Here is a 278,618-nt window from a genome sequence, read left to right as displayed (position 1 = left end):
ACAGCACCTAGCCTGCTGGATCATAAGTGCTCAGTCGTGAAGTAAACGTTACTGGGGATTCTCTAGAGGGTAGAGGGAAGCCAGAGCCTGGGCCTCGGAGAGCAGGAGAGGGGCTGTCCATGGAGGATGCCTCAGTCATAAGGAGAGCAAGGTCTAGAGCAGTGTGAAGAAGGGGCCATGCCCCTGGGGCAGGACCCAGCAATGGGGAACACACAGGGAGCTCAGGGATTCACCAGCACTGCTGGCATCGTCTCTAGCTCCTCTGCTGTCTGGGGCAGCTGTTGTAAACTCAGAAATGTCCCAGGAGACAGGGTCCAAAGAGCCCTCGCCTTGGACTTTTGAAAACCAGGTTCAATTTGTGATTCCCGCTAGTCAGGTGACATTACACCCTTCTCTCTGGAGCTCAGTTTCTCCATTTGTAAAATGGGCTTATAATGTGTCATTATAAGCATGATTTTGAGAATTGACTGAGAAGATACTACAGTTTATGGAGGGCACCCTGTTTCGTAGTTTAAATGCACACTCAGTCCAGGTGAGGTGGCTGATGCTTGTAATCCCAACACTTTGAGAAGCCAAGGCGGGAGGATTGCTTAAGCCCACGAGTTCAAGACCAGCCTGAACAACATAGCAAGACCCTGTCTCTACAAAAAATTGAATAATTAGCTGGGTGCAGTGGCACATGCCTGTAGTCCCAGCTACTCGGAAGGCTGAGGCAGCAGGATCATTTAAGCTCAGGAGTCTGAAGCTGCAGTGAGCTATGATTGTGCCACTGCACTCCAACCTGGGCAACAGAGTGAGATACTCTCTAAGAAAAATAAATACATATTCATTTAACCCTTGCAGTGGTCTTGTGAGAGCAGCATTATGACCTCCATTTTATGTATGTATATATGTATGGATGGATGGATGAGATGGGGGTCTCACTTTGTTGCCCAGGCTGGAGTACAGTGGTGCAATCAGAGCTCACTGCAGCCTGGACCTCCTGGGCTCAAGCAATCTTCCTGCCTTAGCCTCCAGAGTAGCTAAGACTACAGGTGTGGGCCACCAAAGCCAGCTAATTAAAAAAAAAATTTTTAGGCCAGGCACGGTGGCTCACGCCTGTAATCCTAGCACTTTGGGAGGCCGAGGCGGGCAGATCACGAGGTCAGGAGTTCGAGACCAGCCTGACCAACTGTTGAAACCCTGTCTCTACTAAAAATACAAAACTTAGGCAGGCATGGTGGCACTCATCTGTAATCCCAGCTACTCAGGAGGCTGAGGCAGGAGAATCGCTTGAACCTGGGAGGCAGAGGTTGCAGTGAGCCGAGATGGCACCACTGCACTCCAGCTTGGGCACAGAGTGAGACTCTGTCTCAAAAAAAAAAAAAAATTTTTTTTTTTTTTAGAATGGAGTCTCCCTACGTTGCTCAGGTCAATTTTGAACTCCTGGCCTCAACCAATCCTCCTGCCTCAGCCTTCTAAAGCACTAGGATTGTAGGCCTGAACCACTGTGCCTAGCAGAGAAAACTGGCTCTCTAGGTCAAGGCATTGGCTCAAGAACACACGGCTAACAAGCCGACATAGCTGGGATTAGAACCCAATTGTCTGGCTCTAGAACCCCTTCACTATTTGAGGTACACTTTACTGCCTGACTACTAGTACTAAACTTTGGGTTGAGGGCAGGGCCTGAGGCAGCTCCTGCTCTCATACATTCTGAGAGCCAGTTTGACAATAGGCAACTACACAAAAAACCAAAATAATTCCAGAATGCGTCAGGGCTCCAGGGGAAGGCGAAAAAAGCGGGTGCGTTTATAAACTTAAAATAATTAGAGGCAGCATCTCCAAGGACTGTGAGAATGCCCCAAGTCAGGGCAAAAGTTTTGGCTGGTTTGGGAAGTGATGAAAGGCCAAAGTGGCTGCAGGGAGCGTGGACCCGGGAGGTCTCCAGGCGCGTTGGTGCGAGTAGGGGAGGGCAGGCAGGGACACCTAAAACCCACGGTACGCCACGAAGGGGTTTCAGCACGTCCTGAAAGGCCCGATCCCCCAGGACCGCTGTGAGGGGGGCAGAAGGAGGTCCCTCGACAGGACGTGGCCTTAGTCGAGGAAGGCGGGAAGCAGGGGCTGGCTCCCCCGACGACCCACCCGCCCCCCGTGGTCTAGCAGCAGGGCGGGGCGAGGCAGGTCATGCATCCTTACCAGCCAGCCACTCCCACCCAGCCCTCGGCTCCCGCAACTCGCGGGGGTCCTCGCCCAGGTCCCCCGCCCCGCCCGGCTAGCGACGTCACGGCGCTCGTCGGCGCAGCCTGTGGCGTCACTGGCCGGGCCCGCAGGGCGTTCCAGGGGTCCGTCGCTCTTGAAGCCGCCGGCGGCGGGCGCGTGCGCGGCCCGATGAAGAAGGAGGTTTCCAAGCAGTCTCCGCCCAAGTTGATCGGTGGGTGCGCGCCCCCGCGCGGGGCACCGGTTGCTGTGGACGCAGTGGCGGCCGTTGGCTGGCGGGTGCGGCGCAGCCTTGGTGTCTCTGGGCCGGCGGTGCAGGGCAACGCTTCATGGTGCCGGGCGGCACCATGAAGTCTCTAAAGAAGGATTCCCGCCTCAGAATAACTCCAACCAGATTATTAGAGGCCTCAGAGAGCGTCAAAGGTTGGCGCTGGCTGCCTTGGGCGCTCGGGAGAACCCGAGAGGGGAAGCGGTCCCCGGAATGAGTTCAGGACACGGGGCCTGGAGGATGGGGATGGCACCAGGGATGGAGGAAAGATCACGGGGAAGTGGCGTACTGGGCAGAGGGCCCTTAGGGATGGGGGCAAGGCAGGAAGAGCCTACAGCGCACTGGGCCTTGGGGATGGGGACATAGGAAGTAGGAGACTGACAGAGGGGCCTCAGGGACCACTGGCTGGGGAGATGGCCTTGCGCAGGCAGGGATACCTCTACCTCTAACCACATCTTAGGGTGGCATGCAGGAGGCAGGATCCCCGGACTGGATGAAGTGCAGAAGAGCCAGGAAAGAGTTTAAGGGTAGAAGGGCCAGGAATTGGGGTCCTTGGGAAGAGGAAAGAATGAAGTGTTGAAACCAGCCACCTTGATGGGATTATTTGGTAGAGGAGGGTGGGGGAGGGGGGCAGGCGTCACTTAGGATTCCTACTGGAAAAACCCAGAAGAAAGGCCTTGCTTGGCTAGTTCTCTTTTTGACTGCCTTTTCCTACCACGTGCACTTTCCAGCTGGATGACACTTATCCAGCTCCTTTAGCCTGGAAAAGAATCGCTAGATATGACTGCTTCCTACCCTCTACAGCTTCCTTCTGGTTGCACCTGGGAGAGCCACAGGGCGTCTGATAGCGGACTGACTTCCATGGACATATTCTCATTTGCAACCCACCCCCTTTTGATCTTTTTTGGCTGTTTCCATTTATTTATTTTTAAATTTTTAGCTTTTTTTTCCTTTGTGTGTGTGTGTGTGTGTGTGTGTGTGTGTGTGTGGAAACAGGGCTCTCGCTGTATTGCCCCAGCTAGTGTCAAATTCTTGGCCTCAAGCAATCCTCCTGCATCGGCCTCACAGACTGCTGGGATTCCAGGCATGGACCACTGCGCCCAGCCTATTTTTGTTTACTGAGAGTTGATTTTGTGTGGTACTGTGGCTCACCAGAAGGGTATCGGTATTAACTGTGTGACCCTGGTCCTCAAGAAACTCAGTCTAATGAACACCTGGAGGAGTAACTAGACAAAGGTAGAAATACAAATGCTGTGATGTAGGTGCCCATCGGGCTTAAGTGGGCTCAGAGCACCTGAGCCAGACCAGGGATGGTTGTAGGGGGACGTCTTCTGAAGAAGGTGACACTATGGCAGACAAGAAAAAAAAGGAGAGGTTTGCTTCTCTAGGTCTAGGAAGCAGCATGAGTTTATGGAACTGTAAATGTGGGAACCAGAAGAGGCTGTACAGGTGGGTAGGGCAGGGGCCAGACCATGAAAGGGCTTTATGTACTAGGTCAGAAAGCCTGGATGTGCTCTTGCAAGCCCTGGGGAGACCCAGCCTCAGAGTTGTGAAAGCTCATTGTGAGGAGAGGGGACCTTCAGAAAACTAACAGGAGCTTAGTCGCTTTTCAGTATGGCTTTATGTTTCTTCATGTATAAAAGTCCAACGTTGAGCCGGGCATGGTGGTGCACATCTGCAGTCTCAGCTGCTCAGGAGGCTGTGGCAGGAGGATTGTTCCAGGCCAGGAGTTGATGATCACACCTGTGAATAGCCACTGCATTCCAGACTGGGCAACACAGTGAGACCCCCATTATTAAAAAAATAAAAGTCCAATGCTGTTTTATGACATACTATATATATATATATATATATATATGTATATATGTATGTATGTATGTATTTTGAGACAGGGCCTCGCTCTGTCACCTGGGATGGAGTACCGTGGTAACAGTCGTAGGTCACTACAGTCTTGAACTTCTGGGCTCAAGCGATCCTCCTGCCTCAGCCTCCAAAGTTGCTAGTATTACAGGTGCACACCACCATGCCCGGCTAATTTTTTTTTTTTTTGTAGAGACAAGTTGCCCAGGCTGGTCTTGAACTCCTGGGCTCAAGCAATCCTCCTACCTTGGCCTCCCAAAGTGCTGGGATTACAGGCGTGAGCCACCGTGCCTGGCCCATGACATACTTTTTAATAGTTGAGAGAGAGGGAATATCTGGTCCCCTTTCGCAAGGGCAGTCAAGGGCTTTCCTAGCCACTGCCTCCTGCTCACATAGTTTCTGGGAGATCTTATCAGATTTGAACTGCTGTAAACAAATCAAGGGAAGATTTTTCACTGCATATTTATTTTTAATAAGCAGAAAATTTAGTTTGTTAATTAACCCTTGAGTTAAGAACATGTGCCAGAGGGAGGAGGGGAAAAAAAATGAAGTGTTTAGCATGCAAGATACCTTTTTAAAAATATCTCAGGGGAGCTTCTAATGTTGTAGAGCAGTACTCTCCGCTGGCCCCCATACAAGGCAGCTAATGACCAAATGTCATCTTGTAACCTTGTGTAACGTTTCTTCAAAGTCTCTGACTCATAAGCAAAAAGGAAAGCAAAAATAGTGACTTCAACCTGTTTCTCGAGACCTGAGAGCCTTTTTGAGTCCCAGTACCCTCCCTTCCCGCTATGTGCCACCTCCCCACCGCTGTCTTGTTGCTAAGAAACCAAGAACCCTCCCAGCAGTATTAGATTCACCTCCCCAACCAATTAAAGCTCTGCCCTAGTAGAGACAGCCCCTCCATGGTTCCCCCAGCCCAACCCTAAGGTCAGAATTTCCCAAAGACTTTAATCAACACTAAAAACGAATAATACTTAGATAAAACAAGAAGCAGAAAAAATAGAGTCCAGGTTTCTTCTCCCTCCATAGATCCCCCCTCCGCATCTCGCTTCCTACCCCTACCTGAGCACCTTGCTTCCAGCCCTCTGGTCCAGCTCCGACAGAGACTGATTACCCCATGCAAGCGGGGTGGTCTCTTTTACCCCTCACTGTCAGCATCAAGGGAGAAATGTCAGCTGGGTGGCTCACTAGGAGCCATATCGGCTTGGGATTCCAGACCAAAGAACCAGAAAGAGCTGGGCCTCTACAGGCTCAGTAGTCAGACATACCTCAGCCCTGTGGAGTCTTCCTGCAGGTCCTAAAATGATCCCTGGGGCTCTTCCTTCCCTGGTCTCCCCAGCTTGCCTCTGCCTCTCCAGTCCATCTGGCTCTCCTCATCTGATGAATCATTCTGAAATGCACCTGTCATCAACTCACTCCCCTGACCAAAGATCAGATGCCTGAGCCATGCTTTACAAAGCTGTCATGCCCTGGTTTCCCTCTCATCCCCAACATCACCACCTCCCTACCTTCCCAGCAAGTTTTCTTTTCTTTCTTTCTTTTTTTTTTTTTTTTTTTTGAGACGGAGTCTTGCTTTGTCGCCCAGGCTCTGGAGTGCAGTGGCGCAAACTCAGCTCACTGCAAGCTCCGCCTCCCAGGTTCACACCATTCTCCTGCCTCAGCCTCCCGAGTAGCTGGGACTACAGGTGCCCGCCACCACGCCCGGCTAATATTTTTGTATTTTTAGTAGAGACGGGGTTTCACTGTGTTAGCCAGGATGGTCTCGATCTCCTGACCTTGTGATCCACCTGCCTCAGCCTCCCAAAGTGCTGGGATTACAGGCGTGAGCCACAGCGCCCGGCCCCCCATCAAGTTTTCTGTGTTATCGTGCCACTCACATGCCATGCTCAGCCCTGCCCCTTGCTTTGCTTGGACTTTGACTTCACCTGGAGCATCTTGGTTTGCAAAGCTTGCCTCTCCTTCACGGCCTCTCCTTCATGGCCTGCCTCAGCCTGTGGAGCCACCTCTGCAGCTGTTCCTCTGAACCCTTCTTCAGAGCTCTGAACTGTGTAATCCACATGGATCTGTTCCTTTTTTGATGTCTAACCAAACCTATTGCCTGTACCACAAATGTAGGAACTCAACTAGCTATGACTGGTGTGTGTTCCTGTCTGTTACATTTTTCAGTACCTCATGAGAAGGAGCCATATCTTAACCTTTTATACCATCTTTGTAGTTTATAGCACATAGAAGGGGCTTGGTAAGCACTCTCTACTAGCAATTTAACTTTAATATATATATATAATATATATTTAATATAATATATAATATATATACTCAATATATAATATATATATTATATATATAATATATATATATATCCCTGGGCGCACTGGCTCATGCCTGTAATCCCAGCACTTTGGGAGGCCGAGGCGGGCAGATCACCTGAGGTCAGGGGTTTGAGACCAGCCTGGCCAACATGGTGAAACCCTGTCTCTACTAAACATACAAAAAATAGTTGGGCGGCCGGGTGCAGTGGCTCATGCCTGTAATCCCAGCACTTTGGGAGGCTGAGGCAGGTGGATCATCTGAGGTCAGGAGTTCAAGACCAGCCTAGCCAACATGGTGAAACCTAGCCTCTACTAAAAATACTAAAGATTAGCCGGTTATGTTGGTGCACGCCTGTAATCCTAGCTACTTGGGAGGCTGAGGCAGGAGAATTGCTTGAACCTGGGAGGCAGAGATTGCAGTGAGCCGAGATCACGCCATTGTACTCTAGCCTAGGCAACAAGAGCGAAACTCCATCTCAAAAAAAAAAAAAAAAAAAGCTGGGCAAGGTGGCGCATGCCTGTATTCCCAGCTACTCAGGAGGCCGAGGCAGGAGAATCACTTGAGCCGGGGAGGCAGAGGTTGCAGTGAGCTGAGATTGCGCCACTGCACTCCAGCCTGGGGGACAGAGTGAGACTTATCTCAAGAAAAAAAAAAAAAGATGTATATATCATTTTAATGAATATTTTAATAACTAGAACATACCACTCCCTGACTGTATGCAGTAACAGAGCATTTATTGGACTACATTAAAGATAACTTTCTCAGAATAACCTTAGACCAGAGTTTTACTATTTCAATCTAAACCAAACATGAAAGATTAGCTTCTCTATCACTGAAGGGATGGGAGCTTTGGCCCCCAAAAATCTTCGGCAGTGTTGAAAGTTTCTATTGACACGTGGTAATTGTGCACTCACCAGTAAAAAAACACACATCTGGAGACGTTTAATCACTTGGAAAGATGTCAACCCAGCCAAGGTTATGGATAAAGGAAGCAAATGTCCTAGAAAGTACAGATAATACCAAAATATTTACAAAAACAGACCTTCAACTGATCTCAATTCTCATAGGCTGCCACCCACTTTGGTGAGTTTGTGTAGAAGGGAGAGGGGAGGTAGAAATCAAAGCCCAAGGCTGCATCCCCATACATGGCGGCAGATGAGACTGGAACTCGGGGTTCAGCTGGCAGCCCTGCATGTGTGTTTGTGTGCACAGAGCCATGCATTTAACAGATACTTCCAAACCTCTGCTGACCCCATTACAGAAACAGACTGTGGATGATAGGCTGAATTTATTATTTTTTCTAATAGAAAAACAAAAATTATTTTTAAGGATAGGTTCTCCTGTGTTGCCCAGGCTGGTTTTGAACTCCTGGCCTCAAGCAATCCTCCCATCTCAGCCTCTCAAAGTGTTGGGATTACAAGCGTGAGCCTCTGCACCTGGTCAACAGGCTGAATTTAGAACTATGTTTGGAATGATTTTGGTGTGAGTTTTTTTGGTCACCAACTCTATGGAAATTTCCTAAAAAAAAGTTTGATTTTATTAACCAAAACACCTGCCTTGATGTTTTCGTGATATTGCCTCTTAAAGATTACGGTGCTGTGAGAAGCAGTGGATAAAACCAAATTTTGTTTTAAACTCCCTAAAGGCCTCAGGACTCAGGTTTACGTTTGATTGTTTTATGTAGGGCCTTATATCAAACCATTCTGAACCAGAGGGAAAATGACAGGGCTGACCAGCCAGAGAAATGAGATGTGTTTGAACCTGTTAAGCCATCTCTGTGAAAGGAAGGCAGGGAGTGTGTCCTCGTTGGAGAGTGACCTGTGACCCCCTTCGGCCCCGGGTGTTGTCAATGCTGTGGCTGCCACAACAGACTGTTAAATACGTTCATACACTCATCCTCGGTCTTGCAGTTTTTTTTTTTTTTTTCTTAGAGAGAGGGTCTTGTTTTGTCACCCAGGCTGGAGTGCAGTGGCACAATCTTGGCTCACTGCAGCCTTCACTTCCTGGGCTCAGGCTATCCTTCCCCTCAGCCTCCCAAGTGGTTGGGACTACAGGCATGTACTACCATGCCTGGTTAATTTTTGTATTTTTTTTATAAGCCCAGACTGGTCTTGAACTCCTGGGCTCAAGCGATCTGCCTGCCTTGGCCTCTCAAGATCTTGCAACTCTTAATCCATTCCTTGGCATGCCATTGCCCATGGGGTAAGCCTTCACACGGCTCACTGAGCTCTTCACGATATGGCTGCTGCTGCTGTCTCTGGGCTCTGCCTCTTCCCTCCCACCTCACCACACTCCAGCTATTTAAAAACACATGCTTTGAGTTCCAGGGATGTGCTCCATTCTCTTGCCTCTATGCCTCTTTATGTTATTTTCTTTGGAATGCCTGTTCCCCAGGGCCCTTTCCTTTCTCCAACTTCTTTCTTCAGCTCTGTTTAAACATCCCTTCCTTAGGAAGCCCTCCCTGACACCCCTGCCTCCCACACCCGCCAACTCTGGGCTGGGTGTTCCCCCGCACCATGTTCCTGTAGTTACTCTGGCTCGGTCTGTTTCACGGTCTTGTTTCCTACTGGGCATGTGCTCTTTAAAGACAAGCTCTGGCATATATCCCCAGAACCTAGCACAGTGCCTGGCGTGTAGAAACTGCTTAAACAATCTTTATTAAATGAAATAGTATGCAATAAATGGCCAGTGGTGAATGTTCTGCTTCCCCCACAGAGATTCTGCATTTTAACCAGTGTCTTGTGAAACCCAGTGCCTTCACCCAGAAGCATGGATCAGTGCCAGCACCGGAGGAGGCTGGCAAAACATCTAGTTCAGTTGTCCCAAACCACTGTGCATCAGAATCACCTAGGGAGTTGAAAAAATTACAGCTCCCTAGGCCCTGGCTCCATGCAGTAGCCAGGAAGCTGTATTCATAAAACTCCCCCAAAGATTCTGAGGCAGACATTGGACTAATTAACTTGGGAACCACTGATTTAGTCCAACTGACTCTTTCTACACATGGGAAGCCTGAGGCCTAGAGAGGTTAAGTGATGTGTACCCAAGACTGTCCAGCTTATAAATAGCATAGCCTGAAATGGAACATCTTTTTTGTATATTAAAAATAATCTTTTTTGTACAGATGGAATCTCAACTATGTTGCCCAGGCTAGTCTTGAACTCCTGGGCTCAAGCAATCCTCTTGCCTTGGCTTCCCAAAGTGTTGGGATTACAAGCTTGCACCACGGCACCCGAAATGAAACATCTTTTTGTTTTGTTTTGTTTTGTTTTTGAGACAGAGTCTCGCTCTGTTACCCAGATTAGAGTGCAGTCACGCAATCTCAGCTCACTGCAACCTCTACCTCCCGGGCTCAGGTGATTCTCCTGCCTCAGCCGCCCGAGTAGCTGGGACTACAGGCATGGGCCACCACACCTGGCTAATTTTTGTATTTTTAGTAGGGACAGGGTTTCACCATGTTGGCCAGGTTGGTCTTGAACTCCTGGCCTCAAGTGATCCTCCTGTGTCAGCCTCCTAAAGTGCTGGGATTACAGGCATGAGCCACCACACCTGGCCTGAAATGAAACATCTTCTGATCTCAATTCTGGCTACAGAAGTCTTAGTCACTGTGGTGAGCCAGGGGCTGTGGGTAGTGGGACCCTCCAGAGAGAACTCCCATTGCCCCAGCAAAGTGCTGCCCAGGCCACCTTGGCAGCCTCTGCTATCTATCCAGCTGGTCAGCTCTGCCCCCCACCATGGAGTCTAGTATATATTTTTACTTTTATTTTTGTATGTATATATTGATATATACAGAAGGAGCTCTTTAAGGACTTAATAACTTTCTGCTTCTCTTCAGAAAAGAAGCGGGCAAAGGGACCTGAACAACCCACACCCACAATTCAGGAAGAGCCTGAACCTGTTAGCAGTGTCCTACAAGGAGATGACATTCTTGCCTTGGCCATTAAGAAGGAAGACTTGAAGGAGGTGAGGATGAAGCCCAAGCTTCCCTTACCATAGAAACGTTTCCCTGCCGGCAGCCTGAGTGGTCTAGAACACCAGCCATGTCCACTGTCTTCCCACCGTCTCCCTACTCATGGGGAGTGTCTAACTCCATGGAAAAACCCACTGAACACAGATTCTTTTCACTTTACCACTGTAAGGAATTCACTGTGTTGTCTAACATTTCTGAGATTCGTATAGAACCATGGGATAAATGAGATGATGAGGTATCTTGCTTCCCATAGAGGTAGGTGCCATCATTCCCATTTCACAGAAGGGAGGATGAGTTTAAGGAGCCAAGGTACAGCTCTGGGTAAAGCTGCTAAACCCTAACCCCATGCTTTACCTGGGAGAATCAGCCACCTCTCACCCGAACTGTCTGGAGGCATAAGATGTTCTTTTTTTTCCCTCCAGGATATTACTAAGTCACATATCTGTTACACAGGCATTTCCTTGACAGAACATATGGACAGAGCTGAAGAAACAGATCTGTCAGCCTTCAGGAACTCCACCCAGAACTAGAACAGAAGAGATGGGTGGTGCTCTTCCTCCTGTCACCACAGGTGGAATTCTCCTTTGTTTTATTTCTTTTTAGCAACACATTCCTCGCCTTACTGAAAAGGAAGATAAATGTGTCATTACCCAGAAATTTATCATCCGTAAACTCAAACCCACGGATCCTAGGAGGAAGGTCTGCCACCTTGTAGCACGTCCCGTGAATCCTGATGCAGCCACAAAACCTCTGGACTACTCTGGTACACCCAGTCTCAGCCCTGGCTTCACTGTCTTTCAACTCATGGGTCAGCCTCAAGAGAAACCCACTCTCCATCAGAAAGTTGCCCTCTTGTAAGTTGTCCACCCACAGCTTCTTTCCCCTTTCTTCTTTTATCCTCCCAGGTCCCGGTGACAGCTTCGATGGCAGTGACCAGATCCTGCCCCACCACATCTTGGGGAGTCTCCAGGACTTTAAGAGAATTGCACTTGCTCGAGGGAACACCCAGGTTTGTTTGCACAGAACTACCTGGATGAGAGCAGTCACTGAAGTCATTTCGGTCTCCCACCTAACACAGCAAGCAGGGCCGGGGTTAAAGAGACAGTCTAGTCTGTAGGTTTTGAGTCTGAGTTGATAAGGGACCCTCTCCCAGAGTAGTTGGACACTTCAGGCAGCTGAAGCTGGCTTCAGTGAAGTCAGGGATTTACTGTAAGGATTCCAGAGATTGCCTCATGGAACCCAAAGGCGGGAGTACCTGGGTCTGGGTAGACTGCACCCAAAAAGGTGTCAGGACTCAGGGCCCACATGCCTCATTTCCCTCTGCTCTGTGCACTGTCTTGATTTTCCCTTCTCTGGAGACTGGCCTGCCCTCCTCAGTCCACGTGGTGGAGGAAGGTGGCTTCCCACTGCTTCCTGGGCCACGGGAAGATTCTGTATCTTTCCAACCTTCCCATCATGCAGTGCTTCGCCTGTCTCTTCCCCTTGCTTCCCTGATTCCAGGCTGACTCTGATTGGTCAGGCGCTAAGGGGCCTGGGCCCTGTAAGAATGCTTCCATTTACACATGGGTGAAGGTGTCACTCAACATCAGTTGTGAGGACAAATACACTAGAAGATGTTGACCCCAATCTTGAAACAGAAGTTCCCTTTCTGGGGGAGAGTGGACTGACAGCTGCTTTCAGGGCCCCCTGCTTCTGGGATTTATTTTCTGTCACTGGCTACTCTGGAGTCCTGAAGAGGAGGGACTCTCAGCGCAGTGGGATAACAGCACGGGTTTAGGCCTCGGGAAATGTGTGCTCAGCCCCGCCCAGAGCCTTCTCACTGCCCTCCACATACCTATGTTGTACTTTTCAGCTGGCTGAGCGGATACCTACCTCACCCTGTCTGATGACCCTCATCTCTGCTGAAGGAGAGTCAAAGCAAAAAGCCCCAAAAGAAGAGAAGAGACCTCCCTGGGCCCCACCTCCTCAGCACAACTTTCTGAAAAACTGGCAGCGTAACACAGCCCTGCGGAAGAAGCAGCAGGAAGCCCTCAGCGGTGAGCAGAGCAGACAGGGCTCCTGCCCGGCCTCCATCTGGCAGCAAGGCTCTGCTGGGTTGTTTGCTCTCCTCCAGAGCCTGGCCTCGGGCTGACCACATTTGTGCTGTTCACTCCCAAGAGTGTCTCACTCTGAAGCTTCAGTGGGTCCTGAAATCAGCCCCGTGAGGGAGGCTGCCCGATGCAGACTGCCAAGGCCCCTGTTTGTTCTGGTTTGGCAGAGTGGCTGCAATCTTGCCTCTCTCTCTAGAACACCTAAAGAAGCCAGTCAGTGAGCTGCTCATGCACACTGGGGAGACCTACAGACGGATCCAGGAGGAGCGGGAGCTCATTGACTGCACACTTCCAACCCGGCGTGATAGGAAAGTGAGGCCACCTGTCCTAAGTGCCCGGGGGGCAGGGGGGTGCACGGAGGAGAGGGGCGGGGGCAGGTGTCTGGACACAGGGATGCTGGTCTCAGGTGGCACAGCTGGGGAGAAAAAACCTATTCATTGCAAAACATCATTAAGCCCTCAAGGCCTTTACTAAATTATATGATTAGTCAGTAAAGTTCTTCAGCCTGTGGTGGCCACACAGGTAGCGAGTTATTAGAGTAGTCTTAGTGTTTGTCTCCTAGGAGCTTAGACTGAGTGGAGCCTACACCCTAAGGAGAGAGGTTGAAGAGTCCCCCACCTTTTTTTCTGGTAGACCAGTGCAGTACCTGTACCAACCCACACCATCTGGCTGGGGGCAGGTAAAGATGACAACAGGGCGTCCAGAAAACACAGCAGTGGGTGCTTCTGTTCTGCAATCACGGCAGCAATGAATTCCCCAGAGGGAGCATCTGTAGCCTGTGGTGGTGCTCTTGTCTTCCCACATCTCCACTAGCATCTGGCTGAGGTGTCCAGGTAATCTGACTCACCTTTTCTTCCTTGCCAGAGCTGGGAGAACAGTGGGTTCTGGAGTCGACTGGAATACTTGGGAGATGAGATGACAGGTCTGGTCATGACCAAGACAAAAACTCAGCGTGGCCTCATGGAGCCCATCACTCACATCAGGAAGCCCCACTCCATCCGGGTGGAGACAGGTGAGGTGCAGGGCTGTAAGCCAGCTGGCATCTTGTGCCTGGCCCGGAGGCAGGGTAGTGTGGAAGTGGCCAGCATAGCTCTACAGTGAAACAGGCCCAGGGCCTGTTTCTCTGTGGTTCTCTGTGGCCTTAGGCAAGTCCCAGAGTCTTCCTGAAGTCTGGCTCCCTCTTCCTTTTCTTCAGTAAAACGGTGAGAGAGCTAGGAAACTGGAGTGCAGCCATAGAGCTGCCGTCCGGTGTGGAGCCTTGAGCTGCATGCCGTTGGTGAGCACCTGGATCGTGGCTGCCCTGCCTTGAGAAGTGCTGTCACTGTCAACTGGACACTGGCTTTAGTGTGAAAACAATATATTTTATTAATCATTTTTATATTGATTACATGTCAAAATGACAATATTTTTGATATACTGAATTAAATAAACTATATTACTAAAATGAGGCTGGGCACAGTGGCTCACCCCGGTAATCCCAGCACTTTGGAAGGCTGCGGCGGATGGATCACTTGAGGTCAGAAGTTCAAAACCAGCCTGGCCAATATGGTGAAACCCCGTCTCTACTAAAAATACAAAAATTAGCTGGGCATGGTGGTGTGTGCCTATAATCCCAGCTACTTGGGAGGCTGAGGCAGGAGAATTGCTTGAATCTGGGAGGTGGAGGTTACAGTGAGCCAAGGTCATGCCATTGCACTCCAGCCTGGGCAACAAGAGCAAAACTCTGTCTCAAAATAAATAAATAAATAAATAAACAAACAAACTATATTACTAAAATGAATCCCACCTGTTTCTTTTTTCCTTTTTCAGTGTGGCATCTAGAAAACTTTCAGTGACACGTGTGGCTTGTGTTTGTGGTTTGCATTCTGTTTCTCTTGAGCAGCACTGCTTTAGAGCCTGCCAGGCTGCCTGGGTTCAGGTCCCAGCTGTGTCGTGCTAGTGAACCCCAGAGTGGTTGAACCCCTCTGGCCTGTAGTTTCCTCATGTGTAAAATATGCACAGGGTTGTGATAGGGCTAAATGAGATGTGAAATGTATTAAGAGCTTCTGGCTCATTGTTAAGCACTCAATAAAAGGTAGCTGCTTTTATTATTTTTATTATCATCCAAAGATTTGGCTATTTGGAAGCTAATTTTGCAGGAGTCTTGTGTAGGGCTGCTGAGGAGGTATAGGACAGGAGAATGGGAGTCTAGCCGCCGCAGGGAAGCTGTATTTTTCATCCTTCCTAGAAATGGTGTTGGGATAGGCACTCTCAGAGCCCTTGAGAAGTGGGTGAGCAAGGGGACATGGCAGCAGCCTATGCTGAGGGTCCTTGGACCTTATGCTAGGATTACCAGCCCAGAGGGATGCTTCGTACCGCTACACCTGGGATCGGAGTCTGTTTCTGATCTACCGACGCAAGGAGCTGCAGAGAATCATGGAAGAGCTGGATTTCAGCCAGCAGGTTGGTATGGCCTCCATGCCCCAGTCAGAAGCCCCTTGGGGCAGTGCCTGTCTTCAGTCAGCTCATCTTACCTTTCTCCATCTCTCGGAGGATATTGATGGCCTGGAGGTGGTAGGCAAAGGGCGGCCCTTCTCGGCTGTTACTGTGGAAGACTACACAGTGTTTGAAAGAAGTCAGGGAAGCTCCTCTGAAGAGACAACATACTTGTGAGTGCAGCCTGAACCCTGGGGAGAGAGGCTGAAGAGTTCTCCAGCACCTACCAGTATTAAAGAGCGGGCTTCCCTCCCTGAGCTCAGGGTGCTTCCAGCCTAGCTTCTCTCCAGTGGTTGCCACCCACTCCTTGAACCCATTCCAGCAGCTGTGCTGGCTTTCCTATTGCCATCTGCTCCTTTCCAACAACCAACTCCTAATGGGGATTTCCCAGACATTCCCTTGCTGGTCAAGTGAGGGCTCTCTAGACCCTCCCACTGCTGTGCATCTTGAATGCCTCTGGCATGGAGAGTCTATGTATTTCTGTGTACTGTGAATGGCTCTGGCAAGAGGGCTTAAAGAGTCTGTGTGTTTCTAAGAACCTCCCATCTAGAGCAATGGGTCAGGAGGAAGCTGCGCAGGAGTGGAGTTGATCATACTCCATTGTAGGGTGCAGCTGGTTGTGTTTCTAGGCTTCCTGGTGACCATTTCTGTGGGGTTCCACATGGCATGACTGTGGCAGCCTAAGAGAAAATAAGTCATTGGCTTTTCTTACAGAGGCACACTGGCCATTTCCTGTGATGTCTCCATGCCTATTCTCGGCCCTTCTCTGCTGTTCTGTGGGAAGCCAGCTTGCTGGATCAGAGGCAGTAATCCACAGGACAAGGTAAAACTGCCTCCACCACACCTGCTGGGAGAGCCTCCCTCAGGGGTGCAGCCCCGAGGTGACTGGCAGTTACCAGCAGCCTGCACAGTCTCCTGTTTGGGTTTTTATCTGGTCGTGCATTCAGCACGTCTGAAAATGGTGACAGCAACACTAATTTGAGCAAGAATAAAATCACAAGGCTGCAGAGTGTCATAAGCCACCTGGGGCTTATACCCAGCCCCCAAGCATGTAAGCAAGCAAACTCAAGTAGTATGGCTCTAAGAAGGTTCTAAAATATACTTCAGATGCTAAGGAATAGAAGTGTTCATTGGATATAAAATATATTTTATCTGGCCAGGCACAAAGGCTCATGCCTTGTAATCCCAGCACTTGGGGAGGCTGACGTGGGTGGATCACCTGACATCAGGAGTTCAAGACCAGCCCTGGCCAACATGGTGAAACCCCATCTCTACTAAAAATACAAAATAGCAGGGCATGGTGGTGGGCACCTGTAATCCCTGCTACTTGGAAAGCTGAGGCAGGAGAATCGCTTGAACCTGGGAGGCGGGGGTTGCAGTGAGCTGAGATCACGCCATTGCACTCCAACCTAGGTGACGAACGAAACTCTGTCTCAAAAAAAAAAAAGTAAAATATATATTTGTTTTATCTTCTCTTCTTACTATTGAGGGTAACCTCAGAGACAACCACGTTGGAGTAGGATACCACTCTGTGTGACAGTGGCCAAGCCCTGGAGGCCTGGGACACGAGACTTGCAGTGCTAAAGCCAGAAAAGTCCTGGGCAGACCAGATGAGTTGTTCACTCTAGGCCAGGGTCTCCAGCAAAGACATTTCTTGTCCCTCCTCCTTCCAGAGGCAGGTTGGGATTGCTGCTCACTTGACCTTTGAAACCCTGGAAGGTGAGAAAACCTCCTCAGAACTGAGTGTGGTCAATAATGGCACTGTGGCCATTTGGTATGACTGGCGACGGCAGCACCAGCCGGACACTTTCCAAGACCTTAAGAAGAACAGGATGCAGCGATTTTACTTTGACAACCGGGAAGGTACTTGGGAGAAGCCACCCTATGGGCTAGCTCCTGTCTGGGGCTGGTTTTGTCCTCCGTGAGACATCAAAGTTTAGTTACTGCCCAGCTCCTGTAAGTTTGAGCCCCGCTTCCCTGCCTTGTCCCTCTCATTCCTTCTGTGAAATGTGTGGCCTGACTACTCATGTCTGTTGAGAGACTGATGGAACTTGAGAACCTGGGGAGGTGAGCCACCAGGGAGCAGAACCGTTCTAGGGGCTCAGTTATCTAGGTGCGCAGGCCTGGGGCTAGGATGGCCAGCTGTCTCTGTCTGCCTGGGACTTTAGCACTCAAAATCCCACATTCCAGGAAACCTTTCAGCCCTGGGCAAACTAGGATGGTTGGCCAGCCACCTGGCCTGGGGCTCAGTTAACTGCATGTAGGAGCATGCAGGCCTGAGGCTCAGCCAGCTCCTGCATGTTGAAAACCTCGCTCTCTATCCCTCTCAGGTGTGATTCTGCCTGGAGAAACTAAAACCTTTACCTTCTTCTTCAAGTCTTTGACTGCTGGGATCTTCAGGGAATTTTGGGAGTTTCGAACCCATCCTACTCTATTAGGAGGTGCTATACTGCAGGCCAATCTCCACGCAGTCTCCCTGACCCAGGACGTTTTCGAGGATGAGAGGAAAGTACTGGAGGTAAGGGACCCAGGACCATGGCCCCTGTGGACATCAAGTAGGGTATCCTGGTTTCTTCCTGGCAGTGACTGAAGGGATCATATTTCTCCCAGCCTAAGAGGAGAATTGGATTTTTAGCAAACAGGTAACTACTCTTGCTCCACAAACACTTCCCAGGGCTTGTGATTCAAAAGATGGGTGCGCTGGCTAGGCAGGCGAGGAGCAGCTTGCAGCAGTGCCATGCATGGCCCCACTGAGTTAGAAAGAAATTAGACTGAGCCTTAAGAGGCAGACTGTAAAGTACAATGTGTGGCCCTATGCACTGGTCTGTGTTTTGTTCATCGCTGTCTAGTACTACACAGTGGAGTTGCATTTAACCCAAAAGACTTCAAAACCAGGGAGAATAATTAATAAATAGCAGCATGAGTCTTCCCACTGTCCCACTCAATCAGCTGACAACTCGAGTGAGTGTGAGGTGGGAGCTGGGAATCTGTCCTCCGCAGTGAGTTTCACAGTGTGGCCATTTGAGCCGTGCATCCTGGGATTTGGTGGAAAGCTGTGCTTTTTTATTTATTGTGGCCCCCAATCACAAGACCGGCTCCTTCATCTGGGGCTCAGCCAGTGGTGATCAAAGGTAATTTTGACAATGTCATGCTTGCTTTACTCACTGACCGTAGGACCCATGTCTCACACAAGGCGCCCCTCCCGTGTTTCTGTGACACTCACTGAAGCCTGATGAAGGTTCACCACCATCCTCAGAAGCACCCCCACTATGTGCCCTGCCCCTTCTTCCTAATCTGGTGACATGCTAACTGTGTGACCACCAGGCCCCAGGCAGCAGCAGCTGTCACTGGAACTGGCCCTCCTCTGGATCCTTTTCATCCATTTTTAGGGAACAAGGATGTCTGGAGAGACTCAGAAGTTTTCAGGTCTTAGAACAGGTGTGTGTGTGTGTGTGTGTGTGTGTGTGTGTGTGTGTGTGGCAATGGCAGGAACTCAGACCCTGGGGTGTGTGTGTGTGTGTGTGTGTGTGTGTGTGTGTGTGTGTGTGTGTGTGTGTGTGTGTGGCAATGGCAGGAACTCAGACCCTGGGGGTGTGTGTGTGTGTGTGTGTGTGTGTGTGTGTGTGTGTGTGTGTGTGTGTGTGTGTGTGTGTGTGTGTGTGTGTGTGTGTGTGTGTGTGTGTGTGTGTGTGTGTGTGTGTGTGTGTGTGTGTGTGTGTGTGTGTGGCAATGGCAGGAACTCAGACCCTAGGAAGGCACAAAGTCCTGGGGGCTCCAACTTCCTGAAGGATGCATTGGTTTTGAGAGCCTGGGCTGCCATCCTCTGCCACATTCCCTTTTTCAGAGCAAGCTGACTGCCCATGAGGCAGTCACTGTCGTTCGCGAAGTGCTGCAGGAGCTGCTGATGGGGGTCTTGACCCCGGAGCGCACACCATCACCTATGGATGCCTATCTCACCGAGGAAGACTTGTTCCGGCACAGGAATCCTCAGGTGAGGCCCAGCGCCAGCCCCTGCCCCCTTATGTGTTCCCTGCGTCAAGGGTCCCCAACCCCCAGGCCGCAGAGCAGCAGGTGAGCAGTGGGTGAGCCAGCATTACCGCCTGAGCTCCGCCTCCTGTCAGATCAGCGGTGGCATTAGATTCTCATAGGAGCACGAATCCTATTGTGAACCGTGCATGCGAGGGATGGAAACTGTACACTCCTTATGAGAATCGAACTAATGCCTGATGATCTGAGGTGGAACAGTTTCATCCTGAAACCATTCCCCCACTCCCTGCCATCCGTGGAAAAATTGTCTTCCACGAAACCAGTCCCTGGTGCCAAAAAGGTTGGGGACTGCTGCCCTAGGTGACAGTAATAGTAAACTCTTTTATGTGCCAAGCTCTGTTCTGCGCATCTTCCATGAGTAACTCACCTCTCTTCACAGCAGTCCTATGAGATGGGTACTACTTATTTTCATTTATTTATTTTTTTAAGAAATAGCGTGTCATACTGTCACACTCCAGGCCAGAGTACAGCGTCCCACTCATAGCTCACTGTGACCTCAAACTCCCCGGCTCAGGTGATCCTCCCACCTCAGCCTCCTGAGTAGCTAGGACTACAGGCATGCATCACCATGCTCAGCTAATTTCTCTCTCTTTTTTTTTTTTGGTAGAGATAGGATCTATGTCATACAGGCCGGTCTTGAACTCCTGAGTTCAGGTGATCTTCCTATCCTGGCCTCCCAAAGCACTGGGATTGCAGGCTTGAGCCACTGTGCCTGGCCCTGGTACTATTTATATCCTCATTTACATTGAAGAAACTGAGGCCTGCACCCCAGCCTCCCCCTCACACGCCTTCCCATCCTCTGCTGCAGCTGCATTACGAGCACCAAGTGGTGCAAAGCCTGCACCAACTGTGGCGCCAGTACATGATCCTGCCCGCCAAGGCTGAGGAGGCCAGGCCAGGGAACAAGGAGCACGTCAGCCCCATAGCCACAGAGAAGACCTCTGTGAATGCCGAGCTGTTACCACGCTTTAGGAGCCCCATCTCCGAACCTCAAGTGCCCCGGCCTGAGAACGAGGCCCTCAGGGAATCCGGGTCCCAGAAGGCCAGAGTGGGGACCAAGAGTTCTCGGCGGAAGAGCATCATGGAGGAGATCCTGGTGGAGGAAAGCCCAGATGTGGACAGCACCAAGAGCCCCTGGGAGCCGGATGGCCTTCCCCTGCTGGAGTGGAACCTCTGCTTGGAGGACTTCAGAAAGGTGCTTCCAAGACCCTGGAAGGCATTGGTAGAGAATATTCCTGCCTCGAACCAACAAGGGAGGCCCCAGCAGCCCCTCTTGCTCTATGGGCAAGGAAACAAAACCTGAGAGCCCAGAGAAAGTGATCTCTTGGGTTATCTATCTATCTATCTATCTATCTATTTATTTATTTATTTTTGAGACGAAGTTTTGCTCTTGTTGCCCAGGCTGGAGTGCAGTAGCAAGATCTCGGCTCACTGCAACCTCCACCTCCCAGGTTCAAGCGATTCTCCTGCCTCAGCCTCCCAAGTAGCTGAGATTACTGGCATGTGCCACCACACCTGGCTAATTTTTTTTTTTTTTTGATGGAATCTTGCTGTGTTGCCCAGGCTGGAGTGCAGTGGTGCAATTTCGGCTCACTGCAACCTCTGCCTCCCGGGTTCAAGTGATTCTCCTGCCTCAGTCTACCCGAGCAGCTGGGACTACAGGCATGCGCCACCACATGCAGCTAGTTTTTGTATTTTTGTAGAGACGGGGTTTCGCTATGTTGGCCAGGCTGGTCTCAAACTCCTGACCTCGTGATCCACCCATCTTGGCCTCCCAAAGTGCTGGCGTTACAGGCATGAGCCACCATGCCAGGCCAATTTTGTATTTTTAGTAGAGACAGGGTTTCACCATGTTGGTCAGGCTGGTCTCGAACACCTGACCTCAGGTGATCCACCCGCCTCAGCCTCCCAAAGTGCTGGGATTACAGGCGTGAGCCACCGTGCCCAGCCGGGTTACCTGTTTTTGTCTGGGGTGCCCAAGCTGCTATATTCCAGGAGGGGGGCCTACTCTCTGACCCTGGCAAATCTTGGAGAAGGGGTTCATAGGTACAGATTTCTAAGGGGGGTCCCTGGCTCCCACCAAAGGCACCCAGACAGCTCTCCAAAGCTGCATCGCCTCCTGGTTCCTGGTCCCCTGCCACCCATCCCCACATCACCATGCCCTTCACTAGAGGACACAGAGAGCCTTGGTGTCCTGGTGCAGAATGATGCCCATGGTGCCCATGACCCTGCCAGGCAGTGATGGTGCTCCCTGATGAGAACCAGAGAGAGGATGCGTTGATGAGGCTCAACAAAGCAGCCCTGGAGCTGTGCCAGAAGCCAAGGCCATTGCAGTCCAACCTCCTGCACCAGATGTGGTAGGTGCCCTGCCAGGAGAGCCGCCCCATCTCCTTCCCTTTGTGGCATCTGCAGGGGTCCTGGGCAGGCAGTCCTGGGACTCCAGGGGTCTGAGCTTCCGTTGAGCTCAGGTTGCTAGAGCATGCCCAAACATTCCATATTCTGGAACCCTGCAGTGCCTGCTGCTCACTGGAGAGCAGTCACAGCAGATCAAACACCTTATCTTTTTTTTCTTCCCCTTTTTTCCTTGTTCCTTCTCAGTGAGCAGGGGAATGGAAAAAGGAGAAGCCAGAGGGCAGAAAGAAGGAGGGGGGGCAGATTCCAATAAAAGCTTCATTTCTCTGTTGTCACCCTCCCTGGTACCTGTTTGGAACTTGCTTGTATAGGCATGGGGTCCTTTTCAAGGCCCTCAGGACAAGCCCCAGGAACCTTATGCTGGAAGTCTCATGCAAGGTTCAGCCCCTCCAGTGGGACTGGACCCAAGTCTGGCCCTGGCCTCAAGCCCTCTGAAGTAGGACTGAATTCATGCAGGCCTCCTAACCCTAGTCCTGGGCCATTTTTTTCTTGGTTGCCACCCAAGGCAAACCAGAACCCCCTCCAAACACTTGCCCTGGCGGGGAACAGTGAGGATGCTGGCTGCTCAGGGGTGTGGCATTTCCACAGCAGCTTGTGGCACCAGGGTCTTTGAAGGGAGGGACCCAAGCCTCTGCAGATTCAAGGACAAATGAGGAGTGATGGCATTTCTCCACTATGTCTTGCCCTCTAGTTTGCAGCTGTGGCGAGATGTGATTGACAGCCTGGTAGGCCATTCCATGTGGCTGAGGTCTCTGCTGGGCCTGCCTGAGAAGGAGACCATCTATTTGAATGTGCCTGAAGAGCAAGGTCAGATCTTGTGCAACCAACCACACCTCTGCATAGCCCTCCTCATCTCTCTGGACAAGCAGCAGTGCCTGGGCCAGTCATACTCCTTTGGTGGAAGCTCTGCTAGGTTGAGCCCATGGAGTAGGCCCCTTACCCCTTTCTATCGGCTGCCAGGATGTGGTACCCAGAAGCTACCTTAGTGACCACCTTGGTTTAGTAATCCCAGCAAAGTTAAATGACTTATCCATGGCCATTCATGGGAGCGTGGCAGAGCTGGGACCAGAACACAGGCACCACGGTCCTGTTTCATGAAGCCACGCGCCTACCAGGGCTCAAGGCTATTGCCCTTTGCTTTTCCACCTCCCCTCAAGCCTCCTCACATACCTGCAGCATCCACTAGGCTGTTGGGGGCCTGCCACATTTTCTTCCACCCACCTCCCTTAGATCAAAAATCACCTCCTATCATGGAAGTGAAGGTACCTGCGGGGAAAGCTGGGAAGGAGGAGCGGAAAGGAGCAGCCCAGGAAAAGAAGCAACTGGGGATCAAAGACAAAGAAGACAAGAAAGGAGCCAAGCTGCTCGGGAAAGAGGCATGCTGGGGTGTGGTCTGGGCCAGGTGGGGCTGGGGAGGGGATTGGAGGGGCTGCAGAGGTGTGGGCTGTGGAGGTGGACATATGCCCAGGCTCTCCCAGTGAGCTACTGTTGAGGACATCCTTGGCCTACCTCTGGAGCTCCTGAAGGCTATGTGTGTCTCCCTCTCCCAGCAGGACCGTCCCAACAGCAAGAAGCACAAGGCAAAGGATGACAAGAAAGTCATAAAATCTGCAAGTCGGGACAGGTTTTCCTTGGAAGACCCTACCCCTGACATCATCCTCCCTTCTCAAGAACCCATAGACCCCCTGGTCATGGAGAAATACACCCAGAGGCTGCACAGTGAGGTGAAGGGAAGCGCCCAGCAGCCTTTCCCCTGCCTCCCACCTGCCTCATTCATTCCATTCAGTCCGCAAACAATAAGTGCCCACTCCATCATGGTGGAAGCAGAGCTGCTTCAGGAAGGGCATCCTCATGTGTGAGACAGGCCTCATGAATAAGGAATGCACCTAGCATGTTAGGTGATGAGCACGATGGGAGAGAAGATAGACCAGGCAGGGAATGGAGGCACAGAGGCCTCAGTGAGGTGACAACTCACAAAGATTTGAAGGAAGGGGAAGGGTGGCCAAGTGGACGTCCAGTAAAGAGTGCTCCAGGCATGGGGAGCAACTGCCATAGGAGGGAGGGGCCAGAAGGGAGAGGGCGGTAGTGGGGAGCAGGTCATAGGGGTGGGGGATGGTTTGCAGGCTATTGTGAAGACTTGGGATTTTTCAGAGTGAAATGAGAAGTCACACAAGGTTTTGAATAGAAACGTGATAGGGTCTCATAGGCTTTAGAAGATGGCTCTGGCTGCCCTTTGGAGAACAGACTCTAGGGGAACAGAGAGGAAGGAAGCCCTTCTCTTTCTTACTCCCCGTTAGGTGCATCCCGGCAGATGCGTTCCTTGGGAGAATACCATGCAGGGTGCATTCCCATCAACTGTAAGAGTTTTGAAGGACTAGAGAGACTTCATCCTAATCCGTTCTCAAGTAGCAGGTCCTTAGAAATTCACCCAGGTTTTCCGTTTTGTTTGTTACTGTTGTTGTTTGTTTTGGAGGGGAGGTCCACAAAGCCATTTTCAATATGTCAGTGTGTCTAATGGCGACGCCTTGTCTTCCTCTTATGTGGATAGCTGGGGAGCTGGGATTACATCATGTATTGTGGTCACACTCTGGATCTCATTTGATCAAAAGTTCCATTTGCCACTGGTGACATCACTAAGATATCGGATGGTTGATGGGGTCTAGAAAGTAATTAAAGGGCTCTGAGGACCCATGGGGGTCGACCCTTCCATGGCTCTTTGATATTAAGAATCAACTTGCAGACCAGGTGCGGTGGCTCGTGCCTGTAATCCCAGCACTTTGGGAGGCCAAGGTGGGCAGATTGCCTGAGCTCAGGAGTTCAAGACCAGCCTGGGCAACACGGTGAGATCCCGTTTCTACTAAAAATTCAAAAAATTAGCTAGGCATGGTGACACTCACCTGTAGTCCCAGCTACTTGGGTGGCTGAGGCACAATAATCGCTTGAACCCGGGAAGTGGAGGTTGCAGTGGGCCGAGATCACGCCATTTCAGTCCAGCTTGGGTGACAAGAGTGAGACTCTTATCCTCTTATCTCCAAAAAAAAAAAAAAAAAAAAAAAAAAAAGAGAGAATCAACTTGCTGGCCAGGCACCAGTGGCTCACACCTATAATCCTAGCACTTTGGGAGGCTGAGGCAGGTGGATTGCTTGAGCCCAGGAGTTCGACATCAGCCTAGACAACACAGGGAGACCCCATCTCTACAGAAAAAAAAAAAAAAAAAAGAATCAACTTGTCTGGGCTTGTATGATCCAACCCCATTGGAGGGGTCAGTCCCAGAGACCTTTCAGTCTGTGGATCTGTTATGATACAGGAAGGAAAATTGGCCTCCAGGAGGCCAGAGTAGAACTGGGGCTGAGCCCAGGCCCACCCCAAACGGCTAAATGGGCACCGCTCCACGGGCTCCCTAGAGTTGCCCCTTTAACAACTTAGCTCTAGTGCCTCCATATGTCAAAGGTACCAGCGCACGGCCACCTCCCCAGACTGGTTTGAAAAATAAAACTGCAAAAGCAGGTGGATTGCTTGAGCCCAGAAGTTCGAGACTAGCCTGGGCAATGTGGCGAAACCCCATCTCTACAAAAAATAGAAAAAAGTAGCCAGGTGTGGTGGTGCACGCCTGTAGTCCCAGCTACTTGGGAGGCTGAGATGGGAGAATCACCTGAGCCAGGGAAGTCAAGGCTGCAGTGAGCCATGATCACACCACTGGACTCCAGCCTGGGTGACAGAGTGAGATCCTGTCAAAAAAAAAAAAAAAAAAAAATCTGCAAAATCAAAAATTATTTCACAAGAACTTTGAACTTGTGAAATTCTTTCACAAACAACTGGTTTCTTTCCCCTCTCCAGCTATTCTCTCACAGCACAGTTGATATATAGGTGCTTCCCACAGCGTAAACCCTGCCTGTGATGTTGTCCCGTTCTTCCAGGTCCGGGGGCTGCTGGACACCCTGGTGACCGACCTGATGGTCCTGGCTGATGAGCTCAGCCCCATAAAGAATGTCGAGGAGGCTTTGCGCCTCTGCAGGTGACTCTCGGGCCCAAGCAACCTTCTGGAAAACAGGTTAATAAATAAATCAACAAAGAACCTTCAAGTTTCTACTACTTCTGTGTGCCTCTGTGTCTTGCATGATGGATCTTGGCTAGGTTAGCTCCTGATCCAGGTCCTCCCATGTTCCACCTGCCCTCAGATCCCCTCCTGCCAGCTGCCAGAGCCCTCCAGCAGAAGGAGAGACAGACATAGCTGGGGAGGTGATGTGTGGGATGCCAAGCAGAAGAGCAGGTTGGTAGCAAGACAAGGAGTCAGGTGACAGGACAGTGTGTCACCTCTGGTAGTCTCTGCCTCTGGCTTCCTTGGCCCACACTTTTAGGGTCATGCTTCCTGGAGCCAGGTCTTCCCGAAGTGTCATCACCAAGTATGACAAAGTGTGAGATGAGGAGTAGAACTAGACCCATGGGACCTGGCTCCCTGCCATCTCCCCTCTTCAGCTGGGTCCCAGGGCCCCAATTCAGTCCCTGAAGATCATGCTCACCACACCTCTTCAGCTCTAGAGGCCACATCACCTTGTTATTTCGGGGTCTAGTCTGCCTTATCCCCCTCCTCATCTCAAACTATCTGGCCTTGAGCCATCTTTCTGCCTTAAAAACAGCTGCTGATCTTCATGCTACCTCCCTTGCTCAGGGGAACATGAAACAGGCTGGAAATGGCTCTCAGAAAAAAAGGTATTGTCAGCTCAAACTCAGGCCCCTCATTGTCTTCTGTCAGTCATAACCATTTGGGGCTGGGCTCCCTGTGTGAACAGCACTCCAGGCTCCCAGAGTTTGAAGAACAACTTTGGTTTTTGGGTGGGTGGGCATCCTTAAGTGGGCCTCAGGCATCCTCCAGCTGAGATGCAGAAGGCGGAGGATGGACAGAAGGATCGGACTCCGTGTAGGAAAGGCAGGGAGGGGGCTGTGCTGCAGTCCTGATGCCCTCCTCCCCCAGAAGGCGGGGGCTCCACCAAAGAGCCAGCCCCAGGGAATGGCCCTGCCCTCTCCTTTCATGTCCTCCTGGCCCAGAGGAGGAAGGGGAGGGGTGTGGTGGGGGTGTTGGAGCCCCCCCTCCTTTCCTGTTGAAGAGGCAGGGGAAGGGTTAACTCAAAGCAGAGGGGATCGGGTCGCCAGCACTGGCTCCAGATGTGCACTTCCTGGGGGCGGCCAACAGGCCGGCCCCCTACCTCTCAATGCAACACTTGCCTGGCCAGCAGGAAGGGGTTAACCCGCCCTGCGCTTCCTCTTGTGTCCTGTTACTGCTGAGGCAGACCTGCCGGGCCAGCTGAGCAACTTTCCTCGGAGTGCTGCCTGGCGCTGGCTAGGAGGCAAACGCACGCGGGAAGAGCTGCTACCCATTCCAGGGACCCTGCCGCTGCCCCTCTGAGGGGTCTGCACCTCCTGGGAGCAGGTGGGTCTCTGGGACGAGGGTCCGTGGTGGATGGCTCTGGAGACGCTCCCGAGGCTGTGCCGTCCCCCTGCTGCACAGGTCGGAGGGTCACCGCAGAGGCTACTCGGGCCGGGGCTGGGGCCGAGGGAGCCCACACTGGAGGTAAGCTTCCTCCCTGGCCCCTTCTCTCACAGTGGCGGCATGGAAGGCGGGGGTTGGTGGGAAGCAAACAGTGGGTTTGGGGCTTAGTCTCTTTTCCAGGTGCGAGGGAGAAGGCTGAGCTGTAGAGGACCTAAAGGCTTCTTTCCTGCCACCCCTCCCTCTCTGCAGCCCCCAAAAAGGGACTCAGGGCCCCCTCCCCATCCATCCTGGGACTTAGCATCTTTGGTGGCATCTTAGCATCTTTGGTGGCATTCCCCACAGACTCCTTCTGCACATCTCTGCTGTTTCCTCTTCTTCAGCCCCTCATGCACACCTCTAGCCTCAGGGCAGTCCCCCCTCCCCCATCTCCCGTGCTCCCGGGATGCAGATATTACAGTGGCCAGAAGCTTAGAGTTCAAGCTCACCCCGTCCCTACAGCATCAAGAAGGGCACTGTCATTCCCCACTGCTCTGGCTGGATCTGACTTGGAGGCAGGGACTGGAGCCCACCTTAGCAGAGGACGGGAAGGGGGTGTGGGCTGGGCTGGTGGGTGCACAGACTTTACACAAACTCATGCACGTGTAACTGGACAGATCTGGGTTCTCTCCGTCTCTCTGAACCCCTTGCTGGGGATGAGCGATCTGCATTTTTTGGTCCTGACTTTTGGGAAACTCTCCAGATCCCCCCATCCTGCAGGCCCTGAGAAAAGCAGCCCCTCCCTACTGCGCAGTTCTCCTTGGGACCCTGTATGCAGGAGAGAGCTGATACTCCGTGCCCCGTGGCCCATCCCACTGCCTGCTGGCCCTGCTCCCATCCCCTCAGCCTCCTCCCTCCTCTGCCCTCTCGTCATCTCTGAATTCTCAGGCCCTGCCCTCTCTGTGTCCTTCCCTCCACCTGACAGGGTCTGGCTCAAGGTCACTGCAGTAATTCCATACCCAGCTGCCCAGGGCTGCTGCTGCTACCGCCACCGCCTTATCGGCCGCTGGGTTTCTGTTACACTCCCTTTTATTTCTGGGCATATCGTGTTCGATAAAACCCTTTGCTTGTAACACTGCTGGCAGCACTCCCAGCTGCTCCCTCCCGCGTTCCCGCGTTCCTTCCTTTCCTCCTCCCTTCTCTGTGCTTGGGCAGCCTTCTTCCTTTCCTCCTCCCTTCTGTGCTTGGGCAGCCTCACCTTGTCCCCTCAAACTCCAGAAAAGGAAAATCAAGGTGCCTCCCCATGTTTCCGGCCCCACCCTTCCCCCCAGCCCCTGCAGGGGTGTGCAGAGAATGTCCACCTTCTGTGAAAAAGGTCCAGGCAGGGCCGCTGGGCCCACACCGAGAGTCCCCTCCCAGAGGCTGGTGCCCCCACACAGGCCAGGCCGGAGGGCCAGGGCATCCAGGTCCAGGTAGGGCTCTGGTGCAGTCACAGCGCCCGACTGGTTCTGCTAGTTCCAGCGGCCAGCCGGTAGGGGCGTGTGCTGGGCGGGCTTTGGTGCACATTATTTCCCCTCTTCACTCTGCCACCCCCAGCCACGGGTTGGGGAGGTGAAGGCAGGTCTGAGTCACTAGCAAGGGAGAGGGCAGGAGTTAAACAAGTTGTGGCCGTGGCATTCCCACAGAAGGCCCACCACCCGCTGGAAGGAAAGAGACAGCAGACAAAAGGTAGGCTGTGCTGTGGGCCAGGCACTCTCCACCTCGCCCGCTCCCACGGTATCCTATTCTCTGGGCCCCCAACAAAACCTGCCAAGGCGTGTTTTCAAAGCGTGGGGCTGCTTTGAACTGAGCCCAGCGCTGGCGGGGCTGGGGTGGAAGGAGCGTGGAATCTGGAATCGGGTGGGGGAGGACAGTCTCCTTCAGATTCCTGCTTCTGGCAGCCTGGGGACCAGCTGGGGCACGGGCTGGGATGGAGGGTGGAGCCGAGAGGTGTTTGGTGGGTGGGGGACAGTTCATGGGTGAAGTGGAGGTTCTGCAGGCCCAGCCAGTGTGTGTGTGCATGCACACACAGTGCTAATGTGGGAGGAATGGCGGTGGTCAGGGAATTCCTCTTTTGGTTTCTGAAAGGGCCTTTGGGAGGACCTTGGGCCTGGAGTTGTATTCAGCAGACAGCCTGGACCTGTGGCTATTGTGGGGAATTGGGCTGGCCCAGCTCTTCTCCCTGCTGGGGTACCAGAGGTCCACCATGTGTCCAGGGTTTTGGGGCTTTGGAGAACCCAGACTGTTCCTACTCTCAGGGAGCTTCCATTCTAGCTGAGAAGGTGGGACCGAGACAGTAAAGCAATCCGATGAAATAATGACCAAACTGGGTAACACTGACAATAAGGATTGGATTAGTCTTCTGGAGACCTGGATGGTAGTCCAGGCTCTGCCACTTACGTGCCATATGACACAGGCAGGTCCCATCCCCTCTCTGTCCTCAACACTTTCATGTGTACGTGGGGGTGGCAGGCAGGAGTGTTGGCAGTGGCCAGAACTCTGAGGGGCAGTCTTCCTCAGATGATACTTGCTCTCTTGCCTTCTGGCCCAGGTCATAGCATTTCTTCTGAGCTGCCCTCCCCTGACTTGCTGGTTCACTCCTTACTCTTCCCTTGGATCTTGGATCTCAGCTCTGCCACCACCTCCTCTAGGAAGTCTCCCCTGATTTTCCTGGCTTGGGTCTTCCTGTGCGGCTCCGCACTCCCACACTGGACTGTGATTTTCTGTACCCTCTCAACTGAACGTGGGTGGACCAAGGCGTGTGTTCTGTGCCTGGCATGGTGCCTGGCTCAGAAAAGGCCTCCAGGAAATAGGTGTTGAATGCATCAAATTATAAAAATTAACAATATGAGAAAAGTGAGCTGAGGAGCTAGGAAGGATAGGTCTTAAGCTAGATCTCAGCAGAAACAGAGGCAGTGGCCGAGCAGAAGCAAGGCAAGCGGGCATTCCTGGAATCCTGTTAGCGTTCCCCCATGAGGCCATGCACTCTTAGGTGGGGCTTCCTGGGGTCATCTTGGTTCGCCATGTAGCAGCTCTGTGATCTCAGACAAGTCACTTAATATTACAGGGTCTCGCTCTGTTGCCCAGTGGCATGATCATGGCTCACTGCAGCCTCCAACTACTGGCCTCAAGTGATCCTCTTGCCTTGGCCTCCTGAAGTCCTGGAATTATAGGCGTGAGCCACTGCACTGGGCCCATTTAATACTCTGAGCCCCACCTTTCCCATCTGTGGATGGAGATAATGATAATAGCATCTTTGTGGTGTGACTGTGAAGACAGATAGATGAGCATGCAAAGCTCCAAGTGCCTGCTGAATTATAAGTGAAATAAGAACGTGTGCTGCTGAAGGCTGTCCCTGGAGGCAGGGACACTCTGGCCAGGCCTCATTTAGTTGGTCAGTGGCTGAGTGACCCGTGAGGTAGGCCTCTGCCCCTGAGTTCCTGGCCCTCTCTTCCTCAGCCCCATGTGGAATCCAAGAACGCAGCTGCTCTGCTGAGAACACGGCAGCCCATCCTTCGAGACCGTGACCTCACCACAGTGGCCCTCAGCCCTCCACCTCCGGCGGGGGCAAGGGCCACCCACCTCCAAGTCTCCAGCCATGACGACCTCCGCACTCCGGCGCCAGGTGAAGAACATCGTGCACAACTACTCCGAGGCGGAAATCAAGGTGCGCGAGGCCACCAGCAATGACCCCTGGGGCCCCCCTAGTTCGCTCATGTCCGAGATCGCTGACCTGACCTTCAACACGGTGGCCTTCACCGAGGTCATGGGCATGCTGTGGCGGCGGCTCAATGACAGCGGCAAGAACTGGCGGCACGTGTACAAGGCTCTGACATTGCTGGACTACCTGCTCAAGACGGGCTCCGAGCGGGTGGCCCACCAGTGCCGCGAGAACCTCTACACCATCCAGACACTCAAGGACTTCCAGTATATCGACCGCGACGGCAAGGACCAGGGCGTCAACGTGCGCGAGAAGGTCAAGCAGGTGATGGCCCTGCTCAAGGACGAGGAGCGGCTGCGGCAGGAGCGAACCCATGCCCTCAAGACCAAGGAGCGCATGGCACTGGAGGGCATCGGCATTGGCAGTGGGCAACTGGGCTTCAGCCGCCGCTACGGCGAGGACTACAGCCGCTCCCGGGGCTCTCCGTCCTCCCACAACTGTGAGTGAGCCCCGGCGCGTGGCTGGCATGGGGAGGTGGCCCGACTTCCATTCCTGGCTCTGCAATCCAAGCCATGGTTCATAATACCTACCTCCAAGGGGTGTTATGAGGATTCAGACATAAGGAATGTAACATGCAAGGCACAACACCCGGCACATAGGAGGTGCTCAACAAGTTAGCTCAGATAATAATGTTGTTATAGATTGATTACCATTCGTTAGCTGCCTGATAGGATGGCATGACGGTGGAAGCACAGGTTTGGAGTCAGATAGCATTCTATATTCTGCTTCCTCCAAGCTGTGTGACCTGGGCAACCAGTTCTCCGAACCTCAGTTTCCTCATCTGTACAATGGGGATAAGCTCACCTACCTCCATTGTTTCATCTGAGAATGAAATGAGACCAGGTGCAGGAATGTCCTCTACCCTGCACCCAGACACACGGCATTCCCCCTCATCCCCCTACCTGAGGGCAGCGGCTAGACAGTCCCTGACTCTCCTGCCCCCAGTCATGGGGGCTTCCAGGATCTGAGGAATACTCAGAATGGCCCGCCTTCCATAAAGCCCTTGACAGTTTGCTGAGGGCTTTGAGGTTGTGACCTCGTTGGACTAGAACCTCCTATCCTTGCACTTCCCTTGCCCCCAAGCAGGACGGGGTCCATCTGGAAGTCCAAGAGCTGGAGTCAGGGCACCTGGGTTCAAGTCCTGCTTCAGGACCCTGGTCAGGGCCCTAAGTGCTGCCTGTGCATCTGCTAAGGAGGGACTGGAGCCATCCCACCGGGATGGGTTGGGATGGGGAACTTACAGAGTGCCTGGCACACTGCTTGGCCCACGGGGGCCTCCACGGCCGTTGTTCCCCTCCTCTCAGTTCTCTTCTTTGAGCCTCAGCTTCCTGGCAGGCAGAGGGGTGTGGGAGCCGATGGGTAATCGTGTGATCACACAGACATGATGGTCATTGCAGCCTCCTCTTCGTCACCCCGCTATACCTCCGACCTGGAGCAGGCCCGGCCTCAGACGTCAGGGGAAGAGGAACTGCAGCTGCAGCTGGCCCTAGCCATGAGCCGCGAGGAGGCAGAGAAGGTGAGGCCATGCAGCCCCACTGTGGTGGGGAGGGGATGGGCTAGAGAGAGAGAGTGCCTGGGAGCCCCTTGGCCTTGACTCAGGCTCTGTCACCCAAAGCCCCAGTCCTGTGCCCAAGGACAGCACAAGACCCTCTATCTCTGTCGGTTTGTCGCAGGCAGGGACTGCCTCCCTGCCTCCAGTCCTCTCCACTGGGCCTGGAAAGGGTGGCGAGTGTACAATTAGGGGCACATGTTGTGTCATGGGGCGCCTGCTACCACCTCATCGTGGAGTGGGTGAGTGTGCTCAGACATATTCCTAGGAGACACTGGGATATGCCGCCCGCCCCCGCCCACCAGCTATCCTTTTGGGGAGACAAGGACAGGCCCCCGATATCATCATCTTTGCCGTTACCTCTGTGGATCCAGGAAGACCAGGCAGGAGGCAGCTGGGCCTCACACAGGAGGGCCTGAGGTACTCTCAGAGGATTCAGAAGCGAAAGATCAGTCTTCTTGATCTTTAAACTGCATTTCAGATGCAGGCAGGGAGAAGGCCACACCCACCCTGCTGACTGAGGGGCAAACGGCCCATGCACACTGAGGGTGGGCATTTGTCTCTCCATCCCCATGACCCAGGCAGGCCTATACTGCCCTTCTGGTCCCAAGGTGGGGGTACAGGGCCAAGTTTACTCCTCTCTTCCTCCGCAGCCTGTCCCCCCAGCCTCCCACAGGGACGAGGACCTGCAGCTGCAGCTGGCTCTGCGCCTGAGCTGGCAGGAGCATGAGAAGGTAGTGGGCCGAGCCCGCTGGGCTGCCGGTGCTGTTGCCGCTGCTGGTGGAGGTGCTTCAGGGCACTGACAGGCTCCTCTCACTGTACCCGGTGGCCCTGCTGCTCCTAACCTCTCAGCTGCCTCCCACCCTGCACTCTCTCGACTCCAGCCTTGGGTGCACAGGTCCCCGGATTCCCGCCTGGGCTGCTCATGCTCCTAACTCTTTCTGTGCCTTCTGCAGGAGGTGAGATCCTGGCGGGGTGATGGCTCCCCCATGGCCAATGGTGCAGGGGCCGTGGTCCACCATCGGTGGGACAGAGAGCCTGAGAGAGAAGAGAGAAAGGAGGAGGAGAAGCTAAAAACCAGCCAGGTAGGGAGTGGGCTGGGGTGCGTGGGATGGACAGGGCCTAAGAGATGGACTGAGTATTTGTAAAGAGAGAGCAGAGCAATGCCTGGCATATAGTAAGCACTGACATGTTTATTAGATGAAATAGGGGTGGGGGTGTAGCAGCCCTAGTCCCACATTGCATGGGCTGGTGACTTGAGTTAACAGCAAAGTGGGATGCAAAAGGATCCTGATCGGAGACCCCCCGGATATGGGTTCTGGATTTGCTGCCACTTACTCTATGACTTGGGGCATGTCACTGTCATGGCCTCAGTTTCCCCTTCTGCACAGTGCGCTTATTGGATAGTTCCAGCTCTGACATGCTAGGATTATGTGACACTGTCGATCAAGACTAGGGTGGGCCCAAGCACATGGTGCTGAAAACACCTCGGGCTCATGGACATATTTTCTCCGCATGGGGAGTGGGCAGCTGCTGAGCGCAAGGCTGCCCTCCAAAGCTGTCCATGCCACGCCCGGGTGCTGTGGTCTCCTCTCCGTCCATGTTCACTGTGGCCAGTTTCTCTTGGACACTGACCTAGGGAGGTAGGCTGGTTGAAAAACATCTGCCTTTGGCCTTCCTGCCCCTTTCTGCTGGCCTGGATTCTATCCCAGCTCTGCCTCTCCCTGGCTGTGTGACTTCAGGCAAACCCATTGCACCCTCTGTGCGCTGGCTGGCTCATCCATAAAATGGGTACATCACCTGCCCTACCTACCTCACAGGGTTGTTATGCAAATCAGGTACTCTGTGGATGAAGAAACATTATAAACTGTAAAGCACTGTGCAGAGGTGAGGGATCATGAATAGGTATCTGTGGAATGAGTAAAGAGAATGAGCCGGCATTAGCCTGACAGGTCAGGGCCTGCCCTCCCTCCAGGCCCCGCCCACTTCTGAGCCCCGGCTGCCTCTCCCCTCCACAGTCCTCCATCCTGGACTTGGCTGACATCTTCGTACCTGCCCTGGCCCCGCCCTCCACACACTGCTCTGCTGACCCATGGGACATCCCAGGTGGGCATGCAGGGCTGCAAGAGGCTTCCAGGCTGGCCCGAGAGCCACCTCCTTCCCAGCCACTTGCTGGGCCAAGCACCTCCTCCCAACATCTGAGTGTCACCGGGCACGTCACTCACCACCTTGAGCCTCCGCCGCCTGTGGGACAGGCTTTCGTAGTGAGGGCTATGGAGACTGTCTGAAGGGCCCAGCTCCTAGGAAACGCAGCAAATGTTCTCTCGCTGCACTCACTTGCTCAGCACGCCTGGGAAGGTGGCCTGAGTCGCCCACACCTGCAGGTCCCAGCTCCTGGGGTCACTTGCCAAATAGGGACTCCAGCCTGCTGGGTGGTCCTGAGGCGGCAGCCCATCTGTGACATGGATCTTCTGCCTCCCAACTTGGGCTGGGTAACTGGGAAGGTCCCTGGGCGAGGGATAAGGGTGGGCCTGGGATCACATCTATGCTGTTCCCATTTCAGGTTTTAGGCCGAACACAGAGGCCAGTGGCTCCTCCTGGGGGCCTTCTGCAGACCCCTGGTCTCCGATCCCCTCAGGAACCATCCTGTCCCGAAGCCAGCCCTGGGATCTGACTCCCATGCTCTCCTCCTCTGAGCCCTGGGGCAGGACCCCAGTGCTGCCTGCTGGGCCCCCCACCACAGACCCCTGGGCACTGAACTCTCCCCACCACAAACTCCCCAGCACTGGGGCTGACCCTTGGGGAGCCTCCCTGGAGACCTCCGACACACCTGGTAAGAAGAGGGCCAGAGAGTGTGAGTGAGGGGCTGGGGGACTTCCAGGCAGGGCCAAGGGGCAGCAGGTACTGTCTGTGTTAGGAGGGCAGCTTCTCTGGAAAGGGGTTAGACCAACACCTGCCCTTTTTGTCAACCCGTCTCCTCTTCCTCTCTCTCTTCCGAGGTGGTGCCTCGGCCTTTGACCCATTTGCCAAACCTCCAGAATCCACAGAGACCAAGGAGGGGCTGGAGCAGGCCCTGCCCTCTGGGAAGCCCAGCAGCCCTGCGGGTGAGCAGGGCAAGGGGATGGTGAGGCTCTGGGGAAGGAGGGGCCCACCCCGAGCAGCCTCTGTCCTCTTCCTCCAACGTCAGGCGCCAATCCCTTTCCCCACCAATGAGCTCTAGCATTTCTATTCCAGAGCTGGACCTGTTTGGAGACCCCAGCCCCAGTTCCAAGCAAAATGGCACGAAGGAGCCAGATGCCCTGGACCTGGGTATACTAGGGGAAGCACTAACCCAGCCAAGCAAAGAGGCCCAAGCTTGCCGGACTCCCGAGTCATTTCTGGGCCCCTCAGCTTCCTCCTTGGTCAACCTTGACTCGTTGGTCAAGGCACCCCAGGCTGCAAAGACCCGGAACCCCTTCCTGACAGGTAAGACATCCCCTTGTCCCTCAACCCAGGGGCTCCTGCTTTCAGAGCCTAGCCTCGGCTGGAGGAGCCCACTCTTCTTCCCAACTTCCAAGACCTCCCAGTGTAGGGCTCTGAACCCCGGGTCACTCGAAGCCACTCTCTGCACTCTCTGCAGGTCTCAGCGCTCCGTCCCCCACCAACCCGTTCGGCGCAGGCGAGCCGGGCAGGCCGACGCTAAACCAGATGCGCACCGGGTCGCCGGCGACGGGCCTGGCAGGCGGGCCTGTGGGGGCGCCCCTGGGCTCCATGACCTACAGCGCCTCTCTGCCCCTCCCGCTCAGCAGCGTGCCAGCAGGCTTGACCCTCCCCGCCTCGGTTAGCGTCTTCCCGCAGGCCGGAGCCTTCGCACCGCCCCCCGCTGGCCTGCCGCAGCCGCTGCTGCCCACGCCGAGCTCAGCCGGGCCGCGGCCCCCGCCCCCGCAGACCGGCACCAACCCCTTCCTCTGAGCACCGCCCCGTCCCATGCCGGCCTGCGCTTGCGCCAGGCGCCCCGCGGCCTCGCCTGCGCCTGCGCCGGACGCCCCTCGGCCCCGCCTCCGGACCCGGGGCCGGTGCTAGTGGATTGCTGAGCCGGTGGCGGCTGGGATCCCGCGGCGGCTCCGGAAGCTGGACGCGGACCACGGCCCGGGAGCTAGAAACTGAACGCCCGCATAATAAAGACTGGAACCCTCGTTCTCAGCTGTCACCAAGTGGACTTTTTGCGGGGTGTGGCGGCCGGGTCTCGACCACAGCTTGGATCACCGGCAGTCTAGGAAACTGCAGCTGCACAACGTAGGGTGCAAAACTGCCCCGCTTCCTTTACAGCTCTTCTCAACCCTCACCTCCATCCCCGGTTACCCAGGCACCTTCGCTTCCAGATGCTCCCAGGCTGTCACTCAATTCGGTCATTTCATTCATTTATCACAAATGGGCACTGGGGTTGAGCTAACAGCAAGAGACAATAGGCCTTTGTTCGTATTTATTGGGTACTGCTTATGTGCTAAGCAGATCAGTTTATTTAATGCTTGCAACGACTCTCTGAGGTAGACAATATTGTTAATTCCGTTCAGGACCCCGGCTACATAATCTGTGGGGCTCAATACAAAATAAAAATGTAGGGGCTCCTTGTTTAAAATCGTGTGAAGAATTTCAAAACAGGGACAACAGAGCATGAAACCAAGCGCAAAGCCCACTGCAGTGCGATTGCACAGGTCTCTCACCTTGCAGCCGGCACTACTCCCATTTTTCAGGCAAGGAAACCGTGGCTCAGAGAGGTTAAATGGCATGCTCAAAGTCACAAAGCTGGCATGGGGCGGGGCTGGAACTGAGTCAGACAGTCTGGCTCCAAGGCCTGGAGCTCCCAGGCTGGGCCCCAGATTTAATTCAGCAAATATTGACTGACTGCTGTGGACAAAGTGCTGGGCTCACCTTGGAGGGATCCAACCTCCAGGAGCTCCAGCGCAGCAGGGTAGACAAGCCAGGAGCACGTGATGTGGTTGTGGCAGGAGCCAAGTGCAGGAGCTCCCAGGCTCCTTTGTTTTACTGAGTCACCTTAAATGTAACTCTGCCCTCTACCTTGCTTCGCCAAGGTTGGCGAGAAACTGAGTCTTAGCCACACAGGAGGAATCGGACCCCTTCTGGGGGTTTATGTGGAGTCTGGGAAACCAAGGGTGGGGTGAGGCCTGGTACTCAATCCAGGAGGGGCCCCTATGACCACCCTCGCCTCTTTTTCTTCTCAGTGCTCCCTGATCACTGGACCACTGGACACTGATGTGTCCTCAGTGCTTGGGGTCTGGCTCTGCAGGCAGCCTGCAGTCAGCCCCCATCCCCCTTTCAGGGACAAATGGCCTTCCACCAGAGTCGGTGAGTGGAGAGGCACAATGCCACTCCCCTTCCTGAGGTGGGGGTAGGGGAAGGGAGTCCCACAATGGCAGTTACAAACAGGATGGACAAGAACACCTGCTCAGGAGTCAGACTGACAGGGTTCAAAGTTCTGCTCCAAGGTTTGACCCTAACAAGAATCACTTAGTAATAAGTGGTTATGCTCTGTGACCTGGAGTAAATTACTTACCCTCTCCATGTCTCTGTGCCTGCGTTTCCTTACTTGTCAAATGGGATCAGAAGTTTCTTCCTCGTGAGGTTACTATGTGGATGTCCCCAGGCCAGTGTCCATTCAGCTCAGAGTCCACCCTCTTCAGAGACTGACCATGAGGCACGAACCCATCGTGCCTTTCACTCCTGGTTTTGCCAGGCAATACCCAGAGTACAGCACCCATCTATTAATATCTTCTGCTACACCCAAACCTGGGATGTTCCATCCTTCTTGGCCCCTGACCCACAATTTGTGGCCCTGCCACCCAGGCTCTCTTCTTCTAAACTGGATCCCCCCGAGGACTCCCAAGGGGAGCTGTTTTGTCTCCCACAAAGAAGAAGTTGGCAGCCTTGCTTCCTGCCTCCCTCCTTGCAAGACCCCTCCTGCTAGGAGGTTGGTGCCATAGGTCATTCTGTCCCCTCCCTGCCTGGGGCTGCCACTCCACCTCATTTTTGGGATGCTTCAGTCTTGGCTCATGGTCTTCTCATCCAGCTCTTACCTCAATTTCAAGTTGCTCCATTATCCAAGGACCTTATGGCCCCTTGACCTCTCAGTGACCCTCACCATGGTCACACTTGGAGGTTTGTCATCACCCCAAATTCCTCTACATTCAAGGCAGGCTTCCAGCTCTCTGAGCTTAACCTCGTTCCTTCTAGCCAGAACATGTTCTTTGGAGCACCCGCTGGACCCTCTGGCTAGCCAACCCTTCCAACAACCCGCCACACCCCACATTCTCAGAGTCACACAGGACCACCATCTCATCTATCCTTGATGGTGTCCACCACTTTCTCTCAAATGAATCCTTCCCATCGAAATGTGTCTTAATTAGCTCCATCCATCTTGACAGTGTCTTCCCATCTTTCCCCTCATGTCAAGCACCCATCATCTCTCTCTGTTTCCCCTCCCTTTCCTCTTCCCCCTCAGCCGACTCAGCGACTTCTGCTCTCAGCCTGACTTCACTAGAACGACACCCACTAAGCACACCAATGGCCTCCATGTTGCTGAAGCCAGTGGACGTTTTTCTGTCCCAGCCAGGCTGGCCCCTCAGGAGTCTGACATGTAGGCACTCTGTCCTTCATTTCTGGGGTGCTGTCCTTTGCACCCTGGCTGCTCCCCTTCTGTGTCTTTCTTTTTCTTTCTTTCTTTTTTTTTTTTTTTTTTTGAGACGGAGTTTCACTCTTGTTGCCCAGGCTGGAGTGCAATCGTGAAATCTCGGCTCACCACAACCTCTGCCTCTCGGGTTCAAGCGATTCTGCTGCCTCAGCCTCCTGAGTAGCAAGGATTACAGGCATGCGCCACCATGCCTGGCTAATTTTGTATTTTTAGTAGAGATGGGGGTTTCTCCATGTTGGTCAGGTCGGTCGCAAACTCCTGACCTCAGGTGATCCACCCTCCTCGGCCTCCCAAAGTGCTGGGATTACAGGCGTGAGCCACCACGCCCTGCCTCCATCTGTGTCTTTCACAGGCTTACTCAAACCTGGACCTGAGCCCTCTTCTCTGCTCCACTGCATGGTCTCCCTGGATAGCTCCACACCCACATGGTCTCAACAGTCAAGACCCCCAATCCTCTCTCTTGAAGCCTCTCCTCTGTCCTCCAAGCAGTGTCATCTCTGTCTCCATGTGCACATCTCAAACCTGCAGGTCCCACAATGAACCCCATGAGTTGTCCCCCCACCTGCACCCCATGCCCTCTCTTGAGGGAATGGCCCCACCTTTCAAGTCACCCTGGACACCACCTTCTTTGTTGCTGCCAATCCTGACGACGTTTCCTCCTTGACCGACCTCCAGCCCATCCCCTTCTCTGCATCTCCACTCCCCCATCTGCCCTCTGAGTGCTGCTATAGCTTCCTATCTGCTGCTGCTTTCACTCTTGCCCCTTTCCACTTCATTCTCCACTGGGAAGCTGGTGGGATCTTTCCAAAACGCAGATCCAACCGGGTCACCCTCCTGACTAAAGCCTTTCAACAGCTTGCTTCTATTCTCATCAAAAATCCCCTTCTCTGGCCAGGCACGGTGGCTCAAACCTGTAATCCCAGCACTTGGGAGGCTGAGGCAGACGGATCACTTGAGGTCAGGAGTTTGAGACCAGCCTAGGCAACATGGTGAAACCCTGTCTCTACTAAAAATACAAAAATTAGCTGGGCGTGGTGGCACGCACCTGTAGTCCCAGCTACTTGGAAGGCTGAGGCACAAGAATTGCTTGAACCTAGGAGGTGGAGGTTGCAAAGAGCCAAGATCCACTGCACTCCAGCCTGGGCGACAGAGTGAGACTCCATCTAAAAAAAAATTGGGTCGGGCACGGTGGCTCATGCCTGTAATCCCAGCACTTTGGGAGGCTGAGGCAGATGGATCACCTGAGGTCAGGAGTTCGAGACCAGCCTTGAACCCAGGTTGTGGAGGTTGTAGTGAGCCGAGATCACACCACTGCACTCCAGCCTGGGTGACGAGCGAGACTCTGTCTCAAAAAGTAAAAATCCCCTTCTCACAGTTCACGAGTCTCTCCAAGATCTTGCCTCTGCCCTCATCTACTCCCTGTCTTCCCTCTTTCTGCAGCTGCTCAGCCCTGACTCACTGACAAGCCACGGGAACTTTGCACAAACTGTACCTCTGCCTTCTTCCCCAGCACTCCCCCTGAGCACCCTCCAAGTTCCTTCCTCTCGTTCTCCGTGGCTTCACAAATGTGATTTCCTCAGGGAAGCCTTCATCCTTTGCCCCTTCCACCAGATCAGGTCACTTGTTACCTTATACCCTCATGGACTTGTCATGTGGGTGTTTAGCGGTATGGCTGTCGAATTAGCATCTGCCGCTCTCAACAGGCTATGAGTCATGTGAGGCCAGGAGCCTTGTTTCTCTCTGCCCACCATTGTATACTCAGTGCCTTGCAGAGTGGCAGGCGGCAGGCACTTAATAAATATTGGCTGAATGTAGCCAATGAGGCCATGTGTAACCTATGTGACATGAAATGGGTTCATCAGTATTATTTAAGGAAGGCTTCCTGGAGTGGGTAGGATTTGAGTAGGACCTAGAGAGGAGGAGGCTGCAAAAAGCAAAGCTTGTTAGGTTAGCTGGTGGACCTGGCCAAGGTACGCCTTCGCCTTGGATCTCATTTCTCATTTGTAAAATGGGCAGGGGTTGGACAAAATGAGCTGAAGCTCTGGCATCCCATGGCCCTAGCACCCCCCAGCCCTAGATCCCACAACTCTCCGTATTCCCTTGAGAAGAGCGGTCCTCCCCAGGCAGGGGCAGAGCCCAGTTTTATGCACATAATGGGTCCTCCCAAGGCCCGGGTGCCTGATCTGCAATTCTGCGCTCCGCCGCAGGGCGACGCTCGGAGACCAGCCACACTGTCCCAAGTCCCGGGGAAGACCCGCCCGCGGCTCCGTAGGTGCCTGGCCCGCCCCTCGCAGCCTCCTGCCCTCCCTTCCTGTCCTTAGCGGCCGGGCCCACGGCCCCGAGCAGCCATGCTGGGCGCGCGGGCCTGGTTGGGCCGCGTCCTTCTGCTGCCCCGCGCCGGTGCAGGCCTCGCCGCGAGCCGCAGGTACGGGCGGGCGAGCGGGCCTCTAGGGCACTCCCTGCGCTTGCCTGCGGGCCCAGTGGAGGGTCTTCCGGACACCGGTCCCCAGTGCCGGTCTGGACCACCCCTGCATGCCTGGCCCTTCCCCCACCCCACCTCCGGTCTGCTCCTGAGACCTGGCCCTGGCAGTAAGGCTCTCCTCCCCTCCCCTCCCGTCCTCATTTCTTCCCTCCTCTCCCCGTCCTTCCAGTGCAGTGCCAGCTCTTCAGGGACTGTTCTGACACCGCTTCCAGGAAGCCTTCCTTGCACCCCAGTGCTGGATGCTGGGTCAAGGGCCTTTCTCCAGTAGTACCCTGTGCCCTGTCACAGTCCTTTATTGCTGCATGGACCTTTCGTTATTTAGGTCTGCCTGCAGTCCCACTTCCAGGCTGAACTCCCTGAGGTCTCTGATTCCCTAGGTGTCCTGGGGTCTGGCCCAGGACCTGGCCCCACAGGAGTCCCAGCAGGTGGGCGTTGAGTGAGGGAGTCTCCATGTCTGGTTTCCTCTGTTTGTCCCTCACCTGGTCCAGTCCCAGACCCTACTGATCTTAGCTTGTCCAGCCACCAACTGTGGGCTGCCTTCCAGTGGGGCAACACCCAGGCCTGCCAGAGAGATGCCTCCAAGCAGCTGCTCCAGGAAGGGCCCGGGGAGGGGCCTGGGGAGGGGTAAGAATGGAGCCCCAAGAACCATTCTGCCCATTGTGACCCGCCCTGACCTCACAGCCATCCTTCCCACCGCCAGGCCCAGGAGGTTGGGGGAGACTAACCTGGCAAGGAGCCCCCAATGAGCCACCTCTCCTCACCCCCCAAAAAACATAAGGGGGAGCACAAAGGCCACAGTCTCCCCCATGGTTCAGAAAGGTGGGTTGGGTTGGGAGCAGGGGTCCTACTGGGGTGCTGAGTTGAATGGGGCAGGTGCTGGAGGACCTGGGAGAAGGTGGGTGGAGGCCCCTGGCTTGCCTGACTCACCAGTCCTCACCAGGGGTAGCTCCTCCCGGGACAAGGACCGAAGTGCGACGGTCAGTAGTTCAGTGCCCATGCCTGCTGGAGGGAAGGGAAGCCATCCTTCATCTGCACCCCAGAGGGTCCCCAACCGCCTGATCCACGAGAAGTCACCATACCTCCTACAACATGCCTACAATCCTGTGGACTGGTGAGCACCTCTCCTGGGGCCCTGCCTGGAATCGCTGGGGTCCTGGGCCCCTTCCAGACCCCCTGGGCTACTGAGTGATGCACCACCCTGCTGGGTCTAGGTACCCCTGGGGACAGGAAGCCTTCGACAAGGCCAGGAAAGAAAACAAGCCGATTTTCCTCTCAGGTAATGCTCCCACCTTCCCTGATATGGGGGTGTGGGCAGGGAGTGGCAGTGGATGGGGGAGGGTCCTCTCGGCCTGGCGGGTCTTCCAGGAGACTAGAGGCCAGGACGTCTTCCATGCAGCCAGGGCCACTTGGCCAGCCTCCCTCTGACCTGTCGCTGGCCCCCTGACCTCTCCCCATGGCCCTGTTCAGTCGGGTACTCCACCTGCCACTGGTGCCACATGATGGAAGAGGAGTCCTTCCAGAATGAGGAGATCGGCCGCTTGCTCAGTGAGGACTTCGTGAGCGTGAAGGTAGACCGTGAGGAGCGGCCTGACGTCGACAAGGTGTACATGACGTTCGTGCAGGTGAGCAGCCCTCCTCGGGAGTGTATGCGCCACATGGGGTCAGGGCAGCTCCCCTCACCCTCGCTCTCTCTCTGCCAGGCCACCAGCAGTGGCGGGGGCTGGCCCATGAATGTGTGGCTGACTCCCAACCTCCAGCCCTTTGTCGGGGGCACCTATTTCCCTCCTGAGGATGGCTTGACCCGAGTCGGCTTCCGCACAGTGTTGCTGAGAATACGAGAACAGGTGGGTGTGCCTCGGGGAGTTGGGGGACGAGGGTGGGGGACTAGGAAACAAGAGCCCCTCCCCCTAGCTGACCTCCAGGTGTGCCCCCACCTCCTGCAGTGGAAACAGAACAAGAACACCCTGCTAGAAAATAGCCAGCGTGTCACCACCGCCCTGCTGGCCCGATCAGAGATCAGCGTGGGTGACCGCCAGCTGCCGCCCTCTGCCGCCACCATGAACAATCGCTGCTTCCAGCAGCTGGACGAGGGCTATGATGAGGAATATGGTGGCTTCGCTGAGGCCCCCAAGTTTCCCACGCCGGGTCAGTGCCCCATGCCCGCCTTAGCCCAGGCTTTGGCCTTCTGATTCCTATGCTGGTCAGGGACCTACTGGCTCCTGGCCTCACCCGTAGTTTCCTGTCCTCCTGACTGGCAGTGACCTCCTTTCCCCTAGCCTGTCAATAGCTATCGGTGAAGACCCGACTGCTGGTGTCAGCAGTGACCCTCTCACCTTAACCTAGATGATGATCTTGTGTCCCCTGATTTGGTCAGTGACCCAGTGACCCTGGCTTGGCTAATGACATTCTGGGCTCTAGGGGGACAAGTAACTTACTGGTCCTCTGTGAGCCAATGATATTCTGACCTCTGGCTTAGGCTATTACCCTCTGTCCTGTGGGTTGACTGTTGGCCTCACAGCCTGTCCAGAGACTGCCCGTTGAGTGGACTCCCAGCCTCTGCCTGGCCCACGGCCTCCTGACCACCCCGATCTCTGTCCCCACTTTCCCATTCTCTTAGCCACATGTTCTTGGTGCCCCCACAGTGATCTTGAGCTTCCTGTTCTCCTACTGGCTCAGCCATCGACTGACTCAGGATGGCTCTCGGGCCCAGCAGATGGCCTTGCATACCCTGAAAATGATGGCTAACGGGGGCATCCGGGACCACGTGGGGCAGGTGATGGGCACTGGGTGTTCCCTGGAGGGGCAGCAGGGGGCTGTGGGGTGGGGCAGAGGCTGGGACTGGCCTCCAGCTTTGTATCTGCACAGGGCTTTCACCGATACTCCACAGACCGCCAGTGGCACGTCCCTCACTTTGAGAAGATGCTCTATGACCAGGCACAGCTCGCTGTGGCCTATTCGCAGGCCTTCCAGGTGACCCCTGACCCCAGCCCAGAGAACAGGCATCTCACTCTGGCTGCCCCTCCCAAGGCCTTCCTGGTGACTGTGGCTCCTCTTAATCTGAATCCCCTGTTCCCTCCCAGGTACCCACTCCCCAGGCTTCCCTCCCACACCTGCCTCAGAGAATGTTGCCGCCTTCCACCGGGGCCTCCCCAGTGACCTCTGTTCGCAGTCTCCTCTCTTCCCTTTCTTAGATCTCTGGCGATGAATTCTACTCTGATATGGCCAAAGGCATCCTGCAGTATGTGGCTCGGAGCCTGAGCCACCGGGTGTGTGTCCATGGTGGCAGGTGGGCCTGGCTGTGGGAGGGGTCGGGACCTCCACTGCCCTGTGGGCCGGGGCCAGCCAACTCTCCCCTCCCCACAGTCTGGAGGCTTCTATAGCGCTGAGGATGCAGACTCGCCCCCAGAGCGGGGCGTGCGGCCCAAAGAGGGCGCCTACTATGTGTGGACGGTCAAAGAGGTTCAGCAGCTCCTCCCGGAGCCTGTGCTGGGTGCCACCGAGCCGCTGACCTCAGGCCAGCTCCTGATGAAGCACTACGGCCTCACGGAGGCTGGTAACATCAGCCCCAGTCAGGTGAGGACTTCTGGGGTCACCTGACGGGCCCTGGTGCCTGCCTGCCAGGCATGTGAGCTCGCAGACAAAGGCCATTCTCCTCAGGACCCCAAGGGGGAGCTGCAGGGCCAGAATGTGCTGACCGTCCGGTACTCGCTGGAGCTGACTGCTGCCCGCTTTGGCTTGGATGTGGAGGCCGTGCGGACCTTGCTTAATACAGGGCTGGAGAAGCTCTTCCAGGCCCGGAAGCATCGGCCCAAGCCACACCTGGACAGCAAGATGCTGGCTGCCTGGAATGGTGGGGCAGCATCTCTGAGACCGAGCCTGTCTGTAGGATCCCCCTTCACAAAGCCCCTGTCTGTCCGGCACCTGCTAAATGCTCACTCTCCCTTTATTAGCGTTATTATTCTCAGTTGACAAAAGAGGCTTAAGGAGCTTGAGTAACCTGCCCAAGGTCACACACAAGGGCTGGGAACCCCGCCGTGTCTGGCTTTGGAGCCCAAGATCTTAGGGATCACCCATGGCTCCAGGGAGGTATTGGGGCCTGAGGTGATGGGGTGGACATGCCTGGAGGGTCCTGGCCAGCTTCTCACCACTACTTGTCTCTCCTGGCTCCAGGCTTGATGGTGTCAGGCTATGCTGTGACTGGGGCTGTCCTGGGCCAAGACAGGCTGATCAACTATGCCACCAATGGTGCCAAGTTCCTGAAGCGGCACATGTTTGATGTGGCCAGTGGCCGCCTGATGCGGACCTGCTACACCGGCTCTGGGGGGACTGTGGAGCACAGGTTGGGGGCTGGGTAGACCGGGAGGGCTCGTCTCCCCACGCGTCCCCAGCCTACCTCTGCCCTACTTCTCCCCTCCATGTGGACTCCAGTCCTGGCTTTGCCAGGTGCTTTCTGTGAGTTTGTAGCCTCCCTGGGCCCATTTACTCATCTGGGAAGTGGGCTGATGGCACCTGCCCAAGAGGGTTTATATGGAGGGTTAAGTGAACAAATGCGTGAAAGGGTCTCCTCTGGGAAAGGCCCACTCTCCTGGGACTCTCCCCAGCCTCTCCCCTAATGCCTGTCCCCCAGCAACCCACCCTGCTGGGGCTTCCTGGAGGACTACGCCTTCGTGGTGCGGGGCCTGCTGGACCTGTATGAGGCCTCACAGGAGAGTGCGTGGCTCGAGTGGGCTCTGCGGCTGCAGGACACACAGGACAGGCTCTTTTGGGACTCCCAGGGTGGCGGCTACTTCTGCAGTGAGGCTGAGCTGGGGGCTGGCCTGCCCCTGCGTCTGAAGGACGGTCAGTGGGGGTGCAGGGCTAGTCTGGGGTCCTGGGAGGTGTAAGTGCAGCGTGGGTGAAGAGCTGGTGTGGGCAGGAGCCCTCCTGGCTTTGTGTCTCTGCTACTTTTTAATGGTGTGATTTTTGGCTGCTGTAGTATTTCTGAGTCTCAATTTCTTTTTTTTAAATAGAGACAGAGTCTTGCTATGTTGCCCAGGCTGATCTTGAACTCCTGGGCTCAAGTGATCCTCCCACCTCGACCTCCCAAAGTGCTGGGATTACAGGCATGAACCACTACGCTGAGCATGTTTTGTTTCGTTCCTTTCTTTCCTTTCTCTTTCTTTCTTTCTCTCTTTACTTTCTTCCTTTCTTTCTTTCTCTTTTTTTTTTTTTTTTTTTGAGACAGGGTCTCACTGTCACTCAGGCTGGAATACAGTGGCATGATCTTGGCTCACAGCAACCTCCGCCTCTGGGGCTGAATCAATTCTTCCACCTCAGCCTCCCGAGTAGCTAGGACTATAGGCATGCACCACCATGCCTGGCTAATTTTTTGTAGAGATGGGATTTCTCCATGTTGCCCAGGCTGGTCTCAAACTACTGGGCTTAAGTGATCTGTCCACCTCAGCCTCCCAGAGTGCTGGGATTACAGGCAAGAGCCACCATGCCTGGCCTGTTTCTTAATAAATAAAATGGAGCTAACATTGGTACTACCTTACAGGGTTGATGTAAAGATGAATTTAGCTGTTCTGTAAACATGCTTAGCACAGTAACTGACACCCATGGATTCAGATATTGACCAAGGCTCACTTGGTCCCTGCCCTCACGAAGCTTACAGTATGGTAGGGGAGACAGCGAATATGCAGTAATAATGCAAAAACACATGCACAAATGTGCAGTTAAAATTGTGGTGAGTGCCATGAAGTAGGACGCTCTATGCGTACCTGCTCCCTATCACCCTTGTACCTTGTCTGTGGTTAAACGTTTCTTTCCCGAAACTCAAATTTTAGCTCCTCAAAGATCAGGACTTTCTGCCACTGTTGTATCCCCAGGGTCTAGTGTGGTTCTGGCACATTGTAAGTGCTTAATAAATGTTAACCGAGGGAATGAAAGGGCTTTGGGAGAGAACCACAGAGGAGGCCCAACCCAGCCTAGGGAGAGATTAGAGGACACCTGTGACAGGTGTCATTTAACCAAGGCCTGGAGGGAAAGAGGGGTCATGTGGCCATGGAGAAGCTGTGGAGAGAGTTCAGGCATAGGGAGCAGTGCATGACAGGCCTGGAGCAGGCAGCCTGTATCCTGGAGGACAGGCAGGGCCCGCGTGTTCCAGGAGGGCACCAAGGAGAATGCTGAGGCCGGCAGGGCACGGAAGCTGTCTTTTTTTTTTTTTTCTCCTAAGAAAAGAAGGCTGGTCTCAAACTCCTGGGCTCAGGTGATCCTCCCGCCTCGGCTTCCCAGGTGCTGGGACTACAGGTGTGAGCCACCATGCCCGGCTGGCAAGGAGGTTTTAAGTGGATTGTGATCTGCTCTGGTATGGGTTTAAGGAGGTCACTCTGACCACTGGTGGAGAGAAGTGGGGGTGGGGGAAACAGGCGACCAGTTAGGAGGCCATTACTCGTGTTCAGTCCAGGCAGGCATTGGTGAAGGCTCAGAGGATGTGGAAGTATGAGATGGGGAGACATGGTGAGATTTGGATCTCTTCTGGTCGCGGCCCTGGCGAGACTCACAGATGGATTAGAAGCGGAGGGAGAGGGAGAGGAAGAGGACAGGATGATGCCGCTCTAGCTTGAGCAGCTGGTTGGCTGGACAGAGGTATCAGCAGCAAGGAGGGAGCCTGGAGACCAACAGTTGAGGCTAGACAGGTAGAGTGGAGGGTGCCATAAAAAAGACAGCAAAGTACTGATAACTGCTGGAGTGGCATCCACACCCAGAGCGGGGAAGGGGCAGGATGGGCAGGGCCTTTTCTCTGTCCCATGCCCCAAGTGGCCCTGGATACAGTCCTGGGCAGGGTCCTGGGACTCAGTGACCCGCCCTTACCCCCACCCCCTGCCTCCCTGTGTGCTGCAGACCAGGATGGAGCAGAGCCCAGCGCCAATTCCGTGTCAGCCCACAACCTGCTCCGGCTGCATGGCTTCACTGGCCACAAGGACTGGATGGACAAGTGTGTGTGCCTATTGACCGCCTTCTCCGAGCGCATGCGCCGTGTCCCGGTGGCATTGCCCGAGATGGTCCGCGCCCTCTCAGCTCAGCAGCAGACCCTCAAGCAGGTGGGGGGTGAGGGCATCTGGGCTGGGACCTCGGGTAGGAGGGAAGTTGGGGCTGCGATGGCAGATGGGAACAGGGGGTGGGGTTCCTTGGCCGTCCCCAGAGCTCAGGTCTGTGTGTGTGCAGGCGCGTGGAGGCGCCTGTCAGACAGGGAGGCAGAAGTTAATATGAGTCCGTGGTGGCTGATGAAGTGTTTCTCTGTACGCCTTGGTGTCAGTGTAATTGCTTCTGTCCGTATTGTGTTATTGGTGTGTGTGTACTTCCGGGTGTGTGTGACCCTGGAGGTGTGTGTCTGTGCACCTACCTTTGAGGGGGATGCTGGTGTGAGTGTTCATCGTGTGTGTCTGTCTGCATGTGGATGCCCCATCTGCAGGTTTGCCTCTGTGTCTGCCTGCATGCATGTGTGTCTGGTGTTTGTGTGTGTGGTGTCTGCCTCTGTGTGGGCATCTACTGTGTGTGTGTGTGTGTGTGTGTGTGTGTGTGTGTGTGTGTGTGACTACTCTGTGTCTGTCTGGATGGGTCTCTGTGTGCCCTGGGTCTTCTGGGTGTGTGTCTCCCCGTGTTTGTATCTGTACCATTGTGTATATGTATGACATTTCCACTTCGGTATTCTCATGTGTGAGTGTGTGTGTGTGTTCCCACTTGCCAAGCATTAACTCATCCTGGCAGCTGAGATGAGTCCCTCTTCCTTCTTAGGGATATAGGGTGGGGCGGAGGGAGGATGGGGAAGCCCTGGTGGTCTAGGGCTCAGCCCTCCCTCCCCTGACACACCAGAGTGACCTTTCTATTCCGGTCAGATCGTGATCTGTGGAGACCGCCAGGCCAAGGACACCAAGGCCCTGGTGCAGTGCGTCCACTCTGTCTACATTCCTAACAAGGTACCCATTCCTATGAGCCCAACCTGCCACCTCCCCAGAGCTGCCCCCTCCCATCCTCAGCTCCTCAACATCTTCTTCCCCTCAGAATGTTGGGAAGAGGGAACTTCCCAGTGGGCCTTGTCAATGGGCAGGTGACCCCACGCCGGCAGGTGACTCTCCCTGCTCTGCTGCTGCCCTAGGTGCTGATTCTGGCTGATGGGGACCCCTCGAGCTTCCTGTCCCGCCAGCTGCCTTTCCTGAGTACCCTCCGACGGTTGGAAGACCAGGCCACTGCATATGTGTGTGAGAATCAAGCCTGCTCAATGCCCATCACTGATCCCTGTGAATTACGAAAACTGCTACATCCATGACTGCCCCAACCCCCTTGGGCTGGGGCAGAAGGTGAAGCATCCCAACTGACTAGAGACTCAGGCCCTGCAGGGCCTTATAGAACCTGTGGCCATCCCTGAGCACCCTGCCACCAGGTGACCTCGGCCATACTCACTGCCCCCCTTGGGCACCCACTCACCCTAGAATAAACTTAACGGTGTCCCGTGGTAACCTGAGGGCCTCAGCTTTGCTTATGAGGGAGGGACTTCAGGCTTCAGCCTGGGAACCGGCAATTCAGGGCCGCTTCCTCTGGCAGCCCCCACCTGACCCCTCTGCCTTCTCCCATTTCTCCTTCATCTTCCAGGGGTCAGCAGACTGCCCCTTTCCCTTCCATGGTCATTGTAGCCTGAATGGACTTCAGGGGACTAAAACCAAGTGAAGATGCCCAGGGGTGGGCATGGGGGTGTGGACTGGCCCAGGAGGGAGAAAGCCCGATCCTTGCCCTCAGAAAGAGGTTGAGAAGGGAACCTGCCCTCCCCTCCCCATTGTCTCCTTGTGTTGAGCTGGAAAGGGGCAGAGATCCTTTATATGAGCTTTTATATTTCACAGAATGGTGACTTTGCATATGCCCTGGTGCATTGTGGGAGCTGCTATTGTCACAACTAAGACATTTCTTTTGGGGTATCCATCTAGCCCCAGCCTCGAAAGGATGGAAGCAAGGCCTCCTTGCAGGAGGTCATGTTGTCCATTCGTCTGCTTTCATACAAGCTGGTCCAAAGAAAGAGTTCTCTTTCTTTTGGAACATCTGTTGGGTTGGAAGTCCTTCCCCAAATCTATCTGAGTCCTTCTTGCTGCAGAGAAAGCCTTCCTGTGACCTCATCCTTTCCCCTAAATGTTGGGAAATGCTCCTGAGTCCTGTCCTTGACACATACATCTTCCCAGGCTCCAGAAACCCCGTCTAGCTTCCTTGGGTTGAGGGATGGGGACTGGGACACATGCTTTGGGAAGGGCAGGTGCAGAGTGATGGAGCTGACAGGGGGTGGGGGAAGCAGGGGGAGGAGCTGTCCCTCTGAGGCCTTTGGGAATCGGCTGTGCCAGGCATCCTCAGCCTCCCAGCTAAGCAACATAGAGAGCCAAAAGAGGCTACTAGAGACAAGAAGGCCTTCATGGGGCCACTGCTTGTGGGGGATGTCAGCAGTGGGGAGGAGTGAAGCAGGAAGGAACCGGGAGACTGGATGGAATTGCTCCCTTCACACGGTCACACATAGCCACACATGGTCACTGGGACCAGAGTCAGCTCTGTCTGGGCAGCCAGGCCCTCAGTGCAAGCCACCGGCCCATCTGGAGGGGATTAGTGCTCCGGCCAACAAGGTCAGCTGGCCCCTTCCTAGCTGGAGCCCACTCAACCTTGCCAGGAAGTCAGAGAGCTGGACAAGTGGAGCCCGGCCTGGGGAGGTGGAAGGGAGGGAGGATGGAGCATGGTGAAGCACAGGTGGCCTTTTTGGCAGCCCCAGCCGTGGCTTTGGAACAGTCTGGGCAGTGTGCCAAGCCCTCTTGCCACTGTCGTCCCATTGACCCTCATGAATGAGTTGCGAGGCAGGTACTTTCAGCCTCCTATGGATAAATATTCGAGGCCCAGAGAGGGTAAGAGAACTGCCTGTGACCCCTCAGCACTTCTGTTTCTCTCTGGGGTCTTGAGGATACAATAAAGACCCCTAAGGCTTCCTCTTCTTGCAGGAGGTCCAGGCATAGCTGTGGGGGGAGGGTGCCCTTGGTGTCTTCTGTCCCTGCAGCCAGTCTGCTTTCTGCTCGGCAGCTCCTCTCTCCCTCCTGGGATGAGATGTGCACGGGATGATGGGATTCTGTAAATGGGTTGGGAAGGAGTTACCCCCTTAAAGGGTTAGTTCTCCCAGGAGTGCTCGAATTTCTAAAGGGGGCAGGGTCCCACATAAATCTCACTCAGAAGCAGGATTATAAGAGTTCCTGCAGCATCCCTTCCCCTTTGCTGGTCCCTCTTGAGTGTGCACCCGGTTCTACCAGCGGAACACCTGTGGGCCAGGGTCACTGGAGACAGGGCCATACCGTTTGGGCAGTCACTTAAGTAACTTCATCATTTTAAGCACCCCCCTTCCTTATCTGAAAGGTGGGGGGCCACCCACCCAGCTCTCAGGGCTGTTAAGGTGACTAAATGGGATAATGGTTGTATCATCCCTGAGCAAAGGGTATCACAGATGGGAAGATTATCTTAGCTCCGCAGGGAGCCAGATGGGCTGTGAGGGAGGGGTAAAGGCAGGGCTGGAGGGGGCTGGAGGGGCTGGCTGAGCAGGGTATATATGGGGGGGTTCTTCCTCAAACCCAGAAAAGCTCTTAGTTAGGCTTAGTGTCTTTGTTGGGAAACTGAGGCCCAAAGAAAGGAATTTCTTGTCCCTTTGTTTCCCTTTCCCTGCCTGAGGTCATTCATTCACCTAACAACTTTGTGCCTGACACTAGACAAGGCCCTAGTGAGCAAAATGAACATAGCCCCTCTGGGAACACAGAGCCTAGATGGAGAGACGATCATTTCATTACTGCAAACACAAACATATAATCCCAGCCTGGGCTAAGTGCTGTGAAGTTCCAGACTTGTGTCTGGCTCGGTGCTGTATCCTAAGCACCTTGGCACTTAAGTGGCATTGAAATACTTGCTGGAAAGAAGGCCACTCTGAGGAGGTGATGTCAGAGCTGAGGCTTGGAGGGCTGGAGTTAAATAAAGATGGTTTCAGGTCTTCTTTGCCTTCCCTGTGGGTCCTGCCTCTGCCTCCTCTCTGGCACTCAGGCTAAGGGTAAGCATCTCCGACTGGCCATCAGCCCCAACATGCCGAGTTCAGGGATCAGATCCTGTCTTGCGTGGCCGGTCTCCCCTAGGTCCTGAACCCAGGGAAGTGCATGTGGATCTCAATTTATCTAGATGGTGCGTTTGTGCCTGCCCTCCTTTCGGGCATGTTCTAGAACAGAGTTCAGTCCAGAGCCCAGGGGTGGCCGGGATGATGGATGAGGGTGTGGGGCCTGCTGACCACCAGGGGACCTGATCATTGGGCTGGGCCAGCCTCTCTGTCCTCATTTTCCCCTCCGCAAAGAAGGGGTGATGAGCGTCCCTACTTCTCGCGCCAGCCCCGGGGCCTCTATCCTGGCGGGAAGGGCAGGCCGACCCGGCAGACTGCGGCCTCTCGGGAGGGAAGAAGGTGTCAGACGCGCGGAGCAACCATAAATAGCCCCCCTCTCCCAGAAGACCGCACGGGGTTCAAGACTCAGCCGCCGCATACTCAGAATGAGAGCAGAGACTCCCGCCAGGAAAAAAAGGCACTTAGGGGATCTGCTCATTAGCATGAAATGCAAATGAGCCCGCCCGGCCTCATTTACACAACTCGGTGCATGGATTCGGCGAAAGGGCAACCAGGGAGACGACAGCGCAGCAGCCACTCTGCCACTTCCCCCATCCCCTCTCCCCATCGGCCGGGGCGGGAACTGAGACGACCCCAACCCTCTGCGGTGGCGGGAGGTGCGCGGGGGCTGCGTGGGTGGCGCAGCCTTAGGAGAGTGAACAACGCCCAGGGGTGATGGCCTCAGCAACGTGAGGGGTGGTGATGGAGGTCATCCCGCCCATCCCTCCGCCTCTCCGCAGTGGCGCAAGCGTCCCAAAATCTCCGGAGAGGGAACTGACTGACCCACTAGGTTCCGCCGTGTCTACCTCTCGCAGATGTTGGGGAAGTGCTTCCCGGCGTCTAATCCTCGCTGTTTCCCCCTCCACCGGCGCCCAGCACACCCGCGGCGCTCCGCTCCTGGGTACGCACATCCTTCTGGAGTGGCTCCCGCGGCAGGAGAGAGCTAGAGCCGACTGAGCCCCAGAACTCGGGGAGGTAGGCGGGGCAAGGGCCGGGGTCTGCGCGTGCGTGTGCGCGCGTGGAAAGCGCAAACCCACGAGGGCCCGCTGCCGGTAGGGTGAAGGTGAGTGAAGGCGGCAGGCCCGCGAAGTTCCAGTTCCGCGGACACTCTTTCCCTAAGCCACATAGGGACTTAAAAGAAACTGAGGCACGAAGTTGGGGGGTGGCGGTGGTGGGGACTTTGAAGGTCGAGTCGATAAAGCCCAGCTCTGTGCTTCCGCCCCCTCCCACACACTCGAGACCCCCACAGGTTCCTTCTTAGGGGTCCTCGCTCTGCTCCGCAGACCCTCCTGGAGATCCGGGCTCTGCGGTCCAGCGCGACCTGCCTGGGGCCACGTGTTCAAGCACGAAGCCCCTGCGTGGAGTTCACGCCCTTCAAAAGGTCCCTAGGGGCAAAGGGATGAAGCCCAGGAGCGTCAACTGAGGTCAGGTCCAGCGGGTTAGGGTTACGAGGTCAGGGTCGAAGTCTCAAAATTGACTCGGGAGCATGACCAATAAGCCCGAGAGATTTGTGGAGGCCACGCCTAGACCATGCCTACCCTAGCCTTTCTCGAGCTCCGCCCGTTTCTCCAAGACTGGGCCCCTCCAGCCTGAAGCCCCACCCCCAGGACATCCAGCTCCGCTCCTTCCCTTCCCCAGTCCCGCAGCCAAGCTCAACTCCAGGGTGGGAGATTAACCAGGTGGAGACCTGGGGTTTCGCTCTGGGACCCCCTGGTCACAACCCTCACCCCCGTGCCGCCTGTCTCCTTTCTTCCCCAGGCCCGCCCAGAGCTGAGCTCCGCCCTCCGGCTGCTGCCCAAATCAGGGGTCGTGGACAAAGGATGCCTGGGGCCTGCGGCCCTACGCCAGGACCCCGCGCCGAATACTCTGATTCTTCGGGCTCCCTCCAAGGGAGTCCCAAAGACCCCAACGGCCAATAGGAAAGTGGGTTCGGTCTGGGCAGCAGTCTGATTGGCTCCAGCCTTCGGGAGCGGACCCAGGGGCAAGGGGAGGGGAGAGGGGCGGTGCTGGGTTTTGGGGTGGGAATCGGATTCCAGCTGTGGTTCTCTCCCTGCGCTCCCGCCCGCACTGCCACGGCGGACGGCCAATGGGCGCTCGGCTCGGGGCCGGCGGCGTCCGGCGATTGGCTGCGGGGATGTCTGGGGGCGGGGCCGAGGCTTGAAGTTGGAGTGAGGGATCCAGCTGTGGTGTGCGCCGGGCTCCTCGCCGCCGCTTTCGCTCGCTCGCTCCGCGTCTCGGCCGGAGGAGGAGGCAGTGGCGCCGGCGACAGCTACGGCAGCGGCAGCCACCGCGGCGGCTGCGGCGGCGGCATCTCCGCCTCCACTCCCGCCCGGGACTGCCCCCCACTGTCTCCCCGCCCCTCCCGGACAGTGAGCCCGCCGCGGGGCGGGGGAAGGAGCCGCCCCCACCCCCTCCAAGCCCACCCCTAAAGAGATCCCTCCTCCCCTCCCCCGCCGCCTGGCGCGGAGCCGGGACGATGCTGACCCCTTAGATCCGGCTCCAGCTGCGCCGCGGGAAGAGGGGGCGCCCCTCCCCGGACCCCCGCCCTCTGCCGTTGCCCCCCTTTTCGCTCGCCCTCTCGGGGCGGCTTCGCCGAAGGTAGCGCCGAATCCGGCAACCGGAGCCTGGGCGCGAAGCGAAGAAGCCGGAACAAAGTGAGGGGGAGCCGGCCGGCTGGCCCGGGGAGCCCCAGGGGCGCAGGGGAAGCGGGACTCGCGCCGGGCGGGGTTTCCCTGCGCCCCGGCGCCCCGCGGGCAGCATGCCCCTGCGGGCAGGGGGAGCTGGGCTGAACTGGCCCTCCCGGGGGCTCAGCTTGCGCCCTAGAGCCCCCCAGATGTGCCCCCGCCGGGGCCCCCGGGTTGCGTGAGGACACCTCCTCGGAGGGGCGCCGCTTGCCCCTCTCCGGACCGCCTGGGGCCCCGGCTGGCCAGAGGATGGACGAGGAGGAGGATGGAGCGGGCGCCGAGGAGTCAGGACAGCCCCGGAGCTTCATGCGGCTCAACGACCTGTCGGGGGCCGGGGGCCGGCCGGGGCCGGGGTCAGCAGAAAAGGACCCGGGCAGCGCGGACTCCGAGGCGGAGGGGCTGCCGTACCCGGCGCTGGCCCCGGTGGTTTTCTTCTACTTGAGCCAGGACAGCCGCCCGCGGAGCTGGTGTCTCCGCACGGTCTGTAACCCATATCCTTCGGGGCACGACGGCCAGGCGCGGGGTCGGAAGGGGGACTGGCCCACCGCCGGGGGTCGGGGGGAAGAGAACCCACCACCAGGTGAGTCGGAGAAGTGAGCCCGGAGGGTGGGCGGATAAGAGGGGGGCTGCCAGGGAGGGGAGGGGGCACCAGAGTGGGAGCGGAGACGCGAGCAGGTCTTGTCGGTAACCCGGGCTTACCCCACCTGCGTACACACACCTCAGTCCTCCTGGGTGGGGGGTGGGATCCAGGCCAGGAGAAGAGAGCTGTGCCCCGCTGGCTCGCAGCTGGACGCCCTCCAGATGTGGGCAGGGGAGGGTCGTCATCCTCCAGATGTGGGAAGCTTCGGGAGCCTGGGAGCTGTACTCTGCCCGCGCCGGTTAGCGAGCTGGGTTTGGTTTCCGAGTTTGGTGGGGGGGGGGGGGGCGTGTGGGGGGGTGGGGGCGGTGGGGAGGAAGCTGCGGGGACGGAGGCGGGGGGACCGCAATCTCCTGGGTTTCCCTCCTTCCCCCGCCCCAAAGTTTGCGGCGGATTCTAGGGTCTGATCCCCCCACCTGGTCCTTGAGGCTGAGGTTTTTACTGACCCAGAGGGAAATGTTGGGGGGCGGGGACCAGGTCCTGGCCCACCTCACCCCCCACCTCGCGGGTTGGAGGCACAACAAGGAGATTCCGGCGGCGGCTGATGTCAGGGGCGCAGAATGAGAACAAGATGTGGTGGAGGGGAGCTGTCTGCCCCCGGAGCTGGGAGTGGAGCCCCTTTCCGCTAGAGCCCAGTGCCGCGGGTGCCTCCTACCCGATCACCATTCGATGCATAAGATTGGGATGGGGAGTTTTGTGCTGGATTTTTCTTGTGGAGGGAAAGACTGTGTCAAGAGCTTTTTTAGCAAGTGGGGGATGGGGTTAAGCTGGTCCAGGTTACTCCTCCCCTTTCACAAATAAAGAGTGCTCCTGCAGACCAGGTATGGGGGACTGCAGGCCTGCGAAAGTATTGGGGGGGACAGTAATACTGTGAGTGTGTTCACTAAGGAGGACTCGGGTCCACCACCCCAGTGTAGACTCCGCAGATAGGTTTGGGGAATGCAAGCCCCACATTCCAGGGAGATGGATTTAGCACTGCCCCCTGTCTGCCCAGGCTGGAGTGGTAGGGGAGACCCCAACCCAGTCAGACCCTAGCTCAAAGCGCCACTTGACGGACGCCTGGCCCCAAGCTCCCCTGTGGGTCCTGCCACCGGGGGAAGGAAAGGTGGAGGGGAGGTGTTGCTGCTGTCTCAGGTCTGGACAGCTTCTCTGGGCTCCTTCCTTCCAGCTCAGAGGTTCTTATAGACCCAGGGTGGGAGACCCCAGGTCTCCCTTGTAGCCCCTGCAAGCCTAGCAGGGACTCTGCTTTGGGGAAGGGGGGTTGGAAGGTTGGTGCCGCCCTCACTCTCTGCAGCTCTGCTGCCTCTAGTGTGCAAAGCAGGGATGAGCTTGTGGCCCCCCCACCCCCATTCTTGACACCTTGTGGGTCTTTGGGAAGTTCCCCTCATCACACCCTCTCCTCATCCACTGCCCCTTCTTCCTTTCTCTCTGAGCTGCAGAAAGAGAGGTGCAGGCCTCAGAGGTCTGTGTTCCTGCTGAATAGGCACAATCTTGAGGTTTGAGCCCCCACCCCCAGGCCCCTTTCTCCCAGGCAGGGATGGAGATGGAGAACGATATGGCTGGAAAGGATGGGTTCTGAGCAACTCTCCTCTCTGCCCCTAATCATTTACCCCTTCCACGAATGGGAAAAAGCATCAACCTCTACGTCCTCCTTCTCGAGGGTCCCAGGGGAGGTAGAGAGAGCTCTTCTCTCCCCTCTCCCTGAAAACAGACCTCCAGGCTAGCATCTCTTCTCACCTGCCCTATCTCCAGGTGCTAGTGGAGGGTCTGGAGGCAGACTCCTTCACTGAGTGGTCTGGACGGGGGCAAGTGTTGAGGCCTGGCATGGGGATTAGAGGTGGGAGGACAGCACTCACCTTGGGAGTTGGGGAGCAGCTTCCCCCAGGGGAGTGGTTGTTGGGTGTGGGGCATCAGCATTACTAGGTCTGGAGAAGCCTGGGTTGGCTGAGGATGGGTTGACAACAATTTTTTGGCAGGGGACTGCCTAAGCTGTGCCCCTCACCACTGCCGTCCTACCCAAGTACCAAGAGACACCTGTATTTTTGCTGCCAGAGGGGCTCTGAACTGCCTCCAGGGCCTCCCTCTTTCTCTTTGTGGTATCTGTGACTCCCCGCAGGCTTCAGGAGGGTCCCTCTACACCTCTGAGCCGGAGGGACATAAGGACACTCCCCTCCACCCCCAACTAACTGAAGCTAGTTAGGCTTTTCTTGGCACATTCTACTTCTTGGCCTCTCCTTTCTAAGAGACCAGGTTTCCTAGAGAGGAGATCTAGACCCAGGTAGGAAGGGTGCGTGTGTGTGTGTGTGTGTGTGTATGTGTGTTGCAAGGGAGGACAGCAAAAGGCTCAGAAGTGCAAGCTTTGGTGTGGAGAGCAGGGGTACTGGCAGACAGTCACCCCTGCCTCAGATCGGAGGGGAGCATGCTGGCCTTTCCAATATGTGTTCCTGCAAGTGTGAGGGAGCGCGCTCCCCTCTCGGGGAGGAGTTCCTCTGCATTCCCTCTCTGGCTGTTGTGTCACATCTGGAAGTTTGTGTAGGAGTTTCTCCAAGCTCAGAGCCCAGCACAGCTTTTTCTCATTTGGAAATCACAGGCTGGCATTTGGGATGCCGAGAGAGGGGGAGTGGGAGGGGGGCCAGAGGGGGAGAGGGGAGCCTGCCAGGAGTGGGGGGAGGAGGGGGGGAGGCCTGAACGGCAGGAGCCCTAATGGCTTCCAGAAGTGAGTGTGAGTGAGTGACTGTGCGTCACTCTGTGTGTCTGAGTGTGTCCCTCTAGAAGGGTGGGGGCACAGGAGTTTCTGGAGCCTTCCTTGCCACACTGTCCCAATGCCCTAAGTCTGCCTATTTCTCTTACCTAGGGAGAATTCTCCATTTCTGTCCTCAGAGGAAATGGTGGGGGGAGTGTTCTTCCTGTCTCTTCATCAATTCCCTCGTCCAATTTAATTTCCAAACCCTAAGCTCGCCAGAGGAGATTCTGGGGAGAAGGGCTGGGGCTGGAGAATTGAATGGGATTGAGGGGGGCCAGATCACCGCTTGGCATGGTTTCTGCCCCAGGCCCACTTTCCTTCTGGGTCACACACATACTCCTTCCCACCCGCTCTGCTCCACCGCTCTGCTGGGGGACTCCCCATCACCCATAGTGCCAGTTGGAGCCATTCCTGGGATTACCCCCACCACACAGCCCCCCCTCACCCTCGCCTGCTCCCGCCCAGCACTCACCCCGCCCTGCCTGCCTCAGCCAGGATGGCGACAGACACAACTGCTCACACGAAGACATGCGCACGCGCGCACACACACACACGCGCACACACACACACAGAGTCACAGACGTTTGAATCAGATTTCTGGCCTATTTCCCCTTCCAAAGATTCCAGCGGGCCGTCTCTCTTATGTCTCTGTGTCTCATGTCTCTGTCTCTGGGTGGAGCCGGCTGCCTTTCTGTGAGCTTCAGTTTTCAATTCAGCTGGAAGCCTCTCTCCCCCTACACCCACGCACTGAAGTGTGGTGAGGGGGGAACCACAGGGAAATAGGCTTGTGGAGGGGGGGGGGTTCTGCTGGGGGAATCCCCCTTTGAGCTTTGGAGCAGGGCAGAGCCCCTACATCCCCTGTTACCCTAGGGGTTGCCGAATCCAATAGACACCAGGAGCCTCTCTGTGGGATGGGTGAGGCAAGGACCTATCCCCCTACCTCCTCATTTACTAAAAGGCCAGGACTCCTGGGTCCAGGCCCATTTTCTCCTCAATATTCCTTAGTCTCACATTTCCAGGCTCCTAGGTGGGAATGGGGCAGCTGGAGGGCCTGCTTCCCTTCTCAGCTCATGCCCAGAGCCCCTGTGCCCCTAGAGGTGTCCCAGCCACCCCCCTCCTCTCCCTACTTTCCTCAACCTTGCGGCTGCCAGGCTAAGCAAGGGCTCTATCTAGATAAAGCCCCACACAGAGGACTCATTTGTGGAGATAACATGCTCTAGTTCTCTCTCCCAGGAGGGAGGAAAGGAGGAGGGATGGAAGTGGGGTTCCTCTCCCTGCCGTTTCCTTTTTCTCTGCTTTTGATGGTGGGTTGTGGGGAGAAGAAAGATCCTCCCCTCTCCTACCCCCTCTTTGGGATCCACTCCAGCCCGGACAGTCACCATAGCAACAGTAGACATGTGACTGCACAGGTCTCTCATAGTCACTATGGCAACCAGTGTCCCCCGTTCCCTTGGTTACCATGGGGATCTGTCACATGGTTTCCCCCCAACCTGATAACCTGTGGGTCTCCCTGATTCTCCTGCCCTGCATAAGGACAAGACAACAGCCTCAGTAAGGGGAGATCATGTGAGAGGGGTCTCTTTAATTACCATGACAACAAATCCACACCACCTGGTGACACATCCTCCTGTCGTTATGGCAACAGAAGAACATCACACAGTGACATACTGCCATGTTCCCAAGGAAACGAGCCCTACTCTGAGAAGGGTGAAAGACCCCCCCCATTAATTATTCCTCTATTCAGATTGTACCAAATTGTCATGTGCCTTGGTCTCTTGCCTGTCCATTTATGCTTACCTGACGTGGAAGGAGAGCTGCACAGGGTGGGCAGGATGTTACTTGGAAGTAGGCTGAATTGCCAAGGGACCCTTAAGAAGGAGCTGACATGGTCAAGAGCTGTGCATGAGGTTATTTGGGGGCAGACTTTGCCTGTAAGAGGCCTCCAGTCTGAGCCTGGGTAAGGTGGGGACAGAAAGAGGGGCAGCTCCTCTGTGGGGTCACTTCTGTACCTTCCCCCAGTTATAAGCAGTTCACCTCTATCAAGGGAAACAAGGCAGGAAAACCTGAATGGGGACACACGTCTGGCTTCTAGGCAGGGAGACTGATTGATTGGTTGATTCTTTCATTCATTCATTCAGTCTTCCCAAGTATTGATCATCTGCTCCATGCCAGGCACTACAGCAAGCTCCGTAGGGGATCTAAAGACATATCAGAATGCCCCTGCCTGTCAGGAGCCCCAGCTCAGCAGGGGAGGTCAACAAGTGCACAGATGACTAACATGGTGGAACTCTGCCATTAGAGGGGTCCAAGCAGATGTCCTGGGAGCCCCTGTTCCTCAGAGATCTACTCCCTCCACACAGAGACATTTACTCACATGGGCTCCTTCCAGACCCCCGTTTCCCTGCAGAGGAGAGGAGGGGACCTGCATGGGGAAAGCAGACCAGTTCTTGAGGGTAACTGTGTCTTTCCCTTTCCAAATGATGGCTCCCTTCCTGTCCCCCTTTTTCCAGGGTGACCCCTGGCTGACCCCCATTCTGGGGAGAGATCCACTGCACTCCAGCTCTACTCAGAAAAACAATTCCATGGAAACAGAGCACTTTTTATTTCCTCCCTGTCATCTGCTTGCCCCCAAAAACCTAGAACCTTTTTTTTAAACCCTCTTATTCTTGTAAGGGGGTGGGGGTTAGGGAAACTGCAGTGCATTAGGACTCTCGGGGTACCATGGACAGGTGGCAAGCAGGCATGTGAGTCTAGGGGAGAAGGGCCTGGGTGGTGGAGAAGAGAAGGGGGAGGGCTGTCAGGGGTTTGAGGGAGTCATGGGCTATGGGGGAGGGCATGTGGCTTGGGAGTCAGAACAGAGATGGGCTATGGCTGGGACCAGCTGGGAGGAAGGTCCGTAGGTTCCTGAATATTCCTGCTGGCCTCTTGATGCCTGGCCAAAGCCTTCTCATTCCAGAAGCAAGATTCCACCTGCTCTGGGCCCTACAGAGTCTGGCTTGGTGGGTCATGCCAGGAGCTGCCACAATACCTCCCCCATCCCCATTCCCCACGGGGTCTCTGGTCTCCTTTCCCCAATCTCCTGCTCTCTGATCTTTTCTAGCCTCTTTACTCTTCCCCACCCTTCTCATATTTTCCTTATAGAAAACAGGATACTTGGTCATTTAACTGTGAGTCCAGTGCCTGGAACCTTCTAAGGTCCAGAGGCCGTTTTGTACATTCTCCTGCTGATGGGCTGGAAATGAGTCACTCCATAGAATCCACTGTATGGAAAGACCCAGGGTTTAGAAAGAACCCCTCTCTCCCGCTTGCTGTTTTGGCTGGTCTGGGCTGGAAGCCACAAGCAGGTGTGATGGCGGCAATGGCCTCTTGGGGGAGGGGGTAGACATTGTCCACTCTGCACGGCTTGGGAGCTATGCCCAGCATGGTGCCTGACACATAATGGGTCCTCAATATTTAAATGTGTGAATATGCCTAGTGGTCATTTGAGGGTGTTGAGAGGTTGGGAGGCTGGTGGTGGAAGAGGGAGCCCCGGGCTCTGGTGCTGTAGCAGGGGGGACTGCAGCTGTGGACGTCTGCCTTCCACCTAGTGCCAGGGCGGTCATGACAGGCGGTTCTGCCTGAATGAGCAGCTATGGTGTGCAGAGGAAGCTATCATAGGTCAGGAGCTTGGAAACCACCGTCTCATCCTGGCTTCTCGGGTGACCTTCAGCACATGACTTCGGCATTCCTGGGCCTCAACTTCCTCAAGTTCTGGGGAAGAAAATGATCTACCCCGGATATTTCACAGGGCTGTTGTGAGCATCAACTGTGGCATTGTGTGAAAGTGCTTGGTAAACTGTAAGGCAGGCATAATCCGACTTTAGGTTTGTATAACACATTCACATACAGTATCTCATTTGCTTCTCACATCTACCCTGTGAGGTAGGGAGAATAGGATTCAGATTCTGCAGCAAACTCATGGTGTCTGGCATTTCCACAGGCATGATCGATTTATTCCCCAAATGGCTTGTGCAAATAGTCAGGGTATTTGTGGCTTGTCTTCCTTTACAGATGAGGAAGCTGGGTCCAGAGAGGTGAGATGACCAAGGTGGGACTCCCCTTCTCTGATGGGGAGTCTGGGGCTGGGGGCTGGTCTGATGTGTATGTCAGGGCCCTGGCACCACACCTACTTAGCCTCAGATGGAGCCAGGAGGTAAATGAGGACGAGGTGTTAGGGCGGGGTCGGGGGGCTGGCCTCAGCTCTAGCCTTGGCCAGCTGTTTCCTTGACTGCCAGTACCTGGTTTGAGCGCATCAGCATGTTGGTCATCCTTCTCAACTGCGTGACCCTGGGCATGTTCCGGCCGTGCGAGGACATCGCCTGTGACTCCCAGCGCTGCCGGATCCTGCAGGTGAGTGTGTGTGTGTGTGTGTGTGTGTGTGTGTGTTGGAGGGTTGGCCCCTCCTAATTTTAATACCCCCTACTCCTCTGCGAGAGGCCCTGACCCAACTGGTGGGGGCTAGGGTGGGACTAGAGGGTATTCCCTCACCCACATCTCAGTTTCAGCCACCTCTTGTCCCCACATCAGGCCTTTGATGACTTCATCTTTGCCTTCTTTGCCGTGGAGATGGTGGTGAAGATGGTGGCCTTGGGCATCTTTGGGAAAAAGTGTTACCTGGGAGACACTTGGAACCGGCTTGACTTTTTCATCGTCATTGCAGGGTGAGGGCCTGGGCTGGGGTGGGAGAGCAATGGATCAGATCGGTCCCTTCCCCAGGGCCAGGGTTCTGGGCCTGTGACCTCTCGGCTCCAGCCCAGTTACAACACCACTTTCTCCCTGGCTATCTCCTGAGGGTCTGAGGCTGCCCTGCCTCTAGCACTGTAGCCTATATTCTAAATTCCAAGGCCTTCTTCCTAATTCTGCCCCCTTCTCTGATGGGCAATCTGTCCTTGTCTCGGGGTAGCCTTGACCCCCAGACAGAGAGCCGGATCTTCAGGGTCCCGTGGTGAAGAAGAAGAAGGAGTCAGAGGTTGTCCCGCTGCCCCTAAAGCTGGATTCCTCATTGACCTCTTTTGACCCCACCGTGGCCTCAGACTCAAAGGGCCTCCCTTTGGGCCCCTCCCTGCAGGATGTTGGAGTACTCGCTGGACCTGCAGAACGTCAGCTTCTCAGCTGTCAGGACAGTCCGTGTGCTGCGACCGCTCAGGGCCATTAACCGGGTGCCCAGTGAGTGACCCCTCAGCCCTCAGCCCCTGAAGAGAGCCCCAGGAGGAAATGTGGAAATCTCAGACCCCACCTCTACCACTGTGTCCTCACCTGACCCCTGACAGGCACCGTCAGAGAAGGGCTCAGCGGGGAGCTAGGGTTGCTGGAACAAAATGGAACTCCTGACTGTGGCACTATGGGAGTTACCTGGGAAAACCCCACCTCATTTTAGCCTGGCTTTAGGTCAGAGTCTCAGAAACATCTCAGATGACCCTCTCCCTTCAGCTAGATGACCACTCCCCCCGGGAGGATAGGGGTATGGGGACTGGAGAGGCTGACAGGCAAGGAGTGGACGCAAGCTGCTAATGGCGTTTTCTAGCCAGAACAGCCTCTCATGCAATCTGGTTCTTGCTGGTGAGACACGCTGGCCACGCTGAACGTGACTTCTCTCAAGACAAGGCCACTCCATGTCTCACCCTCAGCCTCTGTCCCCTTCCTCCTTCCCGCCTCCTTCCAACCCATTGCAGTGACTGCCGGGCCCATTATCTAAATTAAACTGCATTGGTTTCTGGAGCCAGCTAGGCTTTGGCAGCTCTAGTTCCCCCTACATCCTGCCCCCTCCCTTTGCTCAGGCCCCCTTTGCAACTCCCCAACCTACACAAGCTGCAGATGGTCCCTGCTGTGGTCCTAGGAGTGGGGTGGTTGGCGGGGAATGCATGTTTCTGGGGCTCAGTGCCTGTTTGTGTACCTGATGTAGCAGCAGCCCCCTGTGCTCTGTGTGTGTGTGTGTGTGTGTGTGTGTGTGTATGTGTGTGTGTGTGTGTGTGATGTTGCTGCTGCCCCTGGGAGGGCAGAGCTGTTGAATGTGTCCTCTGGGGCTCGGGGTGTGTTGATGTTAACAGGAGCTCCAGAAGAGGGGCATGCCTTGCCTCCTCTCCCACCCCAGGTGATGGCTGGCAGATTTATAGGCCTCTGTCTAACCACCGGTGTAATTCCCTTAATGCAAACCCTGAGGAATTGATCTCAGTTGGAGCACAGAGAAGCTGAAGGGGGATGGGGCAGGAGGAGGGGGAGGGAGACTGAGTGAGAAGACTGGGCTGGCAGGGGCGGGGCTGGGCGCTGCAGTCACCAAGAGGGTTAATTAGCTGCTGCTTAGCAGCTTTTGCCCTGGAGGGGGCAGGGGGCCATAGATGGCACTTTGGGGGTGAAGCCAGCCATTGGAGATCTGTCTGCTTGACGAGGGCTTGGCAGACTGGGGGCTGGTTCAGACCATTTGGGCCGGTTGGGTTCTAGACCTGGAGTACGGAGAGAGGGAAGTAACCCTAACAGGGCTTTTGAGGAGGGGGTTTCAGTGGCTTTCCCTATGGAGGGGGTTGTAAATTGATGGACTTCTGAGAAGACAGTATTGTATCTCTTCAGGTCCTGATGTGGGGATCTGGACCAAGCGGGGAATAGTTTCAGGGCTCAGGGCTCAGAGCCACAGTGAAGTACAGGGTATCTTGGCCCCTGCCTAGGAGCTGGCTCTCAAAATGAGATTCCTGCCTGCTGTCATTCCTCCTGGAGTTCGCTGCCTCAGTTTCCCTAATGACTCTGGTGGTGATAACTTAGAAAGGTCAAGTGACTGTGCCTGTTGAGAGAAGGAAGTAGGTAGGGAGTGTGCGTGTGAGTGTGTGCGGGCGTGGGTGTGTGTTGGAGAGGGATTCAGAAGCCAAAGCCTGGGTTCCAGTTCCGGCACCTACACTTAGCAGCTGTGTGATACTGAGTGAGTCAAGTCATTTCTCCGAGCCTCAGACTTCTCATCTGTAAATTGGGAGTGATATTATCCACATGTGATGATGTTGGGAGAGTTAGGAGGGGCCACAGTTTCCCTAGCTCACTGTTGGTGGTACTGTGCAGATTACTATGGGCAAGCCACAAGGGGAAGTGGGTCGGGGCAAGGGGCTGCAGAGGCTATCTGGGGAGTCAGAGGTGTCTGTTGGTCTCCCCTCCAGCTTGAGCCGGGCCGTCTCAGCCTCAGAGTCCCTGGTGGGGCCCCTCCGGGAGTGCTGCCGGGCCGTGGCAGTCAGCCTAGCCCGGCCAGCCTGGTGTCCCCAGCGTGGCTTCTGCCCCCACAGGCATGCGCATCCTCGTCACGTTGCTGCTGGACACGCTGCCCATGCTGGGCAACGTCCTGCTGCTCTGCTTCTTCGTCTTCTTCATCTTCGGCATCGTCGGCGTCCAGCTGTGGGCAGGGCTGCTTCGGAACCGATGCTTCCTACCTGAGAATTTCAGCCTGTGAGTGGTGGACAGGGTCCAGGGAGGACCTGGGAGTGGTTATGGGGCTGGGCACCCCCCCCCAAGTTCCTCACTTCCGGTTGCTACTGACATATCTGTTCTAACATCTGAGACACATCTGGTTCTCAAACTTGGCTACCCATTGGAACCACCTGGGGAGTTTTAAAAAGTACTGATGCCTGGGTGCCACCTCCAGAGATTCTGATTTCATTGCTCTGGGACTCAGCTTGGATGTAAGGATTTTTTAAACTCCTCCAGTGATCCTAATGTGCAGCGGAATTTGAAAACCGCTATTCCAGGATGTGACCTTCCAACATCCTGAGTCTGGAGTTTCCCTACTCAGGCCTCATGCTCCTGGTGCCCATAAATCCCTGCCCTGCCCAGTCCCTTCCCCATTCTTGGTTCTGCCCTGCTCACCGTATGTGCCTCGAGCACTTGTGCCATCTCTCCCTTCCTGGGCCCTCTCCCTGGAGAGCCCACTCCCCAGCCTCACCCCTGTTCCCCTTCCCATCCTGCAGTCCCCTGAGCGTGGACCTGGAGCGCTATTACCAGACAGAGAACGAGGATGAGAGCCCCTTCATCTGCTCCCAGCCACGCGAGAACGGCATGCGGTCCTGCAGAAGCGTGCCCACACTGCGTGGGGAGGGGGGCGGTGGCCCACCTTGCGGTCTGGACTATGAGGCCTACAACAGCTCCAGCAACACCACTTGTGTCAACTGGAACCAGTACTACACCAACTGCTCAGCGGGGGAGCACAACCCCTTCAAGGGCGCCATCAACTTTGACAACATTGGCTATGCCTGGATCGCCATCTTCCAGGTGGGGCAGCCTGGGCCCCGGGAGGTTCCCCAGAACACCAGCCCCAGGACACAGCCCAGGATCGGAGTGGTCACTCTCAGGGTTGGGGTGGGGGTCAAGGCCTCTGGAGGAGACTGAAGGAGGATTTGGTGGGCCCATAGTCAGCCTGCCCCTCTGCACCCCCTAGGTCATCACGCTGGAGGGCTGGGTCGACATCATGTACTTTGTGATGGATGCTCATTCCTTCTACAATTTCATCTACTTCATCCTCCTCATCATCGTGAGTGACTCCTCAGATCCCCATGGGGATGGGCGATCCTGGGGACACCTGTGGGGGCAGTCCAGAGAGGGGATAGTTTTCTCTGTCTGAAATTTTTAGCTCTCAGGACAAGTCCTGTAGAGAGGGCATCGTCATATAGTAGGAGGGACACCAGATGCAGAGTCAGGAGGAAATCCAAGGTCAAGGCGGGACTTAACTGCTACTGGGACCTTGGGCAAGTCATTCTCCATGAGGCCTCCAGCACTACTCTGGGCCTCTGTTTCTTCATGGGTAAGATGAATGGTTCTCAACCTGAGATGATACCACCTCTCCCAGAGGGCATTTGGAAATGGGAAAGGGTGATTCTGGTTTTGATTTTTTTAATAGCTTTATTGAGACATAACTCACATATCATTCAATTCATCCCTTTGAATGAATCCAGTGGTTTTTGAAGCATGTTTACAGAGTTCTGTTTTTTATAAGGACAAGGGGAGTGCAATTGGCAATTTGTTACTGGGGGAGGGGAGAGAGGCTAAACATCCTGAAATGCTTGCAAATAAAGAATTATTCTACCCAAAATTCTGATCAGTGATCAATTGGTATTAAATGCTGCCTGATCTCTTATTCCTGCCAGTTCAGAAATTGCCAGACTTTAAGAAGGCAGAAGACGGAGGCAAAAGCAGCAATATTTAATAGTTTTAATCACTACCATTCATAGTTAATAACTTCATTGCCACCACTTTGAGCTAATATTTATTGAGCACTTACTATGCGCCAGCCCCTGATCTAAGCACTTTCAATGTGCTGGTGCATTTAATCCTCACCATGATCCTCTCCATTCTACAGATGAGGAAACTGACATTTCCTCATTTATCTGACCCTACCAGGCACTTTGCCTATGCTGTGTATTAATCTCCAAGAGTGGGGCATCACTGCTGACGTATGCTGTAACATCTGCTGCCTGTTTAATCCTCGTCGTCCCCTGTGAGGTGCCAGGGCAGGGATTGTGGTCCCCATCTCTTAAATGAGAACTCGGCGCCCCAGAGGGTGGGTCACTGGGCCAAGATCACACAGAAAGTAAGCGGCTGGGGCTGAGAATTCAGTCCCAGGCTAACGACTCCACGTTCAGCCTTTCTTCCATGTCACCAAGAGGCCAACGACAGAGCCAGACAGAGGGACAGACATTGAGAGAAAGAGATTAAGAAAGATTAAGATCTACTCAGGACCTAGGACTAGCTCCAGAGAGAGATGAAGACAAAATAAGGCAGCTCCCTGTGAGTGAGAGACAGAGGGTAGGCCCTGAGAAAGAGTAAGTCCCCAAGGCCACCTCCTCCTGCCTGCGTAACTTCCCCTGGTGCGGAAGAGTGGGCAGGCTTGGGGCGAAGTCTGGCTGGAGGCCTGTTCCCATCCCTGGCCACCACCTCAAGGGGTGAAGCCAGTGCTTCAGGGAAGTGGGGTCTTCTCACCGTGTGGCCCCCCCCATCCCCACTCCCTTTCCCTCCTGGGCTTGGGAGAGGGGGAAGGAAGCAGACAGGGAGATAAGGGGCCTAGTTTCCACCCTCCCACACACCCCCTGAAAAATCTTTCCTAACAGCTCTCTGGAATCACACTAGTGAAGCTAATTATCATAATTACTAGGACACGATCTAGAAAAAAAAATCTGCTTTGTCACCATAAATATTCATTTCCTTCATTTGGGATTGTTGTCCAAGCAATGGCCATTCCAGAGTTCTGGGGAAACTGAGGCGTGGAGATGGGGACTGGGGGAGTGTGAGCAAGTCAGGTGGCAGCCTGACTAGTCTGTAGGGTCAAGGGTTCAGCCCCTCCCACATCTGAGGGAGGGGGGCACAGGGAAAACGGGGACAGACAAAGCCAATGGTCCCTGTTTTCAGATGAGGATATGAGGTCCCATGGCTAAGGGTCTCTCGCCCAAAGTCACACAGCTAGAATTGGGGCTAGAAGCAGGAGTCTTGTAAATGATGTTTTCGTCAAGATCTCAAGGCTCAGTATAATTTGAAAACCCCATGTCCCTAATATTGCATTCATTTCCACAGCATTCGCTACTCCTAATGGAAATTGCGGAAGGGGTGCTGCGTCTCTGCAGGTGTGCATGTTTAGGGACAGGGAATTTGAGAGATTGCAGGATAACACCATGTTCAATAGCAACATCTTGGAATTTCATAGAGCTTAGTTCCAGTCTTAGCCTTGCTCTGAATTAGCTGAGTGATCTTGGGCAAATGCTTTGACCTCTGTGGACCTCAGTTTCCTTACCTGTCTGATGGAGATTACAATAGCATCACCTCCTGAGGCTGTCTTAAAAATAAAATGAGATAATGCTTGGAAAATAACTGAACGTGGTGCCTGGCTCATAGGAATTCCTCCGTATGTGGTGGCTGGCATTGTGATTCACTTTTCTTCAGGACGTCTCCTCTTCCTGTCCCCACCCCTACAGGTGGGCTCCTTCTTCATGATCAACCTGTGCCTGGTGGTGATTGCCACGCAGTTCTCAGAGACCAAGCAGCGGGAAAGCCAGCTGATGCGGGAGCAGCGTGTGCGGTTCCTGTCCAACGCCAGCACCCTGGCTAGCTTCTCTGAGCCCGGCAGCTGCTATGAGGAGCTGCTCAAGTACCTGGTGTACATCCTTCGTAAGGCAGCCCGCAGGCTGGCTCAGGTCTCTCGGGCAGCAGGTGTGCGGGCCGGGCTGCTCAGCAGCCCAGCACCCCTCGGGGGCCAGGTGACCCAGCCCAGCAGCAGCTGCTCTCGCTCCCACCGCCGCCTATCCGTCCACCACCTGGTGCACCACCACCACCACCATCACCACCACTACCACCTGGGCAATGGGACGCTCAGGGCCCCCCGGGCCAGCCCGGAGATCCAGGACAGGGATGCCAATGGGTCCCGCCGGCTCATGCTGCCACCACCCTCGACGCCTGCCCTCTCCGGGGGCCCCCCAGGTGGCGCAGAGTCTGTGCACAGCTTCTACCATGCCGACTGCCACTTAGAGCCAGTCCGCTGCCAGGCGCCCCCTCCCAGGTCCCCATCTGAGGCATCCGGCAGGACTGTGGGCAGCGGGAAGGTGTATCCCACCGTGCACACCAGCCCTCCACCGGAGACGCTGAAGGAGAAGGCACTAGTAGAGGTGGCTGCCAGCTCTGGGCCCCCAACCCTCACCAGCCTCAACATCCCACCCGGGCCCTACAGCTCCATGCACAAGCTGCTGGAGACACAGAGTACAGGTGAGAACTCTGGGTGGAGGCATGTGGGTGCCCTCATCTGGGGACTGGGTGGCATCCCAGAGGGGACTAGGGGGTCTGGAGTCAGAGGAACCAGGGCTTATATTCTCATGCTGCCTCTCATGGCTTAGGCACCTTCAACCAGTCACATCCCTGCTTTGAGCTCGATTTTCTCATCTGCTAAAGTGGAACTCATAATTCCTACATTTGTAATAGCAGTAACTATCATGTAATAAACACCTGCTTCGTGCTGTTTGCAGTGATGGCTAGCAACTGTTGCACACAGCAATGGCTGTGTGCCTGTCACATGCTTTGCGGGCAAAATTCCATTGGATCCTCTCTACCCATTAGGTGATAGGCTTTCTTAGCATCCCCATGGTGTGGATGAGAACGAGGAGGCTTGAGGGGATTGCATGACATGCCCAAGGCTTTGCTATTGGTGAGGGGCGGACTCGGGGCCCACACTCGGGACTCCTTGTTGTGAGGCTCAGAGAGGAAATGGTGTGTGACTGTGTCCAGCTTCATGCCCCACTGGCTAAACCTGAGTCACATTGCCTCCGCACAGGGAGACCTAGTTCAGGGAGCTGCTTGTCTGATGGGTGAAACTCCCAGTGTCGTGGGGGCAGTGAGACACATAGGGACGTCGGGCTCTCCCCAGCAGACAGGTTCACTGTAGCTGCAGCCCACGGCCTGTGTTTCAGGAAGGATGTGGCACGTGGGGAGCAGCGGGATATTCGTGGGGATGTTACGTGGGAATGTGGGCTGGGACCAGAAGGTGCTATCACAGAACCCAGAGCGAAAGGTTTCTATGCCAGCTCCTCCACTACCCTGCCACAGGACGTGGGCCAGTCACATGCACCCACGTTTTTATTTCCTCCTGTGTAAAAGGCAAGGCTGGGCCCATAATTACTGTCAGTGGTGCTTACTGACTCCCTCCTGTGTGCAGATGCAGTCAAGGGGGAAATGTCGCTGAGAGCCCACCTGGGGCCAGGCCCTGAGAGGGGGGCTTCCACATCCATGCTTTACCTGGTACTCTCTGAGGTTCTCATATTCTGTGATCAAAACTGGATTTAAAGGGACATTGATGTCTTGGGCTAGGTCCCTGGGTATGTGCGCACGAGTGCATCTAGTATGCGTGTATGTGTCTATGTCCATGAAGGGGTCCAGTGTGTGTGTGTGCGTGTGTGCATGCACGTGTCTGGTGTTCATATGCATTTGTGTGCACATGTGCTTGATGTGTGTAGGTGCATGTGTGATATGAACCTCTTCCCTTGGTGTGTGTGCATGTGTGCATATGTCTGGCATATGTGCCGTGTGTGAATGTGTTTGTGCACACATGTGTTGGTATGTGCATGTATGTGTGCCCATATGGTGGTGTGCAAATAGTATACGTGTGTACACAAGTGTGTGCATCTGGAGCACGTGTGCAGGTACACGTGTCTGGTGTGGGTGTGTGTGCAAGTGCACGTGTGTGGCCGTGTCTTAAGGATCCCATGGAAAGTGCTGCTCAGAACAGTGTTGATGTAGGCCTGGCTTCTGGGAAGGGGAAGGGGAGCGAGGCTCCTTGCTGAAGGCACCTAGGATATAGGAGCTGTCCAGGACCTCAGAGGACATCCAGGCCACCTCTCTGAGCCCCAGAACACTCAGCAGTGACTGCCAATGAAGTGCTATTGACGTTAGGGCATCTTGTGGGTCAAGACTGCCCACCTTGCCAGACATTCAGCACCCCTGGCCCACTAAGTGCCTAGCACCCCATCACTGTAACAACCCCAGACTCCTGACTCATTTTACACATACTCAGAGGGCGGGGAAGCCCCAGGTACGAGACTCTGGAGCCTCTCACCTCTACTCTCCTGTTCCAGGTGCCTGCCAAAGCTCTTGCAAGATCTCCAGCCCTTGCTTGAAGGCAGACAGTGGAGCCTGTGGTCCAGACAGCTGCCCCTACTGTGCCCGGGCTGGGGCAGGGGAGGTGGAGCTTGCCGACCGTGAAATGCCTGACTCAGACAGCGAGGCAGTTTATGAGTTCACACAGGATGCCCAGCACAGCGACCTCCGGGACCCCCACAGCCGGCGGCAACGGAGCCTGGGCCCAGATGCAGAGCCCAGCTCTGTGCTGGCCTTCTGGAGTCTAATCTGTGACACCTTCCGAAAGATTGTGGACAGCAAGTACTTTGGCCGGGGAATCATGATCGCCATCCTGGTCAACACACTCAGCATGGGCATCGAATACCACGAGCAGGTAAGAGTGTGGGCAGAGGCAGGGCTCCTGCCAGCTGCTTTTCGCCTGGGGCTGGGGCCTTCTACCTCCCTCCACACCCCTCCTCCTGTGCTCAGCTTCCTCTCCATGCTGCTAGCCCGCCTGGCAGGTAGGACGGGAAGTGGGTGATGGAGCAATGCTCAGAGATTCTCTAGAGGGAGTGCTTAAAGTCTCTGAGTATGGAGGTCGCCCCGGGTAGGCCACAGGGTATGTTCTACCCGGGAAGGCTGCTCGGAGGAGGCTGGCTTTGAAGAATGTGAACAAGTGGTGAGCGTCAGCATGTGGGGAGAGGCGCGTCACTGGGAGATGTTTGGGTCTTTGGAGAAGGTGTAGTGCGGAGCGGGGGTGTTGGAGGTCCTGTGGCATCCATCTGACCCACTAAGTCCGGGTGTGACTGATTGGAGGCAGGAGGGGCCATGTAAACAGGGGTGCAGAGGGGAGGGTTGGTGCCTGCTCCTGGGTGGAATGAAGGCCTGTTGGGGTCAGGGAGGGAGGCAGTCTTTCCTGGCTTCCCGTCTGGGAGCCGTGCTGTGAACAGGGCAGCTCAGGGTGGATGAGAGTGCCCAGCATGGCAAGGGGACTTGAAGCCATCGCGTTTGAGGAATCGTTCTAAGAACCGGCATGTTTAGTGAGGAGGAGAGAGGGCTCAGCAGGGACAGGCAAGCTGTCTTCAAATATTTGAAGGGCTGTCATGTGGAAGAGGAAGCAGGCTTGTTTTGTGTGGCTGATGGCTGCAAGCAATAGGATCTGGGCTGAGGGGGAGGAGGCTTTTCTAACCCTCAGAGCTATGCAGAGACAGAAAGGGTAGCCTGGGGGACCCCACTGATCCCCCACCATGAGCTGAAGCTGCCCGCTTGTTGGGGGTCCAAGCAGGCACCATGGGTCCTCACAACTGGGTTTGGCTCCCTCTTCCACAGGGTTCTTTCCAGAAGTCGCTCCCCCTCCCCCTAGTCTGGCCTTCCAGGTCACCCCCATGGCTGATTCTTGGAAAAGGAGAGAGGCTAGCAAGCAGGTGCTGCAGTTCACGGTCCGCCCAGGCTCTGCTCTCCTGGGTGTTCTGGCCTCCCTGGGGCAGCAGGGAGGCACTGGGCCATCAGAACCCAACCTTCCCTGGTTTGGAACGAAGGCACGCACTTCCCCACCTCCGCACCCTCCCAATCAGGAGCAGAGGCGGAGGGGGCCAGAGGTGTGGAGTGGCTCCTACACCAGCACAGCACTCTGTGGAAGGGGCATCTCAAAAAGATGGTACAGGCAGGGTGGTACAGGCATGTTGGGAGCTCTGGGTTGAGGCTGAGGGGCACAGGTCAAGCCGGGTCTGGAGCAGACAGTGAGGTGTTCACTTTTCCGGGGGATTCGAAGCGACCCCCCACCCCACTGACCTCTGCACCTGCAATATTTCGAGCACCCAGCTTTTACCCAAGACTGCTCGACCTGGCCAGGTGCACCCCTCCCCATCACCATCACACATTGGCGTCCCTTCCTCTAGCCTCCACAGGGCCCCCCTCCAAGCAGCCATGAGGTGGAGAGAGAGTGGGACCCTGGCTGCAGTGCCAGCGGGTGGGCGCACATGACACCACAGTGGGCATGTTGTGTCTGGGCTGCGTGGGTGTGGGTGTGTGTGCACATGCCAACTCTGCCAGCCTCCCAGGGAGAGGTGCTCCACTCTGCCAGATTGGTGGCAGTGGGGGGTGGGCAGCATTTTCTGCTTCCGGGACCCAGGTGGTGACAGCCCCTAACCTCCCATTACTCAGGCTCCCTGAACCTCAGCCTCCTTTCCCTCACCCCTGTTCCGGCCATGGTCAGGTGCCCCTCCCCAAGGGGGCACCTCCCCACTGCCCCCTCCCTACCACTGGGGGGTGTACCCAGCAGTCCCTGCCCAGCCGATGCTGCTGGTGGAGGTTTTGATTGCACTGGGAAGAAGCTGAGTCACACAGACCCAGGGCAGATGAAGCCTTGGCAAGAGGGCTTTCAGTTAGATGTCAAGAAGGACGCCCCTTTGGAGAGAAGGCAGCAGCCTGCACCTTCAGTCAAGGTGCCTGCAGTCAAGGGTGCCTGCACCTTCTCCTTGCTCAGGCTCCTGAGGAAGGGCGGAGAGAGCCCAGGGCTCCCACTAAGTCCTCAGCAGCAGGGAGGCCTCACTCAGTGACAGCAGTGTCTGCTCCAGGGAGGGTTTTGTCCGCATACCTGGTGCTGAGGGCCCCACGGGGGTGAGTGGGAGTCCCCAGCAGGCTGGGCAGATGACTGACAGCTGCCCAGCAGGCTCAGGAGTGCGGAGAGTAAGAAGTCCCAGAAGCTGCCATGGCCCTGTGCTTGCAGGCACTGCGGCGTGAACGTCCCGCCATCTGGGCCCTGGAGCCTGAGCAGGCTGGGAGTGGGGGGTTGCCAGAGAAGGCAGCAAGGAGATGTGGGGGGCTGAGACAGAGACACAGAGTGGGCACAGAGAGGGAGACAGAGACACATGGGGGAATGGGGACGCAGAGGGAGACAGAGAGGAGACTGATGGGGACGAGACAGAGGCACGGAGGGCAAGATGGAGACGGGGGAGGACGGCAGGAAGAGAGACGCGCAGGCAGGGGAGAAAGGACATGGAGGGAGAGATGAGCCACAGCCGAAACAGACAGAGACAAATGGAACCACAGAGACACATGGGGAAACAGAGACACAGAGAGGGAGCTGAAGACAGAGACCGAGTCCCAGATGCAAATGAGGGCAGAGACAGGGCGGGATAGGGAGACAGATACTCCCCTGGAGCCGGCTGCAGAGGTGCTGCAGCGTGGAGGAGGCTCATGGCTTCCCTGTGGTGCCCTTAATGAGGCAATTGTGTCCATTGATCCCGGAATCGATTGGATTGCGGGGGAGGGGGGGGGGCGGGCACTGGAAAGGGTGTTGCTGGTGCTTCGCCAGAGGAGGAGTCCCTGCCCTCCCTCCTGGCCGTCACCACTGCCCTCCCCAGGCCCTGTCCTCTCCCACCATCCCCTGGCTGACTCATCATTCGCTTGTCCTGTCCCCCTAACCTGCGCTACCCCACCATGCTCCTGACTGAGGAAGCACCTATATGTCATACCCCACCCCGCCCGGGGCTGGCCCCATGCTGTCCTCTGTGTCCTGCTTCCTCCACCCCTTAACCACCAGCTGGAGGAGAACTGGCAGGATTGGGTTTGCCCAGAGGGCTGGTGAGGAGGACAAGAACCCAGGAGACTGAGGAGAGAGCAAGAAAATGACTTGATGTCGAAGTGTGATCTGATATGGGGCCAGCCTACATGTGTGCCCCATCCACTCAGGGCGGTACATGGAGCCCGGAACCTTTTTCCAATTCATCCTTTTGCATTGGAGTTGTGCCTAAGCAGTGATTTGCTGGTAAATGTTTAACAACCAGCCCTTCTAAAATAATAAAGTCCTGATCTGTAGCATTTGCCAATTTCCATGGTGTAAATGCTCCCACCATAGCTGGTTTTAAGCTACCAACACCATTCCACCAAATGTGGGGTTGGGAAGAGACGTGGACAATTGGTTCTCCCAAGCCAGTGAGAAACAGCTCTAGCACACCACTGGGCCCAAGGCACTGTCCTTCTTTTTAAAGAGATCACAACAAGTAAACAGTCATATTTACTTGATGTGGCACATGCTCAGAGAGGGATACGTGGAGGAGGAGCCCTTAACCCAGACCAGAGAAGGAATTCAGGGAGGGCTCCGTGTAGGAGGTGACCTCTGGGCTGAGTCTGAAGGAAGAGTAGGACATAGCCAGTGAAGGTGGGGGGTAGGGCACAGTATGAGGGCCCCGGCAGTGGTCCAGGCAGTTTATACTACATCTTCACCCCTGGAAATGGAGAGCAGAGGGCTGGGGAGAGCTGGCTGGTAGCTGGATCTGCAGGACTCAATCAGTTGGAAACGTGGGTTGAGAGGAAGCAGCAAGGATGACTCCCAGGTTTCTACCTGGGGTGGGAGCAATGTGGCTTGAGCAGATGTGGGCTGGGGGACATGTTGCATACAAGGTGCCTGCAAGCCATCCTGACCATATCCAGCAGACTGTCGGAACTCAGAAAAGAAGTTGCCTTCTCTTCTGTGTCCTGCCTGGGTCTGCACTGGGGCCAGACCTCTCCGGGAAGAGGGGAGTGCAGGAGTGGGGCCTTGGAGACACAGGAGCTTCCTAACATCTCCTTCCCGGCTCTGGGTCATGGTGGGGTGGGGGACAGGTGCTAGTCTCATGTTCCAGAAGAGGGACAACAGCATGTGGGGAGAGGGGAGCTACATGTAGCCCAGTGGTCTCCTGGGCTGTAGACGGGGAGAGGAGGGGGAGGGACCAGGGTAGATGGCCTTGCAGACTGAGAGAGGACAGGGCAGGTGATGACTCTGCTCATTGCTCACACTCTGGGGCCATCCTGTCACTCCAGATACATGTCCAGAGAGGGTTTCTATTTATAAGTGAGTGAGTTTGGCTGTTCAAGGCGAGAGAAGTTGGGGGTGGGGCAGGGGGAGGTGGTCCAGATATGGTAAGTCTGAACTTTGAAGGAGGTCGTAGACTCCTTTTGAGTTCTGCTGAAGGCTGGGGACCCTCTCCCCAGAAAATCCCCACATGCCTGGACACCCTAAATGTGGCCTTTGAGGGCAAACGTTGATGGACACCTCCCACCCCGGCCAGTCCCTTGGTCTCCAGATAGAGAAGCCCCGGCTGAAGAGCTAGGGCTGAGGACCAAGCAGAGCTTTGGGGGATGATCCTTTACAGCTGACTGGCCCCAGACATTCAAAGGCTATCTGGTGAGGGAGGGAGAGGGGCATTGTTTTGGAGATGTCTGCTAAGGTGTTCTCTTGTTCTTTTAGGCAACCCCTGGCTCCAGGCTCTCCCAGTTCCACAAACAAGGGGAGCATATCCTGTGCACAGCACACTCCAATAGAATATTAGAATATCAGGGGGTTGGGGGCTGAGCCAGAAACACCCAAGAAATGTAGGTTCTGGTGGAAAAGTCATTCTGTTTCATGGATGATTACGCCAAATGCCGCAAGAGAGGCTTCAGGGGACAAAGGAGAGCTGCTCATCCCCAGCTCTCCTTCAGAAGGGCTTCACGAAGGTGGTGGCTTTTGAACGCAGCCTCGAAAGATGAATGGAATTGACAGTGGCTTGGGTGGTGGGGGTAGGGGGAGGTGGGAGACGGAGGGGTGGGTAGGAGCAGAGAGATCTAGGTGGAGGGATTAAGGCACATGCACAGGGTGGCACTGGATGCTCTGAAGGACAGTCAGGTTTTCCTCCCTGCCCTGGCCCCGAGGTGTCTGAGCAGTGATTGATGTTAGGCCAGCGAGGAAGCCGGTGCTTCCCATAGGTGCAGGCTGGGTGGGGGAGGGCCTGGAGGCTATTTCTGTTGTTCAGATCAGAGGCAAAGAGGGCCCCAAGTAAGGCCATAGCTATGGGAACGAGGGGGTGTGGGTAGGATGCAATTTCATTGGCAGGTTCTCTGGGCCGGGGCACCTTGGTGTCCAGAGGGATGAAGGGTGGGCAAGAATCCTAGATAACCCGAAGTTTCTAAGGCAGAATCCCGAGCATGATGGCGCCGCCCAGGAAGGAGCAGGTTTGGGAGAGGAGGTGAGAGAGTTTGTTTTGGATGCACCGAGTTTGAGATGGCTGTGGGCCATCCCAGGAGGGAGATCAGGCAGACTCTGGATCTCTGGATGAGAAGCCAGGGGCTTGGAGAGATTGTTTAGTGTTGTCTACACCCCAGTGACAGCCAGAGAAGTAGGAGTGGGGGTACTGGTGGAGGGATCGGGCTTAGACTGAACTCTGAGGAATGCTGGCCTGAGGGAAGAGAGGCCGTGAAATGAGCACTGGGAGGGGGAGGAGGTGGTTGCTCAGGGTCGGGGAAGCCAAGGGAGGCTCAGCTGCTGCTGAGGCATCCACTAAGAGGAGGGATGGGAAGAGGGTCCCTGGACAGAGCTGGAGCTGTGGGGCCCAGAGTTCAGAACTGAATGGGTCTGGAGTCCTACAGAAGCTTTCTGCTTTTAGGCAGGGGGAAGGAGATTGAAGAAGTAATGGATGCAGGCATAACTGATAGGCCAGGGCCCAGGGGAGCCGGGGGCGGGGGTGGGGGGTGGCAGGGGGGAGGCGGGGGAGCGCATCAAAGTGCAGGTGGGGGAACGGCTGGCTCCCTTCCAGGAGAGGAAGAGAGACAGTGGGATGCACAACACAGAACTCTTTGGAGGAGGGACGTGGAGCCCCCCATGTAAGCCTGCAACGAGGGGCCAGGTGGGGAGTAGGGCTGGGGGCTGCAGAGTCCAGAAGGTTTCAGGCAGCTCCTGGGGGAGAGAGGAGACCTAAGAAGGGAGGAACCAGGGACTGTGAATAAAGGCATGAAACAGCCATGCGGCCACCACCCACAGGGAATCACTTGTCCAGCCAGCACATGTTCGTGCCTCTCTCTAGCGATACTCAGCACTTCCAGAGCTGCAGAGGAGAGGAGGAGGGCAAGGGCACTTACCTGGGCTGGGGCTGGGCAGGGCAGGAGCTCTTGAAAGTCTTCGTCAGAAGGGCAGCCCTTATGTGGCCTACTGTGACCCACCATGGGCTAGACGCTGTCCAGGGGGACCAGGCACAGGGGCTGCAGCTCCGGCATTTTATTATTTATTTATTTTAAGAGATGGAATCCTGATCTGCCCCCTGGGCTGGAGTACAGTGGCTTGATCATGGCTCACTACGGCCTGGAACTTCTGGGCTCAAGCGATCCTCCCACCCCAGCCTCCCCAGTAGCTGGGACTACGGGCACCTGCCACCACGCCTGGCTACAGCTCCAGAATTTTAAGTAGCAGGGGCCTTGGGTCAGCCATCTTGAAGCTGAGTGGGCACCCTGAGTGTGCTGTGCCTAGGTAGCTTGTGTGTTTACTTTCGAGGGCTTTGGGGAGCTAGGAAATATCATGTCACCTACACCCCAATGACAGTGGGAGAGGTGGGAGTGGGGGTGCTGGTGAGGGGAATAAGCTTAGAATGAACTCTGAGGAATGTTGCCCTGAGGGCAGAGAGGCAGTGACTGCGGCTAAAGCATCTCCTTGGCATTGCCTCTGATTAGGAGGCCCTGGGGGCACCATGACACCTAGCAGTGTGCCCAGTGGGCAGGAGGGCACAGGAGGGGGGATCCAAACTGGAGAGCTTCCCGGGGCTGGGGAAGACCAGGACCATAATCTACATGATGAGGCCTGTGAGATTTCCAGGAAACCTCCTGCCACTGAGGTGTTCCCTGACTTCCCACACCTCCTTGAAGACTTGCCTCCCACTGACCCAGTGACCCTCACTGCCTCACTGCAGCCTGCCTGCGCCCCTGTCCTGGGTGGGTGGGAGCAGCAGGCAGGCCCCTCAAAAGCAGAGGTGAGGTGAGCTGAGGAGTCTGAACAGAAGAGCAGAGATTTCAGGGTCAGTGGAGCAGGTGGAAGCTGGGGCGATGGCGGCTGGCTGGGGTGGGGCTTGGGCAGAGCAGGAGTGACTGGTCCAAGCCTCTGCTCAGCTCTGACCAGGCCTGTGCAGCCCCTCATACCCTCTCTGCAAGAGACACATCACTGTCTGCCAGAGCTGGCTCTCAGGCCTCCTGCCTGGACCGCTGCAGTATCCTAATCGGTTTCTGTCTCTACCTTCCAAGCCGTCCACACGCTGCCACCACTGCAGCCAGATTAATCTTCTTAATACACTACTTTGCACATCTCCTCCCTCCCTTCCCAACCCCCAGGGCCTCAGTGGCAGCATGGTAGGCAGAGACCAGTCCAGAGGGGGCAGAGACCAGTCCAGAGGGAGCAGAGGAAGGGTGTTCCACCTGGCCCTGCCGACCTTGTACCCTTCTCTCCCACCAGCCCCTCTCACCCTCTGATCTGGGCAGACAACTTGATTCTTGGTTCTGCACTGTGCCCTGCATACCCCTTCCCTTGCTGTCCCCAGCTGGGGACACCCTCCATGGACATCCTCCCAGGCTGTCCTCCCCACTGGCCCACTGACCTCAGCCGGGATTGAGCTCCCGTGGCTCCTGGGTTTTGCCCCCAGTGTGGTGTTTAGTTGCAGCCTTGCAGATATCGGTCCTGCCTTGTGTGAGCTTGGCCCTGGGCTGGGGTTTCTCACAGCCTTTCACTCCTTTGTTCTGTAGGGCAGCCTCCCAGGAGGTAGTGTTACCCTGTTTAACAGAAGAGGCCACTGGGGATCTGAGAGGCAAAGGGACTTGCCCAAGGTCACATAGGAAGAAAGTCTCAGAGTTGGTGGCACCTTTCTAACACCAGTGTTTGGCACACAGAAGGCACTTTTAGGGCTAGCTGATGGAGCAGCTGTGAGGCTTGGGGAGCCCTGGTGCTGGGAAGTACTGAGTAGCTTACCGCTGCTGCAAGGTGACAGCTGGAGAGGAGGGGAGGGGAGGTGTTAGGAGATGGGAGATGGAGATTTACAGTCAGCATCAACACAGACAAGAGACCTGGGGCCTCTGGGTGGGATAAGCTCAGGCTGCCTGGCCTCATTTCACAGAAACCTCCACTGGGCCTTGACATCTGTGAACAGCAGGAAGGATGCAGGCTAGACCTGGGAAGGGACTTCCACAGCTGGGGATGGCCAGTGAGGGGAGGCTGGCTCCAGCCTGATGAGTTTGTGTGCTCTCTGTGTGAGCTCTGTCTGGGTATATGGTGGGGGCGATGTTGTGGAAAGGCTCTTGAGGGCAGAGATGTAGAGGGAGGCACAACGGACCTGGCTCTGCACCTCTCCAGGAGGGTGATGTGACCTCCATCAAGGCACCACACCCCTCGGAGCCTCAGTTTCCCAAACTATCTAGGAGGCTCACAGCCCTCCCTTGTTTGTTGTGAGCAGGGAGGAAATGAAATCCCAGGAGGAGGTCTTCAGCCTAGTTGGCCTGTGGTGGGCACTGCCAGATGTTGGCTCCACTCCTGCCCCTTTTCAGCCGTAATTACAGCTCCGGTCCCTGGGGCAACCTTGTTGCTAAGATTGTGTCTCTATGTCCTCATCCTGCATTCGCAGATCGTTCCCAGCCTCCAATTTAGTAACTTGGACAGACCTGGCTATCTGGGGGAGGAGGGCTCTTTTTCTGTGGCTCACTGGAGGGAATACCAGGGCCCTGGAGAAGAAGAGGCATTGACCCTAAGTGTTGCAGGGAGACTACAGAGAGCAAGGCAGGGCCGAGGGAGTGCGCCAGGCCCCTTTCCACCTGCATCAGGCTGCCCTGCTTCTCCAGGCCTGGAGTCACTTGGCTGGGCAAGAGAGGGGTTCCAGCCTTTGCTGGCACAGCCCTTGACAAGGGCCAATGAGGCAAGCCTTATGGGGCGGCAGGCCTCGCAGGAGCCTGGCATCATCCTTCTCCATAAGCCTCTCGGTAATGTGCAGGAGAGTGAGGTGTGCACGTGTCCACAAGCCGTCAGTACAGACTCCTGAGAGCCCCATGGATAACATCGGGGAGTGAAGAGAACAGTCTCCTTCTCCACGCACAGTAGTAGTCGTACTTTTAGAATTCACTGATTGAGTAAATACATGACGTCAAAAGCTACTGTGTTTTCAGCAACTTTTAAAAGAATGTTTCATTAATTTTTATTTTTAGCAGCTTTTTGGGGGTATAGTTTATATGCCATGAAATTTGCCCATTATAAGTGTACCTCGGCTGTGTCTTCACATCGAGTTGGTCTTTATTCCTAGAGCTCTGTTGATTTGAATATAATTTTAGAAGACACGTTGTGTATTCAGTCCACCGTGTATCTGGATTCACAAGCCCCTCACCATCACCGTGGCTTGGTTCCAAATCCTGACTGTCTAATATTCTTGGAGTCAGAGGGATGTGGGATTGGGCCCCACCCCAGCTCTTCCTGCCCTGTGACTTTGAACTGGTCACCCTCCATCTCTTGGCGTCTTTTGCCCCTATGAGACTAGCATGGCAGGACTACTGTGTGAATGGCATGAGGGGAGGTGCATGGTGGGCCAGAGAACCCATAAAACATCATACCTGTGCGGTCCATGTTCATTTTAATCTAATCCAAGGCCCAAAAACACGGCGAGTGGCAGAGTGACAGGGAGGAGGGTTCGCCGACTCCCACTCCTTGGCAGACTGGACTTGGAAGCACAGAGTGGGGGGATCCACTTGGCCAGGTGGGGTCTGAGCCCGGGGCTTTATGTGCATTGATCCTGGCCCCACCCCACCTCCTGTACTGTGCTCACGCCGGAGACACTAATGGCCCCGTGTGACCCGGCTAACCAGGTCAGGTGGCAGTGCCCCCACTCACAATCCACGGAGCTACGAGTTACTTGAGATCTGCTGGAGCAACGGACTCTATGCCATACCGGCCCCCACGACAGCCACTCCCACTCTGCACAGCTGGCTCTCTGCCTGCCTGCTGGCCCTGACTGTGCCCCCAGGCCTGCCTTTGACCAGTCTGAAAGCTTACCTCTCTGAGTAGCTGTTGTCCCTGAGGCCCCCAAATGCCGCTCACCTGCTAGTCAGAAGCCCCTTGTTCTGAGTCTCTCCACCTCCCACCCAAGCTGGCTGCACAAACTAGGGCCATTAGGATGCCTTTTGGTGTCCTCAGGCCTGGCTGCGGGCTTGGTTGGGCCACTGGTCAGTGAGACAGTGAGAAGCATGGAGAGGTGTCTGATGGAATGAGGGCCTCATTTGATTGTTTCATTAACCCAAACTTTTTGAGCAGCTACTATGGACTTGGCCTCTGCCCTCCAGGCCAGACACCTACTTTGTCCAGACATCCATCAGGTGGACAGTGGGGTCCATTGAGCCAACCATATCTCTTCTTGCTTCCCCAGCCCTCTGCCTGGCCACACCCCTCCCTTCTTCAACCAGAACCAGGCTGAGGTTGCTCATGATCCCCCCACCCTGAGCCACGCCACCTAAACCCTTGCCTGGGGAGACTCCACAAACCCTTAGGCGTTCAAGTGCTGCCTCTCTCCCAACTAAGCCTTTCTCTGTGTGTTCACCCCTCACCTTTTCTCCCCTGAACTCCTGGACTTGCTGCCTGGATAATTTATTTTGGCACTGAAGCATTTAAGGCCTCTTGTGGTTATTCAGCCGTTTTGTGTGTGTACAACGTGTTTCTAGCAGACACTGAGCTCCTGGGAGTCAGGGCGTGTGGCTGGCATGTTTTTGCAGCTCCTTTAATGCCTGGTGCATTGCTAGGCACTTCATGTTGAAAGCGAGGTCACTAGTGAGCTGGAATGGCAGATGAGACAGGGTTCGTCATTAGTCCTTCTGAGGACTCTCTAGGGTGCATCCTCGGTCCCAGTCCCAGACTTGGGTAGGGAGCATGAAAGGAATTACCTCTGGTGTTTACATTTGGCCAGAGAGGTTGAGAATCTTGCTGAAGGTCACACAGTGAGTGATAGGATAGGCTGAGAATTAACCCGGGTGTCCCAGGCTCAGGCTGAGGCTCCAGGTGTCTCCTCAACTGTGACAACCCTTCCTGGATGTCTGGGTGTCTTCCTTCTGCCTATCACCATGTGTGTGACTGGGAATGCATGCATTTCTCTCTCTCTCTCTCTCTCTATGTGTGTGTGTGTGTGTGTGTGTGTCTGGAAGGAAGCAAGAGTAGCCAACAGTTGTCCAAGAGAAAGCTGCCAAGTCCACAGAGTAATTGTGGAATACGTGTGACGTTGTGTGGGGCTTGGTGACCGGGTGTGCCTGTGAGGCCTTGGCGATCACCCTCTGACATCCGTCAGCGTTGTCGTGCTGCTGGCCTGGGCCCACTAGGCTTGCATTATAGCCTAGGTCAAGATGGGCCATGCAGCTCCAGCAGGAGATAGGGCGGAACCCACAGCACAGGCCTCCCATTGAGCCTGTGGCCCCTGAATCTGAGACCCAGAGCTAGGGAATAGCTGGGGCTATGGGTTTCACGTGGCCCTTTCCTGGGGCCCCTGCCCCTGGGTGCATTTCCTCCTGGAGCCTTTGGGGCAGGGTCCTCCCCATGGGCCTGAGCATCCAGCAACCCCTCCGCACAAGCTTGCTGTTCCTGCTCCTCCTCTCTCTGGTGTCCCATGTTTGGAGGACTGGATCGAGGGGCTCAGCGGTAAGCCAGCTGCCTCACATCCCACCCTGCCCTGCAGCCCGAGGAGCTTACCAACGCCCTAGAAATCAGCAACATCGTCTTCACCAGCCTCTTTGCCCTGGAGATGCTGCTGAAGCTGCTTGTGTATGGTCCCTTTGGCTACATCAAGAATCCCTACAACATCTTCGATGGTGTCATTGTGGTCATCAGGTATGACTACCCCCTGGCACTGACTCTCACTTGAGGAATGCTAGCAGGGGTGTCTTGGGGCCAGGGGCCATGCCACCTATTCCCCTGGGGTGGAGGGGTCTGGAGTCAGGCCCCACTGACCTCACAGGACCTGCCACTCCTCCTAGGTGGGGGGCTGTCTGTGTCCCCATGCCCCCTCCATCTCTCTCTTGGCGCCACCTTGCTCCTGTGGACCTTGGGCTCACCTCTTCATTGCCCAGGCCCCTCTTTAGTCTCCTCTCCCCACTTCTATCTCTTGTCCTTGACCCCACCCAGGCCTGGGATGGGCGAGGGTTGGAGATTGGCTTTACAGAGGAGTTGGAAGAGTTATGAGGCCCAGCCAGCTGCCCGGCTCGAAAAGTGCTTGGAAATCATCTCAGACACCAGCAACTTGCTTTAGGGTTTCCAAGACCTTGGGAAAATGCTCCGTCCCTGCAAGGCCTGGGGCCAGGAGAACCACTTTATTGCTTTTGGAATTGGCTTTAGATTTCATTAGAAGAGAACAAAGCAAATATTCCATAACTTGATGCAGTTGCATTGGCCAGATTTAGGGAGGGGGTTGTCTGCTGCCAGGATGTGATCTCTGGCAGGGAGGAGAGGGCGGAGGGGGCTGGGGCTGTCACCCAAATCCTCACTATCTTGGAGGCTCCTGCTTGGAGGTCTGGGGGCCCACCTGTGCCCCATTTTCTCTCGATGTGCCCGCCCAGCCAGGCCCTTGGGTGCTACTGAGTCTTCTCTGAGGGAGTAGGGGGAGAGGGTGAAGGTGCAGGGGGCTCAGGCTGCCTGCCCCCTTTGCAGCGTGTGGGAGATCGTGGGCCAGCAGGGGGGCGGCCTGTCGGTGCTGCGGACCTTCCGCCTGATGCGCGTGCTGAAGCTGGTGCGCTTCCTGCCGGCGCTGCAGCGGCAGCTGGTGGTGCTCATGAAGACCATGGACAACGTGGCTACCTTCTGCATGCTGCTCATGCTCTTCATCTTCATCTTCAGGTGAGGGCGGCATGGCACCTTGCCGGCTGAGAGACCGGCCAGGCTGGGGGCAGGAGGGCCTGAGGGGTGAGGAGCACTGGGCTCTGATCCCTAGCTTGTGGCCCCCTTGTGCCAACAGCATCCTGGGCATGCATCTCTTTGGCTGCAAGTTTGCCTCTGAGCGGGATGGGGACACCCTACCAGACCGGAAGAATTTTGACTCCTTGCTCTGGGCCATCGTCACCGTCTTTCAGGTGTGAGGGTAACAGGGCAGGGCGTGGACAGGGGCGGTCAGGTGCCCCTAGTATAGGCCCTGATTCCTGTCCTCTGCCCGCAGATCCTGACCCAGGAGGACTGGAACAAAGTCCTCTACAATGGTATGGCCTCCACGTCATCCTGGGCGGCCCTTTACTTCATTGCCCTCATGACCTTCGGCAACTACGTGCTCTTCAATTTGCTGGTCGCCATTCTGGTGGAGGGCTTCCAGGCGGAGGTAACCCACTGCCCTGCCCACCTCACCCTGCCCACAGCAGTCCCACTTCCAATCGGCTGCCTGTCTTGAGCCTCCTCCCTCTGTTGCCAACTTTGGGGGCCTGGGAAGTCCCACAGGAAGAGCCTCTTAGACTAAGCCGGGGTGGACCAGGGGCGGGAGGCTCCAGATCTCATGCAGCCCCTCATCACATGGGACACAGGGTGGCTTAGCTACCGAATAGACATCTCCTTCAGAGTTGGCTAGATCCCTTCCCCAGAGAGGCAGAACAGATAAATGTCTGCCTGTGGTGCAGCTGGACTCCTGAGCACAGTGCTCTATGGAACACCCGGAGAGGACCCCTCTGAGCCGAGGGGTGCAGGAGGCTTGTGTGCAAGTCATCTGAGCTCTGACTGAGCAGATGAAGATGCCACTAAGACCAGAGCAGGGCTGAGCTGCCCAGGGTGAGAAATGAGCCCAATTAGCTACGGGCATGGCAGAGATGAGCGTCCTATTTCCAGCCCAGGCTCCATCACCTTCGTCACAGGCAGCGTCATCAATTAATATTGATTTACATCGATCCTGCCCTTGCCATGTCGGCGAGCAGCCTCTGCCCAGAGGGCTGCACCCCCTCCTCTCCCTCAGCGCTGCCTCTCTTCCCACCCAAGCCCCCAGACCCACCCCAGCTTGCTGGGGCTTCAAACAGGGCAGTTTGACCCAACCTAGAAATGCTCCAGGTTGGGTCTGGAGAAGCTCTTGGTCCAGTTCTCTCTGGGTGACCCGGATGGAAACTCCCGCTGCGGCCTGGTCTATAAATACCCGGCACACGGTGGAAAAACAAAAATCTATTTTCCGACTCTTTCCCAGTCTTTCAAGGGAGGGCTTTTCCCTGTGGGCCGGCTGGGTTGGTGGGGTGCAGCGTATCTGTCCTACACTGGTCTTTCTCCCCGCTACCCTTTTCAGTCTGTAGTTGTCCGTTACCGCATTTCCTCCCTGCTGTGGGGCAGCCAGGGCAGCTGGTGGGGGAGGCTTTGGTGATGGCTGTGCCTCTTGCAGGGAGGGAGGGAGGGACGCCGGTATGCTCCCTGGAATGGGACACTAATTTGGGGGTTCCCTGAGGCCTGAAGAATTAAGGGGCACCACAGTGCTCCCACAAGAGCCAGTAGACACACTCTGCTGCTGCTCAGGGCCTATAAGAGGAGGAGCTGAGTGAGGACCGGGCCCCCTGGCCCCTTCCAAAGGCAGCTCCTGCCAGCCATGGTTCCCTCAGAAAAATTCCGTGCAACTCTGTGGAGGGAAATGGAAAACACCGTGAGCCTATTCCCCTCCCCTCCTCTGCCACTCAGCCGCCAAGGCAGTCTGGAGGTGCCCAGCCCAGATGGCCCCCTCCCCAGCACTCAGCCCTTTCAGCAAACACCTTGTTAACTTGAGTGCAGCTGAGGGGCCTGGTTGCTAGGCAACAGCAAAGCCGGAGTGTGGGAATGAGCGCAGCCTGGCCCTGGGGCGGCCTGGTCACTCTGGCCCTGCTGGGGGCCTGGGACTGCCCCAGTGTGAGGGCTCAACAAGGCCCAGGCAGCCACACCCTCCCCAACCTTTGCAGTATCAGGACCTTTGCAGGGAGGGTCTCACTCAGGATGCGGTGTCTTGGGCTGCGATGCTTCAGGCCTGGGGTGGGATGGAGAAAGGACTTGAAGAACATCCCCTCTCCATGGGAGTGGGCAGTGACTGTGGCCCCGGAGTGCCCATGGGAGGGGCTGGGCCAGTTGCTCCCCTGTCCTGCATGTGGTGGGCAGGGCTGGGGAGTGTCCTTCGATGCCCATGGCCTGGACACCTCCAAGGCACCTGCCCTCTCCTGGGTAAGGTTTCAGGGAGCCCCACGGTCTGGCAGGGGAGTCTGGTTTTGCTGTTGTGATGGCCTGGGATTTTTGTTTTTATTTTGACAAATAAGACAACCCACCTTGGCAGAGGAAGTGGCTGCCCCCATTTTGGTGGGCTTCCCCAGCAGGAGGCTTCAAGGGTAGCCCCCCTGCTGGCCTTGCTACCTTGCCAAGAGCTAGGAGGGGGTGGTCCAGGGACACAGCCTGCTTGGCTGGTGATTTCCTGACTTGCAGGGGGCAGCGCCCTGAATCCCTGTGTATTTATCATTCACACACTTAATTAAATGAACAGGCAGCAGACCCTGTGTGAGGCCATTAATTGATACTAAACAACATCAGAGCCATCATCTCAGCATTACTTGTCACATCCCATCTCAAACGGAGCAGCTGGATCTATTCTGATCTGAAGGGACTTAAGCTGAGAGCATGAGACGTTATGAGGCCTGACTTGGCTCCGTGTTGACTCTGACTTTCGTCCATTCCTTTCCCTGCTTCCTACCCATTCCCCAAGCCCACTGCCTCCGAACTGGTGAGAGGAGAGTGGTGTTCTGAGCCACAGATTCGGGTTCCAGGCCCAGATCCACCTCTTACTCTGTATGATTTGGGGCAGTTTTCTCAACTTCTCCAAATCTCGGGTTTCTCTGTGTAAGATGGCAATCCTGGAACCTACGTCCTACGTTGCAAGGAAGCCAGCTGGTGTTAAGGAGGCAGTTTCCTATGCTGGGCACACCCTTAATGAATGGTGGCTGTTATTGTTAGGATTATGGGGGGACCTGCCCTTGTCCCCATCTTTTTGGCCTCTGCACTCACCCTTCAGATTCATTCTGGCCTGAGAGCCCGTAGTTGAATTCTGGAAGGCTGTTCTGTCCCCTCTCTGCCCCCTATTCCCCGTGTCTCTCAGTTCCCCTGCTGTGGGGTTTGCGCCCCTCCTTTTCTTCATCCTCTCTCGACACTGCCGATATCTGAAGGCCTCGAGTGCCTGTGACCAGCAGCCCTCCCCTGCCTCCCCCTTTCCCTGTAGGAAATCAGCAAACGGGAAGATGCGAGTGGACAGTTAAGCTGTATTCAGCTGCCTGTCGACTCCCAGGGGGTAGGTACGCGATCATGAGCCGGCATGCCTCCCGTGCCCCATGCCCGTGCCCCTCCACTCCGCCTCCATGTCTCTGTGCTCGTGTTCACGCTCCGCTGCTGTGCAACCTGTCATAGCCGTGATGGTCATTGGTGTTGTGAGGTTTGCTTCGATTTTAAGTCCCTTCCCCCTTGAGGACACGGAAGGGAGGCACCTCCTTGCCTCTGCCCCCATCAACCCACCAAGGGCACCATCTCCATCCCTGCCAGACCGGTGGATGGGCCGGAGAAGGAAGGGACTTAGAATCCTCTGTGTGCACGTGTGTGGGGCACCCCGTGTGTGCGTGCCTGTGCTGAGGTCCCGGAGGAGTCCCAGACGTCCAGCTTCAGTGGAGTCAAGATCTGGCCGTAGACTATACTCCCCCATCTCCCACCCCTTCACCCCTTGCCTCAGGCCCCTGTTGGAGACCCCGCAAGCTGCCTCAGCTCAGGACAAGTCCTTGGAGGATGTGGGGATGGGATGTGGTTCTTGCCAAAATGTACCAATATTTTAAATCACCTCTGAGCCTTTGGCCCCTTCATCACCCAGTTGGGTCCAGCTGGCGCTCTCAGGGCTGGCTCCCGCTCTGGCCCCACGATGAGCCTGTGCTCTGCTGTTCCCTGCCCCAGCACCAGAATTCGGGGCGAAGCCAGCATTCCTGTGGGACCCCATGGTGCTGCATATCCCGAGCAGCCCCCTGGAGATTCCACTTGATAATTAAAGGCCTCGTTAGGGCTGTAAACTGAGTTAATGAAAATGATCCCCTGAGATGCCAATTACCCAATATTTATGTCCTTATCAAAAGTAGCAATCAAGTATTTTTTAATAACTTCTTAAGGAGAAGTGTGTAATTACTGGGGAACCTACTGACCTGCTAAGAAGAAAGAAACAACTGTCCCAGAGACAGGTAGAGAGGTAAAAATGGGGCCAGGGAGGTGGCCGGGACTTGGGGAAGATGAAGGGAAGACACCGAGGGACTGAAGTGGCGTCCTCGGGCTGAGCTGTTCTGTCTAGGGTCTTTCAATTTCCTTCCAGGGTCCTCGAGTCTGAGGCTCAGGGGAGGGGAGCCGTGGAGAGAAAGCAAAGGGCCTCCAGTGAACTTTTGCAAGAGAGGCTCTAGTGACCACTTCACTCAGGTCCCCAGGTCCCCAGCCCCCTCTGGCCTGTGCCACCTGCCACCTAGCTACCCCTTCTCTCCCCAGCCAGCCTTGGTGACCGTTCAGCCAGGCTGGTTGTGCTGTGGGCTCACATAAGCCGTGGCCTTTTCTGAGGTGTGGCTGGAGAGGCAGAGGTGGTGGGGCCCTGGGAAGCCTCGGGCCCCAAGCCTGGGGGGTCTGGCCTGTGCCGTGCATGTCTCGTGCCGTGGTTGCTGGTTCCTGTGGCCTATATGTGGTGTGCGTGTGTGAAGAGAGGGAGGCCCGGTCCATCCCAACCACCCCAGCCTGGCCCGATCCCTAATGGTCCGCTGCTCCCCTGCCCTAGGGAGATGCCAACAAGTCCGAATCAGAGCCCGATTTCTTCTCACCCAGCCTGGATGGTGATGGGGACAGGAAGAAGTGCTTGGCCCGTGAGTACCTATCCTGGGGTGTGACCTTTAGCCCTGGGCCAGCCCTGAGTGGACTCGGGATCTCTCCCTCTCTCCCCGTGCAGTGGTGTCCCTGGGAGAGCACCCAGAGCTGCGGAAGAGCCTGCTGCCACCTCTCATCATCCACACGGCAGCCACACCCATGTCGCTGCCCAAGAGCACCAGCACGGGCCTGGGCGAGGCACTGGGCCCTGCGTCGCGCCGCACCAGCAGCAGCGGGTCGGCCGAGCCTGGGGCGGCCCACGAGATGAAGTCACCGGTAGGGGGTGCATGTGGGTACCCTGATGGTGGGAGATATTCCAAGGAGGACAGGAGGAAGAGAGGATGGAGGCAGGAGGGTCCAAGGGCACAGCCGCTGCCCCATGGGCTGGGGACGGGGACTGGGTGTGCCTGGACAAGCCCCTGGGGAGTCCGCGCCGGTGATGCAAGCCAGGGAAGGAGCCCTAGCCTGGGGGCTGAAAACAGGGCCTAAGATGACCTCTTCTGTAACCTAGCTGAGTGACCTCGGGCAAGACGCCACCACTCTGAGCTGCTTCTGTAAAATGGGGGTAGGGTGTCGATACCTCCTCAAGATCGAATAATAATAATAATAATAATAATAGCAGACCCTCATCTAGGTACTGATTCTGTGCCAGACACTGTTCTAAACACTACTCTGAAGCATTCTAAATGCATTTAATCCTCACACCAACCCTGGGAGGTAGGTACCACAATGATCCCCATTTTACAGAGGGGGCCTGAGCCTCAGACTGCAGAAGGGAATGGCAGAGCCAGCATTTTAATCTGGAAGGCTAGTGTTGGTGCCCATACTCTCATGATTTTATTTATTTTTAATTTTTTTAAATTTTGCTTTTAATTGACAAATACTAATTGTGTATATTTATGGGGCACAATGTGATGTTTTGATATATGCATACATTACAGGATGATTACATCAAGCTAATTAGCATATGCATCACTTCACAGACTTTTTTGTTTTGTGGGATGAACATTTAAAAATCTACTCTCTTAGCAATTTTGAAATAAATATGCATTACATTATTATTGACTATAACCATCATGCTGTGCAATAAATCTCGAAAACTGATTCCTCCTGTCCAACTGAAACTTTGTATCCTTTGGCTAAGCCTTACCCATTGGTCCCATCCTTACCCCTCCCAATCCCAGCCTCTGCTAATCACCATTCTACTCTCTACTTCTATGAGTTCAATTTTTTTGGATTTCACATATAAATGAGATCATATGGTATTTATTTGTCTTTCTGTGCCTTGTGTATTTCACTTAGTATAATATCCTCCAGTTCATCCATGTTGTCACGAATGACAGTCTTCTTTTTTAAGGCTGAATAGTATTTCACAGTGCATGTATGCCATATTTTCTTTCTTTCTTTTCCTTTCCACTCGGTCGACCAGGCTGGAGTGCAGTGGTGCGATCTCAGCTCACTGCATGCAACCTCTGCCTCCCAGGTTCAAGCGATTCTTCTGCCTCAGCCTCCTGATTAGCTGGGATTATAGGCATGTGCCACCATGCCCAGCTAATCTTTTGTATTTTTAGTACAGATGGGATTTCACCATGCTGGCCAGGCTGGTCTCAAATACCTGGCCTCAAGTGATCCACCTGCCTTGACCTCCCAAAGTGCTGGGATTACAGGCATGAGCCACTGCGCCTGGCCCATATTTTCTTTATCCAGTCATCCATTGATGGATACTTAGGTTGATTCCATATATTGGCTATTGTGAATAATGCTGAAATGAAGATGGGAGTGCCCATATCTCATCCACATACTGATTTCAAATCCTTTGGATAAATACCCAGTGGTGGAATTGCTGGGTCATATGGCAACTCTATTTTTAGGTTTTTGAGGAACCTGCATACCGTTTTCCATAATGGCTGTATTAATTTACGTTTCCACCAACAGGACACAAGGGTTCCCTTTTCTTCAGATCCTCACCAGCGCTTGTTATCTTTCATCACTTTCATAGTAGCCAATCCAACAGGTGTGAGATAACTCATTGTGGTTTTAATTTGCATTTCCCTGGTAATTAGTGACGTTGAGCATTTCTTCATGTACCTGTTGGCCATCTGTTTCTCCTTTTTTTTTGAGATGGAGTTTCACTCTATCACCCAGGCTGGAGTGCAACAGTTCACTGCAACTTCCGCCTTCCAGGTTCAAGTCATTGTCCTACCTCAGCCTCCTGAGTAGCTGGGATTACAGGCGTGCGCCACCACACCCAGCTAATTTTTTGTATTTTTAGTAGAGATGGGGTTTCACCACGTTGGCCAGGCTGGTCTCGAACTCCTGGCCTCAGGTGATCTGCCCGCCTCGGCCTCCCAATGTGCTGGGATTACAGGTGTGAGCCACCGTGCCCAGCCCTGTGTCTCCTTTTCAGGAGTGTCTATTCAGGCCCTTTGCCCATTTTTTAGATTGGGTTGATTTTTTGCTGTTGAGTTGTGTTTCTTCACTCAATTATATACACTCCATTATATAATGTATACATTATATACACTGCCACTCAGCTGATGAGAACACTTCTCTCACCAACTAAATGAGGAATGAGCTCTATTGCCATATCTAGTTTACAGATGAGGAAACAGATGCACAGAGAGGCTTAATAACTTGCCCCAGGTCACACAGCTGGTTGGGGTGGGCCAGGATCTGAACCCGGGCATCAGAGTCCAGAGCTCCTGCTCACACCCCTACACTTGATGTGATGCCAGTGAGCCTCCTGGGAGACCGGGTGCACATGAGAGGACAGGGCTGCTGGGCCCTACCTGAGACCACTCCTCTCCTGCTCACCCACAGCCCAGCGCCCGCAGCTCCCCGCACAGCCCCTGGAGCGCTGCAAGCAGCTGGACCAGCAGGCGCTCCAGCCGGAACAGCCTCGGCCGTGCCCCCAGCCTGAAGCGGAGAAGCCCAAGTGGGGAGCGGCGGTCCCTGCTGTCGGGAGAAGGCCAGGAGAGCCAGGATGAGGAGGAGAGCTCGGAAGAGGAGCGGGCCAGCCCTGCGGGCAGTGACCGTCGCCACAGGGGGTCCCTGGAGCGGGAGGCCAAGAGTTCCTTTGACCTGCCAGACACACTGCAGGTGCCAGGGCTGCATCGCACTGCCAGTGGCCGAGGCTCTGCTTCTGAGCACCAGGACTGCAACGGCAAGTCGGCTTCAGGGCGCCTGGCCCGGGCCCTGCGGCCTGACGACCCCCCACTGGATGGGGATGACGCCGATGACGAGGGCAACCTGGTGAGGCCCCTGTGGGCACAGTGACCCCTCACCCCTGACCTTGAAAGAGGGGGAGCTGTGCCTGGCCCAGCAGGGTATAAGGGAGTTACCATTCCAAGCCCACAGGATATCAAGGGGCACCTGGAAACCGAGCTCCAAACAATCCCTTTTCTCCCTCTGCCTGCCTTGCCAAGCCCCAGATCCTTGTCATGCCTGTGCCTGGGGCTGCAGCTCTGCCACCCTCGGTGGATATGAATGATTTTGGGCAGATGTGTATGAATCTTTCATGGCCCTCCCCTGTGACTCAGAAGGACCCATCGCTCATCTCTCCAAACTGATGGCCCGCATCCCCCTTCTCATCTCAACCTCATCGCAAGCCCTGACTTCCCACTCTGTCCATACCCATGTGCCCCTGCCCCAGCCCCTCACCACCACCATTCCCCCTGGGGAGGGGGTGCAGTGACCTCAGGGTTAGCACGTGAACAGCAGGGCCAGTGTCTCCTCGGCTCAGGTGTGTCTCTGAACAGACAGCTGTGTGGGGCCAGTGTCTGATAACTGATGCTGCTTCCCAGCCCAGCAGGGAGGACAGGCAGGGGGCTGGGCTGGAGGCAGGGGTGGGGAGAGGGAGAGCGGGGTTGGGGGTGCAGGGGAGGAGAGGGAGGAGATGGAGAGGCGAGGGGTCCTCAGGGATGGGGAGGGGGCCTGGCAAGGTTGACAGGGAGATGAGGAGGTGGCTTTAGGAATAAAGGAAGAGAGGCAGGGCAGAGCTTGGGCCCCAGGTGGGAGAGGGTAGACAAGGAGTGAGGGTCGTGACTCTGCTGAGGAGCCAGGAGCCGGGGAGCCTGGAGGCCTGGTCCTGCTCATACTCCAGTGTTTGTTCTGCAGAGCAAAGGGGAGCGGGTCCGCGCATGGATCCGAGCCCGACTCCCTGCCTGCTGCCTCGAGCGAGACTCCTGGTCAGCCTACATCTTCCCTCCTCAGTCCAGGTAAGTGACACGGCAGGGGTCTGACCTATGTCCCGACCTCTTCTTCTCACGGGAAATTACCCCTGGCGATGCTATCAGGGATTTGAGAAGTGGCACCCTGCCTGGGGGTGTGAGCGGGGTGGCCTCAGCTGGGAGGGCTCTGGAGGGGTAGGGGCTGCGAGCAGTGCCTCTCGTTGCCACCTGCCCTGCCTCCCCTTCTCAGCCGTTGCCTCCATGCCTGGGCAGGTTCCGCCTCCTGTGTCACCGGATCATCACCCACAAGATGTTCGACCACGTGGTCCTTGTCATCATCTTCCTTAACTGCATCACCATCGCCATGGAGCGCCCCAAAATTGACCCCCACAGCGCTGTGAGTCACCAGCCCCGCTCCGGGCAAGGCCTCTCCTGGGGTTTGCACTCAGGACAAGTGAGGGAGGCGAGGAGGCCACAGTTGCTGACCTGCAAGTCACACAGCAGGGAGTGAGGGGGCCAGGACTCTCCTTTAGGCCTCTCACCAGATCCTGGTCCCCAGGACGCCACCTGTGTCCTCTCCTGCCTCAGTTTCCCTTCTATGATACACCAGCCCAGCTGGGTGCTTCGTCTCACTCCAGGCTATTTCTCATGGGCCAGAGGCTTGTGGGGCACACGTGTGAGTCAGGGAGTGCTGGGGCGGTGCAGGGGCTGTGTGCAGATGGGGAGGCATCTTGCCCAGTCTGCCTCGGGGTCTCGGGGGCATGCAGAGTGGCCATGGAAGCCGCTCTTCGCTCCTGGTGGTCCTTCCAGGTCAAAAACAAGTAGATTTTCAGGGGCCTTAGTGGGGACATGGGTCACTTCTGCTTGGCTGCGAACCTGTCAGTCCTTCTCAGAAGGAGAGCCAGAGGCCCTGTACATACTGCCCCAGGATCGAACCCCTTCAGGGTGGGCCCACCTCACCCTGGGAGCTGTCTCTTCCCAGCCTGGCATTGTAGCCCTTCGCTGTCGGCAGCAATTCTGGTTCCAGAAGGATGGGTGGGGGGTGGTTGTGTTTCCCCTCACGGCATCCTGCACCACTTGCTCAGAGGTAGCCAGGGTTTGCCTCTCATCCCTCCTTGCCATCTCCCACACCATTGTTTAGATTTCAGTGCTGCTGGGGCTTCTGTTTTCTATTAGGGTCGGGGTGGAGGGAGCCTGAGGAATGGCGGGAGCAGCCCAGGACTAGGCGGGTGAGAGAGCACCCGCACTGGGGACCTCACACCCGGAGTCACAGGGTAAGGCAGGGGCGCTGGCTGCACTCCAGCCTTGGCTGCCTCCCGCCTGAGGCCCTGCTGTAGAGCTCTCTGTCACCATGTCACTGTCTCCACGTCTCTCTCACCATCTTCCCACTCAGCTTCTCCGTCTCCAGCTCTGTCAATGTACCTGCTCCTCTCCTTCCCTCCTCTCTGTGCTCACACCCTGCCCGCCACCTCTCTGGAGATCTGCGCCCGTCTCCTGGCCACCCAGGGAGGGACTCAGTCCATGGATGCCAGGGAACTAGATGGCTTTCCTCCCTGCCCTGCCCCAGCCTGTGCCTGGGGGTGCAGAGTCTGTGTCAGGACCCCAGCTTCCACTGCTGCTCCATTTCTGGGGCACACGGCAGGAAAGCAAGTGAAGAGGTTGGGATGGCAGGCAGGGGTCAGAGATCAAGTGAGATCCTGCCCCAGTTTTTAAAAGGAACCAGGGAATAGGGCTTAGGACGTGGAACACAGATCACAGCACTGCGGTGCAGATCCTCTCCCCCTCGGGCTAAGTGGCTGTGGGGGCGGGGAGCTCTGGTCACAGACAGGGGTGTGACTGTCCACAGAGCTGCAGGGGAGTCAAGGGGCCTGGCACTGGCTCTGTGCGTGTATGAGAGGGGCGTGATCTACATTGTTGTGGAGGGTGGGGGTCGTTTTCTGAGTCAAATGTTGGAAGCAGGTTTTGACTTGTGTATGCAGAGCAGACCCGGCCCAAGGGTGGGGGCTTCCTGGCGGGCAACCCCTGCCTCCCCTCTCTTGCAGGAACGCATCTTCCTGACCCTCTCCAATTACATCTTCACCGCAGTCTTTCTGGCTGAAATGACAGTGAAGGTGATGGGGGCTGGTGTTGGCTTGGGCCCTCTGGTTCCTGGTTGGGGTGGAGACGGCTTGGGCTGAGGATGGGAGGGTTGGCCACAGCACAGGGCAGGGCTGGGGCCAGCAGGGAGGGCGGCCGGTGACGCGGCGGCGGTCCCCAGGTGGTGGCGCTGGGCTGGTGCTTCGGGGAGCAGGCGTACCTGCGGAGCAGCTGGAACGTGCTGGACGGGCTGTTGGTGCTCATCTCCGTCATCGACATTCTGGTGTCCATGGTCTCTGACAGCGGCACCAAGATCCTGGGCATGCTGAGGGTGCTGCGGCTGCTGCGGACCCTGCGCCCGCTCAGGTGACTACCTCCCCAGCACCGGAACACCTCCAACAGGTGGTCCCCTCCACAGGGACATCTCCCACCACCAGCACTCCCTGCCACCAAACAAAAGCCCGCACAGGCCAGACTCCTGTCTGTGACCCCCACAGGCGATCCTGTCCCCGCCCCAGACAACACTCAGATTACAGCCGCAGTAATTTCCCTCCAGATGCACACCTGCTTTCCTCCTCTTCAACATGACATATTCCTCAGGGCCGCTGCACCATGTGATGTAAGGTGACTGCAGCCCTGTGCAGCACACGGCACAAGGGCCCACGGGCAGGACTCTCAGTCTTCGGCTGCGGCTCTCCCTTGTGTGGCTTCTAGGGGTGACACTCAGCCCCTCCCCGTGAGGTGACAGACACCTCTTGCTGGCTTTCCCCATCTTCAGGCGCCTGCCAGGGACCACCCCTGGGTGACATTTCTCCTGGCCAGGGATCCACCCTCTCAGGAATCCCTTTCCAATCAGCCAGTCACCACCCCCAACTCAGATTTTTTTTTTTTAATGGGGATGATGTGGAGTAATGGCGATGCTTCCCTAACTGTGATAGTCCATCTCCCTCTGCCCCTTCCCCTCTCTGCCTGCTCCCCTACAAGTTTATCTCCTGGTGCCCCCAACCCACAATACACTGCATCCCTAGGGAACGCCTCACTTGAGTTGAATCCTCCCCACTCCCAACCCAAACAGGTCATACATTTGACATCCTGGGATGGAGGTGGAGATGTGGGGCATGGGGATCTCTGCCACTTGTTTTGAGAGATTACAATAGGGGTCCTGATGGCAGGGGTCCCATGAAAAGAGGACTGTGTTCTGCCACCAGAGGCCAGGAAGGGACCAGTGGTCAAGGTTGGGGGTGGGGAGCAGGGTCAAGGGACAAGGGAGGGTCTGGGCTGGGGGAAGCCTTATCACCTCCCTCCCTCCCCTCCCCAGGGTGATCAGCCGGGCGCAGGGGCTGAAGCTGGTGGTGGAGACGCTGATGTCCTCACTGAAACCCATCGGCAACATTGTAGTCATCTGCTGTGCCTTCTTCATCATTTTCGGCATCTTGGGGGTGCAGGTGTGTGGGGTTCTGGGGGCCAGCTGTGGGTGAAAGCCTGAGTAGGGCCCTTCCCCTTGGCCCCTGGGTCCTATGGCTCAAGCTGCTGTTGCTGCCTTCATTCCAGAAAGGAATAAGCAGGGACGCTTCCCTCCAGGCTCTAGGCCCTTTTACCTCCTGGGCATTTCGAAGAAAAGTGGGAGCATAGAGGAAGGCCCCAAGGAGGACCGGGGCTGCAGAGAGGCTTCAGGCCATGGGAGCCGCAGGCTGCTGTTCCTGCCCTCTGCACGCACTCCCTGAGCACAGATGCTGGCCCGCGGTCTACTCCGGGATCCCCTCCCTTCCTTCCCCGCTCAAGCACAGTGGGCTGCAGGCCAGGTCTGGGGATCCAGGGCCCAGACAGCTGGGCCAGGTTAGCAGCGTGCTGGCAGGCAGGCGGGTGCAGACCCCAGACGAGGCAGGAAGTGGGGGCTGCTGGGGAAACTTGGCCTTGGGCCCAGGGAGGAGACTTGGCTTTGGAAGAGAAAGAGCCAGAGCTGCCTGCAGGATTCAGCAGACGCCTCAGGGGGCCGGGGAGCCCCTCCATCATAGTCTTCCAGGGCCCTTGGCTCCAGCTGTTTCAGCTGCAGGGTAGACAGCTGGCTGTTCAGGCAGCGTGGGAGCCCCTGGGTGGCTACACCCTCCCTTCCCCGCTCCTCCTTCCCTTGGCTTCCTGGGATGTCCACTCTGCCCTGGGTCGGGGGGCTGTTCCCTGACTTCCTGGAAATTCTGTAGCCCTAGGGACCAGGCTGGGGTGCATTTACCAAAGCTGTGTGGTGCCTCTCTGTACACCCTCCCCACTCCCACCCAGTGCCCTTCCCCTTCCTCACTTCCCAGCCTCCTTGGGTCAGTAGAGTGAAGCATTGTTGAGCCCAGTCCTTCCGGTGGATTTAGGTCTGTTTCGAGCAGTTTGCTCAGGCCCCCTGGTCCTGCCTTCCCTTTTTCACCAGTAGTCATACATAGCCTGGTTTATACTGGAATGAGGGTGAGCTTTCTGATCAGACAGACCTGGGTTCAAGCCCCCTTTCTGCTACCTGCTGGCTATGGGACCTTAGTGAGTGGATTAACTTCTCTGAGCCTCAGTTGTTCTTATCTGTAAAGTGGGGTTGAAGATACCCACTCCCCCACCCAGAGTTGCTGTGAGAATTAAATGCCTAGCTCACTGGTTCTCAAACTTGAATTTGCGTCAGAATCACCGGAACAGCTTGTTAAAAGATTGCTGCTCCCCCACCTCAGAGTGTATGATTCAATAGATCTGGGCTGAGCCTGAGAAGGTGTGTTTCTAGCATGTTCCCAGATGATGCTGGGGACTCCCACTTGGCACACGCCTGGCCTAACCATTGGTGGAAGATGAATGACTGTTACCCGCCTCCACCCTTTCCCACTGCCCGCCCGGATTACCTTTCCTCCCCACTCTTGGAAAGGAAGGGGGCGTCGGCAGGGGAGACTCTTGTCAGTGTTTCCCTGACTTGACTGGCCCCAGAGCAGAGCACCCCACACTCACCCAAAATGTGCCCAGGCTGGTGTGGGGGTGGGGCTCAGGAGTCCTGGGCTTCCTGTGGTCACAGCTCACTTTTCTCTGTCTCTGGGAATGTGTGTCCAGCTCTTCAAAGGGAAGTTTTTCGTGTGCCAGGGCGAGGATACCAGGAACATCACCAATAAATCGGACTGTGCCGAGGCCAGTTACCGGTGGGTCCGGCACAAGTACAACTTCGACAACCTCGGCCAGGTGAGCCCCAGGCTCAGAGGTGGAGCTGTGGTGAAGGAGGCTGGAGGGGGCACAGGGCCATGCTTAATGATGCCTGCTGACTCCAGTGGAGGTGGGCTCCACGAAGAGATCAGCCCTTCACACCCTCTGCTGTCTAACCAGCAGCATGTCGCAAAGCCCAGTCCATCCCGCGGTGCCCCAAAAAGTGGGCCCATGGGGTCTCTAGCTGTCCTTAAATATGAAGAAACAGAGGCTCAGAGAGGGTAAGGGGCTTGCCCAGGGCCACAGAGCTACATGGTGGAGCAGGAAGCACACATGGCAGTAGGGGCAGGCAGCCCTGGATGTGAATCCTGTGCAAATCCTGACCCCACCATTGTCAGCTCAATGACCTGGAGCAGCTGACTTACCAGGGCCTCAGTTTCATTAACTGGTGAATGGAGTCACCTCCATTCACTGGTGAATAGAATCTCCTCGGAGGTCACAGTAAGGATGCAATGAGATGATGTATATATTTCTTTAACATGGTGGAAGGGACAGGTATATTGTCAAGATAATTCCTTTCCTCACTCCATATTTGCAGAAACAGAAATGTAGAAAATGAAGTTGCTCGCTCAGTGTTGCTTCCCAGACCCACCCTGGTTTTGGTTTCTGGATTTCCAGGGTTTCTTGGTCCCTTGTCCTACCTGGTGGAGGGCAGAGGGTGTGACCATCTCTCAGGGCCCCTCCAGCTGCAGCTCAGCTATGGAACCCTGAGAGGGAGGGCTCTCCTGGAGCCTGGAGTGTGACTCCAGCTTGACCCCTCGAGGGCTGGGGTACTTGGAGCTGATGCAGGAGGCACTTTGGGGGCAGGTGGTAGGTGATTCAGCCACACATCCTAGACTTCAAATGTCTCCTTCTCCTCCTCCCTATCAGGCCCTGATGTCCCTGTTCGTTTTGGCCTCCAAGGATGGTTGGGTGGACATCATGTACGATGGGCTGGATGCTGTGGGCGTGGACCAGCAGGTAGGGCTGAGGTGGGCAGGATCCATCTGTGGGCTCAGGTCACTCAGCATGGGCTGATTCCAGGACAGAATGAGCAAGGCAGGGTGGCAAAATGCCATGAAAGAAGCATCACATTTTACAGCAGAGGCTGTTGCTGGTAGGCTGTGGGCCAAATCTGGGCATGTTTTATTGGTCTACAACATGTTTAACATTTTTTGAATTAGTGATGAATATTTTTAAACTGGTGAATTTGGGCTGTGTGCAGTGGCTCACACCTGTAATGCCAGTGCATTGGGAGGCCTAGGCAAGAGGATCACTTGAGGCCAGGAGTTGGAGACCAGCCTGGGCATCATAGCAAGACCCCCAGCTCTACTAAAAATAAAAACAATTAGCCAGGTGTGGTGGTATCATCTGGAGTCCCAGCTGAGGTGGGAGGATCTCTTGGGCCCAGGAGTTCGAGGCTGCAATAAGCTGTGATCGCACCACTGCACTCCAGCCTAAGCAATAGAACAAGACCCTGTCTCTAAAAAAGAAAAAAAAATGGTGAGTTTTACACAGAAATCCAGATTTGTGTCTACTCAGGAAAAGTCTGAAGATTTGGGAACACTGGGCTTGCATTCCCTCAGGGCAGGAGTCAGCCAGAACAAAGAGGCAGTTTTGGATGGAGAATCTACTCTCCCCTTTACCACAGTCCCTGCCCCTCCCTGCTGCTTCACATCAAACCCACACCATTCATTTCCATCGCCTGTCAGGTGGCTGTAGCTATTTGGGTTTGCAGGAACCCAGGCTGTGGGCAGCTCCTAAGACAGCTTGCCCTCGGGCTGATGCCTCCGCCTGTCCTTCCTGCTCCCCGCCAGCCCATCATGAACCACAACCCCTGGATGCTGCTGTACTTCATCTCGTTCCTGCTCATTGTGGCCTTCTTTGTCCTGAACATGTTTGTGGGTGTGGTGGTGGAGAACTTCCACAAGTGTCGGCAGCACCAGGAGGAAGAGGAGGCCCGGCGGCGGGAGGAGAAGCGCCTACGAAGACTGGAGAAAAAGAGAAGGAGTAAGGAGAAGCAGATGGCTGGTCGGTAGTCTTTCCACCTCTCTCTGGGTCGTGCTTGACCTTGGCCTTGCGACTGCAGGGGGCTGGGTGCTGGGGCCGGGGGCAGGGAGAAGAGGCTCCCACCCCCCTCCTCACCTCCTTCCCCCCAAGAGCATGTCTGCCTTTAGAGCGAGCATGAAGCAGACCACTTCAGCCCCATGGGTAGGGGGAGCTGTCCCCACCCTGGGGGCTCCCAGGACCTCAGCATCATCCTCTCCAGATGATACCAAATGGAGGTTGACACCCAGCCCCCCCCGAGCTTGACTCTCAGAGGAGCCTCATTGGCTGCTCCACTGCCCCATGCCAGCATCTAGAGGCCCAGGGTGGGCAGCAAGCATCTCAACCCTGCACCCACCTAGTGTCTGCAGCTGCCGAGCAAAGCCTCAGCAGAACTCAGTAATGGACAACAGCGTGAAAGAGAACCCAGACACCCCTCCCTCCCTATCTCTAACAAAACTTTCTACCATTATATATATATATATATTTCTGCTAAACTAAAAAAAAAAAAAAGCAAAAATGAAAACAAAAAAAGAAAACTCCCCTTGGCTTGGGGAAGTTCTGGAAGTTCTGGAATAACCTGGGCCCCTGCAGCCCCTCACCTCCTCACCTGTGCTCCCCAGCATCTCTTGGCATTGGGTGGGTGAAGCCCCCATCCATCCGTCCTCATGCCCTTATGCCACGGGTGGGCCGAGACTAAGTGAGAAGACAGAGGCCAGGAAGGATGTGAGAGACGCGGCAGGCGCCCAGGCCCCTTTGTTTCTGGGGCATCCCCAGGTGCGTCTGCACCTGTCTCCCTCTCTCCCGGGCTCCAGGGCTCCCATCTGCCTGGTACAGCGTAATCTCCGCGCCTCTCTCTCTCAGTCACGGCCCACGTCTCTCTAAGTGTCTTTTGTGTGGGTTTCTCTAAGCCTTTGTGTGTCTGTCTGTGTGTCTCTCTCTGTCTGGGGTGAGGGTTTCCCATGCTCTCTTCACCTTTTCACAAATCGTCTTCCTTCCGCCGATAAGATGGGTGCGGTGGCCTGAGTTTTCCTTTGGTGTGTTCACATGTGAGTACCACCAAATGAGTGAGGGGTTGCCGTGCCCCTGCCTCCCCTCTGCTGTCAGCTCTATCTCCCGCGGCCTGGGAGTGGCACTGTGAGGAGGGGGGAGAGTGTGGGAGTTGCAGACGAGGGTGGAGGTGGGAGGGGGCTTGTGTTCCCTGTGAAGAGCGGGAGCTGCTCCAGGATGTGGGGGAGACACTGGCCTCTGGGCAGCAATGGGAGGTGCCATTCTCCATGTCCCCCACCCTCACTATCAGCACCCACAAGGCCTTCTGCTCGGCTCCGGGTAGGGGTCCGGGCTCGGCTTCCCTGTGGATGTCTGCAGCCGAGCAGGTGCACTGTCCTCCGTGGCCACCGTCCCACTCCTGCTCCATCCTCCCCACCCCCTCCTCACAGTCGGGCAGATGGAATTCTTTTGGCAGGCGGCACTTGTGGCCCCTGCCTGCCCAGCTGGCTCCCCTTCTGGGGTCTGTAGCTGTCTCAGGTGCAGCTGAGGCCACAACGCGGGAGAAGTGGACATCTGTGCCAATGACCAGCTGCCTGCCCCTCCCAGTGCCTCCCTGCCCCATGACCCTGACCAGCTAGCCACATTGCTTGGCTTCCTCAAGTACCCTGTGCCCCCAGCTTCGGGCTGGACATTCAGAGCCAGCCACCCATGCTCAGCGCACCCCACCCATAGGCAGAGTGAGGTGGGAGCTGAGGGGAAGCCGCCCCTGAGGGGCCCTGCCCAGCGCACCTGGTCCGGCCAGTGACCAATGTCGTGTTTCGTTCTTTTAGATCTAATGCTGGACGATGTAATTGCTTCCGGCAGCTCAGCCAGCGCTGCGTCAGGTACTGCGTCTGGGGTGTGGGCTCATGCGCGTGGGGACATGCTCTTCACTCCCTCCCCGTGGCTCATTGATTCTATCCTCTTGGGGTGAAGGGGTGAGGGTCCCTGGGGTCCCCAAGAGGGCAGGGGCTGAAGCGCTGGGCTCTGCAGCATCCCGCAGGCCTGCGCCAAACTGGACGGGAGGCGAGGGCCTGAGGCCTCTCTGCCGACGCCCTTTGGAGAGCCCACCTTCCCAGCAAGGGCTTCCTTGGCCGGCCAAGCTCCCCATCTCCCGCTACCTCTTCCCTCCCGTGCCTCCTCCTTGTAACTCACCGGTCGATTATTAGAGCTGCAAATCTCTCCTGTCTCCTTTTGTCTGAGGGGAGACTTTGATCCAAGGGAGCAGGATGAGAGGAGCAGAGAGGGGAAGGATTTGTTTTAAAAATGTAACGATGAATAATTGAACAGACTCATTAATAGTCAAGTGATCACGGTGGCTGCGTCATCGCTACAAACAGCAGGAATTGGGAATCAAAGGCCTGAGTTGGCCACGAGCTTCTTCCAAAAAAAGCCAAAGATTTGGGAGTGACTTGGGTCCTTATTTTCAAGAGCCGTGTCTCTGGGAAGAGCCTCCTGGTCCAGCCCACCCTCCATGGTCCCTCGGTCCCCTGCTCCCCTCTCCCCCACTGGCCCCCAGATGGAGGTGTGGAGGCTCATGGAGTCCGTGGCAGGGCTGTGGGGCCTCATAACACTATGTCTCCAGCTGGTGGTTCCCAAGCTGTTCATCCCCAAGGCCCCCAGTTATCATCTCCTCCAACAGACTTCACACTTTAGAAGGCTGTCTATGAAGTTAAGAGCACTTCAATAATGACTTTCTTTCATCATTTTTACTAATCAGAGGCGCATCTAATTGCTAATCACAGCTTCTGAGCTGCAGAAGGTTACGCACTAAATGATGGCAAAGAAAGACCATTTCGTCATTAAATTAGTCTGTTGGGCCTTAACACAGGCAAAGTATAGGGTTTCTTTCAAGCTTTTTGAAGTATTGGAAAGAACATAAGGGCTGGGCGCGGTGGCTCACACCTGTAATCCTAGCACTTTGGGAGGCTGAGGCGGGCGGATCATGAGGTCAGGAGTTTGAGACCAGCCTGGCCAACATGGTGAAACCCCGTCTCTACTAAAATTAGCCGGGCGTGGTGGCACATGCCTGTAATCCCAACTACTCGGGAGGCTGAGGCAGGAGAATCGCTTCAACCCGGGAGGCGGAGGTTGCAGTGAGCCGAGATCGCGCCACTGCACTCCAGCCTGGGTGACAGAGTGAGACTCCATTTAAAAAAAAAAAAAAAAAAGAGAGAGAGTGAGAACATAAGGACCCCCATGGCTCCTGCAGGCTTGGAACTTCAGTCTGGGAACCACCGGCTCCACTTTCCCCACTCCCCTGGAAGCTAGAATCAGGCAGATGTTGCCCTGGGGATGTTGGGCGTCATGATCTGTGGGGCCTCAGGGACCCACCCAAGAGAGAACCTCTGAGCCTCCATTGAGTAGGTCATCCCTGAGGCCCTCGCTGCTATGGCCCCATGATGCTAAGCAGTGGTGTTTGGCATTGAGAGACTGCCTCTCTGGGGCTCAGGAGTCTCTGGCTGGTTTGTGTCTGGATTGCCAGGGTCCCCACATCTCTGCATCAGGCTGTCTTGCAAATTCCTGACTTGTTAGGGGATGAGGGGAGGGAAGGAAGAAGTGGCCTTCAGCTTTTCTCTTACGGGCCCACCTGGTCTGTAGACTGAAGTGTGCACACTTTCACACTCACCCCAAAACATCCTAGCGCAGGGCTAGCCCACAGAGACTTTTCCACCTTGGGTGTTATCCCAGAAATCAACACATGCAGACTCTCATGGCCCCTAAGACGTGACTCGCCCACTCAGTGCTAAACACTCTCGTGACCCTTGCACTGCACTCCCATTCTGGGTACCTTCTGCTGTGCTCCTGAAGTGGACAGACCCCACTGTATCCTGGGGTGGCACACGCAGGCGTGCACACCAGTTACCTTCCCTGGCTGTTGATGAGGACTCAGAGACCCCGAACAAGGGCTCAGATCATCCTATATCCCACTTCCTAGGACCTGGAGTTCTGCGTGGCCTATGCCAGAGCTTTTCAAACTTCCATGTGCATAAGAATCACCTGGAAAGCATAAACACAGATTCCTGGGCCTTACCCCAGAGGTTCTCCTACAGCGGTGCAGATGCACTGATCTACCCACTAGGGGGATGGGGACAGAGTCAAACGCAGTCCAGGGCTGCTGGGAATCAAACCCGTGCACCACACCTCCCTGCTAGCACTCCTGTCCTGGTGCTGCTCCCAGCAGGAGAGGGAGAGCCAGACCCTAGGGAAAGGCAGAAGAGCAGAGCCTGTGATTATCAGGGGAATGGGCCTGACCAGACGCCTGGGTCCACCCCGGCTTCCCAGATGGAGGGAGGGACCGGGGCTGCTGGGTCATCAGGCTGCCCCACAGGACAGCTAAGCCTCCAACACCAGCTCCACTCTCCTTGGCCACCTGCGGCATCGACCTCCACTCACTCACCCTCTTTCCTTCCACCAGGCCGGGACCCAGTGATCAGGCCTGGGCACGGCAGCTGAAGGTGTGGCCTCTGCCGTGGGGGGCCTGTGTCCTTGGGAGTGACCCCTGTCTTCCGCCTACTCATTGCCACTCCCCTTTGCAAACCCTCCGCCCTGGCCGTGCCTTGGGCTCCCTGTGACTCCTACTAACTCACTGTGCCTGTTGCCTTGCAGCCCTCCTTCTGCACTCCTCCCTCCCTGCCCCTAACTGGGGGCCTGGGCCGCCCCAGATATGCCCTTCCCCCCACTATCTGACTCTGGTATTTTCTCCACCTAAGGCAGCTCATCCTGGTGGGAGGCAGGGAGGTGGTGCCACAGCTACCAATGCATCAGTGACCACAGGTCCAGGCTCCTCCTGGGCTATGGTTGGAGCTCTCAAAGCAGCAGGCTTGCCCAAGGCTCCTCCCAGGGGCTTTCTATTTCTTCTCCACACCCGGATGCTTGCCTGCAGAGCCGAGGTCCAGAGAGCAGCAAAGGGGGGTGGCATCGCCAGGCCCCAACTGTGGAGGCCTTTGGGCAGACCATCCAGGGGTGTCCTCTGGGCCAAAGTCTCAAAGCCTTGTGTCTGTAGCCACCTGGCAACTGGCGAGGGACTTGGGCTGGAAGTTCGGGTCCAGCTCGGTCATGCCTCGTAGCTAGCTGAATGACTCACTTTTTGCCTGGCTTCATTCTCTCCCTCTGAAAAACAAAGGGGTTGCCCGAGGAGATGCTGATCAGATTGGCCTGGTACTCTTTGGACCTGCGCTCTAATGGGGGATTTCTGGCAGCCTCAGCACCTGCCGTCTGGGGTAGGGGCCAGGGTGGAGGGGCGTTTGTACAGACCTCAGGGGCCGGGACCTGTCTATAAGCAGATGTCCTGCCTCAGTCCTCCTGCCCCGCCTTCCTTCTGGGTCTCTTGGAGGAGGGTCCCGGCTGAATTGAAGCCCACCCACCCCACAGACCCCTAGCGCAAGGCCAGAGTTGGTGGGAGCAGCTGCTCCGTTTGGCCTGGAACTGCCTACAGAGTCAGGCTGGGGTGACGGGGAGAGGGGGGCAACTCTCCCAGCCTCTCCTCTACATTGTCTCAGCTAATAATGGGGCTAATAAGGAGCCGCTTTTTCTAACCTAATTGTATTCAAACATTTTAGTTAATTCTCCATTCATATTTTAGCATAATGGGATCGGGTGCTCTCGGCATTTATGGAGATTAATGCAGAGAAAACGTTCCGGCTGCTCAGGCAATGCAGGGCGACTAGCGCCCTCTGGTTCTTGTGGTACTCAAGGAAGGAAGGAAGAGGCCCGGCCCACCCGGCCCACCCTCCACCATCGTGGTGTAGATGACCCGTAGCCTCCTGTCCTCCCTTGCCCCAGGCTCTCCAGCCCCACACTCTTGGGGCTCTGTTCTCGAACAAACAGAGCCACAGTTGGCTGGCCGATCTCTGAAAACAGGAAGATGGCCTCATGCACGCCTAAGGCACAGCAGAGTGCCGGGGACTGTCTGCTCCGTGGTCATCCACACCTCAAGGCCGATGCTGGAGAGTGGCCAGGTGGGCCCGGAGCATGGCAACCCACGAGGCTGGATGTGCAATACCTGGGTGCTCTTCTTCCTTCAGCCTCGGGTGGGAGCCCACCCCAGGCTGCTCCTTGCCTCAGTTTACCTCTCTGTTCAATGGTCCTGTGCATGGGAAAGGACAGTTACATCTGAGCTGGCCTGGGCCCAAAGCTTCCTGCTGCCCCTAAGCCAGCTACCCCCTGGCTCAGGCCTCAGAGGCGGCAGCCCTCACTGGCTGGCTTCCCCCTAGACCTCCTGAGACACGGAAGGGCTGTCTGGGACCTGAGGCTGCCACACACCTCCCCGTGAAAAGCCTCTTCCTTCTTTGTGGCTTCGTGGGAGACCAATCTGTCAACATCCTCCCGAGAACATGTGCCCCAACTTGGCCTGGCCCTTCCTCAGCACCTGGAAGAGGGCCCCCCTGAAATCTCCTGCCCCCAGATTTATTCTGCCTCCTTGGCAGCCCAACCTTCTGGCTCCGTGATTTTCATAACTAAGTGGTTCACTAATTACAAGAGAAATATTATGCCTCTGACAGATCTCAGACAGTGCTTCCAGCCCGGCCTGCAGTCTAAGGCTGCCCAAACACCCAGGAGCAGGCTGGGCAGTGCCTCATTAGAAACTGGGTGAGTCCAACAGGTGGGGCCCTCCCAGCTTGAGTCTGGGATGGAGCAGAGCCCCAAGGCCTCCCCTCTTGCCCTCACTGACATGAGGGTGCAGATGGCCCAGGCCTTGCCCTCTGGAGGCCCTCTGGGTGGGTCAGTGCAGCCAGCCAAGAAGATGTCCAATTTCCAATCTCCGGTTTTATCTCCAAATCCCAGCTCTGTGTAATCTCCTCTGCTCCCCCGGGGGGCTGAGCTTGGTGAAGGAGCAAAAGCCTTTGCCTCCCCGTTGATGGAGCATCCTCTGAGCCTGAGGAGACCAGTTGTTTTTCATCGTGTCGATCTGGCCTTGCTGCGGAACACTGAATCGAGGGTGTTATGAGGGGCTGGTGGATTTTGGAGGCTGCCTAGGGGAGGGGGCTCACCTGGCGTCTAATGTAGGTGGGGGGCTCTGCATGTCCTGATCCATCCTGCCCTCAACTGCAGCCAGTACAACAGATGCTTGGAGGGGGACACGCCCAGACGGCTGCCCCCACCAAGGGGCAGCGTGGGGAGGGCGAGGATGGTGATGATTATGGAATGTTTCGGTTCTGGCGTTAGAGGCTGGTGGCTGTGAGGGACTGGGGGTGGAGGGGTGTGGGGGGCACGGGCCTGACACTTGCTCTGCTCTTCCCCCTGCCCCATCAGAAGCCCAGTGCAAACCTTACTACTCTGACTACTCCCGCTTCCGGCTCCTCGTCCACCACTTGTGCACCAGCCACTACCTGGATCTCTTCATCACAGGTGTCATCGGGCTGAACGTGGTCACCATGGCCATGGAGCACTACCAGCAGCCCCAGGTAGGAGCGAGTGGACCAGCCATCTGGCCCCCTCACCTCCAGCTGCGGAACCTCTGGGCAAGGTTAACACAGCCTGAGCCAGGGTACCTCTGTGCCAAGCAAGTGCTAGGCACACTACATAGGTTCCTCTTGTGCCCCTTGGAGGTGGGTATCATCTTTGTTTTATAGATGAGGACACTGAGGCTCAGAGATGTTAGTTGATGTGGCCAAGGTCACACAGAAAGGGAGTGGAGGACCTGGTTTCTTCACCCAGCAAATGTTGAGTGTCTACTATGAGCTGCGCTCTGGATCTTTGAGGGTAAAAAGGCAGATGGATGCCTGCCCTTCTGGAGTTGAGATTCTAGCGAACGTCCAGCTCCAAAGCTCACCTGTGACCTTGCCACTTCTCCAGTCAGCCTCCCTTGGCTGCCTTCCAGCCCCCGGTTTCCCCATCCGTCCAATGAGGGGGTTGAATCTGTAATGCACAAGGCCCCTTCCCGTCCTGGCATGCCGTGTCTTCTAGTACATTCTCATGTGACCTCCTCACCATCTCCCAAGGAGAAAGATCCTTTAGCATAAGGTTGATTCATTCATGTGAATGAGTACCCTACTCCCTTCTGGAGTGGTGGCTAATGGCCAGCCATCATGGCGGGAACAGAGAAGACGGGTCTCCTTGGAGTTCCCCCGCCTCTCAGACCTGGGTGGTATGATGGAGGGGCGGGGAGACAGGCCCCAGCCCTGGGCCTTAAGGGACCCTGCATCTTGCCCCCATCCCTGCCAGATTCTGGATGAGGCTCTGAAGATCTGCAACTACATCTTCACTGTCATCTTTGTCTTGGAGTCAGTTTTCAAACTTGTGGCCTTTGGTTTCCGTCGGTTCTTCCAGGACAGGTAACGGAGAAGAGGGGGGTCTCGGGGACTTGCGTAGAGATAGAAAGGAATGAGTCTCTTGGGGAAATACCCAGGAAGACCTAGTGTCTAAAGACCTTTCTTAATTCCTGAGGTTCAGCCCCCACCCTGTGGCCGATGTAGGGCACTAGGGACCATTGAGGACCAGGAGATGGGAAGGCATGGAGAGAATTTGACAAGACAGGGCCTGGGGGATGCTGGCAGCTAGAAATCAGTGTGACTAGCCTGGGGCTTAAGAGCACAGAGCCTGGAGCCAGACTGCCTGAACTGGATTTGAATCCTGGTCTCACCACTTAGTAGCTGGTGGCCTTGGGTAAGTTACTTAACCTCTCTGTGCCTCAGTTTCCTCATTTGTAAAATGAGAGAAAATAATAGTATCCACATCACAGAGCTGTGAGATTATGAATTCCTATTTGGTTTTGAGGTTGTTTTTGTTTTGTTTTGTTTTGTTTTGTTTCTGATGCCCAGGCTGGAGTGCAGCAGCTCAGTCATGGCTCACAGCAGCCTTGACCTCCTGAGCTCAAGCTGTCCTTTCACCTCAGTCTCCCAAGTAGCTGGGACTACAGGCACCCACTGCCACACGCAGCTAATTATTTTTTATTTTTATTTTTAGTAGAGACAGGGTCTCACTATGTTGCCAGGCTGTTCTCGAACTCCTGAGCTCAAGTGATCCTCCCACCTCAGCCTCCCAGAGTGCTGGGACTGCAGGTGTGAGTTCCTATTTGTAAAGCCCTTAAAAGTGCCTGGTGCATAGTGAACACCATGTAAGTGCTAAATTAAAAAAAAAAAAAAAAAAGCAAATGAATACAAATGAAAAGCAGAGGCTTTTGAGCTAAAGTCCTAGTCCTACTCATGCCACCAGTTGGCTGTGTGGCCTTAGATAAGCCACGCCTCTTCTTTGCGGGATGGGAGGCTGGACCCGCTGATGTCTGCCTTCCTTTCCAGCCCTGTCTTTCTGTGCCACGACTGCCCCCTCCTTCAGGAACCCCTTCCCCCAACTCAGGGAGCTGTATTCTGGGCTTTCCAGGTGGAACCAGCTGGACCTGGCCATTGTGCTGCTGTCCATCATGGGCATCACGCTGGAGGAAATCGAGGTCAACGCCTCACTGCCCATCAACCCCACCATCATCCGCATCATGAGGGTGCTGCGCATTGCCCGAGGTTGGTGCCCAGCCCACGCACCTGCCCTCCTAGGGTGACCAGCCCAGGGAGCGAGAGCAAGGGTCGGCTTTGTAGCTGGCCAAGGCCTGGGTGGCTGTGGGTTCCCATGGGTCTTTCTCCCACCTTCTGCCAAGGGAGGCTGGGGACAGGGCTGAGGGTGGGGATGCAACCTGGCTGGCTGGGGGATGGCCATCCCAGCAGCCCCAGCCCAGCCCTGGCCCTGACTCTGCCAGCTGTCTGGCCAGGGACCCAAAGGGGCCAGCTCATGACGTTGTCCTGTTCTGCAGTGCTGAAGCTGCTGAAGATGGCTGTGGGCATGCGGGCGCTGCTGGACACGGTGATGCAGGCCCTGCCCCAGGTAGCCGGAAGGTGGGGGGGCCTCTGGGGAGGGGGAGGTGCTTTCCAGAGGGAAGGGGCTCAGAGAAGCTGACTGGGAGATCCAGTGGCATCGTTTCTATTTCTTCTCCTCTTTTCCAGGTGGGGAACCTGGGACTTCTCTTCATGTTGTTGTTTTTCATCTTTGCAGCTCTGGGCGTGGAGCTCTTTGGAGACCTGGGTGAGTTGGGGTAGGGGAGGGTGGAGGAGCCAGGGCTGGAGACCAGGGGCCTCCTGGACTAACATGGGCCTCTCCCCCTTTCCCTCCTCCCCCAGAGTGTGACGAGACACACCCCTGTGAGGGCCTGGGCCGGCATGCTACCTTTCGGAACTTTGGCATGGCCTTCCTAACCCTCTTCCGAGTCTCCACAGGTGACAACTGGAACGGCATTATGAAGGTAAGGGCCCAGGGTTGGCCTAGGCTCCAGGGAGGCAGCCCCACTTCCTGAGCTAGGATTCCTTGGGAAGATGAATTGGCCACAAATAAAAGCATGTGACCTTCTCTCCCTCTTGCTAGAACACTCTGGAACTACCTCTCCCAGGAACATGCTCTGACTCTCACTTGTAGTGCTCCTTTGCCCCCAAACACTCCCTCCTCCTCCCCTTCCTTCCCATCCTCCAATGCTCTGTGACACCAGTGACCTGATTTTCCACAACAGCTCCAACCACCGTCCTCCCCAGCCTCACCCCTCTATTCCACCCTCCCCAGGACACCCTCCGGGACTGTGATCAGGAGTCCACCTGCTACAACACGGTCATCTCGCCTATCTACTTTGTGTCCTTCGTGCTGACGGCCCAGTTCGTGCTAGTCAACGTGGTGATCGCCGTGCTGATGAAGCACCTGGAGGAGAGCAACAAGGAGGCCAAGGAGGAGGCCGAGCTGGAGGCTGAGCTGGAGCTGGAGATGAAGACCCTCAGCCCCCAACCCCACTCGCCGCTGGGCAGCGCCTTCCTCTGGCCTGGGGTCGAGGGCCCCGACAGCCCCGACAGCCCCAAGCCTGGGGCTCTGCACCCAGCGGCCCATGCGAGATCAGCCTCACACTTTTCCCTGGAGCATCCCACGGTGAGCAGACGCCCACCCCGGCCGCTAGAGGAGCTGGGGCAGGAGAAGGGTGTGGAGGGTGGCGGGTGGGAGCCAAGCGGGCAGCACGCAAACCCTAGGGCTCCTCCTGGAGCCTCCCGCCCTCCGTCCTGGATGCTGAGCAAGCAGTCACTGCCCCTCCCCAGGGATGGCTGCCCACACTCACCCCACAGGGCCACCCCAGCAGACGGGCCAGCTTAGCCATGCTCTGCTCCTCCAGCCTGGTCTGGCCTTCCCTTCCTGACTCATAGGTTCAAGGCTAAGTTTTCTGTTTCCTTCCTGTTTCTTTCTTACCCTTGCCCGACTGCCAAATCTCTTTCCTACCCACCCTTTAACCTGCCTGATTCTCTTCCATCTCTCCATCCTTTTATCTTCTCTTTACCTCTCTCTCTCTCTCCCCCCGCCGTGGGCTCTACTCATTTTCCATCTCCCATCTCTCCTTCCTCCTCCACCTTCCCTCTTCCCCACCCCCTCCTCTTTGTCTCTTTGTTGCTGTGTGTGTGTGTGTTTGTGTGTGTGTGTGTGTTTGTGTGTGTGCACATGTGCATGTGTGTTGTCTGGGTGTCACCTCTTTCTCCCTGTGTCTCTCGTCAATCCCCTTCCACGACACTTCCCATCACTGCCCTCTGACCCCTGCTCCCCTGCCTCTCCGGCTCCCCTTACGGGCTGGCTCCCCAGGACAGGCAGCTGTTTGACACCATATCCCTGCTGATCCAGGGCTCCCTGGAGTGGGAGCTGAAGCTGATGGACGAGCTGGCAGGCCCAGGGGGCCAGCCCTCTGCCTTCCCTTCTGCCCCCAGCCTGGGAGGCTCCGACCCACAGGTTACTGTGCCCCTGTGCTGTGCCCTCTCCCCTGACCGCGCTGGGCTGTGCCACGCTGTGCCATGCTTCTGGGGAAGCTGGGAGTGTTCCTGCCCACTGGGTATCTGTAGAAAGTGCAGCCTCGGGGCCTCAGTTGAGTGCAAGAGGCAGTCAGGGGTTCTTCTAGACTGAGATCACCTCCAGAAAAGAGTTGGAAGGCAGGGCTGCTGAGATTGCCCCTCTGATACAGAGAAGGGTGTGTGGAGGAGGAGCTTGGGGAGGGGAGAGGGGATTTGTAAGAATCTGGAAGAGAAAAGGGGGGATGGGGCAGAAGATAAGTTGGCAGTGGGACCTTAGAGGGTGGAGGGAAGGAGGTATCAGATCCAGGGAGGAAGGCCTCCGGAGACAGTGTAGGTGGCCAGGGAGCCCGCTGCCAAGCTGCAGTCTCTCTATCCGCTCGTGTCCAGCACACACTTGCCAGTCCTCAGTTTGGTGGCTTTTTAAGCCATGGAGCCCACTGGGCATGGTGAGTGCTGTCAGGAGCCACTGATTTCTGTCCTGAAAGAGATAGAAGTCTCCAGCTGGGAGTGGATTTTGAGAACTTGGTGTGAAATAGGACTTGGCTTCCTGCCCAAGCCCAGCCCCTTCCCACAGCGCCACTTGGCCCCCTCCCCCAGTCCCATCTAATTCCAGGCCTTCTGCTTTCTGGGCTGTTCCTGCCCTCCTGCCCTCCCCTTGATCCCCTCACCACCACCTACTACCATGTGACAGAGGGCCCGACCCTCCCTCCACCTAGGTGAGAGGCTGCAGACCCGGAGTGGAGACAGGTGTCAGCTGGAGACAGAAAAGCCGAGTCCTCCAGAGGCCCTTTTGGGTGGCGGGGCAGGCAGGTTCTTAGGAAGCCTTTAGCCTGATCCCCAAAAAATGGACAGTGATCCTCATGTGGGAAGGGACCTTGCCTCTTGTTGGGATTCAGTCTCAGATCTGGCAATGACCTAGAATGATCAGTGGGAAAGTGAGTCCCTTTCCAAGGCCTCCCCTTCCTGAAAGAGGCTCACAGGGAAAGGTTGTGGGAGAAGAGGACACGATGGGAAGGTGATGGGGCTCCGGGAGGGATGGTCCAACTGTCCCCTAGCATCCTGTGGGCACTGAGGCACCCCCTGGGTCCCAGGTGAGCCAGCCAGATGGTGTGGCGGCCCACTCGAGTGTGCCCACTTCAGGCCAACGGGAGGAGAACACCTCCCAGAGCCCAAGTTGGAGAGGGCGAGCAGGCTGCAGGCAGGCGGAGGAGGGCCCACGAGGGGAGAAGTCAGAATCTGGGGGCAGGCCAAGTCCTACCAGGCTGTTGGAAGCCGAGAGAATAGTCAGAAAACAGCCGTCAGATTAGCGGCATTGTCCCTGGCGCCCCCCCGTGCCGCTCTGTCTGTGCCGGGAGGAGAGACAGTGCTTTGCTGGCCTTTCTTCATTTTTTTTTTTTTTTTTTTGGTATCATCTTTTTGAGAGTCGAAAGCCCTCGGTCCTCCCGCTCCCTCCCTGGGTGGTGGTAGTGTGGGAGGGGCTGGGGAGGCTCCTGGGGTATCTTTAGAATGTGTTTCTGTGTCTCCTCGCTTTGTCAGTGTTTGCTCTGGCTCTTCAGTGCCTGCCGCAGCCTCTCTGATCAGAGCAGGGGGTTGAAGTGGGTGCGGGGAGGCACTGTCAGCTTGTTTGGGGAAAGGGTGGGGAGAGAGAAGGGATGCCTTTTTTCCCACCCCCCGTGCTTCGTGAAAAGGGGGAAGTGGGGACTGAGAGAGAGCGCGTGTATGTGTGCGCACGCGCGTGTGCGCTGTCCTGGTTTCTCATGCCTGATCATCTCTCTCCCTGTCTAGATCCCTCTAGCTGAGATGGAGGCTCTGTCTCTGACGTCAGAGATTGTGTCTGAACCGTCCTGCTCTCTAGCTCTGACGGATGACTCTTTGCCTGATGACATGCACACACTCTTACTTAGTGCCCTGGAGAGCAATGTACATACACACTGCCCTCACTGCTCCCGGCCACCCCCGGGGCTGGGCTGGCTGCAGGGCTCCAGATCGGCCCAGGGAGGGTCCTGGGGCCGCCTCCTCTCAGTTTGCTGCCAGGCTCCACCCAGAGGCATCAACTGTCAGGCCCTCGGTGGCCCACGCTTTGCTGGCACAAGGTCTTCAGGTCCCCCACTGGTGACAAAGAGATTAGATAAGATTAAATTGGGGCCTTGCCCTGAAGGGTATAGAGGCAGCAGCAGCCATTATGAAAAAGTGAATCCAGACACCCAGGAGTGACACGGCCCAAAACAGGTGTCATCAGAGTCAATCTATGAATTTGGAGCCCTGTGCAAGCCAGCCCTCCCTGTCCCTGCCCCACTCCTCCCCACCCCACCCCACCCCCCCACAACATGAGACCTTCACACCACGTGGTGGGTGAGAGCCGCATCTCTGCCACCACTGCCATGCCCTTCTTCACCTGGAGCGCTGTTCCTGTCTCCTCCGTCACTGTCCCTGTGTGTCCCTGCGTCTTCACCAAACTCAGTGGGGTGAAAGGGGCTTCTCTGTGCTCTGACAGCTTCCCTACCCTTTCCCTTCTCCAGCTCCCGTCCCTTCTGACTGTGAGCAGCCCCCTCCTCTCCACTGTTCCCCTCCTGTTGTCAGAGGAGGGCCCAGCTGAGGCAGGGACTGGACCACCGGCGGGGGTGTCCCTAGGGGTCTTGGGTGGCTGGCAGTAGTGGAGCCTGGGGCTGAGAGGGGAAGCAAAATAAGATTGTCCTCCAACTTAGCCATCCTCAGCCCTGCTGGGGCTATTTAACTGGCTGGGCCTGCATGGGGACAGGACCCCTACAGCCTCCCTGGGAACAAGGGGTGAAGGGTTCAGGGGGAAGGGGGTCACAGAGTGATGGAGAAACCTCTTGAGAACAAACCTAGGCTCCCTCATGCTGGAGTCCAAGGCTAAGTACCTCCCTTCTCTGAAACAAAGCAACAACCCCACTCCCACCCCGAGTCTGTCCACTAAGGGAGCAGCTGAATTTGGCTTCCACCCTCACCTGCCAGAGTTATTGGTTAAAGTGGAGGTCAGGGAGCCAGCTGTGACACGCCTCTGGTGGTCATCTGCCATTCAACCCACCTGAACCCAACCCAGGCCCTGTGCTGGGACCTGGGGCTGCTGTAAGAACTGGATGAACAGCCTGCAACCTGCAAGCTCTCCTGAGCTGCCTGGTCCCTGCTCCTTGGGAGGGTCCTCTCCCCCTCACCTCCCCAACCGACAGCACAGGGTTGTAGGGGCTGCTGTTGGCCTTTTTTTTTTTGAGACAGGGTCTCACTCTGTTGCCTAGGCTGGAGTGCAGTGATACGATCCCAGCTCACTATAGCTTTGACCCCCCGGGCTCAAGCAATCCTCCCACCTCAGCCTCTGGAGTTGCTGGGATTACAGGTGCCACGCCACCATATCCAGCTAATTTTTTTTTTTTTTTTTTTTTTTTTTTAGAAATGGGGTTTTGCCATGTTGCCCAGGCTGGTCTCAAACTCCTGAGCTCAAGCGATCTGCCCACCTTGGCCTCCCAAAGTGCTGGGATTACAGGCATGAGCCACCAGCCACCGTGCCTGGCCTGCTGTTAGATTTTAATCCTCCCCTGAGCTGCTCTGGGTCAGGGCCCCAGCCCGCCCCTGTGGACACCAGGACTCCCTTCAGAGCCTCTAAATGGGGCCTTTAGAATGAGCTTGTGAGCCACCTGCAGGGCTGGGGGCTGGGGGCTGCTCTCCCTTCTCTGGATACCTCCCCGCCCCTCCACCACCACAGTGGGAGCTTAAAGGTGATGCAATGTGTGCAGTTTTGCAGGGGGTGGGGGGCAGGGCCTGCAGACTCTCCCGGCTGCCCAGACCCCCTCCTACTTGCTTCCTCCCCGCGTGTGGAGGGTTCATCCATGTGTCTGCCCCTCTCCCCAGCCACGCTCATGCCCATCTCTACCTTGTCCTGGGAGGGCATGGGGGTGAGGGCTGGGCGGGGGGTGCTGCTGCTTTCTATTGTCAGCGCTGCCTCAGTTACCAAACCCAGACACACCCTCTTCCTCCACCTCCCTCCCCTGTTCCTTTTGCAGATTCAGCCCCACCCCACGGAGCTGCCAGGACCAGACTTACTGACTGTGCGGAAGTCTGCGGTCAGCCGAACGCACTCTCTGCCCAATGACAGCTACATGTGTCGGCACGGGAGCACTGCTGAGGGGCCCCTGGGACACAGGGGCTGGGGGCTCCCCAAAGCTCAGTCAGGTACCAGGGCCAGAGCAGGCCAATTTGGCTCACACAGGGAGATTCCATCCTGGCCTAAGCCAGTCCTGATCTGAAGGGATGGGGAACTGAGGCAGCCAAAGAGGTCTCTCTGACCTCAGGGGAGCCTGCAGCCTGGGGGAATGGCTTTGAGTCCAGGGGGTAAGGAGGTTAGGGTAGAGGCCCTGATAAGGGGGAGAGAGTGGAAGGGAGGGCTCAGGTGGGAGCCTGCTCCCCTGAACCCTCCAGCTCCATTCTCTCCCCCCACCCCTCCCCTGCTTCCCTCCCTCCACAGGCTCCGTCTTGTCCGTTCACTCCCAGCCAGCAGATACCAGCTATATCCTGCAGCTTCCCAAAGATGCACCTCATCTGCTCCAGCCCCACAGCACCCCAACCTGGGGTACCATCCCCAAACTGCCCCCACCAGGACGGTCCCCTTTGGCTCAGAGGCCACTCAGGCGCCAGGTGAGCAGGTGTGGAAAGGCAGGCACAGGCCTGGGGGCTGGACCCTCTGCTGCTGCTGATGACCTGGGTTGACACTTTCATTCTTCCAGCAAATATTTATTGTGTGCCAGTGATGTGCCAGGCTCAGTTGCAGATATCAGGGACACAGTACTGGGCAAAGCGGAAGTGGTCTGTGCCTTCTTGAAATTTGCACCCGGTTCCTTGTTCCACTGAGCAGGCCTGGAGACCAGAAGGGGTAGTGCTTGCCCAGGGTCACGCCTGTCTGGTCGGAGGTAGAACCCCAGTCTCTGGTCTTTCCTTCCTCACCAACCAGAGCTGCCTCCTAATTCTTCTCCACACTCTGGACTGAGCTATGGGGCACAAAGCAGGTTTTAAGTGTCTTCACTTTTGGCCAAGCCTGGGGCCCACCTTCCAGAGCCCACATTCTTTTTTTTTTTTTTTTTTTTGAGTTTCGCTCTTGTTGCCCAGGCTGGAGTGCAATGGCACGATCTCGGCTCCCCGCAACCTCCGCCTCCTGGGTTCAAGCGATTCTCCTGCGTCAGCCTCCCGAGTAGCTGGGATTACAGGCATGCGCCACCATGCCTGGATAATTTTGTATTTTTAGTAGAGATGGGATTTCTCCATGTTGGTCAGGCTGATCTCCAACTCCTGACCTCAGGTGATCCGGCCGCCTCGGCCTCCCAAAATGCCGGGATTACAGGTGTGAGCCACCACGCCCGGCCCCAGAGCCCACCTGTGATAAGGCCACAGCCCATGCCATGTGTGTATCCTGAGGCATGAGCGTGGACACATGAGAATCTCAATCCCACATGCTTGGGGGAGCAGGCACAGTCCTTATTCATTCTGCAAATAGTCACTAAGCAGCCTCTGTGTGCCAGGCACCGGGGACACAGCCCCTGCCCCCTGAAGCTCACAGTCTAATAGTGGAGACATACCTGCCATCAGATCATTGCAGCCTCAGCTCACAGCTGCCAGACACCCATGTGTGGGGGGCAGCAGGGACACAGAAGAGGAAGGGGTCGGTTTTACTTGGGGACGGAGACTGTCACACACTGTGTCACAGAGAACCTGAGTCCGTAAAATCGAGGGATTCTTGCCAATCAGGAAGGGTATTCAGAGCCAAAGGGGAAGTCTAGGCAGAGGCGGGGAGGCGTGAAGGAGCCAGCTCAGTGAGCAGAGATGGCCTGGCTTCTCTCTCATATCCCAGGAGGCAGGGGCTGCAGAGAGAGCGATTCTCGTAGGCTTAGGGGAGACCAGAGCATGGGGGAGGGAAGACAGGGTTTAGTGGGGAGAGAGGAGGCATGGTGGACCACAGAGGTCAGGCTGCAATGACCCCTATCTCCTAGTAAGAGCGGCTACCAGGACCTCTGCTTAGGATGGTCCTGCTGTGCATGGTGGTGGTGGGCGGGGGGCACAGCCAGCTTGACAGGAGGGCTAGTCCATGCTGGAGAGGAGACTGCTGGGCTGAGCCCTCCCCCACCCCATATAGGCAGCAATAAGGACTGACTCCTTGGACGTTCAGGGCCTGGGCAGCCGGGAAGACCTGCTGGCAGAGGTGAGTGGGCCCTCCCCGCCCCTGGCCCGGGCCTACTCTTTCTGGGGCCAGTCGAGCACCCAGGCACAGCAGCACTCCCGCAGCCACAGCAAGATCTCCAAGCACATGCCCCCGCCAGCCCCTTGCCCAGGCCCAGAACCCAACTGGGGCAAGGGCCCTCCAGAGACCAGAAGCAGCTTAGAGTTGGACACGGAGCTGAGCTGGATTTCAGGAGACCTCCTGCCCCCTGGCGGCCAGGAGGAGCCCCCATCCCCACGGGACCTGAAGAAGTGCTACAGCGTGGAGGCCCAGAGCTGCCAGCGCCGGCCCACGTCCTGGCTGGATGAGCAGAGGAGACACTCTATCGCCGTCAGCTGCCTGGACAGCGGCTCCCAACCCCACCTGAGCACAGACCCCTCTAACCTTGGGGGCCAGCCTCTTGGCGGGCCTGGGAGCCGGCCCAAGAAAAAACTCAGCCCGCCTAGTATCTCCATAGACCCCCCCGAGAGCCAAGGTCCTCGGCCCGCGCCCAGCCCTGGCGTCTGCCTCCGGAGGAGGGCTCCGTCCAGCGACTCCAAGGATCCCTTGGCCTCTGGCCCCCCTGACAGCATGGCTGCCTCGCCCTCCCCAAAGAAAGATGTGCTGAGTCTCTCCGGTTTATCCTCTGACCCAGCAGACCTGGACCCCTGAGTCCTGCCCCACTTTCCCACTCACCTTTCTCCACTGGGTGCCAAGTCCTAGCTCCTCCTCCTGGGCTATATTCCTGACAAAAGTTCCATATAGACACCAAGGAGGCGGAGGCGCTCCTCCCTGCCTCAGTGGCTCTGGGTACCTGCAAGCAGAACTTCCAAAGAGAGTTAAAAGCAGCAGCCCTGGCAACTCTGGCTCCAGGCAGAAGGAGAGGCCCGGTGCAGCTGAGGTTCCCGACACCAGGAGCTGTTGGGAGAAAGCAATACGTTTGTGCAGAATCTCTATGTATATTCTATTTTATTAAATTAATTGAATCTAGTATATGCGGGATGTACGACATTTTGTGACTGAAGAGACTTGTTTCCTTCTACTTTTATGTGTCTCAGAATATTTTTGAGGCGAAGGCGTCTGTCTCTTGGCTATTTTAACCTAAAATAACAGTCTAGTTATATTCCCTCTTCTTGCAAAGCACAAGCTGGGACCGCGAGCGCATTGCAGCCCCAACGGTGGCCCATCTTCAGCGGAGAGCGAGAACCATTTTGGAAACTGTAATGTAACTTATTTTCTCCTTTAACCTCGTCATCATTTTCTGTAGGGAAAAAAAAAGAAAAAGAAAAAATGAGATTTTACAAATGAAATGGAACCTTTTTATATATACATACGTACATATCTATCTATCTATCTATCTATCTATATATATATATATATAAAATAAAGTAATTTTCCTAAATAAAAAGCTAATCACGGTCCAGAGTAAAAACAAAAGGGATGGAGAGTTAGGCACGTCCAGATGGCATTGATGAGAGAGAGATCCTGGAGATGGGGAGTGGGCGGCGGGGAGGGAAGCTTCAGGGCTGCCTCTTTGTGTGTGTATGAGTGTGTATGTGTTTGTGTAAAGGAGTGTGTGTACATGAGTGTGAGTGTGTGTGTGTCTGAGAGTGAGAGAACCTGAACCCCTTGCTCTGGAAGGCTGCACCTCTAGCCTGCCCTCCCCAGCCGTGAAGGAGAGGAGAAGCCCCTCCGCCTGGTGCAGGCTGGGGAGGCAGGGTCTCTGCTGCTGCGATCAAAGCTTTACAGCTTCCTCTAGCTAGGCAGCTCAGTGAATGGGAGTAATTCCACATTAACTCTTATTTCTGCTGACAGCTATCAGCCGCACATTGAAAGCTGGAAATTGGCATAATGAAGCTGTTTTGGTTAATGGGGCCGACTGAGGCTGGGGGAGGTTGCCTCAGAGGCTGCAGATCTGGATCTGTGGGTTGGTGGGGGAGGGGGGAAGTGTTTCTGGGTTTTCCTTCCTGAAGCTTCAGCACGGATTTGCCACACTTCTGGCTGGATGCGTGACCTGAGCTGTCTGGACTTCAGCCTCCTGCCTTGGGGGCGGGCTTAGCTGACTGGCATTACAGGCACTGTCCGATGGGGACCTCGTCCACCTGCCCGCAATGGAATTAAGCTGTGTAAACGGAGTGGTTGTGCTTCCTGAGGATGAGAGTCCAGGGCCGGGCGTCCAGAGGCAACCTCCTGGCGGAGGTGTTAGGGTCGGAGGCCAGGCTGCTGAGTGGGGAGCTGGCCCCCTGGGTGGTGATGAGCGAGCGCTCAAGATGTTTACATGCACTACTGCTGCTGCCTGCCTAGGGGGAGCCAGTGGAGGAGGGAGGTGTGAAGGTGGCCAGGGGCAGGCAGACAGGAAGAGGGGGAGTGGCGTGGCCCAGGCCACCTGTCTGGTGCTACTGCAGACAATATTCTCTTGTCTGAAATCTTGGTGCCAAGAGGTGGTGACCATGGGTCCAGCCAGCCTGTCACCTAGCCACCTCCCAAACATCTGTCCCAATCCCACTCCTTGAACAGCCCTATACCCTCACCCCCAGGGCCTTCAAACCCCAGGATTGGATTGGGTTTTTGAAACCTCAGTGGCAACGCTCGCTCACGCACCGTCTGATCCGGTCAACTGGGAGCTGGGGGCACCAGGCTGCCGGGCGAGTGGACCTGGAGGCGTTGTCCAGCATTGTTTTCTAAGCTGGGTGAGAGCTTTTCTTATTGCTCTTTTGGACAGAACTGATACCACTCCTTGAAGCCAAAGCCTGGTTTTATCCTTTTAGAGTGTGCAATAATGTCAGACTTTTTCCTCTGGCCTCCTTGGGTGGGGAGAGGGAGTGCTTGTAGGAGCTGCCATTTAAGATAAAAAAAGCAAAGCTGTACAAAATTCCTAGAGTTCTGTCACCTGGATCTGCAGACTAAGCTTTTATATTTTTGTAGAATTCTGTAGCTGTCTATTCCCTAATGACGTTGGAGGGTATGGGGAGGGGGTTCTGGGATCTTTCATTCTTCTAGTGGTTAGAAGATTCTGGGTAAAGGTGAAGCCAGAGAGCTCGACTCCTACCCCTCCCCACTCTTCCAGCACCCCCCACCACCACCAGCCCGGCAGCACTAGAGTACTGGAGAGTTGCTTAGGTTGAGTCTTAGCATGCCTGGTTCTTTGTGCGTTCCTCTTCCCCTGGCCTCCTCTTCCCAGTAGGGACCAAGGAATTTGGGGTGAACTTACTATGCTTTTGGGTTGCTCTGTAGAGATCTGCAGGGACCAGCCCGGTGAAAACAAAAAGCTTCCCCTATTCCCTCCCCAGCAGCCCTCTCTGTGGCCTGGAGGGTTTCTCTGGAAGAGGGCAGTGCCTGGAGGGGAGCCTCTGGATAGTGATGTGGAAATATTAACAGCAGAGTCAAAGTGGGTATTTTGGGGGAGTCAGGGAGATAACTGTGACCTCTCCCCACAACGATGTAAAATCTTTATCAATGATGGAAACTGTTGTGTCTCATTAAAAGGATTTTGAGGTGGAAAAGCAGCTGCCGCTGGATCTTAATAATAATATCAAACTGCTAACCTCATGCTGCTTGTCTGGGTGGTTATTTGATGCTGCTCTGGGATATGTAAGGGGTAGGGGTAGGGGGTGGAGAAACTGAAGGAGGCTGGGATGGGGAGAGGCTGGTGGGGGCAGCAGGTCTTGGATGAGGACTCCAGGGCAGAATGGAACTGGCTAGGGGCTTCAGGGATGTGGGGGCTTTTAGAATTAGGAACATCTACCCTGGTGCCTTTGTCCTCAGCCTTCCCCTTCGGGGTTCAGAAGAAATTGTGACAGCGGCTGTAGGCCCCCACCTCAAGCTTGGCTGTTTCTGCTTCCTCCACCCCCAAGACTCCAGGAAAAGGTCTGTGTGGGGGTGGGGACTGGGAAGAGGAGTGAGCTGAGCTGGGGATAAAAACAAATCTGAGGCTCATATGCAGTCTCTCACTCCTCAAAACACCCTAGCAAGGGAAGTCTGATTGCTGTTTCTCCATGAGGCAGCGGGGTTCAGAGAGGTTAAGTGAATTGCCCATGGTCACACAGCCAGGAAATGGCAGAGCTGGGATTTGACCCTAGGTCTGGCCAACCTCCAGCCCACACTACTCCTGTCTCTTCTCAGTGTGGAGGAAATGGGGCACGATGGGAAGAATCCTGCTCAAAAAATGACTTGCTGGTGGGCGCTTTTCCAAAGTAGTCACATTCATATTCATACAAATATGCACACGTGTTCCCCGCATGGCAAACTCAGAGGCTTAGAGAGGCCCCCAGCCTCCCACCTGGTGGGCCACCAGCCTTTGGCCACAGGGAATGGTGGTGAGAGGGGTTCAATCACAGGAGAAGGCATCCCTCAGCTCCAGGCGCTTGTCCAAGAGCCGGCCAAGGGTAGCTCTGCAATCACTGTGGGTTCCCAGGCTCCACCCTTCCACGGCATAACGCTGCCCTTGAACCCCATGGTACCTGTTCTTTTCCCCATCCCGCCCTCTTCTCTCTTCCTCTCCTCTAACCCTGCCCTACCTAAACCTCACCCACTTTCCAAACATCTTTCACTCCTATCTCCACCCTACTCCCCATCTGCCACAGACTGGTGCCCCATGGCCTATTTTCTCTTCCCTTGGGCCAGTTGAGCAGCCCGTGGAGTGGGGCTGGCAACAGCAGTGCAATGAGGGCATCAGACACCAGGTGGCGGCACAGGGCACCCTCACCTGGTGCCACCTGGTGCCCCTCCTGCAAAGGGACCAAGCCAGGGAGAGGGCACCAACACCAATGGACACCTTCTAGGGACAGGTGCCCTGTATAACCTCAGAAGGAGGAAGCAGGCCTGCAAGGCCCAGTGAAGGACTTTGTGTATGGAGAAGCCCAAACAGGAATCCCCGCCATCTGAGTGCTGAGCCCACGGTGTTCAATAAACCCTGGCTAAAGCTAGGAGACTCAGGGCTAATCCAGGACAATGGTTGCCAGGAGGGAAATGAACTCTCAAAGCAAGTTGAGTTGTGGCCTGGAGTCCCACTCCAGGGCACAGCAAGGCAGGTCAAGGAGGCAGCTGCTCCAGCTAAGCCCCAAAAGGGAATTCTGCTAAGAACTTTGAAACTGTGTGCCTTAGCCTTGGTTCCAGGTGTGGGATCTGCTGACTGTGCCCACAGAGCTAATTAATTCTTCTTGCTTTGAAAACTCCAGAATCGGGCACAGCAGCCAGCACTCTCCCCTAAATGCCAAATCAGATCAAGTGCAGGTTGGCGGCAGAGGGGCAGCCTCACTGAGGGCCATGAGTGGGGCCAGTGGGGCCACCATCAGGCTGTGGTCTGGAGGAAGCAGACCCCACTTCAGGGGAGAGGACAAGGGGGAAGCTGGGACGTGGGAGCTGCAGCCTGGTTTGGGGGTGCTCCAGGCCTCCAAGGAGCCACAAGGGGCTAAAAGGAATCAGGCAGTGCTTGGAGGGGAAGCTTTGCTATTCCACACCCTGCCCTTCTGTCTTGTCAGTTCCAACCTGCCTCTCCCCTTTCGAAGCATTTCCTGTGCCTGGGTCTCCCCATTGCCCCCATTCTGCTTTCTTCTCTCTGCTGTCATGCTTGCTCTGAGCTGTACCTTGCAATTATTTTATCTTTCCATCTCCTTGCCAGGAAATCCCTGATGCCGGGTTCCCCTGGGACACTCACTGTGGGGGAGGCACCGCACATGCTCCATCCGTCCTGCCTGGAGCAGCAGTCAGTTGGGGAGGAAGGATGGGGCTTGGGCCATGAAGGCTGGGGGAGGTTTGGTCCATTTCTCTGCTGCAGCCCAACCCACAAGGCCGTTACTGCTTCTCGGGAGCCCTTCAAGCAAGAACCATCTTGGTTCTGAACACTCAAAAGCAAAGCGGGCAGTGCCCACTGCTGGGACTGTACTTAATGCCGCAGTGGCCTTGTTACCTATGACTCCTTCTTAGGAAATGAGGTGTTTGCTTAATCAGCCAACAACACTTCCTGAGGACCAGCTTCTCCAGGCACTGTCCTGGGTGCTGAGGATACAGTGATAAACAAACCTCAGTCCCTACCCTCAAGGTGTCCACAGTCCTCTGGGGGAGGTAAGCAAGACGTCAGTGATTACAAGTGGGGGAAGCCTCCTAGCCCGGGACTGGGCTGGGGGAGGTCCAAAGAAGGCTTTGACGGGGAGGGGGGCTTGAGCGAACTCTTGAAGAAGTTTGCCACTTGCAGAAAGGGAGGTAGGGTGTAGGTAGGAGAGTGCACCAAGCAGCCTTGAAGACGGATACAGGAAGTGCATCCCGCTCAAGGAGACTGCGCAGAAACAGTCTCCTTGGCAGACGGCAGATGTGGGGCGCCTGCTGCATGTGCCGGGATAAGCTCTGTGGCCCTGAGCAAGCTGTAGGGTGTCTCAGGGCCTCAGATTTCTTGCTCTGGTGAGAACAACCAAAACAATAACATCCTAGAAATATTGTGGTTATTATTCAAGGGCTCTGTGAAAGGGGACACACTTCTGAGTGGCCTGGAGGGGTAAAGCCCCAATGCCTCAAGAGAGATGGGGGAAGGTGAGGATCGCCAAGGACCCCCACCACGCCCTCAGAGTGCCCAACCCAGTGCTAAAGCCTTGGGAAGGCAATAGCGATAGAAAAGCCTGGGGCTACAAGGGATGGTGCTTCAGCTCCGATGCTGAAGCCAGAACCTAAGGGTCCTGGCCCAAAACTAGAGCTCTAGCCAGTGTACCGCCTGGCCAACTGTGGGGCTGGAAAGTCCCGGATGGAAGCTCAGGCTAGTTCTGGGCTCTCCATCTCAGAAAGGGGGTCTGATTGGGGAGCTCACCTCCCAAAGGGCCCTAAAGGAAAGTCCCCAGGTCTCCTCAAGCCCAGAGCGATCTGGTGCCTATGACTCCACAAGCCCTAGAAAAGGAATGGGAGAGGAGGGAGAGTTGCAGGAAGCCGGTGGGTAGACAAGGTCAAAACACAGGGGCAGTGGGTGCTGATGAAGCCATGACCAGGGTCATGGAAGGGATGGAGGAAGGTTCCCAGCTGCCTAGGCCGTAGAAACCTGGCCCACCTGGGATGGAAGAGAGCTTAGATATCACCCAGTCCACGTTTCTCAAGAAACAAGGTCCCAGAGACATCAAGGAGCTTATTGAGATCACACAGTGTATAAAAGGTATGGAGGGGGATTGGAGGGGGATTGGAGGGGACTGAGTTAGTCCCTGCCCTTGGGGACCTCTCAGATTAGCAGGGAAGACAGACTCTTCATAACTAAATATAAACCAAGGCACGCTGTAACAAGGTGTAAAGCTCTGTAAAGTATTTTGCCCAGAGAGGAAGATGGGGGGACAGGAGAGGGAGGGTATGTGTGGATGAGTGGAAAGGAAGAGGGCAGACAAAGAAGGGGCCGAAAGAACTTGCCCAGTGGAGGGGTAGAAGTCCCTGGTCTGACTGCCTGGGAAAGGGGAATCTTCCCCACTCCCACCCCATCCCATGCCCAGCCAGATCTTGGTTCTGATAGCCTATAGCCAAGAAGACTTCCCTTCTAGTGACCTCCTGGCTGCCCAGAGAGATAGGAGGTGGCTTGCCGCCTCTGCGCTCTTACTGGCTCCCACCCACACCTGCTGCTGAGCAGCCAAGGAAGGAAACACCTTCTCTTGAGAACAACGGCCAGAAAAGAGGTCACCAGGGTGAAACTGGACAGACCTGTGGGCAAAGGCAGGGAAGAGAAGGGCCAGGGAAAGATTTGCCAGGGAGAGTTCCTTCTGAGCCCCAACAAGGGGTGCGGAGTTGGTGTCTGGGATTGTGTTAAGGAAGACACGGCAACAGCGGGATTGAGAGATGGAGGGATCCCCGCATCTGAGGGGATACTGGGAGAAGGAGAGCTGAGGCAAGCAGAAGGAGAGCACGGACAAGCCCATTTTACAGATCAGGAATGTAGAGCTTCAGCCTTAGGAGAAGGACGAGGACACTCACGTGGGGCTCCTCCTGGGGCTTCACCTGTCCTTCCCCCCACCCTGATCAGGTTGAAGCAGAGGGAATTCACACATGTTGGGTGCCCACTAAGTGTGCCAGGCAATACACTTTGCATACCTTTTCCATTCAATCCTCAGAGAACCCTGGGAGGAAGAGTCTTCTATGATTGTCTCTATTTTACGGATGTGAAAGTAGAGGCCCAGAGAGGTGCCCAAGTGATGTGGCAAGGTCAGGGGGCCACAGAGCCTAAGAGGGCAACAGTTTAAGAGGACATAGGAGGCCCCCGCTGGACGATGCTGCGGCCCCCACCCCCGCCTCACGGGTACACACCCGCGGAGCACACCCCGCGTGCTCCCCGTGTGGCGCCTGCCAGTGGTCTCTGGAACCTGATGGGGAAGAGGTCAGCTTCCGGATTGAGCACAGAAGCCCTTCCCATTTTACAGATGAGGACACTGACCTCCGGAGAGGAACGTGACCTTCTCAAAGATTCCTTTTTTACTAGGAAGGATTGTTAAATCCCTCTCCCTACGTCCCCTACTGAATGACTCATCGGCCCCACGGAGTTGTTCGGGGGTGGCAGCGCCTGTGTATCCCAGTTCCCCCTTGGAAATAGACTCTACTCCGGGACTGTTAGCCTCGGTATTTAGAGAGACATCCCCCTGGCATGGCCCAGGGGCCGCTCGCAGGGGCTGTCGCCGTGCCAAAGGCACCCCCCCCCCCACCTCTGCCCCAAAGTCCCTCCCAGGGAGGCGCTGTCGCAACCCGCGGGACGGGGGCAGGGAGACCGGACCCAGAGGCGCTGGGGTAGGGCTCGGCGGGGCGGGTCCGGGCGGAGCGCGGGGTGCGGAGGGCGGAGGGCGGAGGCAGCTCCGGCGCCCGCTCTGCCCGCCGCTGGGTCCGACCGCGCTCGCCTTCCTCGCCGCCGCGCCTCGGCCCCATGGACGCCCTGTGCGGTTCCGGGGAGCTCGGCTCCAAGTTCTGGGTAAGGCGCGGGGCTCCGGGGTCACTGCGCGGGGGCCGGGGTCGGCCGGCTTCGCCCGGTCCCCGCCGCCTGCCTTCCCGCAGGGCCGGCAGGTATCCCGGGACGGAGCCCCTGAGACGGCCTGGGCGCCCGGGAGGGGGCGATGGGCTCGGGAGGGAGGTTGGCGGCGCCGCCGGGAGCCGGGTCCCAAGCGGTGTCCGGGACCTGCCCTGCTCTGCCCTTCCCACCTGCAGCACTGGGGAGCCCGGGAAAGTGAGGAACAGTGCGCGGCTGGGGCGCCAAGGCACAGTGCGTGGCTGGGTGAGCTGTCTCCATCCCAGCCCGTCTGTCGGGTGCGGAAGGGGAGTTTCGCAATCAGCCACGGGTTGGTGATGGAGGGTCTTCCCTCAGCATCTGCCCTAGATTAGGACTCGGTTGCCCACCTGGGCATGGATTGCCCCCAGGGCATCCAGAGCACCTGCTCAACCAGGTGTTTTGGGAGGCCGGCTGTGCAGTGGTACACCCTTCTTAGGAAGGTTTCCTGCCACCTTCTTTTCTCTAGGTAAGACTGAGGTCTGAGAGCAGGCCATCCCCACCACCCAGGACTCAGAAGGGAGAAGCAGACCCCAGTCTGGAGACAGATGCAGGGTGTCAGGATTCCTGTAGTCCAACTCCCTTCTCACAGATGGAGAAAGGGAGGCCCAGAGAGAGGAAGGGACTTGCCCCCAAAGTTACCCAGTTCAATGAAGGCAGAGCTGGGATAGAAAAACAGGCTATAGGCCAGGTGCAGTGGTTCACGCCTGTAATCCCACCCTTTGGGAGGCAGAGGTGGGAGGATCATTTCAGCTCAGGAGTTTCAGATTGCTGTGAGCTATGATGGCACCACTTGCACTGTGGCCTGGGCGAAAGAGACCCTGTCTCTAAAAAAGTAAATAAATAAGAAAAGAAAATCAGGCCTTTTGTGACTCTCACTCCAAATCCCTTTCTAAGACAGGCTGCTCTTCAGCCTACTGACTCCAGCCTCCAGCACAGTTCAGGTGAGTTAAGTGCATACAGCCCAGGAGCTTTCTTACCAGCTTGCAAAACCTACTTGCCTCTATGAGGCAAGTGATTATGTGGTCTCCGTTTTACAGAGGGAGCTCAGATTAAAGGGGCTTCTCTGTGGTCATTCAAGGTGTGTACAGGGCCTATGAATCCCAATCTCTAAGTCTTTTTCCTATTTTGAGTATTTGTACATAGATGCCCTGTGTGTGTGTACACACACACGCAGGGACGTGGGGTGTTACCCAAGAATTCGTGCTGTGCACGTGTGTGCACAGGTGTATAAGTCTGGAGCTATGTTCTTGGGCTGTGTTTAGGATGGACTGAAGGCGTTATATGGATTTTTTGAAACTTGGGGCAATGGAGGTAAAAAAAACTGTAAAAAGGCATATTTGGGACTCTCTCTTTTTCTGTGGGTGACCCAAAGGTTAATCTGAGATGGTGCAACTTCTCTGCCACTGCCCTTCTTTCCAAGTCCCACAGGAACTTCATGTATTATTCAGTATGGACAGGCCACTTGCCACCAGGGTCCAGAGGTTGTACCTTTGCCTCATGAGCACACTTCCTTTCAGTGCCCATGGGGCCAGGCTGGTATGACCATGGCAGGTTTGTGGTGCCTGGGATGCCAAGCAGAAAATCAAGAGAGTAGTTGTGCCCAAGCTTTAGGCACAAGGGCTCATTGTTCCTGGGTAGCCTCCTGAACCCTGAGAGCTTAGGACTCTACAGAGACAGGTCTCCTGGACCCCAGAGTTGGGAAATTCAGGACTCCCTTTTTGTCCCATGTTCGGACATCCTCTGGCTCTACCTTAACATGGGATTGTGGAATCCAAGAAAGTGGGAGCTTGGGAGTTTGAAGCGGCAAGTTCAACCCCTCAGTGTAGAGCTGGGGAAACTGAGGCCAAGGGAGTGAAGGTCACAGGACAATCAAAGACAGAGTGCTGGGCTGGGAAACCTGACCCCGGGGCTGTGGTTACAGCCTTGCCATTGCCTGGCTGTGAGCCTTTGAGCCTCTGGGCCCTCTGGCCCCCGCACTTCTCCTTGATGCTCGTGAGCTATATGCACCTCCTCTGAGGATGCAGGCTCAGTGGGAGTCAGCTCATCTACATTATGAAGCCCTCGTGAGATCTCTGCTTGGATACCTTAAATGGCAAACTGACCACCCCCCTTCCCACTCCAATCTCTAAACATCTTTCACATTCTCTTCGGGCTCCTGAAAGCTGTTCCAGGTCACACCTAGTGTGGCTGGTGACTGGGGGAGGAGCGTGGAGCGAGAAAGGAGGCTCCCAGCTCATCCTCTGAGGGAATGACAGGGTTTGTACAGCCGAAAGGAGAGACAGTCTACACTGGAAGCTGGAGCCTCTGCCACAGCCTAGTTACAAAAAAGGCCTGGAGTTCTGGGCTGTTCATTTGTGATGTGCTGTGTTGCATCTCATTTGCATGGCGTATTGTTCAGGCACAACTCCCCCTGAACCTTTACCTTAGGGGCCTGTGGGTGACCCACTTTGTGGGAAGTGGTTCAGGGCAGCCCGGAAGTATCTGAACTAGGAGTGAAAATGCAAGGAGAGGGTGGGGTGTTCAGGCCCCTCTGGGCCGCTCATTTAATCTACCAAGATGCTCAGTAGCTCATCCTTATAGCTTTGGTTTCTCCACCAGTGGAATGGGAAATAACCCACCCCCTACCCACCTCACAAGATTTTTCTGATCAAATGAAATAGGGAATGTGGAATGATTTTAAGAACTAAGAAGCTTTCTATGGGCGGCAAGTTCTGACATTCCCCGGAAGAGGGAGGAGAAAGAAAAATGGGGTTAGAAGAAAATGTCAGACGTGGGAAGACCTGCAGGGAAAGAGCTGGCAGGGCTGTTGGGCCAGTGGCTCCCATTTCAGCTGTTTTCTGGGGAGCTGGGGGCTGTTCCTGGCTCAGTCTGAGGGTAGGAGACTGGAGAGGACCATGCCCCTTGGGACATATGTACACACATCTGTGTACTCACACACCACCTGCCAGGTGAATGATTTGTATGAATCCCTCTCTCTCTCACCTATATCGACTTTGAAGCGGGTTACCAACTTCCCTGAATGTGCCTTGGGAGTTTTTGTGGAAATAAATTCCAAAAGAGTGAACCGTGTAATTAAACCACCTCACTACTCAGGAGGCCAGAGGTGCCTCAGAACACGGGAGGAGGTGGGGTCCCTTTGCTCTGCTGTGCTGGCCTCTGTCTGCAGGACTCCTCTCTGTTCTGAACCACAGAGGTTGGGAGCACCTGGGTGGTGAAGGGAGTATGTGGAGGAAGGGCCTGGAGCTATTTACCCCCCGCCAGGTAAACATCCGTTGGCAGAATTAGCCTGGATCTGACAGCCCCAAGAAGCTTAGAAATCTGAAGATCCTGACCATGAAAGCCATCCAAAGATGGCAAGGACTGCCTGAGAAGTAGTGAGCTCCCTGTCACTGGGGGGGTATGTAAGGACATGGTTAGTGACTGCTTGGCAGAGATGCTGGAGAGAGGATTCAAGCCAGGAAAGAAGGTGGGGTCCTGAGATTCTGTGACTGGGAAGAGGGAAGGTGCGGCCAGTGGGGATTCATTAGTTCCTCCTCTGAGATTTCTGGACTCCTCCTTTCCTGGCTGTCTCCCTGCTCTACATATGGAGTTTGCCTAGAAGCAGCTCTTGGTAGAGGCCTGTGGGTCTCCCCTTGGTTAGGCCCACATGGGAAAGGTGACCTCATTGTTCCCTTAGCTGTTTACCCATCCTAGGGAGGGGAAGATCCCTGGTCCCTTGGAGGCTTAGCTCCCTGGGTCTCCTGCTCTGTTATAGCTAGCCCCAATTCTGCTATTCACCAGCTGTGTGACTTTGGGCAAATGACTCACCTTCTCTGGGCTCCAGCAGGGCTGAGGTGGGCTCTGGGGCCTGCTTCAGGTCTGGAGTTGCCCAATTTTGGAAGGATGAGCCTTGGGCTTGGGGGCCAAGGCCATGCATGATTAGGGCCCTTCAAAATTTAGAGCTCCTGGGTATCAGGGTCTCCTCTGCCTTCTTAGTAGGCAGCCACAAAAATGTATGAGTAATGGGCAAGGCTCCTATGCCAATGCAATTTTGACTCTCGAATGAAGACAGTGACCTGCACATCCATGGGGAAGCTGGGTGGGAGGTAGACACTCCTCCACTTAGCAGACACCATAGCTCACCCTCCCCTCAGGAACCCAGTCCTCCCTGTAAGGCCAGAGCTCCTGGGGCTCCTTTCCTCCATCTCAGCTGCTGCAAGCGAACCCAGTGCTGGGTGGCTTTGACCTCTGAGCTCTTGGCTTCTGGCTACGGCATTTCATTGCTTGTGGCCTCAGGCTGGCTTCTCCTCAATCCTGCTGTTCCCCCACGTCACCTGGGCCTGGGTCTCTGAGGGCCAGAGAGATACGGGGAAGGAAGTGAGTCAGGGAAGTGGCATTCAGAAGGGAGCTTTGCCAGGCCCGCCTGTAGCCCCCAGACAGGGAAATGGTCTTGAAACACTGGGCAGGTTCCAGGGAGGAAGGTCTTGGCAGGGACGACCAGCTGAGCCACCCCAGAGGGTAGGGTCAGAGCACCCGGACTGTGTTCCGTCCTCCCCATTGGGGCAGGATCCCTGCGGAGTTGGGAGTGAAATGAGACCTGGTGTGCCATCGGTGGGGTGGCTGGGTCCCTCCCCTCCCCGATCTGAAGTTGTTTCTGTTTCTGATACTGGGGTGCAGTGGTTGGGGCTGGCAGGGGGCAGGGTGAGAGAGTGAATGAGAGCCTAACTCTAGGCTTGGATTTCTCTTTTTTTTTTTTTTTGAGACGGAGTCTTGCTCTGTCACCCAGGCTGAAGTGCAGTAGCACAATCTCAACTCACTGCAACCTTCACCTCCCAGGTGGCCTCCCAAGTAGCTGGGATTACAGGTGCACACCACCATGCCCGGCTAATTTTTGTATTTTTAGTAGAGACAGGGTTTCACCATGATGGCCAGGCTGGTCTCGAATTCCTAACCTCAAGTCATCCGCCCACCTCAGCCTCCTAAAGTGCTGGGATTACAGGCGGGAGCCACCGCGTTCAGCCAGATTTCTCCTAACTGGATATTCAGGTTTCTAGTCAGGGGCTCTCAGAACCCCAGCTAGGCCACTACCTAGGTGTTAGCCGCTCTGCCCCCTCAGCTCTGTGAGAAGAATTGCAAAAAGCAGGTGATATGAGAATGGGCTGCATGGCTGAAAGGTGATCTGGGTGCAAGTGCTCTATCCCCAGGGAGGGACGTCATGCCAGAGTCCTACCAGGTGTACAGGAAACACTGTAATCCCGTGGGAAGGAGCTGGGCCCTGAAACAAGACTCCCTGGGTCTAATCCCAGCATCAGCCTTGAGTGTCAGCTCTCACGAGCGTGAAATGATCATCCTGGCCCACAGCAGGAGCTCAGTGAACCAAAGCCCCTTCCAGAAGCACATTGGCCAGTTAAGCCTGTGAGCCATCCCTGCAAGGGGCCAGCAGGCGCAGCACAACCAGTTTTGTTTGTTTGTTTGTTTGTTGTGTTGTGTTTTTGAGAAGGAGTCTCGCTCTGTCACCCTGGCTGGAGTGCAGTGGTGTGATCTCAGCTCACTGCAACCTCTGCCTCCCAGGTTCAAGCAATTATCCTGCCTCAGCCTCCTGAGTAGCTGGGATTACAGGCATGCGCCACCATGCCCAGATAATTTTTTTTTATATTTTTAGTAGAGACAGCGTTTCGCCATGTTGGCCAGGCTGGTCTCAAACTCCTGACCTCAGGGGACCCACCCTCCTCAGCCTCCCAAAGTGCTGGGATTACAGCACAACCAGTTTTTGACCTCTGCCCCCAGGCCTTCTAAAGGCTGAGGGAGGGTGAGTGGGGATCAGCACGTGTCCTTGCTCTCTCCACGCCTTCATTGCTGCTGAGTCAATGGTCTTGTCTGTCCATCCCTTCCGTGTCTGAGACTTCAGGAGCTGCCCTGCAGTGGTGGCTTCCTTCTCCACTACCACACAGGAATAAGGAAGTAACGACTGTTCTCATGACAGAGCCTGTCAACAGGCCTGGGGCCCCCAAGGCTTGGGAAGTCCCTGGCAAAGCTGGGGCAGAGGGCTCCGGGGTCCTCACCCCCACCTACGGCCTGTATGAGTCTGCATTGATTTCAGCTTCAGTGACCATGAAGTCTGCCATGAGGGGGCCTCTGCCACGTGGTCCATTCTGGATGTGGGACCTTTCCCCTTATCAGCCCCATCCAGCTGTTTAATCGCATTATTAAGGAAGCTGTTGTTGCTGTGGAAACTGTGTGGGTGATGGTGGGGGAGGGGGCTGTGGGCTCAGCTCTCACCTCCCAGCAGGGCTCTTCAGAGCGGGAATGAGAGGAGAGCCTTGAATAGGGATCGTCCATCCTGCCCTGCAGGGATTCAGGGAGTGTTACAGGGTCCAGGGAATAACCTTCACTGGCCCTGTCCTCACCTTCATTTTACACATAACTTTGAGTTGGAGACCCTTCTGGGTGCCAAGAACTGTGGCCTTGGTACCAGGGAGAGAACACTGTGTTCCTGGGCATGAAGCTGCAGAGGCTGGGGCTGGAGTTGGCACCCTCCATTTATCTATTCATTTGTTTATTCATTCTTTTGTTCAATAGATGGTTATTGAGTACCTTCTCTGTGCCAGGCCCTGCTCTAAGCAACAGGAAATACCATCAACTGCAGAATACAGAGCTAAAGAATCTGTCTTCGTGGAGCATATACTCTAGTGGGAAGAGGCAGTAAAACAAGAATCATAAAGGCCAGGTGCAGTGGCTCATGCCTGTAATCCCAGCACTTTGGGAGGCCAAGGCAGGAGGATCACTTAACCCCAGGAGTTCCAGACCAGCCTGGGCAACAAAGTGAGACCCCATCTCTACAAAACAATTTTAAAAATTATAAAATAAATGACTCACATATATAGTATCGTAGAAGGTGTTAAGGGCTATGGGGAAAATAGAACAGGCTAAAAGGAATGGGGAGCAGAGACAGGTCAGGAGTTGGGTAGTGAGTTACAATTTTAATTAGTAAGGTCAAGGTGGACCTCCAGGAGAAGGTGAGATCTGTGCAAAAACTCACAGGTGATAAGGGCATGAGGCATGTGGATATCCAGGGATAGGGCTGCTGCCCCAGGGAGGAGTAGGCCTGGAGGGTTTGAGAACCTGCATGGCAGCCAGTGGTGCTGGGGCTGCCAGAGAGGAGAGGTGGGGAGATGTGGTCGATTCTGGATCTATCAGGGTGCACCAGGTGATGTTGCCTTTTTATGGATAATAACAGTTGAAGGTCAAGTGCAGTGGCTCATGCCTGTAATCCCAGCACTTTGGGAGGCCGAAGCAGGAGGATCACTTGAGCCCAGAAGTTCGAGACCAGTCTGGGCAACATAGTGGGACCCCATCTCTACAAAAAAATTTAAAAATTAGCTGGGTGTGGTGGCACATGCCTGTAGTCCCAGCTACTCAGGAGGCTGAGGCAGGAGGATCACTTGAGCCCAAGAGGTCAAAGCTACAGTGGGAAAAAAAAAAGAACAGTTGAATGTGGCACTGTCATGCCGTTCAACCTGTAATTTGAAGGTAGAGTGGACAGGGTTTGCTGAGAGACCGGATGTGGGATGTGAGAAAAAGAGAAGAATCAGGGGCAACTCCAAGGACTCTGGCCTGGGAAGAGAGACAGGGGGAAGGAACTGCCATCCCCGGGCCAGGCAGGCTAGAGAAGCAGGGATGGCCAAGAGCTCAGTTCTGGATGTGTTTTGTATGACATGTGCCATAGATGGTGTCCTGGCTCAGGGTCTGGAGTGAACCAAATAGGGAGTTAGGGGTGAGGGCCTGTGTGGGCGGGTGCCCCTTCCTCCTAGAGAGGGCTCTGCCCAGCTGGGACATGCTTATCTCAAAGAAAGGAGCCCAGGCTGAATGCCCTGGAGGGTCAAAGCAGCCACCCAGTTCTCACAGCCCCAAGGTCCCCTGGTTGTTGCCACAGAGCAGGTGTCTGCGAAACCGAAACACAGGCCTGACAGCTGGAGGCTCCATCACCCGCTTCCCTGAGTGTTGTCCCATTGCCATCGAGGTGCTTTGCTGTTCATTCTCCCCCACCTTCTCCCCGCTGTGGGGAGGTGACTGGATGCTGTCATTACTCCCGTTACTCACAGGTGGAGACTGAGCTTCAAGGGCACGAAGGGGCTCACCAACAGTTGCATGGCTCAAAAGTGGCAGAAGCCATCTTGGATTCTCCGCATCGGGGTTGGGTTCTTCCTGTGGCCACTCCCCACCCGCCTTACAGAGCCATGCCACCAGCCTGCAAGTGCACGCAGCGATTCCCACCATGTCCCCGCGCCTGGGCTCCTGTCCTCAATATGCACACTCCCTTGTGAGTCAATGGCCCCGTGTGGCATCACAAAGCCTGGGTGCCTGTCCCAGCCACACACTGCTGGGTGTCCTTGAACCTGTTGCTGAAGTGGGTGTAGTTTCTCTTTTGTACACTGGGCCTAACGGTGCCCCTCCTATACACCTCTGGAAGTTGTTCTGAGACAACATCCAGATAACAACTAGGTAAGTGCAGTAATAAAATGCCAGAGAAACATTAGGGGCCTTTATTTTCCTCACTTAACTGGCTGCCAGGGAAAAGCAAGGAAAGGTCAGAGGCTGGGGTGCCCCAGAGAGGCCTCATGTAGGTGAGGCTCTGGCTGGGCCCAGAGAAATGGGATGTACACTCCAGGCCCAGAGACCTGAAGATCTGGGTTCAGGGCAGCTTTGGGACAGGCTATCTGGATGGCAACTAACTGGAGTACCTGACCAGGCCTAGAGGTGTGTCCTGTGACCCAGTGTCCAGGCCTGGGCCAGCATGTCAGAGACTCAGCAAGAGTATGTGAGTCCTTGGCTCACATCGTTTGAGCAACTACTGAATACTGAATAGGACTCTATAATACAAGATGTACACGGTACAACTTCTGCCCACCTGGGCCTTCAATGAAATGCCCCCAGGCAGCATATCCCTGACTGCATGCTCCACAGAGCAGAGATAGGCCTGCCCAACGTGCCACTGTATCTGCAGAACCCAGCCCACTTCCTGACTCACCAATGCCCTCACCAAACATTGTCAAGGGCAAGAGTGATGCTCCAGGGAAGGGGATCTCTCTAGGAGGAAGGGTGCTCAAGATGAAGAAGGTGGGTTTTCAGCCAGGCCTGCCACCCCTCCCTAGAGTGGTTAGGTTAGGATTTTGACAAGTGGTAAAAAGAGGGACTAGGCTGAGCACTGCACTCCAGCCTGGGTGACAGAGTGAGACTCTGTCTCAAAAAAAAAAAAAAAAAAGGGGTAGGAGCAAGAATCTCAGAGCAGATTTAGGATGAAGTGAGTTGGCTGTGGGGGAAGGGAGCAATGGGAAAAGAGGTGGGAGGAGATGCCTTGGAGGGATCTTGAGGACCAGGTTGGGTGCTAGGATGTAGCTTCATGAGCAGCAGGAGTCACTGCGTTTGTGGGCATAAGGCAAGAGGCACAAAGCTGTATTTTGGAAAGAGCCATCTCGCAGGTGGGCAGGGGCACTGGAGGGCAGAGGGCTGCCCCGGATGGGATTAAGAAGGGAAGGCAGGCCGGGCGCAGTGGCTCATGCCTGTAATCCCAGCACTTTGGGAGGCTGAGGCGGGCAGATCACAAGGTCAGGAGTTCGAGACCAGCCTGACCAACACGGTGAAACCCTGTCTCTACTAAAAATACAAAAATTAGCTGGGCGTGGTGACGCACGCTTGTAATCCCAGCTACTCAAGAGGCTGAGGCAGGAGAATCACTTGAACCCGGGAGGTGGAGGTTGCAGTGAGCCGAGATCGCACCACTGCACTCCAGCCTGGGTGACAGAGCGAGACTCCGTCTCAAAAGAAAAAAAAAAACAAACAAAGAAGAAGAAGGGAAGGCAGGTTGGGGAGGTTGGAGAAAGGAAGCAGGGAATGCAGATCACTGCCCTTCCATGAGTTGTTTTCTTAAGATGCTAGAACTTGACCAGGCATGGTGGCTCACCCCTGTAATCCCAGCACTTTGGGAGGCTGAGACTGGCAGATCACTTGAGGTCAGGAGTTCCAGACCAGCCTGGCCAACATGGTGAAACCCCGTCTCTACTAATAATACAAAATTTAGCTGGGTGTGGTGGCGTGCACCTGTGGTCCTAGCTATTTGGGAAGCTGAGACAGGAGAATCACTTGAACCCTGGAGGCAGAGGGTGCAGAGAGCCAAGATCATGCCACTGCACTCCAGCCGAGGTGACAGAGTGAGACTCCGTCTCAAAATCAAAACAAAACAAAAACCAAAGCCGGGTGCAGTGGCTCATGCCTGTAATCCCAGCACTTTGGGAGGCCGAGGTGGGCAGATCACAAGGTCAGGAGATCGAGAGCATCCTCGCTAACACAGTGAAACCCCGTCTCTACTAAAAATACAAAAAATTAGATGGGCGTGGTGGCAGACGCCTGTAGTCCCAGCCAATCAGGAGGCTGAGGCAGGAGAACGGCGTGAACCCGGGAGGCGGAGCTTGCAGTGAGCCGAGATCACGCCACTGCACTCCAGCCTGGGCGACAGAGCGAGACTCCGTCTCGAAAACAAACAAACAAAAAAACAAAAACGAAAAATTAGCCTGGCGTAGTGGCATGTGCCTGTAATTCCAGCTACCCAGGAGGCTGAGGTGGGAGAATCGCTTGAACCCTGGAGGCAGAGGTTGCAGTGAGCCAAGGTCGCACCACTGCACTCCAGCCCAGGTGACAGAGCGAGACTTGGCCTTAAAAAAAAAAAAAAAAATTAACCAGGCGTGGTGGTGCACGCCCGTAATCCCAGCTACTCAGGAGGCTGAGGCACGAGAATCACTTGAACACGGGAGGCAGAGGTTGCAGTAAGCCGAGATCGTGCCACTGCCCTCCAGCCTGGGCGACAGAGCAAGACTCCATGAAAAAAAAAAAAAAAAAAAAAGATGGGAGAACTCAGAACTCAAGCATATAGATTATTCAACCCTTCACATAGCCAGATAGTTCAAGGCCAGCTGTGGGCTTTGAATGCCATAGTAAAATGTTTGAACTTTGCCTTCTAGGCAGTAGGGAGCTACTGAAAGTTTAAAGGGATGGTATACTATTATTCTTTCTTTCATTCATTTATTCAATAAACGTGTGTGTGTGTGTGTGTGTGTGTGTGTGTGTGTATTTTTTTTTTTTTTTTTTAAGAGTCCAGGTCTTGCTCTGTTGCTCAGGCTGGAGTAGAGTGGCATAATCATGGCTCACTGCAGCAACAAACTCCTGGGCTCAAGAGATCCTCCCGCCTTAGCCTCCATGTAACTGGGACTACAGGTGCCTGTCACCAGACCAGGCTAATGTTTTAAATTTTTGTAGAGACAGGGTCTTGCTATGTTGCCCAGGCTGGTCTCAAACTCCTGGCCTCAAGCAATGCTCCTGCCTTGGCCTCTCAAAGCACTGGGCAATGTCCCTGGTCTTCAATAAATATTTGATTTATTTAAGCAAATCTTTTTTCTGAGCACCTACTATGTGCTAGGCACCATTCTAAGTACTTAGGATACATAGATAAATAAAATGAAGGTTCTTCCCTTCAAAGAGCTTACATGTCAGCAAGTAAAGGAAAAGATGAGAGAAAATATAATAAATTAGTAAATTATATATCATGTCAAAAGGTGATAGGTGCTATAGAGAAAAGAAAAAGTGGAGAAGGGTGGGACAATTGGGAATACAGGGGTGGGACACAGGTGGCAGTATTAAACAGGATGGTGAGGGTAGGCTTCATTGAGAAAGAAAGACTTCAGGATGTCTGGGGGAGGAGTGTTCCAGGAAGAGAGAAAAGCAAATGCAAAGGCCCTGAGACAGGAGCAGCAAGTGCATTCAGAAACAGCAAGGAGGCCAGTGGCTGGAGTGAAGCAGGAAAGGCAGGGAGAGGGTCATGGGTTGAGGGAAGGGACATTGTGCAGGTCCTTGCAGGCTACTGTAGGGTGTATGGAGTGAAGATGTCAAGTCAGCAGTTAGATATGGAGCTGGAGATTTGGGGAGCAACGAGCTGGAGAGATAGACTTGGAAGTCGTTGGCATATAGATGGTACATCATATGAGACCGCTTGGGATTGCCAAGAGGGTGAGTGCAGATAGGAAGGAGGCAGAGAAGAGGAAAGGACTGAGCTCCGGGACCCTCTCGCACCAGGCAGGGGAATCAGCAAAGAGACTGTGATGGCATGGCCAAAAAGGAAGGGGAAAACCACACAGGATCTGGGCCCCCAGGGAATCGGAAGGGAAGAGACCAGAAGTCTATGGCAACTGCTCATGAAGAGATGAGGGTCTGGCCAAGGGGCCAGGTGGGAGGAACCAGGTAAGAGATATTATCATCCCAATGTTATCCTTAAAGAAACCAAGGCCCAGAGAGGGGAGAGGTTAAGCACTTGGGTCAAAATCACACAGCTTAAGTGTGACTTCTTTTTTTTTTTTTTTTGAGATGGAGTCTCCCTCTGTCATCAGGCTGGAGTGCAGTGGCGCAATCTCGGCTCACTGCAACCTCCGCCTCCCGGGTTCGAACAATTCTCCTGCCTCAGCCTCCCAAGTAGCTGGGATTACAGGTGCCCACCACCACACCCAGCTAATTTTTGTATTTTTAGTAGAGACAGGATTTCACCATATTGGCCAGGCTGGTCTCGAACTCCTGACCTCGTGATCTGCCCACCTCAACTCCCCAAAGAGCTGGAATTACAGGTGTAAGCCACTGCACCCAGCCAAGTGTGAGTTCTTTTAAGCTGCGTGACCTTGGCCAAGGTGATTAACCTTTCCCTGCCAAGTCTCAAACACCTCTTTGTCCAGCTACTATGCTTCCATCAAGAATCAATAGGACCTATGTCCCTACAGGTGTCAGGGTAGCTGGGAGAATGGTGATACCCTTGGCAGAGGCAGGCAAGGCCAAAGGAAGGGCTGGTTCTGGCAGGGAGTGAAGGATCTTACTTTGAGAGGTATTGAATATGAGGTGGCTGCAGACAGATGGTGACGCCATATGAGAAGCAGCAGGAAGTAGGGGTTGAGGCTCAGGAGGTGATTTGAGCTGTTGATCTGGATTTGGGACTCCTCAGGACAATCTGTGAACAATGATGAGAGAGAACACCAAGGACCAAGGTCAGAACTTGGGGGCTAGGGCCCATGTCCACAGGGTGAAGTAGAAGGAAGATAAGGAGACAGCAAGGAATGCTTGCCAAGAAACCAGGAGACCAGAAAAGAGTAGTTTCCAAGAGACAGGGGAAGCCCACACTGTTGCAGGGAGGTCCTGCATAAAGTCTGAAACGGGTCTATTTAATTCACCCTTGGAGGCTGGGCACAGTGTCTCACGCCTGTAATCCCAGCACTTTGGGAGGCCAAGGCGGGTGGATGACCTGAGGTCAAGAGTTTGAGAACCAGCCTGGCCAACATGGCAAAACCCCGTCTCTACTAAAAATACAAAAATTGGCCGGGCGTGGTGGCGGGAGCCTGTAATCCCAGCTACTCGGGAGGCTGAGGCAGGAGAATCACCTGAACCCCAGAGGCGGAGGTTGCAGTGAGCTGAGATCACACCACTGCACGCCAGCCTGGGAGACAGAGCAAGACTCTGCCCAAAAGAAAAAAAAAAATTGTAGTTGCAGGGACTTCTGGTTCTGGGTGGATTGAACACAAGACTTTATCTCCAATCCTTCCTGATTTTCCATCAAAATGACAGTAAGGAATAAAAAATGTAAACCTACAAGGACAAAGAGAAGAGGAGACAACAGCAGACAAGATATTAACACCTTTTTGGAAAGTGAGAAACAGGTCAAGGAGTGATCACTGACACAGCAGAGAACAACTGAAACCAAAGGCCATTTGGAGTCTGTAAAAGCTCAGGGATTGGAGGGCTGAAGGAGGCAAGGGGAAGAACAGGGCTGAAAGCAGCGGCTGCTAGGAGAATGCGTAAGGACAGATGAAACACCCAAGATACTTACCCATCCCCTCTCAAAGCCAGGCAAATTCCAGCCACCTCACAGAAGACCAGCAGTTTATTCTGTGGAATTAAGTAAAAGTCTGCATACTGAAGGATAGAACCCTCAGCTCTCACTCCTAAATTGGTCCCAGAGAAAAGACCTCCAGATTCTTCCAGTTGTTGGGGGAGTCTTCCCTAAAGGACCAGGTTCCTACTTGATCACTCTGCAGTGAAGCCCAACAGCCAATAAGCTTGGTCCTCAGTACTCTGTCTTCAGTAGCTGTTTCTTGGTCCTTGGTCCTTGGTACTCTCGCTCACCATTGTTCACAGATTGTCCTGATGAGTCCCAGATCGAGTCCCAAATCCACCTGCCCCCAACACACAGAGCAGCCAACTCTTTAGTGTCTTACTCCAAAATATTGAGACAGCCAAGCCGCAAGAATCACCACAGGCCGGGTGCGGTAACTCACGCCTGTAATCCCAGCACTTTGGGAGGCCGAGGCAGGCGGATCACTTGAGGTCAGGAGTTCGAGACCAGCCTGGCCAACATGGCAAAACCCCATCTCTACTAAAAAATACAAAAATTAGCTGGGCATTGTGACACATGCCTGTAATCCCAGCTACTTGGGAGGCTGAGGCAGGAGAATTTCTTGAACCTCAGAGGCAGAGGTTGCAGTGAGCTGAGATCGCACCACCACACTCCAGCCTGGGTGACAGAGAGAGACTCCATCTCAAAAAAAAAAAAAAAGAGTCACCACACATTTGAGGAAAAATTATGTTAAAATAAAAACTTTAGACAAATTAAATTTAGCAGAGTTTATCTGAGCAAAGAACAATTCATGATTCAGCCAGCATACTGAACCAGTAGAGGTTCACAGAGTTTTACCACCCAGCAGTATGGGCAGGCAGTATTAATGGAGAGAAAAAGGAATTGATATATAGAAACAGCTTGATTGGTTACAGATCAGCATTTGCCTTATTTGGGCATGGTGCAATGAGGTGTTTTCCTTATGTGGACATGTTCTGATCAGCTGGTAGCTTGTGATTGGCTGAAAATTCTGCTGTATTTGGCTGAGACTTGGCTGCTTATTGTAAGAATATACTCTCAAGTTACGTTGCAGTTTGTTTACATATTGAATTATGCTACAGTCCACTATGTATGGAGTCAGCTTTACACCTGGGTGACAGAGTGAGACTTTGTCAAAAAAAGAAAGGAGAGGAGAGAGAGGAGAGAGATGAGGGGTGGGGAGGGGAAGGGAGGAAAGGAGAAAGGAAGGAAGGAAAGAAGGAAGGAAGGAAGGGGGGGAAGGAGGGAGGAAAGGGAAGGGAAGGGAAGGAGGGAGGGAGGGAAAGAAAGAAGGAAGGAAGGAAAGAAAAAGAAAGAAAGAGAGAGAAAAAGGAAGGAAGGAAAGAAGGAAGGAAGGAAGGAAATAGGCAGCACATAAAATAAATTTTTTTAATAGGATCACAGATCACTGTGAACAATAGCCATTCATTAGAAGACTTCGGAGGCATACACAAAAAGTTACATAGTTGTAGAAAAAGCTTAGCTCTTTTAATAGCGAGTTTCTCAGTTTTCTTAAGTGATCAAAAACCTAACAAAGACAGTATGAAGCATAGGAAATAATCTGGGTAGAACACAGAATCTTTGTTTTCTAGGCCAATTACCTAAAGAGAAAGAAAAACCTTTTACAATTTCCTATTATGATCAGACCAATAATCTAAGAACACCGTGTTGTTTTAATGGAGAGAACCAAGTTCTAGTTTTGCATCAGTGTAATTTTGATATTAATGCTAGCTCTTATTTCCCAGGCTGGAGTGCAATGATGTAATCTCCACTCACTGCAACCTCTGCCTCCTGGGTTCAAGCGATTCTCCTGCCTCAGCCTCTCAAATAGCTGGGATTACAGGCGTGTGCCACCACACCCGGCTTATTTTTTGTATTTTTAGTAGAGACGGGGTTTCACCATGTTGGCCAGGCTGGTCTCAAACTCCTGACCTCAAGTGATCCACCTGCCTCCGCCTCCCAAAGTCCTGGGATTACAGGCGTGAGCCACCACACCCGGTCGCTAACTTTTATTCTTAAAAGACTTGTAAATAATTACCTCCTAATCTTAACCAGCTTGATCACCCATAAAATTTCTTTCACAAGATTCATCTTCCACAAACCTCCTACAACTCTCATATCCATTCACTTTTTGTTCTATACTTTTCCTCTTCTCATTTTCGAAAAATCAGTCATTTCACTTTAGGACAAAATTTATTATCTTTTTCCGTTATCAGAACAAAACATCCTCACGTCTTATAGCTTTTCCTTAACTTCCTTTGTATATTTCTTTTTCGTATATTCCTTTTTCTTACCTTCCTTGTATATTTTCATATAGATTTTCTCCCTTATTGTTTCTAGTAATTGTAGCTACATATATTAATTAGAATTCTTAACCCCGGCCAGGCACGGTGGCTCATGCCTGTAATCCCAGCACTTTGGGAGTCCGAGGTAGGCAGATCACTTGAGGGCAGAAGTTCAAGACCGGCCTGGCTGACATGCTGAAACCCTGTCTCTACTAAAAATACAAAAATTGGCTGGGCGTGGTGGCGGGCACCTGTAATCCCAGCTACTGGGGAGACTGAGGCAGGAGAATCACCTGAACTCAGGAGGTGGAGGTTGCAGTGAGTCAAGATCGAGCCACTGCACTCCAGCCTGGGTGACAGCGTGAAACTCCATCTCAGAAAAAAAAAAAAAAAAGAATTCTTAACCCTTAGTGACCTTAATTTCCATGGACATTAGAAAGTAAGCATTTGTGAATTGTGTGTCACACCAGCTGTAGATTGGTAAATCTATGAACCATAATGTCTAGAAGCATGAGCTTTCTCATAGTACAATTTGTCAGTGTGGCACAGAACGTGTTTATCCATAGTCCAAAATGTCTTTAGTCTCTCTGTAATAATAAACTGTAAAGGAGGCAAAATTTCATTTGTATCCCTTTAGGTTTTTTGTTTGTTTGTTTTGTGAGGCCTGACAACTAAACTGTTGTTTGTACAGATTTCCCTCCTCCTCAACTTTCTATTCTTGATGCTAAGAGTGTTAAAACCTTCTGGTGGCTGAGTGTGGTGGCTCACGCCTGTAATCCTAGCACTTTGGGAGGCTGAGGCAGGTGGAACACTTGACCTCAGGATTTCGAGACCAGCCTGGGCAACATGGTGAAACCCCATCTCTACAAAAAATACAAAAATTAGCTGGGTGTGGTAGCTTGTGTCTGTAGTCCCAGATACTTGGCGGGGCTGAGGCGGGAGGATTGCTTGAGCCCAGGAGGCAGAGGTTGCAGTGAGCCGAGATCTTGCCACTTGCACTCCAGAGTAGGCGATAGAGACCCTGTTTCAAAAAAGTAATAATAAAATCTTCTGGTATAGGAAGGACATCTTTTACATGGGAATTTTATCTTACTTACATTCATTTAACTCACTTATTTTCAACACTTATGCTTGGATTGCCTATAAAGATGAGATAATAAACAACTAGTCATCATTTTGTTTTTCTTGTTGACAAATTTTACAATATAAAGACAACATAAGCTTGTTTTACCAGTAAACCTAGATAGGAAATCATGCATTTGTATGATATTTAATCCCCAAAACTATGACAACATGTCTGTTTCAGTCAAACCAACAATATTCTTATTTGCCAAAGATTACCCAAGTCAGATGAGCTGCAATAGCAATTGAGGTAGTTCTTAATTTTCTGAGAGAATACTTCATTTATATAAGCACTTATTTTTCTTAAAGCCAACAAAATAGAGCTCTTTTATAATTTAATTTTGAAGCATTAAAAGGAGATAGAAACTATGATACCTATATCATATATACAGACATATATAAACATAAACAGCAATGGATCTTACAGCTTTCATTTAAATATCTTAGCCATGTTCCAGGTACAGTAATATAAAACTCCTGAATTTATTAAAGAATATCTGGATCCAAATTGTTCTATTGGCCAATGGAACAAGATTTCTTGCCCAGATGACTAAAGCTTTTGAATAAGATTTGTGAAGGAGCTTTTAAGATTTTTTTCATTTGATTTCTGTAAGGAACGTATTATAAAGAGGCAATTTTTTATTCATTTAATCTTTTAGATGCTTCTGTGTACCAATTAAAGAATGCATCCCATTGCTTTTGTGGCATTTTTGAACCTTTCTTTTCTAATGCACCTTGCAAGTGAACAGTTTTATCTAGGTCAAAACTTTCCCACTGCGGCCACTGTAACTCTTAAGTTGTCCTCAGCAAAGTTAACCCATTTTTCCAAAAATACACATGTTCCTCATAACTGTTGTTCATAAAGTTAGCCACTGTCCCACAAAGTGGCATCTCAGACTCCTGGAGTCCCAGACTCCTTAGATTTGGAGCAACTCACTTTCGAAAGGCACCTGCCTGAGGCTTTTAACTGGATCCATTTCAGTTAATTATCAGATCTGATTTGCTCCTGGACCCAGTCCTGTCTAAGAATTGTTCAAATAAACTTGGAGAACACAAAACACAAATTCCTGAAGCTTGGAATCTGAGATAGAACTCACCCATGACCTCCAGTTGCTACAAGAGAACGATTGGCACAATGTGCCCTGTCAGGTACCCTTACTTGGTCACTCAATGCTCCTGAGGGTCACTGGATTTCTACTTCAGATCCCACTTCTGACACCAATCTGTTAAAAGAAAAGCTTTAGGCCAGGCACAGTGGCTCATGCCTGTAATCCCAGCACTTTGGGAGGCTAAGGTGGGCGGATCACCTGAGGTCAGGAGTTCAAGACCAGTCTGGCCAACATGGTGAAACCCCATCTCTACTAAGAATACAAAAATTAGTCAGGCATGGTGGCGGGCACCTGTAGTCCCAGGTACTCAGGAGGCTGAGGCAGGAGAATTGCTTGAAGCTGGGAGGTGGTGGTTGCAGTGAGCCGAGACATTGCACTCCAGCGTGGGGGCCAAGAGTGAGACTCTGTCTCAAAAAAAAAAAAAAAAAAGAAAAAGAAAAAGAAAAAAGAAAAGCTTTAGACAAATTTAGCAGAGCTTATTTGAAAAAACAAGCAATTCATGAATTGAGCAGCATCCTAAACTAGTAAAGACTTGGCTGGGCATGGTGGCTCACACCTGTAATCCCAGCACTTTGGGAGGCTGAGGCAGGCGGATCACCTGAGGTCAGGAGTTCAAGACCAGCCTGGCTAACATGATGAAACCCCATTTCTACTAAAAATACAAAAAAGTTAGCTGGGCATGGAGGCACACACCTGTAATCCCAGCTACTCAGGAGGCTGAGGCAGGAGAATGGCTTGAACCCAGGAGGCAGAGGTTGCAGTGAGCCAAGATCGCACCATTGCACTCCAGCTTGGGCAACAAGAGTGAAACTCTGTCTCAAAAGAAAAAAAAAAACCAAAAAACCTAAACCAGTAAAGGCTCAAAGAACTCCACCTAACCATGTGGTCAAGTAGTACTTACAGAGAGAAAAAAAGTGACATATAGAAATAGCCTATTTATAACTAACCCGGCATTTGCTTTATCTGGACAGGTCTAAGCACTTTGCAGTCTGTGATTGGCTGAAAGCTCAGTTGCAGTGATTGGCTGAGACTCAGCTACTTGTTACAAGAAACTCTCATGTTAGGTTTTTTACATATTAAGTTGGGTTTCACTTCACTATGTAAGGAGGCAGCTTAAGGCCAAATTTAATCCAATTTAACACCTCCAGCTTGAAAGACAAAACCAAACCAAATCAACCAAGAAATAGAAAAAAGAAAATTCAAACATGTATGAGCATGCATAACTTTGATAAAAATAAAAATAATAATTATTTAAATTGGCAATTAGAAAATAGTTATATCCTCAGGTAACAGATGTCTCTAGGTGGATGAGATTGTGGGTGGTTTTTCTTGTTGTTGATATTTTCTGTGTATCTCTAAAAAACATCTAATGCTTTGCAAAGAACATAAGAAACAGGTTAGTACATTAGCGGCCTTGGAGGAAACAATCTCAGTAAAACATGTGTTTATTAATGAATGTATTCCCCCATCCCTTTCCAAAAAAGTTCATAGGGGTAGTTATAGTCAAAGGTAAGAGGCAGTCTTGTCAGAGCCAGTAAAGTAACCAACCATCCTGGTTTGCCCAAGACCAAGCAGCTTCCCAAGACACTGGACTTTCAGTGCTCAAACCAGAGAAGTCCCATCCATACTAGGAGAGTTGATCACTCTAGTCTGTGTAATTTGCAAAGACTGTCCATATCCTTTGGTTCCTGTGAGTCTCAAATCCATCCAGTGAGGTACAGGTGGGCCGGTGGATGGTCACCTCCATTTCAGAATAGAGGCAGCTAAGGCTCAGGGAACCTCCCTATCCCTGACCCAGGAAAGGCCTTAAGAGAAAGTGGTCTTTTAAACTGTGTGTATATATCACTTTGATAAAATTAAAAATTAGTTTTAAAAAAGAGTGAGGGCCAGGCACAGTGGCTCACACCTGTAATCCCAGCACTTTCGGAGGCCGAGGCGGGCAGGTCACAAGGTCAAGAGATCGAGACCATCCTGGCTAACACAGGTGAAACTCCATCTCTATTAAAAATACAAAAAAAAATTAGCCGGGCGTGGTGGCGGGCGCCTGTAGTCCCATCTACTTGGGAGGCTGAGGCAGGAGAATGGCGTGAACCCGGGAGGCAGAGTTTTCAGTGAGCCGAGATCACGCCACTGCACTCCAGCCTGGGCGACAGAGTGAGACTCCATCTCAAAAAAAAAAAAAAAAAAAAAACCAGTGAGGACCAGGCGCAGCGGCTCACGCCTGTAATCCCAGCACTTTCAGAGGCTAAGGTGGGCAGATCACGAGGTCAAGAGATCGAGACCATCCTGGCCAACATGGTGAAACCCCATCTCTACTAAAAATACAAAAATTAGCTGGGCGTGGTGGTGCGCGCCTGTAATCCCAGCTACTCGGTAAGCTGAGGCAGGAGAATCGCTTGAACCCGGGAGGCAGAGGTTGCAGTGAGCCAAGATGGCGCCACTGCACTCCAGCCTGGCAAGAGAGTGAGACTCTGTCTCAAAAAAAAAAAAAAAAAGAGTGAGAATCCAGAATGATAGAAAGAAAATGAGCCCGGGAGGGATGAACTGCAGAGGACCATAAGGTAACATGGGAGCAGTTTTGCAGGTGTATACAACTGTCAAAACTCACTGATTGTACACTTTAATTGGGTGCAGTTTTTGTTGCCCTCAAATTATGCCTCAATTAGAGAGAGAGAGAGAGAATATAAGGAAATGGGGGCAGCCATGGCGTCCTTGGAGAATTCACACTTGGGATGACAACTGCTCATTTGTGTATTTGGTCTCTCTCCTCCTCACCTGTCTTCCACTCCACCCCTGTCTCTGATGGAACATCTCTCCAGCTAAGCCATCTTCCTCAAGACAGCCCAATTCTCTGTGGGGCTGCCACAGCACTAAACTGTTCTCTGTGTCCCCAGGACTCCAACCTGTCTGTGCACACAGAAAACCCGGACCTCACTCCCTGCTTCCAGAACTCCCTGCTGGCCTGGGTGCCCTGCATCTACCTGTGGGTCGCCCTGCCCTGCTACCTGCTCTACCTGCGGCGCCATTCTCGTGGCTACATCATCCTCTCCCACCTGTCCAGGCTCAAGACGGTCAGTGGCTCAGGGATCTCCTACCGATGGGGCTGGGCCCTGGGGATTCTGCTTTTATTTTTTAATTTAATTAATTAATTTATTTATTTATTTAGAGGCAGAGTCTCACTCTGTCGCCCAGGTTGGAGTGCAGTGGCACGATCTTGGCTCACTGCAAGCTCTGCTTTCTGGGTTCAAGTGATTCTCCTGCCTCAGCCTCCTGAGTAGCTGGGATTACAGGCATGCGCCACTTCACCCAGCTAATTTTTGTATTTTTAGTAGAGAAGGGGTTTTGCCATGTTGGCAGGCTGGTCTCCAACTCCTGACCTCAGGTGATCAGCCTCCCGACCTCAGGTGATCAGCCTCCCAAAGTGCTGGGATTACAGGCATGAGCCACTGTGCCCAGCCAGGATTCTGCTTTTAATGAGGCCCTCTCCCACCTCCTCGGCTGGACTGGGTTCCCCAGTCTCACCTCACCTGCTTGGGGCCACGGGAATCTGACAACTGAGAATATATACAGCCAGCTACGTATTCCCCACTTGGGAAAGTTTAAGCAAGTTCAGCAACACTCTCCCCACCTCCAGCAAGCTTCTGGCCAGCTCCATTCCCAGACCTCAGTGCCAGTCCCAGGCAGGTCTAGTGGATTCTGCTGGCTTCAAGTACAAAGACCCCTTCCCAGTGAGGACTGTCCTTGCCTCTGGGGATGCGGATTCCAACCTGTGCTCTCTTCACAGGTCCTGGGTGTCCTGCTGTGGTGCGTCTCCTGGGCAGACCTTTTTTACTCCTTCCGTGGCCTGGTTCATGGCCGGGCCCCTGCCCCTGTTTTCTTTGTCACCCCCTTGGTGGTGGGGGTCACCATGGTCAGTGTGGGGCCCTGGGAAAGTGGATGGGGGAGGTCTCCAGTGGGTTGTGGACTGTGATAGGGAACCTGTGGGCTCTGAAGAGAGGGCTGCACATGTTGGGGATGGGAAGAAGGAGGGGGTGGCCCCAGAAACTTCTGGCCATGTGGGATGGGGAGAAATGGAGGCAGATCCAGATGTGTGTGTTCTGCCCGGGCCTCCTTGCCCTCCCTGCACAGCTGCTGGCCACCCTGCTGATACAGTATGAGCGGCTGCAGGGCGTACAGTCTTCGGGGGTCCTCATTATCTTCTGGTTCCTGTGTGTGGTCTGCGCCATCATCCCCTTCCGCTCCAAGATCCTTTCAGCCAAGGCAGAGGTAAGGTCGGGGGAGAGGGGAACCTGCCAGGTTTACCCCCAATAGGAGGGTGACCTCAGAATTCAAAGTCACTGCTGGGTCCCAGGTCCCTCCCTCGAGGCTTCAAGTACAAACACAGTTGTGTTGTTCTCCACTTGCTGCATCTCTACCTGGAAGCAGGCTGAGGAGGGGCCACCAGTGTAACACAGGAATGAGCAAAGTTGCCACCACTGTTGGACTGTCATGTGAGGGTAGGGGGCTGTTCCACAGCACCCACCCACCAAGTGCAATGTCTGATGTGGGTGTCAGTCAGTGTCCGTGTAATGAACACATGCATGCAGACACGTGTGAAGAGTTCTGGCTTACCTAGAGGTCCCATTAGCATGTTCCCTTCCTTTCTTCCCGCCTCCCTCAGTTCCTGGCCTTCCTCTTGATCTTCAGTGGCCGTGATGTTGGGCTGGTGGGATGGAACACTGCAGGCCAACCTAGTGCCTCCCGTTTCTCCAGCTCAGCGGGAAGCAGGCAAGGAGAGTAGCTAAGAACATAGGCCCTGAAAAACCCACTTACTCCCCATGTGGGCTCGGGCGGGTCGCTGAAACCTTTGGAGCCTCATTTCCTCAATTACAGAAAGGGCGTCATGGGCTGTCCTGCCTGTAGGCTGATGTCCCAGTTAGACAAGGTCATGTAGGTAGGGCGCTGGCACCACACCTGGCACAGGTGCCACACCTGGTCCTCGCTGAACCAGAGCTCCCTTGTGATCCTTCCCCATCTCTCAGAGTCCTCTGAGTGGGGACCTGGAGGCCCCCAGGTGCTGCCTCCTGCCCCAGAGGAGCCTGATGCCCCAAGGGACTCTGCAGGGCAGGGGCTGCAGGCCCAGGCTTTTCCAGTGCTTCTGACGCCCCTCCACTCTCCCACCCAGGGCGAGATCTCAGACCCCTTCCGCTTCACCAGCTTCTACATCCACTTTGCCCTGGTACTCTCTGCCCTCATCTTGGCCTGCTTCAGGGAGAAACCTCCATTTTTCTCCACAAAGAATGTCGACCCTGTGAGTTTCCCATGGAGGGTGCGGGGGCTCCACAGCTAAGTCTTCAGCCCAGCTCTGACCAGCAGCCCCCAACCCCTCCAGTTCCTTTCAAAGTGGGAGAGAGGTCATCTCCACCATCTGTAAACTGGGGCTTGGAGCAGGAACAAGGGTCCCCTCCATTTCCCTACTCTGCTTTGAGAGGGTGGTGGGCACTTCTGATTCCCCCGTCCTATTCTCTCGCCTTCTAGAACCCCTACCCCGAGACCAGTGCTGGCTTTCTCTCCCGCCTGTTTTTCTGGTGGTTCACAAAGTGAGTTGGCTCTTCCACCAGCCCGGGCCAGAGGGAGGGGAGGGACAGAAGGTGAGATGGAGGAAGGGGAGCAGGGCAGCAGTTTAGGGACCTGGCTGGCCGCCTACCCCACCCCCCACCGCAGTGGGCACGGGGCAGATGAGGGTGGGGAAGTGGTCTGGGAGGGGGGCCAAATGCAGAGGCCTGGCCTGGCCCAGAGCCGCCCCCAGGCTACAGGCCAGCCCTGCATCTGGCAGGCTGTGGGGACAGGCCCAGGAGGCTGGAAGAAGACTGTCATTAGTTCTGAGCTCCTCTGTTTGTGATAAGCTTGCAGCCTGTCATCTCCTTGGCTGCGCCTCAGAGTGGCTTGAGCAGGATAACTGTGTCTGTGACCTGGGTGACAGCTCATTAACCCCACAGCACTGAGGAAGCACCCGAGGCTGGGGCCGAATTCCCCAGGCCTCGTCCTCACCCAGGGCCCCAGCCAGCGTGGATTCCATCACCAGGGCCTGGGGTGGGGAGGAGATGGGGCACCTGGGGAGGAGGAGGAGAAGGGGGTAGTGGTAGGAACTTGGGTGGGAGAGCCAGTGACCTTCAGCCTATTCACTGAGGAAATGAAGGAGACACCTTTCATGGTCACAGTGCCCAAGGGAGACCCTCCTTTCTGGAGACCCTCTTTTCTGGAGACCCTGGGGCCCTGGAGACACTGGCCCTTGGCTCCAGGCTGCTAAACCCTGACCCTCTGCGGGGCTGCCTGCCGGGCTTCACCTCCCCCCAGGATGGCCATCTATGGCTACCGGCATCCCCTGGAGGAGAAGGACCTCTGGTCCCTGAAGGAGGAGGACAGATCCCAGATGGTGGTGCAGGAGCTGCTGGAGGCATGGAGGAAGCAGGAAAAGCAGGCGGCACAGTGAGTCCCTCCCCTTGCCCCACCACCCAGCCCCTTCGCTTACCCCAGGTCTCCTGCAGAGGATGCTGGTAGACCTTGGAGGGTGGCATTGCTGGGGTGGTGAGCAGAGCAGGACCAGGTGATTTCTTGGCAGCCTCAGGACCATTCTACGGGAAGCTTAGGCCTGGATGGGGCTAGTTCTCCCAGCTCTGGTTGGGGCAGGAGAATGGCTGGCACTTTGGAGCAACTACTCCATCCCAGGTCCCATCCTAAGGATATAAATGAACTCGCTTAATTTTTCAGCAGCCCTAAAGGGTAGGTTCTAGTGTCCCTGTGTTACAGATGGGGACACTGGGGCCGGGTGTGGTGGCTCACAGCTGTAATCCTAACACTTTGAGATGCCAAGGCAGGAGGATTGCTTGAGTCCAGGAGTTCAAGACCAGCCTGGCCAATATAGTGAGACCTTGTCTCTACAAAAAATAAACAAGATGAGCCGGGCATGGTGGTGTGCACCTGTAGTCCCAGCTACTTGAGAGGCTGAGGTGGGAGGATCATTCGAGCCCAAGAGGTCAAGGCTATAGTGAGCTGAGATTGTGCCACTTTACTCCAGTCTGGGCAATAGATTGAGACCTTTTCTCAACAACAACAAAAACAGATGGAGACACCGAAGCACAGAAATTTAACAGAGGACCTCCCAGGGTCCCCAAGTTGGTGGTGGCAGAGCTGGAATCCACACGGAGCCGGCTGGCCCCAGAGGTCCTCCTCATATCACTGCACCACCCTGCCTGACTGAAAGGGCTGATTGTAGGGCCAGGAGCCAGCACACCCCTGCCAATTCTGCCTCCTCCTGTCTGGAGGCGGCGGCTGAATGAGATGATCTTCCCCTGAGGGGTCTTCCCACTGGCAGCCTCCCATCAAGGACCACAAACCTGTCTCTGGCCAACTGCCTCGCCAAGAGAGCTGGCGCTCAGCATCATCCTTCTCCACCCAATTCTGACCCCAGGATTGAACCCTCCCTCTTCCCATCCACAATCCAGGCCTAGGAGTTCAATGTTTGCTCAGCCCGGAGCTTCCGGTTGTCACCAGCTGTTGCAGGAAACTGGGCCTGGGCGTGGTTAGCAGTATCCTGGCTTTCATGGCTTGGAGCCTCCAGGAAGACCTATGGGCCCCCAGTCTGCCTGCTGCACCCCCTCTCAGTCCCTCCATGCCACTCCACCCCCTTCCCGTTCAGCTGCCCGGTGGCTGTACCAACAGCCATCCTTGATCTTATCTCCCTTCCCTCTTGGCGTCCTCCCTGGAGCCAGCACTGGGGAGGCAGGGAGAGGGCCAGATGCGGGGGATAGCTGGGTTTCAGAGTCCTTGTGGTAGCAGTCTGGCCACCCCTTCAGATGCCCTCTGGCAGCTGAGGACAGAGTCACTTGTGCAATTCTTATGCTGTCTGTCCCCCTCCCAGCTCTGAGAGCCAAGAAAACAGCTCCTTCCTCCTCCTCACTCCTAGCCAGCCCAGCCTAGCCCTTGGCTTCCTGGAGCCCCTGTCCCCATTCCTAACCCACTGCTTCTTCCTTCCTGGACCAGACACAAGGCTTCAGCGGCACCTGGGAAAAACGCCTCCCGCGAGGACGAGGTGCTGCTGGGTGCCCGGCCCAGGCCCCGGAAGCCCTCCTTCCTGAAGGCCCTGCTGGCCACCTTCGGCTCCAGCTTCCTCATCAGCGCCTGCTTCAAGCTGATCCAGGACCTGCTCTCCTTCATCAATCCGCAGCTGCTCAGGTCTCTCCACACTCCGGCTCACTACAGCCCTACCCTGGGCAGCAGGGCTGGCTGGCTGGCCCAGAGCGCTGGGCCCAGAGGAAGGAACAATGCACAGTGAAAAGAACCCCAGACCAGGAACCAGGGAGGCTAGCTCCACTTTCTGTGTGACCCTTGGCAAGTGGCATTGCCTGACTTGTTTCCTCACTCACATTCAACTTAGAATTGCTGTGCATATACTATGTGCCGGGCATCGTGGTGTGTACGTTAACAAGCATTGGGTCTTTAAACCTTCCCAACAATACTATGCGGAATTGCCCATTCCCATGTCACAAATGAGAAAGCAGTAACTCAGAGAGGTGACGTGACTTGGCCAAGGGCACACAGCAAAGAAGGAATCAGGTCTGAGTCCAGGACTCTGAGCTCCGACTGAGGTGCTCTGTCCCCACCATCAGGCTCTAACATCTGTCTCAGGAGTGGCTTGGACTAGAACGAGCTCTCAAATGAGAGGGTGGGAAGGAGAGCTGTCTAGTAGCTAAGTCCCCACCTCCTTGCCCCTCCGTGCATGAATTAATTTGTTCAGCAAACACTTATTGAACCTCCAGGGTACCAGAATGGTGCTCGATACTAGGGATACAAAGGTCAATAAGACAGGGTCTTGAGGTCTTATGGGAGAAACCAGCATGTAAATCAATTAGAATTCAGTGGGGGCGGAAGTGTTCTCAGATGTCTGGAAAACCCCGGGAGGGGCAAAGAAGCCAGCCTGGGACGGAGCAGGAAGCGCCCACTGGCTCGGGAGGTCAAAAAATTTGGAGAGACAAGTAGGTGAAAAAACGGGAAAGTTCAGCCTCAGCTTAGTCACAAAGCCCTGAAACAGCATGACTCAGGTGTTTCTGAGTGGCAGAGGAAATGGCAACGAGAGGGAGGGGCAGGAAAACAGAGAGAGGGAGAGCTAAGGATATCCTTGAAAGATCTGAGCCAGGGAGGGGCATCTGGCTTCAAGGATCTCCTGCCAGGAGTGTGGGGGATGTAGGGCAGGGCGGCTGGATGGAAGTGGGCCAACCCGGTCAGATGGAGTCCAGGCCAGCAATGAGACAAGCATTCATGAGCTATTCGGGAGATGGGCGTGTGCGCCAGAGAGACAGAGGAGTGCCAGGCAACCTGGGTGCTGGCCTGGGTAACTGGAGGATGATGGATCTTTTGCTGAGATGATGGGCTCAGTGGGAGGAGGAGGCTGGGTGTGGGGCAAAGTGGCGGATGGAGTCTGGTCACGTTGGGCCAGTGGTGCTGGTGGGTCCTCCAAGGGGAGATTCCCAGCTAGCTGGAAGTCAAACTCTTGAGCCCAAGAGTTTGAGACCAGCCTGAGCAACATAGCAAGACCCTGTCTCTACAAAAAAGTTAAAATATTAGCCAGGCTTGGTGGCATACGCCTAGAGTCCTAGCTACTCAAGAGGCTGAGGTGGGAAGACTGCCTGAGCCTGAGAGGTTGAGGCTGCCATGAGCTGTGATGGCACCACCGCACTCCAGTCTAGGTGACAGAGAGAGATCCTGTCTCAAAAAAAAAAAAAAAAAGAGAGAGAGAGAGAGAGACCAGTCACTGGGCTGGGGCCACTGGGGCCCGCCCTACTCTCATATGAGCTCACCAAATGAGGCCACGTTCACAGGTACCAGGGGTTGGGAGCTGAACATATCTTTTTGGGAGACACAACTCAAGCTATCACAGAAGGGGAGGCCTGGCTATGATTATGGCTGGAGGGCTCCATGTGGGCGAGAGGAGAGTGTCCCAACAATGAAGAGACTCGGTCATGTCAATAGGTGAAGGTGTAAGCTTCCAGCAGAGGTGGCCAGGGTGAAGCTCAGCGGCAAAGGGGGCAACAGCGCAGCAAGTTCCTGAGGAGGCAGAGGAAGGCCAGGGCTCGGGGGCAGCAGCAGCCTCCGACAGCCTGAGCACCAGAAAAAGGAGGACAAGCCACTGGAGGGCAGTTTGTGAGTGGCAAGGAGTTTGTGGGTGGCAGGGAGTTCTCAATGGGTGGCTAAGCAAGAAGGCAGGTAGCTGCTGAGAGGGGTGGGGGGCTGGGATGGGCCTGAAGGGAAGAGAAGAGAGGTGAAGAAGGCCCCAAGAGCGGGGGCAGATTAGGGACCTAGAGAAAGTTGCTAGGCAGTGCTGGGGGCCACTGAGTTTGGAAAGGTGGATTTGAGCGGCGAGAGTCTTTGTGGTCATGTGGCGGAATCTAGAGCCCCCAGCAGCCTAGGAGAAGGAGCAGGGAAGTCTAGTCGATGGAAACGTGGCATTTCTTCCCACCATATGTCAGGAGGTAAGAAGGCAGGCAGGTGAGGCTGGTGGTGAGAGCGTGATGGATAGGGCGTGCAGCAGGGTCCATGGTGGATAGAGAAGAAGGTGAAGGCAGAGTGGAGCCAGGAAGTCGTGGTCTTGAGACAGTACTGGGTTGACCCTCCCTGGCCCGAGGGGTTGGAGGGGGTGGAGGTTTCAGAGGCCGGGGGTGCAGTGGAGACTGCGGGTAAAAGCAAAGGGCAGCAGAGGAGGGAATAGCCATGGAGGGAGCACTGCCCACCTCACTCCTCTCTCCTCCCCACAGCATCCTGATCAGGTTTATCTCCAACCCCATGGCCCCCTCCTGGTGGGGCTTCCTGGTGGCTGGGCTGATGTTCCTGTGCTCCATGATGCAGTCGCTGATCTTACAACACTATTACCACTACATCTTTGTGACTGGGCTGAAGTTTCGTACTGGGATCATGGGTGTCATCTACAGGAAGGTCAGCTGGAGCAGGGCCCAGGGGAAAGGCTGGCCCTGGGCAGCTTGCAAGAGGTTCGCAGCCAAGTCCACCCACTACTGTCTATCTGCAGGCTTTGGTTATCACCAACTCAGTCAAACGTGCGTCCACTGTGGGGGAGATTGTCAACCTCATGTCAGTGGATGCCCAGCGCTTCATGGACCTTGCCCCCTTCCTCAATCTGCTGTGGTCAGCACCCCTGCAGATCATCCTGGCGATCTACTTCCTCTGGCAGGTGACTCTCCAACCCTGACCTCTGCCTCCTTCCTCTGACGTGCTGCAGAAGTGGCAAGAGAGGATTATTCTGGAACTGGGTGCATGGCACATGCTTGTAGTCCCAGCTGCTCAGGCGGCTGAGGCAGGAGGATCACTTGAGCCCAAGAGTTCTGGCTGCAGTGCGCCATGATTGTGCCTGCGAATAGCCACCGCACTCCAGCCTGGCCAACATAGCAAGACCTTGTCTCTAAAAAGAAACAAAGAAAACAAAAAAAAAAAAGAAGGAGGGTTATTCTGGGTTAGCAGAGGGGATGTAGAATTGACACAAGAGCTGGCTGGGCACGGTGGCTCACGCCTGTAATCCCAGCATTTTGGGAGGCCAAGGAGGGTGGATCACGAGGTCAGGAGTTCGAGAACAGCCCGGCCAGGATGGTGAAACGCCATCTCTACTAAAAATACAAAAATTAGCCAGACGCGGTGGCGAGCGCCTGTAGTCACAGCTACCCAGGAGGCTGAGACAGGAGAATCGCTTGAACCCAGGAGGCAGAGGTTGCAGTGAGCCGAGATCATGCCACTGCACTCCAGCCTGGGTGACAGAGCAAGACTCTGTCTCAAAAAAAAAAAAAAGTATTGACACAAGAGCTTCCGTAGGCATTGGTGGGGATGGAGGAATAGGACTTCGAGGATGCTGATGTCTGCAAAGGAATCTTCCCAGCATCTGTTGCTATCCTTCCCGCAGAAGCCAGGGAGGAAAGAAAGACTTGGAGGGAGGTGGGTGTGACTCTGGCTGTCATCGTCTATATTTGCCTTCCTACGTGTCTGGACACCCTTCTATGTCTGCTGTCTGTCCCTGTCGTCGTTATCCAATGGCTGGCTGCTTCTACAAATATTGTGGTCATTCTGGCTTTCTATCTGTTTGGCCAACCACCATCTTTTGCTTCCTGCCCACCTACACATTTCAAGTCAACAGGCCTCTGTTTGCCTGTTGGGTTCTCTGTGTAGACTTTGGTAATCTGTCCCTATGTGTCATCTATCCACCGGTGCCTCCTCAGAACCTAGGTCCCTCAGTCCTGGCTGGAGTAGCTTTCATGGTCTTGCTGATTCCACTCAACGGAGCTGTGGCTGTGAAGATGCGCGCCTTCCAGGTAGGTGCTGTCAGAGGTGCATCCTCCTGCCTACAGCACCCGGCTGGCTGCCTGGGGGAAGGTGTCCACTAACCTTGGGGCCTCCCAACTACCTTGCTTCCTGAGTATGGATGGCTACTAGCCATTTGCAGAAACCATAGCTCACTCTTCCCTCACAACTCTCAGAGGGTTTTACTGACATTCTCATTTTGTAGCAGAAGACCAACGCTTAGAGAAATAATGGCAGTCCAGAATCAGGCAGGGCTGGGACTCAAACCTGACTATCCTGGTCTAACAAGGAGTTTTTCCACTGCACTGTGCTAAGCATGAATAGCCAGTCACTCAGTCTACTATTTGCAAACATTTATTGAAGTGTTTTTTTTCTTTTTTTTTGAGACAGAGTCTCGCTCTGTCACCCAGGCTGGAATGCAGTGGCATGATCTCAGCTCACTGCAACCTCTGCCTCCTGGGTTCAAGTGATCTTCCCGCCTCAGCCTCCCTAGTAGCTGGGACTACAGGCACATGCCACCACACCTGGCTCATTTTTGTATTTTTTTTTTTTTGAGTAGAGATGGGGTTTCACCATGTTGGCCAGGCTGGTCTCAAACTCCTGACCTCAGGTGATCCGTTCATCTTAGCCTGCCAAAGTGCCGGGATTACAGGTGTGAGCAATTACACCTGGCCTATTGAAGTCTACTAGCTTCCCACTGCCCATAGGAAAAATGACAAACCCCCTAAGAAGACCCAGCAGGCTTCTGCTTACCTTGCAAGTCCTCACCCCCTGGGAAGTGGCCAAGTTTCAGCCAGTCTGGTCTTTCTTTTCTCCACAGCACCAAGCTCAGGGTACCTCTGGGGGCCACCACGTATACTGTTCCCTCTGCCTGGAATGCTTGTCATCCCCCTCCTTGCCTGCCTAACTCCTTTCCTTCCCTTACCTCTCGGCATTAAAGTCACTTCCTCGGCTGGGCACAGTGGCTCATGCCTGTAATCCCAGAGCTTTGGGAGGCCGAGGCAGGTGGATCACCTGAGGTTGGGAGATCGAGACCAGCCAGACCAACATGGAGAAACCCTGTCTCTACTAAACATACAAAATTAGCCGGGCATGGTGGCACATGCCTGTAATCCCAGCTACTCTGGAGTCTGAGGCAGGAGAATCCCTTGAATCCAGGAGGTGGAGGTTGCGGTGAGCCAAGATCACGCCATTGCACTCCCGCCTGGGCGACAAGAGCGAAACTCCGTCTCAGAAAAAAAAAAAAAAAAAAAAAAAAAACAAAGTCACTTCCTCCAGAGGTCCACCCTGACTGCCCAGTCTCAGTCTAAGTTAGTTTCCCTGCCATCACCTCATTACTTTCTTACAGGATCCTGTGATTTCCCATCAGAACACACATAATGATTAATAATTAAGCATTTATTCAGATCATTGTTTGCTTATTGTATGCCTCCCCCATCAGATCGTCAGCTGTATGATGGCAGGGGCCTTGTCTGAATTCATCGTGACGAATTCCACATGTAGCCCATGGCCTGGCACATAGTAGGCACTCCATAAATAGGGGTTGAATGAATACATTAATCTGGTGTGCCACACCTTGGGCTAAGGTCTTGGAGAACAAAGAGAAATAAACAGTCCATCCCCTCAGGAAGCCCACAGTCTGATTAGAGAAACATATATGTAAAGGAACGGTTATGGAACAAAAGGAAAGTGCAATGTGCTTTAGAAACCCAGGGAAGGGGACCAGGTGTGGTGGCTCACACCTGTAATCCCAGCACTTGGGGAGGCCAAGGTGGGAGGATCACATGAGGCCAGGAGTTTGAAACCAGCCTGGGCAACATAGTGAGACCTTGTCTCTACAAAAAAATTTAAAAATTAGCTGGGCATGGTGGTTCATGCCTGTAGTTCCAGCTAGTTGGGAGGCTGAGACAGGAGGATCAAAGGAGCCCAGGAGTTTGAGGCTGCAGTAAGCTATGATTGTACCACTGCAGTCCAGCCTGGGCAACACAGTGAGGCACTATCTCTAAAATGAATAATACTAGCAATAAGAAAAAGAAGTAGTAGGAGAAGAAACCCAGGGCAGGGGACAGAGGATGCTGCCTGGGGAGGCCAGTGCAGTGGCACTGAGGGTAGAGCTGGATCTCGTCAGGCAGAGGACACAAGGAGGCAGGGGCTGTGTATTCCAGGCCAAGGCACAGCACAGGCCTGGCAAGGAATTGTGAGAAGGAATGGTGGGCAGCATGGAATGGCTGCAACGGATGAGAATGGATGGAAGATAGGACCCTGCGGGCAGGAGGTCAGGGGAGGGAGCAGGTGTGCCACTGACACTCTTTCTGCCCGCACAGGTAAAGCAAATGAAATTGAAGGACTCACGCATCAAGCTGATGAGTGAGATCCTGAATGGCATCAAGGTGCTGAAGATGTACGCCTGGGAGTCCAGCTTCCTGAAGCAGGTGGAGGGCATCAGGCAGGGTGAGCTCCAGCTGCTGCGCACGGCGGCCTACCTCCACGCCACAACCACCTTCACCTGGATGTGCAGCCCCTTCCTGGTGAGGCTTGGCACAGGGCTGGGTCCCTGCCTCCAGGGCTCATTGGACTCTACCCTGACACCACCTCCACGCTGCTCAGGTGACCCTGATCACCCTCTGGGTGTACGTGTACGTGGACCCAAACAATGTGCTGGACGCCGAGAAGGCCTTTGTGTCTGTGTCCTTGTTTAATATCTTAAGACTTCCTCTCAACATGCTGCCCCAGTTAATCAGCAACCTGACTCAGGTAACCCTGGGTAGGGCTGGGGGCTCTACTGGAGTTGGAACAGGTTGTTGGGGTCAGGGAAGGGTCACTTAGGGCAAGGGATAATCAGGGGGAGTTACTGGATTCAGGGAAGGTTGCTAGCATCATGAAGAGCTATTCAAGGTTGAATGAGGTCATTAAGGTCAGGGGTCATCTGGAGTCACAGGTGGTCAGGTCGGGTCTCTAGAAACCTGAGTTCTGTAGATAGCCTCCTCTTACCAACCTGGACTTTCTCTTTGGGCAGTGGGAGCCATGGAAGACTCAGTCGTGGGAGGGACCCCACTGCTAGTGTCTGGGCCCTCAGGGGGTCCTGCCTAGCCCAGGACGCTGGGGACGGGGCGAGGGTAGGGGTTGGGGGTTGGGAAAGTACAGTCTCTAGGGCTGACTCACATCCTCCCACAGGCCAGTGTGTCTCTGAAACGGATCCAGCAATTCCTGAGCCAAGATGAACTTGACCCCCAGAGTGTGGAAAGAAAGACCATCTCCCCAGGTCTAGAGAGCCCCTACCTGGGCTGCCTGCCCCAGTCCTTGCTCCAGAAAAACCTCTGTTTCAAGCTTTCCCATTGTTCTCTCCTGACCCCTTTTCTTCTTCCTCTATTCACATCTGCTTTGACTCTGACCTCCTTCTCCCTCTTCCGGGTCCTCTGCTCTCCTCCGCCCACCCCCACAGGGCTCCCCACATCCCTTTCTTCCTCCCTTTTCCCAAGGATCCCCTCCCCATGGCCCAGGCTCCTCCCCTGTCCTCCTTTTCCCTGCCCCGCAACCTCCCTGCAGGCTACCCCATCCCTTGGGCTCCCTCCTTGACCCTGCTCACCTTGGTCCTCTCAGGCTATGCCATCACCATACACAGTGGCACCTTCACCTGGGCCCAGGACCTGCCCCCCACCCTGCACAGGTACCAGCTTCTCCCACTCCCTTCCCAGCTGCCCACGGTGGGCTGGAAGTTCAGATCAATAGCAGCACCCTGCAAAGCCTTTGACCGAGAATGCAGGAAGAGCTTCAGCTTGCCAGGGTGATGTCTGGAAGGGCGGAGGGCTTGGTTCTGCAGGTGGAGGGTTGGAGACCAAAACCCTGATTCCTGCCTCTAACTGGACTCTTGGGGTCCTTGCCCCAAGCCTAGACATCCAGGTCCCAAAAGGGGCATTGGTGGCCGTGGTGGGGCCTGTGGGCTGTGGGAAGTCCTCCCTGGTGTCTGCCCTGCTGGGAGAGATGGAGAAGCTAGAAGGCAAAGTGCACATGAAGGTGAGAGAGGCAGGGGCTCCTGGGCAGGGTGTGGGGCTCAGCCAGGCCTTGGGCAAGCCCCAAGGTAAATTTCTCCTGTGGCCAGGGCTCCGTGGCCTACGTGCCCCAGCAGGCATGGATCCAGAACTGCACTCTTCAGGAAAACGTGCTTTTTGGCCAAGCCCTGAACCCCAAGCGCTACCAGCAGACTCTGGAGGCCTGTGCCTTGCTAGCTGACCTGGAGATGCTGCCTGGTGGGGACCAGACAGAGATTGGAGAGAAGGTACAGAGTCCTCTTCCATCCCTAAGAGGCTAGCACATAGAGCTGCCCACCTCAACCCAGCCCAGGTCCATGTATTCATCCCTTCATTCACACATTGGTGTAACGTTATGCCCAACTCTGTGCCAGGCACTGGGGAAACAGATCTATTAGCAGATCTGTTTAGTGAACAAGTAGGAACTATTGAACATTCTAGGAGCCAGGCTGAAGGCCTGTGCAGGGTACAGGGAGGGCACAGCAGGGAGCCTACATAAGGAAGAGCATCACTTTTTTTTTTTCTTTCTGAGATAAGGCCTCACTCTGTTGCTCAGGATGGAGTGCCATGGTGACATCATGGGATGCTGCAGCTTGGAACTCCTGGGCTCAAGTGATCCTCTCGCCTCAGCCTCCTGAGTATCTGGGACCACAGGCACATGCCACTATGCCCAGCTAAATTTTAATTTTTTTTTAGAGACAGCGTCTTGCCATGTCGCCCAGGCTGGCTCAGGAGATCCTCTCACCCTGGCCTCCCAGAGTACTGGGATTACAGGCATGAGTTGCTGCACCTGGCTGAGCATCACTTTTTTTTTTTTTAGACAGAGCCTCGCTCTGTCACCCAGGCTGGAGTGCAGTGGCGCGGATCATGGCGCACTGCAACCTCCACCTCCCGGGTTCAAGCAATTCTTGTGTCTCAGCCACCCGAGTAGCTGGGATTACAGGTGTGCACCACCACGCTTGGCTAATTTTTGTGTTTTTAGTACAGACGGGGTTTTGCCATGTTGGCCCATCTGGTCTTGAACTCCTGGCTTCAAGTGATCCCCCGCCTCAGCCTCTCAAAGTGCTGGGATTACAGGCATGAACACCGCACCTAGCCTTAAGCATCACTTTTGAGCTCAATTTTAACAACTGAGGAGGAGGAGTTCATCATTTATCTGTTCATTCATTTACCATATATTTATTAAGCACCCACTCTATTCTGGGAAATAGTATACGGTAGTGAATACTAAAATACCAGGCTAATATCTCTACCTTCATATAGTTCACATTCTAGTGGCAGGAAGGGATAATAAGTAAGATAAAAAAATACAGTATATAATATGTTAGATAAATGCTCAGTGGAAAAAATAAAGCGGGGAAGGAATACAGGTATGCCTGCAGAGTTGAATGGTTAAGGTAGCTTGGGAAATCCTCACTGAGAATCAGAGAACTCAACAAAGAGACCGAGTGAGCCTCGTCTGGAGCCAGGAAGCTCTGTCTGGGGCCATGGAACCCTGTATGGGGTCTTGGAGTTCTCTGGCATGACTAGGGGTTGGGAAATGGAGGGAAAAGATAGAGAGAGGCAGAACCCTGATTACCTTGGTTAAGATTTTGGCCTGTACTCTAAAAAACACGGAACACTGGGGAAAATTTGGGGCTTTGCTTTTTAACGATTTTTAACTGTGGTAAAAACCACACATAATATAAAATATATCATCTTGCCCGGCATGGTGGCTCCCAGCACTCTGGGAGGCTGAGGCGGGTATATCATTTGAGGTAAGGAGTTCAAGGCCAGCCTGGCTAACATGATAAAACCCCATCTCTACTAGAAATACAAAAAAATTAGCCGAGTGTGATGGCGTGTGCCTGTAGTCCCAGCTACTCAGGAGGCTGAGGCAGAAGAATTGCATAAGCCCAGTAGGCGGAGGTTGCAGTGAACTGAGATGGATTGTATCACTGCATTCCAGCCTTGGCGGCAGAGCAAGACTCTGTCTCAAAAAAAAAAATAAATAAATCTTAATCATTTTTTAGTGTACAGTTCAGCAGTGTTAAGTACATTTACATTGCTGTGCAACCAATCTCCAGAACCTTTTCATCTTGCAAAACAAAAACTGTGCCTATTAAGCAACTCCTCATTGCCCACTGCCCCTAGCCCCAGTAACCACCATTCTATTTTCTGTTCCCAGGAATTTGACTACTTAGTATCTTAGTCCATTTTCTATTGCTTATAAGAGAATGCCTGAAACTAGGTAATTTATAAACAAAAGAAATGTATTTTGTACAGTTATGGAGGCTGAAGAGTCCACGGTCCAGGAGCTGCATCTAGAGAGGGCCTCCTTGTTGGCGGGGAGTCTGCAGAGTCCCAAGGCCACACAGGGCATCCCACGGCAAGGGGACCGAGCATGCTAGCTCAGGTCTCTCTTCCTTCCTTTCTTTTCTTTTTCTTTTTTTCTTTTTTTTTTTTTTTTGAGACTAGGCCTCACTCTGGTGCCCAGACTGTAGACTGGAGTGCAGTGGCGTGATCTTGGCTCACTGCAACTTCCGCCTCCCAGGTTCAAATGATTCTCCTGCCTCAGCCTCCCGAATAGCTGGGATTACAGGTGCACGCAACTACGGCCCGACTAATTTTTTTATTTTTAGTAGAGACGGGTTTCACCATATTGACCATGCTGGTCTTGAACTTCTGACTTCAAATGATCCACCCACCTCGGCCTCCCAAATTGCTGGGATTACACGCATGAGCCACCACGTGCCACCTCAGGTTTCTCTTCCTTTCTTATAAAGCCACCAGTCCCACTCCCCCAGTAACCCATTCACGCATCAACCTATTAATCCATAAATGGATCAACCATTCATGAGGGCTCTGTTTTCATGACCTAATCAACTGGTAAATGCCTCCCCTCAATCCTGCCACACTGGGGGGTAAGTTTCAACATGAACTTTGGAAGGAACAAATATTTCAACCATATCACCTAGGTACCTCACGTAAGTGGAATCATCCAGCATTTGTCTTTTCGTGACGGGCTTATTTCACTTAGCATAACGTCCTCAAGGCATATCCATGTTGCAGCATGTGTCAGAATTTCCCTCCTTGTAAGGCTGAATGATATTTCATTATATGTATATACACATTTGTGTGCCCATTCATCCATAGATGGGTTGGGCAGGACACCAAGCTGGGCAGGGTGGTGACCAATGGAGCAGAATGGCCTCGCCTGCCCCAGGAGGACTTACCCTTTACCTCCGTCCCTCACAGCATTGCAGGGACAGATTAGGCCCCATGTGAAATATAGATTCAGAAGTCTGCTGTTCTGGCCAGGCACAGTGGCTCACACCTGTAATCCCAGCACTTTACTTTGGGAGGCTGAGGTGGGCCGATTGCTTGAGCTCAGGAGTTGGAGACTAGCCTGGGCAGCTTATGGAGATTCTGTCTCTATAAAAAATAAAATATTTTAGTCAGTAGCCAGGCATGGTGGTCCTGCAATCAATCCTAGCTACTCAGGAGGCTGAGGCACGAGAATTGCCCCAACCCGAGAGGCAGAGGTTGCAGTGAGCCAAGATCACACCACTGCACTCCAGCCTGGGTGACAGAGTGAGACCCCATCTCAGAAAAAAAAAAAAAAAAAATTCTGCCATCCCAAATAACAGTGGACAGGCCATTGTCTCCCTGTGCCTGTCTGACCCCATTTTTCCCACCCCCCCGCCTCCCTCCAGGGCATTAACCTGTCTGGGGGCCAGCGGCAGCGGGTCAGCCTGGCTCGAGCTGTTTACAGTGATGCCGATATTTTCTTGCTGGATGACCCACTGTCCGCGGTGGACTCTCATGTGGCCAAGCACATCTTTGACCACGTCATCGGGCCAGAAGGTGTGCTGGCAGGCAAGGTGAGGCCTGCCGGAGGCTAAGGGGGCTAAGGTGAGATCTGAGGCCCGAAGAGAGCTGGTGAGAGGCTGAGGGGTTTGGATGAGACCTGGAGGTGTGGGGGGCGTGAGAAGTGGTCATGTGGGTTGGACATCAGGAGAAACCTGTGGGGACAACTCCCCCACCCACGAGGTTCTGAGCAGGCTGTGGCGAGCACAGGGTGAGTCACCCATGTGTCTGTCCAAGCTCCCTGGCACATGGGCACACCTCACACTCACTCTGTGGCTCCACGCCTGTGCCAGGGGTGTGCTCAAGGGTGGTAGGGGTGAGAGCCTGCTGCCTTCTCCCCAGACGCGAGTGCTGGTGACGCACGGCATTAGCTTCCTGCCCCAGACAGACTTCATCATCGTGCTAGCTGATGGACAGGTGTCTGAGATGGGCCCCTACCCAGCCCTGCTGCAGCGCAACAGCTCCTTTGCCAACTTTCTCTGCAACTATGCCCCCGATGAGGACCAAGGGCACCTGGAGGACAGCTGGACCGGTATCTGCCGTCCTGGACCCTCTGATTCCCATGCCCTCCCAGCATCCCCCCTGTCTGGGGTCTCTGAGTGTGTCTAGACTGGCCTAGTGTTGTGCCAGGCAGGTTCTGGGAAACTTGGGCCATCTGTGTGACGGTCACCAGAGGGAAAGTAAACTAGACATAGTCGGGTCCCACTGCCTCCTCCACCCTACTCCACCCTAATTGTGGGAACTCAGATCCTCAGCCCCAGTCTCAGAGCCTGTTTTCTTTCTTTCTTTTTTTTTTTCTTTTGAGACGGAGTCTTGCTCTGTCGCCGGGCTGGAGTGCAGTGGCGCAATCTCGGCTCACTGCAACCTCTGCCTCCCAGGTTCAAGTGATTCTCCTGCCTCAGGCTCCCGAGTAGCTGGGACTACAGGCACGCACCACCACGCCTGGCTAATTTTTGTATTTTTAGTAGAGACAGGGTTTCACCATGTTGGCCAGGATGGTCTCGATCTCTTGACCTCGTGACCTGCCCGCCTCGGCCTCCCAAAGTGCTGGGCTTACGGGTGTGAGCCACCTTGCCCGATCTCAGAGCCTGTTTTCCATCTGTTGAAAGCATAGGAGGGCCCAGGCCCAGCTTGTGTGGCAAGGCTGCTTCATGGATAAATAGTTTGGCAAGTATGCAAGTGCTTGGCAAAGCCGCTTATTTATCAACCAAAATTTATTGGACAATCACTATATACAGGCACTGTTCCAGACACTAAGCTATAGCAGTGAGCAAACAAAAAAATTATAGTCCTCATGGAGCTTGTTGAAGTCTCTGGGCTTACAACATGCCCCTGGCTCCTTGTTGCCCAGACCCAGCTCCCCAGCCCCCAATTCTGGATTGGCTCACAGACCTTTTCCTGGGCTTTCTTGCCTATGGCTATACGTACAGCCAACGTGCCTTGAGCATTTACCAAGTGCTGTGCCCCTTGCTCACACACTGGACACATTTTCTTTTAAGCCTACTGTCATGCAGATTTTTTTTTTTTTTGAGACAGTTTCTCACTCTGTTGCCCAGGCTGGAGTGCAATGGTGTGATCTTGGCTCACTGCAACCTTTGCTTCCTGGGTTCAAGCGATTCTCCTACCTCAGCCTCCCGAGTAGCCAGGATTATAGGCGCCCGCCATCATGCCCGGCTAATTTTTGTATTTTTAGTAGAGACGGGGTTTCACCATGTTGGCCAGGCTGGTCTCCATCTCCTGACCTCGTGAGCTGCCCGCCTCAGCCTCCCAAAGTGCTGGGATTACAGGCGTGAGCCACCGCGCCCAGCCAAGGACGTGGGTTTTAAGTTCAGCCACTCTGACTCCAGAGCCCAAGTTCCTAACCCTTGTATTTGAGTCCCTTTCTCCATAATTTGTGAAGAGAGTTTTTCTTGTTGCCTAACCCAAGTCTTTCTTGTTGCCCTTTCAATCCCCCTCATTTAATTTTCATGCTTGTCCATTGAGCCCCTTTCATTAGAGTGGGGAATGGGAGATACCAGAGGCTTGCAGGGAGAACTAGCTGAACCCTATCTCCTTCCTGCCACCCCACTGCAGCGTTGGAAGGTGCAGAGGATAAGGAGGCACTGCTGATTGAAGACACACTCAGCAACCACACGGATCTGACAGACAATGATCCAGTCACCTACGTGGTCCAGAAGCAGTTTATGAGGTGAGCTCCTGAGAGCTCCCAGCCCTCCCGGAGGCTGTATCAGGGCTCCCCAAGCCCTGCCAGGTGGGGTGCAGGTTTCTCCCTGACACTCCCAGCCTCTGTCCTGGGGGTGCTTGAGGCCCCCTCCCTGGGCCTGACCAGTTGCCTCCACAGACAGCTGAGTGCCGTGTCCTCGGATGGGGAGGGACAGGGTCGGCCTGTACCCCGGAGGCACCTGGGTCCATCGGAGAAGGTGCGGGTGACAGAGGCGAAGGCAGATGGGGCACTGACCCAGAAGGAGAAAGCAGAGATTGGCACTGTGAGTCGGCGGGGCAAGAGGGGCTGGAGAGGATGGACAGGCAGGCCCCAGCAGCCCCAGGGTTTATGGAGTCCCCTGTCCTGACTGCCATGGCTGCTCCCTACAGGTGGAGCTAAGTGTGTTCTGGGATTATGCCAAGGCTGTGGGGCTCTATACCACGCTGGCCATCTGTCTCCTGTATGTGGGTCAAAGTGCGGCTGCCATTGGAGCCAATGTGTGGCTCAGTGCCTGGACAAATGATGCAGTGGCAGACAGTAGACAGAACAACACTTCCCAGAGGCTGGGCGTCTATGCCGCCTTAGGAATTCTGCAAGGTGAGCCTGTGGGGGTGTCCAGAAGGGGCTCCAATATCCCTTCTTCTCTGGGCTGCCAGGCCCCCCAAAGCATGCCCTTGCATCCAAGCCTCCCTAACCCACTCTGGTCAACCGGTGTCTCTGATTCTGCCCCTTTGTGCCTGCTCACTAGTCCAGGTGAGCCAGTGCCCTCTGCCTTCTCCAACAGGGCTCTTGGTGACGCTGTCAGCCATGGCCATGGCAGCAGGTGGCATCCAGGCTGCCCGTGTGTTGCACCAGGCACTGCTGCACAACAAGATACGCTCGCCACAGTCCTTCTTTGACACCACACCCTCAGGCCGCATCCTGAACCGCTTCTCCAAGGACATCTATGTCATTGATGAGGTTCTGGCCCCTGTCATCCTCATGCTGCTGAATTCCTTCTTCAACGCCATCTCCACTCTTGTGGTCATCGTGGCCAGCACGCCGCTCTTCGCTGTGGTCATCCTGCCCCTGGCTGTGCTCTACACCTTAGTGCAGGTGTGGGGTGGGCGTGGTGCTGGTATGGGGCAGGGCATCTACATGGGCAGGGGCAGCAGGGGTGGGACGCTTCAGGCCACCAACATTACAGGGTTTTGTTAGGGGCAGTCGTTGCTTAACATTTATGTTAGGGGAGCCATTACTTAACCTCTTTGAAACTCATTTGCCTCACCTGTAAAACAGAATGACTCATAGACCTTCCTCATGGAGTTGGTGAGAGAATAAAATGAAATAGTTATACATTGTAGCTGGCACTGGGACTTTCCTGTTGGCTTTTTTTTTTTTTTTTTTTTTAGACAGAGTCTCGAGTCTCGCTCTGTCGCTCAGGCTGGAGTGCAGCTGCACAATCTCAGCTCACTGCAACCTCCGCCTCCCAGGTTCAAGCAATTCTTCTGTTTCAGCCTCCCAAGTAGCTGGGATTACAGGCATGCACCACCACGCCCAGCTAATTTTTGTAGTTTTAGTAGAGACGGGGTTTCACTATGTTGGCCAGGCTGGTCTTGAACTCCTGACCTCAAGTGATCCGCCCACCTAGGCCTCCCAAAGTGCTGCGATTACAGGTGGGAACCACCATGCCTGGCCTTCCTGTTGGCTGTTTTTTGATAAAACATTGTCAACAGTTTGGGACACATTATCCTTTCCTTCCTTTTATACATATCTAAACATACGGGTATGCATGTGTTTAACATAGATGAGTTGATAACCTTCAGATACAGCTAACTGTAAAAGGTCTTTGCAGACACTGAACTCCTGTTCTGTAATGAATTAGTGAGTTCCCGGGGATAGATGCTCAGCACCTGGGTATAGCAACCATGACCTAGGCTGTGCTCTGTGCTGGGCTGGGGAGAATCAGATAGACATCCTGTATAGTCCTGGATATCTTAGGCCACAGAGGAGAGGATGGAAACTGGAGGCAGAGCCGTGTTGTTGTGGGGTTGAAGCAGAGATGATCAGAGGGAAGGAGTGAATGACACATCAAGGCCCCAAGTCTTGGGACCTTGGAGGTGGGGGAAGGCAGCGATGTCTCGTGGTGGGAGTGAGGCTGGCTGGGAGGACTCATCTGAAAATGGATGAGTTCAGAGACAGGCAGGACTGAGTTGGGGGTTCCATGGCCCTGACCCCAAACTCCTTCTCCCTCCATCAGCGCTTCTATGCAGCCACATCAAGGCAACTGAAGCGGCTGGAATCAGTCAGCCGCTCACCTATCTACTCCCACTTTTCGGAGACAGTGACTGGTGCCAGTGTCATCCGGGCCTACAACCGTAGCCGGGACTTTGAGGTCATCAGTGATACTAAGGTGGATGCCAACCAGAGAAGCTGCTACCCCTACATCATCTCCAACCGGTCAGAAGCTGCCTCCCTCTCTCCCTCCTCCTCCAGGAATTCCCAGCAGGCTCTGTGGTGTTCAGGGTCCTTGTCCCTCCTTTCCCCTAAGCAGAAAACTGGCAAGCTGGCCCCTCCCTGCCCCTGACCCATTTCCTCCTCATCTGAGCCCCCACAGGTGGCTAAGCATTGGAGTGGAATTCGTGGGGAACTGTGTGGTGCTCTTTGCTGCACTATTTGCCGTCATTGGGAGGAGCAGCCTGAATCCGGGGCTGGTGGGCCTTTCTGTGTCCTACTCCTTGCAGGTATGAAGGGCCTGGACCCCAGGGCAGGGCCACCACTGGGACAGAAACCACACAGGTGTTCCAGGCATCTCCCGAGTGCCCCTCCCTGCTCAGTATGGGCACCAGCCACAGGGTCTGTTCTCAAGGACTGTGAGAAAAAAAAAAAAGAAAAAAATCATTGAGTTGACAAGTTTATAACCACACACCATGGCTGGATGTTCCTACTTGCCTTCCCCAAGAAGCCCATGTTCTCACATTCAGAAAGAATTCTTTTGAATAATCTCTGTCCTCAAACCCCACATCTCCCTCCTGCTCAGCCGTCAACCTTGCCTGACACCTCACAGTCCAGCGCTGGAGAGACCCCCATCAGCAGTGGATTGTGCTGCAGGCTGAGCAGGTCTTTGTGGCTGGAGAAACAAAATGTTTTAAAAGCCCAGAAGAGGGACTGGCTGCAGTGGCTCACACATATAATCCCAGCAATTTGGGAGGCCGAGGTGGGCAGATCACCTGAGGCCAGGAGTTCCAGACCAGCCTGGCCAACATGGTGAAACCCCATCTCTACTTAAATACGAAAATTAGCCAGCCGTGGTGGTGGGCACCTGTAATCCCAGCTACTCGGGAGGCTGAGGCAGGAGAATAGCTTGAACCTGGGAGGCAGAGGTTGCAGTGAGCCAAGATCACGCCACTGCACTCCAGCCTGGGTGACATAGCGAGACTCCATCTCAAGAGAAAAAAAAAAAAAAGCGCAGAGGAGTTTATTGCTTTGGGGTGTTGTAGAAATAATCTTGGAGCTTAGCCCCAAAGGACAAACAGAATTTCTCTTGTCTCTGGGCAAGTTGTAGGCTCATGTGACAGGTCAGAACAGTGTAGGGCTGGCATACTGCTCACGTTCACATGCTTGCAGAGGAAGTACACAGACGAGGTGACTGAAGCCTGGGCTGCAGGTCAGGCAGGTCATCCTGATGCCAGCTTGTACTGTCAGAGTCACCTAACTGCAAACAGAATTTTTGTAAAGCAGATCACATTGTTAATGCCTCAGGTGACTCAAACCTTGAACGCGTTGGCAAACAAAAAGCAATCCGGAAAGGTCAATTTTCACAAACGTCAGTGTGCATATGAATCTACTTGTTAAAATGTACATTTTGATTCAGTAGACCTAGGATGGGGCTGAGGACTCTGCATTTTGATCAAGACTCCTTGGTACACAAAGTGTGGCCCATGGGCCAGTTGCATCAGCATCCTCTGGGAGCTTGTTAGAAATGAAGAATCTCAGGTCCCAAATCCCACCTCAGACTACAGAATCCGGCGTTGCATTTTAACAAGATTCTCTGGGAAGTCTTATACATATTAAAGTTGGAGAAACAGAAACCAAGGCGAGGTGGTCCTTGTTTAAGTCTGCACTGTCACTGCCCGAGGGAGTCATTCATGATTACAGCCCCAGCTGGCATGCCTGTGGGCTTGATCCAGGCCCACCTGGGTCATCCATGGGCTAGGATGCCATTGATGGGCACATGATCCAGGAGTCTGAACTCCTCCCAAAGCCATTATGGTGGGGAGGGGAGATTGGCATACATATAACCCAGTCTCTTTGGCCAGGTGACATTTGCTCTGAACTGGATGATACGAATGATGTCAGATTTGGAGTCTAACATCGTGGCTGTGGAGAGGGTCAAGGAGTACTCCAAGACAGTGACAGAGGTGGGTACTGGCATGAGCCCAGGACAGGGGGAGTCTGAAGTAGCTGGGGAAGAAAGCTTGGTGGCCCTCCCTCCCTCAACATCAGGGCCAGCTGTGTATAGGGCTCTTCATTCATTTATCCATTCACTCCTTACTGAGCATCAACCAACGCTCTATGCTAGGAGGCGTAGAGAGATCAGAGTTGAGCAAGACTGTGTTTGCCCTCAGGTGATTCTGATTTGGTGGGAGGGGTAAGACCTGTTGCAAGGCTTTGCAGTGGATGAACAGATCTCTGGCGTGGTGCACCTGGAGAGGACAGATGAGGGAGATCCTTCAGCTGGGGTGACCAGGGGAGATGAGCTTACATGAGAAGGATGGACAGGCTTTGATAGACTAAGTAAGATGGTGGGGTGGGCAGTGGGAAGGTGAGCATTCCAGCCAAAGACACCAGCCTGGGCAAAGGCGTGGAGGTGGGGCAGCATGCCCTTTGTTGGGGAAAAGGAGTTGTCCCCTACTGGGGGTTCCAGACTTTTCTCCACCTCCCCCTCTCATGGTCACACCTCAGACCTCTTCATGGCCAGAAGCTGCAGCATCAGTGTCAAGCATCCCATCTTCGGCCCACACTCCTATCCCTGCTTGCTCTCATGCTCCAAGTCCCCCACTGTCACAGCAGTCTGCCTTCACTGGGACTCCCAATCCCATGACCCCCCTTTGTGTCTCTGTCCATCGGCTTCTCTGCCTTCACCTCCCTCCCCAGCCAGCCTAGAGTCTATGCTCCACCAACACAAACGCTCTCACCTGCCTCGCCCTTCTCTCTCTTTTCTCTCAGTTGTACTCATCTCCAAAACCCACCCCAGCTGAGCCCACCAACCTGCCTTCTTCATGCCTGCCCTGAGCACTTAAAACCTTGCAGGAGTCGGGGCGCAGTGGCTCACGCCTGTAATCCCAGCACTTTGGGAGGCCAAGGTGGGTGGATCTCTTGAGGTCAGGAGTTCAAAACCAGCCTGGCCAATATGGTGAAACCCCATCTCTACTAAAAATACAAAAAATTAGCTGGGCATGATGGTGCACACCTGTATTCCCAGCTACTTGGGAGTCCAAGGCAGGAGAATTGCTTGAACCCAGGTGGTGGAGGTTGCAGTGAGCCGAGATTGCGCCACTGCACCCCAGCCTGGATGACAGAGTGAGACTCTGTCTAAAAAAAAAAAAAGCTTGCAGGAGAAAAATCACTGAGTTGACAAGTTTATAACCACACACCACGGCTGCCTGTTCCTGCTTTGCTTCCCCAAGAAGCCCATGTTCTCACATTCAGAAAGAATTCTGTTGAATAATCTCTGTCCTCAAACCCCACATCTCCCTCCTGCTCAGCCATCGACCTTGCCTGACACCTCCATAAAAAAGTAGGTTCTAAGACGTGAACTCCCTCAACCTTCCTGCCTCTCGGTCTTTAAACCCGCCTGTGTCTCCTTCACCGTTGTCTTCTTTTCACTTTTAGCAGGAATCATCCCTTTCTGTTTCAAAGCCCAGCCCCTCCATTTCTTCTCATGGCCGCTTGAGGACCTGGCTTCCTCAGTCCCGCCCTCCATCTCCTGTCATTCTTGCTCCCTCTGTTGGACGCTTCCCATCCACATGCAAAAATATTCCATCACATCTTCCATTCCAGACACACACGCAAACCCTCCCCCCTGCACTCCACTGCCCCATTTCTCTGCTCCTCTGTCGTGAAGCATGGTTTAAAGTACGGTCTCCACAAGCTCCGTCCGCTTCCTCATCAGCCTTGATCTCATCTGCCTCCTGCAGTCCTCCTTCTGGCCCTTGCTCCATGGAGACAGCTCACCAGTGACCTTCCTGGTTCCAAATCCAGGGGATGCTTTTCTGTTCTCATCTAATTCAACCTCTTAGCAACGTCCCAATAAAATGACCTCTCCCTTCTTCTTGGAGTCCTCGTGGATTCTGTGGCCTGCATTGCACCCGCCAGTCCACCTGCCTGACCCCAGCCTGGCTTCCCCAGGCATCACCCTCCGGCCCCTCACCCCTCACTGTCTGGGAGCTTCCAGTTCCCCTGCTTCATGTCTAGCAGCCCAGTTCCTGCATGGATACCCATGCTCCTGTCTCTGTATCCTATAAATGTCTGCCCTCAACCCCACGACCCGTTCTCTGACACCTCCTCGAGAGACCAATCTGTGCCTGCTGCTCTGCTTTTTCACCTCTAGCCACGTGGTTTCTCCTGCCTCGAAGCAGGGCTGGCTCCACGGGAACAGTCGCAGCGTCCCCACTCCCGGAAGAACGGCGCGTTTTAGAGTAATGCTCTGCCGTCAGCGCCTTGACATTCTCCATCATTCTTCAACAAGAAGGCTCAGGTTTTCATTTTGCACTGGGCCTCCCAAATTATGTAGCCAATCCTATCTCAAAGCCACCATCATCTTATGTCCTACCAGTCTATTCTGCTTGTAGCAGCCAAGAGATTAAAAAAAAAAAAATCAAATCACGTCATTCCTCTGTGTACAGCCCTCTAATGGCTTTGCATCTTAATCAGAGTTAAAAAAAAAAATAGTCCTTAAAATGGTCTGCAAGGCCCTACATGATGGGGCCACCACTACCTCAGCCTCTTACCTCTTGCCTTTGCCACTGTGCTCCAGAACACACCTAGAGCCATTTACGCCTGCTGTTCCCTCTGCCCAGCATGCCCTCCCTCCAGATATCCACTTGGCGTGTTCCCTCACCTCCTTTGGGTCTTACTAAAATCTTTGCCTCCTCCAGGAAGCCTTCCCTGACCACCCGGTGTAAAGCAGCAACACTAAGCACTTCTTGGCCCCTAGCACTCATCACTTCTTACATTGTATAGATTTGCTTATCTGTTGATTATATGCCTCCCTCTACTAGAACGTAAATCTCACGAGGGTGAGGACTGTTTCAATGGGGTGCCATTGTGTCCCCACTGCCTGGCACTGGGCTGCCACCCAGTAATAATGAATGGGTAAAGGTAATGAGAGGGGGAGTTAGGGCAGGCAGGGAGGGCACTTCAAGGAATATAAGGTGTGGCACGGTGGCTCACACCTGTATTCCCAGGACTTTGGGAATCCTCCTAGGCAGGAGGATCCCTGGAGGCTAGGAGTTCGAGACCAGCCTGGTCAACACAGCAAGACACAGTCTCTTCAAGTTTTTCTTTAAAAATTAGCCAGGTGTGGTGACACAGGCCTGTAGTCCTAGCTACTCAGGAGGCTGAGGCAGGAGGATGGCTTGAACCCAGGAATTCAAGTTTGCAGTGAGCTATGATCGTACCACTGCACTCCAGCCTGAGTGACAGAACAAGAACTTGTCACAGAACAAAACAAGTTAGCCAGGCATGGTGGCATGTGCCTGTTGTAGTCCTAGCTACTAGGGAGGCTGAGGAAGGAGAATTGCTGGAATCCAGGAGTTCAAGGCTGCAATGAGCCATGATTGAGACCCTCTCTCTCAAAAATTAAAAAAAAAAAAAAAAAAAAAAAAGGAACATGGGCAAGCAGAGAGACTGGGAGGGGAAGGACACCGGAGTGTTGGAGTAGATCTGTGGGGAATAAAGTCAGAGGGGTAAAGGAGTCATTGAACACAAGGCTGAGCCACAGGGGTGCCAAGGACCCTCCCAGGGATCATAGTTGGGGAGGATTGAGGGGCCTTGGGGGAGAGAGATCGAAAGGTGAAAGAGGGCTGCACTGGGCAGGAGCTGATGTGACCCCATCTGCCCCTCCTGCCAGGCGCCCTGGGTGGTGGAAGGCAGCCGCCCTCCCGAAGGTTGGCCCCCACGTGGGGAGGTGGAGTTCCGGAATTATTCCGTGCGCTACCGGCCGGGCCTAGACCTGGTGCTGAGAGACCTGAGTCTGCATGTGCACGGTGGCGAGAAGGTACGCGTGGGGTAGGCGGGCCTGCGTGTGTGTTCATGCCTGCAGACACGGCCACAGCCCTTGTGGGGAGCTTGGGTCTTTTGAGAGAGCAAGTGCTCCAGCCAGATGTTTGTTCGGCCTCCAGGGGAGTCCTGGAGATGTGCCTTTGACCTCTCAGCTTCCCCCTGAGAGCCCCTTCCCTTCCCCGTCCAGGTGGGGATCGTGGGCCGCACTGGGGCTGGCAAGTCTTCCATGACCCTTTGCCTGTTCCGCATCCTGGAGGCGGCAAAGGGTGAAATCCGCATTGACGGCCTCAACGTGGCAGACATCGGCCTCCATGACCTGCGCTCTCAGCTGACCATCATCCCGCAGGTAGGAGCCTAGCACGGGCTGGCCACACTCGCCAACGGCCCTGGAGGCAGGCCCCACCTTGTTCTGTAGCTTTAGAATGGAGACTGGGACCCCAGTCTCAGAGGCTTGGGCAGGTCGGGAGGGACAGACAGCAGGAAGCAGAGCCATCAGTGAGCCACCCGTCATGGATCTGGAAACCTCAGACTTACCCTGCCCAATCAGGCCCTGTCCTTTGACCTCCTGGGCCAGCACATGGAGAAGGACCCCTCCAAGAACCCCTTCCCCCGAGACATTCTGTCCTGGTCTTTTTGAGCAGCTCTAATTACATTTCACTTTTTCTGTCTCCTCCGGGGTATTTTTTGTTTCTGCCGAGTGGACACTTTGGAGTCAGATTAGTGGCTCTGGTTCCTGCTTCAACACAGGGCTTCGTGATTGGCAAAGCTGAGGTTTATCACTCCCCTACAGGCAATTTTCTATCTCTTTGGCCATTGTCTCCTCTGGGGAGCTGCAAACAGAGTGGGAATGCTGCCACCTTAATCCCTCTCTTCTTCCCTGGACCTGGGGCCCATGGCTCCTTATAGGGCCTAAGCTGCCTCCCTCTGAGGCCATGTTGTATCCCCAGGACCCCATCCTGTTCTCGGGGACCCTGCGCATGAACCTGGACCCCTCCGGCAGCTACTCAGAGGAGGACATTTGGCAGGCCTTGGAGCTGTCCCATCTGCACACGTTTGTGAGCTCCCAGCCGGCAGGCCTGGACTTCCAGTGCTCAGAGGGCGGGGAGAATCTCAGGTAAACACTGGGAGTGCAGAGGTCAGGAACTGCAATCCTCCCTGGGGAACCCTGGCAGGTGCTGGGACACCTGACACCAATGACACAGAGATGAGGCCAGCCAGGATGTGCACAGGGCCGTCCTTTTGTATTGAACATATCCCGTGTGCCAGGCACGGCGTACTGCCCCGCCGACTCCTCACACAAGCCCCAGCGGTGGTCCATGATCCCACTTCACCGGTCAGGGAACTGAGGCTCAGAGATGGTAAAGGGCTTGACCTAACTTGCACAGCTGGGAGAAGGCGGGTCTGGGATTTGAACCAGCTCTGGGAGATTCCAAACCCTTTGAGGAAGCCCTCTCCCCTCCAGAGCTTTCTTACAGCCCCAGATTTTATGTCCTCCGCCACTGGGCTATGCATCGGAGGGGCCAGTAGTCACCTCTTACTGAGTCTAAAGGTTGGAGACACCTATACCTGTGCTAGCTGTGTGATTTGGGGCGAGTTGCTTAACCTCTCTATGCCTACTTTTCTTTCACTCTAAAAGGCAGATAATAACAGTCCATACCTCTTTGCATTATGCTGCCCAATAAAAAACAAAGCAAATCATGCATATGAAACTAATGTTTTTTTCTCATAGCCACACTTTTTAAAAAGGAAAAACAAGTGAAATAAACTGTAATACTATAATTTGTTTAGCCCAATAGATCTAAAATATTATTTCAACACATCATTGATATAGAAGTATTAGAAATATTTTGCGTTTTTTCGTACAAGTTTGAAATCCAGTGTATATTTCACATTTACAGAATGTCTCAATTTGGACTAGTCACATTTCAAGTGCTAATAGCCACATGGGGCCAGTGGCTACCACCTGGACAGAGCAGTGTTAGGGTCAGTGTGATGACAGGAAAAGCGCTTCGCTTGGATATGCTCCTGTGAAATGTCAGCTTTTCCCCTCCTCCCCTCCTTCCCTCTTCTTCTCCCCCTCCTCCTCCTCCTCCTCCCCATTTTCATTTTTATATTCAGTCCATACTCATGCACCCTCCCCAGACCTCAAAAACTAAAACAAGACCAGGCGCAGTAGCTCACGCCTGTAATCCCAGCACTTTAGGAGGCCAAGGCGGGTGGATCACTTGAGGGCAGGAGTTCAAGACCAGCCTGGCCAACATGGTGAAACCCTGTCTCTACCAAACACACAAAAATTAGCTAGGCGTGATGGTGGGCACCTGTAATCCCAGCTATTCGAGAAGCCGAGGCAGGAGAATCGCTTGAACCCTGGAGGCGGAGGTTGCAGTGAGCCAAGATCTCACCACTGCACTCTAGCCTGGGCGACCGAGCGAGACTTCGTCTCAAGAAAAAAAACTTTACATTTGCCCAGCACTTAACAATATTCAAAGCACTCTGGCCTCCACTTTCTCCTTTAATCTTTACCGTGGTCCTGTGGGCCAGAAACAAGGCTCCACAGTTTGAAATGATTTCCCTGCAGCAGTTCAGCTGATAAGGGGCAGAGCGGGGACTCTGGCTCTGTCCCAAACCTTTCCTTGCTGTATCACAGCCACCTCCCTCACCTGGACAACTGGTGGGACTCCCTTGCCACCCAGGCAGCCCTTAAGACTAAATATGCATCTTAACTGGCTCTCACTTACATAACCATGTGGGGGTGGCTGGCAGACAAATATGGTCTCTCCAGACCCTGTGCCCCATGACTGTCTCTTGCTTGATCCACTCTTCTCACCTGCTTGCTCTCAACACTTCCCCCAGAGCATGCCCCACCCCGACACATGCCAGGATCAGAGACAGAAATCCCCTCCTCCCTCACTGAGCTTGTAGCCGCTTTAAGTATAACCTGTGTCCTGTGCCAGTTCCACCATAAATCAGCCCTGAGTTCTATCCGGCCGCTCATTCTGCTGCCAAAACCTTCATTAGTTGCGGGAATGGGCCAGGGAGAGAGCCCGGACTTTACTCCAGCTGCGGTGACTCACGCCTTTGGGAAGGGCTGAGGTATTTGTCCTTGGATGTGGGGATGCTGTGGCCCTGGTTGGGAACACAGCCTCGTTTTGTCTGCTGGCTCTGGATTCCAGGGCAGGAGGCTGAAGGCATGTGTCCTGCCCCTCCTTTACTTCCTCAGTGACCAGACACAAAGAGTCCCCAGGTCTTCCTCTGCCCTGCCCTTTTCTTGTCCCCGAAGCAGAGCCCTGGCCTGTATTCCCTATGGGGTGGGAGGTGACTGCCTGAACTGTGTGATATTAGGCTCAGCAAGATGGCATCGTGTGGCCTATTTGCAAATATCTGAGAAGAGCCATGCAAGTATGTTCTTACTAAGGTGTAAATGGCTGATAGAGTGAAGCAGAGAAACATCATGGCCCTAGCTGAAAAGCAAGGATGGGGAAGAAAGCACCGAGAGAGGAGGCCAAGGGTGCCAAGAGCAGACAAGGGATTTCACAATGCCTTTTAGCACTGGCTCATTCCCCAAGGCCCCTCATTATCCCAATGGTGTCCAGACCTCTGCTCCGTTCTGGAGGGCTAGGCTATGGCAGAAATGGGAGAAGTCAGACAGAAAACCAGTCCTGGGCCACTGAGGAGTAAAACAGGTCTGGGAATGAGGCCCAGAGGCAGGTGGGAGGCCCCCAGCTGGAAATGCCTGCCTTCTCCACTCCCAGCGTGGGCCAGAGGCAGCTCGTGTGCCTGGCCCGAGCCCTGCTCCGCAAGAGCCGCATCCTGGTTTTAGACGAGGCCACAGCTGCCATCGACCTGGAGACTGACAACCTCATCCAGGCTACCATCCGCACCCAGTTTGATACCTGCACTGTCTTGACCATCGCACACCGGCTTAACACTATCATGGACTACAGCAGGTGGGACACGGGAACCTGAGCAACGGGGAACCTGGTGGGGCCACCTGGGGCATCAGGAATGGGCAGGGCAGGTTAGGGTTATCTGAACAAGGCAATGTTCCTGGGATTGCTAGGGCATGGCAGGCAGAGCAGAGTTTCCCAAGATCTGGATAAGGGGCAGACCAGAGGGGGGTGGCCTGGGCTCAGGGGTGGGGTATACAATGACATTTTCATTTTTTTTCTTCTTTTTTTTTTTTGAGACAGAGTTTTGCTCTGTTGCCTAGGCTGGAGTGCAGTGGCTCACTGCAACCTCAGCCTCTCGAAGTGCTGGGATTACAGGCGTGCACCACCACATCCAGCTAATTTTTGTATTTTTAGTAGAGACGGTTTCACCATGTTGGCCAGGCTGGTCTCGAACTCCTGACCTCAAGTGATCCACCTGCCTCGGCCTCCCAAAGTGTTGGGATTACAGGCGTGAGCCACTGCGCCCAGCCTCAACAATGACATTTTCTAACACATGGGGAAGGGCACACTGGGCTCCACAGGCACTGTCTTTGTGCACAGGCCACTTGCATCCTGCCTCCTCCATGAGGCAATGTAAGGGGAACTGGAGGCTTCATGCTGGGTCCCATCACTTCCTAAGAAACCTGCTGGCAGAGTGCCTGCATGTCCCTCACCTCATTGGTGTCTCACAGCCACTCTGGTCACAGATGAAGAAGCAGCTCAGGTGGCAGCTGGACCCTGACAGCACCGTGAGGAGCTGAACCTTGTGGGGAGAGCACTGTGTCTGGAGTTCCAGGCTGCTGTGTGACCCTGGGCAATTTGCAGAACCTTTCTGAGCCTGTTTCAAATGAAAATGATGCTTCGTGGGATTGTCGTAGTCAATGAGGGCTGGGCACAGTGGCTCACACCTGTAATCTCAGCACTTTGGGAGGCCAAGGAGGGCGGATGACTTGAGGTCAGGAGTTCAAGACCAGCCTGGCCAACATGGAGAAACCCCGTCTCTACCAAAAACAAAACAAAACAAAAACAAAAATTAGCCGGATGTGGTGGTGCATGCCTGTAATCTCAGCTACTCGGGAGGCTGACAGAGAATTGCTTGAACCCAGGAAGCAAAGATTGCAGTGAGCCAAGATTACGCCAGTACACTCCAGTCTGAGTGACAGAGTGAGACGTTGTCTCAAAAAAAAAAAAAAAAAAAAAAAAAGTTGGCCAGCACCGTGGCTCACACCTGTAATCCCAGGACTTTGGGAGGCCGAGGCAGGCAGATCATTTGAGGTCAGAAGTTAGAGACCAGCCTGGCCAACATGGTGAAATCCTGTCTCTACTAAAAATACAAAAATTAGCCTCACATGTGGCCCACACCTGGAGTCCCAGCTGCTCAGGAGGCTGAGGCAGGAGAATCACTTGAACCCAGGAGGCAGAGGTTGCACCACTGCACTGTAGCCTGGGTGCAGAGCGAGACTCTGTCTCAAAAAAAAGAAAAAAAGTCAATGAAAGATATTTAAACTGCAGGTGATCCTGAGAAATGACAGTGTCCTCCCCAGCCCCTTGCTCTAATTCTTGCACTAGGCCCTCCAAGGATGAGGGGAGGGGCCATGCCCTCAGAAGCTTGTGGTTTCCTTGGAGAGGCAGACCACTCCCTCATTGTGCCAGATGTCAAGGTGTGGTGCTGGAGGTCGAGGAGAGAGGGCTGGGTGACTCAGAAGCCTCACGGGAGTGAACTGGCTCTGCCCTGGCAGGCTGTGCTCCCTAGAAACTAGAGGGGAGGAGGAGGCAGGAGGCTCAGACAAGTCTCCTTTGAAGGAGTGTAGTGGGAATACCCCAACAGGCCTTCATTCACTCAAGAAACACTTGCAGGACGGTGGGGTGGGGAGGGTGCCATGGACAGGGCAATAGGTCAGACTTTGTCTCTCTTGGAAGTGCCCCCATGCAGCCAGCAGTGTCTTGGGAGCCGAGCTGAGAATGCCTGATGCTACCCTCTGTCTGTTCCATCCCTCTCCTACCCTCACCCCCCACTCCCATTTAGGACCCCACTGGGAGAAGGGAGGGTGGGCAGGAAGTGCTGAGCCCTGGGTTTGGAGGAGGGACAGGGCTGGACTGAGAGGACCTGTTCCCAGGCCTAACCAAAACTGTTTCGTTCACCAGCAGCCCTAGGGTCGGGGGCTTGGATGGACCTTGGAGGTTGGGAGTTCATTCATTCTACTGGAACAGGCAGAAATTAATCAAATAATCATGTGTAAATAGGGCCCACAGGAAGGAAGCAAAGGCCTGTGTGTGCAGGCCAGAAAAAGGCTATCCACACAGGGTGGCCAGGGCACTTTCTCCTCTAAGGAAGGGATGCACCAGCCAGGCCTGAAAGAATGAGTAAGAGTTGGAGGATGGAGGTGGGGCAATAAGGTAGGGAGTGAGCTGAAAATTGCAGGTAAAGGATATAACACATGCCCCAAGGCAGGAGGGTACAGGAGGCTGGAGTGCATGGGAGGGAGGCAGTAGAACCAAGACGGGGGTGGAGAACAGGCCGCACTCTGCTGCACTTTGAGGACCATGGGAGAGCATTCAGTCCTTACCCAAGAGCAATCAAAAGCCACTGAAGACCTTGATTTTGGAGTCAGCGTTGGGATTGGGGGGCGGTGGCCAGGCAGTGATGTCACAGACACAGTCCTTCTCAGGACACATCTGTGAGTCCAGTAGGCTGAGAATCAGAATGCAGTCAGCCCCCTCCCATGGAGGAGCACTTCTCCAGGCTGGGGAGAGCCCTTTCCCCTCCTGCCATACCCTGGTGGAGCCAGCCCACTGGCCTTGTACCAGGTGCACCCAGTGAGTGGTTGGTGGGAGATTCTAATCCTGGGCCCAGGCCTGGCTGTTTGTGTGTGAGCTGGAGACCCACCGAGCAGCAGCAGCAGCAGCAACAACAGCAGCAGCAGCAGCAGCAGCAGCAGCAGCAGCCGCCACCAGATTTGCAGCCCAAGCCCCAGATTCCAGTGTCAGCCTCACTGCAGCTGGTTTCCTGCTGTGTGCTTTTGTGAGCTGACACAAAGCAGATGGATGTGCACAGAGCCCAGCGCACAGGCCTGTGGCTCCCTGCGCACAGCCTGCTGAAGTCCTGTGACCCCGGCAAGAGGAAGGGCTCATTAGGGAAGGTTTTCAGAGCCCCGACTAGCAGAGATGAATAGGACCTTGTGTTTGATCCCAGAAACCGCTTCACTTGCCAGAACAGAATGGCTAAAATAACCAGCCTTGCAAGTGTGCACATGTGGTGCGGCGGCTGTGTTGGGTGGGTTCGCATGTCACTGTGGGCCTCAGCAAGTACCCAGAAGAGCAGGATTAGACGATGTGACCATGTCGGGGCTGATGGAAACCTGACCACTTCTCTCTTTTTTGACTAGGGTCCTGGTCCTGGACAAAGGAGTAGTAGCTGAATTTGATTCTCCAGCCAACCTCATTGCAGCTAGAGGCATCTTCTACGGGATGGCCAGAGATGCTGGACTTGCCTAAAATATATTCCTGAGATTTCCTCCTGGCCTTTCCTGGTTTTCATCAGGAAGGAAATCACACCAAATATGGCCGCAGAATGGACTTGATGGCAAACACTGGGGGCACCTTAAGATTTTGCACCTGTAAAGTGCCTTGCAGGGTTAACTGTGCTGAATGCTTTAGATGAGGAAATGAGCCCCAAGTGGTGAATGACATGCCTAAGGTCACAGCTAGTTTGAGCCAGTTAGACTAGTCCCCGGTCTCCTGATTCCCAACCGAGTGTTATTTGCACACTGCACTGTTTTCAAATAACGATTTTATGAAATGACCTCTGTCCTCCCTCTGATTTTTCATATTTTCTAAAGTTTAGTTTCTGTTTTTTAATAAAAAGCTTTTTCCTCCTGGAACAGAAGACAGCTGCTGGGTCAGGCCACCCCTAGGAACTTAGTCCTGTACTCTGGGGTGCTGCCTGAATTCATTAAAAATGGGAGTACTGATGAAATAAAACTACATGGTCAACAATATATACACACTAGTCTTTTTGCACTTGTTCACAAGGTTTGGGGATTAGGATCTTTGGAGGAGGCCAAGAGGAAGATTTTCTACACATGTACATGGTTGTAGTTACCTGAACTTCAGACCCAAGAGCTCTTGGCTGCAAATATTGCCTTCACAGCCAAAATTCCCTGGGTAATTGCCAGTAGCTCCTGCTCTGCTGTGCAGATATTGTAAAAAGGTGAGAAAGGCCCTGAAATCTGACCTGGGGCCTCTTGGGAAAGCTGCTGTGAACACCTCCACGTTCATGTCATCCCTCAGCCCTCTACGCCTGTTTCTCTAGGGACTGCGAAGTGCATGATGCTGTTACTTCCTTGCTCATTTCGAAGCCTGTTCCAGACAGTTCCTATAACCAGTGAGGCCTGCAAGTCATTCATTTTCCTCAGTCTAGCCAAAGCTGAATGTGTGAGCACAAAGAAGCTGAGAGGCCACCTCCTGCCCAGAGAGAAGCCACCCACACTCCCAGGTTGGCAGACAAGATGTGAGGGGTGAATTAAATTTGTTTTCTTGAGCAAGCCAACAAAGAGTTTCTTTTCTGCAGGTCAGAGTCCACCTGGCACAGGCCTTCTATTTGGAATGGATCTCTTCTCCTTGTTCCTAAGTGTTCTGGTCTCCTCTGTCTCGCTCTCATTTCCTCTATCTTTGTCTTGGTATGATGTGAGTGGCTGTGGGTGATGATGGTTTTCTCCCCAACCCTAAATGGCTTGCAGTAGATATGGATGGAGGTGGATCCTTTGATTGGTTTTTTCTATATGCTCTGGGTCAGCCTGTGCTGCAGGACCATTTGTTAAAGGTTAATCGCATTTTTTTGGCAGGCTGTTTCTGCCCAGGATGTTTATGAGTATATGGAAGATGACTTCCATCCTTGTGATAAAGCAAGTATGAAAGCACAAATGCCCAAATTATTCTGCCTCTCCTTGGTGCTAAGAAAAGGCCTCTGCTATGCTCTCTGATTTATTAGGCCAATTTGGCTTGACGTCTGCTTTGTGAGGTGCTAGCTGGCCTGAACCAAAAGAAAAGCAGACTCATTCAGCATCAGTCTCAGCTAAAGATCTGGAAGTGTAAGGCTGTGTTTCCTCTCCTGTCTTGGGAGTTTGCTTCTGAGCTCATTGAGGCCCTGACAGGTGCTGACAACCCAAAGGAGAGGCTCAGTTGGGTAAAGTAAATAGGATAATCAAAAAATGTGGTTAATAGGGGATGACCTCCATCTAACTGGCTCAGCTACTCCAGGGAAATGAAGCTGACTGCTGTGAACTGGAAGGAAAGACGCCACACAAAATATCCGTCCCCAGGTGCTACTGACAGGGTATGAGCGGGATGTGGAGGAGGCTCAGGTGGAGAGAGGGCCCTTCTAATTTTCCTCCAGAGCTTCTGGTCTCTGGGACTGTCCAACAATTTGAACCCCCTATGATTAGAACTATAGTGCTGTTTAGGAAGCCAAAATGAAGGCGTATAGGATCGGTCAGTTAATATTTAATTTTAATAATACTTGTTATGTTTGAACAGTCAGCAATGCACAAAGAAAAAATCTTCAGTGAATGTTTACACACAGTGTGAACACATGCTTTAAATATGCAGTGGAGGAGGAGGGGTGAATTCACAGTTAACAAAGCTAAAAAAAAAATCCTTATTATAAATTACACAAAGCATATAAAAATATTTCTCTGAATGCATAGATTAAGACTTTAAACTCACCTACCAGCAACTGTGCAGTCTTATTCCACTGCGATACGCAGCAGTCAGTTGACCACAGAGGATTTTATAAAGGAGAAGAGAGACCAGCATAGGGCAGAGATACATCAAACCCACCTCTCACCAGAGACACCAGTCCCTTGCTTGCCTCTGTCGCTAAGCCCAGAACATGCCCTGCAGCTGCTCCTCTGGAGGCCATCTCCCAGCCACAGGCCTCCACTGCTCCACTTTAATTAATCTGGGTGGCTGAAAGTGTTTTAACCCAAGTAACTTAAGACATGAATTAATAGTGAATTTATTTCCTCTAGGATAGAACCAGACTTTATCAGTAAACTGTAACTTTTTTAGAAGCAAAGAAAAAAAGGTTACTACATCTAGTTAAATTCACTTCCGATTGGTTGAAACACAAGGGAGGGGCTGGGCGGGGTGGCTCACACCTGTAATCGAGCACTTTGGGAGGCCAAGGCAGGTGGATCACTTGAGACCAGGAGTTCGAGACCAGCCTGGCCAACATGGTGAAACCTTGTCTCTACTAAAATACAGAAATTAGCTGGGCATGGTGGCACATGCTTGTAATCCCAGCTACTTGGGAGGCTGAGGCAGGAGAATCGTTTGAACCCGGGAGGCGGAGGTTTCAGTGAGTTGAGATTATGCCACTGCACTTCAGCCTGGGCAACAAAGCAAGACTCCGTCTCAAAAAAAAAAAAAAAAAAAAAGAAACACAAGGAAGGTTTCTTCTTTAAAGCACTTGAGAGAAAGAGGGTAATAAGTAACCTTCACTCTGCTATGCAAACACTGTACAAGGGTGAGTGAGTCACCAGCAGTAATTGGTGGGATACAATTAAGTCACTAAACAGAATGATTCCATGAAGTTAGCCTTGAAAAACATCTCAACCTCATTTCAGCATTTAGGCAGCAGCAGGAGGCCATTATCTAAGCACAACATTCTCTTCCGTTGACATCTTCTGCACGTTCTCACTCAACTGTAGTGTTCTAATAAAATTAAGTTAACACAGTTAGGAAGTTGAGTTTCTTTGGAAACTATAGGCACTATGGGGAAAAAGCTTCTTAAGACAGCAGGGATGCTCTTCGATAGCTGGCTTCAAACCCCTGCTCTCCTGTTTGTCTAAGTGTGCTAGTTCTTATTTCTGAAGTTAAGCTGTTTGTTTCAACAAAACAGTGGCTGTTCTTTTAACATTAATGACACTGAAGGAAAGGAAAAGAATCCTTGAATGCATTCTTTTAAAAAATTCCTATTCCATACTCCAGAGTGTAATCAGGTGTTTTGTTTCTATTTTTCAGAACCAAGTCTGGTAGACTCATAACTGACTTTGTGAAGTGAATTGGTGGTAGTAGTCGGGGGATCACTAAGATCAAACAATTTGTTTACAAAAGCAACAGATTTCAGAATTGTGTAAAAATCCTAATAATTTCAAAATAACCTTTATCTTTGATACAAAAATAAAGATGCTAACTCCTTTAGCTCAGTTTCCCACAATAACCTTTAAAATAGCAACAGATTCAGTCTCAAAAATTGCTTTTCATTTGTAGTGGAAAATGAAAGTGGAGAACATGGAATAGCAATATTTGTGCTCTTCTCATAGGATGCAGTTACACACACAGATGACTGGAATCGCTTCAGAGTAAAAAAAAAGTGGGCTGGGTGCAGTGGCTCACACCTGTAATCCCAGCACTTTGGGAGGCCAAGGACAGGAGGATCACTTGAGGCCAGAAGTTTGAGACCAGCCTGGGCCACATAGTGAGACCCTGTCTCTATGGGCGGGGTGGGGGTGGGGGGCATTGTAAAAAAGCAGTTGCTCTTTTAGAAGGCATCAGAGAGCCCTCTAGTGACCATGAAGGGGAGTTAATGCAGAGACGACTCGAGAGACAGAAGCAGTCATGAGTGTTTACAAAGCAAAAAGTGAGGGAGGGAAAGCTCTTTTGGTTAACAGCATATTTACAATTAGTTAACTGTATTCTTAAATACTTTTAACCTGAGTAACATTTATAAATATGTTATAGGAAACCTCACAGTCACAAGTCACACTAGAATCCATCTGTCCAGTATCTGTGCTTTCCCCACACTAGAATCCATCTGTCCAGTATCTGTGCTTTCCCCAGTCTTTCTCTCCCATAAGTTCCCAATGTCAGGAGAGTTGTAAGCATGCAACACCAAGAAAAACGCATCCTGGCCCTTCAGGTGCACTGTCAACAGGAGTGGCTAGAAATAGGCTCCGCTCTCTCTCAGCTTCTGCTTAGACAACTCTCTTACATTCTGGACATAAAACACACTGGATATAGAACCTTCAGCTTCTGCCTCTCCAGACCACTTCTCAGCTGTTCAAAGCTTCAAGCAATAGGTTTATTGTGCACCAAGAGGCTTGGAAGAGTGGCACCGCTGCTTGGGGGTCAGGGGCTTCCTACCTTGGCAGAATGATGTTAGTATATACTATGCAGTGGCACCAGAGGCCCTCCCGGGCATCCGAGGCATTTAGATCAATGGCTTGTCCTTGGCCCAGAGGTGATGCACACTGTCATAATATTCAGTGATAAAAATCCCTGCTGCATTAGTAAGTCAGTTTTGAAGCTCTCCTGTTATAGCAAGGCCTTTCAGTCAGTGTGGATGCAGCATTTCTGAACAGAAAATTATTTTCACTTATCATCAGAACCAGTTCCAGCTCCTGGAAATCTTGGAGTCGAGCAACATCCTTGTCCTAAAACAAAAATACGTTAAACAGATTAACAGGAGCCACTTGTCTCCATGTTTGGTGCACTGTATTGATACCAGTATCTTGTCTTATTTCAAAACCTAGAAGAAAAAAAAAATCCCTGTGGCAGGCTAAGTCAGTGATAGTGCAACTAAGGCCCCAGGATGATTGGGTTGCAAAGTGGAAGTCCTTAAAAACAGCTCAGCAGCTGCGACAGCATGAGCACACACCGCGAAAGGAGAGGCAATGCACAGATGTTTCCCAGGTGCCCTGAGAAGCCAGAAGCCTGATGTCAAAAACCCAGAGATGTATGAAGGATCACACATGCATCTATGTGGCTTTGCTCTGTAACGGAACTTGGTCCTTCACTTGTAAAACAGAAGGCACATCTAGTAGTGCACTAAGTTAATCCTCACAGATCACTACAGAAACTGAAAATAGGAACACATGAATGATAATTCAGAAACCTCTCTCTGGTATCAACTTCCAAAAATGCCAGTGTGGCTGGTCTGAATGCAACTAGTTTGTAAGACTGTAACTGGCCAAACACCAGTTACAGATGTCTTTGTTCCTTCTCCACTCCACTGCTTCACTTGACTTGCCAAAAAAAAAAAAAAAAAAAAAAGCCAGTGTCTCTATAGACTCAATAGAAGGAAATGATTACATTTGGAAAATCACTCTTTGCTCCTTTTCTATTCTTTGTTTATTCCCTCAACTACCTCATATAACCAAGGAGGGAGCTAGGTATTTTTCAAATGCAAAAAGCAGCCATTCATGTTTAACAGACTTTTCTTACCTTCCTTAACAGAGTATTGGGTAACTTTCTGATCTTCTCCACTTGATCTGGATTAACACCCAGCTCACAGCAACACACTCTGAGCAACTCTTGGTAGGTGAGCTCCTGTCGGTCCAGTTCAATTTCAATGAAATCATTTTCTCGAAGAGATGGGTTCTGAATTCTTACCTTGAGTACCAGCTCTAGAAAAAAAAGGAGAAATGTTAATGAATAGTTCTGGCACAGCACAGCCTATGTTGTTTAAGACCTTTTCCAGAAGATGGTTATACTTAATCATGCCAAAGGTCTGTGCATGATTAACAGACCTGTTTGGTGGGAAAACCAAGTGCAGCCAGCAGGGTTTGCTCAGGACCAGTTCTGCCTATGCTGGGGCAGTTTCCTGCATTGTTGTCCGTACTTCTAAGGCTATGGTTCACAAAGTAAGAGCAAGGCAGGGGAAACCATTCCAGCTATGTAGAAGGATAATTTACTTCTGCCATTGGAGCTATGTAGAAGGATAATTTACTTCTGCCATTGGAATTAAGGAGGCAAAGTCTTAAGAACAGGTTTGGGTATCAAACTATACATGAACAGGGGAAGGGGGAAGAAGATTGTAAAGAAGGCATGGGCAGGATGTGAGTTACCCTAAAAAGATTTAACAATTATGGACCTAAAGGTATTTGTAAAATATGAAACTCCTTGCAAAAAAGACAGTAAAAGAGCCAAATGACAAGCTACTAATAAAAGCTGAAGTATAACTTGATTTGAATGTAGCACACCTTCATGATTTGAATGTAGCACACCTTCATGGCTTATTATTCATAGGTCTGGGATCTAAGCAATCTGCTCCTTTATTCTGAACCTGGCTGCCAAGACAGCCTGAGTCAAGCACCCTGTACATTTGGCAGTTCTGCTTTGTTCCCTGTATATGAATCCCTTGTGGCACCCCAGGTCACTGTTAGCACCTACAGTAGTAACTCCTCAAAAACAGGAAGTGAGAGAGTTACTTCTAGGAAAAAAGGAAAAGTAAGACTAGCTGCACCCTATGGTGTTTGACTGGATTTGGAAGAATCAGGATGAACTTGTGGTTTTTAATATTTTAAAAAGATATACATAGAGAAATATTGATATCTTTCCTGGCTACGTCCTCTCAACGGGCCCAGAAGAAATGATATACCTATAGCAATGAGGACACCTAGTGCCCACATCCTGGCGTCTGAATACCATTCTCAGTGGGCCCAAGTGGGAGGTAAGTTTGCTGTGTGCCCTAAATACCATTCTCCACCAAAAAGAACCAGGGCTTCTTGGAGAAATGACTGATTCCAGGGTTGGGGCAGGAAAAGTTATGCTATGAGCCTGGAACATCTTGCTGCCCCAGAAAGTAAGGCAGTGCTCCAAGAACAATGAAGACACGTGCAAGGGACATAAGAACTAGCTTCAAGGGGCTCCCACTGGCCAAATCTGGGATAATTTGAATAATTAAAAAACGATAGTAACAGATTATAACCCACTGAATAAAATAAGAATAGATGAGTCAATACTGATATGAATGAAGGAGAAGGAAAAGCCCTTCTTTACAGTAAAATACCAACTAATAAGTAGAGAAAGAATTATAGAAAATCATATCCCACAAAAATAATTGGCCTGGACTCTTCAAAAAGATCAAGATCAAAAATGATAAAGGGTAAAGATTCCAGATTAAAGGAAACTACAACGACGTGATAACTACATGCAACGTATGATCCTGGGCAGGGTGCAGGGGGCAAAGGAGTACAGATAGTCCAGATAGATATCAATAGTACAGATAGTACTATTTCTGTAATAGTACAGACAGTACGTATAGTAGATGAGGGAATACAAAAGGCAATGGTTGAGACAACTGACAAAATTTAAACATGGTCTATGGATTACAGAACAGCATTAGCTCAAGATTACATTTCTCAAATTTGGTCATTTGTACTGTAGTTATATAAGAGAATATCCAGCTGGGTGTGGTGATTCACACCTATAATCTCAGCACTTTGGGAGGCTGAGGCAGGTGGATCACTTAAGGTCAGGAGTTTGAGACCAGCCTGGCCAACATGGTGAAACCCATCTCTACTAAAAATACAAAAAAAAAAAAAAAAATTAGCCAGGCATGGTGGCATGCTTCTGTAATCTCAGCTACTTGGGAGGCTGAGGCAGAAGAATCGCTTGAACCTGGGAGGCAGAGGTTGCAGTGAGCCAAGATCACACCACTGCACTCCAGCCTGGGTGACAGGGCAAAGCTACGTCTCAATAAAAAAAAGAGAGAATATCCTTGTTCTTAGCAAAGATATAATGGAAACAATACTGAAGGGTATCAGGGTAAAAGGGCAAAAGGTAAACAATTTGTGAATTTGAGTAAAGGGAGTTCCTTATATTAGTCATGTAACATTTCTGTAAGTTTGTAATTATACCCAGAATACCTCATTAAATCCCACCCCTCTGGACAGCAACTACCCTGTTGCAGAGGCTGTTTGCTGATGAGGGGTTACCTTGCATATTAAATGGAAATGCTCCAGTGAAGAAAAATGGCTGGAATGCTGGTGCTGGTCCTGCATACGTCCCATTTTGAGGCTCCAGAGACATTGGTGGCTTGGACGGGACAGAAGAAAACAGGGAGCGGCTCTGACTCACTGGTGGCTGACAAACAGGACCCGGTTTTGTGCTTTCTGGTGTTCTGAGTATGGCAGAGGGGGCCGACACATCACCATTCTGAACTAGTGCCAAAGAGGTGTGGTCCCGGGGAAAGGCCCCTAACAGGGGAGGTTCCCCAGGGGGAAGCAATGGAGGTGAGCCATCTGCAGGGGGTGATGCAGGGGGTGTGGAGGGGCCCCCATTCTGCATCTGGGCTGAATCCTCTGCTGTGGGTGTATAGATAAAAGAGAAGGCTGGGTTGGCCAAATAGTTGGGAACAAAGGGCAGTTCTGACTCCTTCTTCAGCTGGGGGAGGTTGTCATCATCATCATCATCTTCTTCCACTTAAAAAGAAGAAAACAGAACATTTACACAGTCCTTTCAAAATTATCAAAACAAGGTGTCTTTTGGAAGTGGTGTCTTTTGGAAGTGGTGTCTTTTGGTATGTGACACTGGTCAGGTTCAGGTCAGAAGAAAAAAGAATACTTCATTAGGTTTATGATTACCATTTTTATCATTATCTTAAATTTTACAAATAAAAAAATAAAACCTTACAATGCTGACCTCCCCAGAAACAACCTGGAATTACTATCTTGGCACAGTAATTTGCTTTCAGAAATAGAACAGTCGCCGGGAGCGGTGCCCTCATGCCTGTAATCCCAGCACTGTGAGAGGCTGAGGCTGGCGATCACCTGAGGTCGGGAGTTTGAGACCCGCCTGACCAACATGGTGAAATCCCGTCTCTACTAAAAATACAAAATTAGCCAGACGTGGTGGCACATGCCTGTAATCCTAGCTATTCAGGAGGCTGAGGCAGGAGAATCACTTGAACCTGGGAGGCAGAGGTTGTGGTGAGCTGAGATCACGCCACTGCACTCCAGCCTGGGCAACAAGAGCTAAACTCCATCTCGAAAAAAGAAAAAAAAAAAAAAGAAATAGAGCAGTTGTTTGACCAGCATTAAGAATGTAGCCAATAATACCACAAGTCTTCAATGCGTCTGACAAAATCAAAAGTTCCCCCAAACACAGACTCACCTCCCATAATCTTCCTGATTTCTCTCCTTGATGTTAACTGGACTGGCATTTCTCCTTTTGTGGTAAGAATTTCTTTGTCAGCTCCTGATTTTAACAGGTAAGAGACCACCTGACCATGGTTTCGTTTACATGCCCAGTGTAAACAAGTCCTGTACCAAAGAAAAGAATGATTGAAAAAGAGGAGAAGTGATTTTGGATTTCAGATTCTAAACATTAGTAAATAATGTATACACAAGCCTGTTAGAGTTCAGCTAGAACCAGGTAATCAGGCTGGTAATCTCAACTTTTCACAAAGCCGATGATCAAAATATTTAATATGCTTAAATTTTGTTTTTAAATTTCATTTCTGGCTCCTGAGAAAAACTAACTTAACCTAGGAGTTTTAATTTCAATAGCTTCCAGAAGGTAAGCTCACTGGCTGGCTAACTCCAATGATACCGTGGAGTATACTCTATCAGTACCGCTCATTAGATCATCTCAGTCTCTGAAACATATTTTTCTATTGCTATATTCCTTTTCAGGGACTATGGAAACTCACTTCACATGCCACCTGAAGATTCAATATTATCAGGCTAACAACCATCTCCTATCAGCAGCTTGCTCTGTCACTTAAATTATTATTATGACAGCAGATATTCTTGTCTGAATCCCAGTTGCTCACTTTCTTTTTCGTTCTTACTTTTCTTTCCTTAACACACACACAAAGGATTTCCAAATTTCCATTTTTAAAAAGTTGGCTTCTCTAGTTCTCTCCAGAAGGCTACAAACATATCCTCATCTGCGTAAACATAAGGCACTGCACACATACTTTAATTCCTGAGGTACTTAAAAAATATACATCAACAACCAAAATTCTTCAAGAACAGGTTCTTCTAACATATAAGACTCATTTAAGTAAAACTAATCACCCAATACTGTACACAGAGGAAGCAATTCTGCACACTCTGAAGGGCTACTATTTTAATACTGTACAGAAACATAATTAGCATGCCAGCAAAAACTCCATCTTAACAGAAATGAAAGATTCAGAGCAACTAAATCCATCCCTAGGTGCCAAAGCTGACTGTATATTATGGAAGGAAAATACTTTTCGCCCCTGTGTTTTGAAATGTCTTCTTTCACCAACTGTCTAATTGAACTGAGATAAATATCTTCAGAGCTCTTATAGCTAAATACAGAAATGAAGATTAGAACAAATGTTCAATAGTGAAGGTTAGTTCACTAACCTGGGAAGTATAATTATCTGGAAAGTTTATATGATTCCAGGAAAAAGCTGATTTGCCCTGGGCTTAACATTAGTAACTTACAGAAAGTTAGCATGTCTGGCTGGCTGGGAGCAATTCCATTGATGTCTCAGAGTGACATTCTACATTATGGTTCATTAGAATTAGATTATCCAGGTTCCTTTAAGGTGTATTCCATGATGCAATGACAAAATTATTGCTAATTTGGGAAAAATAAGAGTCTTATTAAGTTTGGGAGAGAAGAGTCTTGATCAAGCTCCCTGAAGGCAAGGAAGTGTTTGCTTGGCATGTATTAATTAATATTTACTGAATGGGCCAGGCGCGGTGGCTCACACCTGTCATCCCAGCACTTAGGGAGGCCAAGGCAGGTGGATCACTTGAGGTCGGGAGTTTGAGACCAGCCTGCCCAATAGGGTGAAACTCCATCTCTACTAAAAATACAAAAATTAGTGTGATGGTGCACGTCTGTAATCCCAGCTACTGGGGAGGCTGAGGCAGGAGAATTGCTTGAACCCAGGAGGCGGAGGTTGCAGTGAGCCAAGATTGCGCCACTGCACTCCAGCCTGGGCAACACAGCAAGACTCCGTCTGAAAAAAAAAAGTACCGAATGAGTAAACTAAGGATAAAGTGGACCTTGCTTGAAGTAGAAGGATCCAATCTACCCTTGATTCTGGCCAAACTGCAACCTTGAGCGTGTTTGTGTGTGGATGTCTGTGGCACAGGCTTAAAAAGTGAACAATTATAATGATAAGCGAGCCGTCAAAAATGAATGAAGCAGGATGAGAAAAATATGCTCCCTTTTGGAAATAAAATGCTCACTTGCTAGTAGTAGATCACTTGTTCATGGCAAGCTTGAGAGTAAAGGAGGTAATTTACTACCAGTGGGTCTGAGAGACTCTGGGACAAACCAACTTGCTAAACTACCACCCATGTAAAGCAGGGTTAAGTCAACATAGCATGGCCCCCACAGCCCTGTGCCTTAGTGATCATCATTTACAGTCCAGAGCTGTGTGGCTCTGGGCAGCCATAACTCAGAGCCCCTGCAGCCAGGTAATATTTTCAAGTTCTTCATGAACCAAGGGTTATGCATGACACTTGAATTACAACTGATGTAGGGGAATGATTAGTGATCAATCTAATTGATAGATTACTCTATCTTTGAACTTCAACTCCTTAAGCTTTACATTTGCAGTCAAAATATCTTATTAGTGTCAGAAACTATTTCAGACCTGTGGCACTGGGTGTCATTCATCAACTGGGCATCACTCATTGGGCTGAAATTGTGATTACTGAGCAACTAAGAATTGAAAGCAGTCACCATTCTGCTTTGCAATGCAAGAGAGTACGTTTTTTGAGGGTAACATTATATTCCATTACCCAGCATATTGCTTCATAATAAGAAAATAACAACAATGGCTAACACAGGTATAACGCTTTACATGTTGGACATTGTTCTAAAGGCATTACATGTATTAACTTATTTAATCCTCTAAACCCATGAGGTAATACTATTGTCAACATTCCCCCCATTTTACAGAAGAGGAAACAGACATCAGCAAATAAATAAGCAAAGCACGCAGTACGCTAGGTGGTGATGAAGTATGACAGCAATAGTAAAGCAGGGAAAGGCATTAGGGAATGCCAGAGGTTGGAAAGGGGCATTGTGCAACTTTAAATTGAGGGCCCAGGAAAAGCCTTGCCAAGAAGGTGACATCTAAACTAAAAGCTGAAGGTGGTGAGGAAGCAAACCATGTGGTATCTGGAGGGAAAGCATTTAAGAGAGTGGGAAGACAAAACGCAAAGATCTTGAATCAGGACTGTCTGGTATTCCAGAGAAAGCAAGGAGGTCAGGGGAAAAAGGTAAGCAGAAGGGCAAATCCCATGAGATTAGCACAGAGGTAAGGAGGGAAGATGTGGGGACAGGAAGCAGAAATTGTAGGACCCTGTACGCTTTTACTGAGTGAGATAGGAGCCATTTTTGAGCAGAGTGAAATGATCTGACTTACGTTTTAAGTCAGGATCCCTCTGACCACTGTGTTAATTAAGAAGACTATATGATATAAGCTTAGGAGCAAGGACACTACTAGGAGGCTATTGTAATAATCCAAGCGAGAGAAACAATGGTGGCTTTGTACCAGAGGTGTAGTTGTAGGGTTAGTGAGAAGTAGTCACATTCTGACTGTATCTGAAGGTGGAGCTCATAGAATTGGCTGACTGGATGTCGGCTGTGAAAGACAGGAGGCAAGCAGGAGGCAAGCAGGGTGCCAAGGGTTCTGGCCTGAGCACCCCTGAGAGGCTGAGGACTCAGAGGAGCAGGCTTGAGGTGGTAGAGGGATGAGGGGAGACTTGGAATTCAATCTTGGACATGTTGAGTTTGAGGGGCCTATTAGACAGTTCCTCCAATTAAATCTACAAGAGGCCGGGCGCGTTGGCTCACGCCTATAATCCCAGCACTTTGGGAGGCCGAGGTGGGCAGATCACCTGAGGTCAGGAGTTCGAGTCCAGCTTGGCTAACATGGTGAAATCCCATTTCTACTAAAAATACAAAAAATTAGCCAGGCATGGTGGCACACACCTGTAATCCTAGTTACTTGGGAGGATGAGGCAGGAGAATCCCTTGAACCCGGGAGGTGGAGGTGCAGTGAGCCGAGATCACGCATTGCACTCCAGCCTGGGTGACAAGAGTGAAACTCCATCTCAAAAAAAAAAAACCTATAAGAAGCCTCTTCAGGCTACCTCAGAATCACTTCACTAAACACCTGCTATGGGGCAGACATTGTGTTTAGGAGGGTAGGTCTGGAATCAGATACCAGGTTCGTTTACTGGCTCCACTAGTTACTATCAATCCTATGACCTTGGGAAGGGGCACTGTGCAAAGTGAGGAAATGACTTACGCTTTCTGGGCCTCAGTTTCTTCATCTGTAAATGGAGAGAACAATAACTATGTCCCCAGGTAGTTGTGAACAAGCTAACACATGTAAAACACTTAGAACCCTATCTGAGCTGGCCGGGCGCGGTAGCTCACGCCTGTAATCCCAGAACTTTGGGAGGCCGAGTCAGGCGGATCACAAGGTCAGGAGATCGAGACCATCCTGGCTAACACGGTGAAACCCCATCTCTACTAAAAATACAAACAACTAGCCGGGCGTGGTGGCGGGCGCCTGTAGTCCCAGCTACTCAGGAGGCTGAGGCAGAAGAATAGCATGAACCCGGGAGGCGGAGCTTGCAGTCAGCCAAGATAGCACCTGGCACCACTGCACTCCAGCCTGGGCGAGAGTGCGAGACTCCATCTCAAAAAAAAAAAAAAAAAAAAGAATCCTATCTGTGCTGCAAAGCAAGTTCAATAAATGTTAGCTATTTATTTTATGCTTCATCTCATTAAGGGCTCACAATACTCTTCTGGAACAAGTAGAAAATGAAGCAACTCGGGCAAAGTCCCATAGCTAGGCAGGAATGGAGGTGAACCTGCAGGAAAGACCAGGCTCCTTCTATACAACACCTCCTCCCAGTGCCAAAATGGTAATTCACAGCTTTGAACCAGAGGAATGCTGAGAAAAGGTTACATACACAACAGCAAGTTTACAAAGACCTGTAAAAAAAAAACAGAACAAAAAGGTAGTATCCACTGTTTCCTGGCCTTCTGGACAGCTGTCCAGGCTGTTTTCTTTAGGGAAATTAGGTAGAAAAAAATTTTTTTTTGAGACTGGGGTCTCGCTATGTTGCCCAGGCTGGTCTCAAACTTCTGGACTCCAGTGATCCTCCTGCCTTGGCCTCCCAAAGTGCTGGGATTACAGGCATGAGCCACCAGGTCCCACCAGGAAGACAGACTTTTTTTTTTTTCTTTTGAGACAGAGTCTCGCTCTGCCGCCAGCCTGGAGTGCAGTGGTGTGATCTTGGCTCACTGCAACCTCCGACTCCCTGGTTCAAGTGATTCTCCTGCTGCAGCATCCCAAGTAGCTGGGATGACAGGCACACGCCGCTACCCCCAGCTAACTTTTGTATCTTTAGTAGAGACAGGGTTTCACCATGTTGGCCAGAATGGTCTCGAACTCCTGACATCGTGATCTGCCCACCTTGGCCTCCCAAAGTGCTGAGATTACAGGCATCAGCCACCGCGCCGGGTCCAGGTAGACTTTTGAGGCAGTTTGGAAACCATGGTTCTGGTGCTATCATATTAATAGTTATGTGGCCTAGGGCAAGTTATTCTCTGGGGTTGAGCCTCTCTCCATTGTCCCTTTCAGTTCCAAAATGGATGATTCCACTTAAAAAAAAAAATGTAAATTCACTTTTTTTTTTTTTTTGAGGTGGAGTCTTGCTCTGTCACCCAGGCTGGAGTGCAGTGGTACAATCTTGGCTCACTGCAACCTCCGCCTCCCAGGTTCAAGTGATTCTCCTGCCTCAGCCTCCCAAGTAGCTGAGACTACAGGTGTGCACCACCACGCCCAGCTAATTTTTGTATTTTTAGTAGAGACGGGGTTTCATCATGTTGGCCAGGATGGTCTTGATCTCCTGACCTCGTGATCCGCCCACCTCAGCCTCCCAAAGTGCTACTCACTTTAACTCTAAGCTAGCAAAATAGTCTGGCTAAGCATTACCTGAATCAAAATTTTTAATTTTAAATGCAGAGAGCGGAATAATGCCACATTCAGTAACTTTATGTTTTGACCACCAGCAACATCTTAAGATGAGACTCCTTATTTAATTGGGAAGAATTCAATCTGCAGGCAGACATCTAAAGTCTTAGGTGACATTCTGTATTTGAAATTGTAATAAGAAAACTGGCCGGGAACGGTAGGCTTACATCTGTAATCCCAGCACTTTTGGAGGCCGAGGCGGGTGGATCACTTGAGGCCAGGAGTTTGAGACCAACCTGGCCCCATCTCTACTAAAAATACCAAAAAAAAAAAAAAAAAAAAACAGCCGGGTGTGGGGGCACGCGCCTGTATTCCCAGCTATTTGGGAGGCTGTGGCAGGAGGATCACCTGAGCCAGGCAGGTAGAAGTTGCAGTGAGCCGAGACTATGCCACTGCACTCCACCCTGGGCGACAGGGCAAGACCCTGTCTCAAAAAAAAAAAGAAAAGAAAGAAAATAATTGATAGGATAAACAAATGAGTCTTCCCTCAAACAGGCAACTGTAGGCAGCAGCAGCAAATCGGTTGCAGTGAAACAACAGAGAAGCAGAATGGTGATGCAAATGTGGTTTTTTTTCCTGGTCTTGGCTAAGGAAATCGTGCTAGTTTATAAAACTCATATTTGCTCAGTTGCTTATGCTTTTAGCTCTGCAAGATGTGTTCTCCAGAAGCACCTACGGCAAATTAACTCAACACTCGAATTGGGGTGAGCTCCAACGCGTAGTCGCTGAGAATCACTGCCTCCAGCACCGCTCTGACCAAGTGAGCCGGGAGCGCGGGGGAAGGGGGTAAGGCACCAGAGTCCCAGTGGGCGCTGCCCCGAGTGGACCACGTGGGCCGGGATTTGGGCAGGACGCGCTCCCGACCGCACGAGGCATGGGGGCCAGGGCTGGCCTCAAGAGGGCACAATCTCGGGGGCCCGAGGTGGCAGGCCTCGCCGTAGCCAGGCGTCCAGGGACAGCGCTGGGCCCAGGTCGCGACTGACTGCCCCACGCCTTCGGACCGGCTGCCCTGACCCTAGGCCTCCCCCGCTCCCCACTTACCAGCCGTTGACCTCATTTTGGGAGTTCACATCCACCCCGCTCTCCACCAGTTTCTGCACCTCCCGAATGTCCCCTAAGGCCGCGGCCTCCCGCAGCCTCTCCTGCTGCTCCTTCTGCTCTAGGAGGGCGTTCATCTTCCCACAGCCCCAGGCCCCCGCCCCGCCCGGGGCCTGTCAGCGCCGCCGCCGTCGCCGCGGCCCGCTCCCGGCCATGGGGAGGGAGCGCGGAGCTCGCCCGCCCTGCTCGCGCCTCTGCCCGCGCCCGTCCCGGGACTTCCGCTCCCTCCCGCGGGCCGCCCCTGCTGCTCCCGGCCCGCAGGCCCAGGCCTCCTCCCTGGCCGCGCCTCCCGAAGGCTGGCTCCGGGGGACCCTATTCAGTGTGACAACCCTGACCCAGATATTTTCCGTTCCGACCCGGGGCTCCGGCGCCCGGGCTGGCTGTTTATGTAACTACTGCACAATATTATATGCCATGATTCATTGACTATTTTTAGACCTCCCCACCCCGCAGTTTCAAGGGAGGAGGACAAGACACATGAAAAGAGAAAAAAGCATAGTTGAGAGCCAGAAAAGCCTTATCCTCTGGTGCAGGCTGTTTACCAGGCATCCAAAATAATTGGTGGGTTCTTTTTGTTGGGATTTGGGGTTTTTTTGTTATTTTCCCCCAGTTTGGTTGGCTCCTTTTCCTTATCTGAGCCAATTCTTGCCCAGCAGGATGGGGGAATGGGCTGAAAACGATCCTACTATAATACGCCCATTATTACAGAGATAGATTGCACTCTTCTTTTTGACAGTGCTTGGGGACAATTCAGTTAGAATATTTATTTCAATTGTTGTTGTTTTACATCTCATTTTAGACAGGATTTCTTCTAACCTGGCTTTCAGGAAAAATATTTATATTGTGCTCACAGTTTATGAACTGTAATTACTGCTTACAGATTGTAATTAGTTACTCTTCATGAAGGCCATATAAGGAGAAAAGAAAGGAAAAACACCAAAGAGGCTTTGGAGGTGTCCTGGTCCTGATTCCAAGTGCTCTGGGAAGAGCTGTGGTGTACATGTAAACAGCATTTTGCTTGACTTCTTGCCCGATCTATCTAATGAGGCTCAGAGCCTCGGTTGGCACTGTTTTATACCCAGTGGGAGAACAAGGAAATATTGTTTTGCTGAGCCCAGGTGCCCTGAAGAGATCCTCCGATGTGGCACAGGATGGAACTTTACAGATGGGGTCAGGATTAAGGAAATAGCCCTGGGGAGGAAGGGAGGAAGGCCTGAACAAGGAGAGATGAAATAGGAAGGGATAAATTTAGGCATGGAGTTTTCATTTCCGTCTCTTGGGGCGGCTAGGATCTGCACAGCAAGCATTTTTCTTGCTACAGTTTAAGAAAAATCAATGTCTGTTTGTTTAGTATACAGTAATTCACACAGTACACAGTGCACACCAGGTGGTGCTGAATATAAACTGACCACACACTTAAATTGGCCCCCATGGCAAATTGTAACCCTGCTTGAGCTTACATTTTCATTTGTTCCCCCAATTTAAATTTTAATTCTCACATCCAGCATGATACTCCGTCTGAAACTGATGTGTATGGCACTGGATTTGAGTCCTTCAACACAATTTGAGTGACATGGGAGTAGGTAGTGGCTTGTTGTTTTTGTTTGTTTTTGAGACAGAGTCTCACTCTGTTGCCCAGGCTGGAGTGCGGTGGGGCGATCTCTCGGCTCCTTGCTGAACGTCCAGGTTCAGGCGATTCTTCTGCCTCAGCCTCCCGAGCAGCTGGGATTACAGGCCTGTGCCACCACGCTCGGCTAATTTTTGTATTTTTGGTAGAGACAGGGTTTCACCATGTCGGCCAGTCTGGTCTCCAGCTCCTGACCTCATGTGATCCGCCAGCCTCGGCCTCCCAAAGTGCTGGAATTACAAGCATGAGCCACCGCACCTGGCCTGTTTTTTTTTTTTTTTTTTTTGGTTGTTGTTTTTTGTTTTTAATGCAGTTTAAAAAATTGTTCGTGACTGCACCCCAAAGTCTATGAGTTCTCTTTTTTTTTTTTTTTTTTTTTTGAGATTTTCACTCTCATTGCCCAGGGTGGAGTGCAACGGCGCCATCTCGGCTCACCTCAATCTCCGCCTCCCAGGTGCAAGCAATTCTCCTGCCTCAGCCTCCCGAGTAGCTGGGATTACAGGCATGTGCCACCATGCCTGGCTAATTTTTTGTGTTTTTAGTAGAGATGGAGTTTCTCCATGTTGGTCAGGCTGGTCTCAAACTCCCGACCTCAGGTGATCCACCCGCCTCAGCCTCCCAAAGTGCTGGGATTACAGGCGTGAGCCAGGGCGCCCGGCCCTCAAAGTCTATGAGTTCTCTTTATGAGAGTTTGTCAAATGTCCCTTCCTTAAAAGGATTATAGCATGTACCCTACATAACTGCTATATCCGTGAATATTAGTAGATCTTCTTAAACTCAACCTCTACTTACTCTGATTTCAGTCTTCTGTTTATTATCTTCAGATTAAAAAAAACAAAATTTTATCCAGAAAAAAAACTTCTGATCTTGGATATAACTGAATGTAACCTGCTGGCTGTTCTATTACTACTTCCCTTTATCTCTACTCTGTCTTGTCTCTAGGGAACTACCTAACTCACTGAACTGTATTAAGCATGTAATGTTTGCCAGTCACTGTTCTAGTCACTGAGGATGCTGCTGCAAATGAATCAGAGTCCTTGACTTCGAAGAACAGTTTATCAGGGGAGACAAGGCGAACAATAGAATGTGCTATGCATTAAAATAGAAACAATGTGGCATAGTGGTAGTGAGTATGGAGACAGATGCCAGACTGCCTGGGTTTGTATGCCAGCTTTGCCAGTCATATAATCTTGGATGAGTTATTCAACTTTCCTGTGCCTCAAATTCTGCACCTGTGAAACAGGCATAATAGTAGCACCCACCTTGCAGGATTGTTCTATGGATTGAACGAATGGATATGTGCAAAGCCTAGACATCTTAAACATTCATTGGATCATAGGTGGGTTATGACAAAGTTTACTTTAGGGAAACTTAACCTGGCAGAATGGGAGGGCAGTGGTTGTCAAGAAACAAGGATAATGTTCGGGTTTCTGGATGATTAGATGGTGGTGTGATTTATTGAGATTTGGGACAAAGGATGAAGAGAAGGTTTGAGGTTTGGTCATGAATTCACTTTTGAATCTGTTGACATGAGCTTTCTGAGGACCTTTTAATTACTACTACTCTTTATTATCTGCTACTATCAACTCATTGCCAGGCACTGCAGGAAGTGCTGTACGTGGATTATCTCATTTAATCCTCACAACAACCCCTCTGTAAAACAGGACCATCATTATTATCTGAGGCTCAGAGAGGTAATTAACTTGCCCCAATGCTGGCCAGGCACGGTGGCTCACGCCTGTAATCACAGCACTTTGGGAGGCTGAGGCGGGCAGATCACCTGAGGTCAGGAGTTTGAGACCAGCATGGCCAACGTGGCGAAACTCTGTCTCTACTAAAAATACAAAAATTAGATGGGCTTGGCGGCAGGTGCTGGAGGCAGAGGTTGCAGTGAGCCAAGATAGCGCCATTGTACTCCAGCCTGGGCAACAGAGTGAGACTCCATCTCAAAAATAAATAAATAGACAGAGTAGAAATAAATAAATAAATAAACAAACAAACTTGCCCAATGCTATACATCGTAGTTTGTGATGGAGCAAGGCTTTGAACTTAAGTTCAACTTCTGAGCCTGTGCTTCCTTTTCTGATTTTCATTTAAATGGATATGTTCAGTAAACCAGTAGACAGTCATGTGAATGGGTATTGCATTTAGGAAGGAGATCTGGGCTGGTGATTTGTATTTTGGCAGTCAGCAAAGGGTGCTAGCTGAAGTCATGGGACTAGAAGAGATAGCCCCAAGGGAGTCTGTGAGTGCTGAGAGAAGACTGCTGCCGGGCGCGGTGGCTCACGCCTGTAATCCCAGCATTTTGGGAGGCGGAGGAGGGTGGATCACCTGAGGTCAGGAGTTCCAGACCAGCCTGGCCAACACAGTGAAACCCTGTCTCTACTAAAAATACAAAAAGTAGCCGGGTGTGGTGGAGCACATCTGTATACCCAGCTACTCAGGAGGCTGAGGCAGGAGAATCACTTGAACCTGGGAGGTGGAGGTTGCAGTGAGGCGAGATCGTGCCACTGCACTCCAGCCTAGGCAACAGAGTAAGACTCTGTCTCAAAAAAAAAAAAAAAAAAAAAAAGACTGCTGAAGACAGCCAGGAATGGTGGTTTGTTCCTGTTAATCCCAGCTGCTCAGGATGCTGAGACAGGAGGATTCCCTTGAGCCCAGGAGTTCCAGACTAGCCTGGACAACACAGTGAAACCCTGACTGTGAGATCCTGTCTTAAGTAAGTAAATAAATAATTTTTAAAAAGAAGACAGCCAAAGACTGAAGAATACAGATGGTTCCCAACTTATGATGGTTACAGTTAGGATTCTTTTACTTTACAACAGTGCAAAAGTGATACACAAAAGTGCAAAAGTAAGTAGAAACCTTACTTCCTGTAACCAAACAACTATTCTGTTTCTCATTTTCAGTACAGTATTTAATAAATTACGTGAGATATTCAACACTTTATTATAAAATAGGCTTTCTGTTAGATGATTTTGCCCAACTGTAGGCTAATTAAAGTGTTCTCAGCACATTTAAGGCTAGGCTAAGTTATGATGTTTGGTAGGTATATTAGTCTGTTTTCACACTGCTATCAAGAACTACCTAACACCGGGCACAGTGGCTCATGCCTATAATCCCAGCACTTTGGGAGGCCAAGGCAGGTGGATCACTTGAGGCCAGGAGTTGGAGACCAGCCCGGCCAACATGGAGAAACCCTGTCTCTACTAAAAAATACAAAAATTAGGTGGGTGTGGTGGCGCATGCCCATAATCCCAGCTACTCGGGAGGCTAAGGCACAAGAATCACCTGAACCTGGGAGGCGGAGGCTGTAGTGAGCCTAGATTGTGCCACTGCACTCTAGCCTGGGCGACAGAGCAAGACTTTGTTAAAAATAAATAAATAAATAAATAAATAAATAAAAAAGAACTACCCGAGACTGGGTAATTTATAAAGTAAAGAGGTTTAATTGGCTCACAGTTCCACAAGGCTGGGGAGGCCTCAGGAAACTTACAATTATGGCGAAGGCGAAGCAAGTGCCTCCTTCACAAGGTGGCAGGAGAGAGAGCAAGAGAGCAAAGGGGAAGTGCCACACTTTTAAACCATCAGATGTCCTGAGAACTCACTCCCTATCACGAGAACAGCATGGGGGAACCGCCCCCATTATCCAATCACCTCCCACCAGCTTCCTCCCTGGACACATAGGGATTACAAATTGAGATGAGATTTGGGTGGAGACACAGAGCCAAACTATCCATAGGCTAAGTGCATTAAATGCATTTTCAACCTAATGGACGTATTGGGATCTAACCCCTTTGTAAGTTGAGGAACATCTGTAGTCAATATTTTAATGATGGACAGAAGAGAAGAAATTCTCAAATGAGACTACAGAGGAGCAGCTATTAATAGACTAGCAGGAGGAAAAGCAAAGGAGTGGGAGGGTTTGGAGACAAGGGAGTGATCCACAGGGTCAAATGCTGCAGAAAGGGCAAGAAAGAAAGGGCTGAAACACATGAAATGGGTTGAACCATCGCAAACTTGCTGGTGCCATTGGAGAGGAAAGGTGCAGTGAGGTGGTACAGGTAGCCACCAGACTTTCTTAGTCCATTTGGGATGCTATAACAAAATACCACAACCTGGGTGGCCTATAAGCAACTGAAATTTTTTTCTCACAATTTGGGAAGCTGAAATTCCAAGATCATGGTACCAGCATGGTCAGGTTCTGTCGAGGGCCCTCTTCTGGGTTGCAGACTGCCAGCTTCTCATTTTTTCCTCACATGGCATGGCAGAAGGGGCAAAGGAGCTCTCTTGGGCCTCATTTGTGAATGGCATTAATCCCATTCCTGAGGTCTCTGCCTTCATGACCTAATCACACCTGAAAGGTCCTGCCTCTTTTCTTTTTTTTTTGAGACAGGGTCTTGTTCTGTCACCCAGGCTGGCACCTGACCTAAAAAACGAACAAAAACAAACAAACAACAACAACAACAAAAACCTTTCATTCTAAGGGAAGACATTGATATTTGCAATATCGTGTGACAAACCCAAAAATGTGCAAGGATGCTTCAGGTAAAATGATGGCACAAAGGTGATCAGTGTGTAGCAGGTGGAGGTCCAGGGTGGCTTTGTGGAGCTGCTGAAACTGGGGCTGTGAGCTGAAAGATGAGTAGGGGCTTGTATCTGTAACACCGGCTGCTCAGGAGGCTGAGGCAGGAGTGAGACCGTCTCTGAAAAGAAGATGAGTAGGTGTTGCTTGCTGCTGGAATGGAAGAGCTTTCCATACCTGGAGCAACGTAGATGGTGAAATGCAGGAATCAAGGGTCTTCCAAGTACTGGAAGCAGTAGCAGATGAAGTTGGAGAAGCGGGTCAGAGCATGGACCATCTTGTGGTGTTTGAACCTTAGAGTGGAGATGATGGGGAGCCATCGCCTCTAAGGTTGGAGGCGTTTTGTTTGTTGGTTTGTTTGTTAGTTTGTTTTTTTGTTTTTTGAGACCCAGGCTGGAATACAGTGGCGCCATCTTGGCTCACTGCAGCCTCTGCCTCCTGGGGCTCCAGCAATCCTCCCACCTCAGCCTCCTGAGTAGTTGGGACTAGAGGTGCGTGCCACTACGTCCAGCTAACTTTTGTATTTTCAGTAGAGACAGGGTTTCGCCACATCACCAAGGCTGGTCTCAAGCTCTTGAGCTCAAGCAATCTACCAGCCTTGACCTCCCAAAGTGCTGAGGTGTGAGCCACTGCACCTGGCCAGTTGGAGGCTTTCGAGCAGGGATGAGACACAACTAGATTTACATTTAGAAAGGTGACTGATGGTCGGGCGTGGTGGCTCATGCCTGTAATACCTGCACTTTGGGAGGCTGAGGCGGGCGGATTGCCTGAGCTCAGGAGTTCGAGACCAGCCTGGGCAACATGGTGAAACCCTGTCTCCACTAAAATACAAAAAAAAATAAAAAATAAAAAAGATGAGGAAGATTCTAGACCCAGAAAATTACTACCCTGGTTCCTGTCAGTGTCACTGCTGCTCCACCTGGGGGATGCTGAGAGTCCATTCACGTATATTCAGCAGGGCAATTCAGTGGAGAGTCTTTATCACGAATATCCATTCATGAATGAATTGCTTAGGCAGAGCTTTTTTGTTGTTGATTGAAATATAATTCATGCATCATAAAATTCACTCTTTAAAGGGGTATGCTTTAGTGATCTTTAGTATTACCCACAAGCTTGTCCGACCATTAGCACTGATTCCAGAACATTTTCATCACCCCGAAGAGGAATTCCATACTCATTAGTAGTCACTCTCCATCCCCTTCCAGCAACCATCAGTTGACTTCCTGTCTCTATGGATTTATAATACCTATTCTGGATATTTCATAGAAATAAAATCATAATATATGAAAACAAAAACAAAAACAAAAAAAAACAACAAAAAAAACAGCTGGGCATGGCGGCGTGCGCCTGTAGTCCCAGCTACTCAGGAGGCTGAGGCAGGACAATTGTTTGATCCTGGAAGGCAGAGGTTACAGTGAGCCAAGATCGTGCCACTGCACTCCAGCCTATGCAACAGAGTGAGACTCCATCTCACACACACACACACAAAAAAAAGAAAGGTGACTGAGGCAGCAAGATAGATGGAGGATGGGGTCAAGGGGCCCGCACTGGAGGCTGGGAGGCTGGGAAGCAGTGAGAAGACCTGTAGTAACTGCAGCTTCCTTTCTATATTAGTTTGCTAGGGCTATCATAACAAAAATACCACAGACTAGATGCTTAAACAAATGAGATTTTTATTTTCTGGAGGCTATGAGTTTACGATCTGGGTGTTGGCAGATTTGGTTTCTCTGGAGGCCTCTGTCTTTGACTTGTAAATGGCCACCTTCTTACCATGTCCTCACGTGGCTTTTTCTCTGTGCAAGTGCATCCCTGGTGCCTCTTTGTGTATCCACATTTCCTCGTATAAGGACACCAGTATGATAGGATTATGGCCCAACCCAACAGCCTTGTTTTAACTTAATCATCATCTTCAAATGCACAATCTCCCAATATAGTCACATTCTGAGGTTCCAGGAATTAGGCCTCAACATATGAGTTTGGAGGTGACTGGAACACAATTCAGCCCATAACATTTTCTTCTTTTTTGAGATGGAGTCTCACTCTGTCACCCAGGCTGGAGTGCAATGGCATGGTCTCGGCTCACTGCACCCTCTGCCTCCTGGGTTCAAGCAATTCTCCCGCCTCAGCCTCCCAAGTAGCTGGGAGAACAGGCACCTGCCACCACACCTGGCTGATTTTTTGTATTTTTAGTAGAGATGGGTTTCACTATGTTGGCCAGGCTGGTCTTGAACTCCTGATCCACCTGCCTCAGCCTCCCAAACTGGTGGGATTACAGGCGTGAGCCACTGTGCCCAAAGCCCGTAACATTTTCTATTAGTAACAGGTATGGAATGGGGTCTGGACACCACTAGCTGATAAGATTAAGTCATTTCCCATTCCATCACTGGGAAATGGCCAACTCCTGTAATCCATCAAAATTATCTGTAAAATGGGCTTTGTGACCTGTTAAGAAAGACTACTTTTACCTCTGGATCCCAAGACATAGCAGAGAATCTGATACAGATCACACTGGGGCTCACTGCATTAATGGAGGATGAATGAAGGAATTCATTATCTGTAGTGGTAACGCACACTGAACTGTGGCTTGTCCTCAGACTCTAGAAAAAAGAGAGTTGTAGAGTAAGACTTGCCTGGTGTATGACAGGGCCAGGAGCTCTCACCTCTGTGATTCAAAGGCATTTAATACTTTCTTTTTGAGACAGGGTGTCACTCCATTGCCCAGGCTGGAGTGCAGTGGTGCAACCACGTCTCACTGCAGCCTTGACTTCCTGGGCTCAAGTGATCCTCTTACCTCAGCCTCTTGAGTAGCTGGGACTACAGGGATGCACCACCACATCCAGCTAATTTTTTGTATTTTTTGCAGAGGCAGGATTTCGCTATGTTGCCCAGGCTGGTCTCAAACTCCTGGGCTCAAGCAATCCATCTGCCTCGGCCTCCCAAACAGCTGGGATTACAGGTGTGAGCCACCATGGCTGGCCCACGTATTTTCATTTCAAGACCAAATTGTAGTTGTGACATTTTTGTCTCCCATAGGTCAGGAGCTCCCAGAGAACCAGGTTTTATACATCTGTCTTTGTATTCCCAGCCAGTAACCCAGGTCCTGGCACAGAGCACATGCACCATTATAGTTTGTGGAATGAATGAGATAATTAGATTAAGAACCTGTGAGGGGCAGGAGCTGTAATTTTGCAATCCGGTTGTGCGTTTGTGGTTCATGATGTGTGCAGTCCTGTTTGTTTGTGGTGCAGTTTTTTTTTTTTTTTTAGACGGAGTCTCACTCTGTCATCCAGGCTGGAGTGCAGTGGTGCAATCTCGGCTCACTGCAAGCTCCGCCTCCCGGGTTCATGCCATTCCCCTGCCTCAGCCTCTGGAATAGCTGGAACTACAGGCGCCCGCCACCATGCCCGGCTAATTTTTTGTATTTTTAGTAGAGATGGGGTTTCACCGTGTTAGCCAGGATGGTCTTGATCTCCTGACCTCATGATCCGTCTGCCTCTGCCTCCCAAAGTGCTGGGATTGCAAGTGTGAGCCACCGTGCCCGGCCTTTTTTTTTTTTTTTTTTTTTTTTTTTTGGTGGTAGTAACAGTGGAGAGCCCTCAATAAATGCTTCATTGGGAAAACTGTAACCAACAGCTGAGAATTGCCTCATCTCACTGCTAAATCTGTAAATTGATTTTCTTCTTTCTTGTTTCAGTGGAGAAGATCCTTTCTCCTATCAAAGGCCAGAGGTTTCAAATACGCCCTGGAGCCTAACCCGTTACCTTTTTTTTTTTTTTTGAAAAACAGTCTCACTCACTCTGTTGCCCAGGCTGGAGTGCAGTTGTGCGACCTCGGCTCACTGCAGCCTAAGTCTCTTGACAGTCCACTGGTTAAAGTGATTCTCCTGCCTCAGCCTCCCGAGTAGCTGAGATCACAGGCGCCTGCCACCACGCCTGGCTAACTTTTGTGTTTTTAGTAGAGACAGGGTTTCCCCATGTTGGCCAGGCTGGTCTCGAACTCCTGACCTCAAATGACCCACCTCTGCCTCCCAAAGTGCTGGGATTCCAGGCATGAGTCACCGCGCCAGGACCCAACCCATTACCTTTTTAAGATTTTAAGTCATTAACTATCTCCTTCTTTTATTTTCCGCCTCTCTACTGGAATATCCCCAACATTAAACATTCTCTCATTTCCTATGTTTGGGTTTTTTTTTTTTCTTTTTGGTCTTTTCTTTTTTTTTCCTTTTTGTGGAGAATGGGGTCTTGTTATGTTGCCCAGGCAGGTCTTAAATTCTTGGGCTCAAGCTATCTCTCTGCCTCTGCCTCCCTAAAGTAGTGGGATTATGGCGTGAGCCACCATGTCTAGCCTCTAATTTCCTATCTTAAAAAAGGCTCCGGCCCCACGCGGTGGCTCACGCCTGTAATCCCAGCACTTTGGGAACTTTGGGAGGTCGAGGCAGGTGGATCACCTGAGGTCAGGAGTTTGAGATCAGCCTGGCCAACATGGCGAAACTCCGTCTCTACTAAAAGTACAAAAATTAGCTGGGCGTGGTGGCGGGTGCCTGTAATCCCAGCTACTCAGGAGACTGAGGCAGGAGAAACTTGAACCCGGGAGGCAGAGGTTGCAGTGAGCCAAGATCGCACCACTGCACTCCAGCCTGAGCGATAGAGCGAGACTCCATCTCAAAAAAAAAAAAAAAAAAAAAAAAAAAAAAGGCTTCATATCCCATACCTCCTTTGAGTTCTCACCCTATTTTGCTGCTTTCCTTCTTAAAAAGAGGTGTCCACGACTGGGCAGGGTGGCTCACGCCAGTAATCCCAGCACTTTGGGAGGCTGAGGTGGGTGGATTACTTGCGCTCAGGAGTTCAAGACCAGCCTGGGCAACTTGGCGAAACCCCGTCTCTACCAAAAATACAAAAACTTAGCCGGGCGTGGTGGCATGCGCCTGTAGTCCCAGCTACTGGGGAGGTTGAGGCGAGGGGGTCGCCTGAGCCCGGGAGGTTGAAGCTGCAGTGAGCTGAGATCGTGCCATTGCACTCCAGCCTGGGGGACAGAGCCAGAGCCAGTCCCCCCAAAAATAAAAGTGCTGGGCTTGTTGTTATCAATGTGTAGTGCCTTACATTGTATCAACTCATTTAATCTTCACAATAGCATCGTGGCTGGGAGCCGGGGGAGGACTATTGTAAACCCCATTTTACAGAAAAGGAAACAAAGGCACAGAGCGGCAGAGCTGGGATTACGAACCCAGGCAATCTGGCTTTAGAGACCATACCCTTAACTGTGCTAAAGCATTATCCCAATATATGTTGATATATTTGTGACTTTATTTCTTCAGCGATTATCTCCCCTCGCCAATGTACAGGTCTGCGGGAGCGTGGACTGTCTGAAAGGTTCTGAGTTTAGCTTTAAGCACAGTGCCTGGCACATACCATTTGTTGAATAAATGGATCTATCTATATATATATGTATGTGTGTGTGTGTGTGTGTGTGTGTGTGTGTGTATATATATATTTTTATTTATTTATTTATTTATTTTTTGAGATGGAGTTTTGCTCTTGTTGCCCAGACTGGAGTGCAATGGCGCGATCTCGGCTCACCGCAACCTCCGCCTCCCGGGTTCAAGCGATTCTCCTGCCTCAGCCTCCTAAGTAGTTGGGATTACAGGCATGCGCCACCACGCCAACCTAATTTTGTATTTTTAGTAGAGACAGGCTTTCTCCATGTTGGTCAGGCTGATCTCGAACTCCCGATCTCAGGTGATCCGCCCGCTTCGGCCTCCCAAAATGCTGGGATTACAGGCGTGAGCCACCTCACCTGGCCTACTGGATCAATATCTTTTTAAAAAATTCCACACTGGGAGGCATTTGGTGTAGGACTGAATCCCCATATTTTAGAAGCCGCCTTGTCTCTTCTTGCCTCGATTTCCCATCCTGTTAATCAGGAGAGTCAGGGCGGAGAACAAAGCCAGGTGCAAGAGGCGCGAGCGCAGCGACTAGGAAAATGGAGTCGGAAGCCGTAATCTTCAGTTTCCTCCGCTGCATGAGGCACCATGTGCACCACGTGGACTAAAGGAGACACTGTCTTCTCCATTTTGAAGCGGTGTCCAGGCTTCAAGACCTACTCTCCAATTTCTCACCGTGAAGAAGCTCGGGAAAACCGGGCGCTTGGGGAGGCGCGCGGGCAAAGGCTACCGGTCCCCGCGGCCTCTAGACAGGCGCGGAGTCCGTACGTGGCCTCTACACAGGCGCGGAGTCCGTACCCGGCCTCCGCGGGCCCCGCCCCCGGACGGCGGAAGCCGAGCTCGCCCTCTCCGCCCGGGCCTGGGCGTGTCCCGCGGGCGCACGGCATGCTGGGAAGGCGTCCGCGCGGCGGCCATTTTGTCTTGTCGGCTCCTGTGTGTAGGAGGATTTTCGGCCTGAGAGCGCGCCGAGGAGATTGGCGACGGTGTCGCCCGTGTTTTCGTTGGCGGGTGCCTGGGCTGGTGGGAACAGCCGCCCGAAGGAAGCACCATGATTTCGGCCGCGCAGTTGTTGGATGAGTTAATGGGCCGGGACCGAAACCTAGCCCCGGACGAGAAGCGCAGCAACGTGCGGTGGGACCACGAGAGCGTAAGTCCCGCGGGCCTTGGGCCTGAGCCCGGGCTCCGTGGGGGAGGGGAGCGGGCGCGGGCTGTGGCCCGCCTGGCCGCGGCGCTCTGTGGGGCCAGGGCCGTACCCGGGGTCGAGCATCTGACCCGGTGCTCATGGAGCCAGGAGGGAGGATGGTGTCCGGACCCGGGAATGGGGGTGATTTGGTTTTGTTGTTCTAGTATCAAGGGGGTCCAGGAGAGCCCTTGGCAGAATTGAAAAGCACCTTGATGAGGCGGGGAAACGCGGGAAAGGATAGCAGTATCTTATTAAATCTAGCGGCTCCGAGGTTTCACCTCATTCTGAAATAGGGAGAAGGGCACATTCTTCTGTAGTTTGGGTTGAACGTCGTATTTAGAATAAAATTTCTGACTAGGATTCATGGTAAAAATCGTGGCAGTATTTTATTTAAGTAATTACACCATGACGCTTATACGGGGAAATAAAAATATAAAAGAAGTAGTTTACTTGTTAGGGTTTACCGTGATGATTTACAAGTACTGTTCGTTAACAGTATACTAAGAAGTCTCTTATAGAGGCAGCTGTCAAGGTTTTTTCTTCCACATAAAACTCATTTGATGCTCTTAGCCCTGGGCGTAAAGGTAAATATTACAACCCCAGTTTCACTGGTGAGACTTAAAAAGGCTCACCCAAAGTCTTGGCAACTGAGGAAACTAATCTTTGTAGTTCTGTTAGCTTTCCACAATCCTATGAAACTGGTTCTCTGCAGCTACTGTAGCATTTCAAGTGTTTTGATCTAGTTTTGAACATGCAGTGTAATGTTTACTTTAGGTCTTACCTGGAGAATAGATACAGAATTTAATTTTACTTTGCGGTTATAATCTACCATGCTAATTTTAAAACAATTGCTAATCAAAATAGGAAGGAATAGTTCAGGTAATGCATGCTTCTTTAGAAAACTGTTTTCTTACTCTTTTTAAACGTAGTCTTTGGTTAAGGTAAAATTTCTCTTTTGCAGTGTAGGAAAGCAAGTTGGTGCTAGATGACTCCTTTTAGGACTTAAAGAGTAAGTTTGGCTCAAGTTGTGTTGGGGTGGTAGCTGATTCCGAAGTAGTATGAAACATTCTTAGAGTAGAATTTATTGTTTTTAAGAGGTGGGTTTTTTGTTTTTAACATTTAGGCTCCCCACTCCCCCAACCATTTGTCACAATAGGAGACTATCTTGACCGTCTTTCTTGACCGTCTTTCTTTTGTAGGCATCTTTGATACAGCGAAGTAACTTTTTTTTTTTTTTTAACTGCCTGACTCTGTAACGTTTCAGTCTAAACTTTGCAAAGGTGTTAGGAATAACGCTCAAAATCCTAAGTAAGGTAAAAAACCAAAACATTATGGTGATTCGGCTTATGTTCAATAGGTTATTTGTATATTTTGAATTCAAGAGAAAAATGCTTTCCATTGCACTCCTTATCAGTTGGAACAGCCTTGTGTCTCTGCACCCTTGGCTTTGAACACGTTTTAGAGAAACTGTTTTCTTTCCCGGGGTAATTTGTTGCCACATTGCATTGTATGTGGTGGGTTTATGACTCTGCAGTGATGAGCCCCTCAGAATAGCAATTTAGGTTTTAAGTCATCTCTCAGCCATAATCTGCTTTGCTTTCAGTTTTAGTATTTTCCACTAATTTTAACTTTCAGTGTTTATTACTAAAGTATTTAATACCTCAATGACAGATTGCACTTCGTTCTAGATTGAAGGATTTCAAGTCAGTTACTGGCATTTCAGATTGATATCTGCAGGGAAAATGTTGGTAGTGTTGAGCAAAAACAAAGCACCTGGTCTCATCTAAATAGGTGGAATTATTGTGAAATAAAGCTGGGGAAGCTCTTGATATCGTTTCCGGGTCATCTGCATATTCTTGTACTGTTGGCTGTTAGTGCTAAACCTGCAGGGATGGGCAAACCCATTATATGCTGAAAAGGATTCACCATCTCTAGCCTGATATTTTAACATATTTTTGCATTCCTGTTCTATCTGGAAATTTTTCTTGGCCATACTTGCATTAAATGGAAGAAGCCATTTCAGCTGGATGGGGCCTTTGTGTTTTTTTTGGAATAGAGATAAATACCAAAATAAGGAAAGGAAGCAATCATTAATTAAAACGACAGTTGCCGTGGCATCTGTAGGTATTTAACAGTCAAAATGCTAACTTTACATTAGTATTAAAAGTAGTCCCTAGATACCTGTATTTGACCTGTGGAATTTGTTTTAAATGCAGATTTCTGTACTTCAACCCCTTCAACTGCCCTTCCCAGAGAGTCTGATTCTGTCCGTCTTGGGGAAGGGTCCCAGTATCTGCATTTTTTAAAATGGGTCCTCTTATGCATTCTTTTTTTTTTTTTTTTTGAGACGGCGTCTTGTTCTGTCGCCCAGGCTGGAGTGCAATGGCGTGATCTCGGCTCATTGCAACCTCCGCTTCCCGGGTTCAAGCGATTCTCCTGCCTCAGCCTCCCGAGTAGCTGGAACTACAGGCGCCCTCCACCACGCCCAGCTAATTTTTATATTTTTAATAGAGATGGAGTTTCACCATGTTGGCCAGGATGGTCTCGATCTCTTGACATCGTGATCTGCCCGCCTCGGCCTCCCAAAGTGCTGGGATTGATTACAGGCGCGAGCCACCGCTCCCGGCCGGCTCCTCTTATGCATTCCAAAGTTTGTGACCCACTGTTTCCTGACCCATCCTGATTAGTCCTGGGCTTTTAATTGTGCATATCTGCACAATTAAATCTTAATTGGTATTAATTTGGTAGTAGATTCTAATACTGTACTTTTTTCTCCTTTTCATGATGAGTAATAAGTGAGCAAGCAGCACTTGCGAAGCTCAGTTTCAAGTGAAGGATGCATCTGTGATGCAAAATGATCAACCATTTATTTGTAATGGTGTGTATGTAACCTTCACCAAGGTATTTTACTGGGGCTAGTGCTTTTACAGGCATTTCCAACTTTGTAGATTGCTGCCTCTGGATGTGAGAAACTGGCAGCTAAAGTCAAGTCGGCTTTAGTACTGTTTCATGGATTCATTGGTACACCCTCCCACCGTGTTTATTTGTATTTTGCAATTGTTTGAGATTATTGTTTTGGTTTTTTGCACTAAGCAATTGCTTGGTTAATCCTAAACAACCACAGTGATGAGGAAAGCATGTGATTGTAACTAACTGCCTAGGGTGAGTACCTTTCAGTGAGGGTTTGATTTAAGTGTTTGCCAGAGAAGGCACTAGTAGCCATATTATTAGAAGACTGTAGTAAATTGTAAAGTCTGATCTGGAGTTTTGTTATTTTTTATGTAGCAAGACAGAAATTTTGTAGTTCAAATTGAGGTTTTTATATTCTAGATCTCAACCTGAAAATGAAATTACTTAATTGTTAACACTGATTCTGATATCTGAAATGAGTTTTCTTCCATTTATCAAACTCAAGCCTACCCTTCCTTCCATGAAGGTTTAACAATTTATGAAGGAAATCGAACTAAATGTTCTTTTCTAAAATCTTTGGAATGTCAGTAGATACTGTCATTGACACTGAAAAGTTGTTTAGAAAAGGAAAAACAACTAAAGCTTCTGTCCACATTTTTTACTTGTAAGTTTTTTCTTTTTGCTTTAAAAATGTTCAGAATTTGGGAGTGAAAATTGAAAACAAAAAACTAGTAATTATAATGCATGATGGCATCTATTAATATATATTTTACTAGTTTTCATTCAGTCACCAAAATGTTCATAGTAACTTACTATGTTACTATGGAGTAAGATAGAAAAGCGTTTTCTACCCCGCCCCCCGCCCCCCCCTCCTTTTTTTTTTTTTTGAGACAGAGTCTTGCTCTATCACCCAGGCTGGAGTGCAGCGGCATGCTCTTGGCTCACTGCAACCTCCACCTCCCAGCCTCAGTGTCCCGAGTAATTGGGATTGCAGGCATGGGCCACCACGCCCAGCTAATTTTTGTATATTTAGTAGACAGGGTTTTGCCATGTTGGCCAGGCTGGTCTTGAACTCCTGACCTCAAGTGATCCGTCCCCCTCAGTCTCCCAAAGTGCTGAGGTTACAAGTGTGAGCCACTGTGCCCGGTCGGCATTTCCTACCTTACTCCATAGTAAAATAGTAAGTGTTGGCTTCTCAGAATTGCCAGCAGTCCATGTGTTATATGTGTATGTAATTGCTGTTTGCTTTTCTTCCCAAAACATACAGAATTAGAGTGAATAGTATAATATAATGAACTCCCCATGTACCCATACCCAATTTAGCAATATTAGCACGTGGTCAATATTATTTCCTCTGTATCCCTTCCATTATTTTGAAGCAATTCTGTTATTGTCAACCTTAAAGCCATCATTGTATATCTGTAAAATACAAGGACTTTAAAAAAAAACATAGCTGACCGGGCATGGTGGGTCACACCTGTAATCTCAACATTGGGAGGCCAAGGCAGGCGGATCACTTGAGGCCAGGAGTTCGAGACTAGCCTGGCCAACATGGTGAAACCCCGTCTCTACTAAAAAGTAAAAAAATTAGCTGGGCGTAGTGGTGCATGCCTGTAATCCCAGCTACTCCAGAGGTTGAGGCGGGAGGATCCTTTCAACCCAGGAGGCGGAGGTTGCAGTGAGCTGAGATGGTGCCACCACAGTCCAGCCTGGGCAACAGAATGACACTCTGTCTCAAAAAAAAAAAAATAAAATAAAATAACCGCAATACCATAATCACACTGAAAATTAAGGTATTTCCTAAATCTTTGGTTGCTTTAGGAAAATTGTGTGTGTGTGTGTGTGTGTGTGTGTGTGTGTATGTCATTATATATGTTATTAGCCTTGATTTCCTCACAAAAGGAGAAGGTAGCTTAAGTTTGTAAATTTGACTTTTTTGCTAATACAGTTCTTCGTTTTATGAAATATTTTCTCTCTTTTTTTTTCCCCCTGAGATGGAGTCTTGCTCTGTTGCCCAGGTTGGAGTGCAGTGGTGTGATCTCAGCTCACTGCAACCTCCCCCTCCTGGGTTCAAGCGATTCTCCTGCCTCAGCCTCCAGAGTAGTTGGAATTACAGGTGCATGCCACCATGCCTGACTAATTTTTGTATTGTTGTAGAGATGGGGTTTCACCATGTTTGCCGGGCTGGTCTTGAACTTTTGACAACAAGTGATCTTCCCTTGGCCTCCCAAAGTGCTGGGATTACAGGCATGGGCCACCGTGCCCAGCCTTTCTCTTCATTTCTTATAGTAAGTTAGGAAAATTGTTGTATTCATTTATCCAACAAAAATGTATTGCTCGACTGGGCGCAGTGGCTCACGCCTGTAATCCTAGCACTTTGCGAGGCTGAGGCGGGTGGATCACCTGAGCTCAGGAGTTCGAGACCAGCCTGGCCAACATGGCGAAACCCCGTCTCTACTAAAAATACAAAAATTAGCCAGGCGTGGTGGCGCTCGCCTGTAATCCCAGCTACTCGGGAGGCTGAGGAAGGAGAATCGCTTGAACCCGGGAGGTGGAGGTTGCAGTGAGCCAAGATCACGCCAGTGCATTCCAGCCTGCACGACAGGAGCAAGACTCCATTTCAAAAAAAAATTAAAAGTATTGCTCTTAGGTAGATAACAGCAAGATAGTACAGATACAGCACTTTGTCCTAAAGAGCCATCAGGTATTGATGACAGTAAATGCACTTTTTTTTCCCCAGTGGGGATTATTCCAATTGAATGTAAACGCATTTCCATAACACAATATGATAAATGCCACCATTGGGAAACGTAAAATTGACCCTTGAACAACATGGGTTTGAGTTGAGTGTGTCCACTTATACGTGGAGTTTTTTCAATAAATATATTGGAACATTTTTTGGAGATTTGCAACAATTTGAAAAAACTTGAAGACAAATCACATAGCCTAGAAATATTTTTAAAATTTAAGAAAAGATACGTACATCACAAATACATAAAATAGATGTATATACTAGTTTATCATTTTCCTACCACAAAATACATACGAATCATAAAAAGTTAAACTTTGAAAACTTATGCACACAGTACATGGTGCCACTAGCAGTCCAGAGAAAGTAAAGATTGAGTAATAACTGCTTAAAATTGACTGTAGTACATACTGTAATACTGTAATAATTTTGTAGCCACCTGTTGCTATTACAGTGAGCTCAAGTGTTGCCAGGCTCCACTTAAAATGCCCTATGACCTGTGACTCTGATAATCTCTGCATGAGCAGTTGGTGTCTAAAGTAAATTGCATATCACAGTAAAAAATTATCCCTTGGTTCTTGTGTATTTTCATCATTGTTTATTGCAATACCATATAAACTTTTGTTGTTTTGCTTTTTGTTGTTGTTGTTTTTGAGACAGTCTTGCTCTGTCGCCCAGGCTGGAGTACAGTGGTGCCGTCTCGGCTCACTGCAACCTCTGCTTCCCAGGTTCAAGCAGTTCTCACACCTCAGCCTCCCAAGTAGCTGGGATTACAGCCGTGTACCACCATGTCTGGCTAAGTTTTGTATTTTTAGTAGAGATGGGGTTTTGTCATGTTGGCCAGGCTGGGCTCGAACTCCTGGCCTTAAGTGATCCGCCCACCTTGACCTCCCAAAGTGCTGGGATTAGAGGTGTGAGCCACAGCGCCTGGCCTATGTACAATACCATGACCTTTGAATAACGCCCTGAGACCCATACGAAGTGCAGCCAGTGACATTGGAAGTGCTCTGAAGAAGCAGAAAAGTCATGACAATACAAGAAGTTAAGTTGCTTGATATGTACGATAGACTGAGATCTGCACCTGGGGTTGCTGTCATTTGAGACAATTCATCTTTTGTATACAGATGACCTAAACTTAGGGTATTGATAAATACAGTACTGTAAATGTGTTTTCACATTTTTTTCTCTAGCTTATAGTTATTTTTTTCCCTAAACATTCTACAGTGCACATCTCTAGCTTACTTTATTGTAAGAATACAGTATATAGCCAGGCACGGTGGCTTACGTCTGTAATCCCAGCACTTTGGGAGGCCGAGGTGGGCGGATCACTTGAGGTCAGGAGTTGGAGACCAGCCTGGCTAACATGGTGAAACCCTGTCTCTACTAAAAATACAAAAATCAGCCAAGCGTTGTGGCCGGTGCTTGTAATCCCAGCTACTCAGGAGGCTGAGGCAGGAGAATTGCTTGAACCTGGGAGGCAGAGGTTGCAGTGAGCCGAGATCACGCCACTGCGCTCCAGCCTGGTTGACAGAGCGAGACTTTGTCTCAAAAAAAAAAAAAGAAAGAATACAGAATATAATACAAATAATATATAAAATATGTGTTAACCAACTGTTAGTGTTATTGTAAGGCTTCCAGTCAGTTGTAGGCTTTTGATAGTTAAGTTTTAGGGGAGTTAGGGTCAGTAACTCTCTTAGTTATAAAGAAATACCTGAGGCTGGATAGTTTATAAAGAAAAGAGATTTATTTAGTTCAGTTCCACAGACTGTACAAGAAGCATTGTAGCTGGTACCTATCTGGTGAGGGTCCCAGACTGCTTCCACTCATGGCAGAAGGGGAGCCAGCATGTGCAAAGATCACGTGGCTAGGAGTGCCAGGCTCTGTTCAACAACCAATTTTCCAGTCAACTAAGAATGGGAATTCACTCCCACAAGAATGTTTTTTTTTGAGACCAAAGAAACCACATCCAAACCATAGCAGTGCCCCTAGCCCCCTGAGTTCAAAGGTCAGCTGTACAGTGTACACAGGAAAGGAGTGCCTAACCCAGATTGGGATGGATACTCAGGAAAGGCCTGTCAGACAAAGTGGTCTTTAAATACATTTACCTAAAGGATTGGCAGAATTAGCCTGAGGGAGAGGAGAGAGAAGACACCTTACCAGCCTGAAGGAAGAGCTGGAGAAAAATCGGTGAATTTGGCAAATTTTAAATAGTATTGTAGTGTGTGTGTTTTTGTTGGGTGGGGGAGTGTAGATAGGTAGGCAAGAACTTGGCTTTAAATAGTTTTTATAGGCCGGGCGCGGTGGCTCACGCCTGTAATCCCACTAATTTGGGAGGCAGAGACGGGTGGATCACGAGGTCAGGAGATCAAGACCATCCTGGCTAACATGGTGAAACCCCGTTTCTACTAAAAATACAAAAAAAAAAAAATTAGCTGGGCGTGGTGTGGTGGCAGGCGCATGTAGTCCCAGCTATTCGGGAGGCTGAGACAGGAGAATGGCATGAACCCGGGAGGCGGAGCTTGCAGTGAGCCGAGATCGCGCCACTGCACTCCAGCCTGGGTGACAGAGCGAGACTCCATCTCAAAAAAAAAAAAAAAAGTTTTTATAAGCCTTGTTAAAAGTTTAGACTTTATTACATTGGGAAATAACTGAAGGCTTCTAAGCAGAGGAGAGATGTTTACTAACTGGCTGCTGTAGAAGATTGATTGAAATTTTACTGGAAGTTTGTGTAGGCAGTAAATAGTGAATCATGCCTGCAAAGGTATATGTAATAAAATTAAAGACATGGAAATGAATGTGTGGTCGTGGTATAGCTGAAACATAAAACTATATGTTATCAGGGACATAATTTTTGTTATAAATTCTTTTATTAAGAATTATCTCTTTGGGGGTTTATCTTTAACACAATGAATTGAACTCTTAGCTAAAAAGAAAATACTTACAGCCTGTCATAATCAGAATTAAACTATTAATATTAAGGCAGAAGTGACAAAAGACTACAGCGTGTAGGGTTGGGGTTTTTTTGTTGTTTTTTTTTTTTTGTTTGTGTTTTTTTTTTGTTTTTTTTTAGACAGTCTTGATCTGTTGTCCAGGCTGGAGTGCAGTGGCGCAATCTCAGCTCACTGCAAACCTCCACTTCCCAGGTTCAAGCGATTCTCGTGCCTCAGTCTCCCGAGTAGCTGGAATTACAGGCGTGTGCCACCATGCTTGGCTAATTTTTGTATTTTTAGTAGAGACAGCGTTTCGCCATTTTGGCCAGGCTGGTCTCAAAACTCCTGGCTTCAAGTGATCTGCCTGCCTCGGCCTCCCAAAGTGCTAGGATTGCAGGCGTGAGCCACTGCACCTGGCTCGTGTTCCTTTTTTTAACCAATAAAATTCCCAGGTATTCCTGGATTTTAAATTAATCAATATTTGTATATGTATGGCATTTGAGGTATTCCAGTAATATGTCCTGTTTCAGAATACAGTAAGTCTGCATTTAACGTCATTAATGGGTTCTTGGAAACCGTGACTTCAGTTGACATGACATATAACAAAAGTTTTACCATAGATTAGTTAATATAAAGAAGAGTTAGGTTTCTGTGGCACATTCTGGTTACAGAAACATAACTAAAAAGACCCAAAACATTTCTGATATCAAACATTGAGATAAATTTGACATATACATACATTTAAGAAAGATGAATAAAAGCGAGATAATTACCCAGTTTTTGGTGAATCAGTGAGTGATGGCAGTTGTAGTGGTGGTGAGTTAAGTCAAGGAATAAATGTTTACAACTTGAACATTGTCAGAAGCACCTCCTACCTCCATTCAGTTACAACACAATAATAAATATGGTAAACTCACCACTTTTGGACTATGCTGTTCATTGTCATGCATTTGTATGATTATCATATGCTTTACAAACTTCTATTTTACAATAATTTATATTCATTCCTTTCCAGCCTCCTTATTCCAGTTCAGGGTGGCGGGTGGACAGAGCTGATCCCGGCTGCCCAGGATGCAAGGCAGGAACTAACCCTGGACAAGATGCCCTCCCGTCAAAGGGCATACTCACACACCCACACTCACCCAGACTGGGACTTAGGCATGCCAGTTCACCTACTGTGCACAGCTTTGGGATGTGGAAGGAAACTAGAGTACTGGGAGAAAACCCATACAGACATGGGGAGAACTTGCAGACTCCTACACAGTTAGCCCCAGCTGGGAATCATTTTTTTTTTTCCCTCATCACATTATTCAAGGACTTACTGTATATAGTAATTAGGATTAGCTATTTAGATTTTTAAAATTTAAGTCCCTGTCAGTTTTACTGTTTCCAACATGAGTTGTGTTGCCAGTGTTTAGATAATCAGAAGTAGATATTGAATATTTTTTTTATATATATGTATTTTTTGGTGGGGGAAGGGGGGACAATGTCTGGCTCTGTTACCCAGGCTGGAGTGCAGTGGTACAATCTCAGCTCACTGTAGCCTCGACCTCCTGGGCTCGAGCAGTCCTCCCACTGCTCAAGCAGGCTCCTCCCACTCCAGCCTCCTGAGTAGCCCGCACCACCCCTGGCTAATTTTTTTGTATTGGTGGAGATGGGGTCTTGCCACGTTGCCCGGGCTGGTCTCGAACTCCTGAGCTTAAGCTATCTGCCTGCCTCAGCCTCCCAAAGTGTTGAGATTACAGGCTTGAGCCACCACTTTCAGTCTATTATCTTTATGATAAACAGTTTAACAAAAATAGTGCAGACAGGCCAGGAGTTCGAGATCAACCATGGTAAAACCCCATCTCTACTAAAATACAAAAATTAGCCAGGCATGGTGGCAGTTGCCCATAATCCCAGCTTGGGAGGCTGAGGCACGAGAATTGCTTGAGCCTGGGAGGTAGAGGTAGTGAGCCAAGATTGAACCACTGCACTCCAGCCTGGGCGACAGTAAGACTCTGTCTCCAAAAAAAAAAAAAAAAAAAAAAAAAAGACGTAAAAATAGTGCAGAGAGCATTGAAAATATTTGATTAGCTCAAAGGAGAATTGTATTGCTTAGTGTTGGATCTAAGTAGATACTGAAAGACAAAAATCATTAAGATGTCCTTAATGGGCCTGTTGCTGTGGCTCATGCTTGTAATCCCAGCACTTTGGGAGGCCGAGGTGGGCGGATCATTTGAGGTCAGAAGTTTGAGACCAGCCTGGCCAACATGGCTTAACCCCCCATCTACTAAAAATAGAAAAATTAGCCAGGCATTGTGGTATGCTCCTGTAATCCCAGCTCCTTGGGAGGCTGAGGCAGGAGAATCACTTGAACCTGGGAGGCAGAGGTTGCATTGAGCCAAGATCGCGCCACTGCACTCCAGCCTGGGCAAGAGAGTGAGGCTCTGTCTCAAAAAAATAAAAATTAAAAACTGTTGATGAGATTGAACACTTGTCACTAGTGTTGCCTTAAATTTATTAAGAGGATAAGTTACGATTATGTAGGTATTTAGAGAGTTTGCGTGGGTATTAATCTGTAATAAGCATTTATATCTTTTGGGGATTACTATTAAATGAAGAATGCTAGTATTCCAAAACTTGAGCAGTTGTCATGATTATATCCAAAAGTAAGAAAAGAATTCTCTGGGTTTATTCTTTTTTTGAGACAGTCTCTCTCTGTCACCCAGGCTGGAGTATAGTGGTGCGATCTCAGCTAACTGCAACCTCTCCCTCCCGGGTTCAAGCAGTTCTCCCACCTCAGCCTCCCAAGTAGCTGGGATTACAGGCACTCGCCATTATGCCTGGCCAATTTTTGTATTTTTGTAGAGACAGGGTTTTACCATGTTGGCCAGGCTGGTCTTGAACTCCTTACCTCAGGTGATCCACCTGCCTCAGCCTCCCAAAGTGCTGGGATTACAGGTGTGAGCCACCACACCTGGCCTCTCGGGGTTTGTTCTTATTATCATTATTGATGACTTTATTTGAAGCACCCAAATATGTTTTTCCCGTTTTTTCGGATCCCTTGTTAATATTTTTAGTTAAAATCCTCAGTCTCTGGGGAGGATTAAAAGAAGCAGTCCAGGTAGCTAGTTTATTGCGTAGAGTAACAGATAATTCTGATGTACCATTAAATGGTAAAGCAGGAGAGTTGGAGTGGAAGGAACACTCAGAACTGGATTGGGGAAATGGATTCTAGGCTGGATTCCGTAGATATAGCTGGATGCCGTCAGGGCAGGTCATGTGGTCTCTAATGGGGTGATTGGACTAGATTAGGTAGCTTCTGGTTAGCCCACAGACAGGCATGTGTTATTTGGTCTACACAGTGCCTAAAAACATTTAAAATAATAATGTGCAGCGGACAGGTCTACGGAAACCTACCCCCAGAGTCTGAAGAACCTGAGAGGCCAAAGAAAGAGGCTGACAAATCCAGTTTCTTGGAAACATGTAATAGGGACCTATGAACAGAAGCCAGGTCTGTCTTGGGCAGCTGCTGGCGTCAAGACAAGATGTCATATCCCCAGACCCAGGGCTTATATACCATAGGGAAAGGGTATCTGTGCTTCAGAAGGCATGTGTAGGATAATTACTTATGGGCAGGATTTATGTTAAGTACAAAATCATCAAAATTGTTTTGACCTAAGAGCAGGATTTACAGTAAGTACATGTTCTTAACACAAGGAACAGTAGATAAAATAGAAATCTTAGGGGCATTCCTGGAATTGGAGTTAATCGGAAGTCAGCCTGGCACTTTAACACCCAAGATGGAGTTGCTTTAGCTTTTACATAGGCTAACACCTTTTTCTTCCAGTTTAGCAAATGTATACAGTTTAATCTTTACAGTCCCACTATAAGAAATTTATTACCTCCTTATTTAATTGAGTCTTGCCCTTTTCACCCAGGCTGAAGTGCAGTGGCATGATCACCACTCACTGCAGCTTCAACCTCCTGGGCTCCAACGACCCTTCCACCCTAGCCGCCCAAGTAGCTGGGACTACAGGTGTGTGACACCATACCTGGCTAATTTTTTTCATTTTTTTTTTTTAAGAGACAAGGTCTCACTATGTTGCCCAGGCTAGGCTCAAATGATCCTCTTGCTTTGGCCTCCCAAAGTGCTGGGATTACAGGCATAAGCCACTGGGCCCAGCCTATCTCCTTTTTTAATACTATGAAGAAACCAAGGCAGAATTACTACCTCTGGTTCTTTTTCTTTTTTTTTTTTTTTTTTTCTTTTTTAGACAGGTTGCGTTCTGTCGCCCTAGCTGGAGTGCAGCGGTGTGATCACAGCACACTGCCACGTCCACCTCCGAGGCTCAAGTAATCCTCCCATCTCAACCTCCTAAAGTGCTGGGATTACAGGCATGAACCCTGCCAGGTACCCCTAGTTCTTTAGCAGATAAGCAACGGCGAATATTCATTGTGCCGTGTTGCAGTGTACCTATTTCACATGCTTGAGAGTCAGGAGGGACTGTAGAGATGTGTTTATTTGTTTTTGTTTTTGTTTTTTAATGGCAAACCTTTCTGAGGATCATAGACATTGTGTCTTGCCTACCTTAAACTTACGAAACACTTAAATTGGTCATGAGGCCATTAGAAGCCCTATTGAAAACAATAAAAATCTTTAGATAGAATAATCTCCAAAACTCTAGAATATATTACTGTAAAAATGGGAAATAGAAATGAAATGTTTATAAGTAAAGATAAAATTCACAGTAATAGTAAAACTTTGTAATTTTTTTTTGAGACAGAGTCTCGTTCTATCACCTGGTGGTGCGATCTCTGCTCACTGCAAGCTCCACCTCCCGGGTTCACACCATTCTCCTGCCTCACTCAGCCTCCTCAGTAGCTGGGACTACAGGCGACCGCTACCACGCCCGGCTAATTTTTTGTATTTTTAGTAGAGACGGGGTTTCACCGTGTTAGCCAGGATGATCTCAATCTCCTGACCTCGTGATCCGCCCACCTCAGCCTCCCAAAGTGCTGGGATTACAGGCGTGAGCCACCGTGCGCAGCCAATTCACAGTAATAGTAAGACTTTTCATGTCTGTGAGGATGGCACACAAAATTAAGTTTTTAAATTATTTTATAACCATACAGTTTATGCCTATAAATAATAGCAGATTCTGGCAATAACTTTTACTAGATATAGTTGTGTGAAATTTTTGAGTCTTCAAAACGGTTAATATAATTGAAAGGTTAGGTCACAGTAAAAGTGTCGCATAATTGTTGCCACATCCTCCCTCCCCCAAATAAAAGAAACTCTCAAAGAAATGTTTATAAAAATTGAGTATTGGCATTGGTATTTTACTGTGATGCATTTAAAGTGAACACAAAGTTGAACAAAATGGATGTTTTAAGAATTAGAAAATCATGGCATCACAAGCAGTGGAACTTCAGAAATAATTTTTAAAAACATTAGCTTTAGATAGCATATAGTCTTTTTAAAATAAACTATTTGTGACAACAATGTTTAAGTTACGAAGAATAATCTTTCTTAAAACTTTTTTTTTTTTTTGAGACAGAGTTTCTCTCTTGCTGCCCAGGCCAGAGTGCAATGGCCTAATCTCAGCTCACTGCAACCTCCGTCTCCCAGGTTCAAGCAATTCTTCTGCCTCAGCCTCCCGAGTAGTTGGGATTATAGGCATGCGCCACCATGCCTGGCTAATTTTGTATTTTTAGTAGAGACGTTGTTTCACCATGTTGGTCATGCTGGTCTCAAACTCCCAACCTCAGGTGATCCTCCCGCCTTGGCCTCCCAAAGTGATGGGATTACAGGTGTGAGCCACTGTGCCCAGCCTTTAAAACTTCTATTATGTTCTTAGAGTCGAGTTGTCACTTAATGTTGCCAGGGCCTGGAGTACAGTGGCTGTTCACAGGTGTGGTCCTAGCACACTACAGCCTCAAACTCCTGGGCTCAACTAATCTTCCCGCCTTCGCCTCCCAAGTACTGGCACTACAGGCCCGCACCACTGTGCCCAGCTGCAAAGAATAATCTTAAAAATCAAGTATAATAACTTATAAAGGAAAGAAAACAGTGGAAAGATACTAAGACATAAAGCTGTATCAGAGTAATATTGGCATAAAACTAGTGGCTTGCCTAGCTTAAACTTAGGGAACGATAGTCTTAAATTGGTCATGAGGCCATTAGAAGTCCTATTGAAAACAATAAAATCAATCTTTAGAAAGAATCTCTCCGAAACCCTAGAATGTATTATTGTAAAAATGGGAACTATAAATGAAATGTTTATAAGTAAAGATAAAATTCACAGTAATAGTAAAACTTTCACGTCTGAGCGCGGTGAGGTCTGTAATCCTAGCACTTTGGGAGGCCGAGGCAGGCGGATCACCTAAGTTTGGGAGTTCGAGACCAGCCTGACCAACATGGAGAAACCCCGTCTCTACTAAAAATTCAAAATTAGCCGGGCGTGGTGGCGCATGCCTGTAATCTCAGTTACTTGGGAGGCTGAGGCAGGAGAATCGCTTGAGCCCAGGAGGCAGAGGTTGCAGTGAGCCAAGATCATACCATTGCACTCCAGCCAGGGCAACGAGAGCGAAACTCTGTCTCAAAAAAAAAAAAAAAAAAACTTTCATGTCTGTGAGGTTGTTTAAACATGAATATTTAGATATGTTTTATGACTTTAATCCTGGATGCAGCTTATGGAACCACGTTGCTTCAAATGAGTATAAAGCCATTGAGGAAAAAAAAAGCCTATTTCAGATTTAGCACCCAGTCCTGTCTAGAAAGAACTTTCAGGTTTAAATTTAACACTGCCTTTTTTTCCTTTCCCTTTCCCTTTTCCTTTTTGTTTTCCTTTTGCCTTTCCTTTCTTTTTCTTTTTTTTGAGACAAGGTATGATTGTGTTGCCCTGCCCAGGCTGGAGTGCAGTAAATAGCACGATCGTGGCTCACTGCAGCCTCGACCTTCCAGGCTCAAGCGATCCTTCTGCCTCAGCCTCCTGGGTAGCTGGGACTGTCCCACCACGCCTGGCTACTTTTTGTATTTTTTATAGACATGGGGTTTTGCCATGTTGCCCAGGCCGGTCTCAAATTCCTGGGCTAAAGTTATCCTCCTGCCTTGGCCTCCTAATGTATTGGGATTACAGGTGTGAGCCATCATGCCTGACCAACACTGCCTTTTCTTTCATGTGTTATAGTTGTGCATTAATAATCTTCCCAGAGCTGGGCACGGTGGTTCACACCTGTAATCCCAGCACGTTGGGGGGCCAAGACGGGCGAATCACTTGAGGTCAGGAGTTCGAGACCAGCCTGACCAACATGGTGAAACCCTGTCTGTACTAAAAATAAAAAAACTAGCTGGGCATGGTGGCGCATACCTGCAATTCCAGCTACTTTGGAGACTGAGGCAGAATAATTGCTTGAACCTGGGAGGCGGAGCTTGCAGCGGGCTGAGATGGCGCCACTGTGCTCTAGCCTGGGCAACAGAGTGAGTGAGACTCTGTTTCAAAAAAATATATAGTGATAATCCACCTAGTAACAGTGAAGTTTTGTGTGAAGGAAAGGTGATATTTTGGAATTTTGATTTACATGGTTTGGTTTGTAGTGTTATAAAATTAAATTTGAGGTAGAGCAGTTTTGGAATATATCTGAAGGAGTTACAAAAGTACCAGTGAGAGAGAATTAAACATTGGTTTTATGTTAATAGTTTTTCCCCATACTGTGGGAACCCACCAAGAGAATTGCTTGGAGCCAGGAGTTTGAGACCATCCTGGGCAATGTAGCAAGTCCCCATCTTGCCAAAATATTTTTAAACATTTGCCAGGCATGGTGCTTGCACCTGTAGTTGTAGTTACTTGGGAGGCTGATGTGTTAAGGATCTTCTAAGCAAAAAGATGGAGCCGAATTGCTTTAAATGAGTGTTAACTGTGATTTAGATGGTTCCAAATCCTAATTTGTAAATAGGCCCTAATCTGTGAAAGAGATGAAATGATAAGAATAGCGTAAGAGTTTTTAAAAATAGAAAATTGCCCTTTATTTTGGGATGTCTTTCCCATATTTGTTTTTGCTACTGGGGAGTCAGCAGGTGATGATTAAAAACAGATAAAGAAAATACTAGTAATACGAGTACTGCAGATTTTTTCTTTTATCGAAATTCAGGAGTCTGAAAAGCACTAATTTACCTAATATGATTCAACAAATGGTTATTTGGCACCCTTCTCCAGTATAGTTTTAAAACCAAGCAATTTTTTAAGTACCTTTGTTTTTCTTTACTAGGTTTGTAAATATTATCTCTGTGGTTTTTGTCCTGCGGAATTGTTCACAAATACACGTTCTGATCTTGGTAAGTGAATTTTCTGTGTAACTTTTATCAAATTTATGATATTTAAAATGTTGAATAGGAGTGGTGAAAGGAAAAAAACTGATTCTTTATAATTCTGTGAAGTTTTTTCTTAAAGATTTGCTAATAAGTAATTTCTTACTTGGTTTAGATATTTGAATGTATTAATTAATGTCAGTCTGATTAAACATGGTGGCTTAATTAAACATACATGTCTATTTCCACTCCCTCCCAAAACTCCACTTAAATGAAAAAATTTTTAAAAAGATGTATATGGAAGAGGAGATAACATTAGAGATGTCAACAAATTTTTGGAAGATGACAAGTGGATGGAGGAGTAGCAGCAAACGCAACAGAGCAGAGCAACCTGTACCCTAAAAGCCTGCAGAAGGGGATACTAAACAGAAGCGAGTGTTTGGTCAGCAGAACCCTGGACAGGCTCAGGATTTGGAGGCACCAGGTACCACAGAAGGCAGGGTTGAGTCATGGGGCTGAAAATGAGAGAGATTAGTCTGTAGTCTAGTTCAGGGTTTCTCAACCTTGACATTGTTGACATTCTGAGCCAGTTTTGGAGGGGGCTTTTCATGCATTGTGGGATGTTTAGCAACATCTCTGGCCTTTACCCACTAGATAACCAGTAGCACCTCCTGTTGTGACACCCCAAAATGTCTTCAGGCATTGCCAGATGTCCCCCAGGATGCAAAATTGCCACTAGTGTAGGTGGTCCTGTGCATCTGTTGATCTTACTCTCCTCCCCATAGACCCCAGGAGAAGAGAGGGTTATTTTCTGGAGAAATTGGACTAGAGAGACTAGTTTATCTGAACCACAAAATAGAAAAAAAAATTGAGTATTTCCTCCATTCTCTCAAGGATGGTACATAACCAGAATCATTCTGGATACATAAAAGAAGTCAATTCATTATGTACAATGTTTGCCTTAGAGCATTAGGAGCGTATTAAGGCAGGACCAGTCTAGATCTTGAGATTTCAGACACAGCAGGGGCAGTAGTAAGTTAAAAAAAGAATGTAAAAGAGAGTAAATGAATCTATATTTTTATTGGTGGGGCTCTCCTCTGCCCTGTTCCTAGAAGGATACAGCCAGATGTTTTTCCCCAGGCAGAAGAAAAGAGGATTCTTCTCTAGAGAAAGTGAACAGTTCCTGAGAAGTGATCTCTACAGGTACTGACCCTTGGGGAGTCTCTTAAAAGAAAGTTTTACTGCCTGATTTTCCTATGATAAAGCCCATTCATGAGCTGACAAACCCCGCCTAATCCCTACTAACTTCCAGTCAGACTTTGGAAGTATCTTTTTAGAAAATTAGTTGCTTGCCAAGGACCACCAGCCAGACGTTCGAAGAAAGCCTTCAACACAAGAGATTAACAAAACCAACAGAGAAAGAAGAATTTAGTGGAATTGGAGATAATGGGGAAAGCAGAAGAGAGATTCTTCAAAATCTTAAGAAATTTAGTATCTTCAGAGACATATGAGAAGACACTATATTCTTCAGCAATAATAGGATGCCATAAAGAGGGAACTTGTGGAAAAAGTTTGAAAAACATTTTTTGAAAAACAGCTCTTAGAAATTAAAACTGGAGAAATAGAACTAAAATCACCGGAAAGATTTGAAAATAAAATTAAGGAAATTCACTGGAATGTTGGGCAGTACGACAGAAGGATTTTTAAAAAACTTAGTCCAGGAACTGTACTACCAGCTTAATAGTTGTGGACAGAATAAAAGCACAGGGAATTGCTTAAGAAAAAAAATGTGCGGTCCTAAAGGACATTCATCTTTAGGTTGAGCAGGCCCTAGAGTGATGAGGACAGTGAATGAAAAAGATCCATACCTAGGCATACCCTGTGAAATTCTAGAACACGGGGGTGGTGGGGGTGGCTGTAGGTCACAGAATTATGAATCAGAATGGCCTAAGACTGGTCAGTAACAACGGGGGAAGTTGAAGACATTGGAGAAACATCCTCAGGGTGCTGAGTGAAAATGTGTCTGCCAGGCCTAGCTATATAGCCAAACATCAAAATATGAGGGGAAAAAAGACATTTTCAGATATACAGGGTCTCAACAGATTTATCTCCCATGGACCTTTTCTCAGGAAACTTCACATCAAAACATGTCCATAAACCAAGAAAGGAAAGAGAAAACAAGAGATCCAGTAATTCTCATCTACTACAGGGCAGAAAAGGAATTCATCAGGACAATAATTCTATAGTGAGCTTAGAAAATAAGTATCCCAGATTGAAGTAAGGCAGAAGGCCCATAGAAGAAAATGAAACTGATGATCTGATATATTTTGAGTCATATGTGAAATTAGTATTGAGATAGTTTCTATAGCTGAGTTGAAGTGTCTGAGAAGAATTTGAAAATATAGAGAAAAAACTAGGCTCACACCTGTATTCCCAGCACTTTTGGAGGCAAAGGAGGGCAGATCACTCGAGGTTAGGAGTTCAAGAACAGCTTGCCCAACAGGGTGAAATCCTTTCTCTACTAAAAATACAAAAAAATTACCCAGGCATGGTGGTGGGTGCCTGTAATCCTAGCTACTTGGGGGGTTGAGGCAGGAGAATCCCTTGAACCTGGTAGGCGGAAGTTGCGGTGAGCCAAAATTGCGCCACTGCACTCCGGCCTGGGCGACAGAGCAAGACTCTATCTCAAAAAAACAAAACAAAACAACAACAACAACAAAAAACATCAGAAGTGTCTCATAATGCACCTTTGTTTGGCCTGACAGTGAATAGTACTTGCATAATATAAACACTGTTTATTTATCCAAAAATTTTGATGTCTAGGATTGATAAATAGCAAAATAAGCATAGAATTTTTAAAGGTGGAGATAAATTCGAGAAGAAATAGAGAAGAGTTAAGATAATTGCTTTTTAGAGGTGGGAAGAAGTAGGAGTTAGGTACTAGTCTAGTGCTATTTGACTTTATATACAGATCTGAAAATAATAAAGTCGGCAATGGTTCAGTTCAGTCGTCTACCCCCATCAGTTTTCTTTAGTGGCAATAAGGAACAATTTCTTTTCACCTTCCCTCCCTCCTTTACTTCTCTTTTAACCATATATGGTTGCTATCCATTATATTGACTTTGAAGACTGAGCAGATCAATTTTATATCCTATTTGATTATGATGTTTCATGATTCAGTAGGATCAATTTAGATGTCTACAAACTACTCAGTGATAAAGTGAATCCTTTTTCTTTTTAAAAAGAAAAATAACTTTTTTTTTTTTGGCAAGAAAGGGTTGCTAATAATCACAGATAATTTATACAATTATATTTTTCCCCCAGGTCCATGTGAAAAAATTCATGATGAAAATCTACGAAAACAGTAAGTTATTTTGCTTGTCATTCCCCCCCGAGTTATTAGTTGGTTTAAGTGGGACAAAGGTTGAGGAATAATTGCAATTAAATGTAAAATGAGTGTCTGAGAGAAGTCCAGTCACTGGCTGGGGATAGTAAGAAAGTTCTATAGCTTCAGTAATGATACTGATAGCTACCACATGAGTGCACCCTGTATGTCAAACTTTTTTTTCTATAGCCCATTTGCTTTTTTTTTTTTTAATGAGCCTCACTGTGTCGCTCAGGCTGGAGTGCAGTGGCATGATCTCAGCTTACTGCAACCTCCGCCTCCCAGGTTCAAGGGATTCTTCTGCCTCAAACTCCCAAGTAGCTGGGATTACAGGTGCCCACCACCATGCCTGACTAATATTTTGTATTTTTAGTAGAGACAGGGTTTCACCATGTTGGCCAGGCTGGTCTCAAACTGCTGACCTCATGTGATCCACCCACCTCGGCCTCCCAAAGTGCTGGGATTACAGGCGTGAGCCACCATGCCCAGCCCCGATTTTATCCATGAGACTTGTCCTAGGTCCAGGGTCATAGATCCAGTACAGTGGTAAAGCTAGTGGTTAAACCCCTGTGTAAAGCTCTATGATGAGGGGCAATCAGAAAGTCACTTCAAATACACCTGGTTTACCCTGCAGCCTAAATGCAATAGTCGTTGAGGCTAGTTAAGATAGAATATTTCAGTTGTAATGGCTGAAGATTTGAAAATGAGTACTTGTTTATTTTCATGTTACCAGATATGAGAAGAGCTCTCGTTTCATGAAAGTTGGCTATGAGAGAGATTTTCTGCGATACTTACAGAGCTTACTTGCAGAAGTAGAACGTAGGATCAGACGAGGCCATGCTCGTTTGGCATTATCTCAAAACCAGCAGTCTTCTGGGGTAAGTGAAATCAATTCAGTCTTTGTAAAGGGTCCTTGTTTTCTGGAGATTCAGAGACCTCCCTAATATTTTTGAAACTTGTCTTCTGTTCATTACTTTTTTTTTTTTAAATGATATGAAACTTACAGGGCATTCATTTTTTTTCCAGTCTTTATTAGCAAACATAACATTGATTTTGCTCACCATAAGATTTTTCTTTCTTTTTATTTTTCTTGAGGCCAAGATTTTTCTCTTAAATAGTAGTAACTGACAATATGTGATTGACCAACAGAAGTTGAAGATAATTGAATTACTATCCTTTCAATTAAGCATTTTAATTATTAAATAGAAATATTATGTATGGTATGTGCAAGTTTGCATGTTTATCTTTGTTTTCAACTTGTTGGTAATACGTTTTATTGTCTTCAACAGGCCGCTGGCCCAACAGGCAAAAATGAAGAAAAAATTCAGGTTCTAACAGACAAAATTGATGTACTTCTGCAACAGGTGAGAATTGTGTGCATTAATGTCAGGAAATAATTTGAAACAGACATGTAACCAGCAAAAATACAAGGATGGGCCAGGCATGGTAACTCATGTATATAATCCCAGCACTTTGGGAGGCCAAGGTGGGAGGATTGCTTGAGCCCAAGAATTTGAGACCAGTCTGGGCAACAAAGTGAGACCCAGTCTCTACAAAAATTAGCCAGGTGCGATGGCGTGTACCTGTGGTCCCAGCTACACAGGAGGCTGAGTTAGGAGAATTGCTTAAGCCTGCCAAGGGCGAGGCTGCAGTGAGACATGTCTGTGCCACTGCACTCCAGCTTGGGCAACAGAGTGAGACCTTGTCTTGTGTGTGTGTGTGTGTACATGTACATATATATGTATCTAAAAGGACAGCAAATATGAAAAGATGCTCAACACTATTAGTCGTTAGGGAAATACAGATTAAAACTACAATCAAATACCTATTTGACACCTATGAGAATAGCTAAAATTAAACTGATCATACCAGCTATTGGCAAGGATGTGCGCCAACTGGAACTGGGGAATAATATTGCACAACCACTTTGGAAAAAATAGTCTCATTTTTTTCTTTCATATTCCTGCAGATCATATTGGAGTCTGTTTTGTTGTCGTTGTTACTGTTTTTTTAAGACAGTCGTCCTTTGTCACCCATGCTGGAGTGCAGTGGCGCGATCTCAGCCCACTGCAACCTCTGTCTCCCAGGTTCAAATGATTCTCCTGCCTCAGCCTCCCGAGTAGCTGGGATTACAGGTGTGCGCCACCATCCCTGGCTGATTGTTGTATTTTTAATAGAGATGGGGTTTCACCGTGCTGGCCAAGCTAGTCTCAAATTCCTGACCTCGAGTAATCCGCCCACCTTGGCCTCCCAAAGTGTTGAGATTACAGGTGTAAGCCACTGTGCCTGGCCCTGGAGTCTGTTTCTTAAAAAGTTAAAAATGTACCATGTGCCATTCTACTCCCAAATACTTATCCAAGAGAAATGAAAACATATGTCTACACAAAGATTTACACTCCAGTGTTCGTGAGTGCTATATTCATAATGGCACAAAAAAATAAACCCAGACTGGAATTAATTAAAATACCCATCAGCAGGTGAGTGGATAATTAAGTCATGATGTATCTATATGGTGGAATGCCTGTCAGTAATAAAAGGGAATTAGCTACATGAGACAATATGGATGGATCTTAAAATAATTAGGCTGAGTGAAAGAAGCTAGACAAAAAAGGAATATAGACTCTATGACTCTATATAAAATTTTAGAAAATGCATATTTACCTATAGTGACAGAAAGCAGATCTGTGGTTGCCTGGAGATTGTGTTTAGGATTCAGGCTGGAGGAGGTACTGAAAAGAGTGGGTGGCTCACACCTGTAATCCCAGCATTTTGGGAGGATTGCTTGAGCTCAGCAGTTCAAAACCAGCCTGAGCAACATAGTGAGATGCTGTCTCTCCTTTTTTTTAAAAAAAACAGAGTCTCACGTCATCATCCAGGCTGGAGTGCAGTGGCACGATCTTGACTCACCACAACCTCCACCTCCTGGGTTCAAGCAGTTCTTCTGCCTCAGTCTCCCTAGTAGCTGGGATTACAGGTGCCCGCCACCATGCCTGGCTAATTTTTTTTTTGTATTTTTAGTAGAGATGGGGTTTCAACATGTTGGCCAGGCTGGTCTTGAACTCCTGACCTCAGGTGATCTGCCCCTTGGCCTCCCAGAGTGCTTGGATTACAGGCATGAGCCATCACGTCCGGCCGAAAGTGCATTTTTCTTAACACATCAGTTATACTTTATTGAAGTATAAAAAAAACTAGGATAAATTAAACCCAAAGAGGCTTTTGTAAATGAAACCAAACAAAAAAGATGGAAAACAACCACTAATGAACCATGGGGAAAAAAGACAATAGTTGGATTTGAAAGAAATCTTAACTGTTTTTTTCCCCCACTCTTCTAAGATTGAAGAATTAGGGTCTGAAGGAAAAGTAGAAGAAGCCCAGGGGATGATGAAATTAGTTGAGCAATTAAAAGAAGAGAGAGAACTGCTAAGGTCCACAACCTCGGTGAGTAAACCTTATTTCACATTATCTCACCTGTCCGTTAACAGTTAGTTAGTAGGAACTCATTTTTATTTGGGAACCTTTGAAAACTGATGTTCTAAACTTAGAGTCAGCACAATTTGTAGCCCACAAGGTCTGTGGCATCTACTAAGCTCTGCCTTTGTGCAGTATGCAAGCGACTTTAGATAGTACAAGAAACAAATGGATGTGGTTGTATCCCAATAAAATGTTAGAAAAAGGCCTCTCTGGCTTGCCAATCACTGCCTTAAACCATAAATTTTCATATGAGCCTGGTTTTATTTTCATTTTTGTTGTAATCAATTACTCAGTACATACTTACATCTTTGTTAAAAATTAATACACCCTTAAAGTAGCTAATTCTTTTAATTGGAGAATAGAATATACTTGTTTCAGATACTATTGATTGCAGAATATAATTGGTCATTGGTTCCTCCATATTGAATAGGATATGTTCAGATTATAGTCAATGTGCTTAGTTCCTTAATTAGTTTTGTATATGGACATCATATCCCTTGAACTTAAGCAAGGAATGAATTCATACTAAAATAGGTGGCTTTCTGAAAGGTGATTTAAATTTTGTAAGGTAGTGTGGGTGTTGAACATTGAACAGTGGGTCTCAGCATTTTTTCTGGATGATTCAGTAAGTTAGTTGCTGTTACCTTAAACATCCTTCTCTAAAAGTTGACCACTTGTAGCCCAATATTACTGATTTGGGGAAATGGAAAAGAGCAATTCACACACATTAGAAATCTTTTCTAAATGTTGAATACTTTCCTGGGATTTGTTTCTCTTCCTCAGATGTTCTTATAATAACTGATTTATCATTTTAGACAATTGAAAGCTTTGCTGCACAAGAAAAACAAATGGAAGTTTGTGAAGTGTGTGGAGCCTTTTTAATAGTAGGAGATGCCCAGTCGCGGGTAGATGACCATTTGATGGGAAAACAACACATGGGCTATGCCAAAATTAAAGCTACTGTAGAAGAATTAAAAGTAAGTTTTTTTGTTTGTTTGTTTTGAGGCAGATTCTTGCTCTGTCACCTAGAGTGCAGTGACGCGATCTCAGCTCACTGCCACCTCCACCTCCCAGGTTTAAGCAATTCTCATGCCTCAGCCTCCTGAGTAGCTGGGAGTACAGGCATATGCCACCAGACCTGGCTAATTTTTGTTTTTTCGTTTGTTTGTTTTGTTTTTGAGAGAGTCTTGCTTTGTCACCCAGGCTGAAGTACAGTGGCATGATCTCGGCTCACCGCAACCTCCACCTCTGGGGTTCAAGCAATTCTCATGCCTCAGCTTCCTGAGTAGCTGGGATTACAGGCACACACTACCACGCCCGGCTGATTTTTGTATTTTTTTAATAGAGACGGGTTTTTTTCCTGTTGGCCAGGCTGGTCTTGAACTCCTGCCTCAGGTGATCCGTCCTTCTCAGCTTCCCAAAGTGCTGAGCTACTGCGCTCGGCCAGCGTGAGTTTCTTCTAAAGATACATTTTAGCTATTAAAAAAAATCTGTTTTAGCTATAGCTACAGCTTTTAGCTATCACTAGCTATAGATAAAAATAACTATATTTTAATATGGCTTAAATGGGGATATGACCCTCTCATTGATATTTTCCTATGTGTAATTATTTTTGAAGCACTGTGAGTTCTGTGAAATTTTGCTGTTTATCGAACTATGAAAGCACTTGATTTTCTTAACTCTTGAGTGCCAGAAATTTGGGAAGAATTCCTGAGGATTTAGACAAATAATGATACCTTGTGTATATACATGGTGTTGGAATGTCTACATTTCCCTTAAGGGCATCAGTTCCATAAGTTGGTTTATAGATAACTTCACATTAGTTGACCATTGTTTAACAATGCTTTAAAGTTACATTTGCATAAGAATCCAACTTGATTTTTCTAGGAAAAATTAAGAAAAAGAACCGAAGAACCTGATCGTGATGAGCGTCTAAAAAAGGAGAAGCAAGAAAGAGAAGAAAGAGAAAAAGAACGGGAGAGAGAAAGGGAAGAAAGAGAAAGGAAAAGACGAAGGGAAGAGGAAGAAAGAGAAAAAGAAAGGGCTCGTGACAGAGAAAGAAGAAAGAGAAGTCGTTCACGAAGTAGACACTCAAGCCGAACATCAGACAGAAGATGCAGCAGGTCTCGGGACCACAAAAGGTCACGAAGTAGAGAAAGAAGGCGAAGCAGGTATGGTATATATAAAACACCTAAGACTGATGTCCAGCTCATAATGAGTGTGCAATAACAATAATAATTACTAGTATTATTCCTTGGAATGGTACTTGGGAAGCTCTTAAGCATCTTTAAATGATAGGATTGGTTGCGAGAGCGGAATCAGTGAATAAAATAGTTCCATCTTCGCGGCAACTTCTGTGCTATTTCCCACCTGTCTAGGAAATTTCACACAATCTTTTTACAAAGTTAGAGTACCTGATGGTCTCTTAAGTGCTTGTCTTACTGATTCCGAGAAATAAAATATGAAATCAGCCATACTGTTTTAATTATAATTACAAATTGAAGAAGAGTCTTAAAGAGCACAACGATAACCATCTTAGCACTATTGGAGATGAATTTAGAAAGATATTCAATAATTTTTAGTTCTTAAGATTTCTAATGTAAATATGTTTTAGAGGGTAAGTTTTGCTTAGTCTTGTTAATTAATAGCATCTACTCCAAGGCCTTTACTTATTGTAATACTGGCTGAAGTTGCCTTTTGGTTTTAAATTATTAAGAAGTAGAGATCGACGAAGAAGCAGAAGCCATGATCGATCAGAAAGAAAACATAGATCTCGAAGTCGGGATCGAAGAAGATCAAAAAGCCGGGATCGAAAGTCATATAAGCACAGGAGCAAAAGTCGGGACAGAGAACAAGATAGAAAATCCAAGGAGAAAGGTTAGTTTATATGAGAATTCAGTTCATTAAGAAATTTTTCACACCCTAATCGCCCCACTCACTCTTCTCTGGACACCCCTTTCATACATACTCCTTTTCACTTTGAGGAACGCCATTCAGTAGGACACAGGCATTCTTTCCCCCCTCCTACTTAGTTGTGAAAATGGCAGTTTATCTGGTGTTTTTTTAGATGTTAAACAACATCTTTCAGTTGATAAGCTGAAGGTTTTTCATGTAGATTCTTTTAAGTTACCTTTCAGGGTTATTAGGCATAGGATTTATTATATTACCTTGGTTATTGGCTCCTTTTTTTTTTTTTTTTTTTAACACACTGCAGTGTTTCATAATATGTCTTATAAAGTGAGTGTACATTGTTGCATTAGTCTTCATTTGTAGCATTCATTTAAGTTAGTAATTAACATCTAAGTACCTAGAAGTTGAATTGCTTACATGTGTTTTACTCATGTTTTCAATGGGATCAACATGCTCTTTCCCCTTTACTTTTTCTTTTTTCTTTTTCTTTTTCTTTTTTTTTTCCTTTTTTTTTTTTTTTTTTGTGGCATCCCAGTAGCTGATTTACTGTGCTGTTGGCACTATTAATGGACTTTTTAATTTTGTGTGGCGTGTTTTCACAAGAATATTCTCATCTAACTTAGCCTTTATTGGAAGATAATTCTGTTAACCATCAGGGTCTCCTTTCTGAGTTTTGTGTTCTTCTATTTTGTATTTTTTAAATAAAAGATATAAAATACCTTTTATTTTGTATTGAATGAGCTGTTGTGCTTTGCATGGTTTTAGGAATGAGAGAAGGGGCCTATTTCTGATGTTCTCAGCTCTCCTTGCTTCATTTCATTCTACCTGTCTCCATGTTGAATCACCAGCATAATATATGTGCCGCTATTAAGGTTTATTATGCTAGTCTTTTATGTGTTGTTTGTTTATTATATCCTTTAATAGAACTGTCTTGGTTTTTTGTTTTCGTTTTTCCTCTAGACTCAGCTAGAACTAGCAGCACAAACCATGGACATATTTTTTGTTCTCTGCTTTTATTTTCTTAAAATAAGCACACTTTCTGAAATATTTGACATATATTGGCTTTTACTGTAATGTGGGAAAGTGTTGAAAACTTTTGTCTTACTGCCAGATGTGCTAGTGTTTGCCATTCAAGTTGAGAACTTGCTTCTGTGATTCAAAAGGCAGTTGCTACAAAGGGTTAACTGATTTAACATTAGATTTAAGAATGTTTTACCCAATCTTTTTGCAAGACTTTCTGTGTAATGTCTTTTTGGGATGAGAGGTCAACTCTTAAGAGCCAGATATGACTATCAGGTGAAATTTATAATATTTGCTTTGAGAAAGTTTTTAGTTTTACATTTCCTATTGTTAGCTTTAGTTGCTCTATTCTGTGTTATCATTTGTGCCACTTAAAATTGTTGGGTTGGTTCTTAGGGATAAAAGCTAGCTAGCCTTCATAACTACTTGAAGTCAAAGTTGAGTAGTAAATGACACTGGCCTGACTAAAAACAGGCATATTTGTGTAATTTCTGGATAGAGCAAAAAGATGTCCAGAGTTGCTTACCTTTAATCCTAAAATTGTAATGATGATGGCATGAAATTTAGTGAAACTTTTTTTTTTTTTTTTCAGACAGGGTCTCAGTGTCACCCAGGCTGAGTGCAGTGGCACGATCACGGCTCATTGCAGCCTCTACCTCCCCGGCCCAGGTGATCCTCCCACCTCAGCCTCCTGGGTGGCTGGGACTGTAGGCGCATGCTACCATGCTTGGCTAATTCTTTTTTTTTTTTTTTGGTAGAGATGGGGTTTTGCCATGTTGTCCAGTGTGATCTCGATCGCCTGGGTTCAAGCAATCCTCCTGCCTCTGTCTCCTAAAGTGCTGGGGTTATAGGTGTAAGCCACCATGCCTGGCCCCTAGTGAAACTTTTCTTTAAGCACAATAAGCTGAGTTACGTTTAGATTAGCAACAGACAGGGATTTTGCATGTGAGACTTGGTGCAGAGAAGAGAAGATACTGAGAAAACTGTATCAGGCGTTGTCTCCCATGATTGGTTATGCTATAATAGAGTTAAACATTGGAATCTCTTTTAGAAGTGATATAATTTATTGGCATTTTGAAAATGCTATGTAAAAATAAATTAATTAAAAATCAGTGTGCAGATGAGTGAATTAAAAAAATGTAAAAAAAAAAAAATACAGAAAAGAAACTACCATGTAGCCATCTAGGCACTCGTATAAATGACTGAAGATCTGGACTTTGGGACCAGGTGTGAGCCACCGTGGGCATTTATTAATGGCAGATGAGAAAGAGCAAGTTTATTACTCCAGGTGCCATGATAGAAGCAGTTTATCTCACCCCACAAATGGAAAGTGGTTTCTCACACAAAGCTGTCAGCCACCAGTGTAAGGTGCTCTCTTTGTCAAGAGAGTTTCCTTTTTTCATCCATAGCCCTAAAATCCACCACAAATTGTGGATGTCCTTAGGACTATTAAGATCTACCATATTTACATAGGGCAGAAGATAAGATTATTGGACTGACTACTAGTCCTCCACGGGACAACAAGACGACTCTTCCTCATTGAAGCTACCTGTGCACCGGAGAAGCCCATAAGGCACAAAGGGAGGACTTTCCCACAAGGTCAGTTAGAGCCCACTGTCCTGGCACAGTTCTCACAAGTGGACAGACAGACATATGAAGCAAGTCTTGCGCTTAACTGCTTGGACATTGCTTTGTGTATTATGCAAGTGTTATGGACTAAATATGCTCTTTTACATAAGATCTTCAGTTCTCTGAGTGGGTGCCCCTCCCATACCATATTTTGTTTTCATTACCATCTCTCTCCTAGATATTTGGTGTCATGTCTTCATAACTGTGCAGAAACTATGTAGAGGGTTCTGTTTCTCTTAAAATGTCTTTTTGTCTTATTAACTACTCTGCCAGACCAGCTATTCTTAGTAAGGGGAAAAGTAATTTTTCCAGAAAGTTTCTAGCTGGCTTTAACATTTTCTGTAGAAATTTTTTGTTGGGGGAATACTTGGAACTGAAAAGGCTAGACTATGCTTGCTCTGGTGTACTACTTTTACCTCTAGTCTGAAGTCTTACCCATCCAAAGAATAGTAGAGGAAAAAGTTGTTTACCTTTTTCGTTCTTCATTTGCAGCTGAGTTGAATTTTAATTTCTGTTTTTGGAAAAACAACTCTCAGATGGCATATATATTACAAAAGTTCAGTTGCTTAGATTGGGATGTAAGATCCATTTTCTTTCGTTAGGCTTGTCCTTCTTGGATATTCAAATATATATATAAATAATTGTTTGCATTTAAAAATATGTAGTTGCAGTTTTTAAAACATGCCTGTTATAAACATTCAAATTTTTTTCACCTTTTGGGGTCACCATTTTTACCCTTCTAACTTAATAATTGAACCTCATGTGAACATAGTTTTATATACTGTCTTTTATACCTTTCCCAGTGCTTTTTGATGTTTTTTACCCACAATGAAATTTACTTAAATATTATATTCTGCAATGTGCTTAATAGCTTCTCACCAATTGAGAGAATTTACCCACTATTTTACCTTTTGCTTCCTTGAATTCCCCTTCCTGCCTTCTCTCTCATATATTACAAATTTTATCCCTTTGGTAAATTCACCAAACCGTTGCTTGCAGTCTGTGGGAAATGATTGTCTCTCATCTCTCAGTTGTTTCACTTTTTTTCAAAATCATGTCTTTATGGTATTTTACTTGAAAATCCATGGTCAATGTCTTCTTTTATGGCAGAAAAGAGGGGATCTGATGATAAAAAAAGTAGTGTGAAGTCCGGTAGTCGAGAAAAGCAGAGTGAAGACACAAACACTGAATCGAAGGAAAGTGATACTAAGAATGAGGTCAATGGGACCAGTGAAGACATTAAATCTGAAGGTGACACTCAGTCCAATTAAAACTGATCTGATAAGACCTCAGATCAGACAGAGGTAAGTGTATTGTTTCTCACTTTGATTAGGGCTTTTTGTTACTGTTTGACAGTGCAGCGTAAGTATGCACAGATGAAGATGGAACTAAGCCGAGTAAGAAGACATACAAAAGCCTCTTCTGAAGGAAAAGACAGTGTAGTCCTGCAAAACATTTTGAGGTACATTGTTTTGTCTCAGCTATTTTGTAGCAGACTCGTGCCCCCATTAGTGTGCCTCTTTGGAAATTATCGCCCACATTTGTAATATAGTCGCCATTGAAAAGTTAATTATCCTTTTTTTAGGGATTTTGATGTCATTTCTTTTTTATTTTTTTAATAAAAAGGTTGAACTGTTTTTTTTTTCTTTTTGGTATTAAGTCCATCTTGTGTTGGTACATTGGCAGAGACATATACTTTAAAAACTTAAATATTTCGGAGGCACATGTTGGACTACTTTGTTTTAATTAAACTGCTAGTATTTCTTTGTCAAGGATGTTTCTAGTTTTTTGCTTTATTGCCTTGCATTCTAATGCAGTTTGTTCTGTAACTCGAGAGCCAGTAGCATTGGATTGATGGAAGTGTAGGGTTTATGAATTATTGCAGCTGACTACCATACCTCACACAGCGTTGGTGTTGTGAGCGGCCCATGAAAAGCCAAATTAAAAATCAAGGATTCAGTCAAACTAAGCAGGTACTCATGCCAGGTACTCCTTTCTCTACCCACATCCATGTTTGAATGCTATTGCCTGTGATCTTTACGCTTAACTGTTGTGTATCTTTTTTGTTCTTTACAAGAAGTGCAGAGGGGTTTTTTGTGTATTGCGTGAAAACTTATAAAACAAATGTTAACAGAATGGAATTTTTTTTCAACTGTATGTAGGGCTGCAGTGGTGGCCAGAATTAGATATCTTTAAAGAATTTTAAATACAATAAACACTTCATATTATTCGCCTTGTTACACTCAATGCAATTCTCAAGTCTATAAGAGGTATGTGCTTAATATTTCCTACTGTGTAGGAGAATTTGCAGTCAGCCATAGGTATGTAGGAATAGTCACTCACTGGCTGATACATTTAAAGCAGCAGTGTGAATAGCAAGGACAGACACCTTCAATTTGTGAAATCAAAGAATTGATGCACTATATAGAACAAATTTGGGTTTTTAAAGAACTGTTAAAAGTTAGGTACTATAAGTGTTCTTAAAACCTGTAAACTTCATTCTGTGGGCTAGTGGCGTGGGACAAAATATTCCTAATGAAAGGAGGTACCAATTAGTTGATTTGTTGGTGGCATTCCCCTTTTGGGAAAGCAATGTAAGGTTATGTCTGTGTGTGTCATTCACACGTAGGCAAGTATACACAGGCACATGGCTTTAAGAACCACACTGATGCCTTGATAATTAAAAAGAATACAAGCATTCCATATACACATGTTAATTAGCAGTTAGTGACTGGGCCAACACTTTCTCATAAAAATTGGCCTTTTACATGTTGTCTAATTATCATTTTTCCCCAAATTTTGCATTGTAGGACTACTGTTCGAAGAGTTTTGGAAGAATACTGAGAACGGAATAAAGTGAAGATCGACATTTATAAAATGAGGTGAAAGAAAGCTATAGTGGCATAGAAAAGTATAAAGCTCAGTTAGTTTTTTTATTATTATTATTATTAAAAGTTAATTCAGGACTGATGTGACCTACCAGATTTCAGAACATGTGTTAATAGTATATATGCCACTGAAAACTTAGGTCCTGTATCATACTTTTTTCTTTAAGACTTTTTAAGAAATATTACTTAAACATGTGGCTTGCTCAGTGTTTAATTGCAAGTTTTCATTCTTGGACTTTGAAAACAGGATTAAACGTTAGTATTCGTGTGAATCAGACTAAGTGGGATTTCATTTTTACAACTCTGCTCTACTTAGCCTTTGGATTTAGAAGTAAAAATAAAGTATCTCTGACTTTCTGTTACAAAGTTGATTGTCTCTGTCATTGAAAAGTTTTAGTATTAATCTTTTTCTAATAAAGTTATTGACTCTGAACTAGTCCCTTGTTTTAAATACAAGAGTTACACTATTACTAGAGGTGTTGGTGTACGGTTTTATCCAATTTGTTCTGTTTAAGACTAATTTTTATAGACTTTCTAATGTTTTAAATAATGGTGCTTCGATTTTAGGTGGTTATGAATAAATTTGAATTTTGCTTTTAATAGCAAAGATGTGCAGTGAACTAGAATATATTTTTACATCCCTGAGAGATTCATTTAGTAGAAAATTCCAAGTATCCTTCTGACAAGCACTCTAGCTAGCTATGGAATGATGTAGAAAAGCATTCAAGAGCTAGTTTTTGTTAAGTCCTGTATCAAGATTAACCTGGTTGTGTCAGTTTATAAATGTACTTGTGTATAGGGTGTGTAGTATATATGGCAAGGGTTATTTCCCCCCCCCTTAAGTGATTATTTTTGTGTCACATCTAGGAAAACTGGCAGCATGTTTCTATCTATAGCCAGCTTCTTCAACTGTATAAAAGTATTCTCTCCAGCTACGTATATACACACATACATATATATCATAGCAGTTCCTTGTGGTTTATAACTTTCAAATACTGCTATCAGTTTATAGGTAAAGAAACAGTGTGTTAAATGACTTATCCAGGGAGGGTCCTGTGGCTTCATGTTTATGGAGTTGCTAGGTCTCTGCCTCATGGTCCAGTGCCTAACTGTTAAACCACTGTGTTCATTCTAATAGGCATACTGAATTGTTAAAGAATTTACTAAAATCTCTTCCACCAAACTTTGAAAAATGATAAAGCCCCCACTTTAGAGGCTCTGTATGAAAAAATGCTGTGGAGACAGAGCCCTCCTGGCTCCCTAGCTGATCCTGGAGATGCAGCAATAGATGAATGGGTTATCTCTGAATTTGTAAGAGATAATTCACATAAGGATTAAGATAAAATGGGAAGTAAAATCTGACAAACACAAAGATAGCTCCCAGGCACTGCTTTGTGTAGTTTGACAAGATTGTGGTTGTAGCAGCAAAGGACTTAAAGTGATAGTTTTTAAACCATATTCTGTCCCTAAATATTAAAAAATCTAGGAAGTTAATAAAATACCAGATTTGTTCTGCCTCATCTAGAATCAGCGTCTAACTTAAATGAAGTATAATAAATGAGTTCATATGAAAAGGCTTCCTCTATGGACACTTAGATCTATTATAACTATTGAAGTTACCTGGGATTTGGGGGCGGTGGGAGGAGGACCTGCCTCCCCAGGGCATCTATGACTAAGGCCTGGCTTTAGTTACGGAGAGAGACCTAGAAGTTGAATTTTACACCCAAAATTGATGTGACTGAAGAGGAACTGATTCTTGCTAACCAGCTCACAAGAATCCAGTATTGAGACCACCAGTTCACTAGAAGAAACAAACATTTCTGCCATGCAGACCAAAAAGTTATTAGTTGGTGAATATGTATTTTCTCTTTGGAAAGTCTTTAAGGGGAGCAGACCAGTTTTAATCAATCAGATTGCTTGGTAAGTTTGGAATCTGCAATCAGTTGGTCTTAAAAAAACTTTATTTTGGAAATTTAAAGACATACACAAAAGAGGAACAGTATAATTAACCTCTGTTAACTCATCACCAACAAGACTCATGACCACTTTTATACTTCATGAGTGATTGTATTTGTATCCACTGTTTTCTATTATTTTCGAGCAAGTCTCAGACACACCATTTAATCTGTAAATAATTCAGCATGTATCTCTAAAAGACAAAGACCTCTTAAATAACATTTCATTAGTATAAAATTGGGTAAACTTTTGTCGGTCATCAAACTATATTAGCACTGGTCCAATAGTTTAATTTTCATTGAGCCTTTCAAGAGGACTGAGCAGTCTGCTGCTCAAGACATCCTCTCCACTGGAATGTAGAGATAATATATATCATGCTCCTTTTTGTTAAAACGTTCTTTTTTTTTTTCCTTCAAACACAGTCCATTCATTTTTCAGTTTGGGTTGAAACATCCTTCTTCTTTTCTTGGTCTTGAGCTTATAATAACCTAGTCATATTGCTCAGCTCAGATATTTTTACTCCCTCTCCTTAGGCATTCTGGTTCCTTAAATATAGTTAGTGTCACAGAGGATAAGCAACCTTATTTCCGAGGTCTGAGAACACTTGGACCACATATTGGTTGAGCCCAGCCACCTTCTGATTAAAGTTTTCAGAGTTGTAAGAACTGAAAATTTTTATGGTGGAGGTTCTCTGAGCCCTCATCCATTCTGTTTTTAAAAATGCATTGCAGATGGGCTATGTGAATATGTTTTTAAACATCTGATATGTGCATGAAACAAAAAACACTTGAAGTTATTATGTATACAATTCTGTGAGATGGGACTTCATTCAGGATTGGTTTTCAAGTTTGATTTCCTGAGGGATTTTTTAGTAGTTTGTGAAAGAACCCCAGGTCTACTTTTGGAATTTTGTATTATAATTGTAATGTTGCCCATGGTTAAAAAAAAAAAAAGTGTTCAGTGATCTGTGTCTCCTACTACTCCTATCTCGTTTTTCCTCTGCAGGAGCTTGCTGCTGTTAACAGTTATTCTTCCAAGTAGTTCTCTTTGTGGGGAGATGGGAGGTGGGAGGAAATATAAACATATATGTGTAGATTTTTCAAAATATATGACGGTATACCCGTATGTTCTGAGTCTTGCTGTTTTTACCTGGTAATATTTAGAAACATTCATTTTGAGATAAAGGAGACAGCACTTTTAAGTTGAACCTGTAGTTTTAAAAAGTACATTTCAAGTAAGCCAAAGCAGAGAAGTAAATGTATTTTTCATTGTTGTATCAGAATTTTGAATTTACTACTTTAAAAATTCAAGAGTTTTGTAGCTGATCTATTTCTTCCCCTCAGCCATCCCAAATAGGTCAACAGATTTAAGAATGTTTAGGAACAACAACTTTGGGAAACGGGAAACAATTTGGCATAAGTGGGTGTGCCATAACCTCTCTCGTAGCCATTCACTCCCGGATACATACCCTAGAGAAACTCTTACACATGCGTACCAGGGGATGGATTTAAGCATTTGTGTGTAATAGGAAGAAAAGAAGAAAAAACCTGGGAAGACCCCAAGTGTCCACCAACAGTGTGTTGGATAAATACTGTGGTATATTCCAACAGTGGAATTCCACAGAAGTGAAACTGAACTGCAGCTATGTATGTGAACATGGACAAAACTCAACAATAGAAGGATCAAAAAAAGCAAGTCACAGAAGAATACATCACTGGTTCCATTTCAATAAGTCAAAAACAGGCTGTCAAATACATGATAAAAGGAAGCGATTAAGACAAAATTTAATGTTAGCCGTTTTGATGGAGGCAGAGGTGATCATGAGGGCACAGGGGTCTTCAGAGGAACTGGCGAGGGTCTATTTCTGAAGCCCTGTGGGCATTTCCTTTTTTAAGCTGTGTATTTATGTGCTTTTGTATGTATGATATTTCTTAATAAAATTTAAATTTAAAAAGAATGGGAAAAAGTCTTGGTGTAGGTAGTTACTGATAGATATATAAGCTGTAGTGTATTTTGTAAAATTAACCATCAGTGAGTGACAGATTTAAAGATGCTGTTTCTTGAGTGCCCAATTTAAGGTTTTATTTTGTTTGAGACAGGGTCTCTGTCTTGTCACCCAGGCTGGAATGCAGTGGCACGAGCTCAGCTCACTGCATCTTCCGCCTGCTGGGTTCAAGCCATTCTCGTGCCTCAGCCTCCCAAGTAGCTGGGATTACAGCTGTGCACCATCACACCTGGCTCATTTTTTTGTATTTTTAGTAGAGACAGGGTTTCACCATGTTGTCCAGGCTGGTCTCAAAACTGACCTTGAATGATCAGGCCCACCCTGGCCTCCCAAAGTGCTGGGATTACAGGTATGAGCCACCACACCCAGTCTTCAAATTGAGGTCTTAATTGTAGTTCTAGAAACGGTGACAAGAGCAAGACTCCATCTCAAAAAAAAAAAAAAAAAAATCTAAATGCATGTTTTCTGTGTGATACCTTATTTTCATCTTAACATAATTTCTACTTGTCTGCCAGCCAGGGAGCTGATGCTTTTGTTTTCCTGTCTAAACAGCTTCCAAAGAAGCTTTTCTCAGATTTATGCCATTCTGGGAAAGAAAACTGCTTTACTGTGCTGTACTCCTTCCCCTGGCCCAAGTTAGATTGTCACCTCAGAGAGGCTGCTGCTTTGGCCTTGTTCTAATTTTAGTAGGGGTACTGTGAACACAAAAATGTTTACTCTAAAAAGAGGAGAGTGATTGGAATTTGAATCGGCAGATTCATAAGGTTCATATAACTAAGGCCCTACGTCAGTTCACAGCAGCCCTATTAACCCCTCAACTATGCTCCAGGTGAGACTTGGATCCCCTCAGTATGAGCATAGGGCTTGGCTGTGAGTTCGTCCAACACACCCCTGAGTGCTCCTGTGTGCTGTGGAGTGACTGATACCTTTGGATACACCAAGAACAAAATAGGTGCAGCTCCAGCTCCCTCCGCTGTGGAATCTGTTCTCATTGCAGCAGTGGCACCCTCAGGGCTGTGCCTTGTACACAGGACTTCTGAAAGGGGAGTGGAAAGGGGTAGTGCTGTTGAGTTACTAATCATCCTATTCGTTGAAAGTACACAGAGGTAATGAACAACTAAGAATTCTAGGTCATTTCATATTTTAACCTAAATAGTTCTGGGACTTCTTAGGATGGCATTTTGGTATGTGATTAATTTCACTTAAGGCCATTTTAGAATCAGTGGAATTGGCCAGGCGCAGTGGCTCATGCTTGTAATCTCAGCACTTTGGGAGGCCGAGGCAGTTGGATCATGAGGTCAGGAGTTCAAGACCTGCCTCGGCCAACATAGTGAAACCCTGTCTGTACTAAAAAAAAAAAAATAGCTGGGTGTGGTGGTGGGCACTGTAGTCCCAGCTACTTGGGGGGCTGAGGCAGGGGAATTACTTGAGCCTGGGAGGCAGAGGTTGCAGTGAGCTGAGATCACACCACTGCACTCCAGCCTGGGTGACACAGCGAGACTGTCTCATAGGCCGGGCCTGGTGGCTCACCCCTGTAATCACAGCACTTTGGGAGGCCGAGGTGGGTGGATCACAAGGTCAGGAGTTCAAGACCAGCCTGGCCAACATAATGAAAACCCATCTCTACTAAAAATAAAAAAAAAACATTAGCGGGCATGGTGGTGGGCACCTGTAGTCCCAGCTACTTGGGAGACAGGCAGGAGAATCGCCTGAACCCGGAAGGCAGAGGTTGTAGTGAGCCAAGATCGTGCCACTGCACTCCAGCCTGGGCAACACAGTAAGACTCTGTCTCAAAATAAATAAAATGAGTGGAATTGCACCTCACTCAGGGATTAGTTTTTTATAATCAATGCATGAGGTGAAAACTAATCAAATTACTCTTGAAGCTCTTCAAATTTTGTTTTACTGATAATCTGCAGCCTTAAGACTTATTTGTGTTATAGAAAATGAGTTTTGGCTGGGCGCGGTGGCTCACACCTGTAATTTCAGCACTTTGGGAGACCAAAGCGGGCACAACACATGAAGCCAGGAGTTCGACACCAGCCTGGCCAACATGGCAAAACCTTGTCAAAATTATTTTTAAAAATTAGCTGGGCATGGTGATGCATGCCTGTAATCCCAGCCACTTGGGTGGCTGAGGCATGAGAATCACTGAACCTACGAGACAAGTTGCACAGTTAGCCGAATTCATGCCACCGCACTCAAGCCTGGGTAACAGTGATATGCACCCCCCAAAGTTTGTTTTTTTTTTTTTTTTAGAGATAAGGTCTTGCTATGTTGCTCAAGCTAAACTTGAACTCCTGGGATTACAGGCGTGAGCCACTGTGCCTGGCCTCAAAATTAAAAAAAAATAAGCAATTTAGATGCTGACCTGAAGTGCTTCTGTCACCTTGTCACAGGAGGCTGCAAATGCTAAGCAAGTTGCAGGTGGTCTCACATGACGTTTTCTGAATGAAAAGGACACGCTTCTTACTATTGGAACCATTTTTCTCTGTTTTGAACAGTTGGGTAAGAAAAGTCTTGACGTGCTGCTTATGTGTCCGCTGCCCTTCATCAAAGTTGAGCTACTGAGAAATTGGAGTTGAAGGAACAGTGGCTGATGGCATGTGCTGGGATGCAAGTAAGACATTATGCTTGGCCATAAGGAGTTCTGGTATTTTATGTATACCTCTCCCACAAGGTTTAGAGATGACTTCGTGGTCTAGGAGGAACAGGTGTGTAAAGAAGTGACAGTGCGGTGTGTGTGAATAAAAGTGGGTAGATAGGGTCAAGCCATTGCATGAGCCTGTACAAGGTGCAAGCAGAGTTATTAACTAGAATTTGGCAAGGGGGCTGACCCGGAAGGATCCTAGGGAGTGTGTTAGGGAGGAACATAGCATGGGATGTGATGACAGCTCACTTTAGATGTTAGTGAGGGCACCAGCTGGTTTTTCAGCTTATTTAACAGACTAGTGGTGTGGGCTGTGCCTCGCCTGTTCTGTAAGTGGTATGTTAAAAATAGCCTCCAAGGTATTAATCATTATTGGCTGGGCATGGTGGCCACCTCTGTAATCCTAGCACTTTGGGAGGCCGAGGTGGGAGGATCACTTGAGCCCAGGAGTTCCAGACCAGCCTGGCCAACATAGTGAGACCTCGTCTTTTTTTTTTTTAAACGGAGAGTCGCTCTGTCTCCCAGGTTGGAGTGCAGTGGCGCCATCTGGGCTCATTGCAACCTCTACCTCCCAGGTTCAAGCGATTCTCCTGCCTCAGCCTCCTGAGTAGCTGGGATTACAGATGTAAGCCACCGCGCCCGGCCAAGACCTCGTCTTAAAATATAAAATTTAAAAAATACTTGGACAGATGCGGTGCCTCACACCTGTAATCCCAGCACTTTGGGAGGCCGAGGCGGGCGGATCACTTGAGGTCAGGAGTTTGAGACCAACCTGGCCAACATGACGAAACCCCGTCTCTACTAAAAATACCAAAATTAGCCAGGCATCGTGGAGCATGCCTGTAATCCCAGCCACTTGAGAGGCTGAGGCAGGAGAATCGCTTGAACCCGGGTGGCGGAGGTTGCAGTGAGCTGAGATCGCGCCACTGCACTCCAGCCTGGGTCACAGAGTGAGACTCCCTCTCAAAAAAGAAAAAAAAAAAGGAGTTATTTACTCAACTCAGAAATCATGCCATTTTGTAGATGAGTTTAAAAAGGTGTAAACAGGAAGTGATAGTATGGGACACATTTTAAAATGAGGACAATTGGCTGGGCACAGTGGCTTACACCTGTAATCCCAGCACTTTGGGAGGCCAAGAGAGCACTTGGGGTCAGTTCGAGGCCATCCTGGCCAACATGGTGAAACCCCATCTCCACTAAAAATACAAAAATTAGCCAGGTGTGGTGGCACATGCCTATAGTCCCAGCGACTCAGGAGGCTGAGGCAGGACAATCTCTTGAACCCAGGAGGCAGAGGTTGGAGTGAGCTGAGATCGTGCCACTGCACTCCAGCCTGGACGACAGAGCGAGACTCTGTCTCAGAAAAAAAAATGGGTTGGGGGGCCTGAGCACAGTGGCTCACACCTGTAATCCCAGTACTTTGGGAGGCCGAGGCGGGTGGATCGCCTTAGGTCAGGAGTTCAAGACCAGCCTGGGCAACATGGTGAAACCCCATCTCTACTAAAAACACAAAAATTAGCTGGGCATGGTGGTGTGTGCCTGTAATTCCAGCTACTTGGGAGGCTGAGGCATAAGAATCGCTTGAACTCGGCAGTGAGCCAAGATCGTGCCATTGCACTCCAGCCTAGGCAACAGAGTGAAACTCTGTCTCAAAAAAAAAAAAAAAAAAAAAAAAAAGGGGGTAGGGGGACACTGATAGAACTTGTGTTGCCAAGTGGGTCCTGGCTTTCCCAGCACCATCAGCTCACCCTGTCCATGTGGGTTCACCTGAAGAGACTCTGGCCATTTGACCTGACTGAGTCTCATAAAGCACACATCAGGATTGGGGCACAACTCTACAAAATAAACTGCCCTTGGTGTAAGTATCATACCTTGCGATGTTTTTTATAGCTATTTGTCAAAACCCTGAACTTAACTCTTCTCCCAGCCCAGAGAAATTGGAGATGAGGAAACATAATAATTTCTCACAGTTCAAACATGAAGTTAGCCAAATTGGTATATGCATCTAGACTTCATTATCTGTGAAATAATGATTTCAGTTTTTTAATTCCTGGGATTGATTATTTATTTATTTATTTATTTATTTATTTCGAGAGACAGAGTCTTGCTCTGTTGCCAGGCTGGAGTGCAGTGGCGCAATCTCAGCTCACTGCAACCTCTGCCTCCTGGGTTCAGGTGATTCTCCTGCCTCAGCTTCCCATGTAGCTGGGACTACAGGTGTGCGCCACCACACCTAGCTAATTTTTGTGTTTTTTTTAGTAGAGATGGGGTTTCACTATATGTTGGCCAGACTGGTCTAGAACTCCTGACCTCAGGTGATCTGCCCACCTTGGCTTCCTAAAGTGCTGGGATTACAGCCGTGAGCCACCACGCCCGGCCATTCCCGGGATTATTTAATAAGTCATTTTTGCAGCTTTGCTATTATAGCAGGGCCTTTCTGTCAGAGATGGCATATATTCGGTCAATCCGGAGCTTCCATTTTTCATTAAAATGAGTTCCACTTCCTGAAAGTCCCGCAGTCTTCGAATGTCTTTGTCCTTAATGTGGAAAAGAAATTATATCATGCTTAATAAATTTGAATGTAATAGAAAGCCTTAATATTAATATTGTTCAGCATCTTGGGTTCTGAACCCATAAGGTATTTTTTTTTTTTTTTTGAGACGGAGTCTTGCTCTTGTTGCCCAGGCTGGAGTGCAATGATGCGATCTCGGCTCACTGCAACCTCCGCCTCCCGGGTTCAAGTGATTCTCCTGCCTCACTTGGCTCACTGCAACCTCAGCCTCCTGAGTAGCTGGGATTTAGACATGCGCCATCATGCCCAGCTCATTTTTGTATTTTTAATAGAGACAGGTTTCACCATGTTGGCCAGGCTGGTCTTGAACTCCTGACTTCAGGTGATCCACCCACCTCGGCCTCCCAAAATGCTGGGATTACAGATGTGAGCCACTGCACCTGGTCCCCATAAGATAGTTCTGTATTTTTTTTTGAGACAGAGTCTCGCTCTGTCACCTAACCTGGAGTGCAGTGGCACAGTCACAGCTCACTGCAGCTTCAACCTCCTAGGCTCAAGCAATCCTTCCACTTCCACTGCAGCCTCCCAAGTCTACTACACCCAGCTAATTTTTGTATTTTCCTGTAGAGACAGGGTTTCACCATGTTGCCCAGGCTGGTCTCAAATTCCTGAGCTCAAGCAATCCACCCACCTCGGCCTCCCAAAGTGCTGGGATTACAGGCGTGAGACACCACACCCAGCAGATTTTTGTTGTTAAGGTATCTGGAAAGCATGATCATCCCTTGACATGTTAGTTTACAAACAATATACACTATAAGCCAAGACACCAGTAAGAATTGCCAAAGGAACAGCAGCTCACCACCTGTTATCCCAGCACTTAGGAGGATGAGGCCAGGGGTTTGAGAACAGCCTGGGCAATATAGCCAGACTCATTTCAAAAAAAAGAAATCAGTGGAGTGTGGTGGTGTGTCCCTGTAGTCCCAACTACTCTGGAGGCTCACTTGAGATGAAGGGAGGATCACTTGAGCCGAGGATTTCGAGGCTGCAGTGAGCTATGATCACGCCATTGCATTCTATTGTGGGTGACAGAGTGAGACTCTGTCTCAAAAAAATAAAAAACAAAAAAATTGCCAAAGGAATTTTGAAAGCTTTAAAAAAAATTTCCAAAGAAATAAGATTTCCTTTCCAAAATTAAAAATTAAGATCTGTATTTTGAATCTGGGAAATATATAAAAATGCAAAACAATTTTTGTTTGCTAATATTTCAAATACTTAGCAAACCCACCCTTTGCTAAGCAAACAAGGATGGGTTTGTGTTTTTTTTCCTGAGGACTATGCCATTTTATGTTAACCGGTCAGTTTTGCAGAGATTGGTGGGGCCAAAAGCACTGAACTAAAGCCTTAAATTGGGGAGTCACTTGTCATTCAGAGGTTTGTTTTTTTTGAGACAGAGTCTCTAGCTCTGTCACCAGGCTGGAGTGCAGTGGTGCTCTCGGCTCACCGCAACCACCTCCTCCTGGGTTCAAGCAATTCTCCTGCCTCAGCCTCCTGAGTAGCTGGGATTACAGGCACGCGCTGCCATGCCCAGCTAATTTTTGTATTTTTAGTAGAGACGGGGTTTCACCGTGTTGGCCAGGATAGTCTCGATCTCTTGACCTTGTGATCTGCCCACCTCGGCCTCCCAAAGTGCTGGGATTGTACTGGCGTGAGCCACCGTGATCGGACCATTTAGAGGTTTTTAAAAGGTTTATGGACTAGATATGCAAATCTTAAAAGTGCCAGATTGAAAATGACCTAGCTACCATGTTTGGCCATTTTGCAGCCAGGATTTCTGGTGTCATGAAATGCAGAAGTGTAAACGATCGGCTCCAGAGAACATGATGTCACCCACTGTGATTCTGCATTTAGAAACTCTTAACTCTTACCTTTCTGAGCAGTGTGTTTGGTAGCTTTCTGATCTTCTCCACTTGTTCTGGGTTAATCCCCAGTTCACAGCAACTCACTTTTAGTAGGTTTTGGTAACTCAGTTCTTGTCTCTTCAGTTCAATTTCAATGAAGTCATTTTCTTTGGGGTTCTGAATTCTGACTTTAAGCACAAGCTCTAAATCACCCATAAATTCAAATACAGTTTGTAAAGGAAACAAAATACCCATTAGAGATTTTCATATCTATCTATTATGACAGCATAAATAATCCTAGAAACTGAATGTTAAGTAGACATGGAGCTTTCATGGGCACAAACACACTTTGCATCAGCTTAGGGTTCTTTTCTTGGAGTGTTAGGCAAGCTCTAGGATGTATGCCCCCATTATATCCACTGAAAACAGAAAGCTTGCAGCTTTAAGCCAGCCAAGAATTTAAAATATGCAATGGATATTTAAACACATCACCCTTGGGCAATACATAGCAGGTGCTCATACCTGGTTGCTTATCTGGAAAGCTTCAGGGAAATGTATAGCCCTGGGGGCCCTGATGTCCTTAAAGAAGCCATCGTGCAGAGGAGCAAATCGCTCTTGAGATTCCTACCCACCACCCCCACTCCTCCAGAAATAGGATAATTCTACCATCTTTTAGGACAGTGGCATTGTATTCCAACTTAACTGTCCTGAGAAGATACAGTATGAACTAAAAGTCCAAATGGAAAGCAGATGGTCAGTTTGGCTTTGCAACATGGTCACGTAGGGGCTGAGTCTTCACCTAGACAGGTGTCACTGGGTTTCTTGTTATCACTTGGGTCCGTTGGCAAGTGCGGATTTGTGCCTTCTTGTTTATATTCACCTGGGAAAGAATCAGGAAAGAGTTGAGAAGGAGCAGTACCTCACCAGTTGGCTGTCTGCCAGACAAAGGACAAGGATGCCCCACTTCCACTTCCTGCCCTGCAGCTTATCCTCCCCTTCTCAAGGGAAAAGGCAAGTCAGGAAAAGGGCAGTAATGACTTTCAGTCTTGAAGAGTAATTTTCTTTAATCACCACCCAAATCATGAAAAGGAGCTGAGACAGTATTTTTAAATGATGCGTAATCTGGGGAAGAAATATTTATAATCTCTGTGCTTAGCTCAAGTTTTTACTTAAATATTTTTGGCACAGAGTGCTTTATGTCTTCAGTTCTCTAGCAGAGATACAGTTAGGAGGGTGTCTTTATAAGGAGAAATTTTCTCACCCAGAGGGAAGGGAAAGGAGTGAATATTTAGAGTGCTTTGCATATGCCAGGCCTTTTGCGTACTTCTTTCTTTCTTACAATATCCACTGAACATGTTGAAAGCCTGCTTTGCACCAGGCACTGGGCTAAGCCCTGGGGAAATCATGTTCAAAAATCCCAAAGATGTCTCTGTCCTCCTGGAGTTTGCAGGCCAGCAGAAGAGACAGATATTAATAAATGGGAAATCACAGTTGTGGGGGGCATGATGAATGTGAAATACACAGTACTTTGAAAGCATGTCAGCGGTCAAGGGAGGCCTCCATGAAGGTTGATTATTTGAGCTGACATCTGAAGGATGAATAGGCTTAACTAGATCCAGAGGGCAGAGGAGGTGAAGAGCTTTTCACAGGGCCCTGTGGAGAGTTCAGCATGGCTGCAGGGCAGAGAGCATGGGGGGACTGAGTGTCAGACAGGCTGGCAGGGGCCAGTTAGTCCAATTACGTAGCTCCTTGTCACATGAGATAAGATACACGATAAGGTAAAATATACCCTGGATTTCGGAGGCAATAAAAAATTTTCATACTTATATGTTGATATCATGATTTGTATATAGTGGGCGAAGTATATTATTAACATTAGTTTCACCTGTTTTTACTTTTTAAAACATGGCTACTAGCAATTTTAAATTACATATGTGGCTTGCATTACATTTCTATTGGGCAGCATTGGTCTAGATGAAAGGTTTTGGTCTTTGTCCTAAAACACCACTAAGCCATTCTGGTTTTTAGCAGAGAGCTGTCATAATCAGACTTGCATTCTGGAAAAGAGAAAAGCCTCACTGTCCCCAAAAGAATCCTGTGGGGTATGCACATTATTATTTTCATTTTCAGACAGGAAAATTGAGGCTGAAAGGGGAAGTAATTTGTTCAGGTTGGTAAATGGCCAGACATGGATGTGACCAGGGCCAACTACATAATTTGCAAAGCCGAGTGCAAAAGGAAAATGAAGAGGAAGCCAATTTCCCCTTCTCACAGCCGCTGCTCTAACCCAGGGCAAATGGGTGACGCCCAAGGTATTGCGACCTCCCCACTTGAACGCGCCAACTAGCTGTATAGCCAGGGCTGCCTGCCACTCCTCAACTTCTGATCCTTGTTTTGCCTGGGCAAAGGTGACAGCGGAATGAGGGACTCTGGCAGAGGGTTACAGCAGTTGTGGGGCTGGTCTGGGTGTGGAGACCATACGCATGAGCTGAGGCTCCAACTCCCAACCCGGGCACATGCTCCATTGTCCCATCTGACACCACTTACAAAACAAGTTCAGGGCTAAAATTATGACACATTTCAAGTCAACAACCATAGAATGTTGAACTTGGGCCCAAGCCCATGGCCTTTCTGAATGCAAGGCCCTGGGCAGCTGCACTGATCACAGCCTTATGAAGTCAGCCCTGTTTGTGCCACCCTGCCGCATGCCTCCAAGGAGATGAGACGCTCCTGCCCAACTCAGCCCCTTCCCAGGACAGGAGTAATGTCCCCTTCTCTAGTGAGCGGGGATCTGCAGTCTTCTCTTTGCCTTTCAATTCTGGGCCCTGGAGGTGGCTCAGGGCTGTGGCTCCTTCTCAGGCAGCCCCTGTAGCAGCTGGGCCCCAGCCCACCTGCCAGTACCTGACCTGATATCAATACCTGATACAGATACTAGAACCTGACCTGAAACGAGGCCTTCCTGCCTCACTGCTTACTCACCCAACACACAGCCCGAGAACTTTCCCTGCCCCGTCCACTACGTTTGAAAGCATTTTATTCTGTGATCAGTGTATCAGCTCTGTGAATCGACAGTCTCATAGAGGTCACAAAGTTGCATGCCCTTTGCACTCAGGCAGATTTGGGTCTGAATTCCTCTGCCACTTAGTAGCTTTGACACCTTGGGCAAGTTACATAACCTCTCTGATCTGAAAATGGGGTTAACAATCCTACCTCACCAGATTGTAAGAAGTCAATGAGAAAGTACACAGAAGGTACAACTTCCTTGCAGTTGTGAGCACCAGTAATTGCCAGCTGCTATTATTATTTATTGTAGCTACAGAGACTTGCTTCCTTCTGAAAGGACCTTTGGTCTAGTTGCTCTACTCTTCACTACCCCACTGGCAGAGTGGGGGAGGCCACGGGGCACTGCTGGCCACAGCATCACCCATGTCCCAGCCTTCCCCAGCCCCCTGTCCCATCATCCTTGAGGACCATGTTGGGAACAGGACTCCCAGACTCACCTGCTGGCTTCTCCCCGATGTCCTGTTCCGGTTCAGCCATGAGTCACCTCTAGTCCGTCAGATGTGCAGCCCCTCTCACATTTATGCACAAGCTCCCAACCAAATAAAAAGCACTTTCTACAGCCTCAGCACATCTGTCTGCAAGGCAACAACAGTGTGTTCTTGCCAGCCCAGTGAGATAGAGCAGGGTCATTTTTATTTTATAGATAGGGAAAAGGAGGCTCCAGTGTGTGGCATGATTTGCACAGGGTGAGGCCAGTGAAGGAAGGTACTGAAGTTCAAGGCTCCAGACTCCCTTCTCAGGCTGTCTCCACTGGAAGACAGTGCAGGCCACTAGTACTCACCCAAGAGAATGGTGCCCTTCGGAGGGGAGGCCTGAGAGGCACAGCAGGCACCCAGCCAGACCCGAGAAGTGGGCCAGGCCCTCTTTCTTGGAAAAAGTTGGTAGCTTCTATATCAGGCGTAAGAAAAACCAAACACTTTGTTTCTCAGTTTGAACGGACTCCTCCTCCCCATTTCACTGTCTTTTCTCCCAGCCCCTTCCTCAGCAGCTGTGCATGACAAGAAAGAAGCAGAAAGACCCCTCCATACCTGGGAAAATGACCTTGGTGATGATCCTGGATCCCCTGATTCTAGACATCAAAATGGAGGAGGCAGAGGCTGGAGCAGGAGGTTCAGTGAAGAATGGGTGGGGCGGGTCAAAGTCCCCAGTGAGGCTGCTGCCTCAAAGGCATGCTGAAGACAGGAGGAGGTGCACAGATAGGAACCCAGATGTTCGGGTAACGCTCACATTTCATTTAACCCTCCAATGACAAAAGACGGGCAAACAGATGGGGCATCAGGGTGGGCCTCAGCATCCAAAAACTGGAGGGAACTGGCTGGGTGCGGTGGCTCACTCCTGTAATCCTAGCACTTTGGGAGGCTGAGGCAGGTGGATTGCCGGAGCTCAGGAGTTCGAGACCAGCCTGGGCAACTCGATGAAACCCCGTCTCTACTAAAATACAAAAAATTAGCTGGGTGTGGTGGCATGCGCCTATAATCCCAGCTACTCAGGAGGCTGAGACAGGAGAATCGCTTGAACCTGGGAAGCAGATGTTGCAGTGAGCCGAGATCACACCATTGCACTCCAGTCTTGGTGACAGAGCAAGACTCCATCTCAAAAAATAAATAAATAAATAAATAAATACTAAAAAAAAAACATAAACCAAACAACAACAACAAACCAAAGAAAAAAAAAAAAAAAGCTGGAGGGAGCTATGGAGATCGTAGCCCACCGGCTCTCAAACGTGGTGTGCATTGAAGTCACCTGGGAAGCTTTAAAAACCGTGGATGCCCAGGTCCCACCCTATAAAGTCTGACTTAGTTGGTCTGGATGCACTCAGAGCCCCAGAACGTTCGAAAGGTTCCCAGCTGATTTCAATGTGCAGCCAAGACTGTGAACCACTGATTTGGCCAAACTGCTTAAAGGAGCAAACAGGGAAACTGAGGCCTTAGGAAGTGAAATGTTTACCACTAGTCACGTGGCCAGCCAGGCACAGGCCTGGCACTGGACCTGGGTCACCTGGCTGCCAGGCCGACGCTGTCTTCCCAGCATGCTGGCGTGTCTTTCTGCAAGAACAGGGGAAGGGCGGGGTGGGGCAATGGAGAGGCGGAAGTAGCAGGAATCCCCTGGCCTGAACTCCTGAGAAAATGCACTTTGGCCAGCCTGGCTGCCAGGGTGTGGTCAGCCATAAAAAAGGCATCCTGAACCTCCTCCCCTGAGTGGGTGCGGCTACAGGTGCAGGGGAACTGTAGATGAAAAGGCTTGGCACTTGAGGGAAAGCCTCAGTTCATTCTCATTTTGCTCACCTGTTTGGTCCATTCATTCACTCACTCCCCATTCACTGATTCACTCATTCACTCACACGTTCACTCAACAACACTCATTTTTTTCTTATTTAGGGGAACACACTTTCTTCTTTTAATTCATTTTATTTTTTGAGAAGGAGTTTCGCTCTTGTTGCCCAGGCTGGAGTGCAATGGTGGGATCTTGGCTCACTGCAACCTCCTTCTCCCAGGTTCAAGAGATTCTCCTGCCTCAGCCTCCCTATAAATACCTGGGATTACAGCTGTGTGCCACCATGCCCAGCTAATTTTTTTTTTTTTTTAGTAGAGACGGGGTTTTGCTAATGTTGGCCAGGCTGGTCTTCAACTCCTGACCACAGGTGATCCACCTGCCTTGGCCTCCCAAAGTGCTGGGATTACAGGCGTGAGCCACCGCGCCTGGCCTTTTAGTTAATTTTAATGTTTTGTTTTGTTTTGTTTTTACCCAAATGTGTTTTTAATTATAGCATTAACAAAGATAAAGCAAAATCAGGGAAGTACAAAATAATTACATGCGAGTCTAACAAAATAAACATCATTTGTTCTTAGATTCTATGTACTTCCTCTAAACCTGCTGTTTTTCCAAATATTGGACCTTTTCTTTTTTACTAGTTTTCTTTTCTTTTTTTTTTTTTTATGAAGTATTTATTGATCATTCTTGGGTGTTTCTCGGAGAGGGGGATATGGCAGGGTCATACGATGATAGTGCAGAGAAGGTCAGGAGATAAACACATGAACAAAGGTCTCTGGTTTTCCTAGGCAGAGGTCCCTGCGGCCTTCTGCAGTGTTTGTGCCCCTGGGTATTTGAGATTAGGGAGTGGTGATGACCCTTAAAGAGCATGCTGCCTTCAAGCGTCTGTTTAACAAAGCACATCTTGCACCGCCCTTAATCCATTTAACCCTGAGTTGACACAGCACGTGTTTCAGAGAGCAGGGGGTTGGGGGAAAGGCCATAGATCAACGGCATCCCAAGGCAGAAGAATTTCTCCTAGTCAGAACAAAATGGAGTCTCCTATGCCCACCTCTTTCTACACAGACACAGCAACAATCTGATCTCTCCTTTCTTTTTCCCACACTTCCCCCCCTTCTTTTCAACGAAACCGCCATCGTCCTCATGGCCCTCTCCCGATGGTCGCCGTCTCTTCGGAGCTGTTGGGTACACCTCCCAGACAGGGCGGCCAGGCAGAGGCGCTCCTCACTTCCCAGACAGGACCGCCGGGCAGAGGCGCTCCTCACCTCCCAGACGGGGCCGCCGGGCAGAGGCGCTCCTCACCTCCCAGACGGGGCGGCCGGGCAGAGGCGCTCCTTACATCCCAGACGATGGGCGGCCGGGTAGAGGCGCTCCTCACCTCCCAGGCGGGGCGGCCGGGCAGAGGTGCTCCTCACCTCCCAGACGGGGTGGCCGGGCAGAGGCGCTCCTCGCTTCCCAGACAGGGCGGCCGGGCAGAGGCGCTCCTCACTTCCTCCTAGACGGGGCGGCCGGGCAGAGGCGCTCCTCACTTCCCAGACGGGGCGGCCGGGCAGAGGCGCTCCTCACTTCCCAGACGGGGTGGCCGGGCAGAGGCGCTCCTCACTTCCCAGACGGGGCGGCCGGGCAGAGGCGCTCCTCACTTCCCAGACGGGGCGGCCGGGCAGAGGCGCTCCTCACTTCCCAGACACGGTGGCCGGGCAGAGGCGCTCCTCACTTCCCAGACGGGGCGGCCGGGCAGAGGCGCTCCTCACTTCCTCCCAGACGGGGTGGCGGCCGGGCAGAGGCGCTTCTCACATCCCAGACGATGGGCGGCCGGGCAGAGACGCTCCTCACTTCCTATACGGGATGGCGGCTGGGCAGAGGCGCTCCTCACTTCCCAGACGGGGCGGCCGAGCAGAGGGGCTCCTCACATCCCAGACGATGGGCGGCCAGGCAGAGACGCTCCTCACTTCCTAGACGGGGTGGCGGCAGGGCAGAGGCGCTCTTCACCTCCCAGATGGGGCGGCCGGGCAGAGGGGCTCCTCACATCCCAGACGATGGGCGGCCAGGCAGAGACGCTCCTCACTTCCTAGACGGGGTGGCGGCGGGGCAAAGGCTGTAATCTTAGCACTTTAGGAGGCCAAGGCAGGTGGTTGGGAGGTGGAGGTTGTAGCGAGCCGAGATCAGGCCACTGCACTCCAGCCTGAGCAACATTGAGCACTGAGTGAGCGAGACTCCGTCTGCAATCCCAGCACCTCGGGAGGCCAAGGCGGGCAGATCACTCCAGGCCAGGAGCTGGAGACCAGCCCGGTCAACAGGGCGAAACCCCGTCTCCACCAAAAACACAAAAACCAGTCAGGCGTGGGGCGCGCGCCTGCAATCCCAGGCACTCGGCAGGCCGAGGCAGGAGAATCACAGGAGCCCGAGGCAGGGAGGTTGCAGTGAGCCGAGATCACCGCAGTACAGTCCAGCTTCGGCAACAGAGGGAGACCGAAAAAAGGAGAGGGAGACCGAAGGAGGGGGAGGGAAAGGGAGAGGGAGAGGGGGAGGGAAAGGGAGAGGGGGAGGGGGAAGGGGAGAGGGAGGAGGAGGGAGAGGGGGAGGAATTTTAATGTTTAAAATTAAAATATTACATGTTCTAGTTAAAAAAAAATCTACTGGTACTAAAGATCAGAGCCGATTAGGAAGGAAGAAAGCAAAGTGTGTTGGGGGGCACAATCAACTGCCACACAGGCCTTGGCATATGACTTGTTCCATTCATTATGCTGGGCACTTAGTGGGCCCCTTTATCCATGTATTAGTTTTGCGTGTGTGTGAGCCTGTGAGAGGTAGCTTTTAATTCTGATATAGTTTCAAACTTACAGAAAGTTGTGCCGGGAGTAGTGGCTCATGCTAAGGAGGGAGGATGGCTTGAGCCCAGGAGTTTGAGACCAGCCTGGCCAACATGCTGAAACTCCATCTCTACAAAGAATAAAAAAAAGAAAGAGCTTTCCTTCTCATCCATTCATTCATTTATTATCATTGTGAACTCATGGATTCTTATTTTATTCAGTGGGTCATAATCCATCACTATCATGATCTATTTTGATGCTTTAATCATCCCAACTTTGTCCAGCATTTTATCCTGGCAGCTGTTTCCCATATCCTTTGACATATTCCCATTATTTTGTGAGCACTTTCTTTTTTATTTTATTTTATTTTTTAGACAGAGTCTTGCTCTGTTGCCGAGGCTGGAGTGCAGTGGTGCAATCTCAGCTCGCTGCAACCTCCACCTCCCAGGTTCAAGCAATTCTCCCGGCTCAGCCTCCCGAGTAGCTGGGAATACAGGCACGCGCCACCAGGACCGGGTAATATTTTTTGGTATTTTTAGTAGAGAGGGAGTTTCACCACATTCGTCAGGCTGGTCTCAAAATCCTGACCTCAAATGATCCGCCCTCCTCAGCCTCCTAAAGTGTTGGGACTACAGGCGTGAGCCACCGCACCCGGACTGTGAGCACTTTATCTCATGGCACATCAAGATGTTCTGGGTTCCATTGTACTTTCCCTGCCCCAGCCCTGCAATCACGCATTTCTCCAAGGAGCCAGGTTCTTTTCCATGAGGCACAGGTGTGATCATTCCCATGGAGATGCCATTGCTTCTAGGCTCTTCCCGTGTGCAGAGCTAGGAGCACACATGCACACATGCACATACACACATAAACACATAAACACACGCATCTATTTCTGTATATAGATATATGTTTTAAAATCAATCTAATTTATTTAGTTTCCTCTTTTGTGTGTGTATATATTTAAGAGAACAACTTCATATTTCTAGTCCCATTCCAACACCAAAAGGTTCTCCCTTGCTGGCTTGCTTTCCTTCCTTTCTTCCTCCCCCTTTCTCTCTTTCTTTCTATTTTAAACCACAGAAATTTATTCTTTCACAGTTGTAGAGGCCAGAAACCCAAGATCAAGATGTTGGCAGCGTTGATTCCTTCTGGAGGCTCTGAGGAAGAATCTGTTTCATGCCGCTCTCCTGTTATGGTGGTTGCCAAAATTCTTGGTGTTTCTGGCCTAGCTGTCTTCAGTTCCATATTGTAACTCTCTTCTCCAAAGGGTGAAATCTGGCTCCTAACATCTTTGATACATTTACTCCTTTGCTCAGTCCAATACACAAAAAGTTTCAGAATTGTTCATTTGAAATATATTTAGGTTCATTGTTTCTGTTTGTATATGAGGATTCATTCTTCCCAGTCCTTGTTGATTTTATTTATTTATTTATTTATTTATTTATTTAAGACAGAGTCTTACTCTGTTGCTCAGGTTGGAGTGCAGTGACATGATCTCAGCTCACTACGACCTCCACCTCCCGGGCTCAAGCAACTCTCATGCTTCAGCCTCCTGAGTAGGCTGCACCACCACGCCTGGCTAATTTTTGTATTTTTTGTAGAGACGGGGTTTCGCCATGTTGGTCAGGCTGGTCTCAAACTCCTGGCCTCAAGCAGTCTGCCTGCCTCGGTCTCCCAAAGTGCTGGGATTGCAGACATGAGCCACTGTGCCTGTCAATTTATTATTTCTTGAACATATTAATCATTAAATGGTTCTGTAGGTGGAGTCAAAACATTGATATTTTAAAAAGTGTCGTTTTACTTTTTTATCCCTTCCATTTCATTCCCATCTATCTATCCCCTGTAGGAAACTAATCTCATTTGTTTCTGACTTACCCTTCTTATGTTTCTTTTTGCAAAATTAAATAGATACGTTTTTGGCTGAGCGTGGTGGCTCACGCCTGTAATCCCAGCACTTTGGGAGGCCAAGGCGTGTAGATCATGAGGTCAGGAGTTCGAGACCAGCCTGGCCAAGATAGTGAAACCCCGTATCTACTAAAAATACAAAAATTAGCCAGGCGAGGGGGTGGGCACCTGTAATCCCAGCTACTTGGGAGGCTGAGGCAGGAAGCGGAGGTTGTGGTGAGCTGGGATTGTGCCACTGCACTCTAGCCTGGGTGACAGAGCGAGACTCTGTATCAAAAAAAAAAAAAAAAACCAAAAACTTTTTTTTTTGAGACGGAGTCTTGCTCTGTCGCCCAGGCTGGAGTGCAGTGGCACAATCTTGGCTCACTGCAAGCTCCACCTCCCGGGTTCACGCCACTCTCCTGCCTCAGTCTCCTGAGTAGCTGGGACTACAGGCACATGCCACCATGCCCAGCTAATTTTTGTGTTTTTAGTAGAGATGGAGTTTCACCATGTTGGCAGGCTGGTGTCGATCTTCTACCTTGTGATCCACCCACCTCGGCCTCCCAAAGTGCTGGGATTACAAGTGTGAGCCATTGTGCCTGGCCATAGCAGCCTGATTTTAACCCACCACCTAATACTGCTCCTCCCTCCACTGTTTTGTGGTTTTGACAGAACAACCCATTAGCATCTCCTTCTGATAGGTGACCACCAACCATGGAGTGGTTCTGGCCATTCTGCAGAGGATGTGCAGTGAAGGTCTTCCTGTCCTCTGCGTCACCTTTTGACATCAGAGGGCTAAAAACTCCATGCTCCAATCATGCTAATGCCGCCATTTTTTGAACATGGGTCCCGTGGAGAAGCAAGAAGCACACTTGCACATGGGCCTATTTCTCCATTCATAAATATTCATGACTCCTTCAATAGCTTATTGAATATGTATATCTGGCCACCTCGTTCAGCGTAAATCCCTGTGTTATTCTTCCCATCCTTGAGGTGTTGGCTTCTGGCTATGCTTCCCAGCCTGTCCCAATGGCCACCCTGAAGACTGCAACCCTGTGTGAGAAAGAAGGCTCTCCTTTCCAAATGTATGAACCCCGTCATTCTTCAGTTGACACAGTTGAGAAGGCAGCCTCACAGAGCCCCGCACACCCATGCTGTGGAGAAGACAGCTGAGGGCTCTCGGCACCCCAGAAGGCCTCGAGGCTCTGTGAAACCACTGGGCCCGAAGTTGCAGTGAAGGGTGAGACTGAAATCAACACAATTTCCTGTTTCTGTGATAAACAATACAGGGACCAGACAAAAATAGCTTGGCTGCTTGCTCCTAGGAGATAAGACTGTAAAGCAACTATTAGGTTGGTGCAAAAATAATTGTGGTTTTTGCCATTTAAAAGTAATGGCAGGCCAGGTGCGGTGGCTCACGCCTGTAATCCTAGCACTTTGGGAGGCCAATGTGGGCAGATCACTTGAGGTCAGGAGTTCAAAACCAGCCTGGCCAACATGGTGAAACTCTGTCTTTACTAAAAATACAAAAATTAGCGGGGCGTGGTGGTGCGCACCTGTAGTCCCAGCTACTCGGGAGGCTGAGGCAGGAGAATCGCTTGAACTCAGCAGGTGGAGGTTGCAGTGAGCTGAAATCATGCCACTGCACTCCAGCCTGGGCGACAGAACGAGACTCTGTCTCTAAATAAATAAAAGTAATGGCAAAACCCACAATTACTTTTGCACGAACCTAATAAATGTACTTGGCTCCTAGCTGACCCTTGTATTTATTGAATCAATGAAGAAAATCTATAGAGTTAGGCATGGTGGCTCACGCCTGAAATCCTGACAATTTGGGAGGCCTAGGGGGTAGGATCACTTGAGCCTATGAATTTAAGACTAGCTTGGGCAATATAGTGAGACCCTGTCTCTACAAAAAAAATTTTTTTTTCTGAGACAGTCTCGCTCTATCGCCCAGGCTGGAGTGCAGTGGCACAATCTCAGCTCACTGCAACTTCCGCCTCCCTGGTTCACGCCATTCTCCTGCCTCAGCCTCCCGAGTAGCTGGGACTACAGGCGTCTGCCACCACGCCCTGCTAATTTTTTGTATTTTTAGTAGAGATGGGGTTTCACCGTGTTAGCCAGGATGGTCTCGATCTCCTGACCTCGTGATCTGCCCGCCTCAGCCTCCCAAAGTGCTGGGTTTACAAGCGTGAGCCACCGCGCCCGGCCTACAAAAAATTTAAAAAATAGCTGGGTGTGGTGGCATGTGCCTATAGTCCCAGCTACTCAGGAGTCTGAGGTAGGAGGATCACTTGAGCCTGGGAGGTTGAGGCTGCACTGTGCCATGATTATGCCGCTGCACTCCAGCCTGGCGGGGGTGGAGAGAGAGACAGATAAAATAAAATCTATACCAGATTCTAGGATTGGAGACCCGAGAGAGAGAGAGAAAGAAAAAATAAAAATCTATACCAGCTTCTAAGATTGGAGACTCAACAAATAATCCAATTTCGTTGTATAAAAAATATGGCAGCTCTGGGAGGGCGATACTGTCATGGGGTAGAAGTCCTATTCTTACTTCTGAGTATGGAGTCATAGGCAATTTGTTTATCTTCTCTCTGAGCCTCAGTTTCTTCATCTGTACAATGGGAGATAATAATACCATCTATTCTACTTGTGAGGATGATTCAAGGATAGAATATACAAAAATACATACTGTGAATTTTTTTTTTTAGACACAGTTTCGCTCTTGTCACCCAGGCGGGAGTGCAACAGCACAATCTCGGCTCACTGCAACCTCGGCCTCCTGTGTTCAAGCGATTCTCCTGCCTCAGCCTTCCTAGTAGTTGGGATTACAGGCATGCACCACCATGCCTGGCTAATTTTGTATATTTAGTAGAGACAGGTTTTCATCATGTTGGCCAGGCTGGTCTCGAACTCCTGACCTCCGGTGATCCGCCCGCCTCAGCCTCTCAAAGTGCTGGGATTACAGGCATGAGCCATCGCGCCCGCTCATTCTGTAAATTTTAAAGTCCTGTATCAGTTGTTGTCTATTGCCTGCCATTCCTTGAGGGAATCCTGGAGGCCTTAGAGAAGCCAATTCAGATAAAGGCCTTGGGCAACCACTAGGGGTCAGGAGAGGACTGGATGTTTCTTCAGGGACAGATCTCTTCACCAAAGACCCTTCACCCGCTAGCCCCACCTTCCCTCCACCATTTCATTTTGTTTTCTTCTTGGGAGTGGGCCACTGTTGTAGCCATACCATTCTTTTCTTTGATCTTGGAATCAGCAAAAAGGCTTGATTGAGTAGGATGATGACTTCACCTTGAACACACATGTGGGCTGTTGACTACTTTATAGTGCTGGGGCCACAAGAGTAGGTGGAAGAGGAGAGCCCCAGGGCAGTTGCTGGGTTTTGACTTCATGAGATGGCAATTTGAACAAGGGATGGAAGGGAACCAGGGCAAGTCAAAAAGCCTAACTTTGCCAGGCACAGTGGTTCATGCTTGTAATCCCAGAGCTTTGGGAGGCCGAGGCCAGGAGTTCAAGACCATCTCGGGTGACATAGTGAAACTCCGTCTCAAAAAAAAAAAAAATTTTTTTTTTTTGTGGACAGAGTCTCGCACTGTCATCCAGGCTGGAGTGCAGTGGCACGATCTCGGCTCACTGCAAGCTCTGCCTCCCGGGTTCACACCATTCTCCTGCCTCAGCCTCCCAATTAGCTGGGACTACAGGCGCCTGCCACCATGCCCGGCTACTTTTTTGTATTTTTAGTAGAGAGGGGGTTTCACTGTGTTAGCCAGGATGGTCTCGATCTCCTGACCTTGTGATCCGCCTGCCTCAGCCTCCCAAAGTGCTGGGATTACAGGTGTGAGCCACTGCGCCTGGCCAAAAAAAATTTTTTTTTAATTAGCCAGGAGCACGTGGCTGGGCATGGTGGCTCACGCCTGTAATCCCAGCACTTTGGGAGGCCAAGATGTGTGTACCACCTGAGGTTGGGAGTTCAAGACCAGCCTGACCAATATGGTGAAACCCCATCTCTACTAAAAATACAAAAATTAGCCGGGCATGGTGGCGTGCGCCTGTAGTCCCAGCTACTTGGGAGGCTGAGGCAGGAGAATCGCTTGAACCCAGGAGGCAGAGGTTGCAGTGAGCCAAGATCATGCCATTGCACTCCAGTCTGGGTGACAAGAGCAAAACTCTGTCACAAAAAAAAAAAAAAAAGATATATATATATATATATTACAGGCATGAGCCGCCGTACCTGGTCAGGAAATATATATATATATATATATTCTGACCAGGCACGGCGGCTCATGCCTGTAATTCTCACACTCTGGGAGGCTGAGGCAGAAGGATGCTTGGGCCTATGAGTTCTAAAGCAACCTAGGCAACATGGCGAGACCGTGTCTCTAGAAAAAAAATTAAAACATAAAGTAGCCAAGCATATTGTCATGGGCCTGTAGTCCTAGCTACTTGGGAGGCTGAGGTGAGAGTATCACTTGAGCCCAGGAGATCAAGCCTGCAGTGGGCCATCATCATATCACTGCACTCCAGCCTGGGCAACAGAGCGAGATCCTGTCTCAACAACAACAACAAAATTTCCCAGGGCCTTTGTATTACCTTGTAAATAAAAAACAATGAATATGGTAAAAAAAAAAAAAAAAAAAAATCAGCAAGCATACAGATACAAATGGGAAGAAACAGAGCAGGGCAGGGAGAGTCCCGCAGTCAGAGAACATCACGGCTGGGTGGACAGGTGATAGGACTCTCACCCCATAGCTCTTCTCAGCTGGCCTCTCTGCTCAAATCTTCCGGAATGAGAAAGATACCCACAACCCAGGAGAAACTAAACAGAAGCAGCACCATAAGGAGACAGACACAGATGGCATGGAGAATTCTTACACACTGAAGCCTTGTAATATAGGCGGCACTGCAACAGACAGGCCATCCTGCTACCCAACAAGTTATGCTGTTTCTTTTCTAAGAGACAAAGTCTTACTCTGTCTCCCAGGCTAGAATGCAGTGGTGCAGTCATAGCTTACTGCACCCTCAAACTCCTGGGCTCAAGCAATCCTCCTATCTCAGCCTCTTGAGTAGCTGGGTCTACAGGTGTGCACCATCATGCCTGGCTAATTTTTTTTTTTTTGAGGCGGAGTCTCGCTCTGTTGCCCAGGCTGGAGTGCAGTGGTGCCACCTCGGCTCACTGCAACCTTTGTCTCCCAGGTTCCAGCAATTCTCCTGTCTCAGCCTCCCGAGTATCTGGGACTACAGGTTCATGCCACCACATCCAGCTAATTTTTGTATTTTTAGTAGAGATGGGGTTTCTCCATGTTGGTCAGGCTGTTCTCGCACTCCCGACCCCAGGTGATCTGCCCGCTTCGGCCTTCCAGAGTGCTGGGTTTACAGGCGTGAGCTACCATGCCCAGCAGCTATGAGTTTCCTTCTAAGAAGAGACAGACAGCCTGGGCAACATGGTGAAATCCCCTCTCTAAGAAAAACATAAAAATTAGCCGAGTGTGGTGCTGCTCACCTGTAGTCCTGGCTACTTGGGAGGCTGAGTCAGGAGGATCGCTTGAGCTAAGGAGGTGGAGGTTGCAGTGAGCTGAGACGCCACAGCACTCTAGCCTGTGCAACAGACTGTGATCATGTCTCAAAATAAAAAAAAAAAAAGAAGAAGAAGAAGAGACAGGAGACAGCTTGCTTCCCCTGTGTCTCTGTACCATGTGAGGGTACAGCAGGAAGATGGCCATCTGCAAGCCAGGAAGAGAACCCTCAGTAGACATGGGATCTGCCAGAGCCTTGATCTTGTACTTCTTAGCATCCAGAACCTTGAGAAATAAATGCTTGTTGGTCGGGTGCAGTGGCTCAGGCCTGTAATCCCAGCACTTTGGGAGGCCGAGGCAGGCGGATCATGAGGTCAAGAGATCGAGACCATCCTGGCCAACATGGTGAAACCCCGTCTCTACTAAGAATACAAAAATTAGCCAGGTATGGTGACACATGCCTGTAATCCCAGCTACTCGGGAGGCTGAGGCAGGAGAATCACTTGAACCCGGCAGGCCAAGGCTGCACTGAGCCAAGATCATGCCACTGCACTCCAGCCTGGCGACAGAGTGAGACTCCTTCTCAAAAAAAAAAAAAAAAAAAAAATTAGCCAGGCGTGGTGGTGTGTGCCTGTGATCCAGCTACTCAGGAGGCTGAGGTGGGAGGATTGCCTGAACCCGGAGGTCGAGGCTGCAGTGTGCCCTGTTCGCCATGTTGGCAACACTGCACTCCAGCCTGGGTGACAGAGCAAGACTCTATCTAAAAAAAATTTATTAAAAAAAAATGCCTGTTGTTTAAGGCACCAGTTGATGGTATCTTTTTATAGCCTCCTAAAATAAGACACCTCTCCCAGGTGTCTCCCACTAAGACACAATGGTTCCCACAAAAGCATGGGCCTTGTCTGTTTTGTTTAATGATGGGTGCCCAGCACATAGGTCAGAACAGTTCCTGAGACACGATGGTGCCCATATTTGTTGAATGAATGAAAGAATGATGAATGTATGAGCAGTTTGATATGAATTTTCTAAAATTTTTTCTAGGTATATACCAGTACAGGTATATTAAGAAAAAATATGGGGTCATGGTATAAATTGGGTTCTGAACTTACTTTTTTATTAACAATTCATTGTGTATATATCTCCATGTTACATTATACCAGGGTTTCTCAGTTTGGATACTACTGATATTTGTGTTTGTGTGTGTGTGTGTGTGTGTGTTTTTGAGAAGGAGTCTCACTCTGTCGCCTAAGTTGGAGTGCAGTGGCACAATCTCAGCTCACTGCAACCTCCACCCCCCGGGTTCAAGTGATTCTCCCGCTCAGCCTTCAGAGTAGCTGGGACTACAGGTGTGCACCACCACACCCAGCTAATTTTTGCATTTTTAGTGGAGATGGGGTTTCACTATATTGGCCAGGCTGGTGTGGAACTCCTGGCCTTAGGTGATCTGCCCATCTCGGCCTCCCAAAGTGCTGGGATTACAGGTGTGAGCCGCTGCATTGGGCCCACTACTGATATTTGATGCCGGATCATTCTTTGTTGGAGGGAAGCTGTACTGTGTATGGCAAGATGTTGAGCAGCATCCCTGGCTTCTACCCACAAGATGCAACTAACACCTTCCACCCCACTGCGGATAATAAAGAATGTCTCTAGATGTTGTCAAATGTCCTCTGGAGGGCAAAATCGCCTCCAGTGGAGAACCATGGGTTTATATCAATCTACCTCTTTTATTGGCAGCATAAGAGTATTCTAGAGTGTGGCTGTGGAGTTTTTTTTAGCTAATTTCTCTTTGATGCACAACTGTTTCCAGGCCCTTGACTCCCTGAGCACTTGTGTGTTTCTACAAGAAGCTTCAGGACTGAAGCAAGAGCAGGCTGGGACCAAGCTGGGCCTCTATGGGCAGAGCATGACGGAGCTGTTTCACTCCATGTTTGATGGTGGTGGGAACTGCCGCCCTAATCTTTGCCAATCTGATGTGGTTTGTAAGCAATAGCGCTTCTTGTCTTGTTCTCTTGTATAATTGTATAGACTGTTCCTTCTAGAAAAAATGTCAAATAACAGTAATGACCACGAACAACCCCTTCTGGCCCTGACTTTGGCAGTGCACTTGGAATAACTAGTATCACATAGTTACGACGTATGTGTATGCTTCATATGAATATAAACTCACTTCCCAAACAGTCTGCAGTGGGAGTTTGAATGTTCTCTTTGAAGATAAAGTTGTTTATGACAATATATGAAGCTTTGAAGTTTCTCAGTGATTGGGGATTTTTGTTTTCTGCTTTTATTATCTATTTCTAATTTTTTCAACTGTGGTCAAAGAATAGGCCTGTATTATTTATTTGAGACGGGATCTCGCTCTATTGCCCAGGCTAGAGTGCAGTGATGTGATGATGGCCCGTGCAGGCTTGATCTCCTGGGCTCAAGTGACACTCTCATCTCAGCCTTCCAAGTAGCTAGGACTACAGGCCCATGCCAGCATGCTTGGCTAGTTTATGTTTTATTTTTTTTTGTAGAGACAGGGTTTCACAATGTTGCCTAGGCTGCTCTAAACTTATAGAGATTTCCTTCTTACTCCGGGTCGATTTTTGTAAATCTATAAACCTTACATTATTATCATTTGTTTAATGATGTGTGCCCAGCGCATAGGTCAGAACAGTGCCTGGAACAAAAGGATGCCCCATACTTGTTGAATGAATATTTGTTGTAGAATGTGAGCTACACAGGAACAGAGATTTTCCCCCCAGTTGTGTCCCCAGGGCTTTGAACAATACCTGGCATGTGGTTGGTTCGCAATATAAGTTTGTGGCCCTTGTAAAGCTGGAGCCATTGATTGTGACATGAACTTCTGAGGAACCTTATTGTTTTGTTTTAGAAGTATCTGATACGGGCTGAGAGGTGTTTCTATTTGTCTATTTTTCTATGCATTTTAGAGTTTTTCTGGCTGGGCACGGTGGTTCATGCTTGTAATCCTAGCACTTTGGGAGGCTGAGTTGGGAGGATTGCTTGAGCCCAGGAGTTCAAGACCAGCCTGGGCAAGGCAGCGAGACTCTGTCTCTAAAAAAAAAAAAAAAGAAAAATTACCTAGGTATGTTGGTGGTGCCTCTAGTCCTAGCTACTCAAGAGGCTGAGATGGGACGATTGCTTGAGCCTAGGAGGAGGTCGAGGCTTCAGTGAGCCGTGATGGTGCCACTACCCTCCCAGCTGGGTGACAAAATGAGACCTTGCCTCAAATAAACAACAACAACAGGCCTATAGTCCCAGCTGCTTGGGAGGCTAAGATGGGAGGATCGCTTGGGCCCAGGAGGTGTAGGCTGCAGTGAACTGAGATCTCACCACTGCACTCCAGCCTAGGCAACAGAGCAAGATCTTATCTCAAAAAAAAAAAAAAAAAAAAAAAAAAAAATCTGTGTATATGTTTTGTAGGGTTTTTTTTTTTTTTTTTTGAGACACAGTTTCACTCTGTCCCCCCAGCCGGAATGCAGTGGCGTGATCTCAGCTCACTGCAACCTCTGCCTCCTGGATTCAAGCGATTCTCCTGCCTGTCTCCCAAGTAGCTGGGACTACAGGAGCCTGCCACCGTGCCCGGTAATTTTTTTTGTATTTTTAGTAGAGATGGGGGTTCACCATGTGTATGTTTGTGTTTTTTGAGACAGTCTCACTGTCACCCCGGCTGGAGTGCAGTGGCACAATCTCGGTTCACCACAATCTCTGCCTCCCGGGTTCAAGTGATTCTTGTGCCTCAGCCTCCCAAGTAGCTAGGATTACAGGCGTGCGCCCCCATGCCTGGCTAATTTTTTTTGTATTTTTAGTACAGATGGGGTTTCGCCATGTTGGCCAGGCTGGTCTTGGACTCCTGATCTCAAGTGATCCACCTGCCTCAGCCTCCCAAAGTGCTGGGATTACAGGTGTGAACCACCATGCCTGGCCTTTATTAATTATTATTATTACTATTATTTGAGACAGATTCTTGCTCTGTTGCCCAGGCTGGAGTGCAATGGTGCAATCTTTGCTCTCCGCAAGCTCTGCCTCCTGGGTTCAAAGCGATTCTCCTGCCTCAGCCTCCCGAGTAGCTGGGATTACAGGGGCGTGCCACCAGGCCCGGCTAATTTTTTGTATTTTTAGTAGAGACCGGGTTTCACTATGTTGGCCAGGCTGGTCTGGAACTCTTAACCTAGTGATCCGCCTGCCTCAGCCTCCCAAAGTGCTGGGATTACAGGCGTAAGCCACCGTGCCTGGCCCTATGTTTATTATTATTATTATTTTGCACTGGCGTTGGATTTTATTCCGAGAACAGACTAAAGAGAGCAATGTGTCAGAAGCGCTGCTCAGCCACAGCCTCTTGGGTGGCATGGGAACAGAGCGGACGCATTACGGAAACCCAGTTTTTGGGCAGAAGATCAGGCAGCGAAGGGCCTCATTGGAAATCTCCTGGCTTCCGGGTGTCCAGGGCGGCCGTCCCAGGCAGGCGACGGTCTTCTCGGCGGCCAGGCTGCGTATGCGTCACGAGGAAGTCTCCAGACGGAGCGCGGCCGCCAAGGCGCAGTAGCAGGGC

At 51.1% G+C, this 278,618-nt stretch overlaps 8 protein-coding genes and 3 long non-coding RNA genes across 52 annotated transcripts in view; 7 read left to right on the top strand and 4 right to left on the bottom strand.

Annotated features, from left to right (window-relative positions):
- Positions 1–1,758: 1,758 nt before the first annotated feature.
- MYCBPAP (MYCBP associated protein) lies at positions 1,759–25,893 on the top strand. 18 transcript variants are annotated; one of them, XR_010137968.1, is made up of 21 exons: positions 1,759–2,410; positions 10,470–10,597; positions 11,208–11,412; positions 11,510–11,613; positions 12,457–12,640; positions 12,891–13,006; positions 13,559–13,706; positions 15,021–15,136; positions 15,227–15,342; positions 15,884–15,992; positions 16,843–17,032; positions 17,500–17,687; positions 19,014–19,160; positions 20,025–20,411; positions 21,452–21,573; positions 22,320–22,435; positions 22,859–23,004; positions 23,182–23,352; positions 23,926–24,040; positions 24,369–24,468; positions 25,546–25,720. XR_010137968.1 is itself a non-coding variant. In XM_054546568.2 (20 exons), exons 1-19 carry the CDS (start codon positions 2,164–2,166, stop codon positions 25,645–25,647), a joined length of 3,042 nt encoding a protein of 1,013 aa, XP_054402543.2. In that variant the 5' UTR covers positions 1,759–2,163; the 3' UTR covers positions 25,648–25,679; positions 25,807–25,893. The 18 variants fall into 18 exon arrangements, 14 of the variants coding, with proteins under 14 accessions (XP_054402543.2, XP_054402541.2, XP_054402544.2 ...); XR_010137967.1 differs by having other exon boundaries at positions 23,179–23,352; XR_010137969.1 differs by having other exon boundaries at positions 2,398–2,619; positions 11,208–11,367.
- On the top strand, positions 25,808–36,579 carry EPN3 (epsin 3). 3 transcript variants are annotated; one of them, XM_054546582.2, is made up of 10 exons: positions 25,808–25,898; positions 30,591–31,291; positions 32,250–32,368; positions 33,055–33,135; positions 33,358–33,486; positions 34,420–34,507; positions 34,965–35,234; positions 35,401–35,505; positions 35,636–35,866; positions 36,021–36,579. In XM_054546582.2, exons 2-10 carry the CDS (start codon positions 30,730–30,732, stop codon positions 36,350–36,352), a joined length of 1,917 nt encoding a protein of 638 aa, XP_054402557.1. In that variant the 5' UTR covers positions 25,808–25,898; positions 30,591–30,729; the 3' UTR covers positions 36,353–36,579. The 3 variants fall into 3 exon arrangements, with proteins under 3 accessions (XP_054402557.1, XP_054402558.1, XP_054402559.1); XM_054546583.2 differs by lacking the exon at positions 25,808–25,898 and adding an exon at positions 26,803–30,306; XM_054546584.2 differs by lacking the exons at positions 25,808–25,898; positions 33,055–33,135 and having other exon boundaries at positions 26,806–31,291.
- On the bottom strand, positions 31,467–35,002 carry LOC129054954 (uncharacterized). Its single transcript, XR_008519609.2, has 2 exons — positions 34,627–35,002; positions 31,467–34,310 (listed from the first exon to the last, which is right to left on the bottom strand). It is a non-coding gene; the product is annotated as an uncharacterized LOC129054954 (long non-coding RNA).
- A 4,741-nt stretch (positions 36,580–41,320) lies between the features above and the next one.
- On the top strand, positions 41,321–50,069 carry SPATA20 (spermatogenesis associated 20). 5 transcript variants are annotated; one of them, XM_063718138.1, is made up of 17 exons: positions 41,408–41,514; positions 42,060–42,195; positions 42,512–42,682; positions 42,783–42,847; positions 43,039–43,193; positions 43,272–43,415; positions 43,515–43,716; positions 44,214–44,344; positions 44,437–44,541; positions 44,763–44,837; positions 44,935–45,144; positions 45,229–45,421; positions 45,742–45,910; positions 46,199–46,410; positions 48,454–48,653; positions 49,449–49,529; positions 49,709–50,069. In XM_063718138.1, the coding sequence occupies exons 3-17, from the start codon at positions 42,567–42,569 to the stop codon at positions 49,877–49,879; spliced, it is 2,229 nt and encodes a 742-aa protein (XP_063574208.1). In that variant the 5' UTR covers positions 41,408–41,514; positions 42,060–42,195; positions 42,512–42,566; the 3' UTR covers positions 49,880–50,069. The 5 variants fall into 5 exon arrangements, with proteins under 5 accessions (XP_002827419.2, XP_063574208.1, XP_002827420.2 ...); XM_002827374.5 differs by lacking the exon at positions 42,060–42,195 and adding an exon at positions 41,949–41,996 and having other exon boundaries at positions 41,418–41,514; XM_002827373.5 differs by lacking the exon at positions 42,060–42,195 and having other exon boundaries at positions 41,321–41,514.
- A 4,777-nt stretch (positions 50,070–54,846) lies between these two features.
- Positions 54,847–121,286, top strand: CACNA1G (calcium voltage-gated channel subunit alpha1 G). Of its 8 annotated transcripts, XM_054546560.2 has the most exons (37): positions 54,847–55,934; positions 63,101–63,212; positions 63,390–63,523; positions 63,931–64,028; positions 66,122–66,281; positions 66,800–67,100; positions 67,267–67,359; positions 69,791–70,574; positions 72,434–72,810; positions 84,884–85,035; positions 85,852–86,037; positions 86,156–86,270; positions 86,354–86,509; positions 90,953–91,037; positions 91,121–91,314; positions 93,859–94,290; positions 95,155–95,255; positions 95,481–95,604; positions 97,250–97,318; positions 97,465–97,649; positions 98,602–98,728; positions 100,350–100,475; positions 101,367–101,456; positions 102,293–102,485; positions 104,342–104,395; positions 109,806–109,957; positions 110,718–110,827; positions 111,873–112,006; positions 112,294–112,364; positions 112,484–112,562; positions 112,658–112,779; positions 113,091–113,444; positions 114,141–114,284; positions 116,129–116,263; positions 118,363–118,531; positions 118,824–118,993; positions 120,483–121,286. In XM_054546560.2, exons 1-37 carry the CDS (start codon positions 55,693–55,695, stop codon positions 121,215–121,217), a joined length of 7,065 nt encoding a protein of 2,354 aa, XP_054402535.1. In that variant the 5' UTR covers positions 54,847–55,692; the 3' UTR covers positions 121,218–121,286. The 8 variants fall into 8 exon arrangements, with proteins under 8 accessions (XP_054402535.1, XP_024090255.2, XP_054402536.1 ...); XM_024234487.3 differs by lacking the exons at positions 114,141–114,284; positions 116,129–116,263 and having other exon boundaries at positions 54,920–55,934; XM_054546561.2 differs by lacking the exons at positions 104,342–104,395; positions 114,141–114,284; positions 116,129–116,263 and having other exon boundaries at positions 54,920–55,934.
- On the bottom strand, positions 119,079–137,798 carry LOC112129581 (uncharacterized). 2 transcript variants are annotated; one of them, XR_008519607.1, is made up of 5 exons: positions 137,614–137,793; positions 133,342–133,861; positions 123,147–123,380; positions 121,242–121,806; positions 119,079–119,343 (listed from the first exon to the last, which is right to left on the bottom strand). It is a non-coding gene; the product is annotated as an uncharacterized LOC112129581 (long non-coding RNA). The 2 variants fall into 2 exon arrangements; XR_008519606.1 differs by lacking the exon at positions 123,147–123,380 and having other exon boundaries at positions 137,614–137,798.
- Positions 129,315–186,594, top strand: ABCC3 (ATP binding cassette subfamily C member 3). The gene is made up of 31 exons (XM_024235337.3): positions 129,315–129,459; positions 150,881–151,057; positions 151,771–151,896; positions 152,115–152,252; positions 153,151–153,276; positions 153,504–153,565; positions 154,323–154,454; positions 156,009–156,200; positions 158,777–158,954; positions 159,046–159,207; positions 160,241–160,333; positions 162,647–162,850; positions 162,930–163,076; positions 163,497–163,584; positions 163,923–163,989; positions 164,210–164,336; positions 164,422–164,598; positions 168,046–168,213; positions 168,542–168,731; positions 170,273–170,387; positions 170,541–170,685; positions 170,792–170,999; positions 171,187–171,497; positions 172,642–172,841; positions 172,999–173,125; positions 174,701–174,802; positions 178,516–178,662; positions 178,855–179,013; positions 179,615–179,781; positions 182,420–182,614; positions 185,983–186,594. The coding sequence occupies exons 1-31, from the start codon at positions 129,415–129,417 to the stop codon at positions 186,089–186,091; spliced, it is 4,584 nt and encodes a 1,527-aa protein (XP_024091105.1). The 5' UTR covers positions 129,315–129,414; the 3' UTR covers positions 186,092–186,594.
- Positions 186,595–188,086: 1,492 nt separating this feature from the next.
- Positions 188,087–202,788, bottom strand: ANKRD40 (ankyrin repeat domain 40). Its single transcript, XM_002827369.5, has 5 exons — positions 202,413–202,788; positions 195,494–195,642; positions 194,317–194,802; positions 191,822–192,003; positions 188,087–191,031 (listed from the first exon to the last, which is right to left on the bottom strand). Exons 1-5 carry the CDS (start codon positions 202,544–202,546, stop codon positions 190,885–190,887), a joined length of 1,098 nt encoding a protein of 365 aa, XP_002827415.1. The 5' UTR covers positions 202,547–202,788; the 3' UTR covers positions 188,087–190,884.
- An 11,951-nt stretch (positions 202,789–214,739) lies between these two features.
- On the top strand, positions 214,740–247,919 carry LUC7L3 (LUC7 like 3 pre-mRNA splicing factor). 10 transcript variants are annotated; one of them, XM_024234208.3, is made up of 12 exons: positions 214,740–215,268; positions 232,147–232,213; positions 235,511–235,550; positions 236,305–236,449; positions 236,861–236,935; positions 238,905–239,009; positions 239,858–240,019; positions 240,930–241,213; positions 241,759–241,919; positions 245,712–245,852; positions 245,958–246,063; positions 247,412–247,855. In XM_024234208.3, the coding sequence occupies exons 1-12, from the start codon at positions 215,170–215,172 to the stop codon at positions 247,443–247,445; spliced, it is 1,419 nt and encodes a 472-aa protein (XP_024089976.1). In that variant the 5' UTR covers positions 214,740–215,169; the 3' UTR covers positions 247,446–247,855.
- An 8,249-nt stretch (positions 247,920–256,168) lies between these two features.
- On the bottom strand, positions 256,169–262,657 carry LOC112129708 (putative ANKRD40 C-terminal-like protein). 2 transcript variants are annotated; one of them, XM_054546552.1, is made up of 5 exons: positions 262,602–262,657; positions 262,011–262,148; positions 259,310–259,390; positions 258,538–258,698; positions 256,169–256,637 (listed from the first exon to the last, which is right to left on the bottom strand). In XM_054546552.1, exons 2-5 carry the CDS (start codon positions 262,048–262,050, stop codon positions 256,494–256,496), a joined length of 426 nt encoding a protein of 141 aa, XP_054402527.1. In that variant the 5' UTR covers positions 262,051–262,148; positions 262,602–262,657; the 3' UTR covers positions 256,169–256,493. The 2 variants fall into 2 exon arrangements, with proteins under 2 accessions (XP_054402527.1, XP_054402528.1); XM_054546553.1 differs by lacking the exons at positions 259,310–259,390; positions 262,602–262,657 and having other exon boundaries at positions 256,494–256,637; positions 262,011–262,050.
- A 15,846-nt stretch (positions 262,658–278,503) lies between these two features.
- The window catches only part of LOC134760596 (uncharacterized), a 10,341-nt gene continuing 10,226 nt past the window's right edge, over positions 278,504–278,618 (top strand). Inside the window, exon 1 of the long non-coding RNA XR_010138370.1 lies at positions 278,504–278,618. This exon is cut by the window's right edge and continues 231 nt beyond it. This is a non-coding gene — a long non-coding RNA (uncharacterized LOC134760596).

The sequence above is a fragment of the Pongo abelii genome, chromosome 19 (assembly GCF_028885655.2).
Source record: "Pongo abelii isolate AG06213 chromosome 19, NHGRI_mPonAbe1-v2.0_pri, whole genome shotgun sequence".
In the NCBI taxonomy this organism is placed as follows: domain Eukaryota; kingdom Metazoa; phylum Chordata; class Mammalia; order Primates; family Hominidae; genus Pongo; species Pongo abelii.
This window is presented reverse-complemented; position numbering and strand designations above follow the sequence as displayed.

Coding starts and splice junctions, on each gene's coding strand:
- LUC7L3 (XM_024234207.3), top strand. CDS start 215,170: ATGATTTCGGCCGCGCAGTTGTTGGATGAGTTAATGGGCCGGGACCGA. Junction 236,936..238,904: donor TTGATGTACTTCTGCAACAG/GTGAGAATTGTG, acceptor CACTCTTCTAAG/ATTGAAGAATTAGGGTCTGA. Junction 239,010..239,857: donor TGCTAAGGTCCACAACCTCG/GTGAGTAAACCT, acceptor TTATCATTTTAG/ACAATTGAAAGCTTTGCTGC.
- CACNA1G (XM_054546560.2), top strand. CDS start 55,693: ATGGACGAGGAGGAGGATGGAGCGGGCGCCGAGGAGTCAGGACAGCCC. Junction 66,282..66,799: donor CTACCTGAGAATTTCAGCCT/GTGAGTGGTGGA, acceptor CCCATCCTGCAG/TCCCCTGAGCGTGGACCTGG. Junction 113,445..114,140: donor TTTCCCTGGAGCATCCCACG/GTGAGCAGACGC, acceptor CTGGCTCCCCAG/GACAGGCAGCTGTTTGACAC.
- ANKRD40 (XM_002827369.5), bottom strand. CDS start 202,546: ATGAACGCCCTCCTAGAGCAGAAGGAGCAGCAGGAGAGGCTGCGGGAG. Junction 192,004..194,316: donor ATTTCCATTTAATATGCAAG/GTAACCCCTCAT, acceptor TTTTTTTTCTAG/AGCTGGTACTCAAGGTAAGA. Junction 191,032..191,821: donor CCAATACTCTGTTAAGGAAG/GTAAGAAAAGTC, acceptor TTTTTGTTTTAG/GACAAGGATGTTGCTCGACT.
- EPN3 (XM_054546582.2), top strand. CDS start 30,730: ATGACGACCTCCGCACTCCGGCGCCAGGTGAAGAACATCGTGCACAAC. Junction 31,292..32,249: donor CTCTCCGTCCTCCCACAACT/GTGAGTGAGCCC, acceptor TGGTCATTGCAG/CCTCCTCTTCGTCACCCCGC. Junction 35,506..35,635: donor GAAGCCCAGCAGCCCTGCGG/GTGAGCAGGGCA, acceptor TTTCTATTCCAG/AGCTGGACCTGTTTGGAGAC.
- SPATA20 (XM_002827374.5), top strand. CDS start 41,438: ATGCTGGGCGCGCGGGCCTGGTTGGGCCGCGTCCTTCTGCTGCCCCGC. Junction 43,194..43,271: donor TGTACATGACGTTCGTGCAG/GTGAGCAGCCCT, acceptor TCTCTCTGCCAG/GCCACCAGCAGTGGCGGGGG. Junction 43,416..43,514: donor TGCTGAGAATACGAGAACAG/GTGGGTGTGCCT, acceptor CACCTCCTGCAG/TGGAAACAGAACAAGAACAC.
- LOC112129708 (XM_054546552.1), bottom strand. CDS start 262,050: ATGGCTGAACCGGAACAGGACATCGGGGAGAAGCCAGCAG. Junction 259,391..262,010: donor CATCGGGGAGAAGCCAGCAG/GTGAGTCTGGGA, acceptor ATTCTTTCCCAG/GTGAATATAAACAAGAAGGC. Junction 256,638..258,537: donor CAAACACACTGCTCAGAAAG/GTAAGAGTTAAG, acceptor TTCCACATTAAG/GACAAAGACATTCGAAGACT.
- ABCC3 (XM_024235337.3), top strand. CDS start 129,415: ATGGACGCCCTGTGCGGTTCCGGGGAGCTCGGCTCCAAGTTCTGG. Junction 152,253..153,150: donor TCCTTTCAGCCAAGGCAGAG/GTAAGGTCGGGG, acceptor TCTCCCACCCAG/GGCGAGATCTCAGACCCCTT. Junction 178,663..178,854: donor ATGTGCACGGTGGCGAGAAG/GTACGCGTGGGG, acceptor TTCCCCGTCCAG/GTGGGGATCGTGGGCCGCAC.
- MYCBPAP (XM_054546566.2), top strand. CDS start 2,164: ATGCATCCTTACCAGCCAGCCACTCCCACCCAGCCCTCGGCTCCCGCA. Junction 19,161..20,024: donor TCCGGCACAGGAATCCTCAG/GTGAGGCCCAGC, acceptor CCTCTGCTGCAG/CTGCATTACGAGCACCAAGT. Junction 23,005..23,178: donor CCAAGCTGCTCGGGAAAGAG/GCATGCTGGGGT, acceptor TCCCTCTCCCAG/CAGGACCGTCCCAACAGCAA.